Source organism: Neodiprion pinetum, chromosome 3 (assembly GCF_021155775.2).
Source record: "Neodiprion pinetum isolate iyNeoPine1 chromosome 3, iyNeoPine1.2, whole genome shotgun sequence".
Lineage (NCBI taxonomy): Eukaryota > Metazoa > Arthropoda > Insecta > Hymenoptera > Diprionidae > Neodiprion > Neodiprion pinetum.
The window spans coordinates 43788083-44038905 of NC_060234.1; the positions used below are offsets into that span (position 1 = coordinate 43788083).

Sequence of the window (250823 nt, forward strand, 5' to 3'; positions counted from 1 at the left end):
AGGACGTATCAAGATGTTCGTGTCGCCGGTATGGGAATCGTCAATGGGCTAAAAGAATGGAAAGAAGAAGGAAAAAAAAAACAGAAAAAAGTGAACAACAATTATTCGCCGATACGTGAGCTACGTGATCTACGTGAGCCAAATGACCTTGTTTTATTCTAATAAAACGGTGTTGTAAGAGATGAAACAGAGAAAATTTTCTTGCTGAGTCAACGAAATGATACATACGGTAGAACCTCGTTTATCCGACCTTCGATTAAACGAGGATCTGCGTTATCCAAGGCATGATCCGAATCATCCGTGCACTCATTGTCGGTATCAACCGAGATGTATCCTCGGATAATCAGAAAAAAACTCGTACAAGGAGTTCTGCTATCAGGTGTTTTTTGTCAATATATGATGAGAAATCGTGAACTTTGATAAAAATTCCTCACAATAATTGATTAAACCGTGAGACATGAAAGCAATTATCCGAGAATGATTGAAGAACATAATGGATAATTTTTTGCTTTACTCATACACCTCCATGTCTTCCCCGATTCGTAGTCTAGTCGGATGGGTAGGTAGAGCCTGAATTAGCCAAAGGGTAACACGTCAATGCATACACGTAGAATGCCGATGCACGGTTCCGGTCGAAGTGATGGCTTTGAAGAAGATCCAGATCCAGCAGTGACCTTACCGGGATGGATGACTGGCACTCGGATGACTCCAGCGCAGGTCTCAGGCTCAACTTTATCCTAGGACTCTGCTTACGGTGTTCATGATATCTTAGAGACAAGCTTGCCTAGGTTGGCTCTGTCATTGACGACTTGAATCACCTAAAACTATAAGCTGTCTCGTGGCAAAATTGACCTCGCCCATCGATCGTACAATATTCTAAACAAGTCGCAGTGCCTATCTTGGCGTTGCAGCGTTTTGGCTTTCAGGACCCAAGTATAATAATGCCCTCGAATCAAAGAAGACGCCGGAAACTCTGAACGCGTTGAATCTAGTCTTAAACATAGAACGCTTCAATATTTCATATCAGAACGTACAAAGAGTATTTTATACCAATGCATTTTTAACTCACCGTCCGAAGGGAGATTTATTAGTAATAATTACAGCAGTAATTCCCTACCTTGCATCGGCATTCGTACTCATATGCATACATACGAGCCCGCCAAATAGCCAAACACTTCAAGGCCCAGGCCAAATAATCTCACAATATTTCAATTTGGTAGGCTGGCCTTTCCATATACTTTGGCGCTAGAACTTCTATTCGATCCTCCGGATTATCTTCTGAAATTGAATATGACCAGCATCCTGTTTATGGGGCATTCCGTGCCAACTCGACCTGCCGCCAACTCTCGCCATTTCCGAGTTTGCTTGAACGTTAATACAATATTTCGGGGGTCAAAACAGTAACCACCGAATTATTTCCGATTTTTTTACCACTAGTTAATAAGCTGTTCTGTTTTCGTACTAATTTATACACCAATATCCGTCAGTTGTACGAAAAAGTAATTATTGGAAAAAATCTTGGCGATGACTTGAAACGGGAGAAACCATTTTTTTACTAATTTTTTAGATGCCTTTATACAGTATTTTTGCAAAAACAATGTAAAATCTCGATTTTTGTGACGTTGGTTAACTTTGATCTTCATGAAATTTACGGCATAAATTCCTTGTGAAAATACAAAACTTTTGAGAGCCTGCCGAAGATGAAGAGATCTTTGGTTCAGAAGTTACAAACAAATGAATATCAAGGAAGCAATAAGTATGGGATTACCTACCTGCACTAAATGTCTGCGGAAATGAGTTATATCTTATAAGTGAAATTATCAAAATCAAATTAATTTTTCATTTTTTTGGTACATGAAAAAAAGAGAGTTCTTACTGTATGTATACACTTAGTTCCAGTAGGTACTTATACATTTTTCGGTTCCTTGACATACATTTGATTGTAACTTTTGAATCAAAGATCTCTCTATTTTCGGCAAGTTCTTACGTCCTCAGTCCTTCTTCGCACTCACATCTCATGAATCCAAAACAGGCCGTAACAAATTGGTGGCATGATAATTGCGGTTTAGACTAATTTTCAAAAAAAAAAAAAAAATATTTGTCAGGCCACCAAAAAAATCAGCCAAAAACATTTCCTTCCACTTCACGTTATCGCAAAGATTTTTTGTATTACTGAGTTTTTCGTACGACTGGCGGATGTTGGGTTATAAATTAGTGCGAAAATATAACAACCTTTTAACCAGTTTAGTTAACTTTTTCAATTCGCAAAATGCTATATTAAAGATCAAGCAAAATCGAAGTTGGTGTGGGTTAACGGCAGATCGAGTTGACATGTTATGCTCCTTACATATGAGGATTGAAATTTGCGTATAAATTTTCAATTTTCTGAAAATACCAATGCTTACTCTGTTTATTGGGGCAGCATCTAGTGTACTATAAAGTACCAGGTGTATGTTCAATCGTGTTATCCACATATCACGTAAAATTCACGTTATAAAAAGCTGGAAGTATAATCGTTGGGAGGAGACGAAAATAGCGTCGATACGTTGAGGTGAAAAACATACAAATAGGCGTGAAAGCAGTGAGGTTTACACGAGTGGTCAGCGGTGTAGGAGAAGCTGAAAAAGGATTCCGACATATTTCTGGTGCTGCTGCAGCGGTTCGACCCCCACGCGGTAATGATTTTTTTGATTACATTTTTTTACTGCTCTGGCAAAATACGGCGGCTCTTTATGGACACCCTGTACAGCGGGGAAAAGCATCCCTTTGCCCGACGTTGACCCATTCGCATGAGAATATCATCGGACTACTGTCGTACTGTCGACGTCTCACATCTTTTACGACTGGTTCCAGTACCAAGCGACGAAATGAACCTTGCTTTACGCCTTGGTTGGAACAACAGAAAACCAGAAACTGACCAAGACCTGGTAACTACTACAAGTCCTTAGACGTTGGTGCCCGTATTATGCGAGTATTCCCAACTAGTGGTTAACTAAAAATTTATACATTAGAAATAAAAAAAAAAAAATAAAAAAATAATAATGCAAGAACAAAGTGCAGATCAAAGTTCTCTGAGGCAAAATGATATTAGTGGATATTGCAACATTATTAATAGGAAAAAAGATATTGATAAATTTCTAGTTTCTCCCCACTGTTATTTTAGAGAGATGTGTTTCACTCACCAGCTTCTGGACACACAAGATTGCAGGAATAATTTTAGTTTCTAATTGGTTGGTTTCTGAGTAACGATATGTCGGATTGTTTTTCTTCTCTTACAGAGTTCCTGAATAAACGGCATCCTTCCGGAATTTCGTGTACCACAGTGCCCTAATCGTATGGTGACTGAACTACAACAATACAATGACGGCGAAGAATTCTAATTTTTCACAGATGTCGTATTATAGGCCGTTCGTCTGTGAGCATATATCTTACAGACTCGCAACGAGTAGTCGCGGCTCGTCTTCTGCGGAATCAATCTCGCGAGGAGATCCGGGATAGCTGTGCCGGATGGGCGGAGCATGTCGGAGATTTTGCATACTCGAGAGCGGCGTAAGGAACGGAGGCGGTGGATAGTTGCATACAATTATCGGGTCCAGTCTTCGCATTGGTCCACCACCGCTGCTCGCTCCCACATTTCTCCTTTTCTCCTCTTTTCCTCTTTGCCTCTTCACCTCTTCTCTTCTTCTCCTTGTCTCCTCTTCGGATCTTGGTCTGTCCACGGCTCGCTGTCCGGTCCCCTCGATCTTGCGGCTCCTCTGCAAGCGACTTAGTCTCGTATTTCGCCGCCATCGAGATGCTTTCACTGTCAGCTTCCCTCTCGTTCAGATACAGGACCTCTGCCCTGCAACATCTGCTTTTTTGACTATTTGCCGTATTGGAGACACATTCGGTTAATCTTTTCTCCAAAATGTTTGCAAACTTATTTCTCCTTTACGCCTTGCAATATACGCAGTGCGTAATAATTTGCAAGCAGAAATTGTTTGGGCGGGGAAATCGTAAAATATTGGGCAACCCCACCATTATCCGTAAGATAACCTCAGTTTCGATGTGTTGAAATATTCCTCGATAGAGAGACAAATGTCCCGGGTTTCTGGAGTGGGCATAATTTATTGGGAAATGCAGAATGTTGGCTAGATGTACTCGTAAATGGATAGCTAGGAATACCGGGAATACGTCATTGCATCAATAAGCTCACATAAGTGTACCTGGAAGAGACTGGAAGAGACTCGAAGAGACAAGATCGCACGGTAAAGAGACGACGAGGCAAAGGCGTCTCCGGGCAACGCACCTTGATCCAGCGTCCTGTGTCGTGTCCTCGCGCCTCTTATACGCGAGCTGATCCTCCTCGCCGATGCGATTCAAGTTTTTGTTTCCCACGATGCGTAGCTAACCGTTACTGCACTGGCTAAGAGATGCCAATGCATGCCCACCGCGGCATATCACTTCGAGAGATTCAATTCCGTCTCCTCGACGCGGTTGCGCCTGCGTTTACCATTCGTTAATTATTTAAAATCTCCAAGTCAGCGACTGGTGCGTCAACGTTTCTCGCAGGTACAGACGCTTAATTTTCAACCATGACAACCACTTCCGAAGATCACCTCCGGTGACTAGTTGATTTTCTGTTCCACTCCCCTTACTTTGCTACTTGTTGTTATAAATTTCATTCTCGGTACAGTTTACTCTAAGTATCCGAGATGAGTTTTTCGTGTATTACTATACGAGTTCTAGTGGCATGTATTGTATTAGTATAAGATATCCGACGGCACGTTAATAAATGGAAATGGAATAACTTATCTTTGTTGTGTTTTGCAGTGGCGCGACGCGGGACGCCTGCGACTCGTGGCTCGCGCGCCGACGTATTCCCGCTGCGTTTTTCCCGCGTATTTTCGACAGTGACGCATCGACGACGTGCGGACGCGACGACAGTTCAGAGAACGAAGCTTCCCTTTTTCAATGAGATTTCGATGATTTATCGGACCTTGCCGAGATGCGGGAAGATTTCTTGTCCATCGAATCCATGCATCGATCCTATGCACCACTCGCTGCAGTGTTTTATACTTACATCGTTGAAAATAACGCGTGTATCTAATAGTCATACATCTGGCATGGATCAACGTATTGCGCATTTAAGATACTGCAATGGTTTCCGTATTCGAAGCGTACAAGGCACCTTTGTAACGTACTGTAGAGGATACGACGACTTCGCGACTTGTTTGCATCCCGTTTACCATTGCATACGACCGAAATACCGTAGAAATTTGTTTGAAATGTCTTTCAAAGAACACTAACAGTAAAACTGTAAATTTATCAAGTAGGCTAGGTAGAATACTTGGGAGCATCTTCCGGAACGTCCACTCTCCAATGACCATATAGTCATATTCATCCTGAATTACGGCCTTGCAGTTCTTGACGACTGATATGTTAATTGCAGGCGCTACGTGTTCATTGGAATTTTAGGATTGCAGTTTGCTGAGAAATCCCGAAGTCACAGGGCGTGAAATATGAATGTAGCCAGGAGATCCGCACCGAGCGCATACCGCAGCTAGGGGCGGTGCATATATGTATCAGATGTACAGGCACGTAGGTGTATTCTGTGTAACTGCAATGCATAGATAATATCGTTTATGGGTGCTATTTGCGCTGGGTAGCGTAACACCCTGGCATGGGTTCGTGCAGCGGCTTCCTGTGCGTGTCCTCTTAATTATTCCCGAGGCTCACAGCGATATCCGAAGTACTCAGGCTTGTTCCTTCGCCTATAAATCATACTCGCTTGCAACTCCCGCAACGTAGGTAATATAAGGAAGGTGGGGTGGATTTCAGGGCACGCTATAACCAGCGCCAGTAAATTAATGCGCGCGGTACAAAATGGTAAATTGTAGGAAACCGCATTGCGTGTTCTTGCATTGAATAAATTTGACGCTCATCCTGGCATCGGAACCGATGTTATTTTCACGCTTACGAACTTGGTCGGAATAATTCCAACTGAAATTTGAATGTTAAATCTTAACTGCTACTCCGTATTACACTTTTATATTATGCTTATTGCTGCTTGCCCGATATTGCACTATTCATCATTATTACACGTCGGAGATTTGACATTATAATAAACACGTATCTATGTAAAACGCAAAGCAATCTGAAAAACGTGGCCACTCGAATGCAGAATGACCATAATTATGAGCATCATTTTTAAGACTTGCAAAAACAGTGTGCTGCGCATTGATGGGTAAGGGTACCCGAAGAGTCATGCTAATCGTGGCGTACGAACATATTGGCTGACTATTATACCTTCGGATTGATGACTTCATCTGCCGTGTTATTACAGCTTGCGATTATATACATATATACCGTAAAACCGAGTTGTGCGAAGACCTATTTCGTATTCGTTTGTGCACTTACTTTGTACCCTGGAAAAAATTGGATCCATGTATCGGGTACTTAAAGTCGTTTGCGTATTACGTCGTGAAAAATATCAAGGTATAGTCCCAGATAGCACAAAATAATATCTTATGGACGAAAAGACATATTTTTGTGATGTCTCTTCGGTATGCAAAAATTTTAATCCAGAATCCGTAGTGAAAACACTTTCACATTTTCAATTTTGAAACGTACCAAGGTGACATAGAACGCGCAGAAAGGGTGCGACATTTTCCAACGTTTGTCACATTCATAAAGTGTCAAGTTCTGCTTAATGTTGGAATGAGTACTCCGGGTCCACTCTCTACAATACAAGACTTATTTTTACTCAAATATATCACGAGGACGCTTGGATAATTGTCCGTATTTACAGCGTCAAGAAAATATCAAGATAGTCTAGATACAAAAAAAAAAGGAAGGCAACAGATACGCCAAAAGGATTATTGTACGGAGACGTCGAGAGGGTGAGAGGAAGACATGCAGGAGGATAACATGGCGGGAGGAGTAGGCTATGTTGCCCGGTTCCCAGTGATCGAAGCGCGTCGAGGACAGCCGTCGCCAATCAGAACATTAAATTATGCAGTCGTCTCCCAGCAGGAGACACCTGACAACCTGTTTAACCTCCGAGCGAGCCTCATTATGACAAGGAGGCAAAAGGAGACCGATGAGCCAGGAATTGAGCGAAGAAAAAGAATATACGCACAGACATGTTTTACAGGCGTGCCTATCGTATGGGTTCATACATGTACGCGAGGCATGTGTACGAGGATTTATATGCGTATGTATAAGCGTATATAGCATAAAGATGCAGCCAGCTACGTGGGACGATCGGGAACGAGGAACGCGAGGTACAACGAATCCCACAATATGGCGGACCTCGCGGAGGTTATTAAAGATGGCGGCTAACTGTAGCTCCCAGTTTCTTGTCTCCGATCCCGCGTCTACAGAACCATATTTGAATGCACCGCAGCTCTACTGCGATCGCTTCTTTGTCCCACGATATTTCCCTCGTACCGATCCTCGCGCTGAATTAACCAAACTGTTTCAGGAGAAAAGCGAAAGAATGAAAGTTGGTATCTTTTTTTCTCAAATATTTCGCCATGTCTAGCCAATGATTTTTTATTCGGAACATATGTTCCGGTCGCACATGAACATCCTATGATAACCTAACAATACTGCAATTTTTGTGTTTCTCAATTATGACAACTTATAGATAGAATTAGATGAGACAGATCTGCAGTAGCGTGGAGGTGAGGCGAGACTCTTGTGAGTTGTGATCCCAGTTTGGTCGAACCGCTTTCTACTTCAGGTGTTGATGCACAAAAGTCACCGATCGGTGAATATTTTCCAACCGGGAACACCGTAATAATGTACTCAAAAGTGAAAATCATCCTCCTCGTCATCCAAAAGTTGGTAAAACAATGAACGACAAAATCATTCCGACCGAACAATATAGTAATGGAGTGATGTGCGAAAGCGGCAGATACAGAGTTGTTACTCGGTGTAACAGGAGAAGGAGGACGAGGAGGAAGTGGAACCGATCCCGGAGGTTTTGAATGTTTGCGAGACTCGGCGGGGTGGTGGGTTGATTTATCATTCCACGGAATGTGGCTAGTTAATAAATTATATCGGACGATAAATAAGTCCCTGTTCGGGGTGGCAGATACGTACGAGGTGGATCATCGGCGTACCGGACGAGGATCGGTGGCACGCCAGGCACGGCGTGTGCGAATTCCCGCGACCGGAACCCGCTTCCGAATTTTATTATTTTTCTCCCCCTCCCTCCCGCCCCGCAGAAGCCGCGGGCTAGGCGGCAAGACCGGGCTGATGCCGCAGTTCAACTCCCAGATCCAAGATGCGCCGCTGCGATCCAGGAGGATGCATTCTGCTCGACAAAAAGTACGCAAAATACGCGTCCAATCCCTGCGTCAAGTTCGTATGGTTAACTTCTGTACCACGTTGAACCTGCATTCGCGCGTTTGAGCGTAAGAAATTGGACACAATCACCAGGCGATAGGTAAAAACTCGAAACTATGTGTTTAAATCACGAGCGCACCCTGTGCAAACATCTCCGCGGCAGCGGGGCGAGCTTGAAATCCGTTGGGCGCAAGAACGGAAAACTCTTCGCAGCTTCGACAATTATTCGTGGAGAATTTTTTTCACCCATTGATATAGAAGAACAATTTTTTCGGAATCGAATAACGATGACCTTTATTTTGATTACGTCTGTTAACTTGCATCCCATATTTCCAATGAATAGGATCGGTACATACTGCGAACCGTTAGACCTCATGAGTGCCCGTCGCTTTGATAGCCGAAGAATTATTTTAAAAGATTTAGTAGGTTTTACGATTCATAGCGAAAAATTATTTCTTCCGCAAACGAGTGTTCCTCCTATGTCAAAAAGTAGATGGACATTTATTCATACGTGCTGCCCACTTAGTGGGAGATTTTATTGTTGGCATTTTGCTACAGTGCCTGAGCCTTTTCAACAGTTTGTGATCGAGTATACCTCTTTCGAGCGTCTTCGGATTATCACGGTTTATTGGCTTGGAAAAAGTATTCTGCTGTACATTTTTTTGAATGTTTTTTGATGGAGACTATTTGATCATTTTACATCTGAAGGTTTGTACTTCGAGGCCTTATTTTTAATATGATTTTTCAGTTAACCCAATACGAGAGTTCCCTGCGTGTGCATTGTGTCAATCCCTGTCCGATCTCTGCTCTGCGCGTGTCGTGGCAAAATTTTCTTATTCGAAATTACAAGAAAGTCGTTTCATCAGGATAGAAAATATTTCATGACTTACGTATGGGAAAAATTATGCACAGCTAATGGTCCTACAGCTGTGGTAATTTATACTGTCATGAATCTACTATTTTGAGCAAGTGAAATTTTTAACGATCGTCTTAAAATTGGGGGAAAATTGTATATTACCAGCAGAATCGCGCGCAATGAATATTACCTGCATAATACAATTAATCAAGACTATATATTTGACTACATCTCAACTGTAACCCATAAATATTGTGATTAATTCGATGACTCATGAGTTGGAATTTGGAGATTTGATATTTTGTCATCGATTCGACGATAATTTCGAAATTGGCATGCCTGATTTAGAAAACGCTTTAATAAAATTATTTACAAATTTTACCTGGGGTATACCAAGGATTGACGGAGTATCAGTAGCAGTAGGCAAACTTATCGTAATAATAAATTTTTAATGTTTAATTCTCATTCCAGAGATAATTTTGCGAAGCCCTGTTGCGACTGACAATGAGAAGTTTGTTTTGCATTCTTTGAATCAATACGATCATTGTATTTATCATCAAATAACAGTATTCCTGCAAGTAATCAAAATTTCGGTGATCAATACGATTCAATGCTAATGGGTGTAGCTATAAATAAAAACGAAAATCATCGTATTCAATCAATCAGCAGAAACAGGTCGAATAATATTGAAATGATTGCACAACCAAAGCCTAAAAAAATTAATTTATCAGAAGGTACTACAACGAGTTCAAATTGAAATAGAAGAAGTAAGCAATATAAATCAAAAAAATGTAAGCAAACAGCAGAGAAAAAACGCCATTTGCCAAAACAGTAACAAAGAATTTTCACACAGGTATCGTTAAAAAGTAAAAACAAGGTCTGTAGTTGTAGACAAGAATTATACAGGTACAAAATCCTCAGAAAACATGATAAATATCGAATCAGGTAGGGTTGAACCTGTTTCACGTACAAATTTGGAAAAATTAATTATGTCACACAATAAACCTTCGAGAAATTCGAATATAAACTATATATCAAATTAGCGATAAAAGCAAGATTAATTGTAATAATAATACGAGTCTTCTGCAGCTTGCAATTGCAGCCGTTTCTCAAGGGATTGATTTAAGGGAAAAGTCAAGTTCCGCAAACGGATTGGTTTGGATTTCATTCGCGCTTGCGTGTACACATGTAGCGCGCGACGAAGCGGAGTATTCATCTCGTCAATCCACAAGTGAATTTCCTCTTTTGAGTCTAACGAATCAAACTCGTGCGACGAGTAATGAGTTTACACGCACACGACCCACAGCGGTCGGAAATTGGCAAAACCTAGACAGAATCTAATTTTTCGAAGTTTAAATTACTGTTCCAATACTATGAAAATCGGTGGCTGGGTATTCCGAGGAATGTATTCGTATATCATAATCAAGTATTTGGTATCTTCATTCTATTTTTAAAAAACTGCAGTCAAAATTGATTGATATTAAAGTTATTCGTCGTTGCAAATAGTCGTGAATTTTCTGTTTCCAAAATCAAATACCTATCGCACATCGAAAGATGTGTTCCGAGTCTTCGTAATGCTGATCACGGTATTCTCACATTGCCACTGTCTTAAAACGGAATGTCGAAGTTCTGCATCTCAAATTGACCTTGTTTCACTGAAATCCGTACCGTTACTTTTGTTCACTATCCTTCTTCTAAAGCGTATTTTCAGAAGTGTAACCTTCAGAAATATTATTGCAATCATATCCGCTGGGCATTGTATTGTATCGCAATGCTTCTAAACATATACATGATATTATATAATTGAGCACTACTTCAGATCTGCAATCAGACGCGCAACTTAATAAATTGAGAAAAATTGTCTTATCGTTCATCAAGACTGAGAATTATTTCCAAGTACAACTTCAGTACTAAATACTTCAAATTGAGAAGTCAAGAAGTGAATAATTGTTACAAAGAGTATCGGTAGCAGGTATGCAAGTGACCATTGTCGAATTTCTCCTGAACTGGAAACTTTGGCACAAGAGTTCTATCGCCTTCACCACCATTGTTTTATTCGTAATTTATAATTTTAAACGTTAATTCAATTTGAAATACAGAGATTCGGGATCCTCTTTTTTGACACGTGTTCTCCAGGAGATTAAACAAAAATTTTTGTCCGGCGTGCCTAATTTTTGATCCACTATTTTACATTTCAAATTTTATCGTCAGACATCATTATTTGCAAAACATATGACCCGAAGATCACTTGTAAACGTAAGTTCACGAAAATCGGACCGCAGTCTACTTCGACGTGTGCGATGCGTGCATACCATATTCGAGATGTCACTTTAAATTGTGAATTTTTTAAAAGAATTTCTGATTCCGAAACCTCCATAAACGAAGTTAGCGGTGTGTGCGATTTCTGCTACTTTTTTTTGATTTCCAACTAACGTGCGACGTAATGCAGGTGTATAAATGTCCTTGTCTGCGGGCATACTTCACTCCGCGCAATTGTACCAGCACCTATGTATGTACAAAATGTACAGTTTCAGCCGTGTTCATACACAAGCACACAGTTGATATTCGAATCGACAGATGAATCCACAAGACCAACCGGAGTCTTCTGTTCCCTCGACTTTGTCACTCATCCAGTGGTTCCCCGCGAATATCTCAAGTCCGATTCCAGCTAGGTGTTTGTTCGTGATTCATTGCTTACTCCGAGGTGAGAAATTTCCGTGCTTGTCAATTAATCAGTGCAAATGATATTATTTGTTTACTAAATCTTAGTTAGCACTTTTCAACAATGAATTGGAGATTAGAACGAAACTATATCCCATATACGGCAGAGATTTAAATGCAAAATTCAGGATTTTTTCGTATTCCCCAGAACAATTTGAAATGAATAAATATGCGTTGAATACGAATTTTGCCGTACTCTATTCGAAACTTATGTTGAAGCTATATTCTACCAGTAGCAATTTGATGTGTAACAGAACACAAAATTTGTAGACATTTAAAATTCCAGCATTGTATTGCGTTGGGAGATGTATGTGGGCTAAATGAAAGAGAACATATTATTGTCAAGTCGAGAAATTTGCGGGGACGTGTCTAACAAATTGACTATGGAAAATCTATAGGGTAGAGTCCCTGCTGGAGAACTCTGGCAGGACGGTCCTGATTCCGGCGCACTTGCGTCTGTCAAAGCCTTAAGGATGACGTACCGGATAACAGAAGGTAAATCCTGAAGTAAAATTTGGTTTTTGTTTTCGATTGTAATGTCGGATCGATCGACACCACACAAGTTGTGGATGGTAGTTATCCTGCGAGCAACGTTATATCATAAGTTGAATGAGAATCGTCTGTAGTTGAACCCTGTATCAGTCTGTTTTAGACGTACGTGATTATCTTTTCATCTTCTACTCGTAAAAAATATTTGACGAAAGTGGAGATTCCCGAAATCCACGGGGCGCGCGATAACGGCAATACAGAGCGATCACGGCGTCATTTTTACCCAAGAACTAAGTTCGGCAACACACAAGACTCTTCCCGAAAAGTCGCTGCTTGCGCTTTAGCCGGAACATCACGAAAGAGGGTGGAACGAGGCTGTAACGGTTCTGGAGTGATATCTAGAGGAGCGTCACTGTAGTCGTTGACTGACCGGGCTGCACGAGCTGAGAAAAGAGAAGGATTCGAAACGAAAGGAGAGGAAGGAGACAGCGCGAGTGGGTAGCGTACGACGAGGAGAGGGGAGGGAAGCGAATGGAAAGAAGGAATGGAATATGGAAGAGGAGCTGAGACGCGAGACGGAAGAATGACTGTTTCTTGCGCGTTGGGCGGGTTCGTAAAAACAATTGGATCAGCATCCTCCGTATAGGAGCGGTGCTTCGTTCTGGGACGGGACCGCATGTAACGCAGCGCGGCACGGCGCTTCGCTATGCCTGGCATTTTCGCGAGAACTCTTTGAATCGGATGCGCGGCTGCAGAACACAGAAATGCCCGTAACGGCCCCTCCGCCGAGTACCTATATGAATACGGAGGATATAAGTATACCTGTATGTGTATGCACGCGTTGGTATATACATACATACCAGTATACGTATACATATTACGTATATATGTATCGGCCTGGGTATATGTAGATACATCCCGAGCCGAGTACGCGGGGCTCATCTTTTTGCGACGATCTAACACGGATCGGACGAGGAATAGTCTGAGTCGGATTGCCGTGACTACACACCCGGTTTGTCACGAGCTGGACCAGAATAAGCGGAAAGCTTTGAATCCACCGGACGCAAAACGCTGGAGGATAAAACAGTTCACGATCATCGTCTCATAATCAGCCAATCACATTTTCGCTGTTTTTCATACAATTGGCTACCGATCTTTGAGGAAAACTCGTTTTGAAAATATTATGATAAATCCAAATTTTACTGCAGTGATGGAAGATATTCAGCTGCGCCTGTACGTCGTAACGTAATTAATTGATATAGTGATCCTAATCGAAATGCGTATGTTGAGAACGTTGGTCGGAAAAAATAAACGACTCTTAAAAATATCGTCGAGACTAATGACCGGATTAACTTTAGCTAGAGTCAAAAATTCACCGTTCGTTTGTATATATTATCTCCTGTATATTCACAATTCCCTCGAATTACCGGTCTTACGGTTCTATCATTATGTGGTTTGTCACGGTTAAAGTGACCAATCCGATTCCCGACCAACGTAATGTACAAACATTCGATAGCACTTAGACTTTCCAAAACTTTACCGCTTGAATTGTGAAATAAACAGACATACCACCGACCTACCAAAATTATGAAATGCAAAAGTACTCACAATCGGACACAGAAGAAAATGCTGCAGTGGATAGAAATCAGCAGTTGGTATGTAGAATGAGTGGCGTTTTCAATAATTTCTGCGGACAAATTTGCGGCGGCGAGGCGACATTCTTTTATGCCGTTGATACCGGATCACCTGTTCTCGGAAGCATTTGTAGTAGAAGAAAAACGGCATAGTAACATTCGAGCCAAACGGCAAGAGTAGGTATAAACATGAGAGCGGAGCTGGGTATAATACGAGGTCGAAAGAAGCGAAGGGCTTTTCCCTGTCCGTCAGCGGTGGCCGCAGCTAGGACGTTCTTAGGCGGCTTGAGGTTCGCGCGGTGCCGAAGGCCAGGGGCTGGGGGAGGGACGAGGGGCGCATACCTACACTCGCACAATTTGTAGCGTCAGCTAAAAAGCAACCAATTAAGAGTAACAGTGAGAAACCCCTCGGTCGCAGGGCGGGGGGGATTTTTAACGAGGCTGGCCGTTTAGTTGAAATTATTCTGTCAGAGAGCATTAACGTCTTCGTGGGCTATTTCTTCAGTAGTGGCAACAACCGGATTTCGCTACGACATCCCACAAGCCTGCTGTACGTTCGATAGCAAGATACCCTCATTTGTTCCTTTCTTAGGTATCTAAGCTGCCGAGAACGAGGGGATCAATGTGAGTCAAGTTTTAGAATCGGAGATAATACAGGTTCGGTATCATTGTGCTATAAATTGCCTATAATTTTCCAGTCTTCGGTCGCTCGACAGAGCTCTCGACAACGAATCCAGTGACAGAGAGCATGTTTCGTCTCTAATTACTTCGTGCTTATTCCTACGACTCGGCTATAGCCATTTGGGAGTGACACGCATTCAGCAATAGTAATAGGTAGGTTGAGAAAGGGGTTGAGTGCTATTTATTTTTAAAAAGGTATATTGCTGGTTATATTACACTTAGCGAGTTCAAAAGTCAATGACTCGAAGTGTCGAGTGACAACATGAAACAAAGTTAAAATGTTTTCTTCGCACAGAAGTTACGGAAGGTCAAAAGACAAGATCGGCTAAGAGACGTATAAAACTATACTCAACGGTAGATACACAGGAAAATGAGTTTAAATTTTACACGCTAGCAAACGTTTTGACGTAAGTTGTGCATTTTCGCTCGAACGAGTCCATACACATGATATTTTCAACAGAAGCGTATATTGGTGGCCGTATACGGTGGACTATATGGTACACTAAAAGGTAAAATTATCGTCAATAATTAGCTGAGTAATTGGTATAAATTATAAGGTACATAAGCGCGATCTGTAGGACGCCTCATAACGGGGAGCATGCTCATTATCCTCGAACGATCATTTCTTGATGGAACACGGTGGATACATTTCCATACACTGTTGCAATGTAAATGGCATGTATCGGAAAGGATACGAGGCTGTTAAGCAATTTACGCTTTATTATGAATAGAGTATAGAACATTTGAATTAGAGGATATATTTGAATTACAAAAATATCTGAAAAATTCAGGTCAGTCAGCAGCTGGAATAATGAGAGAGGCAATTTAAAAGAGGGCAAATTTTAAATGGACGTGGATCGTTGCGTGAGTTAATTTTTATCCAAATTCACTGCAACATTACGATAATTAGCTGGCCTCAGCTTTGGTCGGGCCTTAAGCGATTCCTGGAATTTGTCACACGCAAAATATATATCCCGTAAGCAAATTGCTTTGACGGAAGAGCACAAGGCATCGGTAAACGTAAGATTCGGGTGGATTCGGGCATAAACTATTGGCCCCCAAAGGTTGTGCAGGGTAAGACTCGGGCAAGGTAAGGACCGGATGACACGGGTCGCAGGGTGAAGAAGGAATGCGAATTTGCATGGTGCAATATTATAGATGCTTCCGATCCTCCCGCCTCCCCAATTACGCGGGGCGATCCGGTGCCGATACGCGAAACGAGCGAGGGAACAACCGAAGGCTCTGTCCTCCCGCTCGATGCCTATATGTTTGTATACCTACGTATAACCCTATAGGTATAACGCGCGTTCCCCCGTGATGCATTGGGAACCTGCACGCGAACTCCCGTCCCTTGCCTCCCACGCACGATACCTACACTTGACCCTCGCACAAGCTTCCAGCTCCTTTCGCTAGTGCTACTTTACTGCTACCACTGTTGCTGCAGCTGGTATCGCTGTGGATGTTGGGATGTTCGGGGCGTTGCTCGACTTGTTTGCCCTTAAATGTTACATCCAACCGTCAAAGTTGAATTTCTGAAAATCAAGTACTAATTTCAGTATTTTTTTCTATTGTCCTAGAAGGTCCAAGACATCAAACCGTGTAGATCCCAGAAAAAAGCTTGCTCGTCAGGAGAAATTCCATAGACTGATATGCGGGTAAAAGTTCAGAGAAACTTTCGAAAATCTTGCGAGTTGCGGAAGGTTGTGACAGTCTTCAATACGTGTTATCGCGGGAGTGACAGTTGGCGAACGAGCATCTGTTATACTCGTAATGACCTATATATTGTACTCTCTCATTGTCAGTGGAACCACGGGTACTTGATATTTTTTAGTTTGCAAAGGTCTATATTGGGACTTTTTATCAAGTTTATGGCTTACCAGATTCCGTGAAATTGATATTCACAAAACGGTGATTTGATCTTAGAAACGTATCAAATTCATCACCGATATCTGATGCTTGCATAAATCATGATCAGCATTGTGCATTTAAGGGTTGCGAGTTTTGCCTCTTGCATGTAGACACATACAGGCCTTGGATGAAGGTGACCTGAGGCATGAGATAAATGCTTTGTTTTAAACGCTAATAACCCGCGATATGTTGGCATCGAAGCGGCAGTGGTAGCATCATATTTGAATCTAAAACCGAGGAACATAACGGTCGAATGCACCTGGGTCACGTACACCGATCGAGGGCGTATCGCATAATATGTACCGGGTGCGCTTCCTATGTAAAAATTCCTCTGCGTACCCACGAGCCATTCGCAACATTGGAACTTGTTTTTTGACACCGTACTTTTGTTCCATTTATTCTGCAATGCACGTCAAAACATTGGATGATTAGTTCTTTGCACATTGCATTGTCGAGTTGTCCACTGCGTAGACTGAATAGGTTTTCATTTCAAGGATCGGAGGTTTTCGCCGATACTCTCTAAGGATTCATGAAATGGATTTTACGAGCTCTCTTTTGACTCGTTTGAAATGCTCGTACTTGACGTAGCGGCGTGATTATGAATTACGAAGTTTTTCCTCAATCATTTTCTACTTGTTACAACATCGACATGCTTATGCTTACTAATTATCATAGATAAGAATTTTTTGCATCGTTTCATTTCGCGTACGCAAGGTGCAAACTTTTTTTGTGGTGTCGTTTTACAAAGCACCTTGTATGTCGGGTTCGTGTATAACCCAGGTTATATCTGGGTATCTGGACGTACCGCGGGTTACCGGTTACTGGTTGCCGGTTGCCGGTGGCCGGGTTCTGAGATGCAGGGGAACAAGGAGTATACGCGAAGAGCGTTCCCCGTGCTGTGCTGGAGATAAGATCCTTCTTTGCAGCCCTGCAAAGTTGAGTGGAGAGTTGAAGCGAGCTGAAAAGGAGCTGGCGAAACTTATGCAGGAACAACATAACCGCTGCCGCGCCGCGCGGCGCAGTGCGGCGGGTGTAATTGGCGTCCTCTCTCATACCGTACGGCTTTCTTTTCGCGCCCCCAGTAGGTATAGATCCTATCTGTCCGCGAATCGCGATCCTCTCCTCTGCTTACCTTGCACCTCCTCTTCATGCCAAGCCGCGATCGCGAGGTCGGTTCGCAAGATTCGGACCAAAAAGCGGTCGCATTTTCTTTTCCAAGTCCGAACAAGGTTTGCTATGGGTGCTGAATCCGTCGCTCCCGTCAGCTTGAAACTTTGACTCCAAGTGTGGTTAGACGTATAACAAGACATCAGCCACGCAACCTGCAGCGTTTTTCTATATCCCCTGCCATCGTCCATCTCTTCCACTCATGGTGTGCCCCGAGTGCTGGCAATTAGTAACTCATCAACTCTGCATTGGTAGTACAATCACTAATCGAAATGGGTGGATGGGATGTACGGAATGAGTCAGGAGGCTTCGATGTTACGACGATCCATGGCGCTGTCGGATCTCATTCTCTCTCTCTCTCTCTCTCTCTCTCTCTCTCTCTCTCTCACTCTCTCTCTCTCTCTCTCCCTTCGCGTCTTTATCTCTTTTTTCATTATCGTTCTTCCCTCTTACTTCCAGCCTATCCTTTTCCTCGTCTTTCTTTCAAAGGGTAAAACGCTCCGTCCCAGCGCTGTAACTTTCGAACATCTTAGTTAGTGACACAAGCTGGCATATTCTTGATGAGCGCAATCTCGTTTCACGGGGATCGCAGTAAAGTGTAATCTTATACGCATCGCCATATTCATAAGCATTGCAATGTGTGAATTTTGATAAATGATTTATCTGCAAGAAGCAGAAAATTGCTTGTTCGTAATGTAGACACTGACGTGAAGTCTGGGTCATCAGTACTGTATGGTAAAATTCCTTGGCAATGTCTCGCATTTTATTTTATTTTATTCTATTTTGAATATTTCATCGAGAGTTCGATAATCACAATTCAATAAGGTCGTCGTTAACATCGAGGGAATCGCAGGACCTGCAAGTGTCTTTTATCATGAATGCTGACGTATAGGTGGTTTTGTTGCATTCGTAAATGCGAAAGTCTTGGTTTAATGTCAGCATTGCAACTGGCTCCGAAGTCGCAAAGCAGTTATTTCACTCTTCTTCTGCTCCAAGGCTGTCCTTCTAGCTGTGTGCATACAGATCCCTAGCAACTTAGACGGTACTTACAGTAGATGCATCAGTGAACGAATATTTTAAGTCAACAAAAATACCTGGATAATGAATATAAGGCTGATTTCAAGGTAAGTGTATGGAAATGTTAATTCGGTAATTACTTTTCATATAACGGTGTTTAGCGATAGCACACTAAATTTAATCTTACGAGTTCGCAGGTAAATAAGGGTGAAGACTTGGTATATAAAATGAAGATAGGTATACGGATCAACGAACAACCGGCAGTGTAGCAAAATTCCAATATTCCGCTGCACCTGATGACAATAATGATGAGCCATGCAGATGTTGGGAGTGAAACAGCAGCACCAGCACCAACTCATTTCAGATTACGTTAAGTATAACGAGGCTCCAATCTTCATGGGTATACTTAATGGACCATGGATAATGGGTACTCCCGGATTCTCTAGTAACGGTACCGAAATTACTTTCTATGTGTCTTGCAGGATAATTGTTGGTATTGGGTACTGGGGGCTCGGGAGCAGGACAAACACCTCCACGTCTTGCGGCTTAATTCAACTAGGTGGATTGAGGCAGCATACGCTTTTACACACGTATATCTGATAGATCGCGTTCGACAAATTTCCCCACACACTCTTCATTCTCCTGTCTAGCTATCTCACAATCAGTCTCTCAGCTGTAGGTCTCGCCAATGACTGCAAACGCTGCCACAGCATAACAACGCTCCGTTGAAGAGGCAAGCGTCCTCGGGGTGTATCACCGTGAGCAAGTCTCTTGTATAATTCTACCTCAAGCTCGAAGGAAGTCGATACGATTTAACGAGTTTAGGTAACAATCACGGAATTTTTTTTCACTTATGCAAAAACGTTGAGCAGCCAATATTGAAGTAGAAAGTATTCATCAGGAAACCTCGATTATTTGACTGCTACAACCGTGATTCTTCTCGTCGGATAGTTCAGGATCAAGAATAGGCAGGAAGAATTCTGGAACTTGGAATATTCCCCGTGTAGTCAGATAAGTTGACCTACCAGTAGTTAATTTTTGCCTTTCCATTTAGTTTTGAAATTTTGATTCGGAACCACCGAATTATGGTGAGTGAACTTTACCCATTTTTTTTTTTTTTTGTCTGACGTACAGCCGGTCTCTTTACTCTACCAAGGTGAGTCAAAAGTTCCTCGGACTTGCGCAAGGTGGGAACCTATATTTCCTTGTAGCGTTGGGTGTTCGCAGCTGTGAATATTGCTTCAGTTGCAATTCAAATTCTGATTGTGCGCACGACTATCTGCCTGTCCTAAGAATATTAGTTCCATCAGTTTTCCTCAAAATTCAAATCATTTGTCTTCTGACGAAGAGAACCTGAGAGGAAAGTTTATAATACATGAGTATACTTATATTACTTATACTGCTAATAGTATCAAGTCGAAAGAACGAAAAGTGGAAGTCCGGTATAGTCGTTGTCCTTGAGAAGGGTGCAAAAAGTAATGGAGCGGCGGGGGCGGACTTGGTGGACTAACGCCGTGGGAACAGCGCTCGTTTTCCTCTCGCAAGAGTTTCTTGGTCCAGCATTGTCATCCGGTGATGGCAAGGTGATTCTCAGAACATATGCTGGCAGAGGAATCAGCGCGAATCTATATTGTCTGAGATAGGGTTATAAAGTGACGTTGGACCCCTTATGACGTACATCTCGAACGTCACCGATGGAACGGAGGTTGAATCCAATTATAAGGATGGGGAAATTTCTGTTGTGCGAGTTACTACAATTTTTGTAATTGCAACTCTTCTGTTCGGTAAATTGAACCATAGATTTGGCAAATCTCATTCCATCAGCATTACTGCAGTAACATAAGCAACAAGGTGCGCTAGTCCATACTTTCTCAAAATTGTAATAAATCCTAGAGCAATCATGTTGCCGTGTGATTATAATAATTTGATGAAACATTCGTTTTTAATATTCAGAATAGATTCATTGTATAAAAATGTCATTAAGTAAGTGCCAAAATGTGTAGAAATTGAGGATTGCAATCCTATTTCGCACTTAAGATCTACTTCGGGTTGATCATGATCTGATATTGCAGCAATTGATAAACGATTCCTCACAGTAGACTGTAAAAAATATTTCGCTGTGGACTTTTTATAGACTACGAATTGGTGTTAATTGGCCACCATTTGATGGCCATCTAATGTTATCTGGTGCTAAATTTCCGAGTTTTATCCCTAAAATGTTATCATACTCACTCCGAGCAATTTCAACGCGTTTTTTGCAATGCACGTAAACGCCATAGGAAATAAATCCATGTACCGTTTTTCGACCACGCACAGTTTTTCGTGTACGGAAAATTATTACGAGACCATCGGTCAACGCCCGGAACTGCCAGCTCACAGTAACCTGGTTCCCGTCCGCCGCGCCGTAGCTGCAGACCTTTTTACAAGCCAGTTTTGGTACATACTTGATTGCGAGAGGTTCCAGCGCTACTTACGCTCTTTGTTTTCCTGAGACTTTTTCTTCTACTACTTTCTCCGCCCAAGTCTTGCTCCCCTGCCATCCATGGCGTGCTTCGTCGACACAAACCTCATTCTATCTCAGGCAAGAGTTTACACTTCTTCCGCTTCCGAGGTCCTCTGACTACGCCCCGAATCATAAATCAGCAAAATTTTTTAGCAGTTTATACGGAATATATATTGCGTGATTCCAGAATTACACACAGTCTACGAAGAGTGAATATTAGGCAAACAGATGAGTTCAGTGAGGTTTGTAAAATTTTGCACGACATGGAGTACCCAAGGAGGCGGAGTTGAACTAAAGTGGATTTCGTAACGAAAAGAATGATTCTATAAAGACTAACGCAGAGGGGTTGCGTATCATTTTCGTATGCGGTGGGTATTACCCGCGCTAGTATGTATAGTGTACACATACTTGTATCGAAGAAAAGTTGGCACTTCTTCTCACGCGAAGGTGCACGAATGGTGTCGATTAATAATCGTGGAAAAGCTTCAGCGAAGAGCGCGAGGATTTTCCAGTCACGTCTTAGGTAGCAACGGAGTTAATTTACGAAATAAATAATATCTTCTGCTCGTGTTTCTTCTGAGGGGTGGGACTGCGGCCGAGGGGTGAGGGGCAAGAAGGAGGGGAGGGATGCGAAGGGGAAGGGCCTCATAAAGCTGCCTACGTGTCGAGCGTAATGAGAACCGGTGATTTTTCTTCCCTGCTCAAGCTTTGCCCAGTGAGATGGAGGAAGGTGGACCTCGGTGTACCAGCGTAACCCACCTCCATAGTATAAAATAGGACGCAAGACGTGCAGTCGCCGCCTATCGACCGTTGCCATAACGTTTCTTTCTTTCGTACCTCGATGTGTAGCTTGTGCAACATTTGCCTCGTTTTGTCTCTTGCTTTCTGATTCGCCAAGGTGCATTTTTCAGAAGCACATCTCTCGTTGTCGGCCTCGGGTGAATATTCCATTTCTCAAATTCAAAGATCTCTCACCGATATCACTCGAGCTCTCGTGTCAAGATGAATTTCATCGCATGACAATGGGTGAGGTTTACGTACGCTTTGTCGATGAATTTTTTATGGAAATCTATTTTCAATGATCATATCAAAGGATCTTTTTAATTGTCACGGCATTATGGGATTCGCTACACAATCATCCGATGTACATTCGAAACTCTGCTAATTTTTTCTGTACTTGAGATGGTAAATAATAATGTAGCTCTCGATAGCTCGTTCGAGTGAATAATGAACTATCTGGGACGACGATGAGAGGCGGCATGTAACGAAACGCCCTTGCACTCCCATCTCTTCATATGTGCAAATGTGGATCTCGTAATCATACTTCATCTCCAATGATTTTTGGAAAAATTCCCAACTCGTGCGATTCCTGACGAGCTCGTTGCCGATAGCAATATGCGTCGGTTTTCCATCGATCTCGACGTAAGTTGGAGTTGTAGCTTTTTTTCTTTTCGGCCTCCCCTTCCCCTCGGGGCTAGGGAGCCCCTAAAGTAAAGACAAAGACAAAGACAAAGACAAAGTCAGAGAGCGGGGCACCCCATGGCCCGAGCTGGAGCTGCTGCCACACCCTCCAGGGCGACGTCTTAATACCCGGCATACACGGGCATCATTTTTATAGCGGCAATTTCATTTGAGCCTCGACTCATGCAGTGGTTTCTGATGAGCGAACTGGAATACCGGCAGATCCCCACTGCCCGTATTCTTCCGTTCCTCCCTGTTTCAACCCCGCACCCCATACCCGACACCTTGAGACGCCATCTTTTCATTAAAACAGCTCATCAGCGAACCCTGCCGCGCCGGCGCCGCTTCTCGCGTTCCTATGTAGCGAAACCCGCGGGCGAGGAGTTTTCTCAGTTTGTTGGATGGGTAGGAGAAAAGAGGGATCCGGTGGAACGGGCATACCGAGTTTTCCTTCGTTTCATATCTTGCCCTCCCAGCCCCCCCCCTTGACTCTGATTAATGCCTCTGCTAATAACGCCTTTTCCCCGAAGACCCCACCGCGTTACACTCGGCTCTCTGTACCTATCGGGCGGATGAATTGACTATATGCCGAATTAAAAGCATATCATCGTCATTCCATCATTAAAATATTTCAGCCAAGAAACAAACCGCCCAACGGGAGACAATACCAGCCCGCATCAACTGATGATAATTGGGTAGAATTTATGTTTGGACAATCATCAGCTATTGTAAAAACGACTCGCCTGTTGTACGATGCCACGTCAATTATAACGGTACAATTTTAATTGTTTAAGCCTCCGTGTCTTTACATAGACTGACGCTAGAAAATAAAATAGCTAATAAAATTAAATGTAACTATAAGGGAAACAACGAAATCAAGTTTATGAGAAACAGAAAATGGAAATTGGTGATATCACCGCTGCTACTTTATGATATCATGCGAACATTTTAGCAGGATATTTTTAGAGAAGATCGACAGGTCCTGTTTTTCGTCCGCAACAAAAGGAGATATGAAAGGCAGAACTGGAGATGATAAATTTTTCAGTACTGTTTATAAGTTATACATTGTACACCGTGCCGTCGAAGGCCCGTATCGCGTATGTTTCAGGTGAGGATCGGTTACGAGACGGAGGACTAGCGCGCGAAACTGGCTGCGAGTGGTCAAGTGTTATTTTTCCTCCTTCCTCAACTTTTTTTTTCCCCACTTTCGCTTTAATGCCCGCTGTGGAGATAGCGATCGGAGGGAAATAAATCAGAAATCGCATTGACTTAATCGACAATTGATTTCCAGGTAAGACTGTAAATCGTGCAGACTCTCCTCCCTACCAACTCCATAGCGAGTTTTGCTCGCTGCCTGAGGAACGAACGTTGCGCCTTGCCATGGGTGCCCGAGGGCCTCGAGGCCATTTCCTCGCTTCGGGGGGAAAGAGCATGTCACCGGGCAATAATAAATGTAACCGCCTCGCTCTTTTTCTCTGACCTAACCCAACCGAGTAAATCCAACAATAGCCCAAGAGAGCTCAGAGATCCTTCCTCAACTAACACGCATACCATCGCAATCGATATGCGTTCACTTTCCGACCATGCTCCGTATGAGCACGGATATATCTTGTAATTTAAAATTATGCGCCCGCACTTTTTTCAGTAATTCATTCTCCGATCTTACGGCTTGATTTCTGGTATCTGTTGTAATGAAAGTAGTCATTTAACGATATCTTGTTGGTACGGACTCCAGTAAGTTAACACATTGTAGCTCTCGGTACGGAAAGAAGTTTTCTAGATTTCAGATTAGTATGCTAGGGTTATCAACATGTTATTGGTATAGACTGAGGCCAACGGGTTGTTGCTGTTACCAATATTCATACGTTTGTTTCCTTTTCTGTGCTAAAAAAAAAAAAATACATGGTTTGATATGAACCTACAATTTTGAAGAAACTGGTGAAAAATATAATTTAAATTTGTGCCACAACTCGACGTTGTTAGGGGTCTTTGGAAATCTTAGGAAACTTGATGCAGTGCTGTTGTGCGACAGCGAAAGGTAGCTGCTCGATCAAATGAACAGTTTTCCTATTTCAGGGTTGCTTATCCCTATTATATCCATATTAACAGGCTGGATAAAAGGGAAAACTTACAATTCACATACGTACTTCGTTTCGACTAGATCGAATTAATTCAAGCATCCGATACTGCTCATATAGGTATATTTATACGAAGCAGGCGCTGCGCCTCAGATACTAATTGAGCCGAGTGTAAAGGTGTAGTTCCAGGCAGTACTTGAAGCATGTATCAGCTTTTTCGCAATGTATGAGCCTGTTTAAATTGAAAATATGCGCACGGTGAGGCTGACCACCTACCTTTCACCTCACCGCGTAAATTCTTTTCGTACAAAGTTAAAATATTGTTGATTACTTACTGAAGCTCCTACCTATAGCGAAAATTGGAACGACTCCGATGGGGAGACTCAACGTGAGCTTGCTTATTGTAAGCTAGAAGCATAGAGAGGAGGCCCTCAAATCTTGATTAGGTTTTTGCATGTATAACCCGATTCTCTTTCTACAACCGAAGTTTTATTGACCCACCGATTTCTGCTCATATCATTTCTGCTTATTTTGATTTCTTCTGCCTCAATGAAACTGTGATCGAAAGGGTTTTTCATTCATCGTCGTAATCTCGACTGACAATGAGATTGTTGTGAAAAGTTATTGCGTTATATGCCTAGAGTTCAATGAAATTGTTTTTCAATCGAAAATCAGTGCATGATTCTTCCTCAACAACTGTAACATTTAGAATGTGGCAAAAGTGAATAAAGAAACGGGTTTCACCATGTTCACAAACGTCTTGAGCTAGGTTGCAGCTGGATGAGATTGTATAGGTAGGTGAGTCGTGAGGCGCCGGGGGGCGTCGGTATCTGTCAGACGGGATGCGACGGTGGAGAACGGTATGTAATTAACGCATTTAACCCCACCACCTCCTAGCTAAACACCTCCCCCCGTTAGAGAAAAAAAGCGCAAAGCTCTCATCATAACGCATCAATCATCGTTACCCGCCAACCCAACCGAAAGGCTTGACGGACGCTTGGTACGGGGGAAAAAATAAGAGCTTCGCTACTTCCACGTCATCTTCGCAATCCGTACATCCAAACATATTTACGAATATATGTATTTATTCGTGAATGCGATAAAATTAATTTCTGATCATTACATTCGTCATCACCCACCGAAGAAAAAACGAGGATGTCATGTAGGGATTCATATGGAATACCCAACCATCTTAAATCGACCTGGAGAGTTTGTCACAGAAACGTTAGATCTCTAAAAGTAAGAAAACAATTTTAACATTCGGAAACTTGAATGAAACGTGATTTTTTTTCCGATTCGGGATATTGGCTCGTGAAATGTTGACCGTTTTATTATATTATGCGGCCGGCTGGGATTGATCAACGATCCGTCAAGGTATAATTGTTTAGCAAAGTATAATGATACGGCTTTGCGGCAACTAATATCTAGTTATTCCGGAAAAACGCTCCCAACCGAAAAGCCCTCCATTTCCCCCCCACCCAGCAACCCTCTTCCTGTCCCGGCGTCGGTTGCTCTTTCTCAGCATAATGCTGGTACCGTTTAAAATTTGTTTGAGCAAACCATTTCTCATAGTTAATAGTAGTCATCTTTACATCTCCGGTTATTATTATCGCTTTATTGTATGATTTTCTAAGAATTTAGTAAAGGGGTGAATAATAGATACGAGGGATTCCATATTCATCCGCATCAATCATAGACCTCTGGCCAAAGGCTACGATTATAATGATGCCTGAGACCGCGGGATGGGCTGATGCACTCCTCGCGTCATACGTGCTATGCGTTCCTCCATCCAGCTGAAGCTGTAAGACCAGCGATTTGTAATTTATATTCGATTCAAGTGGTCCGGGAAATATTAAAATGGACCTTACATCTTCGGAGGTATCTGTTATACGGACGTTATGTAACAAAGAACTGGGCATAAGGACGGTTCAAGAGGAATAATCTAAGGAAAAGATTGGGCTAGCGTAATATAATTAGTTCAGGCACTGACCGGTACAGTACAGGCAGCGTGCCAACACATACATTTATAACTTTTCAGTGTTTGATGTCGAATTCAAATCATTGAGATACCATATTTGGTCGCCGACGGATCTTCTATAGAGTAGAAAAAATTAGTGCTACGTGTTAGGGTTTATTTGTAACGTCGAAAAAACATCGGTCATTAAAATAAATGTTAGCAGTACTGAAACATATTCGAGAATGAAGTGTCACTTTCATTTATCACACTAAAAATCTGCTTCGTTAACCTCTTGGTCGCGAAGGTTGAAATAAAAATTGAATTAAAGTAAACAAAAAAACCATGATGTAAAGTGATGAGTAAATGAAGATTCGATGCATCGATTTCACAAGGGCAATATGCAGCGATGCGCGATGGTATAAAAACGTGAAAGAATGGAATTGGAGGTACCACTCAATAAGGTACACAGGAGCAGGACTTCATTATCTTCATAGAGCTGAGTTATGTTGTTGTTGTTGTTGTTGTTGTTGTCGTTGTCGTTGTCGTTGTCGTCATCGTCATTGTCGTCGTCGTCGTCGTCGTCGTCGTCGTCGTCATCGTCGTCGTCGTTGTTATTATTATTATTATTATTATAAGAATTCTTCAAATGCATGTACATGTCCAATTCGTACTATCAATGCAGAGAATCATATTCAGAGCCCGTAGGAATCTATTCAACAAAGACATGATCATCTACTTACGATTAGTGAAATGCCAGTCGTTGTCATCGACGAATATACCAAACTGTAAATAAATCCAATTCAAATTTTCAAACAAAGCATACCCATCACCCGTATAGACATAACGGGTTAAATTTATACATTGACTGTTTTCTCAACTTTGGTCTTCTCACGACGCACGCTTTTCCAAAGTAAGAAAAATTTTTAACGTACCTGTAAGACAAAAATAAAGCAAGACACATTCTACGATGAGGCTCTTCGTGAAATTGTTTGAATCGCATGGTAATTATATTGTACCAATCAACGATAGCGTTATCTACGATATAGTTCAGGTACATCACGTCATTTCATCCGACTGGCAGCCCCTAAGGAGAATAGAAATTGTAAAAATCATGTCGCAACGAGGTTTATATTGGAATTTCAGTCTCGCTGCACGGTGATCGGAAGGAGACTTATGCTGATTAAAAGGCTGCCGAAGGTGAAGGATAAATTGCTCGGACGTTGGAAGAAGAGAGTAAGGGACGCTAAAGAGGAAGGAAAAAGAAAGGAAAAGAGGAAACTGGGGGGCTAGTGGCGAGCAGTGAGGTGGCGCGCTTGTAGGCGGGTCTCTCCGCGCAATTGGCTATTATTTATATTAAGTTTAATGCAACTACGTGACTGAATCCCCTCGAAGAAACTCTGAGGCCTCCGTGCCCCTCAAGATATAAGAAACTGTAGTGAACATGCGGTGCTGATGCAATTCCAGAGCGACCCGTATCATTAGTATACAGCTTATTATTGCATTACTCTCGCCCGCTCCTCTGCACCGACGTACCTGCAACGTCCAAGGTATACAACGCGGTCCGTCCGCGTAAGATAACAATACACCTACCGTATATCGTTTGGGTCTATGGGCGTTGAACCGAACCGACTGGCCTACGTATCTTCCTATATACGTAAGATCAGCCGCTGCCGCTGAACTTGCCTGGTGCACCAGCCTGCTGATACGCCTTGCTGCAATATCGCGACCGAATATAATATCTACGCGCGTACACCCTATATCATTTCATGCTTACACCTTGTTAGAAATACTATCATCGGTTCAACGTTGTTGTATATAGGTGGTGTAACGAATGCAAATCTTTAAGTATTCACGAATGCCAATGCGAATGCGAATATACATTTTTAAATCTGGCACCATTTCTACGGCTAAAAGTTGACGATTGATTGACTGATGGATACACCGTGAAAGTCACAGGCACACATTAGCGCCGCTTGCATCTTATTCCGAAAATTGCCGAGCCGATCGGAATTAAGCCGATTGTTTGTCTGATTATTCAACGACAAATCCAACGTGAAGACAAATTTTTGTAATAAAAGTTCATTATCAAAGCAGTGTTTTTTTTTTTCTTTGATATTATTTTTACAATTTTTATAATCAAAATATGAAGTATTTGTGCTAGTCGCATTCGAAAAATATTCGTACGATTTTTACGAAAGCCGATGCGAATGCGAATGTTCGTTACATTATTATCGTATATACGAGCTTCGCCTCTTGTATCCTTCTTCAGATTGGGTCGCGTATAGCTGGTCATTCGACAAACTTACAATCTATCAGGTCTGTCGATTCTAGCCTAGCAGCTACGTATAATCGCATGCAGTTTTTCCTATTAAGCTTACCCGTACCAGAGCAGTAGTCTTGTGAGGAACACCCTGCCAACTCTTGTAATACATAAATTTTCATTTTTAAATAGCCTGTGAAAATTCCTCGGAGAAGCTTGTACAGTAATAAGAATAAACATCATCCCGATATGTTTAGTGTAGTATAGTTGCCGTGTCTGTGTCAAATCAAGCGTGGCGAAAATTAGTTAAAATATTTTCTTCATTAGGCAATTGTTTGTACTGCGAGATAAGTTTATGTGCTCGAGGAATGGCCGTGCAAAGCGAAAAACTCTTCCGAATTAAATGGCAGAATAACATCATCGTTGTGAGGTGGAACTACAGAATTGTGAACACGTCGATAACCGAGTACGTTGTGGACGATTAAATATGAGCATGGCAAAACGTGATTGTCATTTATTGTTAGTTACAGGCGTGTATATTTCACCGAAGCCTGTGCATGTTGTTACCTATAGATGCTGCTTGGGCCAGGAGTGCGTAATTATAGGTTAGGAGCCTTGCGAGACCGGATTCTACCGCTAAACTTTCGATGATTTACATCCTCGCATCGGCTACCCACGAGAATTGCGGACGTCTAGTCCGAAATCGTTCGTCGGGCGAAGAAATATTAGGAGGCGGCTAGACGCCGGCCGTCCCTTCTGGCAACATTCAAATATCCCGCCATTCATAAATTCGTCAGAATCGTACGAAATTACTATACAACCCGGCTGGCATCGGCCAGACGCGGCTACGCCCTTTTCTCAACATCGGCATAGAAACGTAACCCACGCCGCGCTCGAGGAACTGCCCCAGCTGAGAAGAGTACTTTACTGGTATCCCAACGCATGTTCTCTATGCTCATCGCATACTTTTGCACAGTTGATTACGGCTGGCTGTCTTCAGGTTTTTCCATCAACGCACAAATTTAACAGTGGTTTTTTCCACCGAATTAATTGGAACATAGAACAATTGGGAAAACATTTGAGTCTGCGTGTTTCTGCTGGGCCTAATACCCGGTCGAACGGACGTTTCAACAAGTCAAAGAATCACGAAATAGAAAAGATTAGTAAGTGAAAAGGTACGCTGTTGTTTTTTTTTTTTTTTCTTCATAACATATATGTTTATTTACAATCTATTTTACAGAACATTCGGTAAATTGTTTGGTTTTTACAAGATTGTTTGATATGAAGGAATTATTATCCAGCGACCGGTTCCTAATAGATTGATCACTTGTGGGTTAATACATAGTTTGCGGGCGTTGGTACATGTCTCAAGTTTTAGCTATCAGTAACGATCTGATAGGTCTGAGGGGTTGGTTCTTATTAGTCTGTTTGTTTCATCACTGTTGTCGAGTAGGTTGATAGCGTGAACGTTTGGATGCCTGTTGAATCTTTGCACGTAGACTGAGCTTAGCTTTGAGATTTCGGTTTTTACTGTACTCATTTTGATATCATCGCAAATTATTTCGTTAGGCACATACCAGGGTACCTCAACGATGGTTCTCGGCATATTCGATTGAAGCACTTCCAGGATTTCAATATTTGAGTTGCTCGCTGTGCCCTACAGCTGAGGAATGGGTACGTGAAGGAAAAAAACTTGTATTGATGGAATGATAACTACGGGTATAATGCAGGTTCAAACTAGGGTAGATGATTTTTATGAGCCCTGCTATAAGCAGAGCAAAACGCGCCCTGATCTAGGCGGCAAACAATTAGGTCGAATCGGTCGCTTTGCCATTTAATTTCCCGGAAAATATTTTGTCCGCTGGCGTCGGTAAGTCCTCCCGGACCCGATGGGTTCTACGGACCGCGCATCAATCATCGGTCGGCCCCACGTGACATGGAAGCTGTAATTTGGGTAACCTTCCGCCACGGCGAGGTTCTCCTTCTCAACTAACTCGCGTCGGCTCCTAGGAATTAGGTGAATCCTATATCCTCACCCACCCGGCCCCACTGCATGTAGGCGTGTGCCTGTATGAAATATGTAGGTTATACAAGTTACATTGCATGTATCGGAAATGAACACATCTCTTATTTCGAATCAAAAAGATAACAAGGAATACCGAATATGCACCTTACGTCTTACGAACTTTCGGTGTTTACACGACGCGGGACTTCACCCGCACAGAAATCCACTTCCTGAGAACAAAACTCATTGTCAGACTAGTCGTGGTATATCTTGCACCTTCAAGGTATCTTCCACGGCGTTTTTACTTAAAGAGCTTAAGCGTAGAAGTGCACCAGTCGAAAAGGGGGTGTGCAATTCGTGTACGTTCGCACCTAGCCATCCCTCAACGAAGGGATGCAGAGATGTTTGTCGGTGAATACCTATGGAGTCACGGCATAGAGTCTGGCCCGGTAAGGATCCCTCGGAAACGTAATCGTGGAGGCACCTAATCGTAATCGTAATCTTTATCTGAGCCCTCGGTCAGTGAGAAGCGAGTCCGGCGTATCGTAGCTATTATCAACTCGGCAGTCAACCGGCCGATAAACCCGATGCGGAGGGATAAAATCGGAAAAAATTCGATCAAGATAAACTGCATTGCGACGGCGACGGTACCGCACGACGCGATTCCGCGCAAGCAAAATTATTACTTCTCCGTTTGATCAATTACGGTCGACTCTGATGCCACACGCTTTTACCTTATCGTTTCTAGTAAGTTAGTTAGCCACGCTCCGCCGAGCTCCCTATATTCCAGCAGCAGTTCCTCTGCTGCACCTTTCCAATCTCGCGACCTCACCCTCGATCTCTCTTCCCTGGACTCGAACAAGACGCGCAGCTCATCGCGTCTCAGGATAATGGTAATTGATGATGCTTAAGCCTACCCCTGCATTACGTTAAGAATTTCATTCCATTTTTTACTATTTATTTCACGAGTATCTCGTCGATGTATGCATCAGGATATACATATATCTACATAAACATACCATAGTTAACACTGTTACACGACAATTTAACATTCAAATCATTCGTTCAAAATGTTCTTATCGTATTTTTTGTTTTTGCGGAAGCAAACGTACAAATTACTCGATCGTTTCTTGTGATGCGGCAGTCCTTTACGATAAGAACAAGAGTAGAAAAAAAAATGTCGAGATATTTACTTATAAACCTTATTGTTAAAAAATGTCAAGCAATCGAGGTTGCACCTTGTCTGCACCTATCAGAATAGAACGGATCTCTTCACTATAGGTGCATAGAAGATACATTCGTGTGATCGTTACACATCAAGCGGTCTCCTTGTACGCTAATAATGTAACATACTACGGAGGACCTTTATGCGCTTACAGTGTAAGCTCAAGACTTTGTACAGGCTCACCACCTGCAAAATGGTCCGAACTAATCGGGACAAAGATCTTCCTGCAAATGTTCGTGACCTTTTCTCTCACGACTACACAGGTAATACAGTAAGTCAAGCACACGGTGTACAGTGTTAGTTGCCCGAGCAAGGCGTACGTTTGTTTCCTGGGTGTATAATGAACTCTTTAATTAACTATCGAATATACGTTTCAAATAATTAAATATCGAATCTGAAAACCAAGATGTTGCGGGTCTTTACAGACAGTGATCAGTTGCTATGATCAATTGAATATGCAGCGTGCATGTCACAATCAGTACATCGAGCATTTTCGAATTTGAATAGTTCGAAATTGCCCATTTTGCAACAAGGTTGAGAAAATGAGAAAGTTTGGTATATTATGCTCATGCGGCACCAAGTGCTCACCGTGGAGTAGAAAGGACTCTGCAATGCACAGGTCGTAATATACTTCAAAGCATTAATCTATTGGCTCTGGAGATTATTGTTCCACTAATACTAGTTAGGAGTATAGATTGAAAAAAACGAATTATAATTCGTTCTCAAATTTTGATCAGTTTTTGTTAATATCTTTGTTATTTTTAATTCTACGACAAAAAGTTATAGAACCAAAGTTGTAGAGAATTCAATTTGCAAATGTTTTTCAAATGTTGTAACAAATTTCTTGCGCGGTAAATAGTTTGCCCGACAGAGCGTGATAACGATTCGCAACCCTTTTTCAATATGGCGGAAAAGCCACAAGGGTAGGGACCCCACAAACTTGGATTTAGCTTTGCACTACCTCCCCCTTGATATCTAAAAAATAAAATTGCGTCCTCTGATTATTGCACGCTTAGCCCCAAAAAATGTAACATTTCAATGGACTAAGACGAGATCTAAGGATTCAGACTCCGGTAAGTCGAGTGTTGACCTGTATATTGGAGCGCTCGGACGTCGCGGAGAGCTCGAGGTAGGCTGGTGGCTAGGGCATGTGGCGTCGCATGCAAATCTGCTTAAATTTCGGTGTTTATCGACGCATGCAAACGAGGTGACCTCGTACCCAACGACAGGAAAAGCTGTACGCGGATGCTTGAGTAATCATATTGCTTGTAGGTACGCATTGTTAGCAGGTTACGCTGTTAATTCCTGCAATATATATTCAACAATGACACGACTTACACTCAACTGGCGTCATCTTACGAGGTGAATATTTAATTCAGAAGAAATTCATCGTGTATCGTATGCACGATGCACAGTGATCACTGCTAGCTGTCCACACCCGACGACCGACATACCGGAGTAAAATTTTGTATTCTTATAATTTTCGCTGAATATGGGAACATGCGTCTGTCCATCAGGTCCTCAAGTGTCGTCAAGATAAAATAAAACGTAACTTATGTATCTTTAATGGATTTCTAGTAGTCCGAAAACATCGCTGCATGTTTAGCGAAATTGAATCAACGTTCCTCAAAACAGCAGACAGTGCATTATTGGAAACTTTGGAATTGCATCTCGTCGCTCAACTTTTGATTGCCTTCAATTTGATGCTTGTGAGTACATAGTAATCGTCATTGTGCAACTTATAATTTGAAACGTGTAACGATTATTTAGCTCAAGAGTATGATATTTGGATAGTAAGGTGTGAATGCTTGTTGATTGTTTTTCTACTGACAGCCAGCGCCATGAAACGGTATATTGTAGTTTTGCGCTTTTAACGTCCTTATCACATAGGTACCCGGTCACTACCCGTGAAATCTGCACTCTTATCTTTTTAGCTGTGACTTGGCGCTGTTACGTTATATTTGACTCTAGTCACAAAATTTTGTACTTCCAGAATTTTCATTGCATTTACATGAGAGAAACGATTTGTTCACATAAATTTGAAACTTATCTATGCGATACCAAAACCGAGAGAGAGAGAGAGTGAAACAGTCAGTCTCGGAAGCCAGTACACAAGCTAGGCGCTAGGTTTCTAGTTTCTTTCCAATAGCCTGAGGGTGAGGCTCTCATTCACTATGCTGAGTTCATAATAATCGCGCCACGTTTTCGCATTAGGAAATAAGTTCCAGCGTAATTTGCATATTTTATTAGGAGTCCGTGGTAGTGACGAGAGACGCGAGGGGAGAGTTTTATTACCGAAGGTTAGCCCGTGCATATTGATTACAAATAACCAGAATCATCATCGCCATTTCGTAACTGCATAACTCGCGTTATCTCTCGTTTTACAATATTCCATTGAAAGGCCTCGGCCTTCCGGAAGTTCCTCACTATTGCATCGCAATGAATCCTTTGCCTAAAATTACGATAGCCCTACCAGTAAGATGTCTTGGCTTTCATTTCCATTTCCTCTCACCTGGATGCCTCTAAGTGACCTGAAAGCTGCCACCGTAGTGAAATCTCGGAGACTCACGTCAGTCGTAGTTTCGACGCTAGCGCTGAAACGCATCTAGCCCAATCTGAACATTAGAATGACTGATGGAGTTGCATACGGAATTAATACCGGCCACCAGGTATTAAAGAAACAGACATTCCCGTCCCCATATTGCGGCCATAAGAGAAATTGAGGCGCATGAACGAGAGTTTATGTATTTTTAAACGTTACTTAGGTAGGTACTTATATTTCCTTTATTGTGAGAGACCCAACGAATGAAAAAATTTGAGGCACATGGTTAACACAATGTCCGAGACCTTCAATATCCACGTGAACCTGAGAGTGCGCACGCGATTCAAGTTGACATGAAAAGACACGTTGGGTGACTTTTTAGTCTCGCTTTAAAATTCTTGTTATATTGATAAGATATTGCATAAAACTATCCTACTTGATTTGTATTGAATACCGCAATCAACTAAAAGAGAATCAAAAAGTCCGGCTTCTGTAGGTATTCTCAATGTATTGTTTAATTGGCAGATTTATTGAAAAATAGCTCCAATTCCAGTGACGTGATAGTGACATCGCGGCAGCTAGAAAGAAGTTGTGCCAGGGTAACGGCGCGTGACCCTCTGGTCGGCATATTTATATTCCGTGTCTTTGTGAGCAATTGCAAGGCAGTTGAGGACAGCATGGGCACATGCTAATAGAATATTCACATAGGCGTACTTGATAATACAATCTCAAAGAGTTGAACGATCGAGCAGCACCTCATCGTGGGTGGGCCACTAGCAGGCCGTAGTTTTGCGGGCCTTACGCTACAGGATCCAGAGTCGTAACCCAGCCGCGATCCCATCGACAGATTCAAATTCCCGACTACCGGCCAAGAGACACTCTACATAACGTAGGTACTTATAGGTACGGCACTGCACCTATGCATGGATGCGTAGTAACTACGACTTTCAGTACTACCGCTTCGAAAGAAATGGGGGCTGTAGTAGCGGACCCTGATATTGGTTACTCATTTATTTTCGGATCGATTGTGAGATAATGTCACTCGCACGGTCGTTGGTTTTCCAAACTAGGTATATAAGAGGGATTGGTGATTACGTAACAAACTTTAGCGGAGCATCTAGCGAATACATCGTACAGTTCCGTTTCTCGATTTAAGCTCTTATATTTGTCAATATATAGACAAGTTTACCTGCAGGAAAAAAGTAATCTGTTGGATTTGCATGCATGACAGTAATAATTATATGACCAGCACTTTCCTGGTGTAAGAATGGCAGGTATATTGGTGACAATTACTTATCACTATGCTGATGTTACATTCACGAGTGTTTTTTTGAACTCGTTAAATACCAAAATTGCTTCAACTTTTACCGAAAGAAAAACTATGCTGTCCATACAATTACCATCATGCACGTGGATCCAGCAAATGATTTGTCACCATAAGAATTTGTTTGTTGATATGTATTACTAAATGCAAAATTATACCGAGGATGGAGATGATTCAGTAAAGCTCTTCGACGAGTGATGTTCAAACTTTGATCACGCTTCAATAACGACGACGGTAAAAACGCAGGGAGTCACTCGAGATCCAACTCAAACTGGCGGTTGCATAGTTTAAGGGAGTGTCCTAGTCTATTTTGACGCTGACTCATCTATCTCCAAATATCGAAGTCCACGTATCTCAAACGCAAAAATGGTCTTTACAGCCCCATTTTGTATGCGATTCTGAACAAATATACTCCAATGCATTTTTATTTGATGCAGAAATAAACAAATGGCATGAATTTGACGAGTTTACTATTGCGATTTCGTAAAATCCGTGCCATTTATTCATTTCAATGAAAATGTATTTGAGTATTTTTGTTCATAATTGTGTATAGAATGGGGCTGTCAAACCCTTCTTCGCGATTGAGATACTTGGACTTCGATGTTCGGAAATATATAAGACAGCGTCGAAATTGACCAGGGCATCCCCTTAAACGCTACGCGACCGTTTCTCTTGCTGTATAAGTGTCCGTGACGTGAATAATTGGCTTCAGGCGACCTTGCGTACATGTAAAGCTCGTATGGATCAGATGGTACTGTGATTCCTACAAGCCCGCGTCTCTGCCTATCTTTCGAACCAGAAATGCGTCGCTGGACTCTGACATATATTACGAATATATAGGCTGTTGCTAATTTGTAACGGGGCACTATCATTATCTGAATTGAGGAGCGCGAAGCGCTAGATCATTTTCTGAACTGAGAAAACTTCTTTATACAATACGAGCATGTTTTACGCGTTTTTTCATGCGTGTTTTTCGTACACGAAGTACCGGTTTCTATGAAGGTAGAGTGCGTTTGCGAACGCGCATGCGCTGTCGCAAACATCACGCGGCCCCAACCGCAATTTCGTGCTTCGTAACAAACGCGTAACATACTCTTATTATGTGAAGAAACGTACGCAAGAAGGAGGCAGGACTTCTCGCCTCGCGTATTTGCAATATACTTCATCTGCTCACCTATGACTCATATTGCAAACTTACGCTCAGCCCGAAAAGACCGAGTTTGCCTCCTTGTTGCACAGTATGCTATATTCTGTACAACGAAACATGTACATGAATGCAAACTGCAGTAGTTGGAATCGATCGAAAGCGTGATCGTTCGTTTGGATCAAATCCGAGTGAAATTGGCGTTTGAAAGCGCAGTGAAGACTGAATCCTCTTTTCTTTCTTATTGTAAGTCATTTTGTATTCCCTGGGCGCTCGCCTCCAAATTACCCTATTATTCCGTTCCCCGCCATCCACCTGCGGGAGGCTTGCTCGTTTTTTAATCTATTTTTCCTTTCTTTTTCGTGGTTTCTGTTTTCCTTTCTCTGATGTACTTATGAATAGTATTACTACTACTTCCTTCTTCAATAATAACCCAGTTTTGACATTTGATGAAGTTAATGTTTTTCGGCAATTGCTTCAATTTTAGGAGTACGAAAATATCCTCGTGGAATATAATAGCATAATTCACAAAACGATTGAAGTTATTATGGATTCACAGCTTACAGGCTGCAAATACGAAGCACGCGGGTGAATAACACCGGAGGATGAGACTGGCCATCATGCCTGTGAATTATCTTTCGAATGCGGGAAGCAGATGCATTTCTGTACGGTTTGCGAAAAGTAAAAATTCTTTTTCAGAATCGTTTTTGGATAATTTTTTGCGTGTTTGTAATCTTGGCGTCATGTGTAAAATACGTCAATTATTATTTGTTTTCTTCAAAACTCTATGGCGCATCTACAAGCATCGATAAACAAAAACATGTTCTACATATGTTTCGTTCAATTCAGAATTCCACAGTGAATAGTCTGATAGTTGTTTTTTTGAATAAAAAAAAGCATCAAAAACTCAGCTCGGAAATTATTTTTTGTAACACCTGCATGGGAAGTTCGACTTCACGTAACGAAGAGGGTGCGCAAAGCGGTCGATTCCCAAACAGTTCCAAAACTGTTAGGTGATGTTCATATAGTTTTCAGAGTTAAACTAGCGTCATCGGACGAGATGATTCGTGACTATAACGTTCAGGTCAGACTACCACGGTTTCAATTTTCTCGAGTCGAACTTCTCATTACAGGTGTTACAAAAAATAGTATACGACACACGTGCGCGTATGTGAACCTCGCATTCGTTTTTTGTTACCCTCGCTTCGCTTGGCCGACAAACTAAACTCGTACAAGAATCACATACTTTGCGCACTTGCATCTTAATATATTGGTCCAATCCAGAATACTTGCTCAATCATCGCAACTTACCTTCCGCCAATTTGTTGTCTCGTTTCACTATCATCATGCAACTTTATATTCACAGTCGCCTAAGTAGTTGGTAAGCATTAGCTCTGAATCTCTGTGTCATATGTTACATTTCTACTGTGTCCCTCAAAACTGTGAGCCATACATACATGTACTTTCTGGAATTGGTATCCTCGATTGCTCCTGCACAACGCAGCCGACTCAACGCTACGGCAGAGCGGGAAAAAAATCTGAGCCGCTGGGCGCTGCGTTTGAAATCAGTTGTGCAGGCAGGGTGAAACTTATTTGGTATATGGCATTTCGTGGCGATAATGACGATAAAAAACAGGGGCATTATTAATGGTCTAAAGAAAGAAAAACATTTCTGCGGTGTCGAAATTGGAGAAGGAACGAAAACATTAAAGGGTGTGATTCGAAGGCACCAGTTTTCTGTCACACTTATAAATCGTTAAAAAAACAGATTTGATTGAAATTATCGCATAGTTTTCTGAACCGTGGGTCCAAATTAATTTTTCAATAGGATTGCGAAGCTTGAATCGTTTACCGAAAACCGTTTTTTCACACATGAAGTCACCGTAAATCATAATAATATGTATCCGTATCGAGCTGTGCTTTCCACAGAGTGAACAAGACGTTAAATAGTTGGTCTAGTTTTTGATGAAATTTTGTGTAGTGTACGCGGAAACGGGGTCATTGTTGAATCTTTGCTTCGCGAAAGCATTTTGTCACTTGGAGTGGTACCTTTTTTCAACAAGCCCAATTACAGGATTAGTTGTTACAATAATGTTAGAATGAAAATCTTTGTTGCGCTGGGAAAACTGTATTGAATTCACAACTGTAACTATAGAAAGCTAAATAATAATTGATCTCAACCAGATTTGAAACAAAGATCATTGAAATACTGTGTTCTGGAACTTCAAAACGACAATACTTTGGTAACGCAAAGATCTGTACGAGGAGTTAAGTTACTATATTACAAACGAGTTGAGCAGAAAACGTTTTACGTTTGGCACGGAAAAGCTTTGAGTTATGTATATCTGAAACCCGTATCTGACAACGAGCGTCTCGCATGTGCCCAGCAGGTACAGGAGAAAACGTATAGGTGGCGACCGTTGCTTGCACTGTCGACTTGACGTGATCGCGTGCCTTAAAAGTCACTTATTTGCCTCGTAATGAAGGAAGAGCGCGACGAGTTGGTCGCATTTACGTGAATAATTATAAATCGTTCCCGGACTAATTAGTATTCCTCCTCAGGCTGTGGCACCGTACCCACCCTCAGCCTTGCGGATATACTTACAGCAATTTACAGCTAGAGAATTGTTCACATACAAGAGGAAAGTAGAAACAGAGACAGAAGATAGCGGAAAAACAAAATTATGAAAAAAGACATGAAAAACACCGGCAAAGGAACCCTTCCAGAATTCCCTGACCTTGGCAAGCGTTCTACGCTCTTTATACGGCATCCTGAAAAAGTTGGGACAAGTCTTGTTAGGTTATATGATTGCTGAGGTATGTTTGTTTCAACTCAATCTCTGACACCGTTTTCTCTTATCGACACTTGCTGAACCTGTCATGTGAAATTTTCGGAAGCAACCTAAAGATTGACCGAATTGTCGGTATAAATGCGCGTATCACACATTTCGTCTACACTTTTCTTTCTTTCGTTTGCAGCAATAACTCTTGTGCCAGTGTTTCGTACTTATTGTTAGACAAATTTTTTGCTCTACCTAAGGTTACTTGAAAACTTTTACGTACTATCATATTCGTCAGCTTACGCTCACTACTTGAATTTGTATCTCAAAAGTTGTGGTCTGTAAAAAGGAATAAAATATCATAATGGTGCTTTGAGTCTTACAACTTTACACATGTGTAACGACAAGATTGATAGTGATGGGAAAAAGAAGAAAAAAGGACTGGATCCAGACGAATAGAAGCAAGTTGTAAACTTACAGATGAGGTGGCAGAGGTAACAGTTTGCCAAACTCGTGTATGTATAGTGGAAAAAGACTTGAAGCTCATTGTCAGTTTCGTAGATAAAACAGCTGCTACACGCGTGATGTGCAAGCCGGAAGTTGAAGAACGAGGACGTTCAGTGAGTGTGTGCGCCGCGTTGCATTCCGGGTATGCAGGCGGCAACTCTTCCTGTCACATCTCATTATCATAATATACGACGTGTACGTATAATTATTGCAATTAGCATTGCAATTAAGTGGCAATTATTTTTTACAGCATATCTCGATCACCGCATGTGGCCGCTCTCGGATTCTTTGCTTTCATATGTTAGAATGTGTATGATACCAGATATTCTATTATTCCATACGCGATATAAAAACGTACACTTTTCTCTTCCCAGTCATTCCAAGTTTTCGAAAGATTCCGTTCGCCCGTTTTCCGGATTCCAGGCGGCTTATGTCGTGCGTCCCGTGTGTCACCTTATAATCGATTGAATGCGGACAGGAGCTGGACCGCGTAGCCTCGCTGTTCTATCACAATACCATTTATATGTGGTTACTTTGGTACAACACACGCAAGGATATACGTTCTTGAACATTACTCCGAGGCTTTGCGATCGGACCCTTGTTCCAATTGACTGTGGTAAACAAATGTGACAACTGTTCGATTTGTAGGTACCGCGTAAACCAGCCTTGAGTTCCACAAGAATGGCAAAAATTGAAGGCATTCGGCGACACATGCTGCCTCCTCCATTTCTTTTGTTACCATCATTCGGCTTTAACCGCTTCATTCATCCGGATTACGAGGTGCGAATCACACGATTGCGTGATACACCCATTCCCTTCTTTCACGAGCCGCAACGGGCCTTCCGTTCATTCCTCTACCCGTCGCCGAATTGTGGCTCTTTGAATTAGCAATCTCACAGAGTTTTTGAACCACTGTGAACTATAGAAGTGATCTACTGCGGCTCGAGCTGACGACTCTCAGAAGCCTAGATAAGCGTGGAACTCTTTTTCACCATCCGATTACAATCAATATCTTAAAAGGTTGAGGTTATGCTTATTTGGGAGAAGTTTTTCATACTTCTTGTGATTTTTTAATTTATTATCTAAAAAAGTCTTAGTTCTAAATTATGAAAAGTTTCGTGTATCTGCATTTTTATAGTCCCTCATCTGACATATCGGAGGTGCCAGTAAACGACCACCTCTGCTCAAAGAAATTGAATAATTCCCAGATTTCCGGTTCTAGATTTCATTATAGGCATAACTTTTCAGCGAGTGACGATTGAACAGCATGTTTCAATGATTGCAAAAAAAAAAAAATTTCCAAGATTAAGTTCTCATCACAGTAGAATGTCCTTATTATTTTTCACTCGCCCAATCATGTATCCGTATATGGAGGTGTCTTACACGTGTTTGAGTATCAAGATATATACTCTACAATGTATATAGAAGATCCACAGAAAACGGTGAAAACAGCAGAGCACGGATCATTGCCGCCATTATAAATTCTCGGGCAATAAATTCCAAATAACAGTCGAAACGGGAGTCATGGACCGGAATAATACGGATACTAACGAGACAAAAGCGGCGAAACCGCCAATCAGTGGAATAGAATAGTGAAGCCAGCCACCTGTAATTCGTATAATGCGATACTCGTTTCACCAATCGTAATCGGTAAATAATTGCGATCCTGCCGTGTGGACATGATGCTAATAGAGCAAAGTGTCGTGTTGGACTAGCCAGGACGCTACGCTCATTAGTGATTAAGCTCGCGCGTCCGACGCGCATCGCGCATTGTCACATTATTGCTACGTCAGTGGTGCGGACGTCGTCGTCGTCGTCGTCGTCGTGCCTACTCGACGATACAAATGACAATAATTACACGATTCCCGGTATGTACCGTTCTATTTGGTTCGGTATAGAGGGACAGACCCGATTGTATAATGCGATGCGCAATTTTCTATTACCACGTTTACATCGCGAGTTTGGGTGCATCGAAACATCCTAGAGTGAGCGATGACATTAAATTTGTCAAAATTTTCTTATTATTATTGAGCTCAGCTTGATTCGTAACTCGTTAATCGATTACCGCACGGGGATAAATTACTCCTCACGATGTCGACCGAGCTCAGAGACTCCCTCATCTACGATTGCAACTACAACCTTTTCATTGTCAAGACTATGCTTCCGAACATCAGAAATATTCAAGGTTAGCCCGATCTTTACGCAAAATATGTTTTCTTGTAAATCAGACGATAATGATTTCTAGACCTCCGGATCTTAGGAAGACACCCTCACAAGAGGTATTTGCAAAGGGGGGGGAGGGGTTTTGTTTCGAACGTCGTTTATCTTAAGACAGTAATTTGATGGTATCCAATGAAAATAATTAATGATCCGCACGCAAGATCAGTCGTTTTGTAATAAGTAATCAGCGCACTGTTGTATACGACATAGAAGATATTTGGTTTCACACATAAGTATATAAGCTGTTCCGATCTCATACGGTGTGGCCCGGATGCATGTTGGATTTACTCTCTCTCTCAAAAGACAGGCAGACGGCGGTCCGATGGCTAAGATACCTCAAGTCGGGCGCAAACACCATCGACGAAATGAAGTTACGGAACGACTTTATGTATTACTTGGTGCTAAACGTCCAAGAGGGCACCCTCAAGCCACCGTTTGACAAGCCTCCGCTTCCAGGCAGCTCTATGATATCAATGGCAAATCTTCTGGTTAGCTCATAGTAAATCAAACCTCTGGTATAAAAATAAATTAAGGAACGAAGGAAGAAACGAATCAATGAGCCAGGCTGTAGCTTCGCAAAAGTTGCCGTATTCGTATTGAGAATTCTTTGAAATACGTATCACTTGAAGAGTATCGTAGGTAGAAGGAGCTAATAACAAATCTTCCGGACACGATTGATTGCAGCCAGGAGTCTCGGAGGGAGGCGTCTGTGACATAAACCCACCCAAGACAATAAAATCCGGCGACTCGGTGATCGCGGGGGGAGCACAGAGGTCGGAGATCATGCGACGATCGCCTGACGGCGGTGCGTTCTTGGCCTCTCAGCCCATACCTGACGTCGGCGCCTTTTGCTACCTCTCAGTCATCACCAAGAAGCCGAAGTGACCATACCTTTTTCCTCTTTCGACTCCGTCCCAGCATCATCCTTTGATCATTGCAACCGCTCAAATTATCACCCTCGTTTGCAGCCTCGGTAAAAATGCCCTAAGATTTCTAAGAAATTTTTACGTTTTCGCTTGGCTTGGCTCGAACACGCGTTGGCCTATCAATACGTACTTGATGTGATGTTCTTTTAAGAGGCATAGTGAATAAATTTAATTTTTAGACTGCCACTCGCATTGAAGTAAATCCACGCACATGTTCGCTCGGGTTCAATCCTGAATTGAATTTGTTTCAACTGAATTTTTTTTCGCATCAGTCAAACTTCTTTTCGATTTGCATGATGTAGAACGTATTTAATTCTTCTATAAGGAATTAGATCACGTTATTATTAGTGTTCATCGAAAGGTTGGTGATCGTAATTAATAAAATTAGTTACTGGATCTACAATTTTTTAGAAAAGTTCACGTTTTCACCACGTTTGGGAACAACTCGATAAAATTGTTTGCCTAAAAATTGGCAACTCTTTTCAAAGGAAAATCGCAACATACACCTGGGAAAGTGAATTCCGACCGATTCGAGGCCTCCCGTGTTAAGTTGAAACATGAAGTTTAATATTACAAATGGAGACGAACGAGAGCCCAAAATAGGTGAATAGGAAGTAATCATTGGCGAGTGCTGTTTAAAAAAAGTACCACTCAGAAAAGATTGACTCGCAAAATCGAAGAACACCGCGTGCAATCGTTGGGGTCGAGAGGGATGATCGGACAGGGGGGGATACCGAAGAGTAGCTTTACGATTCATTAAAATACCATTTCCATTTCTTATTAGCTCTTATTTCTTACTTCTCATTTCTCGATACTTCTTATGTAGCGGAGCTAATTACCCGCGGAAAATATCCTTCGGCTACTCTCGCACCGCTCTGGCTATATTATTCGTCCAGGGGAATTCTTAGCTTGCCCCTTCTACTATTTTTCCTTCTTCATCTCTCTTCCCACTTCTACATCATCTTCTTCTTCTTCTTCTTCTTCTTCTATTGTTTCTTCTTTTTCTCTTCTTCTTCCATGCCTTCTTTTATCATCTTTTTCTGCTTTACCACCTACCTTCCTGCCCGCATCAGCCTGCTGCTCAATCATAAACGATCATATTATGCTAATGCCTTGCCATAAACCAGGCTACCAAAGCACCCGGTCCCAGCTCCGCTCTTCGCCACGTCTCGCTATCGTATTAATTCTCGCTTAAAGTGCGAATTCGTTTGCGTACGTATTTTGCCTTTCGCTGGTCGGACCATCTTGTTATGATTTCAGCTTTTCCCAAGTACGATCTTTGCCCGAAATACCCGGTGAACCTCACTTATTTGCCGAACTGATTGTCTTTTCTGGCCGATTTTGTACAATGCAAGTGAAACATTGATATTACTATCAAGGTACACGAATAATTCGAAATCACGAATAATTCCACGTGAGTGGCATAGTGATATCAGATTCGATTTTCCAAGCGCTGATTTCAAGTCTTCGAATAATTCGCATACTCCAAAATACTTAAAAAAAAATCGTTTCAAGTGATTCGATTTTCAGTTAGATTGTAGCAATCCTATTGACTAATAATGGACCCGTAATTAACCCTCTTGTGACGTTGTCGTGTTTTTCACAAAATGGAGTTTAATTGTTTCTAAGGGCTGTAAATCATTGATCAACCGCACAATTTCACTGACTTTGACTTTGCTAATTATATGAACAATTCAAATAATTGGAAAATGGATGACCCTGGTTAAGAGGTGCCAAATGCCCCTGACTCGGGATTTTCAAACTATCCGTTTAGAAATGTCTCTTGTGTCATAAAAACATGTGCCCAGCGGTTCATAACTCAATAATCCCCTCCACCCTCTCCGGGGGGTAAGAAATGATATTTTACGCTTTCAATTTTTTTTTTCATCTCAAGACTCGATTCACGGATCTCTTATGAAAAAAATACGGGTATTCATTACCAAAAGACCTCTTATGTCAATTAATTTCGGTACGAGAGGCCACTCTCAAGGTCCCGAAACAAATTCATACAAGTAAAAAATCGTTATATTTCGAAAGCTCATCAATGTAACAAAATTTTTGTCGGCATTTAATTGCTCCAGGTGTATATTACGTCTACGGATTATTTAAGATTTTTTTCAGTGGCACGTCACGTCGAAAATGATGGTTTTTGCACTTTTTTACCACTCTTTTATTATCAGTCAAGACCATGTTTTGAGAAAAAGTTGTCTGATTAGCTACAAAATATCGACATTTTCCTTTTAAACAGTACAATTTTTCATATCCAGCCTCGCCACACGGTGTATGGGAGCTGTGAGTTGGCGAAACGTCTTATTTCAGGGCTAAACATAATAAGTCGTAACAATTTATTATTTTCATTCGGAAAATCTGACTTTGACTTGTTGATAAACGACAAAATTAAAATAATACTTTGTTACGACTTATTATGTTTAGCCCTGAAATAAGACATTTCATTAACATTTAAACAACAAGCGGCGTCTTGCATCGAAACTAATTGACATAAAAGGTCTTTTGGTAATGAATACCCATAATTTTTTTCATAAGGATCCGTGAGTCGAGTCTTGAGACAAAACAGTCGAATGCGTAAAATGTTATTTTTTTACTCCCTGGAGAGGGTGGAGGGGATTATTGAGTTATGAACCGCCAGGCACATGTTTTTACGATACCCAACGATACCCTTTGATTGTTCGAAGAAAGACAATTATTTCAAGTGATCATTCCAATTCTCGTATGTTCCATTAGATTCGATTGGACCACTATTCGAACATCCGCAGATACAAGATAGTGGCCCAGTTTCTCAAATTTGTTATCTTAGACGAGAGAGGTGAAAAGTAAGAACAACGAATGCCTCTTAGTTCTCTAAATCAATAATTCAAACTCGTGACTTTTCTGCAATAAGCTCGGACTGTGGAATCCAATACGGCTTTTACTATATTCCAGCTAGGCCTTACGCTGTTTTGACCAGGTTATGATCGGTTTTGCTTTGAGAAGATTTACATCTAGAGGAAAAGATGTAATTTCAATCCACTCCATTTGGCCGTAAGTATCTACCGTTGATTCGAATCAGCTGTCACGGTAGCTGGAGCATCGCCAAGTACGGCTGCGAGGCTCCTAGATTTCGCAGGATCTGAAGTCTCGACCTATAATAGATCTCCAGCCGGACAGCCAAATATCTGTGTATTGTTTGATATTGTTGTTGCATTGATTATCTAATTCACATGTAAGTAGGTATCGTCCCGTGCGGAGCGAAGATACGTGCGGCCAAGTAATAGGTCAGTCAACTCAGTGTCCCTACGTAAGGTAGTTTCAGCTCTTCGAGGATTTGCATATTTTGTTACGGTATGACGACGTCCGGCCGTTGCGGGCCTTAACTCGAAAATTGTTGTACGACGAACGTTCTCCGACTTCGCTGCGTTCTTCCTAAGTTCCCCTCCCCTTTCACTTTGCCCGTTAATTTTACTTCGTTTCGTTTCATCTCGTTTTGTAATTTTGCCGGGAGGGGTCGTCGACGTTTGGCGCGAAACGCTGCGGTACCTGCAGCCCGCATCGCGCGCGAATATGATCCTGCAGCGTCTGGTTGCCTCGCGCGCTCCTCACACTCTCCTTCGAGAACTCCGGGGCTCTCTAGGTCCCTTTCGGTATAATTCGGAGTTCCATTCTGCCGCTTTGAAGCGCCGCGCGCCGCACCGCTTCGAGCCTACCCGTGCAAATTTCAATTTTAACTGCTAATCTGCCAGCTAATGGTTCTCCGTACCACTGAAACCGGAACGGGATCATCCCGGTCCGAAGATCGTCAATAATGCGGATTGTCTACTTTTGAGAAATTCATCATATCTCTGGGACTTATAATCTTTTGAAACGTACTATATCTTTTCTGTATTTAGAACATTTTTTTATAACCTATACGTATGGGTACACATTCCGAGGTGGATTTCAACTGATTCGAGACCGTCTGTGCTGTCTGCTAGATGGTAGCAGACGACACCGATGTTTTTGAATCGGTCGTAATCTACCTCGAGCGGTATGCATAGTTGATCGCTCGGTTGATCAGGTCAGCGTTATGATGATGGAAATTGTCGATGTCGCAGAGTGCCTCAAGAGTGTTTTATTACTTAGATATCTAGTCTGAGGCACAATAATGGGCTAAAAGTCGGAATTTATAACAGTTCTTTTATATTATAAATCATTCAACTTCCCCTGGTACTTATGGTACTGGTTAAGTAAGATTACTGTTTTCAATAAAATTCCTGCCAACATTTAGCGTACCGGTGGTAGCAAAGTTGCCGTTTTCTTAGCCACAATAAGTATTTCACTAATAAACCTAGCGGGTACCTGTGAATGGCAGGCGTTCAAGTCCGGTGGATGGTGCAAGGTCGATTAAATCAAGAATAATATTTGACTCGATTTAGTCAGGGCTTCTTTATCCTGGCATAGGAACTCTAAGAGCCCAGGAGCAACTTTTCATCTCTCTCTCTCACTTCCTCTCTCTCTCACTCTCTCTCTCTCTCTCTGTCTCCCTCTCTCTCACCCTCGTTTAGCACATCCAGCTCGTACTTCCTTGTCACACTTTCATGATTTATTGCAATATTTTGACGTAGAATATATAGAAAGATAAATTGACCGGCGGCGACTCTTCGTAGGTGAAACTTTTCCCGGCACCCTCGTTCTGCCACCCTTCCCGTCCGTCCCGTTTCCACCACCGCGCCGAAGCGAAACTCTGTAATCGCTTTTTCCTACGACAACTTTTTTCTAATTTGGATATCAATCATGCCGATCCATCGCTATCCCGACAACATTCAAGAAACGACAATGCGAGGACACGCTACAGAAAATATTTTTCTGATGGGATCACAAGTCTCGTATATTACCGTTATGATGTCGGCCATGGCGGTCTATTACAATAATCCGAAAGCAAGACACGAAGCGAAAATCAGCGACGACTCAACCATAGATTGTCATCCTCATAATTAGCAAATCTGTTGGGGTGATTAGAAGAAAGGTGTAAATTGTGTATAATCAGTTATTGTTTTTTCATTTTTTGACGACATCAGTTTTTTAAATATATGTCGCCGAAAATTTTCACAATGGGACACAATTTTTTATTGCCAATCCCAATATCAATCTAATAATGACTTTCAGATTCCAAGAAAATTCAATTGAACTGAATATACTTATGATTGAAAAAACAGTTTCCAATGTTTACAAAATGATTTTAATATGTAGATTCGATTTTGCAATGAAAACAAAATCTTTCGGATTATAGTGCCAACATTTTTCCTCTATAGCGGGCTAAAATGTTTTCGTTTCACATGTAAGGTAGTTCGAGGAACTTTTCTTTGTTACGTGACACAATGCTTGGCCGGTTGCGTATTAATCCTGAAACCCCGAAGTTTGTCCACGGTAACATCTTATTGGCTGTCAAAACTCAATATTTGTCTGACATGAGTGTATACTTATTTTATGAAAGATTGGTTATTTTATACACTAAGTACGGAATTAATACTAATCCAGTGGGTCAGCGGGCGTACATATATGATCACTGCGTCAGCTGATGATTCCCCATTCGTCTGGCGGCACCCATATTTTACAATTAAATGTGCGACTGGAACGGGTCAAGAAAGAATTTCAACGCTCCTTAAACGTGCCTACGTTGAAGAGCGATGCATATAAAACGCGTCGTGAAACTGGCGTTGTTACTGTTGTTAAGAGAGGCATTGTATGCCAGGCTATGCTATGTATTGTATTCAGATTCCAGATGGCCCATGGTCGAGTACTAGTCGGGTGTGTAGGTAGCTGCGAGGTAGAGCACGGCGCGGCGGTGCGCAGGGGGGCAGAGCGCAGCGCGCGGGTACATGAAACGACGGTACCCGGCGTGCGGTGCAATAATGTAAACGTCATTTATCATTCATAGATCCGAGGCGTGCTCGCGCATTGCTCTCACGAATAGGTACCGAGGAGGACTAAAGGCGAAGTACCGGATTGCGCTTGCCATTGTCATTTGACTGTGCGGCGATGCACGACGAACCTATCGCGATTCGATACGACATTTTTCCATTACAACTACCGTAACTGTCCTAAGTCAGGTGGGTTGTGGAAATCCCGATATATTGAAATTAATTATCTCCTCGATCGTTCCTACAATCAGTTACACCTGCAGGGTTGTGAGCAGGCCTCACCCTTCCGCAGGTTCATAGGAGCGGAAGATAAGCCTATTGATACACGTGTTCTATTACCATCTTTCCACTTGTGTCGCCAGGCAACGACAACTTCACGGCCAATCGTTGCGTTCACAATGAGACAAAACCTGCGATACTCGATCGATGACCTTATCAAACGTGGCAGAGAGATTAATATGCCGAGAATGCAATTTTCTGCCTCAACTCAACATATCTCACTACTATTGAGAATTTTTTGTATCAAATTGAACGTGCTGAAAACTCTTTTTGACATACTCTTGCCATCGTACGCAACTCATATTTTTCGGTACGCGCAGCCCGCAGCCTATATTGTATCAGCTTTATTTTATAATGGAGACGTTACGTACGAAGTGGACCAAACCACATTCACGTCATGAAAATTATTAACTTTAAATGGTAAACTCAATGTTTCACCATTAAATATGAATAAGTTTTTCTAATACGGAAAATCATTCCAATGCATCTTTTCGCTACGAACCAACGCTAGGAATATTTTAAGAAAATGATGGCTTCCATTAGTTTCATTTCAACAAACTTACAGGATATCCGACAGGTTCGATCCATGCGTCTGTTGAACGCATTACGTATATCTCTACAAGGATACATCGGTTCCGGGTCGTATCTACTTATCTATTATGGCTACACACCATAGCTGCTATGCTTATAGGAGGTAGAAAAAAAAGAATTGGTTTTCCCCTGCGAAAAAACAATTTCTATTGCGGCGGTTCGTCGACTGCCGTGCAAGTATGTACGCGCCCTCGATAATGTTATTCAGTATTTCGGAAATTGAGAACGAGATACGCTGCGGTGGCCAACTGTCGTCGTAACTGTAAGAGGTACGGTGAAAAAATCCTAACAGAAGGGAAGAAAAAAGTGTATAGCCCTTATATAGGCATAATGCTGCATCGGGAAGGTCCACACAATACAACAGATCCAAGCATTCTCTGCATATTATTATGTTTGCCGGTATTGTAACGGCAGCCCTGATGAGGAATAAAACTATGGCTGCTGCTACCAAAAATTGTTGTTGTTTTCGAATGAATTATGCCTCGTCGATATGTATACTCGTATAAGTACGCACGTATTGAGTTGCAGCTGATTAATCATGGACGAATAAACGTTAAACATGTAAAGAGAATGAAAAAGACAAGGCGTGATAATCAATACGTAGATTATAATCAAATAACCCGCACATTCGCATTGCTCTGGGCGTAACGGATTGTCGAGGATCTTAGCCTAAGATCTCGTTGCCGGTTCGACTACAACACTTGGTGTGTTTGAAGATGTTCCGTCAAGGTGGAAGTGTGTCGAGGTCGGCTTGTCAGCGTTATAAAGGACCGAGTTACGAGGTCGGCGTAATGCATGGGAATCATAGAATTGAGGAATTGGGGAATTGAGAAGAGGCTGCCGGCCGGTCAAGCGGTGGGTTTCGACTTTTGCCACGCTAATATGAAAACTGGTGTCATTAAGTGGTTCAACTAGCGGGCTCTTTGACGGTAACCGCGCCACCCGTATGTGCAGCACACGTACAACCACTCCTGCTGCTTATCATTATCATTGTTATATACATATAGGAAGTTCCAAGAAGGCGTCGAGTCCCGCGGCGCCAACAAATGCTTCGTGGGAGATTACAGCAACAAGAAATAAAAACGAAGTTCAATCACATATGAAAAATCACGTGTACAATTACCTATACATGTGTATTGTGGTATTCGAATCGTCAACGGTAAAATGCCATCTTGAACTGATGAAATTTGAATCAACTTACAAATTCAAATTTAATTGCTGAATCATAATCGATTAATCGGATTAACAAGCCTAAAATCCGATTGTCGAAGTAAAGTTCTTAAAATTATAATTTCTTAATTGTAAAATTCCAATTCTCAATAGGTATCTACGTAGGCTTACAATTACTCCATTCATCGCATCGGTGAGTTCCGTATTTCACGTCAAATTAGTTCAGGCTAGGTTTGGTTACCGTTTTTAAATTTTCAACAAGAAGGCTCCAATTATCATCATTGAAGTTCAAATGAAAGCGGAAATTTTGCGCGTTCTAGTTGTGATTTGAAATGAACGTGTGAGTCAAATTCGATAGTTTTAACACCGCTGGATAAACTTAAAGTTCCTGTGGTACTGTCATTGACAAAGGCCCTGGATATCTGTAAGCTAGAAGTAGATTGTGCAAATACATTTTAACTATTTGTGTCCTTGTTGCTTTTTAGGAAAGTTTTGACAACATAAATCTAATCAATTCGTATTACCCGTCGTAAGAATGACACTTGGAGTATGATGTCGTGTTTCCGGACCAACTGCAACTACCTGCGGTTGCCGAGAGTAAAGGGTCGACGTTGATTCTTTTAGTACCATTGAACCGGTTGAAGGATCGGAAAATACTAACAAAAAGAGAATACTTGTGTCTCAGTTCAATATTTGGTAGTATTAGGATTACTTGAATGTAAAATGTGAAAATGGCGGCCCTGGAATGCGAGATGCGTCCCTGTCTCGGGCACAGCGGACAGATTACAAAAATTAACAAAGCGGATAGGTTATGTAACCAGAGACGGCGGCACATCCACGGCGGCGTCTCAGATCGTTCGGTCTCGGCCGCGTGGCCGCGGGTATGTCGCTGCGGTTGGCACGCTTCATACGTGCAGAGTATATGATACACACATATCATCGTGCGCATACGTCGGTAGCACGGAGCGCGCCAACCGTCCAATTACCCTAATCCAGTGAATATTCCGCTTGATAAAGGGCAGCGAAGCGGTGCTCGAACGAGAGGTCACCTCGGTTAACTAATACTGCGCATCTCGGAGTCCCGCCAGCGCGAGAGCAAGCGCCACGGTCTCCGGATGCTTTTTGTACTTTGCGCGTACCGGATCACCTCCGAGGAATAGGTATGTAGTCTGACGGCATCTCGAAAATGGACGTAAGGTAAATGTACCAGTTATTGACCTTTGCTGGATGTATCTGTTCGATCCTTCATTCTAAAATTACCAACAAATTAATTTATTGTCTCCAGCCATCGAGCAATGGTTTTGGTCACCGAGAAACTCAAAATTCGTACCGTAAATTTATAATTATGGAAAATAATTTGAGTTAATAATTGGTTCTAAGCGTGTCAATTACTGGTGCACTTACGTTATCCGCAAAAATCGAAACGTAGGTACATTTTATAAGAGCCGTTTGAGTTGACAAGGTAGGTGCATTGTTGTCAATAACTGAGCGGCAGCTCATATTGTCCAACGCGCAAAGGTAGAATATTTTCGAGGGTTGCAGGTGGGATAAAAAAACCCTTGCTGTGACGGATGACCGTAAAACAAGCTTATTTCCTTGCTATCGCCGTTATGACGGCAATGCTTCATGGGTCGGCGTTTGCCGGTATATAACGGCTATACATTTATATACGGTACGCCCGTATTTACCGTAAGAGTATAATTGTGGAATGGTAAAGGTTGGTACCGTTGCAGTGAAAATTTCTTAAAAAAAAAAAAGAAAAAAAATCACGGGTTTTCCTTGAACCGTTAGAACTACCAAGTCGTTTACAACGAGTGTTTCTTATTACCTAGAGGTAAACTCAAAACATGAATTTTCGGAGGTTCATCTCCAGCGGTTTACGTTTATCCTAACAGTCCCTCATCCTTAAGGCTTTGTACCTTCTGCTCATTCGTATATACTCAATGCGCAATGCACGTCACACAGGCACAGGCATCTATCAATCTGTATTCCTTGAGTATTGCTTGGAACAATGATGCTAGCCGAGAAGTTTGACGTGTTTTTTCAAGTTACCTGTAGCTTGAGTCGTAAAGTTTTTCGAACACCTTCAGGACCCCATGTTCATTCATGGGCATAGTGCTCGAGTTGAAAATTGTAAATCACACAACCCAGAAGATTTGAAAAATAGCTGACATTGTAACAATGAACCTAAGAAGCTCAAGGCGTTCTTAACCTGTTGCCTGTCTGTACAAAGGTTACGACACTGCACGAGGCCGATCTCGACTTACGAATTTCGTATTCATTATGTGAAATAACTTTGAAAAAATACATATTTGCAATTTCTTTGTTAAATAAAAAATTCTACTCTCCTCCAGATTTAGACGTACAACCAGATGTGAATGATGAAATTGTATATCTAAGCAGTAATTGATAGTTGGCTCATATGGTTATATGTACATATGCGCATACCAAGATTTAAATTCCTTTTGAGTAAACCATTGTAGTGTACATCGGCATGTATCAGGTTCAATTGTACATTCTGGGATGATAATAGTTTAATATCCCTGTCTGTGACACCTCTACCTTCTTTCATACATGGTTAATTAGCAACCCTATAATGTCTTATAATGCGCAGTAGCGAAAGTGGCTCTAGTTCTAACGGAAAGCTCTGATGAGTAGCTCGTTTGTTGAGAAAATAAATAGTGGATTGTTGACAACTGACTATAAATACCATAAATACACCACGTGCTTGTCAGTCTGGGAATTTATTCCAGTACTGACCAAGTCTTGAAACAAAAAAAAAAATATCCAGAGAGAAATGCTTTTTCAAGATCCTGATATTTATCGATCTACAAATAGTTTTTTCCGTATTATTTTTTGAAATAGATTTGATAATAAACAAAAGATCTGTCCAATACTATGAGCAATCCATAGGATCGATGTCTCACAGGATATCTTATAGGTTTGCGACTGCATTCACACTGACCCAATCCGAACTCTGTAAAAATACCGTTTTACGAAGGCAGACTCATAGATGCCCCGTACATGGATATGTATACACTATATACGTATATACTCGGCAGAGCATCTGCTTACCCAGCCATAACCACTAGCAGGTAGTAGCCACCCTCTTACTAGCCGTGGGTGACTGGGGGCAAGGGAGCCGGAGTTACCTCTAATTCCGAGTGCCCCGTCAATTTTGCTTTTTTCTTCTCCGAAAATCGTAAAAATTCCTGCTCCTCGGGTTCAACAACGCACTCTAAATAAGGTCTCCCTGCAACGCGTCCTTGATATTTGAGACCGTACGTATTGCGTACGCATCTGTGTATATGCCATTGTAGGGAGATCGATCGGCGATTTTCTCAACCGCTATTCGCTCGACATGGATTCGGCTTCACGTTGGCCTCCACAGCCTGCATGGGTTTCTCTCCAGTTTCCCCGAATGCGTCTACTTTCTCCATAGTTTTCCAGCTTCGATTCCCCTTCCATCTTTTCGCCATCCCTTCGCCATCCACGTACAGCACTGGAATAAAGGAGACTGCTGGGCAGAAAATTAGGGGTTTGAGTCTCGTGCGTCACGTACAGTTCGGTATGTGAATGACAAAAAGAAAGGTGGAGTGAAAGAATAGAAAAAAATAAAATAAAAACCAGGAGAAAAACCAAACAGAAAGTACCTTCATAATCATTTCCATTCGAAAGAGTCTCATATTTATGAGAGTTTTTCATTTTGCACGACTCTTACCACGTCCATAGAGTTTAGTTTTGTACGCCTTGTCATTTTGTTCTACTTTTCTCTATTCTTTATTAAGGACAAGAGTTTGTTTTCAAGGTCTTAAAGCAGCTGTTCTGAGATTTTCTACGATCGGTGGAAACTAGGTCAGGTCTACCGAATCCGCTAACGTCACTTAATTTTTCACTCTCCTCTGTTCTCTTCCTCTTTTTCTGGTTGAATAAATGTCGGTGGTATCGCTTCTTGATGCAATTTTGTATGTAACTCGTAATTGTTCCAACAATTTGTAAGTCGATACGCGTACGACCAGCTGATCAGATCATTTCCCCATGCGTGCTGGATTCTCTAGATAAGTCGCGAATATTCACGAAACAAAGATCATAACGAGAAATACCAAAACATGAAAATGCTGAACGAATATCGGGTTATTTTTGAAACAAGCTGATTGGCCTGAAAGTTATAGGGAGACAACATAACTAATACCAATCCTGCCGTGCAATTTCTCAAGTACTACTGCGTCGAGACTCGAACTGGGAATTTGGATAGCTAATCGAAATTAAGCTGAGGTATGAATATCAAGTTTAGAATAACGCCATGATGTAATTAATCATTACCTGGAATCACGTGCCAAATCTACTTATACAGTGGCAGGGAAACGGCAAGGTCTTTCAGGCTGCTAACACGACGACTCCTCCCCCGCTCCCTCCGACTCTTCTTTCTTTAGCCTTACACCACGCTGAGTGATGCTAAGCCAAGCGGTTCATTCTCCATATCAAAATTTTCCGGCTAACGATAAAGCTATTTACAGCTTAACCATTATGTACAAAGAGGTTATTTCAACGTCTGTTTTCATTTGAGATCATGCATTGAGTGTAATCAAACGAATCGGTGGTAGTCCATGGACAGTAAATATGAATTGTGATTCATGAACCATGTGATTCATGAACCATGATTTCTTAGCTCTAATATAAGATGCGTTTTCGTCATGCATATTTACGACATGGTCATCTTCGGTAACAGTATCAGTTCATTCCGGATCTCTTCAAATCGTATTGCACGCAAATAAGCGCATCGTTGTCCCGTTAGATATATCGTTGTATACAACAAGAAAATTCTTTGCCAATCATTTATACAGTTTCAAAATTCATCTATACATTTCAAATCAGGTTGTAGCAAATGAAAATGAATATGATGAATATTCCATGTCGTAATTGCAAATGGCTTTCGGTAACATCTCAAGCCAGAATTCGTTGTGTATGAAACTTAGCTTGCAGTGGATATCAGGCTAACAGATGTAGCTTGTATTTCGCTGGAGGATATAATTTGCGCTTTCTTCTCTTGGATGAGCTGGGGAGCGAGCGAACGAGCGAGCAAGCGTTTCGAAAGGGAGGGGCGTCATTAAAATCAATACGCGACTCGAGTCGAGCTATTCCCCGCTTGGCGGAGCGGGGCAGGAAGTAGGAGGAAAAAGAGGAGGAGAAGAAGGTGGTGGAGGAGGAGGTGAAGGAGGAGGAGGTGGTTGAATGGGAGGAGGTGAGCATGTGGAGGACGAGGACGAGGATGAGAGGAAGGAATAAGGAGTCATCGGGGAGGGCGAGTTTGCGATAAGCAGGGGCGCGAAGAAGAGTGTGAAGAAGGAATAGGAAGGAGCTGCGAGCTTGGTGGTTCGGGAGGGTGGAATGAGGTTGAAAAGAGGAACGCGGAGGTACGTGCAGCGATCCCGCGTGGAGGGGATTCCCACCCGCAAGCAGGGCAGGTTATACCTACATGTATGGAATAAGTCGAGGGTAGCTGGTTCGCGGTGGGGGGCCCGCGGTGGTATAGGGTAGATAGGGAAGGGCGTCGCGCTATGACCAATAAGAACCACTTTAAAACATCTTTACGTGGACACTGCGCATGCTGAATTCAAATCTTCGGGACACCCTCGTACGTCTGCACCGTGCATACCTACCTTCGTTCCACCGGCGAATGCACGTCCACCTTACATACCGCTACTGCACCTATACACGTATCCACCCAGGGAATCGAACCCGAGCCTCCTGGGTGCAAGAGTAGTGGACGACCCGACGCAGTTGCGTAGAAATATAGCGTCGCTGGGACGTTCAACACCGAGAACTCGGCGGTGCGTGGTACCTGCAGCGATAGCTAGCTCTTCGGAGTTCAATCTCCCTTATCGCTCGTATCTTCCGTCACGCGTATTAGGTATAAGCGTATCGTCTCGCAACTGCGGTTTAGCACCCCTTGATCAAGGTTGATCTATACCTTCTTCTTCCTTCATCCAAGTTTACGCTCGTTCAGTTGTTCGAAATACAGACGTTCGTTTTCTTCCGATCGACGGTATGCTATAGCATTCACAATGCTAGTAAATTATAATTGCTTCGTAAGCCGACGGAACAGGTTCAACCAGATGGTAGAAAAATAAGAAGACACGCGTAACGTAACTTTGGATTTCATACTTGAAGTGAAGACCGACGATGAATTTGAGCACAGCTACGCAGGATCATCGAGGGAAGGGAAGGGCAGCCTCCCACTAAACGTAGCAGGTATCTATCCATGAGAGAGCAGGGTAACAAACGCAACTCTGCAGTACGACATAACTATAACATGCGTTCAGTTTGGCTATGCGAGATAAAATCACAGGGACTGCTGTCACCTTCTTGCACCTGCAGTGCTGCGTTATATTATATATATATATATATATATATATATATATATATATATATATATATATTTACGACTATACGTAGAACCTGTACAAGGAATTTGCTTCATTGACGAACTTACCAGGACGACCCGGCTACGCCAGGGCTCAGCTTGCTATTGTTATAACGCTGGTCTATCCCGGGCTGATTCTCACACTTGCAAGGTGGCGCGATACGTTATCGTCATATGCTTGTAACCAATCGCGTTGTTCACGGAATTGTCCATTTGTTTGTTATTCTTCAACAACAAATGCGGAGACCCCAGCGCTGCAATCGCACCTATCCCCAAATACAACACAAGTTAAAGCAAGCTGGACCCGATATGTGTTGCAACTCAAGTGATTTACTGCAGTTACACGGTTCGATGAATGAACATGCCGGTACAGGAGGGGTGGAGGCCAACAGATAAAATCTACGGTAAAAAAGGTTCAGAAAATTGCATTCGAGGGTTGATTGTTTAGTTGCTGTGCAGTCAAATATGTGGCCTACTGCATCTTCGTTAATCCATCGTTAATCTGACCGATAAGAAAGTTTTTCACTACGCATGTGTTATATTAATTGACAAACATACGGCAGGGTATTTATTGAATTTCATAGCGTTTGCTGTTACCATCGTAACGCCTGGATAGTAATAGACATTAAAAGTATTACGAAAGGCACGATTATTTTTCTGCACGGATTAATGGCTATTTTTATTAACAACCGCTAAAATTCATTACGGAACTTGGCCGCATACATGCATTGAGGGAAATTAATGCGCATTATCAAAAATAACACCTGAGCAAAAATATTCGCGTGTCGGCAGCTACCTATAATCTCGTCATACACGACTGCCAATACACAAAACACAACAGACGTGAGTGAAATAAGAGAGAGAGAGAGAGAGAGAGAGAGAGTATCAGGGCTGATAAGAACCTTTGGTAACACGTTTCTCTGCAAAGAGGGTAGTCTCGGCAGAGAGACGCGAGAAGTCTCAATGAAACGAGAGACGTAACCCGGGGAGAGGGTTAAGCTTATACTGCAGGCGGCTGGCCGGATGCGGGGGTGGTGGGCAAGGGCGCCTTCAACGATTCGTCTCGGCACTAATCCTACTATATCTGGCCGGTGCCGTTTTCGTCCTCTCCGTATACGTCGCGTATACTACGGCCATTCAGGAGACACTGCATCACACAGAGCGATGATGCTGTGTCTAGCGCTTGGTGTCCGGCCTTCGCCTTCACCCTCGTCCCCCTTATAGCTGGTGTATAAAGGCCTCAATATCGCTAAATTCTGCAGGCAGAAATTGATTTTCGTAATTGAAGAACTTTCGTTTATACGCCGTATGGTCCATCGTATTCATCAGTAAGAAAATCTTCGTCGAAGAGAGTGAAAGAAACAGCGAAACGGAGATCAAGAGAGCGACCGAGAGGGGCGGGGGGGGGGGGGGGGGGGGGGGCAAAGGCTCGCATCGACATCGCACAGGAGTTGAATGAACGGTTAACTCGTCGAAACGAATCGCGCAGCAAAGCCCACCACTCCAGTACGTAATAATCGAAACGACGGACATTCTTTTCACAGCTACTTGTGGCTTGTCACATGTGACTGAGCATTCGGAATCAGGTGGAAGGCTGTGGCTCCCGGGGTCCTTTATTCACCCAGCGGGCCCTTTATACCTGTGGAGGCTCGATTCGTCAGCCGTGTACCATGCAAAGCTCCCCGCGACATTTCAGATCTTTCAGCGGTGTGGCGATGCGGCTGAATCGTGGCGAAGAGGAATTATGCAGAAGGTGGAGGGCATCGGCGTACGCCCGCACCTCCCGGTAGTAGCGGCAGCGGCGGCGGCGTCGGTGGCGGCGGAGGAGGAGGAGGAGGAGGAGGAGGATGCCAAGGAGGACTCCTAGGCGGAGCTGCCGTGGCACGGCGGCGGCGCTGGATTGGTCTCCGGGTTCCCCTCCATCCGGAAGCTCCCCACCGTCAGGGGAATCTGGGAAGCCGACGGCGGTCGGCCCGCCGTGTGTCAGAGAGACGGGCGTCTCCCCCACCTCGGCGATCGTCCGTCGGTCAGGTTCGGCAATATTCTTTTTTTTCCTCCTGCCCAGCGACTCCCCCACCTTATGATCGGCGGTGCCCTCGCCATCGGTGTTGCCCCCGTCGCCCTGTGACGCCGGGATCCCGCTCGAGCGCCGTAGTGTTGCTGCACACATGCAAGCGAGAGCACCGACTCCCGGATCCCCGTCGACGCACCTCGCTCGCTCTCGCTCGTGCACGCGCCCGCGCTCGCGCCCTCGGTAACGATAACAGAGCGCCCCGCGGGTTAGTGAACGCGACGGCGTCTTGGCCCCAGCACCTCAAGGATCGAGCGCAACGCGTTACCCGACATTAAATACCTTCCCAGAGTGACAACCGGCCCGGGTGGCCGGCTAACATCGGTTCAGTGGTAAATCCCGCATTGCGAACAAGTATTATTCACGCGCGTGGGTGGTGACGTTCTCCAGCACCGCGAGGACCGGCAGAAGCCGAGTGACGATCAGTGCGCCGCCTTGGGCTTCGGCCGTTTATACCTGCAGTGGTTTTGGTTGATTCTGGTGGTTTGAGTGAACTAGTGCGGGAAGGAGGCGGTGCCGAACGAGTTCTCCCACGAACAAGAAAATCGTCACCCGTTATACCTTCGGCGAGTAAACCGAGAAACGGGACGGATGAGGGTGAAGACAGGGTCTAGCCTCGACATCGGTGGACACTATCGAGGGTGATCGGCAGGCGTGCGGCTCAGAGGGGCCGAGGAAACGTAAGAGATATTGGACACGAGTCCCGCCGAGTCTAAGGTGGATTTAGCGGAGGTGGCGGCTTCGTTTGCGGGGAGTCCGGACCCCGAGTTCGCCGTGGCGGGCGCTGAGATTCTCGCTCTACCGGGAGTGGGCAACACACCCGGTGTGAAAGGTACGATATACGGTGTCGGTGCAGGGCTGGCGGGTCTTGACAGCGAGGCGGTACGCCGGTGGGTCGCGGAGGCTGCGAGGTCGGTCCAGCGGCAGATTCCGCCTCCGGTACTCGTACCTGCCGCTTCATTTCTGTCGAGCCTAACCCCGCCGATGACGCAAACGCCGAACATGCACCTGCTCGACAACAACAACATGACCGAGGCGGTTTCGGCGGGCCAACCTACGGCCCAGCAGCACCAGGAGCACCATCAGCAGCCTCATCACCCTCAGCAGCAGCACCATCTGCACCAGCCGGGACTCACTCACCAGCAGAAGCTCCAGTCGAGCCCGACGAACAATAATACGATCGAGGCTTGGCGGTCTGCCCAGGGTGGAGGTATTCACCAGTGGTGGAACCCCCCCGGTGGGGTCCAACATCAGGACCCACCCGCGACCCCGGTCACGGCTTTGGCGAGGGCCGGCTCACGCTCCAGATCCCGGTCACGGTCCCGGACCCAGGAGCACCCGGAGCAGCCCCTCGACTTCTCGGTCGGCTCGCTCCAGCAGCAGAGAGCCGTCCACCTCCAGGCGAGGGCCCACGTTGCGGCTCAGGCCGCCGTCAGGATGATGCACGAGCGGCTTCAGGGCGGGGCGGTGACACCCCGTAGGAACAATAACAACCTCGGAGGACGACAGAAGTTGACCAGCAATAGCGGCAGCAGCGCCGTCAGCAGGAGAAGCTACAGCCCCAGCGAGAGGAGCGACAGCGGAAGCGAAGACGAAGGCGTTTCGACCGGCGGAAGCCCGACGGGACCACTTCACGGAACCGATACCGGTGAGTCGATCTTATCCGTCTTACCATTCTCTCAACCCTCGGCAGCTAATTGTTCATCCCGACGGCGGCTTCTTACCTTTTCTTATTCTATTCCCTCTCTATAGGTATGTATCTCTTCTATTCCACATCTCGTTCTCCCTTCTCTTCTCTTCTCGTCCCTTCTACCGGAGCGTTTCGAGGCTCTGGCCGTTACCAACCCCCCCCCCCCCCCCCCCCCCCTCCACCCCTGCCGTAATAATCGTCGCCCTCATTTTCCGCCCGGCGGAACGCCGTGCCACTGTCAAATCCACCGCATTGTACCCAACACACAGTATTACGCACCAAGGGAACCGTTTATGTATGAGCGGTCCGATCTTATTTACCTGGATCACAAAGGTTAGATACATATGCGTAGGTGTACAGGTATATTAGGATGATGCGTGAAAAAATATCGGTGGCAACAATTGGTGCTTTTGTGCTCTTCTACCCAACACATCCTTACGTTGAATAATGTGACATCGAATCTGTCCGCTCAAAATCCGACCCCTCGAATCAAGTTCTTTAGTTGAGGATGTTTCAGTTTGACCTACGTTCGTCGATTTCTTTGGCGAATTTTTTTCATTGACTTCGCGTATAAACTCGTTACAGAAAACTGAGGGAATACGACTGAGAAAGATGTGCAGCTGCATCATGGGGAATTCGTGCAATTTTGTTGAAGAGGGGTTCCAGCCTGCAGATAATACCGATTATTATGATTCTGCATAAGTTCCATTTTCTCATAAAAATGTGTCCGATATACGTGAATTCAACATCCCGGAAATTTTTCACATAATTTTAGCAAAGATTTTTCGAATATCAACGTTACGGTCAGAGAAGCTAAGAGCCCTCAAATCCCGCCCTCCTAACTTGTCTTCAGTTCAAGAATTGCAGAGTTTCTTTACTGTCACCGATTTCGTCAATCTTTCTCGTGTCCACTTCAGGACTAAACTTTGCAATATCTGGAGTCGTATGTAGTTGAATATTTCTGAACCGTGTTTCAATGCTTTTCGTTTTACTACCTTCCACCCTGATAATATGCAAGATAGCAAAATACAAGTCGGCGTTTGAACTCTTTCACTCAACATTGCGACGAAAAGTTATCCATAGATCTTATTTTGAAAATAGTAATTTTGCCAAATGAATTGGCAAATCACCTGACAAATTTATACCAGAGTCGCACCTGCTCTACCACACCTATCATGAGTATGCGGTCTCGCGGACTCTGGACACGTACAGTCGGAGTGAGCTTACAACAGTTAGGTGCTACCGCTTCACTATCACCAAATACTTACGTCAGCCAAACTTCTGCCAAAAAAAAAAAGTGAAGACAAAAATCCGTATTCTGGAATTGACGTTTTTATAATATTTTCACGATCCCTTGTCAATTTCTTTGGAATTTTTGTTGACAAAGTGATATGAGTCGGATTAACAGTGCATCGTTTCATGAGTATATGAATGGAATGATGAAACATAATGAATTACAGTCGTCTCTTTACAGCCGTCTCGACAGCCATAACTTAAAGTCTAGAAATTATGGCACTGGGACTCGGAAGTAAAAAATATTTCATGAATCAGTGAAACATCGTTAAACATGAACGGTACTTATAAGCTATACCTGCACTGCAAAGTAAGGAAAAGGGATAAAATGAGAGGTCGAGAGTCACTCAGATGCTAAGATATCCGCAGTTTGCCTCATCCATTCAATACAAGATGAGACTGCACTAAAAATAAAGACGTCGAATTCAAAGTGATTTTTAACAATAGATTGGATTTTTAATATTGGAATACCATGAGATTAAGGTAATATTCCACGACATTCTACCTGATCAGCTCATGTGGCGTGCACGTTCGCGTTCCTATCTATATAGGTGGTCGGTATCTGCTGATTTTTAAACAAAGTTAAGTAAACGAAGTTAAGAGCGATAAGGGCCCAGCTTATGCGCCTGAATCGCTCGGCGGCTGAGCAGAGGAGGAGCAGGGGAGAGGGCCTAGTCGGTATATCTTCGTCATGATCGACACTAGCTGTACGCTGTGTCAATATGTTGACAATTGCGTTTTTCTTCTTTTTCTTCCTTTTACATTCTTTTTTTTTTTAATGTACAAGCGATGATAATTATGTAGATGTTAAACAGCAGGGGAACTGATAGCCGGCTCGCCTCGGCTCGAATGAACGCGTCCAAGATATGGCGCAATAGTTTGAAAGAAGATTAGTCGATTATCGATAAGAGGTAAACGCGACAAATACGTATAATAAGAATAAACGACTATCTTTTCCGAGTTCGTATAACGCGTGTTGACGCATATCACTGTTACCTCGTACCTACTCGGAAGAATTCTTTTTAATTACTACTTATTACTTATTATTACTACCGATGGCCGATTATCGAAACCGATCGTTGAGATTTTTCGTTCTACAAGGCCTGCTTACGATCTGACTCTTCCGTTCCGCGTCCCCGTACCTTTCATCACTGGGACAATAAACGCACGGCGGAAGTCGAATCACGATCGTGCTTTCCTAGTATGTACGTTCAGTCTTCTGGTATGCATTTGCGATATGTGCGATCGTTACGGTTATCAAGGTATTCTTGGAAATTGTAGATTACTCTAGTGAATCTCGATCAAGCCGCACCCTAAATCAGTTTCAATTAAAGGAATAAAAATTTCTTCCAGAGCACAGTTCTCTACCTCAACCTTAAATCCTTGCGCAATACGGGTGAACCTTGTCATTTAAAATGGGTTCGTTTCACTTCGTTTTCAGCACACATTTCGATGTGTTACCTATTATTTGCAAAAAAATCTCTATGAGAAATTAGTGTGCATTGATAGTACTGGTTGGCAAAAAAATTAGCATAATCTTATATGTTATAGTTATGGCGTATAACAGACGTTATTTGTCAATTGTACATCGTTTGAATCTGATTTCTTTCAAGGTGACAAATTATTATCTCAAAATTGAAGAAAGAAATTCGATCAGGGCCGAAAGATGTCGAGTTGATAAAGATTCAACATTGCATCCGTAATATGTAATAATAATGGAATAAAATACCAGGAACCTGCAGCGGGTAACTTCATTTCACAGCCGCTTCAAAATAAATAATCGATCTATGGATATTTGTCATAGGACACGGGTAGCTGTAGGTATTGTGTTAATTACATTTTTCAAGATTCACAATTTTTCGCTACGATATTTCCTCATACCAAGAAAGAAAGGTCAACTCAAATCGCGTACAACTGCGACATAATGCCCTATGGATGATTTTATCGAGACTTTAACCAAATAGTAGTATCAATGGTCACTCATTTCTCAGAGTTACAAATTTATTAGCAAACTATTAGTCCTGAGGTAAAAGGTAAGTTGAAATATTGTACCTAATAACCAATGTATTTCAAATTGCAAAATTCAGGCAACTTGCGTGAGAGGTCAGACGTGACAAAGAGAATGGTGCTTCGTAAGTTATATTTATTTGTTTATTTTAAACTGATTAACGGGATAGCTGAGTCCGAATTTGTCGAATTCTATTTTGAGGATCATCCTGCTAGCAATTATCTGTATCACTGTGCCGAAAAATGAAAATGAAGACAAACCGGAAAAGCAATTTTCAATCAAACGAAAAATATGATTACATGAGTCGATTCATGCAGTACCGTTGTTGACCTTGACCAGTTTTTATGAGTTCACTTGCGATACTCGTGATAATATGATTGTTTTCGGTATACTATTACACCGATATCGTTCGTGTGAAAACCCCTGTGCAGGAGACAGACTTATACCTACCTATAACATTTATATGGACCAAAGTTCACGAAAGCGAATGAACACATATGTGTGCGTTACTCATTGATTAGAGATGCGAGCGCCCGTACCTTTATAACACCGAGCAAGTGCCCATTGCAGCCGATGTTTCCATTTAACTTTCCCCAGCAGATTTGAAAGTAATGACAATGATGGTGCAGACGCATTTTTTATCGATAGGGCTTAATTCACCGTAATTCAACGGCTTTTATCGCGCTTGACAGTTTTCCGCTGACACGATGTGTGTATTTAAATTACCCTCCTCCCATTAGTACGCAGACCTCGTATACGCTGGAGGCGTTGAGTCGCCCAACGACCCGATAACAAGGACCTTGTGGCCGGCACATATATACGGGAAAAATTATGTCCAAGGCATGCATCGATGGCTTTTATTTCATATTATAGATTTTCATTTCAAAAATCTTACACTCACCAATATCCTGCAATTTTCGATACAGCGATTAAGCCCTTATACATCGTCACGTTTCACCCACGCTAAGATATTCCGACGGATCTTCCGAGGTCCCGCCATATGGTTAGACTGAGGTTGAAAATTTTAGCCATATCTATATTTGGCAAGCGTGAGCAAACCATGCGATAAAGTTTGACCATTATCACACAGTCGGATGCTCGCTCACTTATGAACTCACTCGTCCACTTGCTTATAGGTAGGTATACATATATTTATTGGCATGCGCAAACGACCAGCATCGCTTAAGCCCGTGTTAAATTCAAATATGCAACAATCGTGATTAACCGTCCGCCGATTCAGGTTTGGACAGTAAACAATACTGTTATCGTTTTTATCAGCTACTAGGCGGCAGTTTTTCGTAACAGTTTAATTCCTGGGATTGAATGAAATAAAATTGAACTGCTTATCTGATCTGACAGGGTTGCGTGGAGGATTACGGAAAAAAATTTGAAATCACACATTCCAGTTTTGCAGGTGCAGTGAGGTGTCGGTGAAAGATGAAGCTTATCCGGCTGGATGTAATCAGGGTGTTATACGTGCCTCTGTATAAAGGGTGGTGTATGCCACATGATATCGGATGTCTGAAGCGATACGCAGTTACAGGGTTTAATTTTATTCCATAATTCGGCCCAGGCGACGCGGCGATTCAAGGCTTTCGATTACGCCAAGCGTGCCTACGTCTAGGTAGGCCACAACAGAAGGACACCTCGCGGGGCGAATTCTCCGCGGTCGGCTTTGAGACTAGGTCGCGGGGGTCGTAGGTCTCTCCTCCCTCCTCTCGTCCCTGGGCGTAGGTCGTCAACCTGGGTAACGGCGGCGTGTGCCGGGAAGGGGGGGCGATGTGCAAGTGAGAGGTTGAAGTATCCGCCGAATAAAGCTGAGCCGCGATAGTGTTTCGAGGCACGTGACCACACGGCATGGCAGCAGGTACCAGGTTAAACCCTTTCTACCTGGCTTCCTTCCGCCGCCTCGTGCGTTTCCCTCCTTGCCGCAGACTCGGCTCTGCCCCGTCCTTGCGATAGGGTATGCAGGGGTTACCTACCGATAGAACCGACCCTGTCTACCTGCCCCTGTCATGCCCATCTAAATCGCCGCGACACGCGTACCGGATTCTTCAAAGATTCACCATAAGGTATAAAGGCAGGGCGGGTGGGGAGGGGTTAAGGGTCGGGTCTGACACGTGCTGCTCGCCCCTTTACCCCTTGATCCTTCGTTCGAGTCCCGATCGGGGCTCGCGGTCTAGCTCTCCGACTCGTTGTTGCTGCAGTTCTTATATGTATAAGGTGCTTGGCAGGATTTGGCCCTTGAATTCGTCGGTCGGGACGAGTGCGCGTGTCTGCTCCTCTTGGCGGCGGTGGGTAAGGTGCGGTATAACCCTTTCACTCTTATTTTTTATTCAACAGCGCGTGTACGGGGTATTGTACCTCGGCCAGGCTGCTGCCTTCAATCTCTGAAGATCTCGCAACAAAGACGTCAGGATTGCGTGGTACATTTCACCTGCTAGGTTACCCCTTTCGGTATTCATTTCTTCTCCTGGTCCTGCATCTCATGACTTTTACGATCTCGGAGACGATCTTGATCGACGATTTCTTTCACCTCGGGGGTTGATCTACGCGCGAATCTAATTGGTTTTTCATTTCGTCGGGAACGGATCAAAAAATGTGACTGTTATTGCGGGGATAAAAATTATGCCGGATCTTGTAATAGAATCTTATAACCGTGGTGCATTTACTTCCGTAAACGTCCTGTTCCCAATATTGGTACGTCAGGATATAAGAGGAGAGGTCACCTGCTGCATCCTTGCGTTCAATGGCGACGGAATCGAACGTCAATCGCGTCGGTCGAGAGCTCTATCGCAATGACGATTCACGTATACAAAGCGATATTTATAAAAAATTTAAGACTCGGTGCAAGAACGATTTAATCCGGACTAGCAAGGGGAGGACGATCATCTGGGGTGACAGATCTTGATAAAATTTGAACCGGTGAAACTAGATCGAATTTTATTAGACCCGTATTTTTGTCCGTCCCATGGGCAGCGTCTCCCGAGAAATCACATAGGGTTATTATTATAGGGTTATATTAGAAGCGCACCACCTTTGCGACCTATTGCGTATAAGCGGAAGAAGAATAAGCGGCATTTTAAAAACAATTAATTTTCTTCTTTCCATTCCAGCGTGCTACTTTTTGGAAAAACTTTTTTTATCCAAAGAAAATCATGAAACTTCGTCATTTTATTGAATAAACTGGTGATATTCGTGAAACAAGTAGGTACGCTATGCACGAGTATTCGTCTGCAAATGTTGTTTATACCGCATGCAAATGATAGTTCGATATTACAACAATGAAGCTAAAAATACTTCACTGATTACTTCAGTTTTCATACTGAAACATTACACTAGGCCTGATTGGAGTAAAATAATGTGTAAAAAATTTATCCAATAAATTTTCAGTGACAATTAGGAACGAAATATTATAAAGTTCACTCAATCGTGCAAAACGATTCAAATCTCCCTTCAAATGAAAAGGTGTTCACAGAAAGGTGTTAACATTTATCGAGCAATTGTGAAATACCATTATTGGCGTGGATCCGATCTGTAAATAAGAAGATGCAGTATTTGATTTTTAATACCCAAAGTACCTATCACTAGCAATGACCACTAAGCTAAAAATAATCGATGCTTCGATTAATCAAGTCCAAAAAAATAATCGAACACAACTCGATTGAATAGGTAAAAATTAATCTATTAATCGATTATTTCGTATTTTTTTGAAACGGTTCCTATGAAACCAAAATTTCGTAAATTTCAGTATGTGGTGTTAATAGCGGGAATTTTTTATTTTTTTTTTTTATAATTAATAGTTTCATTCAAGATATTTTTCAATTTCAGGTGTAAATTTTTCACTTTCACTTGTTATTTCAACTAGGTACTCATAATTAGTAAGTAAGACAATGATAATAATTGATACTCTAATCGCATTAATTAATTGATATTGCATCGCGTTGTTCATGGGAGTAAAAGAACGAGAACCGATCGTGAGGAAAAACAATCGAGTCGGTCGATTAATCGAGTTTCGAAAAATAATCGATTATATTAGATTAATCGAAACAAAAATAATAGATTTAATTGAAAATCGATTATTTCTGGTCATCCTTACCTATCACAAAGTCTTCCGATTTAATTTTGATCAAATTGGGGTAAAACTCGACTGATCGTGAGGTTAAACCGTTCTCGCGCCCAGGATCTCAACTATTGGTGGATAATCGTGATCGGAAAATGCCTGAATCTTGGAAAATATTGTATTTAGATGGTTTGGTATCTCTTTGGTAAACCTGCATATTTGATATTATGACTAACAGCTTGAGTCTGTAGTAACAAGCGTATATATACTTATCCGCTTATCTTATGCGGAATAGCCGCGGTATCTACACCCACGATATAAATTTTGTACGTACTTAATTATGGTTAGCGGGAATTGATGCGGGTATTATGCACATTTATATTGACACATTTATCATCATTTCTTGGAATAACTATCCACCCATTCGGGTATGCGTATCTGTAAGCTACGTTTGCGTGACACGGAAACAAAGGCACAAAAAATTATTGACGCATCGATACATACACGGAAAAAAAAATTCTGTTCGGCGAGCTGTATTCTACAGCTCCAGTAACTATACGCACTCTACGATCTATCTTGTAGTTACAGCAACTATATATTAGTCAGCTCTGATAGCTGCAAGTTGTTCAGCTCTCACAGCTGAATGGTTTTGCTCTAAGAGCTGTAAGTTGCGCTGTGCTCTGGTGCGTTGACATATTTCATAACCTTCAAATTTCATGAGTATGATTTAAATACAGTTGATAGATAATTGTTTAAATAGTCCATTCAAATATGTAAATGACACTGAATAAATAATGATAATAATGATGAAAAATAATACTAATAGCAATATAATTGTACTATTTAATAATAAGCGCTGTGAGCGGAGCCGAAAAATTCTGGTCTAGCTCTTCGAACGAAGCTGTTTAGCTGAGAGAGCTGAACAACGTACAGCTATGACAGCTGACTAACAGTCAGTTATACGAACCATGCAGTGCTCTTCCAATAACAGAACGTTTAGTTCGACGAACTGTTTACAAGTAACTATCTAATATTTAGTTCCACGAGCTGAATTTTTTTTTCCGTGTATGTTTAAAATTACGTATATTCTGTATGTACGAAGACAAATCAGAATTTCTAGTTGCTTTTATGAAAACTTGTAGCTCTGTTAGAATAACGGATTATGCGTGACTAGTTGAAAATTTATATTTCAATAATTTTATCCCGAGGTATGATTTGATCGAATTATTCGTAAACGTATAACAACGTCATATTCCTGCCGCCGCACGGGTACGTAGGTACGAAAAATGTCTTGTCGCACAGCAGCCTCTTGACAATTCCTGGCAATTACCTATCTCATATCCAATGAATGCATGGCATCTGATTATGGCAGTGGGACAACGAGGACGTTAGATTTGGTCTACGTCTTAAAAGCAGTGTAAATGAACGGTGCTCTTCGGAGGTCTCAGCCTTTGTTCGCTGGCACGGATTTGCATAGAAGTAAGCACATGGCGTGCGGTGTTCATCACACGGTAGTACCAAGTAATGCAATTACATTTGTATGTGTGTACCTACCTATACCGAAGAGAGAAGAAGAATTGGGTATGAACGGGCAGGGAGTCGAGAGGCGTGGAGATGGGAAAGAAAGAAAGAAACAATCAGAGTCGGCGGGTGCCTGTCGATTTCCGTACCTACCTCGTTGCATGAAATATTTTTGCTAGCTCTGTAAGACCCGTGGTTTTTCTCGCCGACAAAGTGATAGCTAGCCCTTCCATGGTCCAAAACTGTCGGGAAGTAGCGGGACGCCGTTTTCGACGGGATATCGCACCTTTTGGCATAAAGTAATATTTCACAAACTACTTGGATGTTCGCCAACCTCGGTATCCGAGAAGGTTATACTTTTATCTCTGGTTTCTTACTTCGGTAATACATGCATATATCCATCTATCTTTTTGTCCATCTATCTGTCTCCCCACCCCACGCTTCTTTATCGGTTGTTTTTCTATCACTTCGTTATCGTATTTCCTCCTATACACCAACAGGCGAACAGCCATGACTGCTGGTTCCACGTTCAATTCGCCATAGTACACCATTGTCTAAAGTGTATTGCGATTGAAAAGATCTAATTTCCATTTTCATCCGGAAATAATTACGCACTACGTGCTACGTAATCACAAGGTTTGATATAAATATGTCAACAATTCATATCTTGCAGCACGGGGGAGATTAAAAATAAAATAGAGAGTGAGAGAGAAAGAGAAGTGACCGCATTCATCTTGCAGTAATTGAAGTCATGGATAGAATATTTATTCCACCTGATTTCATGCATATTCGTTAAAAACATGTATAATTACATCTGTGTAAATCGGACCAACCGAGCATGTGTAGTTATAATTTGGCGCTGTCTATTCGTTTCGATAAATCTTCACGTAAGTCCATAGATAATGTCCTAATGGGGAAGTCCGATTTGCGATAAAAAGTTTAATTTGAATATGCACAGCGAAGCATGTACATCTCAATGATTGCGTGCCAACGTGCTGTAGGTGTAATACGTATAGGCTTTCTCAGGATAGCCTGCGTTCCTTGCCGCTGACTATTAACCCCGCGGGCCAATTATAAGCGAGAACCTTATCTTCAATTATTTTTATCACTTGGCCGCGTCATATTGTACTTAATTGAAGAAATTTCAACTCACAGTTCCTAATTTATGCCCGCGCAGGTGTGAAACTTTTTTCTGATTTCGGGGTCAAGAGTGACGTGCTATTCGATGCTTCGGAAAACCTCAATTTTTATTGTAATTCGTGCCGCCGATCGATTGAAATTTATATTGATGTTGTTAACAGTTTTAAGGATAAAATCATTAATTTGTTCACTTCTCTTTCTCTTGTCTTTGAATTTAAACAATTGCTACTATTTTACATTATGAGCATACTTTTGGTAAGTTTTTTTTTCCAATGCAAGTGGAAACAATTAAAAATATTTGACACGTATCGTTTCGCTATGTCCCCTAGACTTATGGCAATTAGCGAATTCAGTAGCTGTTACAGCAGGCAAGTATACTCTCGTTGATTTACTGGATGCCCGCCAGCCAATTAATTTCGTAATTGATCGTGGGATACGATCAATACATGTATTAAATACACATATCCATACTCAGGCACACGTATATACATATAAGTTATCCACGCAGGCACCGTACGCATAGCCGGATGATCAGAGATTTTTTACATCTCCTTTCACACGCCCCAAACACGTCGACATACATTTTATACGTATACATATATACATACACACACACACACACACACACACACACATATATATATGTATATATATATATTGTTCGGGCCGTGCGCCGATATTTTGGATACATTGGATAGAAGAGTTCGGTTTCCACTCTCTGTGCGTACGCTTCGCCTCGTTCGTACCTCGGTCGAGTACAACACCGTTTAGCTACGATTCGTCTGGCTACGCGACGATACGCGTATCGCTTGCGGACTCAACACACGTAATCGAATTCAGTCTTTGTGAATAAAAGTGTTATTCTTTTTACGAAAATACCGAAGGTGGAATTATTTATCTACCACCCTGCGTTTTTCCTCCAACCGTGCAGATTCAAACCCTCTCTCGCGAACCGCGCGAACATATACATATATGTATATATTAGACTGGGCCAAAAAAATTGACTATTTTTTTTTTTTTTAAATATATTGAGAATATCATTCAGTATGGCAAAAAAAAAAAATTTCATGAAATTTTAAGCCCTTAATATTAACTTTAAGAGGTCTATCATCGCTATTTTTGATTTTTAGTAATAATTTGATGTTTCACGTCAGAACTGTCGAAATATTGAAGTGAAAAAATTTATGTTCACTTATCCCTTTATAAAATTAAATTCCCTACAAAAAAGGTCTGATTATAGATTTTTGTCAGACAAGCCGTTTCCGAGTAATTAAGCTTAATAAATTGATATAATTTCTCGATTTGACTTTTTTAATTTGGAATTTCGTGACTAACGAATCAATGAATGTATAAAAAAGATCATGACAGATTCTTAAAGGAAATTTAATGTTCTACAAAAAAGATCTCTTCATATTTTTGCCTCAATTTAATTTTTCAAAAGTTATTCTCAATTAAAATTGAAGAAAAACTTGAAATTTATATATTTATATTATATATATATATATATAGATAGATAATTCCCATATAATATACCCAGTCCCTTGTCAGTAATAAAAAATAAAAAAAAAGCAAATAACCGAAGAATATGGTAAAAGAATTGCTCAGAATATACCGGAGATCGGAAGTGCCGGATGCTCCGAAATGCTCGAACTTATTTACTTACGTAAGTTACCTATGCGGCAATTATATTCAGTCAACCAAAGGTGTTGAATTCATCATCTTTGTTCAAGCAAAATAAGCATGCTAACGAATGATTTACTCGGATTCATCACAGTGTGGTTACGAAAGTTTTATGAAAGTGATGATTCAATTTCATTGTTACGCTCATGAATAAGGGGTTTTTCTTCATATTCCGGGATACCTTGACCCAGCACAGTTCGAGTACCGATCTGACTGATTCAAAATTTTATTTCCGTAACAACGACACGTTTTGCAAGTCAATTCGACCCTTGAAGTAATGGTCATTTGAAATTACTTAAAGACGTGTCAATGTTAAGGAAAGTAGGTATCTGTAGTTTCCACAAATCGTTAGCGAGCTATCGAGTGCAGACAAAAGGACTAGGTCCGTATTATATGACGTAATTAATACTTGATATACGCAGATGGCAAGTAGCATGACTGGTGCAAGAAATGGTTGTCCGATGTTGATTGTGCGTGGCCTGAGCACGTCTCAATCCTCGCTTCGCTCTTGATTCTTAATTTATGAGATATTCGTGAGAAGGCTTCCTCCACGGCGGGTCTACGAGCCGCGTTTTACCGCATAATTATCATACAAGCGCTTCGTTGGAACTGTAAAGGAACAACGGCGGTGCACGTAGGTATAGATATACCACATAACAGCACAAGAATATCGGAGGTATATGCGCCGGTAATTCTACGTTCGTCTGTATAGCATGCTCACGAACATACCACTGTGCTTGTATAGAGACACTTACAAAGGGGAGCGAACACAGAGCAGGAGAGAGAGAGAGAGAGACAGAGCGACAGGGGGCACGTGATCGTGGAGAGTGAAGAGTAGAATGTGAGTTATAGACACACCGGTAAGTACCTGCACCTAACAGGCTGAAAAGCAAGTATGGTTGCTGAGTTATCAAAGCCCACTCATCGCGGGTACATCCGGATTCAAATGACGTTTCATGCTTATGCTTATGTTTATTTATCCACTTATTAAAACAACATTAAGGCCCACGTCCAATTATCTACGGACCCTAAATGCCAGCAAGACCCGGCTGAGGCAGAAGGCTAGCGCTCCTACCTGCAGTTCATGGTTTCTGAAATATACTCGCTGTACTTAGTCTATTTTTAAATCATTTATTGCATTGAAATCAAATTAAAAATAAAATTACATTGTACCGCATAATCGTGAATTTGATCGGTTTGACAGCTAAATTCGCTATTTATGTTGTTACATTCAACGCCATAGACGACAATTTGATGTATATCCGACTATTTACTTATCGCTGCATTTTAACGGGGTGATCGATGCCATTCGTGCGATTTACCCAAGCGGTTACCTATTCTTCATGTCAGGGATATGCACGGCTTACAGCAGTTGCATAACTTCAGTAATTGTTACCACTTGAAGTCGAGTCGAGTCTTTTAAAGGCATTCGAAAATTCTTGAAGTCATATGAAACCGCTTGACGACGTGTCAAGTGACTCCAAGTCATTTTAATACGAATGGAGCTTACATCAAGTCATGTCAATCTATTCCGGGTCTTCGAACTTGTCAACTTACTCGCCAAGTCACGCGATTCCTATGAAAATTATAACGAATGAGGATGAGGAGGTGCAAGAAAAACTCTGGGCTTGAGAGATGTTGAGGAACTGACATGGTATATCGGGCCACACTCCGTAAAAATGAGGATAATTTTTATGTATAAATGCTAAAAACGCAAGCAGTTGAGGATGAAACAATTGACGTAATTGTAGCTATATTGTATACCGGCACACGGTACCGGCATCGTTTGCGTGAGTGTAAAAACTCAAGAGCCAAGCTTTGTACTGCGTGCCGTTACACAATTACTTTGCCTTGTATCCTATGACGAGTGGTTTGGTCTATCTCAAGTCTTTGCAGCTTCATTCAACTCCTCGAAACTTACCAAGCCTCGTTCTGTATACGAGCGAACTGGAACTGGTTCTAAATAATATGCAGATAATCGATGGGATTATTGATTAAAATCTTTTTCATTTTTGTAGTACCATGGGAATGATACGTACAAACTTTACGTAGACTTTAACACGATATTACATATGCCTATAAATGAAATACTCAACTTCCATACTTGACTTCATAAGTCGACTAAAAAAGTGCTGACCGAACGCAATTTAAGAAGGTCGTAGGACCGTAACGTTTCTGTGAACCAACCATCTCTGCAAAAAGATTTAAACAGTGGTATTTAAATGGCTGATAACAAGAATCACATCTAGATGTTCTAATAACTTGAAAATAATACAACAGCGTGTGATGGACGATACTGTGGATTCAACCAACGTACCACCATTATTGGAGAAATACCAACTCATTGGACACGATAATGTCTGAAAGGATACGATTGCGTAAAGGTTCAATTGGAAATATCGCAGCGATTATGAAACATTAGATTATATTTGAAAGTGAATAATTTCATTTATATAGTGTGAAACATTTTTTGTTTGTAATCATCAATAACAATATTTATGTCTGACTCATAATCTTTAAATGTAGTCACTTGTTGTTAGGAATTTTTCTTCCTTAGTATAAAAGTACATGCGAAGCATAAAATCGTTGTGATCTTGCGTTGCGGTATAATACAATCATTCTTGCTCACCTCACACATACGCACTTGTAGAGACTAAGAACGTTCCTAAATATGATCGATACGATATGCCACTCGGATCCAATTTCTGACGAGGTAAGGTGTCGACCAATAAGATCAGTCCCGTTGGAATAGGTGCAGAAATGGCTGATCTATTAAAAATTTATGGAATCAAGATCGCATTTCGACATCGCGAAAAAAGCCACGGCAGTTGAAATAAAACATGCGTATAACCTGCTTTACCGTGACCACGAGCCGGCGGCATTGGTCCTTTGTAATCGACGATATTTGCGGGAGTATTATCGCAAATCTTTGATGTTTCATTTCCGTCTGATTTCCGACCGAGCGGGGCATGGAAATGGCTAATCGATATAATGAATAATTACGATATCTTTTAGGCCGTATCCCTGCTTGACTCAGCTTTTACGAAGCACACTACGTACGATACATCGATCGTCGCCCGCGTGGAATTACGATAAGACTGGGATATTTTATGTAGATATAAAATACTATCAGCATGACGCTGTACAGTACATACAATTTAAATGTTGTACGTCAGGAGTGGGAAGTGCGGTAAGTATTTGTTTGGTTTTATCGTTTCGTTGGCCGTATAACGTTTATCGTTCGGTGATACCTGTACCGTGCATTTCACGTATAATATTGTGAAAAATTGAGTGTTATAGATATAGATATACCGCTGATTCAACGCCAGCATGAATCACCTGCGTCGAATGTGCGCTGTGAGAGCAATGTTCTCTTCGGAAAATATCGTCGTGACATTTACGCCTGCGCGTACTCTTCACTCCCGGGAGAAATAGGCGAAACACGGCATTCTCATAGTTTCGTGTTTGATTTACACACAAAAGAGGATAATACTGGAATGCATATGAAAATCAAGTAATATAGATACGCGTTGCTTTCAACATGAAAATTACATAATTCACACAAGTGTTCCGAACAGTGAAGAAATCATTAATCAACTAGGTTTATCTCACCTGCTATCGCGAATCGACGGCCGGAACTAGGTACTTTGGCCCAAAATTTAATGTCTACATTCGTAGCATTAACATCAAGACCGATAGAACTGCGAAAGTGATACTCGGTAGGTGCCGGAAGCCCTCCTCATGACAGATGAGCTCTAACGTTCCTCCTCGGCCAATTAAAACCACGCGCCATTCTCTAAAATACAGCAACGGACGTATTGCATTACACAAACAACGAATGAATTGGATTTAAAGGAGATCGCTATGAAAATGAATAAATTTAGAAATTATTAGAGAACAGAAAGAGAGAGAGAGAGAGAGAGAGAGAGAGAGAGAGAGAGAGAGAGAGAGAGAGAGAGAGAGAGAGAGAGAGAGAGAGCGAAAGAGAGAGGGAGAGTAGAATAGGAAATTATTATAATCCATCGCAATATTGGACGAACTTAGAAGCTAGGTACAGAAAGAACTTAGGACTAATTCTCAGCATTAGTAAGGATAGTTATAAAGGGTAAGTGACTACAGCTAGGAGTGCGTAGAGGGAGAGGGAGAGGAAGAGAGAGAAGCGTTTATCAGACATCATGGAATAAGCATCCCCTAAGGACAACAGTCATGTGTACAGAGAAAGGTAAGAACATAATGCGCCCTCTCTGGCACACACGGTTTCATCACATAGACTTGTAGTAAAGAAGAACGCTCGATGACTACTATGTACAAAGAATTACTCACATCTGGTGAAGGATTCGGTTGAATTTAAACAGGAATATATGAAGGAGCGAGGTAGGCAGGGAGGGGAAGTGCGAGAGCGAGAGATAGAAAGCGAGAGAGATGGAGAGAGGGAATAGAATAGAGTAGAACATTTATTTATTATACTAGGGCGGAGACCCTTGGGTATAAATGAGCAACGGTATACACGATCAGATATCTTAATAACTAACTACCCTAATTTACAGAGAAAATTGAGTAAATATAGAAAAGAGAATAAAGGAGATATAGAGAGCAGAGAAGATCATGAGAAAATTTGAGCAATACAAAGATAATAGTAACATACATAATAATGAAAATAATAGTAATTATAATAATGACAATAATAATGATAATAATGACAATGATAACAACAACAACAACAAAAACAACAACAACAACAACAACAACAACAACAACAACAACAACAACAACAACAACAACAACAACAACAACAACAAAAACAACAACAACAACAACAACAACAACAACAACAACAACAACAACAACAACAACAACAATAATAACAATAAGGGAGAGAGAAGCAATCGAAATATCAACATGTAAAATACTTCCCGTCGCCTGTTTGCTGGCGCAGGCGATTAATCGCTACGACAAAGTGTGAAACTATCCAGTCTCGTCCCTCGCGCCATCCCAACACCTGGTGGGAGTAATCCATCATCGTCGGCGTCTGTATTAGGCCTCGGGGCCAGGAAGCGATACTCGGAACGTGGAAGCTGGGCGAAATATTCGCACGCACGCCGCGTCGTCTCATTTAATTGTCTCGAGCAGCTTGCCGCATCGTATTGTCATACAATTATATGTACCACATTTCCATTAATTAATTAATTTATGTCCACATGGGCTCTGTTTGACTAACCTTTAACCCTACCGTGACTTTTCTAAATAATTTGTCGTGATGGGGATAGGCAAGAAATTAGCCAGCTTCCCATTGATGATACTGACGTTCCATTTCCCTTTCTTCCCGAAACAGCAGGGTCTCCCTGCTGCTACTAACGCGTAATGCCCGATTCAACTTATTATAATCTCCCTTTTTTACCGGTAGTCCCGCAAAAGTTGACTCGGCTGCCCACGCAGGTGTGAACGACAACAGGTGTAGACCCACACACTCCCACGTCACGGATTCCCATCCCGTTTCCCGCCAGCATCTGTACCTCCGACATGTTGGAGTATAAATGCAAGCCGACCGTTGCGCGTGTGTGGAGGGAGGATGGCATCCCGCGCCACGCCGCGAGTGACCCTAAGGGCCGTGTCTTGCACGCGAAACAGTCTTGCTGCCTACCCCGCGACTCACATGTGCGTCCTTCCATCCGGCCCGGCATCGCGGCATCCTGACCCGCTCTAGGCACAGCTGCCACGAAACGAACGATTTCTCGCACTGCACTTGTAGGCCTTCTACCTCCAAGCCTATCCGTAGCCCACATATCTTTAACTCGGTCTTCAGAAAAGCGCAGAGGGTCAAAAAGACTCGAAAGCTCGGAAAATTTTTGTAATCACCGGTATATTATATGTGTGCTTAATGGGGGGAGGGGTCTAGCTTGAACGGTCTAAAATCACACCAATTTTTCGAATTTGTTTAAAGATAATGGAAACACTTGGAGCAATTTCAGTTTGAGGGCCCTATTATTTATAGTTTAAAGAAAATTTTTGAATTTTTTTCAAGCAAATTAATTACAAAATGGCGGCGTGGAGTATATAAGTAGCGAACGACAACGTTTTCAATGCGGTGGCGCAGATACTTCGATAAATTACACTTTTTTCATACCATTTTTTTTTAACAAACTTTGGTTGGAAATTAAAATTTTCTGTTCATAATCGTATATGTTTGAAAAAAATTAGTTTTTTGACATTTGTGCTACGAGCTCGAACCCGAAAAGGTGTTTTGAAATGAAAAAAAAAATTTTGATCTGTTAGAAATTGGACAGTGATGTGAGATGCACCATTGCAAAAGCACTCGAATTCGGAGTCATTCGCTACTTATATGAACCATGCCGCCATTGTGGTATTAATTTCAATGACAAAATTCTAAAATAATCTTGTAACAATAAATAATAAAGCCCTCAAATTGTTCTGAGTTTTTTCATTTTCTTTAAACAAATCTCCTCAAAATAGGTATGATTTTAGACCGTACAAGTTGTATCCCCTCTGACCCTTCATTGTGAGACGCTGGTTCAGTAGTTAGTACTTGTATAACTCGGATGTTTTTATTTTTCTTTATAAAGTTTTGAAACTGTATGGAAAATATTTCACGATACAGAAATTCGTACAAATGTTTCGGGCAAGTAACTACAATTAATCCAAAGGTCATTATTTTTCATATTTCACCATAATTTGTATCCTACAGAAGACTTGCTCTCGTTCCTTGTCAATAACGATAATAATTTTTTCAATCATCAGAGTCAATAGACTTTCATTCACCCGTTGAAGCTCCGAAATATTCACAACGTGACAACTTGTCAAAATTAAGAAAAAGTGGTAATCGCTTCGTGACACGCGTATAAAGTACGTTGTTGTATTCTCTTATTTGTGAATCAACGGCTCCGCAACGCAGAGCTGAAAACCGCGACAAACGATCGCTAATTGCATACTAGTATAAATACGATTGACTATTTGTACCGAGTCACAGAGATTTCGAGACTTGAATCCTTTGATCGAACTTTAAGACTACAGTGACTCTCGTTTAATAAGTCCGATCATCGTCAGTCAATATAAGTATATAGATGACTGCGAGACAAGGTGCCGCACGACGCATTATCTCTATAACCTGCGTATATCTGTGACTGTGGTTGTGCCGATCCTCGAGGGCCGCGGGATGAGTTGGCAAAATTGGATAATCAGAGTGCGGGCATTGGTAACGAGTCTTTCGTGACTCTCTTCTGTTATCAAATGTATACGCGCCGTCCGGCCGCACTAAAAAATTGGGTTACGTACCGCTTGACTGATTCATTAATATCAAACCACGCGGAAGAAAAAACTCACGACCTGGATCGGTCAGATCCGTGTATCACTTTGAAAGGTCCCTTAAATGATTAGTGTCTGTGCGCGTCAACATTCTATATGCAACTTATTCCGCGAAACTGGGTTCGAGCCGGATCGTAGATAACGGGGCAAATGTATGATGAAAACTGTATTATACTTGATTTGTTTGTCATTTATTCACGACAACGTGCAGTCACTACAAAACGATGCAGATTCGCTTGGTCTGGATTCAGGAATTCAAGTTATACAAGAACTCGAAAAATAGTCCTCGAATACGAGCTTATTGTAATAGTCAGAGCTTTATATATTCCAAAGATTTGGTGTGGCATTCGTCGGCTCACGATTTGTTTGCAAAGCCTCAAGAAGCGCAGGATGTTGAATCAAGATTTTCAAAGATCTGTGCGAAATAATCGAAAATATATACTTGGAGGTAGCATTGCTTTGGGTGCAACGCCTGCGAAGATGCATCGGTGAGGCCGGAACGAAACTTGACGCTACGGAACTGAAACTCTCCGTGATCACCGTAAACGTTAATTACTGTCAGGTTCGTAGGATTGGATACAGGTTCCACGTAACCACGTATACCGTACCCTGACAGAGGACAGGATAATTTTGTTCAGACATCGAGACATTGTTCTCGGTTCACTAAGCGCGTGTATAAATAATCCTTCGTATACATCAGTTGTATAGCTAATTAAGAACAAACAATGGAACCGTTTCGATACGATCCTTGCGCGTTCGTAATCGTCACATCGCGATCTAGTAATGGTTAAGTTGTAACGATTATAAATGAGGGGCAGGGGGAGGGGGGGGGGGGGGGTCAATATATCGCAATGGCTATAGGCTGTGTCCATAGTCGTTGTTTCTACTCTTTCAATCGCGATTATCAACTTATTCCAAGAAATTTTAATGTACCATCGAATTCGCCGATCCGATTAGCTCAAATCTCCCAACAATTTAATTACAATCAGAGTCCGTTTTTTTTTTAAATCTATTTTTCTTTCATTGCATTTCTGTACCATTCCCATTGCCTGGAGCGGAATGAAAAAAAAAAGCGGAACACCTTTACTCTTATGCTACCGAAATTGGAGAAATTTGCAGCGTTGGTTTTTCTTGCAAGCTCTAAGGGGATTATCTGGACCAGGGATCGCTCAAGCTGTTTACCTACAACGTTTACGGTTCTCTACTGGTTGCCCGTGAGTCTTCGGCGATCCGATCCACCTCCTACCCACCTCCTACCCACTGCCACCGGTCTGTTATATTGTAATATTTTCCATGAATCGGCAAGTGTATCGTGTCCGAAGAATTCTAATTGAGGATAGAATACTGGGTACACATACTATATGCCGCGTTGCAGCTACAGGCCAGCAGGGGGAGCAAACGATATATAATAAATATTAAACGACTCCTTGTGCCGAACCCAAGGTGTACGGGAGATGACTGAATGTTAATTAGCGAGGCGTGACAAGCCTCGAGTAAGTATAATAATCATAATAGCCAGCTCGCACGTAAAGCTTACTCGACCCAGGGCTGTTTATACTGCCCATACAATCGGAAAGATAGACTCGTCATGCGAAAGGACGATTCCGTCCCAGATAATATGAGTCGCTGGCGGTCCCGTCTATCATCTCGAGTTTCAGCTTCCGACTCGTCGTTGCCGGGGATGGAGCGCAAAACAAAACGGATATGTACGAACTTGTTGTAACGAAGAGAATCAAGGAAACTGAAACATTGTCCATGCGAGAAATATAGCCCAGCGAGAAGAAAAAGCCGCGCACGGAGAGGTGCATAATTATAACTATACCTCTAGGCAGGGCGCAAGTACCGTGCGCGTATAGCAGCTAGCTAATGAGCCAATTAGCAGGCTGACTCGGTCGCGCTGCGTTTCCGTGCGTCGACAGCCGGGTGTCGGGTGTCATCGGCCGTCCTAAAATCCCATCCACTATTTATTCTTGTCACTCATTTGCGTCTTTTTCTCTGTTGTAGACCCGTGCGGTGACCCGATGCTGGAAAGGCCCTACGGTGAGTTTATTTCACGGTGATTAAACTTCTTGGAAGAATTTTATTCTCATCCGAGGTGCAAAAAGAGATCAACGACGTGCATAATATGACCGTCATCGAAAGTTTCACATGCTTTCAATGATCGTAGCTGGCAATATTCCAGCAACATGCACCGGCATGATTTTCTGACTAGACGCGTTGCTGGCTTGGGATAAGATTGTGCGTTTTTAAAAAGAAATCGTTAAAAAATCGGGTAACATTGAAATGCCTAACATTGTTACACTTTCATCCAATGTGAATTGACCCCGTTGAGTAAAACCAAGCGCCGGTCGAATCTTATTGTCAGAGGATGTGCGGTCGGTCATGTCAGTTTGGGTTCTGGTGATTTTTAAAACGAATCAAAAGCTACGACGCATCATGTGTATTAACCCCAGACACAGTTATCTCACTCGCTTTTCACTTCGCGTCCAACCGAGCTAGAATGTGTGAAGTGCATTTGCAATCCATTGTGGGATGGTCGGGGGTTGTCGCTTTGATTTGAAAATTTACATTCGTCTACTGCAGATCTGTTCCCACCACAGCATTTTGTTAAGAGTGCACGTATCCGTGGCGCGAGTGTTCGTTCTCGTTGATACCTCAAGTTCAAGCCCCCTGACGACGGGACATGACCTGCAGTGACGGGGATCAACAGGTTCCGCCCTTCTCCACCGTCTCGAACTGATCCAAATCGTTTTGAATCTAGTCCTCGTTCCTCTCCCTCCCTCTCTCCGACCCCCCGTGACCCCTCCCCTCAAGGGACAGGAATCCTCCGAGGCGTGAATCTAGTTGCTCGGCAAGCGGGTGCAAGAGGGTTGGGAATCCTCGACAGTCGACAGCCGATTAGGGCAAGACGGGAGCACCGCAACCCTCGGCGGAAAACTTAAAATAACATCGTTCAATCATGCCGAGGGCCTTGCTGCCTGCCGACAGGACAGACAGTGAACAGCCTGCTTTCCTATTCCCCTCGTCGTTGGTCACGCCCCCGACCTGACAACCCTCGCCCCCGTCATCGAGGACATCTTCGGGCATGCCGAGGCGGCCTTGCCGAGCATTTCGTACCCTTGATGACTCTTAACCTAGCGAAATACCCGCACGAATCGTGAAACGTCAACGCAGCTCAGAATCTCAGCAAGTTTCGAAGTATTTTATGACACAAACGAAGGCTGCCACCAGACGTTTGATTACTGTCGCATTGCTGTGTAGTTCCTTGATTCTTATGCTATTCGAGAGTGAAAATCCTGGATATTTTACCGGCAGTTTCGGCGAATAAATAAGTGCATCATTTCGATTTACGTTACGGCAAGGTTCGAGACCATCGTCAAGGAATTCAGGATACCAATAATTTCGACTTTTTCAAGTATAATTACAAAACCGTATCTATGCGAGTAAGTAGAATGACATATAGTATACGTGCATAATTTGTAGTACGAGTTCAACTAATGGTACGGCAAGAATATTTCCTTTAGGGTCTCGTGGCTGTTCCAAAGCCGCGTGAAATGAGCCTGTGTGCCTGGTAAGTAATGTAAACAAAACATAGCGCAGCATTCTGTGAAGCAGTTTTTCATAGCAGAAATGAAGAACTCCTCTCGCCGTAAGAATGTAAAATAAAATTCCACGAGCTCTTGCAGAATGGCACAAATTCATATGAAAATCTATAATTTACCAGAAATAGTTGCAGTTTTAGGTAGATAGTCGCAACAACTGCAAAGAGTTTTTATACAAGTACTGAGAAATGCTACAACTTGCGAATGATGAAATTGTTGTCCACATAGAATTTTAAGGAAAAATACCAATTATCAGCTGTGAATCCATACAATATTACGAATATTTACGTGAAATCATGAAATACTATTCATGAACCACCGCTAGATGTCACATTTATCATTTAAGGAAAACTTACCGAAGACAATTTTAGTACCTAGTAAATAATGGGTCTGCATTCAACAACCTCTCACGTATCTTTTCCGTATGATCCTTAAGGATTTTCGTGAAAAACATGTCGTATATGTTTAAACTCACCTGGTATGAGTCATGTGAAGAGTATTGGACATTAACTGTTTATCTGAACCCGGAATTGTATGATATTCTCCAAACAAATCGTATTTATTTCAAGGGTTGATGCTCGAAAATCGATTGCGAAAGAGCAGACCATTCTACAACCATTTATGAAAACCCGCAAAATTTTATACCGCGTCCCATACTCCCGAAAATTTGTCGAAATTATCGTAAAAAATCATATTTTTTTTCCACCAGGAAGCTCACACTCCATGTAAGCGAGTCGACAAAATATTTTTATTTGAATAGATAATTTTGTCTATGAATTCGACGAAGTAATTACAGCTCGATTAAAAATGTACCAGCAAATCCTTCGTGTAAAGCGGATTATCGGTACCTCGAAGCGTGATGTAGTTAGTCACCGTGATAGCGGAGATGAAAGGTGGGACGTAAAAGTGAAAGCCGTACCGGCAACGGCAACGCTCGCCGAGAGACAGATACCCATACCCGGGGCTACAGGTATCGCCCCGGGGCACTCTGATCATTCCTTGCGGAGTTGAGCGCCACTTTGACGCTCATTACGACGAGTCCCGCCCCCGGCACGGGTAATCAGGGTGCGCGGGGGCGAGGGTGCCGGATGACCTCGCCCGAGGCCCTCGGGCCCCCCGTTCCCCACGTTCCTCGCCACCGCCAAGGCGAGGATCCCTCCACAAGGTACCGCAGGCATACCTTCTCGTCTTTACCACGAGCGGCGACCTTGTCGTGACTTTGCATATGGACTTACGGACGTGAATCTGCGCGGTAGCGGTAAATATAATCCGAGTATTTTCAGAAATTAAAGCTTACCGAAATCTTATTATAGTACGCGATTTGTTTCGAGCGGTCCAGTCTTCCGTTCTGAAGAATATCCGGTCATGGTTTTATAGCAAGTTGAGCTCCCCGGGGTTTGGTTTCCAATTATTTGCCGTCCGAGTCGCGAAACTTGGCATTACTCGTGAATCCTGACTCTGTCGCAACTCTGAGCTTTTCTCGAATGCCTGCATAGATAATGAGACGAGCGTAAAAGTTAAGCCGACAAAAATATCCCCGCGAACTTAAACGCAGCAGTTGGATTCTGCCTCTATTTCTAGCCACGGCACAATGCCCGAATTATTTTCCATTATTCGTTCACCTTACCAAAGAAATGATTTGCGCAATTGGTCTTGAGATTTCATCGAGGCGTCTTCGAGTCAACAGCGCGCTTGTAAAGCAAAACGTTCCCAGCTTCACACGGTCGGCAGCAGCGCAGGTAGACGCGAGTGCGTGTGTGGGTGCATCTACCTACCACTACAAAGTGTGAAGGGAAGGATCTGAGGATCTATGGAGTTATTTGAATGCAGTTTGCCGGACAGGGAACGAACCCGTAGAATTTTTTGCGTGCCCTTATAACTCCGTCCATTTCTCCATTTTATTTCATTTTCTTTTCAGTTTCACCCTCCTTCTTCTCGTCCGTTCTTCTCCCTTGCACCCGTTTCATCACCGAAAAAAAATCCTAGGACGGGGCCCAGGTAGGACTTAATGGTCCTTCGACTACCCGGATGGCACCATTACCACCCTTCTCGCATGCAGGGTGAATCACCGGGCCGACAGACACGGAATCGCATACCTAGACACACGGTTCCAAGGAAGTGACGGAGAGAGAGAGAGAGAGAGAGAGAGAGAGAGAGAGAGAGAGAGAGAGAGAGAGAGAGAGAGAGAGAGAGAGAGAGAGAGAGAGAGAGAGAGAGAGAGAGAGAGAGAAAGGATAGTAGGGTGGCTGCCAAGATATCAGGTAGCTAAACGCGACGACACATTTTCGACATTAGCGTAAGAAACTCCAGGCGAGATTAGACCCGATAAGACGGATGAAGCCATTTCATTTTCACGGGTGTAAATAGTGATTCGATCTCTTGTTCCTGGTCGCCCTTCGGAGGATTGTGAGGGGTGTCGGGGGATATAGGGGCAAGTGGAGGGAGGACCCGAAAGTGTTTTTTAATGCAGCAGAGGGATCTTTACTTCTAGAATTCCTCTGCCTTAGAATTCACGAATATTCTTTACGGAGAATCGTTTCTGGACGTTGAGACGGCAGCGACGTCTTTTTTCTTCTCGTCTATTCCCGACTATCATTCATGCGGGAGTTATGCAATTGATAAAAGGGAATCCGTCTGTCTTTATTTTTCGTCCCTCCCTGCACATGAGCTCGTGAAAGACTACACCCGTACCTACCAATAATCTTGATCAAATGTTGTAAGAAACGCAAGAAAATAAAATAATTGATTATAATATACATGATCTGCCGGCACCGGCAACTAACACGTAGATGCAGCTGGATTCCCTCACTAACTTTCTACCGAACGGAAGAAGGATATTGACGAAACGAGGGGATACAAACATTTTCAAAAACACGCAATCGTGGTTGGTGAGATTAAGCAACGAGGAAAGGAAGAAAATTCCTATTATACGGAATTTAATCCCCGTTCCCGTATACTCCGTATTGGCCTGGGTGATTTAAGGATATTACGAGTGAATTTCAAATTAATAATTGTGTCTGTGATGTAGTGGGGTGAGGATTTTGACATCATGTTACGCCGCCTTCTCGGCCCCGACTCCGATTTTCGTAAATTTTCAAAAATCAATGAAATTCTACTGTCGAAATTTTTAATAGTGAGTTTCAGAATATTATTATTCTACTTTTGACGATTTTTTTGAAAAAATTTTTTTCCTGCCGAAAAGAACGGGAAAAGAAAAGAACCTCACCTCCAGACCCAGACACTGTCGCTAAAAGTCGTGAAACAGTCATCGAATAATTTTAGAGGATGGAAATATACTTATTGCGATTATTTTCCTCCTTTGTAGGCAATTATTAATTGTGGAGGAGCCTTGTCCATGAGGAATATGACATTTTAGTACACCTTCTACGTCTGCGTCCAAGTCAGTTGTGTATATGTAAGTTTTTAGACCTGTACGCACGAATACGAACCTATCTGTATCTACCTGTCATTTAGCATACCGAGTTTTTTGCTCCACCTGGCCGCGGCTTTCTCGTCGAGCTACCTTGGGTCGTGGCGGCGTTGTCTTTGTATCTCCACGAATGATGACTCTGCACGCGCCGTCCATGTCCGCTGAGTTGGATTGGATATCTAGCATAACCTTGTTTCACGACGGACGCTACTAATGGACGCTACTTCATGCCGCCAACCTACGGCACCCACTCCAAAGCTTCATTATGATAATTCAAATTCGATTAGGTCAACTACGAGCTCTGGAACTTGAGATGAATTATTTTTCAGCCACTAGAATGTACAGCCACAAAGTGCATTCGTATACTTCATTCCGTGAAACTTAATTGCTTGCATTTGGATCGTCTGGCAGATATGCTCCCATCAAAAGGTCGTTTGAATTCACGCAAGGATGGAGGTTTCAACAATGAACACCATAAATTTTGTTTAACCGTTGAAAAAAATTTTTGAAAATCACCCACGATTCTTTGAAATGAAAAAAAAATTTGATTTCTACGGGTTGAACTAGAAAAACTGTATCTGTCAAATTTCCAACGATCATTATTTGACCTGCCTGTTTCCATAGACGAGGTAATGAGCAATTCCGCTTTGTGCCACGCGTCGACAACTTCAGACTTCATTTCGAGATGGCCAATAACTTTCTAAAGTATACCTATCCCGTACGTTTTTTGTGAGAGCTGTACGCTAGCACTGATTACAGATCGTTATTTTTTGTCCGAGCGTATGATGCACTGTTGAATATAATACTCGCGTGAACCCTGGTAACTCTGTCCTATGTTCAGGTCGAACGTTTCACGATGATTCACTTGGTGCTAATTTTTTCTCGTCTTTGGAACGCAGTAAAAATTTTGATCGGTGCATCAGACACGTGCAATCTTAACAAGTTCTACGATTCTGTGCTCCAGCTAATCATACTCCACTCGGTAACTTGACCATCGTAAGATATGTTTATTCCCTACTAAAGGGCGCTGCGGTCTCGGGGAACCGCAGTAGCATAACCCATTACTTGGCGCAATCATCCGGTAAACAGCCATTAGTAATATTTCGTGTTGGATCTGCATGCTCGACGCGTACGTGCGCAGAGCGAAACAATCATCTCCAGTGTGGCTGATCAAGTCCAAGTGCACAGCTCCAATTTCAGAGGTTTCACTAGGAGATTTAAAACGTTTCTTGATCCAAGCTCCAAAATCGCTTATGCGTAAAAAACTCGCAAGCCTTGATGCTTCGGCATCAAGTCCAATCATTGCCGCCATTAATAAATTACCTCTAAACTAACACAAAATTAATTTCAGTCTTAGGAGTACCAAAATCAAATTGTAGAACAGCATCTCTACTTGCGCTGATACAGACCGGTAGCTTTTGCGATCACACTGAAGTACGGATTACGTTGACACAGACGTTGGAAATCAGCAGTTTCTCAGCTATACTGCATGTGATGACGATGAACAGAACTCTTTGAATTGTCCTAAAAATCGGAATCATTAGGAATAATCCTTGTCTCTACTTGTTTCCCTGTGTGACTAGGGTTTGAAGGATTCCTGGCACTGGTCAAGTAATGGAGACGATTGACCACGAGAACTAAGAGATAATTCCATGTTTTGGTACCGGCGTACGTGTGTAGATTCTAGGAATGTCTGTAACATATGTCGCAGACGCAACTATAGGTGGTCAGATGAGTTGAGAGACATTGGTAGGCTGACGTTAGCTAAGCTTTAATCTACGCGAGTCATCTTCGGCAGGGAACTCACTGACAATGAGCCGGGCGAGGTTCATCAAGGCTTAGTGGGTGGATTGCGTAATAAATATATAATACGAATAATGATACAGGATCGGCAATGTGTGCTCTACACCACGGATAATAAGCATCATTGGAATGGATACCGATCTTCCGAACAAGAGATCCACAAATCAGACCGTAAAGCCAATCAATTAAACGGCAGGCCGCCGATCTGCCGCAGATTATAACCAGTAATTATCTGTAATTAAATATTGCCTGGTCGATCAGCCGCTTCCAGTCTCGACTGGAACGAACAAACGTTCCATGGTATATTCGTAGGATGAATTCCAAACTTCCCCCCGCTTCCGAGTCGTCCTGCCCGTCCTTGGCTCTCAACTTAATTTTTGTCACACTTCCGCGTGACTTATAGATTTCAGTCTGCGATTAAGGGATGAATACGAAAATGCTTAATGCATTTAAGCAAGGCATGTCTATATAATACTTGTTCGAGATACCTCTAATATGCAAGTATTCTTCTTCCTTGTTAACTTATTATTATTCTTTTTTCCTTTCGCCTTTGGCACAAACAATACCGCCGTAAACAAGTCCCAGAGAGTTTTCGATCAGAATTCGTTGCCGGAACTCATCATTCGCACAAAAATTGCTTCGAAGTTAGACAGGCGAAGGGATCGAAAGTCAGTGGATCACCGGCCCTGCGATACAGTCCATGACCGTGCGGCCCTGGTACCCAACAGCGGCCTGCAGCGAGGGCATAAATAATAATAATAATAATAAATCCCGAAATCCTGACCACACGTCATTCAACTCTATCATTATTCCCTCGTTTTGCCAACAACCGGACCAAAATTTTAATTGATTCTCTGAACGGCTAGAAAAAATAAGATAAAATATATTCGTGTAGTTATACCCATGCGGTACCCTCCACTTTTCGTTTCCTGCTCCTGCACCAACACTGCTGTGCGGGTGACTACCCTATTCTGTAACCTTCAATGGTTGAACCTTCAAGCTCTAATTTGCCGTACAGCGTCAAAACAAAGGCTGAATCTTGAGTGCCCTTTGAGTTAGATTCTGATTTTGTTCCTTTTCAATGGCTATGTTTCATATAGAAAACCGAAGTTCTCACGTCAACGAGTTTCCATGTTCGATTGAAAATCAGTCGTGTTCATCAAATGCACGTGAAAATATCTAGAATCGATAACGAGCCAGCTGGTTGTGCATTGGGAATTTGGATCGCTGACTGACTTATGGTTAGGCTTCTGCATGATCCTCTGTTTATCAAGTATTTCACCTCCCATCGATCTATTGCTATTACGATCTCTTCTTAGGTAAGCTGTATCGAGTTCTAGTGTGGTGGGCTTTTTACAAACCATCATTACCCAAGTGATCTGCATCATTAATCTTGTAACATTTCGACGAACCTGTATACAATTACTTTACGTACGCTGGATATAAAAAGTTTCATTCTTGTATTTCAATATCAATAAACTGTCAATGTCGTATTACTTTGAATCTTATAGTTTTGCACAATACATATTTTGAGAACAGGATTTATATATTGAACGCCAACTGCACGATTAGAAGCTTGCATGTCTCCATCCTCTTCACCGTTATATTGTTCTTCGTGGTGACAATCAGTATGTCGGGTGAATCACAGCCGTGGGTACAGATGTATGAGTGTAGGTAAGATGGCAGGCTCTCAACAAAGGAGTATACAAATTAGATTAAATCGCCTGAGGGACTGGCACTTATGGGCACTGACGTAGTGTTGGTGCTGAAAGTGGGTCAGAATGAGAAGAAAATAAAAAGAAGGAAGGGCGAGGGATGCTTGAGACAGATTAGAACGGGTATACCTGTAATACACCTAACGTGATGAATAGATTTGAGTCATGCAAAGTTCGTGCATCGTGCGACATACAGTGCCGATGTCAATTGGGGTGGCACTGACGAATAAAAAGTTGCCCAGCTTCTGAACCCTATGTGCTCACCATTTTGCAGGAGATAAGAAGTGCTCGTGTAGTACATGAAAATTGCAGGTTAACATTGTGGTAATGCCGGCGGTGGCTCGCCATTTGGAAGCATAAAGGGGCATTGACTGGCACTCCACCCCAATGTTTATTACCCTTTCATTTGATTCAACAAACTTTAATCGTAACAAATTGATAAGCTGTCCTGAGAGCGGCGAGATCATAGGAAGATTATGACCACGGGGAAGCCAAGGCAGCGAGGGGGTCAAGTTTGAAATAAGAGAGCCGGCCATACCGCGAGATAGAGATAGAGAGGGAGTGAGAGTAGGGGGGAGGGGGGTTCTTCGTGAGAGGGTGCCATTAGCATAGGAGGAAAGACCCCCCATGGTGCAGTCCAGGAGTTGGACTATATTATAGGTGCAACTGATATATAAACCGAACTCCATTGATTTATGACCCAACCGATTCCTTTAATTATAATACGATATTTATTCAGATGAGAAGCTCCTCTCGCTTCGGCCAACCTCGAAGTCACGCTGCTATATGGTAATACGATTAACTTCGAAAATTCCACTCGCCTATCCAAGTACCGCATATGACCGTTACTTAATGGGGTACAAAAGTTAAAAACCGAAGGAGAATTTAGCAGTTTCAATATTGGGGCATTTACACTGGATAAGAGGCGTATATTTTAGCTTTTAATCCAGTTGAGTTACAGATACGTTAGGTTGAAATAATCCATTTTTTCGATACTGGTTGAAAAATTCGGAACCTGGTTGGTTGAATATCAAGTTAACATTTATCACATTAACAAAAAGTTGAGTCTTGGGTATGGATCAGGATGACAGACGCAAGTTAAATTAGTCAGGTACACCTTACAAGTTCAGAGGTACCGATTTCAATTACACCTGCTGACGACAGTCACTGATTCTAATTACAGGACGGACCAAACAAGTAAGCCTGTGTGCGCCCATTGTTCATTGGGCTTGTACAAGTGCAGATGATGGACTTTGTAGTACGCGCGAGTGTTTGTTTAGCGGGATGATTGAAACGTTTCTCATCCCAAAATCCATACCAATACAAATGACCGATCACGAGATGCGGTACACGGAGTCTGGTATTCCGCGCGGGTGCGTTTGATTTATACCGTAACTTTCGACGAGAGAGGTCGAATTTACCCAATTACGAGCCCGAAAGAATAAGCCAGAAAGAGAGAGAGAGTCAGGGGGGGGGGATATACAGGCATCTCGTTTCTCGTCGGCTTTGGCTCCGGCTTCATTCCTCGAGTCCGAGAGCACATCGGTGATCGGAGCAATCTGGGTACCTACAAGGTCCGCGCGTTGGTGTGAGTTCAATGGTGCATATCTTGTACGTCTACCGTAAAGACGTGCACGGTAATATCCTGTGCGTGAGATGCAGCTCCTCACACACAGTTACACCTGCCCACGGTCCTGTTACCTTGTGCCGACCGCGCCACAGGTGAAAGAAAGTGTAGAGCAGACTTGGATGTCTTGAATCGAGTTAATCGTGATTAATATCGCAAGCCCGTAGCGCTTGTCGGTAATTATCTACACGTGTTTTATCGTGTTGATGCTCGGTCTCACGTGTGGGAACTTTATCCAGTGCTATCTGACTGTGAAACTCAAAGCCAAGCCTCGCGAATCCTTCCCATTCACCTACAACGTACTTCTCGAACCTGAACTTGATACACTTAACGCGTGTGCGAATTGAACGATCGATAGGTGGACGGGTGGGTAGATATACATATAATAAAAACATTTCTCATTTATTCTCTTGAGGAATTTTAAAAACTCCAGTTGTCCGAATTTTGTAGGGAGCTTGTTAACTCAGCCCCACCGCAATGGAATATCTTTCCCAAAATATTTTTTTTTTCTATTTCAACATCATTTTCCGACCTACAAAGACTCAGTTTGATCATCATATAACAAAATCGACATTTACAGTTTTTCTCCAAACTTGCATGCGATCGAATACCTATAACGATAGTCAAACGTTCCAGAGTGTAGAAAAAATTCACAAGGATATGCGATAACAATTTGAAAAAAATCCAGCGATCTGGCCCAAAAACTTCGTTTTTTGGTATAGCCGTGCACCGTCTCTGTGCCGTTCACTTGTACATTTTCATTTCCAACCGAATTTCAACATAAACAGCTCAATAGTTCGTCTGGAATGCTGCCCACAAAGGAATTGTACAGTGATATATGTGACTGATAATTATAGAACAAAATCTCTATGCGTATTTTAATGAGATGGAGTTATATTTCAAAGTATAACGAATTACGTTGAAGAATGTCGAGAATAGAAATTTTGCAAAAATTTGAACCTCCACCCTCCTCGAACCGATCCTGGACAAGGTTTAACTAAATTCCAGCTAAGTCAGTCGAGTGATTCGTTTTTTATCACGTTCACAAAAATCCACCGCGTTTTTACAAATATTTGTAAACGACTTTACTGGTGACAATATATTTCGAACGTGGTGTTAGAATAAGTTCTCAGTTCAACGTTATTAGCGAATGCAAATATATAAAGCCCTCCGTTTACAAACTAACGTGCCTAAAAATAGGAAATAAAAGATCCAGCAGTTCGATTGTTAGATCGGATGATGTAAGGACCGATGAAATGCCTTCGTTTTCATTCAAGTGAGTCTTTCTGGACAAAAGCAGGTAGTTTTCAATTATTTTAGTGGTAGGCCTATCTGAACATGACGAGTGAAACTCTGGGCGATACAAAAACGTGATCACTAACGTATCGTTTGATTCTACCCAGAGTTATCAGAAGCTAATTGTAATTATCGCTATTGGTGATATTCGTCAGTTGAGCAGTTAGCTACAATTCGAATTTTTACATCTCAACGTCATGCATGACATGATGCAGAAAACTACACGGATTGCCCATTGTACACATACGTGAGGAAAAATGGTTGTGTCGTAAAACAAACTCGCCGGTTACCCGACAATGTTACCCTAGTCCCGGCGCGCCTACATGATCACACTGTTCAGATCTTGAACAGAATGCAGGTCTAATTAACAATATACTTCGCAGTGTATGAATATCTAATAACTACACGCAAATCCACAGGCCGCGGCGCCGTTGGTTGAACCTTTGAAAAACATTAAAAATGATGCTGGAAAAAAAGAAAACAAAAAACAATATGCCTGAATTTCCTTAATTATAGGCCCCCTTGAGCCTCGCGTGTGTCTCGCTTCAGTCGTTCATTTCTTCCCAATGGCAGGAAGCAGAGAATCGCATCCTCTTCGGCTCCTCAGAGCAGTTCATCGCCTCCGCTACAGTTCACGCCAATAATTATCGCCGATTCTTGCAGCTGACATAAATCGGTATACTTGTAGTTATTTTCGATCCGCATTTTCTACAGCTGCCTTTGATGCCACAGCTGGAAGTGTAAAGAACTGGTTAAAGCTCCAGAAAACGTGATTCCTAATTAACGGATCGTATGATATCGTAAGCACATTGTACTTCAATAAAGTTATTCAATTCACTCAAAAAAATTCTCTTGATTGGAAAATTTTTGTATTTACGATCGTACGGATCATCGGCGTCAATTGAAAATAAGTGCAGGGTTATTTATTCGTTGCTGAACACAAGTGCGACTCACGCGGCCGTTCCACCTGGTACCCGCCAAAGCGGCTCTCTCTCACCCGAGTCTAACATTCAGCCCAAGGAATAAATGACCATGTAGAGGACATAAAACGACGAGGCGAACATTGACGCTAAAAGTAAGATTCAAAATGCAGTTTTCCTTTTGAAGGATCGTCAAATGACTTGTCGAAAATTGGGTTTTAACCCATGCTTGTAAACACAGGTGTAACTCAAACAATCATTCGGCAGTGAAACCCAATATTGATCGAGTCATTGTGTGGCGTTTTTCATGCTCATTATTTCTGGGTGGATGATATAATACATGGTGCATAGATGAAACGACTTTTCGGGGGTATGGATAAGGAGGAGTGCGGAAGAGCAATCGGCACAGGTGATAAAGTAGAGGCAAGACGTCCGTCGAGAGACGTCTCAATAAGCAGGATGAAGAAACCTCGGTTAGGCGATCGCAGAAAGGGCAGACTCGCCTCGCTTACTTACGTTAGCTCCCGCCGGCGTCCCTCCCGCGGTTGCGTCTTATACTTACCTATATCCACGTGCCAACTGCATTGGGGTAGGGAATAACTATGCACTCAGAACTTAGACAGCGTACGATACCGTCGAACAAAGCCACCAACCGGCCGACTGGTGGGTGCCAAAGGCTTTCTGATATACGGTCTCTAAATCATCGGGGTGAGTCGAGGATGCGGACAGGTGCGCCACGCCGCCCCCCGGCTCGTTCGACACTGTATGTTCTACGCTGTGCCGCATATTCGCTGCATGCGTAACCTATACCAACGCACTGTCAATGTTTGTGAAACTTTGTGTTACACATGCACGCTTGTCGGCCCGACCTGTGACCTTAGTAAGAAACTTACCCCTTTCCCTTCCAACGCAAAAACAGCGCCGCCTATAGCCGCGCGTAGTAAGAAATTTGGGTCTCGTAAATCACACGCGAGTATGCAACCACACCAGGTTCACTTTATGCTTGTAGTGGTATAATGCGCCCAGCCACGCTAGAAAAAAACCAAAGATCATGTACAATTCGTTTGATTTTTATTCAAACTTTTGGTTGATGGAAGGGTACTAAAATTATTGGACCGTCTTTCGGAACATCCCATCCGGAATTGGTGTTGAATAATTTAAGTGATTAAACTCATTACATGTTTGTAGAACAAAAAATTGACTAAAAATAGTTCTTTCTCCTCGTCTGAGATATGCTTCACTTCGCTAATTATTGTTATGTGCATAACAGGATCTTGGTATAGGGGAAGGGCGGGTAAAGTGGGCTTACATAAATTAAATAAATATTATTACGAGGTGGATTTTAACAGTTGAATCTTGTGATCATAACCAAAAAACGAAAACCCAACCGAATACGAGCGTTTACCGCAATGTTGAAGAATTCCGGGCGAGTGGACCTCGCGAAAATATTCAATTATTTTAAAAAATTTTCAGGTTCACCCACTTTCCTCGCCTTTCCCCTACCTACGGAGGTGGATTCTTATTGATTCAAGGCCACCGGTGTCATCAGTTTCAACTATCTATTCAACTTGTACAGCAAAGGTCACGGGCGGCTGGCCTCGAATCGGTCAGAATTTACCTCTGTTGGCGTACATGTAAATATGCGAGAAACTTAAGTATTACAATAGGTGTAATTGCAGAAGAGTGAGAGAAACACGTAGACCACGCACAACCTTTCACGATTGAATCTAAGATATTTCGACAAATTTCTTTCATTTCTGTAAAATCTCCCACGAAGTATTCTTAAAAATTTTTACAACGGAAAGAAGTACTTCGAGCAGGTGTCGCATAAACGCATGACTCTCACGACAAAGAGAGCGCAGAGTTGTCTTAATACCCGCGCGGCGATTCGATCCCGCGTTATCGCTCCTAAACTAGGCAACTAAACACGTAATCTACTACATCGTAACTAAATACTTGGCCGCCTGTGGGCGCCTTGGTCCGACGTATGCCGAGTATCAAACGTTCTTCCTCGGCTGTACAATCTTAGGCCCGTCCAATTTGTACAACATGTTCCATGTAAGATGTATCAGTACCAGCTCAAGTAAAGACAGAAGTTTGAGATTTAATAAAACTCCTAGTACGTTTCAAGAATAATTCGCCGGTGTTTCGGAAGAACTCATTGTCAACTTCAAAGAGGCTGCACGAGAAGTCGATATTCGGAACACAGGCTTTACAGAGAGACGTGCAGAAAACCTTCTATTGCGCTTTGTGACGTGTACGTCGGGAGTCACTAAATGAGAACGTTTCGTCCTGTCGGAGTTGTTCATTTCTGCCAGATGCCGGAAACCTTGAGTTTTCGATTAATTTTGCCCTGGTATAATTCAGTGCTAATTTTAACCATGGATTGTGCTTTGATGGCAAGAAATCTAACGGTAAATACCGCGAGTGATCCACGTTAAAAGGTTGTTTTCAATCTTTGGTATAACTTTTATTAAAAATATCGTTCGAGTTGTTTGCGCATAGATACAGTACTTTGTAATTCTTTCAGAGTTTGAACAACACTGTAACACGTTATGCTTCACAGACGATATTGTATTACTCTCGTGGCACTAATTGAGGAAATCAGCCGTCGAGCGAAATTCCCACCTGCAGAGATGATATCCCGTGAGCCTGGAGTTGCCCTTCGCCCTTCTTTTTTACCCACGTTTTTCACCAGGAAAGTCCTCCGCAGCGTTGAGAGATCATCTCTGCTATAGCTTTGCATTCGGTTCGCAACCAAACGGGGTTTATTTACCAAGACGATGCTTTACGGCTCGCGTTTTATGGTTTACGGTTTATGCTTCATACTTTATAGCCAGCGGCCACGCCGAACCGCACCTCGCCACTCCTCGCGTTTCCGTAGGCATCGCCATGTCTTTCTTTCTCCCGGTCTTCTTCATCACCGTTTCCATCCTATTCTCATTCTTCCGCTTCTCCGTTTTCTTCTTCTTCGAGTACTCGATCGCATGCGCGACAAACGGCTGAAACGGGGGATTAAGGATTTTGTGATAACTGTCATTTCTTGAATATTCATAACCGTGGTATGTATGTACACTTCTGATTTTTCCGCATCAGTGATCAAAATTATCAAACGCTGAACGGGTTAAATGTAAAAAGAAGGGATCACTATTTCTCGTTGCATTCGCTATAAAGTCTGTTCTTCGTAAGGTAGGTAGCTTTGTGTGACATTTCGTGCGAGGCCGTCGAGACGGGTTACCTAAATAAAGTAACGTTATCGATTTTGGACCAAAAATAATTTCACACATTTATATGTAAATGTAACATATTAGCCTTTTGCTATGGCATGCTGATTCCGAATGTCGAAGCATTGCTACCGAAGAATGTAATAATAATAAGTTGGCGCTTCAGATTTCGTACCTACGCAGAATATTACAAAATCGCAACTCCTTTCAAAAGTGAAATCGGCTGTAACTGAAGCTATCAATATCCTTCTTCCAATCAGCCAGTTGATTCACAATAAGCTTTATCAGTGAGGTATTAACGACGACCCGTTATATTATCAGTTTTCAAATTCACTCGTCCTCTCGTCGTTAGCGAAAAAAGGATCATTTAGCTTATAAGTAAATGATTACACGACAATGCACGACAATGTATGCGAGATTTTCAAGATTCGACCGATCATGGATTTATTAACGTGAGAAGATAAGGCGTACAACACATGGTCGCAGACCATCGGCCGATTTCCTGTTGCATCATCTTATTCTGTCTATCGGTAATAACTTACTATTTCTATCCCCTCCCCCCCCCCCCCCTCACACACTCTCTCTCACTCTCACTCTCCCGCTCGCCGTCTTTCTCCTTATCTACCTCCCTCCCTCTCTCTTTTTTTTCTCTTCATAGCCTACCTCCCGCCTGCTTTCTCCTACTCCTGTTTCCGGACCCCACCGTCGTTGTAATAAAATAACTAGAATAAACAAGAGGCGATCACGGTCCGGAGCGGAAACAACGTCACGTGCGAGATTGGACCGAGACTAGGCTCGAACTCGACCGGCAGATTCGTCCGCAGGCAGGAGGCTGAGGAAGGACTTGTTCCACTCGAGGCGACCGGCTGGATTCAAGTCAGGGGGCCAAACAACGCAAACAACGTCGAAATTTGTTCGCTGATGAGAAACAACCGGGTTTCCTTTCGACGACCGACGCCCCCGCCCCCGCCCATCCGCGCCCCCCTTTCGCCCAGCTACAGATCCGCAGAGTCAACGAGGACTGGCAGCGGAACTTGGTTCATGGTGCAGGAAGACAATCATTTCTAATTCATGGTAAGTACAAAAATTCGTTAGTTTGTAACAAGATTGGAACTGCAGCGGAAGTGCATAATATTATATTGCGAGAAGTGAAGAGTAAAAGACGGTATCACTACATCGATTTAATAATTGTGAATTACTTTAGCTATTTATCCAATCAGTAAAATTCAAGATAGAAAGTCGAAGTGTATTCGCGTCGTACTTAAGAAAAGAAAAGTGAAGCAGCAACTATGCTTTCTCTCATTTTCTCTCACAATCAAATAAGCAGACTGCAGATATTACTCGCGGTACTCCGGGGCGTACGGAGTTGTATAGATCGACGGATTGTGCAGGCCGACTGAAATTGAGGTTCTCCCTTGATGGAAAAGCGGGCTGGTTTCGGGGTGAACGGCGAGTGAGTGAGAGGGCCGCCTGGCCGCGGTGAAAGGAGCGATGCCCGAGGCGATACGCGGAGGGTCGTGCTTTTCGGAATCCGCCCATCCGGCCGTCGACGGCTAACGCGCACGGTCCGACTTCCGAATTAAATAATACTTGCTGATATTAGGTTAAATGGATTCTGTGGAAGGCTGGTCAACGATTCGGTATAAACTCGAGAGGTTTCACAGTGTCGGCGGGCGGATCGTCCGGGCTAGCCTCAGCGGAGCTGAATATAACAGAGAAGGAGCGAAACAAGCGTTGGGGGAAAAGAGGGGCACGGAGACAGGAAGTCGGCCGTTCTGCTATTGAGTGCTCGGGTCGCCTGTTAGAATTTTAGAAGGGAAAATTTCCGTTTATCCGGCTCGGTGGATTATTTGTGTGATTCTGTGCGCGGATGCCAACTCGTACGGAAAATAACAGGTCCGCCTTGTGCCGTTGGCATATTTCACAACGTAAACCCCTTAATCGCTTCAGAAGCGACGCAATTCCGATGATACAACGTTTCATTCAAGGGCGTATTTCCGGGATAAATACACTTTCTAATTTCGGGCCCTGATTTGCATTGCAGGTTTCAACCTTTGGCTTATCGATGGTACGTACAGAGTCCACGCCCGACGACTTTTGTCTGGAGGGTGTGAAACAATTCGTATGCGAAATCCCTACAGGCAGGAATATTTATATACGGAAGCCACTATTTTTTTATTTTTTTCATTGAACAAAAAAGCAAAATTTAATTTTTTTCAGCTTCCCCGAAGAGATCGTGCAGGAATTGCATTCGTCGGAATTTTTATTTTCGAAATTTTTATGCCACTGCAGCGCTGGCGACTTTTGTGCGAAGGACGTGGATACCTTCACAGCCTGATGACTCACTGTGTGGATACAACACCCTAAAGGGCTTGGTACAAATTCAGTATTTTAAACCTCGATATATAAAAACTGTGGAATAACCCTGTATCGACTGATAATACAAATAATTCCGTACACTGATGTTTCTTAAGTCGCCGGCGCTGAATTATAGAGTATCACTTCTTGATGACGTTTCGGTGTCGAAATCTTAATCACACTAGGCAGGCCAGCTATGTGCTGGACCGCGGAGCGTTAGGCACAGCGAAGATTGGAAGACAAAATTACTATAGGTGGGAAAATATTAATGCACACCTTAGGAGGGTATGTTTTAATTTTAAGGAACGTCCAGAACCTTAAACTGATTTCGAGATATTCAAGGCCAGCGGTCTAGTCTGCCATCATTTGTTGTTAACATAAAAAACAGACGCCACTCGTGGGCTTAAATGTGTCAGAATCAATCTGAGCGTGTGTACCACGACGTTATCGCATACGTACAGGTCTATAAATCCGAAACATTGTACTCCTTCGATTTTCTTTGAACTTACCAATTACAGACAGCCGAGAAACCATTTTTCCCAAGACACCAGCTATTATATCTCTTCGGCTTTATTATTCACGAAAAGTTCCCGTGATCTTTGTGTATTCAACGCTGTTACTCAATCTCCTCTAGTCCCAGACCTGAGCACGAGACGCAACTGTTTTCCCAAACTAGCCCGATCGCAGCATCGTACACTTTTTTATGTACACACCTACATGTGCCTACATAAACATTTGTGTACCTGTACGTCACGCCAGTGTCGCGAGTTAGCAGCTGAGGCGGCGGGCGCGTATGAGAGCTTTACACGAAAGTCGTGACAGCTGTATGAAAAGGGAAGGCATGGACCAACGGAGCATCTACCCCTCTCTCGCCCTGCCTAATTGAATTGGCCGTTGCCCCACCTCCGTCCAACCGTCTTTCTCTTATCGTCACGGTCAACAGGATGTCATCCGCATTGGGATGTTTACAAAATTGGTGCCTTCTTTCTGGGTCTCGTTCTCGTCCGCCACAGGTTGGCCGCCTTGTATCACGGGGTTGAATCTTCCGAAGCGTTTGTAAATCGCGAACATAAGTTGGCGACGACAAATTTTTCGTATATATCTTCTGATATAGACTTGGCCTTGAGGAACCGTAAATCATAATTATCTAACTATTCGTTATTCTTTCTTGAGACTGTTTCCAAGCTTCCGACAAGGAGCACACGACAAAATTTTCTTTGCATCGAACACACACGCTGGATGAATTTTCAAAGTCTGTCAAAATGAAATACAGTCTCAATTACAAAAAGTTATAGGTAACCTACGTAGGTGGGGGTCACGTATCGTCAATTACGGGCTGCGAGACATCGGGCGTTTTCTTTCGAAATCATTTAAAAGGTAGTATTTACCGCTGTGTACCTACAACGGACATTGAAATGCGGGTGAAGATATGCCGATTCGAACTTCGGAGGGGTTGGCTCGAGGGTGCCAAGGCCTTTTATTAGATTATCACGTGGATGTATGGGGTGAGCACGCCCCGAGTCGACATCGCCCCCGAGGAGCGCGGTATCCGCTGATAGGGTAGAGGCCTCGTATTATCCTTCCTCCTGGAAGAATCTCTGCAACGTCGGGGACCGCAGCAAACCACCGGACCCTCACCCCTTACCCTGGGCGCCAGCGGTTCGGCCCGTCGACCTGCCCTCTCTCGCTGCGATATATTTATTTACACACTTTTGAAGCCAGCTCTTTCTCTCTCTCTCTCTCTCTCTCTCTCTCTTTCTCACACACGCAAACTCTTACTCCCGCAACCCTCGGCGCTTCCCGTTCAATGTCCTCCGCGGGTTTAAATTAACTTTGCCAATCGTCTCACTCCCGCGCCGCGCAGGCGCAACCCGCTGCAGGACTCAGGCGCAGCGCGTATACATTATACTTACCTATATGGAAACAGAACCAAAAGTAGAGTCGGTCCTATATCGATCGAATCTCAGCAAGCCAAGTATGAATTTACATGGTATAACTGCAACTGGACGTCACTGTTCGATTAAATCATTGATATCTCAAATCGAACAAACGGCGCAGAGCTACGTCGACCGACGTAACCACCGTGGATTAAACGACTGAAAAATTCTCACAATTGACGGCCCGTCGTTAACGGTTTGTCCACAACGAAGCGGGCAAAATAATATGCGGGCGATCGATCGAACGTCGGCACTAATCGATATCGAATTTCGGAAACGACTAATATGCCTATCAATTAGACCGGGTAATGAACGGTTGTACAGCCTGCAGTCATCGAACGATGAGGTATACCGAGTTCCTCCTCGCTGCACGCCACATACATTGGCCCTGAACTCGGTTTACCTTCGTCATTGAAATGCAGAGAAAGAAATCCGAACCTCGGCTGCATTGAGAGAAGCGCAGTGGCGTATTCTAAGTAAACATATTGAATCGTCATAAGAAACGTTCGCGTGCATTAGGCTGTCCTCATTGTCCCGTCATTCACTCGTAGCGATCCCCATTCTGCGTATGGCTGCTATTCGCCACCCTCTTCGGGCGGGAGAGGTAGTGAAAGAGGGCGAGGTAGGGGGGAGGGGAAGGGGGATGGGGGGAAGGTGAAAAAAAAAAATGAATAAAGAAAATAAACCACCCTCTAATCTGGAGAGCCGTGACATGGCGTCTTGCAGGCCTCGCCAACCTCGGATCACGTCAACCGGGACCCGGCATTATAAACGGCCGATGCCACGCTCCAAGAATCTTGATATTTTTATAAGCGTAATACTGTTTCGTCTTACCTAGGGATTAGCTGCCGAAGAAAGAATGGGGAAGGTTTTCCAATCCAAAAGACGGCGGCTGCACGATGAATGATGTTCGTTCTGAAATAACGTCTTAAGGGTATATAAGGTACGTATTCCCTGACTGCACGTCTTTCACATTCGGCAAAGGAATTCTTTCAATTTTTATTCGTCCCCTCCCGACCCCCTTCTGCGACTAGAGATCTCTACTATTTCGTCTAGAAAATTTCACAGTAATTTAACTATTCAAATCGAAACTGATGACCAATATCTGCGAAAGCATGAACTCGACGAACATATTTACAATGAAATGTTCTTATCATTCAATTTTGTAGCTTTTACGTATTACGTTATTTGGCCACATTGTACAACATTTTGATTATTTTCGTCAAAACGCATTTGGTGAGCGCGCGAAATCGAAATCATCCGAGGTCAACATCTCGAAAGTGTCCAATTTCGAAGATATTCAGGCTTACGAACCCTAAGTCTGTCGTTGCCGGTAAAGGGCTCAATTCTAACCGCCTCGTACTTGAAAAATTGACGAAATAACAACGTTTTCGCCGCATTGCCTCGGGCTACAGAGATTCGCGTCGCAGTTTCATAAATTATTTCCAGCGTTCGTAGCGGTTGCAGTCAGCGTAAGAAGCCGGTGAACAGGCTTGCATCTGGCTCACTGTGATTTTAAACTTGGAAGCATTTTTCTGTTTTCTTTCCTTCTTTACTTTACGATGCGACTTTCTTTCCTCCACGATGTGGGTAAAGGCGTTGCTCGCATAGCAGCGTACATCGGGATAACATGTATGTACGAGTCAACGTGCTTTCCCATGACCTATATTTCGGAATTCTAAAGAAACGGTTGCTGCCCAATACCTACTTTCCGGTAGAAAAGATGAAAAAACAGGGAACGAACCCTCGTGCCACCCTGCTTGGTTCGATGCTTCTCTACATTTCGAGCAGGTCGAGAAAATTCCATAGAGAGTTTTTTTCCCCTATTCTCTCTTCTTTCACAAATTTTCTCTGAAAAATTTGTCGAATATACCGTGAATAGCCTTCCCAGCGACCCCCCTGATTTTCTAGATTCGTGAAATTTACCTGTAGCTACACTTCTTTTTCTCATTTCTCTTCTTTGGGGTAAAACCCGTTCACAGGAGGGAAAAAAGCCGTCGAACGACGGATTTACCCCCTACTTACATATACGTAAAATATTAAGTAACGCTTTTTACGCATACACATGCATGCCCGGAATAAAACGGGGTGGCTCCGGTGTGTATGTGCCACGCATGTGGGACGGCTGGATCGACGGACCCGCCGCTGGCAAGCGAACCGTTTTTATGCGAATTTGAAATCGAGGGGTGCCGGTTCGGGATGGGGCATTAAAAAACGTGAATTTTTCTCCCAAATTTCACATTATGTGTACAAATTTCAACGAAAATTCTCAGGCCCTGTCTGGACCCCCTAAATGTGCTGCTTATACGACAGACTATCATTCGCACGCTGTAAACGTGGACTCGATTCTCCCCTTTTTAATCGAATGCGTTGCTTCGTGGTAATCCCTATCTGCATGGCTCCCACAGCGGGTAAGAGATTGGTTTGACAATGGTGGTAAAAATATCTTCCATGCATTTTCGACCCTGGTGTTTCTCGGTTATCAGTAATTCCCCTTCCTCTTTCTCTCTTCGAACAAATCTTTGGATTATGGGTCCGAAGAAAATTTGTCCGATCGTTCTCGGAAAATTCCAGGTAAAACCGTGCTACCACAGCTAATCTATTGTAAATCGACTCGAATACACGGCGATCGAGTGACGGACCATATTGTCGAACAGAGTCACCTACACCTGCTGTACCACTTCCTCCTCCCACCTCACTACAAGCTTTGATAGCCTGCAGTATCAAACAACATAGAAGGTAAAAGAACTTTGCGTAGAGGTATAATTCCGACACTTGTTTCATTTTTTCAAACCTACGTTCTCTATTCTTACATTTCTATATCCTCGTTCAATTTCACCTCTCCGCAATACCTTTCATCCTTATTCAAACCTGTAATTTGTAGATCTACATTGTTCAGTAAGCGACAATTTTGATGACATAAAATCTACATAACGGTGCTTGATCGGAAAATAAACGAGGAAATCAAATATAGTTTCGGATAATTTTTTTCAAGATAATATTAGCACAGATCCAGACAAAAGATAATTTGTGGCTTCAATTGAGACGCCTAATTTTTTGGTAAATCACGTATGAAAATGTTTCGCTGATTGAAAATTTTCTAATGAAGAATATGCATCTACCGTTAAGTCGATTCAATCGTGAATACACTGGATATTTTTTTATTTCAAAATGATGGAAAATCTGCTCACTGCAAGCGTATAGCGTGCTTGACAACAAATTTATAACTAGCACAAGGTGATATATGAGCGGATGGTTTTCCTTTTATTGATATGCGAAGAGACGTGTAGCGTTTATTTCACTCGAAACTCGAGCGGCAATAGCGCTTTATTATTAGCAAGTTGCCTGCAGACTTTTAATCAGCGCGTCCGGCCGGCTATTACGAAATCGTCTAAGAGCAAGACGCTCCGTAATTGGTAGTATTTCCTTCGAGTCAACGTTATAACATGTGTGTAGTCCAAATATACATTACACGTATATGCCTGAAGTGTATATGTATAGTATTTGTTTACCGTGCTTGCTCAGGAGTAAGAACGTGGATAGATGTATTCGAGTATAATTTCGCTGCATACAATATATGAATTACAATTGACCCGGCTGCGTGCATAACGCGTTATACGTGTATGAAGAGTGTGGCCACATGAGGCGCACGACTCCTTTTACAAACATTGGGTAAACGAGGCCAGATAGTTTGCGATAAGAGAGGGCGCGCCTCAGTTTTACACGTCCAACGGTCAATATAATTATCAACGGGAAACGTATAATAAATCAAATATCACCAACGTAAACTCGGCTATCGGTAACCTGGATGTGACGCGTCCCCTCCATGGCCCACCTGTGTGACTTATATTGGCCTGCCTGGGTGTATATTTATTCACGATACGAATATTTTCGTCATTTCTTGGAATTACGCCCGTTCCACGTGACGAGTCTTTTTGAAAACTTGACCTACAATACAAGTAGCCGGGATATTTTCTGACCTGAAATTCGGTTGTTACGGAAGCCAGTTCTTGCAACTTCCGTAAAAGTTTACGACAGAGAGAGTGAGAGCGATAGAGAGAGAGAGAGAGAGAGAGAGAGAGAGAGAGAGAGAGAGAGAGAGAGAGAGAGAGAGAGAGAGAGAGGGGGAGAAAGTGCGAATGAAGTCAGAATTGTAGTCAAGCTTACGGATCCTCTGATTTAAGTACTTCCGCTACGTACATTATCCATATAAATCGCGAATTTCCAACTTTGGCTTAATCCAATTTCAGGTTTATATTCCAATTAATATATTTCCCAGTACGTTTATACGTTCAATATTTTAATCCTGTATGTTACATTTGATTTTACGTTCAACATTAATCTAAAGATACACTTCCAAGCCCACCACATCGTACATGAGGTATGGTTGACTCATTCATTTCCAGACAATTTTGTGTCTTCTTCCAATCCACCGGCACATGCCTTTATGTACGAGTCCCCAAGGTAATGTAATCTGTCCGTGCAGGTAAGGTGACCGAACTTTAGAAGCGCGGCTTATCCATGGTGAATCTAACATTTTTTGGTTTCTTTTCTCTCATGCGTATTATTTTTGCAGATATTAAAATTATCCTGCCATTATTCATACTTCTTCGTGCATTTAGCTATTGTGTTTCTTTATTTTTCTCGTTTAGATGGCAAGATTTTATTTATTCTGCCCATACGTTTCGTCAAACTTGATAAAACTTCACCGTATGTCAGTGTTGAGATTTGCAAAGCTTTTATTTATAACCGATCTGAGTACAAATTGAATCGTGAATCTATTAGAGACTTCGAAAATGTCTAGTGTTGTCCGAATGAATGTCGTAAGGGGGGGCCTGCCGTAGTCCTTACTACTTGGGTAGCAGTCTCTGCCAATGGCCCTGAGTAGGTTGTGTCTTCAAGTCTTGGCTATAAAGAGTCGCTTCTTACGTCTGTTTTCAAATACGATTTCGAGAAAACTCCTGCTCCTTATCTTGGATACGATAAATTTAATCACGGGGGGGATATTATAATTTAATTTTTCCTGGTGGGAGAGGCCTCCACCACATTGAAACCGACACACAACTGGACTTTGGCAAGAGATGTAAAAATAACGTGGGTCAGCCTGTAACGAAATGAAGATCCGAACTATTTCCAATGTATCACGGAAGATGGGAACGGCTGAACATTCATTTATAGAGATTTGGTCGATTTCTTTTCTCAGTTGATCCACAAGACTCGTGGTTTTATAAAGTAACAAAAGTGCATCGTGATTTTCCGAATCCAATGACATACCCCTAGCTGGTAAAGGTGATTTCACACCGTTCACCCTGCCGGAAGTGACGAAGTCCGTCTAGCGTCGGAGAGGTCAAAGACTTGGTCGTAATTAGATAAGCGGACAGGCAAGCAGGATCGCGCAGACCCGGGATGGACATGCGGCATCGCCCGGGTCATGGGCAACGGCAACCAGTTTTTCCTTCCTTTTTCCCGCCGCCACACGATGAATAACCCATAGGGAGGACGCGAAGCAGAGGATAGACGCATGATGCGAGGTGCGCAAACGTCAGCGAGTTTCTCCGTTACGTCTCTTGCCCTCTTCGCCCTCTCGACCCTCCTCGGCTTCTCTCCCGAAAGGCATACCCGGCTGAGAACGAACACGGCAGACGTAGGCAGACGCGCGTGCATTGCAGCTCAAGACCAATCCATCTTCTCAACTCTCTTGCATTGGTAGTTCCCCGAGAGAGCTTTCGCCCAATCGGGTTTCGAATCTGAATAAAAATCCACCTTCTTCTCCCACCTCGATCCGGGCTGAATTTCCCTCTGGGGTACAAGCGAAGCGACCGAACGAGCAACGGTTTTATTTACCGCGCGATTCTCGTACCAAGTGTGAATTATCGTACACACCGTACCTTTGTATGTATGCGAGAAGATTTTATTTTCATTTTAATTTCGGGTTTTTGTCGGTTCCCCTTTTTCTTTCGTTTCGACTTTTTTTAACGGCTGCATCCGCATTTCCAGGGGACAGGGAGTTACCCCCCTCTCTCCTAGGTATACGGCCACGGGGTGAAATGAGGAAGGGAACGCTGCGCAGCAACGAATTGATATTGTGTATAGCACTGCAGGCTTTCAAGGGGTTAGGCGAGGTTGGGCTAGGTTTCCTCAATTTCCAATCACAATGCCAGACGGCGTGCGCCGCTTCACCTACCCTCACGCGTCACTCTCTATCCCTCTCCCCCACCCCCCTCCCTCCTCTTTCTCTCTCCCCTCTCGGGTCCATCCATCTATCCTTCTCCATTTTCGTCTGTATATCTATCTACCCAGCTACACCTATCTCGCTCCCGCCACTTTTCAAACCACACCTTCGCTTACGCTTACCTCTGGCCGCCGTGCGCTCTCTCCTCTTAGGCCCGTACGAGTTATTGTCTGCACTTTCTAGCATCTGCGCCTGCCCGGCACGCACCCCGCACGCGTTGGTTCTCTCTCTCCCTCCCCCCCTCTGTCGGCCTGAAACTGACAAAACCATTGGACAGATCCACCGCTTCATTGCATCGGTAACCTCCACCCTTCCTCAAACATTTTAAACTTCTCATTGTTATTATTGTGATTATAATAATTTTTTCTGAACCTCTCCATTTTTCTCTTTTCCCCTTCTTCCATCCCTTTTTTCGTATGGTTTACTTACTCGTCGCTAGTCCGGAATGATATTATTCGCATAGGTCTGCGTAACCTATAACAAAACATAACGGAATATCCGACGTGTTCTTGCTGAATAATCGTACTTATACACTCTGCAGTGTACGAAGTACGTCCGCGTTCGTATAGCTCTCATATTGTGCAGTTTCTTGTACATTTGATTTTTTCAAATCTTAAACTAATCCCGAGATGTGACTGGTACGTTGAAAGTAAATATACTCGGCACGTCGATAACGAATCCTAGTCTCGACATCTCTGTTTTCCAGTAGTCTCGAACCCCTGCACGCCCTGCATATAATAGCTTGTGCGTTTGCGGAAATTCGATAAAAATTTAACTTTCAATGACGATTATATACTGTTCTTCTAGTTCAGCGGCCAGTATCATTCGCGTCTTTTCGATTCAGAATTCTGCTATCTATCCAGCGCTGATCACTATCCCAAAGAGCCAGCGTACCAGATGCATTATTGTACAGATCTGTATGTAAGCCAGAGTGTATCGAAGTATAAGATGAGATTGTGGCGTTTTAAGCAGACCAGATCAGACTCTGTATCGATAATTGAACTGGTGGGTTTTTGACCATTTCTGAATTGGAAAACACCAAGTTGCAATAGCCAGAACTCAGCCAGCTAAGGATACATCTACGGTGACTGAAACGATTGCGTAGGAGTGTAGCATGCATTACATTATTACCCGCTATCCTAGCAATAGGGTAGAGTAGTTCACGTGCTGACAAAGGTGATCAATGAATAAAGTAATATATACATATTCGATGACGACGAGCAGGTAGGTACTGTAAATAAGCCAGTTTCCCGTATCGCCGATATTCGCACGAAGGTACGGGCATCATTTTTGAGAGAATGCGGTGGTTCACCTTCAGTATAAATACGACTCATTCATCATTTGTACATCGGTGTTGCAACTGAGAATACAATACGTAACCTTCTGACCACGCGACCCCGTGGTGTGACCCCGACACCGGGCGCTCGGACTAGGTTTCTGCTTACGAGCCGACTCGGAAGGGGATGTGTAAGTGCACCAGAGATTCCAAAATGGCGTTACCAAGCGCCAAGCGCGACCGACATGCAGATTGGTTGGTCGCAAGGGGTAGCACCGGGTTCTTTCCAGGGTCGGAGGGGCGGGCCGCGCAAGCGCAACCCTTCCGAGCCGGGGAGCGAGCCGGCGCCTTTTTATTATTCATGTTTTATTGGCTGCCTCAAGTGCGGAGAAGGTTGAAGCCTTATATACGCACAGGTATCCGTATACCGCAGGCTCATACCTGAAATCCAATGGCGCATAAACGGACCAAGTTTATTCTTGAACTCGCGTATGCCACAATAAATATTTCATCGGCGTTCGTTTGAATTAAGTGCACTCAGAACCATGACAAATTCAACGGAGACATCCCGATGCAATACCAGTCGTCGCAGATAGAAGGATACCTACTCGTACACCTACACGTACGCTTACGTAGGAATCGATGTTCCGGGCCGTACTACACCGTGGCGGCATGCGCATTGATCCATCGATGTGATTGGTCTATATTATTATACGAGAGAGTCAACCCGTGTTCAAGCTACCGTATACATTATCACAAGTATCACTATTCTCGATGGTGGTGGCAATTTCGGTAATTGGTCGTCGTGTGAATATCCTGATACTAAATACAGCGCATTCCAGGAGATATATGCAGGATTCACATTACTACGGTCTTTTCAACTGATGTAGGAATTTTTATTTCTCGCTGATCCCGTGATTTTAAATTATTTTTTGTACCATAGGTTCGATACAGCCAAACGTGATTTGCCATAAAATGCGCAAAATAATTGAAATATCTAAATTCTTGCAAATGCCTGAGCACTGACACTTGAATTACACCCACGTAGTGCGCGTGTGTTCGTTGAATTTGAAAGGATGGTAGATTTGCAGTCATTTTTTGTGATCGTACGATGTGGGTTTCAATACAGTATATTCGCTCGACGTAACTGATTGCGTCGCGCGTCGGGCGCATCATTGATCTTGCATACCTCGGTGTTTGCACGAGATGCCTTTCGGAAAATCATGCTCTGCGAGTTGAGAATCGCCTGTGCCGTGATCTGAGAATAAAATCGACAGTTTTCATACGGTAATCCTGAATGTACCACGCTCGTTGTAAAAAGGAGCACCGTTCACATTCCGCTAGGTGAAGTAAGTTCTTGCATCTCTACAACTAACGGACCACGAGAATTCTGTACGATAAATTTTGAATTGATCGTCGGACAGGCTGGAAGAATGAAAAGAAAGTTCGAAGAATCGCTGCGTCTACCCGGATACTCAAACGCGTGCAGGGCATGCATCGGTAGTTCGATAAACAATTCTTAGATTCACCCCGTTTAAATACTTACCTGAATAAATATACCTATGCTCAACCTCTGCAACGACCTACCTATCTAGCCTTACCTTCGGTCGACATAATTCGGGAAAAATAGTGCAGGGGGTCGGAAAGGTCGGAGTGGTATTGGAAAGGGGGGTTATTGATCGACTCTTTCCGCGTACTGTGCTACATGTGTACCCGTGTGCATTAAGCGAGGAGACATCAGTGCCTACACGAGCGATCTGCACCGAAACAGAATCAGAATAGGAACGAACAGCTCTCGCAGTATGTAGCATCTGTGTCGGCTAATCCGATGCGAATAATTCTTACAAATACAAGCGGCCTTCGGTCTTCTCTCCTTCGGCGCGAATCCCGAATTGAGAAAACATACTGAATCCACAATCTACATCGTAGACATGTACTGTCAGCTGCAAAATCATTCGCCACGATTTTAAAAAGTGGATGTATGCATGTACGTGTGCGTGTCAGATTATTGTGAACACGACGTGCGAAACAAAACCCTTTACCGTTTCGGCTGATATGTGAATAGAAAATTGTCTGTATCTAGACGATGTTTCGGTAACTCCGTTAAGTTTCTTCCGCAGGTAGAAGGATAATCGTGACGAGCGATACGAATCACACAATGCTAGCTGGAGGTTTATTCGCCAATATTGGCAGGGTGTTTACAACATAATTACAAACCGCACGGGTCACAGGACAGCTCACTGTTCGATAAGAACTTAAAAATTGGATGCAATGAAGTTTCAAGAAATACAAAGGGTGACAATAAGGAATTTGAAGGAAATCAGACCATGGATACGAAATGGGGATTTTATTGGTACTATGGGCGGAGTACTTTGACACTATGAAACGTTTGAAAGCCACCTGTTAAACATTTATGTAACCGTATTTCTGTCCATTGCCACCTGTAACAAATGCTTGACCTACGTACTGTTAAATTCATGACGGTTATTTTGCTAGCAGTCTTATAATAATATTTTAACAGCATAGAGTAGATCGGGATTTGAATAGGAGTGTGAAGCGCGTATAAGGTACATGGGGGAGACCACAATTTACTTACGTCGGAGAGTGAGAAAGGGGAAATGTGCAAAGGAGCGAAGAGTAGAAATGGGAGTGGTGGGATAGTGTAAGGTGAGGCAGGGAAGGGAGGCGAGTGGCGAGGGGGTTGGGGGGTAGGGGGAGCCCTCTATACTTCTATCGACTCTTCCCGCGTCCTAAACAGGATTCAATTTGGCCACTATCCGCTATCCGTGGTCCATCTTCAAAGAGAAGAGCCGACATAGTCTCTTACCAAGGGGTTTGCAGGACGGCAGAGACCGGAGCATCTCCATCCCTCTCCCCGAGTCGGATCTTCTCTTTCCTGCAGCTTTCCATCCAGCCCTCCGTTTCGTTCCCTATTAATCTTATATCGTTCGCTTTATTCGCATCCTGCGCTCCGTACCTTGGTCCGTCAGTATACTCTGTCTTTACTCTCTTTTTCCTCAAAGTCCATGGAAATTTGGAATTTCTGTTCTCTCTCTCTCTCTCTCTCTCTCTCCTCTCTCTCTCTCTCTCTCTCTCCCCCACCCTTCTTTTCGCGAGAACGGACGCAAAAAATAACGTAAAAAGCAAAAGGTAAAGTGCGTGTCTAAGTGTTTGATAACTTCTTGTTCAAGAGGCCGTGGTTTCTTCATACATTTCTGAAGTCTTCGAGTTAGGTGATAAGAAAATGATGGAAAGATGTTCGCATTAAATCTTGATTGTGAGTAACGTGTACGGCATTGGAGCACGTTGACAAATATTTCTCTTGTTTTCACACCACGGATGGAGAAATGTATGACATTGAATTTGTTAGTCATCCGATCATGGCTCTTCCCTCATTACACGTCCCGTTCCTGTAACCGCGTGCATTGCCACAATATGCGGGTGGTCAATTTCGGCCTGATGTGGATCTAGTCCATCCCTTCGGCTATAGTGTAGGGCTACGTATAGATTCATTGTTTCTTTCGCCTGCAGGGTGAACTCAGGTTCTCCGGCAAATTGAGAGGGTAGTGTGGGAGAAGAGGGAGACTTAGGGACGATGCCTCGGACGGGGGGACGTGGTATGCAAACACGACGAGATTAAAGGAACCAGCGGTCCGAATTCCTCCGACCACTTACGATCGAGAATCTTGCGACGGCTTACAGGCAGTCTCACGATGCCTTACCAGAGGTATACACCAGCGGCCTGAGCCCTCATTCGCATTCTTACTACTTACCTACTTGCGTACTACTTTTTCTCGTTTTTTCCTTCTGATGGCCTTTTTGCTGTTTTAGCTCATCTCCCCGCAACTTTCATCAATTTAGTTTATTACAGCACTTTTCAAAATCTCCGTCGAATCTGGACGACGCGTTTCGTCTTGCGTCACGATCCTTCTTTGCTGTAAGATGATTTTGATTCGTAAGCGTTAAGCAATTATGATAAATTGCTGAAACTTGCAAATGGGAGATTGCGCAACGTACCGGGCAGCTGCGGGAACTTGACGTTAACAAAGAAATGAGAATACCGTTTTGCATTCCGTGAATTAACTACGGGCTGCAACTATATACAAAGGTTCGGTCGTTCGCTGGTTTTTATCACTGTCAGGGATAACAACGATTTACCTACCCCCCTTGCATTCCGCCCTTTCTCCCTTTCTCCCTTTTTCTCGTTTTCCGCGACTCTTTCTAAAGGAAGGTTTTCCTCCGCGGGGCACTGTAGTTCCCGCCCGTCCCTCCCTTGATACGAGGGGAGGCAGCACCCCCGGCCACCTTGCGTTCGGGAGTATTTCACTTTAACGGCCCCCCGGGGGATTGGCTGACCCGTACGCTCCCTTGGTTGACCCTCCTCGCCACCATTTCGGCATAATGGAGCTTTACATTACTTATTCCCTTTTCATCTGTCCACGTTGTATATATCTACCTATACCTACCTACCTACCTATCTGCCTACCTAATCCATCGACTCGCATACCCATCGACCCACACACCTACTTTCGCACGCGTGGAAACATTTACTATAATTGTTCACACGCGTGGTTTGAATACAATTAGTATAACTGCACGTCTGTTATATACATGTACATATTCTACATGTATTCATAACGGAAAAAGGAATTCTTTCTACGTTATTCAATAAGAATAATCATGTTTGTCTAAGTTTATTTATTCGTTTAAAAAAAAATTATACCGTCTGTGGGCCTATCGGTTTGTGCTGACAAACTCCTGCGTTGATCTCGGAAACGGCTTGGTGAAAACATCCAAAGCTTACAGGATTTTTCAACGAAATGACGGGCATGACAAAATTGCCATACCCCGTTCAATTTGAACTTCCGGTTCTGCTGAAAATAAATCGATTTTGAATATTTTACCAAGAAACATACACTTTTTCCTCTGTACTACATTTTCCAAATACACGATTATGTTTTCCCAATTTTTAATATATATTTTTTTAAATAAATAAAAAAATTTTGGTTATAGAAATTTTTTTTCTAATTTTCGGTTCGAACCTTTTTCATTTGGCGGCCAAGTTCTATCGGTTGCAGATTTTTCACTCGGCCGTTTTCGGGAACACCGCGGAAGTTTATCGGACTGACCGATAGACTCTTTTCTTTTCATGGTGATGAAATGTAAAAAACCCATCTTTTCGACTTGTTAATGTAGTAGGCCTAAACAAATCGCCGTGTATTTCAACTTGCCGGACCCCAAATTTATACGGCTCACTGCAGTTTCCCTCGAACTTCGACGGCATTACCTACTTGCTCATTCTGGGGCTGATAGCACGATACTGAACCGCCATGGAGGATGGACATCTGACAAGGTTACGGAAAAGTAGACCGGACAAGTAGTTTACAACAAGGAGAAAATATGCAAGCAAATTGCAGAATCAGAAATGCCTCAAGAATCTACTTGAAACGAAAACCTCGAGTCCGGAACAATTGCCGATAATCGAGCGACGAGTAGGTACGCATGACGTAAATATTGACTCATCATCGTCAAAAAAAAAATCATTGACCTTGTCACGAACGAAAAGAATTTAGAATTATCTCTAAGGATATTAATTCCAAACAAATATTTCTTTCTTCATTTACATAATTGTGACATTGGCACAATTCAGCACGTCCGGAAAAAAAAAAAAAAAAAAACATTGATATTACTACAAAATAGAAAGGAAATAGTGAGATAAAGATGGAGTTGCAAGAAGGCTTTCATAATTTTGTTGATCTAGTATTTATTTATTTTTTTTTTTTATGATAAATGAGTTTTGTGTTGTTCTCAACCCTCTCGATTTCAAGACAATACTTTTTTATACTACAAAACATTTCTCTGGATCAAAATATGTGAATAATGACTGTTTTCAAATTGGATTTTTTGGTTCTCATACAACTATTTTAATCATTTCATTTTTTATTCAGTATTATTTTTACTCCAGTTATATAATTTCAATTTTCTACAGTTGGACTTCCCATCACAGGTTTTACAAAAAATAGGATTTGTATCTTGTGCTGGCCAGCATTTTTCACTCGTGTAAATTCAAACTTCACACTTGTAAGGAATCGGCAACGTATACCTTACTCGCTGCAAAATATGTAGGTACAGTGCAATACGCTACATCCGCATAATTTACGAGATTAAACGATTGTAACAACTTGCTCAAGCAGCTGAATCCGCATTTCAATACTGTTTTCTGAGCTCCTGGGTTGTTACTTATCCTTAGCGGAAAGAGGTTTAAAAAAATCGACGTTCAACTGATACCCTGTGATTACTTGCAAAAATTTGGGTTACTTCGGATAATGCTGAAATTGAATGTTTTACACGCTGTGCCGACGTAATGCTGAGAGAGAAAACGAGTTTCAAGTCACTGCGGTCAATGGTTTAAAAGATACCTACGGCTAAGAAACGACAAGTTGTTGGATTTTCTTATTGGTTTAGCCTTTAGTGTCCTGCTTTAATTTTCTCAGTTTTTGGGATTCCAATTAGTGGGATATGGCTCCTAAGAGTCGGTTCTGTGCGAAAAACATTTTTTTTTTTTTCTCAGCACGTAATTCGCTAGTAATAATTATTTTGAATAAAATACATCGACGTAATTTTGCGACAGCGAACAATCGAAGCTTAACAATAATCGAAATGGTATCGGAGAGATTGATTCATTTCTCTGTCACTTCTCGTATTATTTATTTTTCACTATTTTTATTGCAAACCAAAATTGGTTAAAACTCACGGGAGTATGAATTGCATCGCATGTCTCATCCTGTTATGGTTATGGCACTGATTGCCAATGAAATACGCTCGACCTGTTGGTGGAGCGTTTCGAAAGTCTAGTTCAGGCATATATAAAAATAGAGAAAGGGGAAACAAGTCCGGAATCGAACAGCCTAGGCAAACACTATATTACCAAGTGATTGACTTGTTATTCGCATAAATTTTTGTACATGTACATACGAAGATTGAAGCAGAAGTCCTGTTTGTTATTTTATTTGAATTTCGAGGTATCTAAAGTGCCCGAAAGTTTAAATTTGCTCTTTTCATGCTAATAACATTTGTGAATAACAGACCGTGATTAAAACATACTTGCCCCTCAATTACATTTCACCCATTATTCGCAATTTTAAATATTTCCGATGACGGAATCGATCATCTCGCTATCTTATGGCGCGAGAAAATCTCTACGAGTAGACGTAGAGCTAGGTAAACGACTATATCATATGGTCCAAGGAGATTGGAAGCAGCCATTTCTCGATGATATTGATTAGCCGACGCCCTCAGTTAATGCCGGGTTCGTTTTTCTTTTGTCCCTCTCGCTCCCCACGTCCCTTTTCACCCTCACCGCAGTTCTATTCTCATCGCACCTTTCTCTCTCGCTCTTCGTCCCCCCCCCCCCCCCCCCCCCCCTTGTCCTTCTCACCCACTCTATCCTGCTCTCTTTTCTGTTGTCTCAAACGCCCCTTTCCGACTGTTCTCTTTGATGGCACATCTTGAGCTAAATCATTCATCAGGCAAATACCGGGGCTGGTTTACTTCTTGTACACATTGGCGTAGAAAATGAACGAAAGAGAGAAGGGGTGCGATACCGGGTACCACAGAATGTATGGGGCACAAGGTTGCGAAAAATTTATATTGCCAATAGATAATAACAAAGATAAGCTCATTTTACTCTGGGGCTTAGTCCCCTGAGAGTCGCATATGCTGTACAAATTTATAATTATTTATATTATAATGTAATGCTATGTTAAGAAAAAGAAATAATGGTTTTGTTCGCGAAAAAAAACAATAAATAATCCGATCAAAGTGAAGAGCGAGGGAGAGGGGGGGGGGGGGGGGGGGGGGCTGGAACGTACGAAGGCCAAAGGAAAAGAAATCAAATATTTACGTGGAAGTAAATTTCGAAACTTCTCGAATTCCGACGAGCTTCGAGGAAGAATTGAGACGAGTGCTCGTGAAGTGAGAGCACAGGGCTTTGTCCTGCCTAATTAGGTACTGCATGAAATTTAGCCGCGAAAAAATATTAGGGATAGAGTTCAGTTCGTACAGCGAGAATGGTCGATACGACAATTGTGATATGCCGTGGGTGGTAGCTGCCTGTATAAGGGTGAGTCGCATTGTTCCCAGAAGCTTGGGAAGGGACGAAAGTTGGGAATACAGAAAAGCGGGAATATCTGCGTTGCAGGGTGGGCAAACGTAGCTAATTATGAGTTCGGGGGAGCACGGGAGTGGCGGAAAGAGTCTAGGGTGAACTGACGGTGCAACGAGTCTCGCGTTTCGCAAAAGGGACGAGCGTTATTAATACGCCATCTGCAAACCACCCCTGACTTGTACCGTTTTTCCTCATTTCTCTCATTTGCGTTAGCCATCAATATTGTCTCAAGCTCGCCCCACTATGCAGGCCACGTATCCTACCTATTATTATATGTATAGACTATGGTGCAGGCTCAAACCATGCCCTGAGACTTCGGTCAGGCTCTTCGTGGCCGTCCGAGAAACCCCAGCGAGGGAAAGAGCGTGCGAGAGAGCGCGAGAAAGAGGGAGACGCCGAGAATGGGACAAGAGTCGGCAGAAGTACTTTTCGACACTCGCACGTCTTGTGCGCATGTCACGGAAGTCGGATGGCTAAGTTCTTAATTTTCCAGTTCATCGGAAACTGCCTACACTGCCCGAAAAACAACGAATTATTGTTTTTGTGCCCAAATGAGTAAAAAATAAATAAAATAAGAACAATAATAATCAGTTCCGCTTGTTTTGACATGTTCAGGGAAAGTCTGGCTGGGAGACAACGAAACAACGTGGAGGACGGACACTGCTTTCAAAAGGATGCCGAGCCTCATATCGGCGGGCGGAGGTGGTGCGCCGCACCCGCTTCCTCTTCTGTCGCCACCTATAGCTGCTCCTGTTAGCAGTCCTGATCTCGGAACGTCCGCAACGCTTCACGCCAAGTTCGGGATTTCGCCAGGTCAGAAAACACCAGATCTAGAACATATTTGCACTAGGGACAAACTCCCAGGCTCTGGCAATTTTCATTTACTCGGGGCATTTGCGTGATTGGCGTGCCGTAAAATGCCGTAAAATGCCGTAAAATGACAGTGATATTCCAATGATCAGTCAAGAAAACCTGTGTACAATATTTATTTTTCGAATTTCTGCTCTATTTTTCAAAGAACAGTATGCTCGCATAGGTATGTTTTTTTCCTGGATCACTCGAAATAGGCTTAGCTTATTGATGTTGATGACAGGGTTTTTTACGAATTCGATCGATAATACGTTACTTCTCACCTTGAGTGTCCAGTTTCAGGGGGGGGGGGGGGGACGTTTTCTGTTCGTTTAATTGTGTTGAAATGTAATAGCGGAAAGTAGGTATAATATACAGACAAAATTAGTGGTTATTCCGGGCAGTATGAGCGTCGTTTCGTGCATTTCAATGTAATCCCTAATACCAGGGTCAGCTTGGGGGGGGGATTAGACTTTCTTGAAGACTGTAGACGGAACACCAGACAGCCGGTTCACGTAGAACCTAGGAGGAGCGAGAAGCTCGTTGAGGGTACCATGAAGTTCTGAATTCCATCCCTATCTAGAGAACCGCGGGATTGGTCAAGTGGCACTCTTGGAAACGGGGTTTCCTCCCCGTTGAAAAGCTCTTAAAGGGGGTGGGCATCAGCCCCTACTCTTTAAATAATGCAATAAGGGTGATGCAATTTTACCGACCATCCGGCAAACCCCCTCTTCACTCTTCACACCTCTCGATAAATCGTTTTCCTTTGAGGAGCAAATTGCTAAGCTGGGAAAAAATTTCAGGTACGCGGCTTTTGCGTGAAAATTGTTTCAAAAATCCGATTTCGTGCGTGAATCCGCCAAGATCATCTTATCGTTAATAGTCCTCATAGAATATTTCCCGCCAGTGTGGTGTGTGAGGAACTTGCATCGTGTGGCACAGTGTATACCTAGCGGTGAAATAAATTTCACTCCCTACCCGTGTAGGCTCTCCTTCTTCGGAAAAGAATCGTTTTTCTCTCCCTCGAGTATTAAAATTCCGTTTATTTAGCCAACTGAAGTGAATTGTTTTATCGCCAGAAAGACACTCCCCGCCCTCGTTCGCCCCAGCGTCCCTACAATTTCAATATAGATGCGCTACCCCAACGGTTCGTCATGCAAACAAGAGCGTGCTTGAAATGCAACGATATTTGTGAAGCTCGGCTATACAGTTTTTATAAGATTCTTGTCACTGCAATGTGAAGTTGCAAGCGGACTAGCATTTCAGTCCCGATTGTAAGCATCTCAGGACAATGATGAAAAAAGGTTGATGTCTGTGGAAGAGATAGCAGGTACATCCCATGCATGTGCATTGAAAATAGCTTATGACACTGATTGATCTTCGGATGAAACGGGACATCGTGAATCAGCTACATACCAGTCGACGTATGTACACGTATCTATTGAACGTACATGTCGGGACTCGGTTGCGGAGCGATGGGGCTTCTAAATTTCACCGCGGCTACTCAAAGCAATGTTTGACGTGGAAATGTCGAACGATGCATTAAACATGGTTGAGACAGGATGGGTGGACGAAGGATTGCCAGGGTAGAGCTAAGGCTGGCCTTTGCCATTTGGTTCGATTCTGCGGTTCGACGTTCAGAAGAATATTCAGATCGCAAACGGAGCTAGCCGTCTCCTTGTGCGCCTACGTAATTTCTCTATACGGGTGTGCGTTCAATATTTATTCAATCAAATGAAAAAGATATTCACCCTCCGCCCCGAAGGTCCCAAATTTACAGTGGGAGGCGAGGAGCTCCATTTCAGGAACAGTTTATTCAGGAACCTGGCGCCGCGGGACGAGAAGTTCCTGGATACTCGGTGTGAGGACCTTTGTTTATTCTGGAATGTCATTAAAATCAGATTACATCAGTTACGATAATTGTACGTTGTACATTATCAAGGGCGGAATGAAGGCAATTACGAGTAAGGTTGCTTTCCTCTAAACAAGTTCATGATTTTTATTTTCATTCTATTCTCTTGTTCCAGTCCCTTTTAAAATTTGCCTTTTCGCACATGTGAAGCGAGGTTAAAGTTACCGCTTATATGCACACTCGCAAGCGAGCGGACGTACAACTTTCCGGACGCTTCACCCGGCATGAAATCTGCCGCAATGTCTCACCCGCTTTACATGCGCGAAAAGGAATTTTTTCAAGGGGGCTTGAACAAAGAGGGTAATCTCATACGGTCTGCAGTTAAAGCAGAGCGTTTGCTGAATCGCTTAATAAAATGCATATAAAGTCAGTTTGAGATTCATGATAATAATAATAACAACAACAACAACAACAACAACAACGACGACGACGACGACGACGACGACGACAACAGTAATAATAATAATAATAATGTTTATTTAATCGGCCGTGGAGCCAAGACTCCTTGCGGCCGTCCAATAAGACAATACATAGAACAATGAAGTACAGTATAAATATATAAAGAACAGACATAAGTAAAACTATAAACAGTGTTTAAATATAGTGTAGTATTACATACACAACATAGCTCACATCACCCACACATCGCACATTACCAGCAATTATAACTCAGAGATAAAAAAATCAAAATAAAAATAAATTATAGCAAAGAATATAGTAGCGTTGTGCGGTATATGTGATGTTTTTAATTAATATTCCCGATATCTACGAATCCACGCGAGTGTGGGAGGAAAAAATAAAAAATGAAGAAAATTACGAGGGAGAAGCAAGGAACAAATCGATGAATTTACACGTGCTGGCGATATTTTATTACCGGGACCCCTTTGCCCTCCTTCGAATCTCGTAAAATTGATGTTTAGCAACATATTGATATCAGCCTGTTCCTCGCCGGCAGTCAAGTCACCCCAGAGGGGAACTTGCCGTTTTTCACGACAAGCGTGCGGTACTTTTCCGTTTCATCTCTTCTCTTTCTCTTCCTCCCCCCCCCCCCTCCCCCCTCCTTCTCGCTCTTAATCTCTTGGTGTTTTTGATTCCAATTTTTTATTTTCTCTTTTATTATCTACCCCATTACATTTATACCTTGCGCTGAAGACTGTATCACACATTCTTTTCAAGTCAACGAGAGTGTTGAAGTCGTTTCTACTTCATCTGCGTTTCTTCTTCTTTTCTGCAATGTTGTCTCAGGAGAGTATACACCCCCATAGAAAAATTAATTTTAAATATATTCTATTATCCATTTTATTAAAAATGACTAGAGGAAAACACCCATAGCTTCTAAGCTGGATCCAAGATTAATGGAAGCAAGTGAAATTTGCAGAATATTTTTCACACTGACACGGAAGTATTTTCTCAAACTTTGGACGGGAAAAATGTATGTTCTTCGAGAAATCTGGAAATCTGAAGTTTTTTCGCGTTTACATTGACTCTCAAACACCTCGATATTTTTAGCATATTACAACTTCAAAGTTCACTTAAAGCTGAAACGTTCCTGCCCCAATGTTTTAACTTGCATGGCATATATTTTTTTATAGTCATAATTTATTGAAACTATTGTCAGTTTTAACTTACATTTTATCAACCGCTAACATGTAGACGGCTTCGAACAAAACATCTCCAAAATTTCACCCCCGCTCTTATCAACGAAATGAATCATTTTACCATTGCTTGAACCTGTTCTGAAAATGTCAGAGCTTTGGTCAGGTCCGTTACACGTGGAATGTCCCATACATACGAATTTGACGCATGAGAAAAGGACGACAAAGAAAAATAAAACACTTTTCGAGTTCACCTCATTCTAATCAACTGGGTTAATTCTGGATACAAGCTTAATTCGAATTGACAAACTAGAAAAACGTTCACAGATCGACAGGTAACTTACGATCTCGAGGAATCTTTAACACCTTCGCAACATGATGCCCAGCAACGATAGTCCTCTATCAGAGAATCGACTATCGTCACATTGAAGGCCTTGCGCCGAGCGCCTCTGGTCGACGGAGATCGTTACTTTTCTCCGTCATCGGTGTCCAACTATTATATTATTCTAACAAATTATTGATCCAAATCTGTAGAAACAAAAGCCAAGACGGTGATTTCTTACGAAAGGGCAGTTTCTTAAGTAAAGTAAAAACAACCCTTGACTTCTTTTCACACCTCTACATATGGTTATGAGTAAATGTCACATTGAGAATAACTGACTAATGCCATCCGGCTTGGCGCTATTGCACGGTAGGCGTTCAGTAGAGAGTTGAAAAGGGTGAGACTGTGAAATATTGGCAGGAGCAGATTCGTACTATTATTACCCGTTGTAAAACACGTCGTAACATTTGGCCGAGGGTTGCTTCGTTTGCCTTCACCCAGAAAGTTTGCCAGCTAGCTGGAACACCCTGCGCGCCACAAATACGGTACATATACAATATACACATTATACATGTATACATACACACACACACACACACACACACACGCGCGCGCGCGCGCGCTGTATCGCCTATGCCTTTGAATAAGATCGGGAGCAAACTACGCGAAGAGGCCACAGAACAGATCTACACCGATAAGATATCGAGATACCTGATCTTGCGGCTCAAATTGAATGTTGATTCAGATATTTACATCATTCCGTTCATGCACATATATCATGCGCATATATCTACTGCACCTGCAGTTATCACGAACAGTTATTATGCTCTCGTCGCTACACATGAAACATACGTGATGATTATATTTGTAAAACAAATTACTATTATTAATATTAACATTTTCGTAATCTACCCAGATTTATGTAATAATTAACGCACATATATATTCAAGCAAAAAATTTGAACGATTATCTACATATTTAATTTGTCAATTGCTATAAATTCCAATCAATCTTTATTTTATAAGCCATTTATTCATCCGTCCCCCTCTTATTCATATACGTATATAATGTCGAACATGTAACGATTCTATAGTGAAAACAGTTTGATTCATTAAGTCTGTATATTTTAAAATGGTTTTATTTGTGTTTTGTCTGTAACTGTTGGGTTTGTTTTTCAAAATTAGTGTATCTTGATTAATTCACAATTTTACAATTGATTGCAAAAAACTTGAACCTACACATTTTGTTCGATATTAGCAATTTGTAATATACACCTTGTAGGTACATGACGTCCCGTCGACGTTAAATATATCTGTTCAATAATGTTCATCGTCATGAGCTGCCACTCGTTGTCTTCGTCCAACTTTTTATTACGATGTCTTCTTCGAAATTTTTACTTTTTAAAGATAAGTTTTCTGATGAACTTATATAATTTAAACTGAGTTTCCGAATATGCGTTCACACACGTTAACAAAGTATGTTTAACATGTCCTGCACCCAAGGCAGGTGCAGAGCGAAAAACTCCTTCTCATTCCTCGAGAAGGAGGAAGAAATTATGTGAAGGTGGATACACCCCGTGATTGACGCTGAGAGTCAAATTTCACTTTGTTGTCATATCGAAATTCAGGCGGGTATATTTGAATTGTTACACATGACTCTGTTCATGTTTTAAAATAATTTACGCGCCGAGTGCCGTATAAAAGGAAACTTACTCCTCGACACAATTAAGACACTATTTAGCCAACATAAGGTAACGACAGGAGTCACAACGAACAGCACGCGTCCTATGATCTTCAACAAAGTTGGGCAGAGTTTTGACGTATCGGCGTTTCAGGATTCTTGATGTCCCCGATGTACTCCAGAAACATTGTGTTTTCTCAACATGCAAAAACTATAGTATAAATAATACTGAAAGTTAAAGTAACGCCAGCGTTGCAATGCCTGATTCTATATCTTAGAGTTTGGACGACAAAACATATAATTGAATTTTAGAAATATACGAATAAATGAAAGTTAAATGTGTTGAAAAAAAAAAACAAAAAAAATGTAAAATACGCGATAATAGATAATAACGAAAAATCAAACAAAATATAAAGTACGTTGTCACTTAGCCTAGCTGGATGTAGCTATAAAAGGGAGGAGAAAGCATTAGCCAAAATGACACTGCAGTTTTTCCACGCACCCGTTTCGACGTGCCAACTCGGACCGACCGGTATCGTAGCGAATGATCGAGAAGCTGATTTTCGTTACCCAAATGCTGGCAGTTAATTCACCGATTTCGCGTCAGGATATCCTTTACGAATTTAGACAGTGCGTGATATTTCAAATTTCGCACAAAATTGACTCGTATTCCATCGTTTTTCACCAACGAAGTATATCCCCTTAATTATTACTTCCACGGTTCATACATTGTACCGTATTACAGTTGTCATGCCGATAACGATGGTAACGGTGAAAATGATAACAATGATCGCGACAATAATGATCATGATAATGTGACGTGTAAAACGAAGAATGGGATTAGAAATGAGAGAGAGAATAGGAATACGAAGAGCATGAGAATAAAGTAGGAATAGTGGGTACGAGGGGCGCTCGCTCGTTCGCCGAGCTGCTGACCTCAGAACTCACCTCAATTTGCGTATACGCCGCTGTCCGCCCTATCTAAAATTATGATCTCAAGAGCCACGCTGGTGAGCCTTGAGTGCACGCTGGCCCGCGGATGCCTGAACCGCGGGCTTGCATACCGGCCGTGCCGGAGCCCTGCCGACTGTCGGCCGCGTAATCGATTAATTAAAGGAAATTACTTGTTAGAAAGGCGATTGGTCAGTAATTCCACCCCTTGGAAATTCTTAGATTAAACTTGGCGAGTGTCCCGCCAGCTCTGCCACTCGCATCCCCGTTCCACCGGCTCCAGAATCATTTCACAGGTACCGGTTTTGTCGCTTTTCCGGTCGCCTCCTGCCCCCGGTATTTGTTATTCGCAGGAAGAGGCAGAATACTTGAAGCGAAAAGGAAGTGGTGACCCGCGTCTTAACTCGCGTGGGTAATTCCCTGCTTTCCAGCCTTAGCCCCCGCCGCCGTTTTCTCAGTTTCTCCCCCTCGTCACCCTCGACCAGGTCCCTCGGGCAATCTTTTCAATTTAAAGTCAAGTATTACACGGGTTGTATTACGTTATGGTGTATACATAGAAGGGCGGTGCCTCCTATAAACGACGCTCAAAGCGGACCTCGATCACGCCTCTTAACCTCTGACCTCCTCATCCTCTCCCTTTCCCTTTGTCGCCTCCCGTTCTCTTCCTGCAGCCGCAACTCTGCTGACCACCGCCGAGGTGGTTGCGGCGGTACACGCTTCAATAAAACTTTAAAATGTAATGTTTGGAATCACGCGGATCATTTCTGCAAACGCAGAGTATCCGACCCTTTGAAGGGTTATTAAAAATATATCCCCTTCTTTGAAATGTCCTTCTCTCTCTTTGACTTAATTTCAATTTCGTATCCACCGAGCGTACGATCTTCCACTGAATTTCAAGCCGCTCTGATTATAAAAGGCATCATTCACGTTAGCTCTACGGGCCCGGTAATATTCTCCATTCATGTTTCGGGCGTTCGGGTTTAAATAGCGAACGTTGCAACGGTAAATTGAGGCATCGAAAGTTCAATACGCAGACTCCTCGCAGCTGCGGATGGTTCCTGACTACAACTGCTGCAGTCGTATCGCTTCCCGATCCGTCGCCCTTCGGCGTATCCTCCCTCCCCCCCCTCTCCCCTCCCCTCCCCCGCTCCCCTGTCCTTCAAGGATGCGATAATATTACTTCGAAATAGTTGATTTCCCTTTTAGCATAGTTTTCACGAGAGATGGGGATCACAGATCCGGGGAACGCTCGGATGATCGTGTGCCGGGGCGACGGGCGGGGGGGACTGGGGATTCGGCCACCCGGCGACAGTGAAGTTGGTCTAGCTGGCGCTGACCGATGGTCGGCATAGCCATCTGCCGGTATGCCCTCATACTGACCAACCCCCATCGGGAATTCTCCGCTCGTGTTAGCCACGTGCAGACCCCGTTGCCCCCCGTCCCTCAATCAATAACCGATTGAACACCCCCGTTCTTCCTACCCCCAAAACCACGATATACCTATATTTTCAAGTCAGCCGCGAGCTCGGGACTGTAGGTAGTGGAAAACGAAGATCAACGTTATGCTAAACTGAGGAATTCGAAAGTGCAGGAAAATATCGTCAGCAATGCTGAAAGGTTATCATTCTCTGACGGTGTTTCGTCACGAGAAGTTTGTGTAAAGACTCAAGTAAACGCTCGGTAGTTTTGGCAACCACAAATATACCACAAATTTTTCCGTAGAGAAAACGGTGAATGTGGTCAGGATTTCTAGATTTCAATTTCCAAGGAATGTAATACTCTATCGGATTCTACCAGGGCTTCGAATTCAGTTTGAACCGTCGAGTTTCCAACAAAAGAGTAGGTTTTTTTCCAAGTCGTACTGTAAATCACTTTTACTTCTAAAGATAACACGAACTCTCCAAAATGTTATTCTCTGCAATTTTCGTTTCTAACAGCTCTATGGAATTTCTCTGGGTTTCTCCCCGAATGTAACAAAATTTATTCGGGTCGCTGAGACGTCAACGGATCTGTAATTCGCTAACCGTGTGCATTAAAAAAAAAAAAAAAAAAAAAAAAAAAATACGCAACTATTGCATACACTCTGAATTCGGCTGATCCTGCTGGAAGTAAATTGCACAAATTCCACGGCCTCGCGTGGAAGGCTGGACCGAAAAAAGGCATGATCTAATTCAGAGTTATTACTGAAATGAAAAATGAGTAGGTATTCTTTACAAAATGATCACGACTCAAACCTTATTTTCACATCAACTATTATACATACTCCAACGAATTGATTTTTTTGTGGAAGGTGAACATTTGAGCTTTGTCTCGAGCATAAGTTGACCTCTGCCTGACATCTCGTTTCTAACATCCGAACGGCATGAAATAGTGAAAAGTCTCGATGCTCGAACTTTAAAATTTGAATGTTTACAAATCCTGACGTAATATGCCATTTTTCTTGCAACAGACTTTTTGACCATGCCGAAGCCTTTCAGACAAATCTGCGTTTTGTCAAGTCAAGTTAAAAAGTATTTTTTGCTGTGCAGTGCAATTAGTGTGCACTCTCAGTTATTGGTACCGAAAAATTTTTCGTTTCAAATTTATGATCCTTGATTGTTTTGTGCTTAATTTATAGAATCCAATCCCCTTGTGATCCGTGAGGGGCCAGGATCGGCTGTATGGCTTGTTTTTATAAATACGAAACGGCATTTAGGAGAAAATTGACCATTTTTCCATCGTTAATTTCTTATAACTATTTTCATCACCCCTCCCAAATAAGCGGACGATGCTTATAGTTAAGATTAAATTCATTAAAAAAATTTACCTTTTCTTCGCCAAGTCAGTATTGTACAGGCCAAACAAATGAAAGGAATATAATTTAAAAGCATCTACCTGGAGGTAGGCTAGTCAATTTCGGAACTATTCGAAAAGTATTCTATAACAGGGAGTTAAAGGCGGGACGGACCCATCCGAAAGAAGAAAGGACATGCAGCGAAGAAAACGGTTGAAGAGAGAACAGGGAAACTCAGGGACTAGCTATGCTCGGGTCAGATTTTGTTGATGAAACATTTTCGAAATCGTAGAGAGATGCTTATGGTCGTCTCTTCCGAGTCTTTCCTTACTCTGCGAAATTTAGGAACCCTTCATCCCAACACTTTTCTTAGACTCTGACTCACAATTGCAAAACGTGCCGTTGCATCGACTTAAAATTTCCAAGGGTTGTTCGTCCTCAATTCATGTATGGACGTTTTTCATTTCGAAGTGTGCCAACCTTTCGCCTAGCGTAAAAATGGAACGGTAAAGCAAGAAATACAAAGAAAATTGCGCATTTAGGAATACGGCGAAGATGTTGTGAATCTGTATTGTAATCCCTGTGCCGCATTCCATATGCTTTCGAAGCCTCGGACCTCTGGATCTGGTTTCAAATTTTCAAGTGGGGCCCCCTGTAGGCCAGGAAGCGGCCGGTAATTTTAAGCAGCCCTGCAATTAGCGAGAAAAAAGCTGAAAGATGATTTTCCAAAATAACCTGGCGAGGACAATGGAGGGCAATTTCCCGAACACCAGCTGCCAGCACCTATCGTGATTTATCATCTGGGCTCCACTTTTCCCTATACTTCTACCTCCCACCCTCTAGGACGGCTTTGCAGTGTAGGTAGATCGACAGAACCCTAGCCCGGTGCTGGGCATCGCTAACTTTGGCGAGAAATACATACAAGCCTGGGAATATCGTGGCACGACGTGTCACTGGCTTGAATGAAATTGCCTCTCGCGAATCGATAATTTCTTGGAAATTGGGAATTTGTCGTCGACGTCGAAGCGACCGATTCTAAAATTTTCAGAATTACAAAATTCTTGGCCTGATCGAAAGTCGAAGTAAACGTCGATGCTGTGTCACTCGAGCACTTTTGTAAGTACCTGTTAGATTCGCATGGTTTCTTGGCATCTCGTCAGAAACTGTCGTACGCAGAGGGAACAATGCTAATGTACTATCCCGAACACCCGGTTCCTTCGTTACGTGTCAAATATCATCGCGCTACCTACTCACTGTCAGCCGAAACGGGTTCTATCCGTGAGGCTTCGATCGGTCGAACGGGCCCTTCTCGCTGACCGTGGGGTCAGCCTGGCGGCGCTCGGTGCCTCGGACGGAGTTTCGTTGAAGGGCTCGCAGAGCCCACGTCCAGGAAATCCAAGACCCCGGCATGTGGTGGGGGAAGGATTCGAATAGCATCAATATTGCCTACCGCGTTCCAATTCTCTTCCAGGAAACATTTGGTGGAACCGGCCGTGCTCAAGCCAGCCGAGGTAATTCCGTGTCGTGCGATATCGCTTACAATTAGACACGGGAGTACATTTGATGGCCCGCGCTTCAAACGTGAGTGGCCACTTTTATGAAATATTCCCAACAAGGATTATCGCATTTGCTCTGTAATGATAATTGGCGGCTGTATATAAAACTTGTACAATGCAAATTCTACTTTTGTTTTGGTTACTTATTCTTAGCCACCCCCTTCCATCCCCGAGTGCTTTGATATTCCGGTAATGATATGCGATTGGCGAGCGACAGCGTTGATAGGGGGCACATTATAATCCAGACCGTGCAGGGATCCCGAAACTTTTGGGAATCCGTCGTTTCAGCGACTGCACATTAGTTTCACGTAGATCGAGTAGACGGTGTCTGAAAATTTTTCACCATTCTTGTGCCAAGGCGAGTCCTCTCGTTAATATCCCGACACTGGCAATAATTCACTCGGTGGCAACAAATGGTTCTTACCGCGCGGCACGAGGCTCTCGATTTACTCTCCGCGCTTCTCATTCCCTTCTCTTCTCTCTATTTTCGTCCATCAGTCGGACGGTACACAGTTCGGCGCAACTTTATGCTTCTCCCTCTGACCAATTTCCAATACCTGCATCCGAATTTGAGCAGCCACCCGATTCCCGGCCCCAACTCCCACGCCGTTCTGTTGCACGCACGAATCTCGCTACGCGTGTCAATAACAATGATAACAATAATGATAATAATAACAACAACGTCAGCAACGACAATAACAACGCTTCTGGTACTGCGGCGGCCATTGCTGTTCGACGTGGAGCGTTGATACGCAGATGCGCACAGTCGTGTTTCGTACCACTGCAGCACTGGCGGTATATTCTCTATGCATTCAGAATCCTGCATACATACCCTGGACCTATCCGACGTGGTATACCCACGTACCGGCGGGCGGGGGACGATGATTCAATTCGACAATGGTTCATTCGGCTGGACAATGCTTTTCTTGGTCAAGCGAAGGGGTGGTCGAGGGACAACGGCGGGGGAGTGGAAGGAAGGCCAAATGAGGCTCCAAAATAAGGACGCCTGCTCCTGATGCCTACTCCCAATCGTCTCTTCAACATTTTCACCGTTATTCCCCGGTCGATCGAGTCTCGCGGTTGAATTTGAAAACATGGATTTTCTGCAAAAACTTATAACTCCGTACATTTTCACTCACCTGAGCAATCTAAAAAATCACTGCTTGTGATTTGAATATATGTTGATTTCGACAGAGATATTTTGTATGCGTAGCGAGAAAAAGACCTGGTCGATATGAGGTGAAAAATTATGATCAGCCTGACGATAATTTATTCAACCATTTACTCCGCGTGAATAGTACCTGTCTATTCTGTAAAAAGTTTGAGTACCCTGTAATGAAGCCATACTGTGAATTTGGAACTTGTCGGTAACCAAATGGTTTGTAGAATGAAAACTGATGGGTGATGATACGACCTTTACTTTTAAATATAATCATTATTGATTTCTGATAACAATATCCAGCAAACTGAAATGAGTTTGGCAAATCTACAAGAACCCGTGTTGATTTGACTGATCTTTTCGAATGGTCATAATAATTTTACTTTCTCGATCATGTAATAACCCTAATTGTATACCAGCTGATCATTTGTATTTTCCATGAAATCCTCGGCCGAGTTCTAGCGGTTATCTGGTAGGACTATGGTTTGCGAGCGTAGTTTCTCATTTATACTTGCCTGCGACGACATCATGTTGCTTCACAATCATTCACGACGAGACGGCTTGATGCGCGGAATGTTACTACCTGCTGAGCCATTATCTGCGGCCAGGGCGAATGAATCGGCTGATTCCAGTGCACTTGCCAATCGGTTTTGGACAAATTCGGGAGCGAGAGAGTACTCCGATACAAATCGACGCACTCACGCAGGTACAGCTGCCGGTGTACCGCCCAGCTAATGGGTATATGCGATATGTCACAGAGGGATTATTGACCATTGTACCACGCATAATAATACTATAAAAGCGTTTTCAAAAGCAGGGTTCACTTCGGGTTTGACCCAAGGCTTGCCGAGGTCAGCCAAACTCGAAGGTCAATTTCGTAGCCCTGCAACGTAACATTATTCATCATACGTATAATACGCCTCGTTATACAGGGAACGTCTGTAACCATACATAGGCACGATGGTGTGTATTCAATGGACGTGAATCCTGGCTTACCATAAAACTTGTTAATGTCTATCGCCCGATGACAAATTTCGAAATGAATTGCAAGCAATATGCACCTATTACAAATTTAATCAACGTCAGGATCAAGACCCGTACGCTCAGAGGTGAATTGTTAGGATTCAACTTCACGTGATAACTCTCGAACAGAGGAAGAACCAATTTGCCGACAAATTTGCACTTATGATGAAACAGTGTGGAAGAAAAGTACGCGATAAGGAATTTGGTGACGCAACACTGCGGTGCTCGTCCCCTCAGTGTGAATATCGTAATATTAAGATGTAGCAGGATGCCCGTGTATACATGTCGATCGATTTTAGCGGATTAGCAGATGAATTTATTGTCGAATAAGAAGCGGAGCGGTAAATTGGTATCGAGTCAGAGATCGATGAGTAGATTGTCTAATTCATTTAATTTATCAATTGCTGTTAATTGTTGCCCGCACCGGGGCTGTGGACGCGATTGAGAAATGGCTCGTTCACGTCGAGTGCCGCATTTGTTCCCATCGAGTTAAATAATTAACTTGGATGTTCTCTTGCCACGAGACGTATCAAACTATTAGACCAATTATTATTAATTAATCCCCCCCCCCCAATTACCGACGCTCACGTATAACAAACTAACGTGGAAACTACAATCCCTTTATCCACCAACACTCAATGCTCCCTCCTCTTCGCTGATTACATCCTAGTTCGGCGCCGGGTCTCGATGGAAATCTATTTGACACCGAGTACCCACACTCCACGGAAATTATGGCGATTGTGCTTGTTCCACGGGACCGAATTTACTTTGTTCTTTTTTTTTCAATTCTATACATATATCCCAATATGTTTCCAGAATTTAAATCACAGCGACTATGCTCGAGATTAGGAAGAATGGACGATTTGAATGACATATTATTTGATCGGTCTTGGTTATGTGAAATTTTTGGAGAAAGTTTACATCGAATTCAGAGGGTGTTGAAAAGTTTTCACTCCGACAAATATTATCAAGTGGTTCGTAAACATTTACGACGTCTATATATGAGTGAAAATATTTTTAGTAGAGCTATTCGTGTAGAGAAATAAACGTATACTTTAAACAGAACCAAAAATTTCTCATGCGGCATCGTTAAATTTAATTTATTACTTGATAGTCACCTTGGCATGTAATATCACGTATATTTAGATATATAACACATACGTATAATACATGTAATGCCGGAGGGGAGGATGCGGGGCTGGGGAGGGGTTGAAGGGGTGACGGAGTTGTCGAATTTCTATTGCCATTAGGGTTTGCCCACCCTCTCAGCCGCTTTTGGCTGCAATAGAAGGCGAAACGACGTGACGCCTGGGCATCCAAAAACCCCTGACTGAGGGTAGTAACCGCAGAGAACAAAAAAGAAAAAAGGTTTCACGGTTCTGCGCCCGCAAATTAAACGCCGGCACTCCCTTCATCTTTCTTCTTCTTGTTCGCTCGATCTTCCTCTTCTCTTACCGCACTCTCATGATAGTCTGAATTCGTGCCACCAGCGTGTATATAATTAGAATGTTAGAGGACCAAAAATTTGTTTTTCTCCTTTTGTTTTCAAGCATCCCGTATCCTTTTAAAACTTTTCCAAATCTTCGAGCCCGGTAGTGAAAACATCGAGTTATATCGGACTTATATCGGACTCAGATCGATACCAGACCAGAGATCAGTGATCGGACGATAGTATAATATATGTAGTGTGATGTGAAAATTTTAAGGTTATTATTTATACCTCCGTTACGAAAGGTGCCACTGACTCTCCAATTTTTCAACAATAATGGAAGGGCTTGGACAGACCTTGTTGTGATTGTTCCTGGTACGCAAGAGGCAGGAAGCTTTTCCAACGCACCTGACTGGTTCTAATTTATTTTCAACAGTCCCAATGGAGATGCCCATAAACATATCGATACAGCTGCGTCGAGGACTGATTTATAATTCAGTTTGTGGAAAGTCGGAGGTGGGGGGAAATAATGTATGTACCCTCCGCGGTCGAGAGGGGTAGGTGGGTTGAAGGGGCGGGGGCGTGAGGATTGCGAGAGTGAACGTTCGCGCGCGCGCGCACGCGTGTGTGTGTGTGTATGTGCGCGCGTGCGAGCGATGGAAGAAGGGAGGGATAGAGTGAGGTAGATAGATAGATAGATGGATAGATAGATAGATAGATAGATAGATAGATAGATAGATAGATAGATAGAGAGAGAGAGAGAGAGAGAGAGAGAAAGAGAGAGCGAGACAGAGAGAGAGATAGAAAGAGAGATGTGCTCAGTCTCGTACAGTGAGCAGAAGCGTGGCCAGTAAGATGTGCCAGCTACACTGACCAACGAGGACGAGAGAGAAGAGTGGACAAAACGAGTCTGTCAGACGGGAAGCTCGAAGAAGGATCTCACATCAGTAGTCAACTCGTTCGGAACAGGATCGTGTAAAGGCACCCCCTGCCCCTCCCCCTCCTCCTCTCACATACCCCACCCCCAGGCATCTATATTTTGAAAAATTTTCACTCTCTCGCCTTCTTCACTTTGTTTGCACTATTTATACAATAATTACTACTATACGTTGCGCGAACGTTCGTTCATTGCAACTTACACACGTTCTCGTGATCATTTTTCACGTCATTGTTACTGCGCAACCAAGCCGATATATTGATTATACCAAAAATTTGTCAATCAAATCCAGAATAAAATCTTTTAATCATCAAGCCAATATTTATTGGCAGAAGATAATAAACAAAAATGTTATTGTGAAAAATAAGCTGCATGAAAGGTGAACATATAGAGGTACTGTGTCTGATGGTTAGACGGGTAAAAAGTTTAATAAGGGCGACAACGCTAACAAGTATGAATAAATGGATAAATTCCTTCTGTAATGCAAACGAAATGAAATTTTAAAAAAACTCTGTAATCATCCATGTTCTTTTCCTCTCCTTTTCATGCTGTATTTTCGCGTCTCATCTCATCTTATTTTTATCCGAATAATTATTTTCGGGTACATGAAAATAATCTAGTGGCAAAATTGAATCTGTGTGAATAAAATGTGCAATACACGACGAAAAGCGAGTAACGATAAACTAATAATATATCGGGAGTTCAGTGATTTTAATTTTCAGTGATTTTTATTTTAAATAAAAAGACCTACAAGTGTTACCTTTTTCGATGGTTGTTAGGAACTGTGCAGAGTATCGCCCCACGAAAAATATGCACGCAGACGTGAGAAACACTTTTCGTATAAGTGAGTATTCCGATAAGTATATGTAACGCAGATAAAAGTGTCAGGTGTAATTTCTCATCGTTCGATGTAACGTCTTATATTTTTTTACATATCGGCCTGTACTGCAGATTCTCCGACGGACAATGACAGAGATCATTGTACGTACGTGTGAAAAAACTTCACGTACGAATAATATTGAAAACGAATTGGCATGAAAGCGATTGAATACGCATGAAGCTATCCGCGAACTATTAGAACTTATGCATCGTGTTTGTATTTTATGAATCATAAAGTTGGAAGACTGACCATTCTTAACTATGTGCCGCGAGTGATCCTGTATGGACAGCAACATCGTAACTTACAATTCCAATGATCTAAATTGCCCCGGCTCACATGGCGGAGAAACATCCTCGGAGTTCCGTTTCGACGTGCGGGATACATCTAATATACTACTTCGGTTTATGCATAAGATATATATAGTATCGATTGCTAGGAATACTCGAGGTGTTACTTCATTACACCTATAACCCGATCGCTATCAGCTACTCCCTTAACTTACTACCATGACGTGACGCCCGTTCCTGCCTTTCCCCACCGCCACATACCCCGAAATTTAATCCCCCCCGACCCGAATTTATTCTATCTATGATTTTTCATCATTCGATCTATCTAATTGCTGATTATCGTTCTATACCAGTATTTCCCGACTGTCGCAAAGTGGATGAAGTCACTGTTAGTCTCGCGATTCGAATGGCAACAACGCGAAGACTTTAATTGCTTTGTTCCTCTATAAACAAACGCGTTTTTGGCAATCGCCACGATTTTTTCCAAACACTTAGAGATGATCTCTTTGATCGAGTTTTCACTTTAAGGGAGGACGTTTTCTGGTGAAAAGATGGAATTTTTCAAGTACAGTAAATATGTACCGCGAAGCGCAGCCCAAGCCTTACCGTTTCTGATACATTGCCGAATCCCCGAATCGTGGTAAATAACTCACAAAGAGATTTCGACACGTATATCGATACGAATTAGACAGTTGCAAAGTGAGTATAACATAATGGTATACTGTATCACACGCGCCGTATATTAATGATCAAGCGGCGCGTTTCACGGTAGTCGCGTAGGTATCCTGCGGTCTTGGGAGGCGAGGGTTGTAGGTATAACGATGAGCCATGGTCCGTGGCTCCGAGCCAAACGAGTCTAATTACGCCAAGTGACGAGAACCCTCGGCCGGCAAGGTTGCTCGAGTATACAAGTATTTCACTAACAATAAGGATTAAAAACTTATCGGTCGTGTCGAGGTATATGCGAAATATCGATAATGCGGAACACTTCAAGTGCTTCTGCGCATCCTCTTGCAAAGTGGCTGAGCGTAAAATGGGATTATCTAGCCTGCATTGCCGTGGGTCAGATGTCGAACGTGTCAGTCTCGTCACGGCGTAGTTACTCACGAGCCTATCGATTTAAATCCATCGTCATCTCCGTCCGAGTCAGCGAAATTCAGCGATACGGGTTCAACTACTCTTGAACGTCAATGTAGTACACGCGGCGAAATTTCGGACTTTCAGATATCTATCCTGATTTTGTATTACATTTTGTTTCCATAACAGTTTATTCAAAAAAATTACATTCCCGAGTGTTTGCGTAAGAAAAAAACTCATTACAACGAGTTATGCAACCCTGCGCAGCGTCGGATGTTTCCAAAATATTAAGAAAACGTTTCATTTGAAATATCCACCTTGGAATGTTTCCGAAATTCATGCGCGCATCATTTTGCAGAAAATACTGCGTTCCAAGTGTTTAGACCCGAGTATTTTCGAGTATGTTGAAATATTTTACCCTGCATGGGTTGGTCCCAATATTATTACCTCTTATTGAATCCTTTGTATACCCGTATGTTCGGTAATTATGCGAGATTATTACAACGATGACAAATGGAAAAAATTTTATATTTCCTTGATGTTCCAATTGCTTTTGGAGAAGTTGAATTTCTTTTATTACATGATGTGAAAGAATCAGTGAAACGCATAAAATTCGAAACTGTCGGAGATTCGTTTTCGTTAATCGATGCTCAGTAACTGGTGGCAATCATACGAAAGCTAGTGAATTCTTTTTTTTTTCTCACGAGTTCATGGACCCCGTAGTCGCAACGTTCGATTTCAAATATTAATACATCCAGCTGATAAAAAAGGCAGCCTTCTTGGTGTGAAAGGAACGTATTGTGAGAAATATTTTTCACTATTATACATGGCCGATGTCACGTCGTGAGGGTTCGTGATGTGCAGAAATTAACAACAAATTTCTACGAACAGGGATAACTAAAATAATTCCGTGACCTACACCTAGAGCTGCATTGCATCTCCCACTCCTCAGCTTTCTGTGAGCGTCATCATCGAACTTGCATGAGCGAGTCACCTGTTCGCTCCGCGTGCGCACCAGATGCAAATGAACAACGCGTTTGTACATAGAAGAAATACTTGCAACAAGCGCGAACATCACGCAGGCAACCAGGCATCAAGGTAATAGCTATCCCATTAATACAACCCTCACTATTCTACGGAGCTGTCAGGTGTGACGCGGTACACACAGTTGACTACCCTGCATAAGCATAGAAAAAATTTGATCGACATTAGTGATCCGACAATTAGTACTTAGGAATCGGAATACCGGCGTAAAATTAGGTTTATAGGTCAAGATGGGGAAGAAGAATATGCGTACCTGTGTTAAATTTTTATCGAGGGTTCGGAACGGCACAATAACTGAACATTCACAAGGTGTTTCCTTGCACAAGCTGCACTTCTCGACCGAACCTGTTATTGTGCGCTGCCTCCCTACCGTGTATAGCTGGAAAGTTGATATGACTGACAATGAATAAACATCCAATTTCAGGATAATTTCCTCCCGATTCACCTTATCAGGTTTTGCTCGCGTCTCGATTCAGGTGATGCTTGTATTGTAGTTTGAGGAGCAACGCCTGCTTCGATGTTCCCGATCGCGTTGTTCTCGCGGTAAACGGAGCTTTCCATCGGGACCCAGGCATAATCTTTGGAAGGGGGGTCGGGCTTATCGGAGCCCTATCAGAGAATCTACCTGCGGGGAATCCCGGTCACGATCTCGGCGCCGAGGACCTCCCGGGATCGGCCGGGATCGCCCGGGATCGCCGGGTACCGGACCTTAATTAAACGTTATGAGTCGGCCTCCTCGTTAGCGGCTAACCAACTCGCCCGTGCTCCAACATATTGTGCATGTTCCTAGCTATAACCATTGCCTGTACCGCATTGCCGAGTACAATTTACCGTACGTGCACGGATGCAGGGTCGTCCGTGTACCTTAATTGTGTTATTTGGAAATTCGAAATCGGTTTCGAGTATCTCGTAGATGACAGGTGAGGGAAGCAGCCGCGAAGCATACGCGGTACCTTGTACGTACGGTACCTACCTACTAAAATCATTTGTTCGCCTGGAAATTGGTCAGACCTTAAGGGCGACTTGCCGAAACTCCTATCATTCATTTGCAAAAGACACTCAAAGCGACGCAAAGAATACATCGTTGCGATTTGTGCCAACGTTCTAATCGTCGGTTGCTACCGATTAGGTACATTCTTTTCCTATCATATCTCGTGAAAAACGAAGGTGTGTCATTTATTAATTTTCGATCAATGTCCAGTATACGTATTACAGATCGTAAATATCTCACTCACAATTTGAAGGGACCAAACGCATGGCCGAACGAAGCGCTTAGGGGATGATGTGACAAAACAAAGGCAACACGCATTGGTATGTACACTATACCTATTGTACACTATAGATTCGTATATGTGTAACAATGCCGGTACCTGTATACCTATGCTTTCAAACGGTCCGGTCAACCACATGTCAAGCACATCTGTAGCATCAAATTGCACTATACGTGTACGGTAGCAATATTTTTCCCTTACCTCGTTAGATCCGGGACGGCGGTGGGAGAATTAATTAATTACATCTCTCGATTCGGTGAAGGGCCGCGTTTCTTTTTCTCCTCCCGCTCCTTCGCTTATAGTTGATTCAATTTCTCGCAATCGAGTGGTTCTCCGTCAGGCGTACACGACCAGGTTATTGTCGATATTTGCACCCCACGATAATTATCGACAAACTCGATGGTCGCAAGTTCCGCCCATGCATCCCGCCGTCCCCGCCTCGGCCTAGCCTCTCTCGTTCATTCCTTTCACTTTCTCTTTCTTTCCATCTTTCCTTCATGCTCGGACTCTGGCTCGTAGCCGCAATTGGCGACACCCACGCCCAAAGCTGAATCTAGAGCTACGTCTAATTCGATATAGTACATCAGTTAGTCGCTATCCTTCGGCTGTATTTCCCCTTCTCTCCCCTGCTTCCGACCGCCTGCCAGAACCACTCTCATTGGGTATAATATATCGCAAGGATTAGTTGGCCCCTTATTGTTTTCCACTCTGCCCCCTGCATCTCCTTCGCCACCGCGTCCATTTGCTCCTCTCGCCCACTGCCGAGCCAAGCAGATATTTCGTTTCTTTACCTCTCCTTATAGTTATAACTTAATTGCAGAGAAAAGCTGCCCAGACAGCTGAGCTCCCCCCCCCCCCCCCCCCCCGCCGCCGCCCTTGAGCGATGGGCTATGCGCAACATATATAACAATGGATTTCCCCCCGTTCCTGGTTGCAGGGTGCCGAAAACTTTTTTCTTCCCTGATAACTGGAAATGTATAATCGTTGGATTAACCAACAAAAGCAGAGAATGATACGTTCTATTTATTTTTTGCTATCCCGAAGTTGGAAATTGAACTTTTTACCGCTGTGCATCTTCTGAGGATCCTGTTATATTGAATTCAATTGGAATGTGTACACAAGTACCTACATTATTTTACACAGAGTGTGGTAGTCCACAAATATTTGAATAGTACGATGCAAAGTTGAATCAGGTTATACGACACAAAGACCTTGGGCAATAATGTTGAGTACCGCTGTCAATCTAAGAATGGTCGAACTACATTTCGATGCTACGCTACGTTATGATTGTTATCTAGTATTTGAGCCTTTGCAGAACACTATAAACAATATTGAAAAGTCTGCAAAGTATTCGGCTGATATGTGAATCGTGTTGCAAGCTACCGACGATAATGACGACTGCAACGAATGATTCATGCGTCATCAATTAAATTCATCCGACGACAGTGGTTTGTTTATGCAATACACATTTCGTGCTCACAAAATAATCTTTATTTATTAGGTGAATAAAACAAAACAAAAAAAAATTAATAACACGAGCAAGATTTGTCCCACAATGTATAATTGATTGCGATCCCTAATGAAGCTTCAACCTCTCATGTCTACGAACCGCTATTTCGAAGTAACCTGATCCATTGGGCTTTTTTCAAGATCTTGACATAACCTTTGAATTAGTATAAATATATAGAGGCACATATTGATGTATTAGAAGGTTATACGAATCCGCCATTCGCGCAGCCGGCAGCGAGAGCGATCTGGATGTGGATGTGAATGTCGCGGCAAATGGATGAGGGGCGAGTCTAAGTGGTTCGTGTTGCGAAATAATGGAGCCAGCTTTCATTAGACCAGTAGAGAATTCCCAGCTCTCCCCGCCCTTCGAATTCAGCCTGACGATACGCGCTGGGATGTCAGCGACGCTGCGGCGCTCCGCTCCGCACCTGTGGTGTCCGAATTTCAGCCTTTGAACAGTGCAATAGTCAACCGTTAAGCGAAAAATTCCCGGCGTTTTTCCAACGTCGTAAATTGCTTGGTAAACAAACGTTGACGGATTCAAACCCAAAATTGTCGAAATTTTTTTGTAGCGTTTCCTCACTTTGTATCTGTAACACTTTCGACATAACCGCAACGTCACTCGTATAATGTAATGAAAATTAAAGTTGATGTAAGTACTATCTGCCGAACTCTATGTAGGATGACGACTATAGCGAATATCTCGAACTACGCAGCACAGATAGAGATTTTCAGATATTCTTCTCGTTTTGTACGAAATGATTGCTCCGATTTGGATTGCACCGTACAGTTGATTCGCCAGGGAGTGAGTTCTTCAATTGTACACTCCTTCCCATGTATATCGAAATTAATACCACGGATTGCGAACGTGGTGATTAGGCTGTAACTATTATGTAAAATTTGGCGAATTTTTAGACTATCGTACATCATACATCATACACAGTATTAAAGTTCGAAACCAAATTTTGAGTGTTCGGATGTTCAGATGTTTGGATGTTCAGAAAGTGACGTCAGCCAAAATTTTTCACTCTTGACGTCTTCGATCTATAGTAATCGTCGGCGACGAAAATCAGCTTGCCGAATTCCTCAGTCCGAAAACAACCGCGCAGTAGAGAGGACGTATGAGAATCGCGCTCCGCAGATTTCGAGTATCAGGTTCTCTACCTCATGGATCCTGCGCTCCAGGTACGCTACCTAGTCAAACTCAACCTCCAGGACAAACGCTCCGTAGTTTTTGCGCTCCAGATCCGCTACCTGGTGAAACTCGACTTTCAAAACAAGCGCTCCGTAGTTCCTGCGCTCCAGGTTCGCTACCTGGTGAAACTCGACTTCCAGGACAAGCTCTCCGTAGTTCTGGCTATCCAGGTCCTCCACCTGGTGGATCTTGACTTCCAGAACGAGCGCTGCGTAGTTTTTGCGCTTCAGGTACGCTACCTGGTCAAACTGAACCTCCAGGACAAGTGCTCTGTAGTTTTTGCGCTCCAGGTAAGCTACCTGGTCAAACTCGACCTCCAGGACAAGCGGACTAAAATTTCTTACCCATTGAACAATCCTCAAGCACCGAGGGCATGAGGTATCTGGTGAATCTCGTATCATCTGGTAAAACACTGACACCGAGTAAGCGAGCGCAGCGAGCGCACGAGCTCAAAAACCAGCTACTCTATAGGCATCCGACCCCGAGCGAGCTTTAGCGAACGAGGGTTTTAGAGCTAGTTTTATATTATAGTGTATAAATATTCATACACATGTGAAGTTTATAATGTGCACCGGCAGGTGCCGATGATGCGAACGGCAACCGCCCTGCGGCGCCTTACCAACAATGAGTTACCATCTAGGCTCCTACGCGCGGAGCTCATACGTTGGGATGAAAATTAAAACGAATCAATGACTGTTAGTGGCTAGATTTTGAAGGAGGGTTGCGGGGGCCAAGCGGGGTTGGGGGTGGGGGATGTTGCTCGTTCGGGTAGGAGAGCCGGTGCGATGCAGCGCGTGCCAGCCCATCCCCATAATGATGAAGGGTTGCGGAGTGAAGTAACTCACACCTCTCTTCGATGAAACCCCCTTCGTCCTGGTACTCCGACAAGTCGTCCCAGATTCTTTTTTATATGTGAGAGTTGTCGCTCCATAATACGCTCTTTCGGAAGTTTAGTTCGCCAAAAAACTATACTTTTTTTTTTTAAATCTTATCGCGAGATAGTCGTACTAACGTATTCGTAATCTCCGGCTATCTCTTTAACATTAAAAATATAAAATACTGGAATTACAACGAAAATGTTAGATATCGCTGGATCGTTTCAAATCGCCTCAAAATGGTTAAAAATCTGACAAATACGTTCAATTTTTACGCAACGACTGCTCATTTTGTCTTGAAGCTTACATTTGCTACACATTCACTGAAACACTTTTATTCGTAATGTTTGCGCTGTAAAATATTTAATAGTACCACATCGCACCGAAATTGTTCATAACCAACAAATCGCAAGATGATTGAACTGATCATTGAAAAAAAACAATATTTATTTCAGTGTCTTTGTTGAAAATGTAGTCATCGCAATCAAATGAGCCATCACAGAATAAAATAACACGGTTTCACTAAATTTATAACCATTATTTAGCGATGTAAAATGAAGCATTGATTATTGAATTTTTGTCAACGAGTACAATATCTTTTACTTTTCTAGTAAATACTAATACTGCTACTAATAATTAATCGTAGGCTTAAATTTACGATTCAAGTATCGGAATACCTGATGTACAACTGCATAGCTTGTAATAAAATAATCAATAAGTATCGATTTTTGGTCAACCGGCCTCCTTAAAATATCAGACCCACTATTCGGATTTATTATTTATACTTCGTGACAGGTATAACTGACACCCCGATGGAAGTTCACAGCCATACGGTCCAACTTAAACGAGTTATGTACCTACCCGCGCCGCAGAGTGTACGTATTGCACGCACATGACAGAATAGTATATTATGTGTTGCAAGTGCGGAAAGTAGGTGATTTCATACGAGTGTGCAGTTTGCAGTGTGACAAACAACGGCAAGCGCTCTGTTCAAACGAATACGAGTGCTGCAATCGCTTGATTAATTGCGCGAACGCAGCACGAGCCAAAGCGAGCGCTGTAAATGCACGAGTCGGATATCGCCCATCCTCATGTGTGACACATACTCTTTGTTCCAGCACCTGCAAAGAAAAGTTTAATTTCAGAAGCAAAAGAACTGACTGAATAATTCAAATAAACTAGATCAAAGGTAATCGAGCGGTCATGAGACATAAGCCCGACTTCGTGAAACCTAAGCTAAACGAGCAAAACTTCATGTTGAGCTCAGACCAATGACGTAAGTGGCGGTGCGTAAGGTTCGTGCGTGAAATCAAGTTATCGAAAAGTACGCACGCGCCAAGAAATCCCTGTTGTGCCAAATAGCGAATTTCAATTAAGCGCGTGCGCCAGCGTCGTTTTTCCCCACTGTTCGGAAATGGGGTTATTTCCAAGTACGTGCTACATAAAAGTTTTAGTTTTAAAAAGTGTGATGGCACCGGCGGAAAGTGGGCGAACCGTACCTACATATGCATACCTATAAGTATGTACATATTGTACATATATCTTTTAATTGTATAGCCACCCCGCTATATGTGACAAAACGGATCTTGAGTACACATTTGCTCTATTATACACTTCAAACGCGATGTGACAAAAAAAAAAAAAGGCGGCTCGGGAGTAAGGCGGCGGAGGAGGTGCGCGGAGTTTTACTTCGGTAATGAGAGAACTCTGCTGTCTTGAACCATCCCGGCTCGACTCCCGCCCCCTTCTTTGCTCCGTGAACCAAGGCGGTCGTCATGGCGACGGGGAAGAGTTCGTCTGCAGCCGACGCGCGGCGGAGCGGGGAATGAGGAAAAATAAGGGGCCAGAGGGAGGCATCTCGGTGATTTCTTCATAACGCTCGCGATTATCACCCCCCCCCCCCCCCCCCCCCTCCCCCTCCCTGCCCCACAATCGCACTTCACTTTGCACTGCACTTATTTCACCTATTACAGACCGATTGATCTAATAGGGTATCTACGCCTTATTCGGATAGAATGAGAAATCATATTTCGACTCATCACATACATTAGGATATGTATAGTATGGGTTCATTAAAGCGATAAAAGTGTTCGGGAAGTTTCGTAAATGTTAATTCGTATCACGGCTATCTCAAGTGTGCCTCGTCGTGTGTTATCTTCTAATGCCGTGAGCATGTATGAAAAATAAATTCATGTGGAAAATGGTATATTCAATAATTACTGTTCTGAAGTTGAAAATCGTCAGAAAAGTCGGAAAATGCAGCGCACGACAAGCAGCGGCACGTGCGTTTGTATTATTAGCAGCTGGTATTACTGGAGTGTGCAGCAAAGAAGCTTCGAAGAGTAACGATGCACGAATTGTCCGACAACGAAATTGGATCGTTGTAGATCGTAAAATAATAATGGACAGCGTTAACGTATTGTGGAGTATTATATCTATACTGACTATGATAAGAACAGCAATTCTACAACGCTGTCTAACCTATTCGCATGGTATATACCACGCCGTGTATGGACGCGTACAGGTAGATTCGCGGGTAGGGCAACTCATGAGGGACACGCGATGCAGTGCTGTATGTCAGTCTATCTCTACTGAATTCGTTGACATGCCCATGTATCAACAATAATTCAAAGGTTGCGGCGTGACGGTGAAAGAATCGCATACATATCCGAAAAATTGATGCAGGCATTGACAACAAAGGATATCAGAAACGAAGAAAAAGAGACAAAAAAAAATTTAATGAAACGAGAATTCAAAATATGTTTGGTTTTGATTAATGTTATTCTTGGATATGAAGGTCACAACTCAAAACACTTTTTTATAGTGTTAATGTTTCGGTTTGTTTGTATGTTTGGTTTTGTTGAGGTAATTAATACGCCACGAGTTTTTGAGTGCAAACACCCCGTATCTATTCAAGCCCAGATCAGATCTATCAGTCGCAGCGTTGACTGCAGCGGTGGAGATTTTGTAACGATAATGAAAATCGCGAGAAGAAGAATATTCGGATCGTACTTGAAAATTTTGCGCATTCAGCTGTGCGCACACGGGTAACCTTTGAAAACTGGATGACGCTGAGCTCCGCACGCAAACAAGATTCAAAGACTACATCTGGTATTCATAGCGGGTGAAAATACATATATTGGCTATGATTACAATATATTATGCAACGGCTTGGTTTGGGCACCGTTGTGATGTCCCGCCGCAAACCAGAAATGTCGACGTTAATATTTTAGCCGACTTTTGCAGCGAACCGAGTTATACCGCCACCCCTCCACAGCCCCTTGCGGTCAGTTATTATCGGTATTGTTATCATACCAGTCAAATATTAAAATCTCGTTTGGGAGAGCGAGTCGATGCCCCAACCCCCGGAGACATCGATTGCCTCTGCGGTCGTTCCACTCCACTTTTTATTCGAGCATGGCGGTCAGTTCGAATTTTTCGTAACAGAATGGATTCGTGGTTTGTCGCCGTGGTGGTTGGTTACAACCTACCCTCCCATTTCAAACTGTTTGAATAATTACATGCAAAATTCTTGATTTGCTTCAGACGAGTGTGTTTACGGAAGTTCTCTATTTGTTGAGTATCAAGACGATGTACTATATACATTTTACAGCAAAAAAATCACCTTTCAAACGAGTCTATCGTATACATACACCTCTTCAAGTTGGGCATCGAGTTTTCTCTACTTTGGTGAAGATCTTAAAGAATAAGCTGAAAATCGGCAGCGACAAATATTTTCTCCTTGCCAATTGGGTTTCAAATTTAACCACAGCATCTTCGCTAGGCATCCGACGGTGATGTACTGCTTTTATTACAGAAGCTTACAGATGGCAAAAATATTTTATCTCACGCATTTTTCGTATTTTTCCGGGTAAAATGCTCGTATCCCGCATACAATTCCGTGCCCAACTGACATTAGTTCCACTCAACCGTTACCGTTTATGACGATATTTTTTTCCAGTAGTTTGTTCATTACGAATGGGACGAAGATCCCGTACGCGGATACAATATCGCATAAAAACTATTCTCACTTTGAAACAATAGGAAAATGGCGCGATAGAGGATAATATCTGATTACGATGCACGGAAATAATATAGGACAGAATGTATAATTGTGGCTAGAGGTGAGCTATACGGAGAAACCAGATCTCTATTGATCGAGACTAAATTATGCTGAAACTCAACCAATTTCCTGCTATACACCACACGGCTGACGATGGGTCTGTATTAGGGGACTACGGATTCTTCGCCGGCGTTGAAAAATCCAGTTCCCCTCTGAAACCCCATTGCCCTTTTGTCCCGGTCACTCGATATTCAAATAATCTATTGCCTCTAACCTTCCTTCCTTTTCTCCCACTTCTGCTCAGCAGCCACCTTCTGTCCCTCTTTCTCTCTGTCGCTTTGCAGCTTCCGAACCGAGATGGCCGTCGGGTAATTTGGAGATGAGATGACCGTCATACGTCACCGCGACGCCCGGCATCCTTGGACTACCGGCTACGACGCCCTGGGGGCTCGCAATTCTGACTCTCCTTCGTACCTCGGGAACCTTCCTTCCCCTCCGACTCTATTACCGCTTCGGCCTAAGATAATCCCCACTCGGACTCTGCGGCGATCCCGGATCTCCATCCACCTCGACCCCGAATAAGGACAATACCATATCTTACCGATTGATGTGATGCACGGTACCGTTCGCCAGATTACAACTGGTTAAAAACCACGAACGTTTAGAACGTGCCTTCCTTCATCATTCCCCCTCCTTCTACCGTCAAACTGCCATCGTTCCAGAATGAAAACTAAGAAACCATGAAACAAATAACGGCCGTGCGCCGTACTTACTTTTTAGCTGCCGCATCGTCGAGACATACATGGATATAACTTCTCAGCGGCGAAATTAGAATCGAACTATCACCGGTTGCCAAGAGGGCGTAGGCCGAAAAAATTAAAAAGTGATGTTACGTCCTTCTGCTCGAAGTGTGATTGAAAAAACAAATAGAACATGAAGCGCTCGCTATACCAAAGGTTCTCCACATGGAATACCCTATCTATTGAGAGGGCCATATATGATTGACACCTCCATGGAAAATCTGTGTCCCCGATGGTCCTTTAGAGGACATTCACAGAAATCTACGCTGAATCCGCGGTTGAAACAAAACCAGTGAAGAATATTCATTGGGTGTCCACGAATATGCATGTCGTATTGCAACCAGCCACCAGCCGACGCGTGGCTGTTCACCTCTCTCGCTAGTCAGAACAGAGCTGTTATATAACCTCCTGGCGATTCAGTTCTTATCGCTTACATGTTTGCTCTAGAATTCGTTCGGTATCCAAGTACTTGGCCGTCTTCAAGAGCCTAGTGTACATTACCAGGTCTGAGACCTTTCGTTTGAGTCCGCTGAAAAGAATGTGCACATAGTGATTTCTCATATTTTCTATTGTTCCCACACAGGGATAAATGATATCAAAATATTGTGTACCGAAGGTGGAGATTTCTTTACCCCAAAATTCATTGAATCTCTATTGGAGGTCTATGCGGATAACTAGTAAAGTTCTAGTATATGAACAGCTAGCGAACATTTGGAATTTTAATGAATTACTTCCAATTTGCTTCCAGTTGAAATGCGCATCCAGAAAAGATGTTGCATATCCAGCTTAAACATCCATAGCACGTCCATTGGTGATGAATAATCTGAATTGGGAGTGTAACATCGATTTTAATTTTTTTTGTTCACGCCCTTTTGGTAGCAAGTATCATTGCAATTGTACACTATAGCATACGCTCTCCTGGCACAATGCTTGTGAATTATTGTTCTATGGAGCCGCAATGTTAAAACTCCATAATACACCCGTCTGGCAGCAGGATGGTTTTCAGTTACGCCCTTCTAGCGCCACATTCGCGATATATTGTGAGCAGTGGTAGAGCATCCCGATACCAGGTTCCTTCTCATGGTACTGTGCAATGATAAATTTTGGTTTACACCTCGTCACATACTCTATCGATGTTTTACAGTTACTTGGTAGACCTGATACCATTTACATCTACCGACAAAATATCAAAGTGAATAACAATATGATCGTTGCCTTGGGATTATTGAACAGATTGCAGGAAAAAGATCGCAAAGAAAACGAATTGCGTAGTTTTAGGAGATATCGCGGATCGAAAGTTCGACAAAATTAGAAGAAAACCGCGTAGTACATGTAGCATTATCTATGTCTCTCGGAGCGGTCTTGTAGAGCAACAATTATTGTTGTAAGTATAGAAACCCTAACATTTTTTGTTTTAGCCAGCGACGCATTAGGACGGATCGATAAGGAGCCAGAACCAGCGTCACCGCAGTCCGTTGAAGGTGAGTTGAGATCTCTTTATTCATTTCTTAAACTTTCGTTGGCCCTTGTCTAAATTGAACACTTTTTATCGCGGTAGGTCCAATGACGTCTTAGTAAACTTGAGAATCGAACTGGGAACCCGCGCTGTATAAGTATATTATCACGTTTCTTGACTCACTTCTGCAAAATCGAATTGTTCGATTAGTCAGTACAATGGGGAAAGGAGCCCGAACGAGCAGTAAAAATTTTACAGAAATAATGAGCTTTCAAATTTACTTGACACTTCAATTACGTAACAGCTGAAGCTAAATGATCGAGCTAGTGAACTTTCATTACTTGTTGCACGTAAATTTGAACTGCGATTGGACTCCATTTTATCTAAAAATCCGGAAAATTCAGTAGAAATGATGATCATCGTTTATAAAACTCGTTTAATTTTACATTCTGTGATTTCACCACACTTTCATCAATTGTTTTCTCAGAGTTGAGTAGAAAATTTGCAAAAACAGGATGTGCTGCATAGTTTCGCTTCCAGCACAACGTCTCGGATCGTCACATTTGTATTTGTTACATTTATAGCGAAATACACGTGTCAGTCATAAAACTGCCGGAACTGCAATTTGTCGAAACAAGGTCCGCGCTGGTAAGGGATGTCCCACCGCGAACTTTCATACTTCTGAAAAAACTCGAAATGTCCGAAAAAACATTTAGCATACATCGAATCTGAATTTGTTTGAACTAAGGGTTGACTCCGCCACCTCACCCTATTAAGAAAATCTGTATCAAAATTAATATACAAATGTAGGAAGCATTTATACCAATACCGTTTGTTAAATTTCACAGGCAATAGCGAAAATTAAAGGTCTGATATTTTAAAAATAAAAGTGCTGACTAGTAATATTACCACACCCACATACTTGCAAAACATAAATACGCCAACTAATTCTCAACTTCAAATGTAAAGAAATCAAGAATCATCAGCCGATATGAATGTGCTGATGTATATTAAATTTACTTAACTTTCATTGTGTCTCAAGTTTTATTTACCTGCCGATATAGTCGACATGTACGCACAAACAAACGAAATAATTTCAGACGTGAAATTGGATATCCCATTCACATACCTTCAAGACTATACGACGGGGAAAGAGAAGATGCGAAAGAACGGTGAAGCGATGAAATAGAAGAGAAACAACGACGACAACCGCAACTGCAATAATCATCGTGAAGGCAGGAGACTATTGTTCTTAAAGATCTGTGTATAACTAATTGCATGAAAGAGATCATTTTCGCGACCATAGAGCATTCTTGGCCCCCCCCCCCGCGTTTCTCGGGCACCGTCATATCGCTGCTTACGTATACACTCATATATTTTAGAAAATTACACGTAGGTAGTCATTCGAGTTTGAAGAAATTTACCGACTAAATTACAAGCTTTGCATACGGAGTAGCCGGGATTAAGCTGAAAACGTGAAGTCCAGATCTTAAACGGCTAGAAACACTCGCGAAGGACTGCAGATCGAATGACAAATTGTTGGCGCAAGGCACTCCGCCGCATGAATGCTGCCGAGACTAGTGATTCGTTTTACGAGCTCGGTTCTCCAGTTATGGGATGGAAAATTGGAAGGGGGCCAACATTGAATACTCGTCAACTGTATGGGTCATCCTAGGCTAGCCAAGCCTAGGCTTGGAAATATTCTTCTCTATTGTTTTCTCTTTATTGAATCAGGCACTCCGTCACGGAGACGGATCAGCCAGGTTAGCAGTGTTGTTACGTTCGTGCCCTCCCGCGGTATATACTGGATGAGCTTGATTTCCCATTTGAACGGGACGATGAAATTGTAAAATTGATTCGCCGAGTAATTTGGAGTGACGAATAACTGTATACAAATTTACACAACGTGTTGCATACATTCTCCCGAAAGAAATCTAATTCTTTTTCAACATTTATTATCGTTTGGCGTTCATCCGTTGCCGCGTCAATTTCCTCAGGCTCGTGGCAAGACCAAACCGAACAACAAGGTTGAAACGACCGAGTGACAAGGGAAGGAGAATGCAGCGAAGGAGGAAGGGGGAGGAGAGGATGGCGAACCTGTATTTTACTTTATAGCATTCAGCGGTCGTTTGTTTTATTGCTATTAGCGTTCTTCAATTAGTAATTTCATTTTAATGCGTATTCCCTGAAGCCGGGGCTCGGCCCCTCGTCTCCCCCTCCCGCCCCCCGGCGCCGTGGTTCTCGCTCGTCGCGGCTGACCGATCCCGGGGTGATCTTCCGAGTCTCCGATATTATACTCCCTTGTCCGAACCTTGCTGCTCCACTCTGGGATTTGTTGTCCGTGCAACACCGCGTCGCTGAGTGACCATGGCATGTACTCCGCGAAGAACAGAAATATCCGAGGTGGAAGAGGTACGGACACGAAGGGACCGAGTCCCCATCCCTCGTCATTAGGAGTCATTAATATCACGGGACTCTGTAATTTGACACAGTTCCGATCGCTGGTGCATATTGCCACCACCTTTGTATAACGCCATCGCCAGACGAAAACTCTTTTTGCTCGCGCCCCACTTGCGTATTTTCACTTCAATTTGCCAAATATACATTTCCAACATTAGGACACGATATACCAGCTTTAACGCGGATAATCGGTCCGGCACAGTCGCGGCGTATTGTATCACCGTATCGATTTTCGAGATACACACTTGCGATCTGCGAACAAATATATCTAAGACTTCTCATTAGACTCGGCTCAATATTCGGTACTTACTCCTTGTTACGCCGCGGTGCCCATCTTTCTTCGAAGCTTTTCCCAGTACAGAAAACTTTTTACCGCACATTTCCGTTCGAGTGCATCCCTCTAACGGTTGATACGAGCTCTGTAACGAAACAATAGTAAATCGGTGAAGGATTCAAAAAATGGACAAAGAAATTCATCTGCATTATGCGCGTACAATTTGATTGCTGGGATATTATCGTGAACTATTACAAATAGGCTATTCAATTGGAAATGATATTAGAATTTTCTGCAACAGCTTTTTACCCTGCATAAAGTAAATGCAACGTGACTAGAGAAACGTCTCTGTGGAGACGTAGTTCGTAGAGGAAGTCGGGTCTCGATGAAGACCCGGTGTGAATACGAACGATGGGAAAATCGAGAACAGAACTCTTATTAAAATCTCGAAATATACCGATGATCATGCGAGAATGAACATCTTCACTTCGAAATCCACCCGACAATATTGTGGCACAGCTGTGCCTCGTTAATAATCGTCATTGACATATGCAGAGTAAAAATACGGACCATTGGTGATTATATTATTTGGTTTGAATATCCAAGATTTGAGCGGTGGAGGTTTTCCACCGCATCTATATGCATAGAATTATTATATATGTCATACAATACCGTCCATCCGTTGTTGCGGGTCGGTGTATCGGGTCCGATGGAGGGCGATGCGCACGGTGAAACCATATCCGATGAGCAGGTGTTCGACACGCTCTCGGCATAACTAATTTCCCCATTATGACCCGCAGATAGATATTGCTCTCCACTGTTACAGGGTCGTCTGTGGTAGTAATTATCATTTCATCTTACCATTATTAGCATTTGCCAACTACCTGCAATGGCGCAGTTATTGGCAAGTTGAACCACCACAAATTTATCGGACTGCCGCCACACGATGATCAAGAATGTGGGGCGCATCTCCCGAGCACGGTTTCATGAATGGCTTCACCGTGATCTCACGCGGAGTAGCGAGTTTTATATTTTCAAATTCGAAACCGGCCATAGTACTTTTCCCTCGCAAAAGTCAGATGGTAGAACAGAGTCACCCGTACGTTATAAAATTCGTGCAGCCGGTACGCAGGCATTGTTACGTCATCGTGACTAATGCGAAGACGAGCGAGTAAAATATTTAGCTGTAACGCCTCGTAATAATCCTAGGGGCGAAGCTGCGAGGGCGTTGGGCGAACCCGAGCGTAGGTCGCGGTCGCGAATTTCATACGAATGCAAACTCCGCCGGACGCGATGGGCACGCATACCACAGCGCTTGTTCCATCCTCAGCCCGATTCCCTGCGACTCGCGCGCCTCTCGCATCGACAAGCTATGCGACGTGCACCCGACGCGGCGTCTTGACGCCGGTGAACTAAGCGGGCACCGACTTTCTTATTCAAATACATACGTGAGCGAATCGTTCGGCATCGCCCGCGGTGCCTAAACGCCGCTCTGAATGGCCCGGATCGCTTCCTGACTGTGCGATCGACTCGCTCCTGGTAGGGACACCGCGCCACGTCCTTCTTCGCTCGTTCGCAGTTCAGTGAGAATTCAAATTTCGTATTCGGGGACGAAGCCACTCGGACCCCGCGAGCGAAGTGGTTACGGTAGGCTGGAGGCTTTCAGAGGACTCGAGGATTTTTATCGACTCTCGACCCTCGACTCTCGATCGTCACGCGCGCACGCCTACCAGCTCGTACCTATGCCCACGCCGCGGACACATTTTAAGGGGATACACGCACACGCGACACGTTTTCTCGTCCACCTAGTATAGGTATACGTATAACGCCGAATCCGCGCTATAATCCGGTAGGTATATGTTAATACTTTATCGCGTGCCGAGGAGACGGTTGCATTCGGCATATTATTCATACTTGTAGGTGAACCACGGATAAAGTTGGTGCACAGTCCTTCTCTTGATATACTTGTACGGTTTGATTGCACCCCTTTGTTACTCACATAGTGGAGCGGGGTGAAGAAAATTTCCATTTCAAGATCGTCGTTTTCCCTGTATGCTGAAAAATTTGATTCCGGATTTCTGTAATTCACAGTCTTCGAATGGAATCATACGGTTGTGGGTAGTCAGAAATTGGTTGTGTTTTTTCTGGCTCTACGTGTAACCTGATTTTCTGTAATCTATAATCCGAGGTACTTCACCCGAGAGCAGCCGAGTTCGCATTTATCTAGATTTATTATACTGTACGACGTTTATTATCAAATGCAATTTTCAGTTCGTATATGTTTCCTATACATCACATTATGCATACCTATATGTATTTTACATTGCATAATGAACATAACGCATGACCCAAGAGTTATACGTATTGTTAGTACTATAACACCTCAAATTACTTTTGACTGTGAAAGTTTGACGTTCACGTAGAAACTGCGTCAAGACTCGATCCCGTAAAATAAAAATTCTTATCGGTGGCCTTTCGGGATTTCAGAATACAACTTCTCAGCGTATAGGGAGGACTGATTGAGAAAAGGAAACTTTACCGTTTCATCCCTACTGCATACAGGTATTCCCTGAGTCCACAGGTATTGCGTGTTCGAGCAGCGGCCGAAATTCACCACACAAAAGACTTACACGTGTCGGTCGACTACTTCTAGGAGCAGCCCCTGAAATCCACGAGCTAGTTTACAGACTCCGAAGGAGCGTAAGACAGTAAGACGCAATGTCGAAGAACACGAAAGAGAGACGATTGCGAACAAGAGCAATGATGATGAGAGGCGGAGTTGAGAAAATGAGCAATGGGAGTAGAGTTGAATTTTTCTGGGTAAAATTGGCGTATAAGACGATGCATGCAGTGTTATACTTTACAAAACCGACGGGGGTATGATTAGTCATCAGCCTGTTGCAGACTGAGGCCAGGTACGTATACGTTACACGCGTATGCATTCGACAAATGGTGAACTCAAACACACTCCTATACTGCAGAATTGTTGAGGGGCTGCAGATGTCCCTCGATGAGGACCGCCCCTCCATCGACGTCCGCATCCGGGTGGCACGTGCGACCACGGATAACGGGGTGTTAATTGATTCGAATCGCTAAACGCACGAAAAGCCGAGTAAACTGGAATCGAGACCGTATAGGAACTTGACGAAATTCCTGGCATACCTCTGCGATTTCGTACAGTCCGTGCGCGTTCAAGAATCACCAACTTCCGGCTACCGATATCCAAGTATTTTGATCGCTGCGAAATGCCGGTATCTACGGATCCGATTCCGACAACTTCTAATCGAAACATCTCTTGAGCCACTCGAACCTGCAATAACATTTCAAATAAAATCGAATATTGTCTGAACCTGCCGACTGCGACTCTCCGATTCTGGATCCATCGCCGGTATGTCGCGGTTTTCACGCAGAAATTATTTCCTGCGCACCCTGAACTAATCAAGTATATTACTACGACTTCTCCCAAATTAATGGGGAAGGTGCAGATCAAGTCGCGTTGCAATTGCCTCCTGAATAACGCAACTCGCCTGTGAGAAACGAAAGAACTTATGAACAGACAAGTACAACTTGAATGAGTGACCAGATTTCCTAAACCTGGTTCTAGTTTTCGGTAGAGTTGCACGAAAACGTACGGATTTTCATATTTCTGCAGCAGACTACAGACTGTAAGGCTTAGGATGATTTCAATTTAGGTAACCTTCAATATTCAAGAAGTAAAGCCCCTGTTGGTTGAACGTGAAACGTACCTACTCGAGAGAAACCGGGTCGCGAAGGTGTCCGAATACTTATTCGATAGCCCGAAAAAAATTTGCAGTACGAGATGACCCTTGATAATTGATTCACGTGGGATGCAAGCCCGGTCGCCTGGAACTGTAAATGTCAATAATGAAGTTGTGGAAAAACGGCTGAAGTCACAGAGATCGTCGACAGGTCGGATAACCATCGGCGCGCAGGTGCTGATTCGATCGGATGAAAACCACCCACGGTATACCCTACCTTTCTAAAAGTTTTTCTAGAAATTTTGTACCTATGTTATACGTATATCACGTTTCCGTGGGCTTACAATTTCCGTGTCCACGACCGTCAGGTTCTTCTTTTGCCACAATTATTCCCGTCTAGACGAAGCCTTGTTTTGCAAGATAACAATTACACGTGAGAAACGAACGGGTCCCGCCGGCAGCTGTCCTAATGGTAGACGTGGATCTGGTCTTTCGGCAGAAGCGTAAAGCCATTCGGGGAAACTCAGCGTCAACGGTTCTCGCCTAATAGGACGAATTGCCTTCAGTTGTACATAATACTTAGTCATGTTTACCCACCTAAATATACATTTACACGGCGCATCGGCTCGCCGCTCCTGAGAAGAATCCGCAGATGAAATAAAATTCGAGTACATAATGTAACGTATGGATCAAATGAAAAAATTTGCCGGACGAACGACAAAAGTGTAATTGTTATTTTTGGAGTTAGAAAAATAACACACGTTCTGAACATATTTCAAGACAAATCAGCTTGCATTCTTGTGAATTCCCTATTCGAAAATGTTGAAACACTGAAACATCGTAATACAGAATGCTTTCAATGTTTATTCAGTGCCGGAAGGTAAGTCGTATTAATTTGGATAGTTCTTGAGCGTATAAAAATATCAGTGGAAGCATTTTTGTCAATTCAACATACATGGCTCATGTTGAAAAATAACGAATGAAACAAAACGTGCCACAGGAGACTCATACTTTTTTTAGGCGGACATTTCTCTCTATCGAAACAGCTGCACTCTGCATCCGCAAACTGTGCCAACACAAATCAAATTTCTCACAGCCTTATCAAGGAATCTATAAATTCGGTTCTGAGCTGAAAACCTGTACTTTTGGCCTTCAATTGCATAGTGATGCATCATTAATCTTAGCATTGCGATTAGCAACGAGCGAGACACAGGATCTTCCTTTCCAATGAAATCGACAGGTGAACAATATTTCGGTAACAAACTCGTCTCGATATGGCTTCTCGAACTCGTTATACTGCGAAATATTGCCTTGAAGGGTGCCGAAGCTCAAAGAGATGGCCAAGTAAAAATTGCAAAAGCAATTAAGAACCTATGCGTCTGGCGCTCAAATATTCATTACGGGAGTTTTCGGTGAAGGGTCCCGGACTCGAACGATGTGTCGGCAGCGGATAAGCAACCGAAGTTTCATCATACATCGTCATCAGTAGCGTCTACCCATTCACTTCACGGTAATAACGTTATTTATTGAATTTTGAAACGACGTTGGGGTTAATCTTTACAACTCGTGTGGCGTGAGGCCGGTTCCAAAGTCGCGAGTTAAGTTTCGCTAAAACGCCGCTTCGGCTAGTCGCGCCGTTGACTCTTCCAATGTAATTAATTGGACGCTACCGATGCCAACTTAATTTATGACTACCCAAACTTACAAGGGTCAGAATCGGGGACACTCGGGTGTACCTAAGATATGACCTCGGTTGCCCATCTGCCGGCGACACATCGTTCGCGTTGCGACCTTTCACCGAAAACACCCGGTAAGTGTCGGGTGAAATTTCGTAATTTTTGTTCCAATGACTCTTGGAACGAAATTTTTAGATGATTCGGAGAATCGTATGTCTGTATCCCTCTGTTACATATTGAAAGTAGATTCCAGACATAGGGAATTCAGAATCATTTTGAGCTGGCCATGAACCTCGCTATTCTTAATTTTATCCTCCTCTTAGTACGTTATGGGATGTAGCGAAAAAACATGATTTGCAAAGTTTTAGTTATAAAGAAAAAAATGACTCTTCCAGTAATCGCTTGATTAGGGAAATCACTTTTAGCCATAATAAATTTTGATAAGACCCGTGCAACACTGCAAAACAATAAAAATTGTGAGCCCAGGGTAAAGATAGGCTTGCATTTACTTTCTGAGATACGGGAAAAGTAATTTAAAATACCGAATACTGGTATAAAAACAAAAAATAAACAAAATGACAATACCAAGTCGAAATCTTGTTCTAAAATTTGAGCTCAGGCCGTAAAATTCCTACGCCGCAGAATATTTTTTTTGACCCGCTAACTTTTTTTGCACCTCTTGAATCAAATTTTTTTTTCTTGTCTTTCTTAACTCGGCCGTATCCCGTGAACTAAATGCACGCCCTTCCTCAATCTGGGCTTGACATTTTCGTTTTTACATGAAGAATTCTGTGTGTAAATTTCATCAAAGACGCTAATGACTAACGGTGACGACTTCGCATGCCAAGCAACCGTGAGATAAAATAATTATTTTGGAATTATGAAGCGTTGCAAATCGTTTTTTTTTTTCTTTCAACTTATAATGCCTTACAGCGTACTAATGAAAAGAGTGTCAGATCTCCGAATCGCGGACTCAGCTGAAACTTTTGGGACTGTTTCTTTGGCTGAAAGTATAGAGCTGATATGTATTTTCACCCATTAGGCTTCTCTCGACCTCGTTTAACACTGATTAAATCAACTGTTTGATGAACGAAATGCCATGATAGAAAAAAACCTGTGGGGTAGTTTTGCCTTAAATATTAAATTTCATTATCCTCTATTCCGGTTTCGATGACATATTCTTATACATTCAAGTGTAAACGTATATGTATATTATTATTCCAGCGCCATAGCAAAGTTTAAAATTTTCGACATCATGATCTTTTGTAAACTGAGCAACGGAAGGCCCAACGGACGGACATTAGAAGTTTCATATTTCGAGCCAAAAAAAAAAAAAACACACCCAGATGCTTTAGCAAAATCCATGATCCGGAGGTCTTATACTCTCCTCGAAAATTTCAAACGGCGGTAGTCATGGCGCGCAAGTTACGATGTTTTGGAACGCCCTTTGTGCAGCTCTCTGACGTACACGATCCCCAAATTTTACAAGAGGCGTTTAACATTATGAATTAGCACTATTCATTTGCGTTGATATGTACGATTTTAACATATAGTGATATGACTTCGTAAAGATATCCATGTCTCACGTTATTCACAGTGATCGCCAATTTTAAGGGGTGCAGCGTCTCAGAGAACCGACTTAAATAATGTTCAACATACGCGGTATGAGTAAAATCAAAATTAAAGCTCTCTTAATTTCAAGTATGAGTAAAAATTCCGACCAATGAAAAGTATCTACATTCCTCTATAGATTATTGGACGAACGTTGTACGCCCAACCGGATACGCGCACCACAAGCGTGTATGCATATACCAGATGTGTTTAACATCGTTACAACGTGTGTCGCGATCCTCCTCTGCCACTTCGTCTATCAATGGCTCGTACAACTACAGTTAGTCCAGTGATGCATTCCTCCTAACGTTTTCGTCCGTGTACTAACATACGCCTAGTTATACGTACATAGGTATTATACATACATACACGCATATAATACCAGGAGAGAAAGAGGTTTTTACGGGACGACGAGCACCCTGCAGTCCAAGCCCAGGCTCTTGTATCATGGTATAGGTGTAGCGTGGTGTGATCCAGGGGTTGCGAACTCAGACGGTTAAATAACGCGACGGTGACGGCGCCGACGCCTCCTTCGCGATGTGCGATAGAATCTCAACTCGAGTGTGAAATGCCCTCGGCTTATCGAATCCCTGCAGTGCTTTCCATTTCCCGAGTGTGTGTGTGTGTGTGCGTGCCTGTGTATATATAAAAATAACAAATGGCAAATATATATATTGCCATTTGTTATTTTTATATATACACAGACACACGCACACACACACACACACACGCGGGAAATGGAAAGCACTGCAGGGACTCGATATATATATGTATATGTGTGTGTATATATATATATATATATATATATATATATATATATATATATTATTAATATGTATATAATTTATTATATTTCATTTCTATGGTTATATCAAAAACAGGCGATTGTAAGGTCATGACGATGCTCGGCGCATGTTCGTTGTTCGCTCATTCGTCGGAAGCGACATTAACCATTGATCAAAAAGCTCTCAGCTGTGCAACGTCCTTCGCGAATCTCATCTCTTTTCACGCAGTTGACCGATACCTCCTCCTATCTTGTCTATGCACTCGCCTCTGACCGCGAACGATGGCTAAGCGGATGCCAACTTCTATCCAACTCACTGCATTTCAAATCGGGACAGTCGACGTTCTTTCGACCTTACCGACTCCTTTCCGATCAGATTACGGGTACGCTGCATGTGCTTGTAAAGAACAGATCGAGTGGCTGTGTTATGCAGGGTGGATGATGAAATGTTTCGGTAGGTGTAGGTACACATCCACTGATTGTAACTGAAAACTTGTCTTCGTCTATCGGCATCGATAATAATGTGATCCGACTTTGACTTACATGGATTATTAACAGAGACCTCGTCGTAGAGTACGTAACGTAATATTTCCACCTGTTGGTGACGAAGCCAGCATGTGAAAATACATATTAAAATACATACAGTTTACAGTTTACTCTACGGGAAAGACAGATCTAATTAAAACATCCACCTTCGTGCATAGTGATGGACAAAATAAAAAAAAAAAAGGCCGGCACAGAAAAAGCACCATAGAAGGAATTCTGCTGCTAGTTTTTCGGAGGGGTGGTGGGAGAACCGCTCTAGGCACGAGGATGCAGGTTTTTGACGGGTATGACGCGAGAAAGCGGCGTGACCGGCTTACCAAACGTGGCAATCACTGTCCGCCGCTACGTTGGCCGAATTTCAAATTTCTCATATTCAAATAGGTCGCGTCTTGGGGTGGTTAGATATCCCCTTCTCCAGCCGTGGCCCCTGCGAAACTACGTGCACGACCGATGCAAGAAGCTGACGGCATTCCTTATTCGAAGCTTCGATTCAGGAATGATCGCTTCCCGGTACACGGTTTGGAAAAGACCTGTAGATGGAAAGGAGAAGCGGCGCTCTGCACGCAGAAGCGGTCAGTATTCTTGGCCGCCGCGCTCACCATACATCACTGCCAACCCTGCGGCCAGCCAAGGGTGCAAATTCTAAATTGACCCGATGTATGCCACTGCCAAATGGAGTTTCGGGGCTCCGCGATGGATGGTGCCAATATACACATGCATTTACCCACCTATACCTATACACATACGCCTTGTTTTATATGCATAGCCCCATTTCCTTATCGGAAATTTACTGCTGAGATTGTGACAACTGGATAAAGCGCCGACAAAACACCCCCGCCTTCGCTGCGGCTGCCACCATCATTTTATTTCATTGATTTATCCTTCACTCGTTGTCCAACTTCATCAAGGGCGCTTGCCAGTAATAATCAGCGGAGAGACAGCAACGGTTGCGAAATGGAGTGATAATCGATTGTGAAAAATCCAGCCGAGAATTACGTTCTCCCGTGCATCCCGCTGGGTCAGTTCGCAATAAACACTCGCTATCCTGCATTGGTTGAGTATTCTTATAGAGAACAAAATGTATTTAGACAATTTTGAAATTGTGATCGACTGATCCTCAAGAATTCAAAAATATGTCAGTGCAGGTTACGAACTGTACTATACAGGTGGATGCTTACGAAAGTTTGAAGCACCTTATATTTCGTTAGTGCAAAAATTGTAGAACCGTATACCGCTGCGATAGAATTAGTTTCGAATGCGACAATCTTCCAAGTTTATGCATCAAATTTCACCATCAGCCTCTTCTTTTGTAATAATTCGACAGGGTCTTTTTTAATTTGTGGCCAGTCGTGGTCTAGATGCACAAGCTTTCTGGACAGTACATCCGGGATGCCTTTTTCCAAGTCGCAGGAAATACATACGTAAATATCCGGAACCTTGACAGGAACTCCTGAACGCGTGCCCGCGGCGGCTGTGGGAAAGGTGAATCAAGCAGCGGGCCTTAGTTTGCCGCCAAACCGGCACGCGACCAAGACCCCCCTTGCCGTTAACTCCCGTATCTCTCTCTCTCTCTCTCTCTCTCTCTCTCCCTCTCTCAGCTATCCCCTCGCAGGCATAAAAGCCTCCCTTTTCCTACTTCTTTTTCTCTCTTTCCGGTTTTCATCCAGTTCATCTGCACCCCTTCGCCACCCCTTATATGAAGATACATTATAAACGAATGTTCCGTTATTTTTGGGCAGGGGCTAAACATGGTACCTCGTATGTTACATCACCCCAACGATGCCGAGACTTCCATCATTTTGATTCACTTACTTGCTTTTCCTCCTTTTTCTTAACGGTAATCGCTTCCTTGTCGCTTGTTGTCACCGATACATATTGCACTTCCTGACCCTGTTTTTCAGGTTGAGGAAAACCCGGCTTGTACATTTTCGTACTGCGTGCCAGCGATCGACATTGCACTGTTGGATTAACGTAACCAATTGGTGAAAACTCGTATGCTGAATAAAGACTGACAACAGGTGAGATCGTTTTGACGGTAAATCCAATTCTACTTGAAAAAGACACTAAGCATTGGGAAACTCGCGTCCATCGAAATTTCTCTCTGACATGTCTAATAAAATTCCTCAAATATGACCGTTAGGAAAATTCACGAAATCCCAGAAACCTGTATGGAACGCAGGGCTTGGTGGTCGATCTAGGAAACGATCGAAATGTAGATCGAAATAGCTCCTGCATGTACCGTTATACGGATCGAACGCCTATTTCAAGGGTGAACCTATTAAACTGTATACCAACGAACAGACGTATACATATTCTACGCACACGTATTACACACAGGTACCCAGTATAGGGTGGCCACGTAGGTGTCAATGTTGTTGGTGCGGAGGTGGCGGTTAGGTGTTTGCGCCGGTGTGTAGTTCTTCGACACAATGGCCAACCAGTGTGCCTACTGCATCTGCCTGTTGCCGCCGCGCGTCTCTGCCTCGTTCCAGCAGCTTTGCAGCCTCGTGCCGTGAATTGGTTTCTCGCACCGAAGGCGGGGAAACGTTGAGAAATACATTAATAATCACACGGGGGGGGGGGGGGATGAAGCACGAAGGCAAGACCATCGTCGATGGTGATCCACGATCCAGTTAAGCGCAGCGTTCGCTTAACTAGCTGCAGGGGATATCTATCGGCCATTTGACAATTTTTTGTAATTTACTGCGTCACCGTTCTCTCACTTTGCCGCCTCAAAACTGCAGTCTTAGACGAGTGAAGCTGCTGAATTTAAGTCTGCCGGCCCAGCTGCGACGATGAGAAGTGAAACTAGTCGGAAGAAGAGTTTCTTCGCAATACTTTTCATCAACATGTAAAGGAAAGACTCTGTCGGTCCGTTCAACAAACTTCCGTGATGATTTTGCAAACGGTCGGGTGAATAATCAGCTACTGATAGGACTTGGCAGCCAAATGAAAATGTTTTTTTTTTTTTTTTAATTACAATTTTTTTTGTCTAGAAAACAAAAAAATTGTCATTATTATTACATACACCCATAAATTGTAAAAAAACCTGATCGCTTATTTAGAAAAACTAATGAGGGGAAAAAATTATACGTTTGTTGGTAATAGGATTGAAAGTCGATTTATTTCAGGTAGAACTGGAAGTTAAAATTGAACTGAATGTGGCAATTTTTCAAGCCCATCATTTCGATGAAAAATTACGTAAGCTTTAGATTTTGTCATCAAGCCGTTTCCGGGATCATTGCGGGAATTCGTCGGATAGACCGAGAGACCGACACACATATCGACATTTTTATAAAAACCTGTTATTCGAATTCTAGAGGTACGAAAACGTTAAGATTCGTTTAAATTAGAAAAAGTGATTTTCGACAGAAACTAATACTCTTCTTTTTATATCACCAAAGCCGATGAAAAGTAAAAAGAAAAAACAAATACGTCCCGTGGAATATCCTACCGCAGATAATTATGCGAGGCAGATCAAAGTTTTCGTGATATTCATGAGTATGTATACAAGGCATGCGTGCATGGCATGTGTGAAGGAATTAAGAGTCTCCAGTGTCTGATTGTTACCACTTCTGACAAAACTATGATGTTGGCTACCTGATGAGAAGTCATTACGAAACTCCCTGATAATCAATTCAGAATCGTGATGCAAGAAACCGAAACACATTTCCCCGCAACATTTGCGACTGTCGGTAAGCGGACTTGAGCCATATGCCTGTTCCATCACCTATCGACCGCGGCCGTTAGATCGCGGATTTCTCTCAAAAATGTCCGTCTGCGACTTGCCGCAAATCTATACAAGTCGAGGCTCGGAGTAGAGCGAGACACGACGAAGAATAAAGCCGTTTCCAACGGTTTTTCTACCTCATCATATCTTCATCGTTACACCTGGTAGAAAGAAAAATATCTATTCAACGTTCACACTGACGCCCATGCGTTGAAATGTATCTGAAGGTCTGCCAACACATTTGTAATTCATTCTGATTTTCTCCCACGGACGCGCGCATTACGTAAGTACTATGAAAATTTCTACGAAGGGTATAAATTCTGGGCTAGAAGAAAATCTTTCATCCGATAGGATCCATGCAGAAATTCTTGCGATTCTATCCTAAACGAATGGTTGCGGAAAAGTGTGCGACTGTGAAAAAAAGGTCCGTGATTGAATGTGAAAGTGAAGATGACGAATTTTTTTTAAATATCTGAAATAGAAAGAGAGAGAGAGAGAGCTAGTGGGTTCTCACCCGTTTCTCACGAAATCTGTGAGGAAAATGAAAAAAGTATAGAAAAAAATTTGGGGAATGAAAGGAGGGAAGGCAGACAGGACGAAAAAGCGTACGTTACCGTAATTCTAAAAAGGTGCAGCGCTTGTGATGCAAATTTCGCGTTATACCTGCTCCCTACTTCTGCTTTTGATGTTCCTCCTGTAGAATCATGTTATAGGCAGAACCTCGAAAATCGTACGTAACCGGCCCTTCTGTCAACCCACCCGAACTATCCACCTTAGCCACCCTACCATGGCCATTCTGCCGGCAGGGCTCAAGCTATCGTCCCATACCTAGCTCGACTAGTTAATGCACTTTTGGGAAACATACCTGTGCAGCCTGGCCACGTAGCACAGCGGCGGTTTCTTTTTTTTTTTACGATTTTTCGGGGGAATCTGCCAGGTAGGAAAGCGGAAAAGGGAGAAGGGAAAAAAGCGAAGAAAAAAATCTTTCACGAATATACACGGATGTTGCCCCAAAACCGTCGCTGCCGCTGCTGCGCCGCCGTAACGGCCCTGCAGGTTCGCTCTTACACCCTCGTCCTGAGAAGATCTAGCAAACTCGCCCGTATAATTTTTACCTGTCAACGTTTTGTGGGGATAGGCCGCGGACACAACGCATAGCATACTTGCTTTTCGACGATGTACGCACGTGTGAATATCCTAGTTACAAGTCATTCCTTCATCTTTCCACCAGAGTATACCGCACCGAAGTATTCCTTTCTTTGTCTCGCCTTAATTTCTGTAATTACATTTCGTCCCTGATCGCGAGGCAAAGTGATCGTCTGCTATCTACTTATACTGAAATTTCACGTCGCTTGATTTAAATACGTATACCTATCGTTGCACACACATTCGCCGTGTGACGTAGGACTTCGACAGTACGATAGAACCTCGTTTATCGGAGTTAATATGAGGAGAGGCTACCTCGGATGGGTGAAATCTCGGGTAATACGGTAAACAATTATGAAACGTAACATTGTTTGAAAAGACGTACAATCGTGAAAACGCGACGTCCGTTTTATTCGAGTATTTAGGTATTATCTGAATATGCGCGGATAATATCGGTTAATGCGGAGGGCTCGGACGAGTTGGATGCCTCGGATAACTATGAAATATTCGGTTGAAGAGCTTTTTGAAACTTTCTCGTATCCATCGCTCTCGGCGAATCTTGATAGTTTTTGACACGTTAGCTGTTGCTGTCAGTTCATAGATAGGTATTGTACCTACCTACTAGATTACACGACTGTGGCATAACCATGTGTACAAGTATTGATCTTTGCTCCATTTGCAATGTCTCGACTCTGCTGGCACATGAGAATTCTTAACCAACTCTATGCAATTTATCATGCGATTTTACCCCTCTTATGCGTACAACCGCTTTGTTCCGATATAACACATTGCTAGATATTCATCATAAAGTGAAAATCAGCTTCTTTCTTCCTCCTCATTAATTTCCTAATGACCACACGCAAATATCATACGCACGGTTTGACCCTGCATTCCAACACCTGAATGGCACCGATGGCGGTTGACTATGATATTATACATAAACGCACAGTAGCATAAGCGGTAAACACCCATCTGAATGTATAGTGGTACGACATAGGTATATCGGTAGGCAAAGAGTAAACCCGGTTTGCAACGTTGCACGAAATATGTATACATATATAAGGGCGCAGAGAAGGCATTCCGCGGTGATGATCGATGTTTGAAGGGTAGTTTTTTAAAGGCTAAACGAAGGGGGAGAGTTGGGGCTGGGAGGAAAGGAGACGAGAAATGGGGAGAGGGGGAGGGGTAGGGGGGTGAAAGAGGCCTAATCGCGTTTCGCCATCTAAAGGGTTCGCCGCTCTATCCAACCAATGGGGCAACCCGGAGATGATTTTGAGTCCTGTCCAATCACCGACGAGCGTATCTTCAACCGCCGAGAAAGACGCGGCAACCGCGCCAGTTGAGGAGGGGAAGAAAGGTTTTTCATACTTGGTGGGGGGAAATGGAAACCCTTAGGGCCAAACCATCCGCTGGGATACGCAGCGTTGCGTCATGCCCTCAATCGGCTGACGCACGCCGCACGATCAACTGCACCGTCGTCCGTCTCGATACCAGATTTCCAAATTCCAACCCCACGGCCTGACCTAGTGCGCCTGAATTTTCATCGTTACCGAATAACGTATCAACTTTGGTTTCGTGAAATAATCGGATTCGTTTTTTACTTAACGGAAGTAAGAGGGAAACAAAGATCACGATAGGATGGGAAATAAAATGCCCGATTTATCAGTATCCTTGTACAGTTTTCTCTGTGTTTCGTTTTTCTCTATCGGACAATCGAATTCGAGTACATAATATGAAAATAAAGTGACGGGGTGAATTTTCATGTCACCTAAGAACGGGGTTGTTTGGTGGTGTTTTTATTTTTTCCAGTTTTCAATTTGTCGCTGCTCTCCAGGGCTTAAACGGCTTCCAAATGTGATTTTGAGAAAACGAAAGGTACGGGAAACCAGAGAAAGAGAAAGAAACAAACTGTTGAAAAGTGCCTCGTGTTTGGAGGATGGTTTTCCTCGAAAAGTCAAGAATGATATTCGCCGATATTCGTTTGCGCGCAACGAGTACGCCTACGCACAAAACGCAACATACACCAACTCGTTTCCGGCGGAAGCTTCGGGCTCAGAACAACAACAATTGTACGGATTATTGTGTTACGCGTATTCTGTCGTGACTGAAAATTTCAATTGCAATCCCCTACTTTTTCTGCGATCGTCGACAGGCCGTAACTCGTGACCACAGTTATTTCACTGAACGCGTTGTTTGCAGATGCCGATCTTCACGGTGACGTCGACGGACCGGATCTAAGCGGGGACGATCGAAGCATCGACAGCGATGTTCGCGACGTTCACGAGTCTGCCAACCTTGATCAAGACTCCCTTGACTCTGACCGCGAGGCCCTTAATTTGGTGAGTCATCCAAGTATTTACAACAGTTTTATCATTACTTCATGTTTTTTCCCCGCTTTTCTCCCTTCGTTCCATGGGACTTGGGCGATGCACGTATCTGATTTAGCAGGCGTAAATCATGACAAGGCTGTACCTAATAATTATAATGACGATTCACTATATGATTTTTGTTTTTTCTTTTTTAATTTCTTGCAACAAACCCGACTATGATAATTATATTACGTATACGGAAAGATCCCGTTCCCGCAAGTTGTAATTTAACCGGCACAATTTCATAAAAACTTCGCTTCCCCTATAGCCGGTCTGAGTACTCGGGATGTGGACAATATTATATCCGTGATGCAGTTTCAGAATTTTGAATATTGTGCCGTGAATTATCAATTCGTGCAACTTGCCATACCCAAAAAATGCCGAAAGTAATAATGTCGATATGAACAGTTGGCAAAACACGCCAAATATATGAGCGAACTCGCGAACTGTATTATTGCGAGAAATCGAAGAAACTCTGATACTCTGCGAATATAAAAAAACATTTTTCACATTCGAAACCAGCCCATGGTTTCATACAACAGAACCGACGAGCAAAGCACGTCTCACGTCCGCTTATAGGTACGTATGACCAAAGTCGTTGACGGGATAAATCAAACTATCCTCCAGATGATCTATACATTTCATATCTAATGATTTCTTCGTTTAACCTATAAAAGACAGGAACGTGTAGTAAAGAAGGTCAGGGTGAAATTTCATATGGATACCTTCGTACCTGAGATTTTTAAAAGGACGGAATTTCATGGCTCGTAATATTGGCATATTATGAGAAGTACACGAGCGATTACGAAACGATTACAAGTTGTCAATAGTGATACCACGTACCGTTACATATTGGCTATAATCAGGCGACTATATTTGTATGACACTCATAAGTGATCGAGCGTTATTTCGCAACCGATGGAGTTGAGGTAGTGAAAAAATTTAGTTACGATACAATGGAAAACATGCAACCTGCAAGAATCTTCCGTATTGTACATTTATACAGGCATGATTTCATCATAGTTAATTTCATCTATTACATGGTGCTAATATTGCAGAACAGCGCAGTATTCAGCGCTTTTAACCCAACAAACTACCCAGTAACAATTACATGCGAACAGGATATACGAACTTTCAAGGGCGACCAGCTTTTTCTATTTTTCGAAATTCACATAATTTCAAGCTACCTGGAACGATCGATTTCTTAATAATGGAGCAAACAGCAGCACCATAATTTCAGCCCCGTTCCGTCCTAGAATTTATGAAATGTTCAAGCTGTCTCAGTATTCTGAAACAATCCTTACTTCCAAAATGATAGTCAATAGGATAAGCCTTCGTGCTGTAATACATAAAGTCAAATCATGCTTATGACACCAGTGTTGTATGACTCGAGTTACAACGCAAATGAATGAGGGTCGTGAGCACAATTAAGCGATCCAACAGGAAAAAATAAATAGGGCAGGGAAAATGCTATTTAATCTCAACACGTGTTTCTAGTTTGAAGTAAAAAACGAGACGGTTCTTACAATAATACTGATTGACGCGGCAACCGTACATGCGCAGACAAATTGTTAATGATCAAACATGCGATAGTGGATAAACAAAAGTATCAACATCAGAGTGTAAGGGTGTATAGCGGGTGTGAACATAACTACGTTACAATAACTTTTCAGAAATAGAGCTAATTTGGACGCAAAAACACTATTAAGAACGGATTCAAATTTTTTTTCTCCAAGTGTCGTATGCATGTCTAACAAACTACGCGAATCGTAATTTCTTGAATCACATCTGGATCGAGTTGCTTCTGACTCTCGCCGTATAATTTCGTGAACCCGTCAGTAAGCGTGAATTGGACCCAACTGCATACCCGTAAAACTCTTTCCGACGAGCGCTAAAACCGACAATTTTTCAGGTTACGGATGTTTCGCAACGGAACAGCAGCGGAGGGACAAGCGGGAGCGCGTCGTCTCCAAGTTCCGGGGTCAGCAGTCAGCTAACCGGAAGTCACGCGGGTACCAATGCCAACAACGGGACCAGCCATGGATCGGGTTCTCAGGCGGCCCTGGCCGCTCAACTCGTCGGCCAGCAAATGTTAATGCACAATTCTTTCGGGGCGCTTAGCTCGCAGGAGATCCAGGCACTGGCTTCAACCCTCCAGCAGCAGCAGCACACCCTGCAACAACAGCTACAACAATTCGCGCTCTTCCAACAGGCCAATCCGGCAACTGCTGGCCAACTTCCGGCACAGGCGCAGTTCTTTCTCAGGAATCAGGTACGCAACGACACGAGGAAAATAGATCGATTACTCGATTCAACTGAATAAGCAGCATTCTTGAGTTTTCCGGAGCATCGTTCAGCGAGAGCCTCGCCTATTGTAACGTGAAATTTTTCGTCATAAGTAGATTTCATTGAACAACGTTCGTCGTTGGGCTCTCAAGGTATAACGTTCAGCATTTTTCATACGACGTAGCTGAAACTTGAACATCGGCACGGGACTCGAAAAGTTGTCGAAGGGTTCTTAATATTCGGCAATACAGTTACACTTGCGATCCCTTCCGGGTGTCAAAGAAACACGAAGGGCAGAAAGTTGAGCGCGTGCCAGGTACAGTGAGTTACGGAAATGTTTCTCGCGTATATACACCCCTCTGGTCTTCGTCGATCCGATTTCCACGCTGATGCGTCCTCGCTCTTTATTAAGTGCCTCGCCGCGTCGCGTCGTGTCGTATTGTTGAGCACATCGACTGAGATGATCACGGTATGGGCCTAGGTTAGGGCTGCTTTGGCGATGCCCCGAATGTCACGCCTCGAATTGTAATGAATCGACAAAAGATTCCGAGACTCCATTGATCCTGGCTTGCACCCCTTTCCAATCGACGAAAGGTTCCCTCGCGAGCTCGGTGTTCTTCGGGATATAAAGCGTGACACGTTCGGAACACGCGACCCTGGACGTTCGCACCGGCTTTCGCCTTTCAAGGGCCTCTGCACGAAGGGTTGCCGCGACCTCTGTTAGGGCGCACCGCCATTAATTCTATGCCGAGCTAGAAGGTCTAGAATGCACAGAGGTGTTCGTCTTAATTTTGTTGTCTAAAGGACACGCGACCACTCCTTGAAGGGTGACTCGTCAGCCGTCTACAATAATGCGGCACGCGTCAATCCGTTATCCGGCCGTTTAGTGGGGAAACCTCCAAGGTGAAAACTTTCAGGTACCGAAGGAACGAGATTAGAGTCCTGCACCGATTTGTTAGGTAGGATCCGTACTGGTGTTTCTATCGAGATGAACCTGTTCTCGTGTCAAGTGTTGCGAGAATATGAATCTTGATAAAATTATGTTACTTTCCCGGTGAACAATAGACCGTATATACGAGAGTTGAATCGCCATTAGTCAGTGAAGAGGGGCCTCGAGTTTATCACCGATGATTATAACTAGCCTAAGATTACGAAAAATCGAGTTCACTGCCTGACTGCAAGGCAATTATTGTGGAGCCCTGGGTCGCAATCGTATAAATAGTTTCGTAGAACGTTGAAACATGCAGGAAAAACAGTTTTTTCGTTTCCCTTTTCATCACCATGAAAAGGGAAGAGTCTATCGGACTGGCCGACGAACTTCCACAATGATCTTGAAAACGGCCGAGTGAATAGTCCAAAACTGATAGAACTTGGCAGCCAAGTGAAAGGTACTAAAAAAAAAGGTTGCAAAAAAACTGCCTGAAAACCAAAGAAATTCGTCAATAATTTTTTTAAATAAATATACAATCCAAGGGGAAAAATCATTTATTTAAGACAAAGTAATAAGGGAAACGAAAAAAAAGTTTTGTCGGTAAAACATTGAAATTAGATTTATTTCCGGTATAGCCGGGAGTTCAAATTGTAAACGAGACTTGGCAATTTTTCACGCTCATCCTTTCGTTGTAAAATCCTGTAAGTTTCAAATTTTTCCACAGAGCCGTTTCCGAGATCATCGCGAGAGTTTGTCGGACAGACAGACAGACCGGCGTCCAGACTGACATTTTTCTAAAAACCTGTTGCTCGGAATACAGTGGTTCGAAAGCGTATAGATTCGTTTAAATTATAAAAAGTGATGGTTCGACCGAAACCAATACTTTTCTCATATCACCAAAGGTGATGAAGAGTAGGTAAGAAATGAACGCGTTACTGGTACAAGCGTCCGTGCTAAATGCCACCAGTATCGAAGTCACACCTTATTTGCCCGTGAAATGTACGAATGTACACGTATGTATGCGGACATTAATTCAGAGACATTTAGTTTTTGGAACGAGTCAATCAGAATGGTAATGCAGATTCAGCCCGAGGCTCTGTGCCAAGGGAGTGAAATATGGCAATACATGGCGGGCAACCAACAGTTCTTTGTACCGCTAATCAACAATTTGTGGCTCAATCCGTACTCACCAAATCAAGTGCGGTACGATGGATTGGATTCCTTGCTTGTTGACGCTCTCGATTTTTAAAGTTGAATACGTTTTACAATAAATAACAAATGTGCATGACTGACTGTTGAACGTTCCGCCAGTCTGCGGCCGTCGTATACGCCTGAAGTAATGTGATATTGCACGTTTTAGGTTCAGCAGGCAGTAGCGCAGGCCGCGCAACAGTTACAGGCATTACAAAAGCAGCAAACTCTACAGAATGCCGGAAGCGGTGGTGGCGGTGGAGCCGGCGGCAGCAGCGGAGGAGGAGTAAGCACTGGGCCTGGCGGCGGGGGAGGAATCGGAGTCGTAGGTGGTGGTGGAGGTGTTGGAAGTATGCGGGGTTTGACTCAGCAAAGATCGCCACCTCCGCCTGGGACCCCACCTGCCGTTAAAGGAGCACCGACGAGACTGGAGCCGTCGCCGGAGGAGACTACGGACCTCGAGGAACTCGAGCAGTTCGCGAAAACTTTCAAGCAGCGTCGAATAAAGCTGGGATTCACCCAGGGTGACGTCGGTCTGGCAATGGGAAAACTTTACGGGAACGACTTTTCCCAGACGACGATCTCAAGGTTCGAAGCGTTGAACCTTTCCTTCAAAAATATGTGCAAGCTGAAACCGTTGCTCCAGAAATGGTTAGAAGACGCGGACAATTCCCTCAACAACCCCAACTCCCTCTCGAACCCTCTGACGACCCCTGAAGCGATCGGGAGAAGACGGAAGAAGCGGACCTCGATCGAGACCAGCGTCCGCGTTGCCCTCGAGAAGGCTTTCCTTCAAAACCCAAAACCTACCTCCGAAGAAATCACCATGCTCGCCGACAGTCTTGCCATGGAGAAGGAAGTCGTCCGGGTCTGGTTCTGTAACAGGTAAACTGCAAACACTCGCGAATTCGATGAAATCAGTTCCGGCTTCACTCACCGCTTAGATATTTCCCGTTGACATGTCCCCCGTGCGAGTGTAACTACGAGGTTTAGGAATTTACCGAGGAATCCGAACAAACGAAAGAAACAGTCTAATCGTTCCGTGAATTTTATACACGGTCATTTATTGAATAACGGCCTCCCAACCCTGGATTAAAAGAAAAGAGAGTAGAGTAGAGTAGAGAAGTGCAGAGCAGAGTTTATTATAGCCATGGGAAATATCCCCCAAGGCAGTCCAAGGCAAGTGAATACAAAAATTACGAGGCAAGGCGTAACTGCACATAAGGTGATACCTGAAGAATAAAGTTTAGAGAGTATGAATTCCGCAAGGCAGAGTTAGTTGAACATAAGTACAAATGAGATTACGGCAGAAATAGTGATATTACTGTAATAATATAAAGAGTATAGCAAGCCATCATATAAGACTGAGGGGCAAATATCTGCAAAACATAACAGGCAGCATACTTGTACGAGTACATACGTATATACATGGGAATAAATATAATGGATGTGATAGGTAATAGCTGGTAGGGTGTTCAATGAAATAATTTTTATTCAAAGGAGGGCAAGGATTTAACCCCAGTGGTTTTGGACAGAAGTAAAGAAAGAGAGAGAGAGAACCGCTTATACGACCTGTGAGTAAAATTGGCCGCCTCGTCAGCCACACTTATAGACAGTATTCAATAAATTACGCTTTAGAACCAAAATCGGATACGCAAGATCCGTTAGACAGTCGACACCTGATCTTGCGTCAAACCCACGGCATCTCTCGCTCTCCCTCTCTCTCCCACTTTTTCTTTCTCTTTCTCTTTGGCTACCAAATCTTATAGTTGTAGCACCCCCAAGTACTCTATGGATGGTGAGGAATAACGGCCTATATATATATATATATATATATATATATATATAACACATAATAACACAACGTAAGTGGCATCGTAATTACCAAAGTGGTTTCGTTTACAGGCGACAAAAGGAGAAACGGATCAACCCCCCGACGGCTGCGATGGGCAGTCCCACGATGGCCTCCCCGGCGCCGTCTGTGTTCGCGTCGTTGGCCGGTTCGATGTCCGGGAGCCCCCTATCTCTGACAACCCACGCGACGACCCATGTCGGCGCTCACCCCCACCCCCACCCCCATCCCCATCCCCATTCCCACACTCACCCCCATCCTCACAGTCAGAGTCATGGCCACGGGCACGGCACGTCGTCCCTCGGATCACCGCTGCCCCTTGCCCTGGTCGCTACCGCTGGCGGCAGTTATCACACGACGAGTTCAAAGTCCCACGAGTGACACCAGCCCTCCCAGGCGGAGGACGCTCTCTACAATCACCAGTCCCAAAGTCAGCATTCTCATCTACACCCTCACCCACATCATCAAAACCAGAACCAGAATCATCATTATCATCATCATCATCAGCAGCTGCAGCAGCAACAGCAGCGGCGGCAGCGACGCTTGTGCAATCTCACAGATTTTTATCAATAAATAACTATGTAGTAATATACAAAAATAACGGTGAAGGCGTCGGATACAATCGGTCGTCGGTCTAGGCGGACGACGAATGCCTGCAGTGCAACCGAGACAAAGGTGACGCGTCCAAGACGCGAATAAACGCGAAAAAACGCGAAAACTTTATTCATCAAATGCGCTTCGATTCACAGTTGCGATCGGCGGATGGTTTAATAGATACAGGACGTCTTAATCGGATGTGGGTATAGTGGCTAGTCCGTTTCCGTATTAATACCTATGTGTAGATGTATGTATGTATGTATGTATGTATGTATGTATGTATGTATGTGTGTGTGTATGTATGTATAGACAGCAAAAAAATTGTTCTTTTTTTGGAAAGTTGTATAGTTAAGGTTATATAGATGTATATGTAATTGTAAATATAGCTATAGCCGAACTGTGCGTAAGTAATAAGCTGAGGTATCTGTTATATATACACATATATATGTCGTACTATATATGTATATATATATATATATATATATATATATATATATATTAATGACAACCTACAGACACTGACACTGAGCTGCGACAAACTGTTTGCGGTTGTGTTCCTCGCGTGTACCTACGCGGACTTATCTATTCCAGGTCTCGTACCGTCAGATTCATCTCAATCTCTTAAACGGAACCAGATCAATTTCGGCAGAGTGAACCACTTGTACCGGCACAAACATACATGCAAGCACTCCGAGCATAACTTGCAAACCTGTAACTCTCAGTTATTGGGGTTTCGGCGAAAGTGGAATCATACTTTGACTTACAGACTTGCTGAAATCTTGTTTTTAATACAACCATTTGACTCAAGTTAAATTGAGACATGACATATGTTCCAGCCGAAACAAGCTGTTTCGCGTGAAACAACATTTGGATCAGAAGAATCACGTTCATCCCACAGGTACAAAAATTCGCTTCCAATTTCGGAAATGCATTTTCAATCTGGATGCACTTTTGCGTGTGTGCAACTACTTTTGGTGATCCTGGAATTGTTCTGGTTCACCCGTAACGGACTTTGTCGTAAGAGCGATGTTCGAAGACAAAATCGACTATCTTGCATTGCGTGACTCGTTTGGTAACTCACGGCTGATTCGTAATCATAGTAAAATTCGACACTCCTACAACTGAGGCTTTTTTAGGAGAAAAATCTGATCGCGCACTATTTACTTAATGCATCTGCACACTTACCGCGAGTCTCATAGGCACGTCCGAGTATAACGAATGATTGTCAATGCTAACGACTGTAATTACGTGATAACATAGATATTGTGTGAAACAAAATTGTTACTTAATAAAAGGATTCTTTTACATCAAAGTACGATTATCATTTAATTTTCGGTCGACGTCATGCAGTGTTCTACATGTAATTGATATACGCGAGCGAAACTCATACTTATCTTTTTCTTTCTAAATAATGAAAACGTCAAGCATATCCAAGAGCGTAATATTATAGAGAAATTGCCGGTCAATTTTTAATAATATACCGTCGGTTGTTTTTTACTGAAACTGTTGCATACATCTTAGCATCAGAGTTTCGATCCAGCCACCAATGTGGGTTGCCATACGTGAAATATGATAGGTATTGTGCATACAATCACCTGCACTATCTTTCGTCCACAATGTAGATCTCGTATTAACGAGTGAAAGTGTTGGAGTTTCCGTAACTTCGGTGAAGATGAAACCAAAATTCACAAAAAAAACTCACGTCGGTTAGTCATAATAGAAACAAGTCGACGTTAAAGTTACATCAAATTTGGAGTGCCCGTTCACAAGTAAATTCCATGCAAAATTCATTGCGCAAGCAATCGAAGAAGCACGTCGCCTACGACAGTACACATGATGATATGAAAGTTTCGTAACCCCAGCACGATTTCCCTGAGCTTGTTGGAATTGGAGCACAAACATTGGAATATACTCGTTATACTTGCTGTCATATATTTGAGCATCTTATCACCATTTTGGACTAATTGATTTTTTTCTTACAGCCTATGACAGCTAAAGAAATTGTCCCCTACGAAAAATGTTGACATCCGTATTACGGAGACAGCTGCCGACGTACTTGGACTGATTTTATTTAATCGTTCACTGTTTTTCAACAGACTGATTTATTAGAGGAAACTTATTTCACAGGTGATGAACCTTCCTAACTGATTGGACGCACAGTGAGTTTGTTTTGCTGCGGAACGATGCATGCGCCTTAATGAAGCCACCAGAGTTACAGCACTCATCACAGTTTGAGCATCGTATCCCGCCACGGCCATACCAAACGTTGTAGAAACAAATGATACCTATTTGAAGTTGGGATAATCGTAGCAGGAGACGATGCTCAACCTGGCATGAGAGCTGTAACTCTGATTGTATGATTAACAATAAGGTGCACGCATCGTTTCGCGACTGGAGAAACTCAATATATAAAAAAAAGCAAGTTTGAAGACACCTGCACACGTGATCCAAGTTTGCGAAATAACTATTACACGCGCATGTTCGATAAATATACTTTCCGCTTCGATCGACCCCCCCCCCCGAGAAATTGCGATATTGATTATATTCATTCCATAACAGTTAAGATGGACCTTTATTGATTTACATGTTCGGCTTCTGAAACACACGTTTAGACATAGCATATTCGCAGGTTTAATTTCACGAAACCGTCCACCCGTGACGGTGTTTGGTAATTTATTGTTAATTATGAAAAACGAACTGAAATAAAAAAAATAAAAATAAATGACTATTCCTAGAGGAAGAAATCAAATATAAATTGACAGTGAGATTCATAAATTGTTCCAGAAAATAACGTTCATTGCTTGCGAATACTTAATAAGGCAATATTTATTTGCCGAGTATCCTGGGCCTAACTTTCTTCCCAATAGGTATAATTACGGCATAGAATGAAAAGAAACGTACTTCAGGTTTGATGTAGTAGCCAAGTCGTAATACTGGTATCATATTAATAGAAAAATTCACACAGTCGATCCAATTACAATATACCATCTGATCTCAGTTGTTAAGGCTAATCATGAAAACAAGCTGATTGCGAGTAATGGAACGGCAGTAAACAATGAAGTGCGTTCAGTGGCGTATCGGATGAAAATAACTCCTATAGCAAGTACTGAAATTGCGCCCCTGCCTGAAAATCTGATATCCTAAGACCGTCAAGGGAAAGGTCCGGTTCACTTTCTAGCTGTGAAAAATAATGGCCCTAGAAGACGCATGAATTTTCTTCTTTTTTTTTTTTACTTCACCTGATCTTACATCAAAAAAGTACCCGGTGATTGAAAAAAATTAAAAATTTTTGTTGAAGTATTCGTATTTCATTTACTTTGTTCATATTTTTCATCAACCCATTGAAGCCCAGGAAAAAGCTGGATCGGGTAGCAGGAAACTAACTATATTCCGTTCATAGCAAAATGGAAACATAAAATATACGTACGTATTTTTTCTTAATTTACTTGCAGTTGTTGGAACCCACCGATTCTACGGGAAAAATGATGACGAAAACCTATGTGACATTTTCTCGTCAGGGTTCAATTTGTTAACGTAACACTTGTTATAATGGAAATTATGGAGAATTGTAAATTTGTTCAGCATGATTTTACACTAACAAACTGAACTTTGACAAATAAATGTTACATAGGTTTTCTTCGTCATTTTTCTCGTAGAATCGATTGGTGCAGTCAGTTTTTCAAAATGACGACCTTCAGTATAATTTATTCAAATAATTTTCAAACAATTCCAAATGACACAAGAAAAGATGGCCATATTTTATTTTTCCATTTTGCTACGAATGGGATGGTTAGTTTGATGCTATCTGACTCCGTTTTTTCCTGGGCTTTAATGGTTTAATGCATTGAATAGTTATGTAATACATTATCTAATGAAAAATATCATCAAAGAAGTACCCTGCGAATATAAAAAAATTACAAAATTTTTGGTGGATTATTTATAATTCATTTACTTCACACCTATTCCCCGTTGAATAATGAATTATGGATTTAATGAGATATATACACCAAGTAAATAAACTATAAATAATCCATCAAAAGTTTCGTAATTTTTATCAACCATGGGGTATTTTTTTTATGTGAAGTTTTTCATCGAAAAATCAAAACGCCCTGGCCAGTGATTGTTTCCCATGGCTTCCGATTGTTTTCATACATGAAGACTCAATATCTAAAAATTTTAACATGAGATTCATGATATCTGCATTCAGTCGAAAGATAGAATATATAAAATAATCATAGATATTTTTGAATGTTTGGCTGTTACAGAAGGTTCTTCGCGTTCGCAAGTAAAACCGAAAAATAATAATCACGAACCCTGTAGGACCGGTATTTCCCATAGCTCGAAAGAGCAACGAACCTTATCCTTAACAAAGATTGATAGGTACTCGTAACTTTTGAATTTCATTATGTTCTATTTCATGGTTTCAACAAAGAAAATAAAATTTGTAGTAAAAATTTCATAATAATGTCGGCCGTGACGGGTTGAGGAAGTTCGTTAGTTGGAAATCAATACTTTTCTCGTAATTTTATCACGAGACGATGAAACATTCAGTATTTACCGAATATATGCATTCTTAGGCTACCGCGATTCTTTTGAAAATGTGACAAGACAAATCCTCAATTGTTAACAAAACCTCAGATAACGATTTTTTCCCTCAAATAGTTTCCCAACACGTTTCTAAAACGCGTTGGTAAACCTGGTATATTCGGTCGCATTCACTCTGCGACGAGTCATATTATTCGTAAGACAATTCTGTACACTCTCACTACGACAATTTCTTCTGAAAAGTTCCATTCCCCCTTTCATTTCAATTCAGAAAACTTTCGTACGACGACGACGAGGCCGCATAAAACTCATGCCTCTATCGGCGTTTTGTTTCTCACGCTGCTGGTTATTCCAAACACAGACTAGTTATCTATCACATGTAACCATTGTTCACAACGACCAACGCGTACAGCATATGAAGTGCGTAATAATTAAACAATTAAATTGCAATGACGGACTATACACATGGGGACAGTGATATCCGGACGGGTATTTTTTCAGCTGAGCCGATTACGTTGGCAATGGAGGTAGCCCACTGCGCCAACGTTGGCTAACCACTAAACAGCCCCCACCATTCATTCCTAAACGTAATAGAATCCAACAATGCAAAATTGGAAAGATTTTCGGCCGGCCAATGCTGGTGCTGCGGGCAGATTCCATTGCCAACGTAATCGCATCGGCCGAAAAAATACCCGTGTCCGAATCACTGTCCTCGAGTATACACCCGATGGCGGTTAATTTTGACCTCCCCATCTTTTCTCGATAATTAGTGGAAGGTACCGGGAATCTCTCAGGCTTCGTGAATAAGAGTAAACAGTCGCCTCGCCACTTCATCCTAGTAATATTGGCGATGTGTTTCACTTCTTCATGTTTTTGTAACGCTGTCAGATTTTTACAATAAACTTTGTTGAATTAATGAAGTACGCCGATCGTATTGATGCAGCCAAAGCAGGATATCGATGATTGAAAAGAATCGGGTTTCTCTCCATGACCCGAACAGTTATATTAGCTTGTCACTGTTTGGATGAAGCATGCACGCCGCATTTTTCGTGATTGAAAGTGAAAAATTATAAAATTTTTACCTCCCAGATCACTGTACTTGGTAAAGTCAACGAATCCATTTTTGAGTGTACCAGCGTGTAACCTAGAAGTGTGACTGAGCAGTGAAACGATCTTCGGCCGTAAAAGTCGGATTTTAGAACATGAAAAATATTTTAATTCCGTAATAGAATGTCAGAAAAGGGGTCGGGGAACCACGATGGACTTATCATTTTTCATCGCTCTTATAAATCCTACTCTACGATATGACGAATCATTGCCTAATCGTAAGCTATCAAATCCTATAAGCTAACTATTCAAACAGGGGCGAGGTGGAACATAAACGTTGCGTTCATTTGATTCAGTTTTGCCCGTTCAAATTATGAACGCCCGTTGGAAAACGTGATAAGGAATGGAATTTTTCAGAGAATGAGTTTGATATCGATGCATTTCAATAAGATTCTAGATCTCCCTCGAGAGTTTCGACCGATGGCTACCATGCTACCAATATTCGCATTTCGTCTGAAAAACATCAGTTTTGTCGTTGAATTTTATGTCTTAGACGCTGTTATTAACACTCGACGGCGATATGTATTCATTGCTTCTATCATAATGCACGAAATAACGATGGGAATAAGTCCGAAAAAAAAAAAAAAAAAAAATACCAGACAATTTCTCATCTCTAGTCACCCAAATATATTAAGCAAGTTCATGCCCGATCCAACCATAATTTTCACATTTTCGACCCGAAAATCGGGACGGAAGTGGCATGTTATTCCCTCTTTACTTTTTTCCGGCATTTACGGGAGGTATGACCTTATATTTCCCGGAAATCCATATTAGCGGGAAATACGAAGTTACATTTCCCAAAATTCGAAATTTAGCGGGAACTATGAAGTTATATTTTCCGCGAATTAATTATTCAGTTTTTCTCGTTTCCTCACTTTCTTTTCGTTTCAAAATGCATCTCACTGTCTTATTATAAACTTTTGACAATGTTATAATTTTAGTCGCCAGAGTTAAGGTGGTAATAAAGTCCTACATGTAACATAGGAATTAAAAGTTGATTGTTCCCTCGTTGCATAATGTACTACTTTTGTTATACAAGCCTGTACACCAATTTATTTTCTTGAAGCCACCCACACGATGAATTGGGAACAAAGTGTTATTCTTCTTTCAATCCAAACCTTGCGGATCAAGTGTACCTATACATTATTCTATGTAGGTACCGTCATATCAATGCAATAGGGTGTTTCAGGTGAAAATAATTTGCAAATCCCCACCGTCGGACCCTCCGAAAAGTTTGTTTGGGCTTACAGGAAGATTCTATCAAAGGATGAGTTATATACGTTAGGTCTAAGATGGTGCTCATTCGATTTTTCCCTACTTTTCGCATATTTTTCAATGTATCCCGGGGTCCCGTTTCAATATGTAACCCAATCTCTTTCAGAGGCTGCCAAGGTCGAAGTTTGCAAATTATTTACTCCGAAATCACCTTAATATATATGAAGGTTTCATTTCACTGTTGGAGATCCCGGCATCAAATACATACATATATCTAGATATAATATGTATATTGACCATTATGTATAACTTATTGTCAGTGATATGGGCATATTATTATGCATACGATGGTAATTGCAATACGGCACGTACGTTGCGTCTCTAATGGCATGACGTCGTATGCGCCACCTGACGACCTTTTGCTTTTGGTAAAGGCAAAATGGCGTATATTTTTTTGTTTTCTTTGCATCTAGGCTTAAGACATGATAATATGGTCAGAAACGATGAAATTAAATAACAGTTCAATTCAGAGCAAAAGGTCGTACATACTGATAGATACGACCCTCTTCTACTGATTCAAGCATAAAAACCTATGTCGATTAATTCCATAAGGTAGTATCTGCCAAAAAATACATTTTTTTTTTACCTTTTTGAGTTCGGGTATAAATTCACCAACTAAAAACAAAAATTCATATGTGCCAGTAGATGCGAACTTTTGGTCCTGATGAAAATTGAAAAAATTATCTATTACGATAATTTAGCAAGGGCGTAACCGCCAAAAATTATCATTGGTATTCTTATCATTTCAATAATTGAGTATTTGGATGATCAACGTTCAGAAAATCGACATCCCCACTCTATAACTTTGTTAATTTCGATTGTTTATGCGTTTCAGAAGCCTTTCGTTTGCAAAAAAAAAATGACGGTCACGCCCTTGTGTCCTTATCTTCGAGAAATTTTATTAATGACATTGTTGGATTTTCGCAGATGTAACTTGTATGTGTGCGTTTCACAGGTTTTTAGCACGTTTGCAATTAAAAAATTGGCGCTTGCAACCTTCTGTTCTTATCGTCAAGAATTTTTTGTGACATCTCTAGATTTTCGCAGATTCAAACTTATCTGTGCGATCAGTGGTTTGTGGAACAATTGGGGAAAAAAAAAAATGTTCGTTACGACCTTCTGTATCTCCGGATTTTCAAAGGCTTGATTTCGATTGAATCATACGTTTTTATCATTTTTAAAGCGAACGGTGTGAAAAAAATTATTATACGCCCCTTGGCCACTAAAATCGCATTTTTGACCCTCACGACCTTATGCCATTAGACACGCCACGTGTTATACATCAAATTGTAATTGTAAATAGTGAAATATGACGAGTAATCTTATTGTATAATAATGTATAGTTGTCTCGACACATGAAAATAAGATGTGGGGAACACTTGTTTGTGAAATATTTGTGAATTTAATTCAATCGTTTCACGCCCTAGGAGATTTTTTACTGTCGGATAAAAAAAATTACCAATATTATTCACTCATTCGCTCAATCGGTTTCATCACTGTCATCGGCGTTATACGTGTCACTAAAGTTACCATAATTTTTTATATGTTCGTTTTTATACGTTCGATATATTACCACGACCATTTCATTACGCGGAAATCTGCAGGCTGTTGACAATTAGAGTGGCTAATTGACACGTCTTGCGCCGACCGTTTGCTATATACCTAAGTGCAGCTATTTTCACTCGTTAGAATCGTGTCGAAGGTCTGCTTCACAGCATAATATGATGATTGGAAGTTGGGAACGTGCACGATATCTACAGTGTATGGAGAAAAATTATAAATATGGACCAAGTATTGTATAAACACAGAAAGTTCCTACGCCTAAATCATGTTGACAATGCGGCAAGTACGCGCATGCATTAATCAGCATACGATTATCATGAGAAAATTAATTAGAAGAAAACAAAAAAAAAAAAAAAACACCGTCGACAGCATGTAATTATAACGAACGTTCTTGGGGCTTGTCATAGTTGTGATTATTTTCTTTCTTATTATTATAATTATTAAGAATAGAATGGCCATCAACATATCCATCATTTTTGTCGTCGTAGTCATTGTCTTCGTTATACCCAGTGTCAATGTTACATTTTATGATATTATTGCAATTATCATGTTCCGTGCGTGTTTCGTCATTAGGGAATATCAATATTTTACCGATTACGATTATTATCTGTACTGTTGTCACCATTGCAGAATGGTCGATCGCGTGTTTGATTTACAGGGACCGAGCGCGAGTATGGGTGGCGCCACGAGTGGCCAAACTTTTCCTTGTCAACGGGACTTGCACTGACGTTGGTGTCGGGCGGTCTGATGGTCATCTGTAGTCATTTTTCCGAAAAGACAAATATTCGTACCTAGAAAATACCTTCTTCCGGAGTAAGAAAAGGAAAGGTTAACTTGCGCGCTACAAAATCTTTTAATAGTTTGAGATATACCGAGTAAACCGTCATTTACTATCCCTTGCGACAAGGCAATTCAAATCGATTGTTTCATTCTTTCATGCTATGTCATAGCTACGGAATGACAAAAGGTTATGCCGGCCGAGTCGTTGACATAGACAGGGGAAAATGCCCGTCAGTTACGCGCACGGTCTCTATACTGCTTTCATACGTATACATACATATATATATATTATAGTGTTTCAAAAAAAAAAAAATTTGGATTTTTCTTAACGCTACCCGATGAAATGCCGTAACGCAACGTAAGAACTGGCGCAATTGATTTTTATTTCTTTTTTCACTTTTTCCTAAAAATCTCCCAAAATATAACATATATGACAAAAAGTCTGAGAAGATCTTTTTTATGAAATTCAATTTACCGTTAAAGAAGTTTCTTGTGATTTTTTCATATATTGCATATTTATCAAGATATTTACAAAATGCAAAATTACAACTTCAAATATTGACTTATCTTTTCCAAAATAATTTTTTTTTTTAAATCTTCAGATCTCATATATTAATTATCAACTGTCAATAAAAAAAAATAAATTTCATATCGAATCCCAAATTTTGTCGATCGCCTCTGAATTGACAAAAAAAAAAATTATCATATAATATAAATATATATATATATATATATATGTGTATATGTATATGTATTACGTAATTAATCCATGCATGAGCAAGAGATGCGCGCACTAACTTCACCTATTTCTAAATTGAAGTTGCGATGAGTAAAATGAAAACGTTCGTGGGATATCCCGTATTTATAGGTATTTAAACAATGACTGCTACTATTACCAACAATCGCAAATTTTTTCGCTTTCTTACCTTGTTGATTTCATACTTCATATGCGGCGCGGCTCAATCATTTCCGAATTGTCACAGTTCGGATTGTCCACCGTATTGAACGGTCAAATCGTCGAATCCTTATACCCACCTTTGCACGCGATGTCGTCAAGCACTTACATTCGCAACCCTTCGTGTTGCCACCATCACTTGTCTGGTTAAATTGTGACCAATATCTTTTCATTATTATTTCTTCATTATTATTATTTCTATTATAAACATTGTCATTATTATTGTTATTATTGTTATTATCTTAGAAGATATTACATTTTTTTCTGTTTGCCGTTATAATTTTACTCGAGTACGAACATTAATCATCCATTTACATCTCTATGTGTATTACTTTATCGATTTTCTGGTTCCTTGGTTTTATTCAATACGTTATAGGATTACGAACAGAATAATTCGGAAAGACAAAACAGTATAGCTGCAAATGTGCTATTACTGATTTCAATTGGGTTACGTCACCTTCGGTTTTGGTTAATAAATATTTACGATAACGATCGTTAATACAGGGGAAAAACATCTTACCGCTTGATAAGAATTAACGACATAGGTATGCACACGCGTGTGACTCGATATTATCTCACACGGTCGAAACGTTACACGTATGATGGAAGCAATGACATTGACATGATTTTCGTGTCAATTTACGACTAAATTTTCAATGCTTTTATACAAGCTTTCTCTGTAACATTTCATTTTATATATTTTGATGAGGTATTAAAAACTTTTTGGCTGTCACACAATTTTGTAACATTAACAAAATGTTTCAATCTTAATATTTTAAAAGTATTTTAATCGAAACATCTATACAATAATAACTCTGCGAATTTAAATGTGCAATCTTTTCACAATATGATTACAGTGTTTCAATTATTTGTTATTAAAGTTATTTATATCTGGACTTCATGTAACAGAAATATTCCACGCGCAAATTTTTTGACGTACATATATTCATATTTGAGAATTGGGTGATCACCGTACACATTTGCTTTGGCAACTGAAAACTCGAGATCGTTACTCAAGCGATAAACTAATCAAGGTGATGATGAAAGACGCGCCAAGCACCAACATTTTCGAATTCAAGTACCCAATTTATTTTTACCGAAAATATACATTAGTTACTTTCAATCGATGAAAAACTTATAACATCTTTCGTGATTTAAATTTTGCTTCTCTATCACAATACAAGTTGTTAACGGTGACTTGTGAGCCATGTTTACTTCTCATTGAACAACGAGGGCTAGTTTTGTTTAGACGAGTGGCTAACGTGCCGGATTTCGAACCAGAGTGGCCGCAGAACTCCAGACTGCAGCCCAGACATTAAAAGATTGATCTGATTTTTCATCAACGAAAAGCTTGGAACATATGTGACGGCGAGTAATAATACGATGAAGATTATGAAATTAGAATTGCCCTGTGAAATTTTTATAAAATTTTCTTGTCTTTCACCCGGGAAACATCGAAGAAGTGTTCCAAATATATCAAACCAAAGTTTAATAAAAATTTCACAAGAATCAGTTCAAATATCACATTTGGTTCAAGGCACTGTGATAATCTTATGATGTTACAAGAGCCTGACTAGAATAGACACGGAAACGTGAAACATTATATTTGTTATATTTCTGTAATGTATTGGCCATATGAATTTCCTGTGTGGGCGGTTGCAAACGACGAAGCACATATTGCTGTTAGAAAAAGCCAAATAGAATGTAAGTGGTTAATATAGGTATGTATGATATTGAAGATACCCCGTAGAGATAAATTGATAGATGAAGAGATATCTTACGAAACCAATAGTTTAAATGCAATTGCTTTGATGTTGTAGTACACTCTTGGAATTGCCGAACGTTTTTCCGAAAATATGAACACTCGAGTAAACTTGATGCTAAACTCCCGAAAATTTAGCGGCTCCGAAATAAGTATGACTCCGACAGTCTCCAACTACTGTAGTCCAGTCACTTTAGACCAAAATTAGTGCTAAAATTGTATTAATTTGCAATAGCAATTTTTACGAATCGTTGCGGCCGGAGGGGGTCACTGCTAGTCCAAGTCCAGATTTTCGGGAATTCACCCTTCATCCTTCTGAATTATTAAATTGCCCGTTCATTTTCAACTTTACGTTGAAAATGGTATGGACCAAACTTGAATGAAATTTTATTCCTTACAACTTTGATTGTTACCATTTTTTGTAGGGAGGCGAAGTGTAATCATTGCATTATCTTATTTGTTATTGATTTTTACGTAAAAATGATGCAAAATTGTAGTGAATAAAATTTAATAAATTTTGATTGGTTATCGTTTATTTTTCTACGAACCATATTTTACGATTTAGACCCGAAAAGGGGGCGAGGGGAATTTAATTATTCTTGAAAAATCTCATTTGCTGTTTACTTTTACGTACAAACAATAATAATCAATCTTGCGTGAAGAAAAGAACAAAAAAAAAAAAAATGTAAAAATGACTGGTTTTTTTTTTTAACCGAGTCTTGAAACGAAGAATTTATCAATCATACGTAAAATTCAACAGCAAACAAGATACTTTAATAATCAAATTTCACCCTCGCCCGTCCAGCTTTTCCAGATTTGAGTCGAAAAATATTAACCGTTAAGAAAAAATTTATTGTTAAAGTAAAAATTGTGAAAGTTAGAGTTGTAGCAAAACTTTATTTCCTACAAGTTTACTTATTATCATTTTCACGTGAAAGTCAACAGCAAACGAAGAACTACAATAATTAAATTTCATCCCCTCTATTCGGGTCTGAGCCGAAAAATATCGCTCCTCGAGAAATAAGTTTAGCTATTATCATTTTCAGTGTCAGGTTGAAAATAAGGTCCAAACGGTACGTTTTGTTTGACCCTTTTGAAACGTGGCAATTTATGCATGTAAAGCAGGCTCGCCGTAGCGCGTTTCAGGCGAATTCGGAAGCAGGCGGACAGGACTTTCCGCCCAGTTCTAGCGACTCCAGAGGGCGGAAAGTCCTTGTTCGCCCGCTTCCTTATTGACCTGAAACGCGCCATTTTGCGCCTGCTTCACATGCGTGAACTGACGAATTTTTAAAGGGGTCGGATAGAAAGAATTAGTGTTCCGAATTATTGTAATTTAAAATCCTAAAGTGACTGAACTAATGGCAGTGGTGCATCGAGCCAACGCGGCGGAGTGTGTTATTATTCAACGGGTGTACGTTAGAATATAGACGTTTCCACCTCAAATAGCCCGAGAAATGACCCTATATTTTTTTTTAAATAATTTCAACTTTCTTCACGTGTGATGTACTTACAAAAAAGCGGACATGTATCTGAACGTTCGTCGAAATTTTGTTTTATTTACGTCAGTTATAAATTATTGCATTTTACTGTATAAGTAGCGCACAAGTGGCTTTCAGAATTAATATCTCCCTTATACCGTAGAGATACGTTCAAAATCGCGTTTTGAAGATAATGACAGACATCGGAAAAAAAATTGGCGAATTCCAAAGAAATATAGTTATATAAAATCTAGTATAGCAGGAAATTCGACGCAGTACCGTCCAATTAATTCGAAGGAAAATATTTAGAGTAAAAAAATTACCAAGCATTTTAATTATTCATAAAAGCAACAAAACTATATTTTTTCAGAACTAGCAATGTGTTTCGAAAAAGGTTTTTCATGACCTTGAAAATGCGTTTTTGAGCTTGTATCTACGGTAGATGAAACCTGAGATATTTATTGTCAAAGCCATTCGGGCGCTACTTTTACAGTAAAATGCAATAATATATAACTAGCGTAAAAAAAAATTCCGGACCAACGAACAAATACGGGTGTACTGTTTTTTATGTACATCTCGCGTAATAAAGTTTCAATTGATTTGAAAAATACAAGGTCAAAAAACACCTTAAATCGTTTGATTCGAGATGAAAATGCCCATATGCTAGCGCCAAGTTCGAAGTGTCAGAGTCAACTGAACTCGGATTAATTTAAGATTAGCGGGCTGGGCACGATGTGGACCAGAATGAATTAGCAAGTATTTCTAACGATCGTAATCATAGCAAACATCAGGAGCTGACTCGTTTAGTAAGTAATATAAAAGTGTACATGTATTATGATTACATATAACATACATTCCTCTTTGTTTTATTACACGAATGTTTGTATAACCTTCGATGTTCCAATTGTACTGAACGTGATACGATGTTCCAATTTTTTTCAAAAAATGAGTCTATCGCATACTGTTAAGTACGTATTATACTTTCCCGCGTGACACGATTTGTCGAATACACATTGGGGGGGTTTCGGAAAAAAATAATTTGGGGTTTTCCACTGTGGAACCTTCTAAATAGGTAAGATTGTTGGAATCTCCCGCATGTACGTACATTGTGCATAGATACGTATAAATATGTGTAATGCACACTTGATCCGTAATAGAATGATTCTTACAACCATCGAGTGTATGTGCAACGAAAATGTAGGTACGGCGTATAATACCAAATGTGAAGAGAAATACCGTATAATTTGTATAAAGTTTACGCAGTATACACGATACATACCACGTACATGTACCGCCAATTTTTAGGATATTCCTATCTTGGGTATGTGGTGGTTTTCTGTACCATGCGTTTACGTGGATACGCAACATGAGGTCCACTATGAGCAGCTCCGCTGTTCATTTGTTAGTACGTCACGGACGCGAAACTCGGAGCTGCTCTGAATGGACTTATACCCTGAATTGCCTAAAACTAGAGGTCCCCTGGTGCTCACCCGTGAAAACGCATGGTACATACATCCATGCATGCATAGGAGGTGTCGCATGGCTGAGGCATAGGCTACTTAGGGAGATAGACCGCGCACTGTTACGGGTCCATTGAAGACGAGATCGAAGAACAGAGCTGGCCCTGCGGGGGCCCTCTCTCTGTTACACGCTGAAGAGAAAGGGCGGCGGCAGGGGCGGGCGGGGAGGGGGGCAGGGGGGGGGGCAGCCGTCAGGCGGGGAAAACGCTAAGACGAGCGGAGAGGTAGACTTGTATAAGTCCATCTGTTTCCCCCGCCCAGTCATCGAATAAAGTAAGAAGGATGCCTGCAGCTAATTTTCTCTCTGTCTTGTCACGGCTTAGGCTCAGTTGCACAGAGCACGCAGTCTATCTCTAGAAGTCTATGGGCTGAGTTGACGGATTTTAGTCGTTTCACGGACCAAGCAACTTTGGTCAAACAGGCACATTAACCAAGATGGCCGTGATTATCTACGATGTAACGTGTATTGTACAATAGAATTTCAATCCCTCAGATAATTAATGCATATCAGCTTGCCACTTACCTACCTTTTACCAATAGGTATGATTGTATTATATCGAGATTATTTATGCTGTCGTGCTCTTCAAAATTACGTACCCCGAGTTCGATCCCACAACAAAAAAAACTTTCAAAAAATTCGATCACCTATGTAAATACGAATGTGTATTATGACTGCTCTACATAACTATGAGCAACTTGAAATATTGCGCCATAACAATTACTTGTGTACGATACCCTGAAGTTGTCTGCACCTCTTGTATGGTGAATGTGATCGAATATAAGGCAATTGGTACGGCGTTACAATATTTATAAAACAAACGGTATATAATAATTATTTATAAATATAGATCGTAATGTTATAGGATACCTGTACCAAAAACCACATAGAGTTGCCGTGTTGTTTGTATTGAAAATGCGCGTCACCCGTGTGTCAAACATACGACACACCTGTGATATCATTGTGGACAAATGATTTTATCATGTTCGTAATGGAGAGAATCAATGATGTGGAGATAGTGACAGGAATCAGAAGAAGAACGGTAATTTAATTCGTAAAGGGGACATGCTTACGCAAAGTCTTACACGGTTGGAAAAGAAAATCTATCCAAGCACCTTAGTGGCGTGTGGCACATCTGTGTATGTATGTACCTACATTCGCCAGCTGCTCCTAAAGTGCTTAATCTTCGTAACTTGGGTGAGAATTCCGTGTGCGTATGTATACTGGAACATCCGTGGATGTGCGACATAAGAACTACTCTGAGCAGCTCCGAGTTCCGCCGGGGCGACTTCAGCCGCGCGTTAGCGGCTTCAATCCTTGGAGCATCTACTAGATACTGAAGGGAGCTACCGCTCCCATCAACCTCGCGAAAAATGCAGCTCTCTCATCACCTGCAATATATATTAGAGATTCAATCAGATGCAGAGTGAAAGAGACAGATTATGACCAACATATACCTCTCACACACACACACACACACACGCGCGCGCGCGCGCACGCACACTCCTCCTGGATTGTCTATAATTCAGGATCCTCATGTCGCGCATCCACGTAATGTCCCAGTATGTATACGCCACGCAAGCTCAATTCGTCATGATTTAAATCGGACTTGTCTAGCGTATAGTTTAAGATCAATAAACCCTGGTCCGTAAACCATCAAGGGACACTTTCGCAATCAGACATGAATATACCAATTTCATTTCCAGAATATCTAACGCTGCGGAACTATAGTTGACATAATACCGCTTACAGCAAAACAATTCAATGTTTTCAGTAATCTAAATAACGGTATACTACGCAGATGGTCAATCCTACCAACATAGACCATCTATTCATTCGGTCCATTTTAGTTGCCTACACTTATGCCATCGACCAAGCTATAAGTATTCGACTAGCATAAATTATCTCATGTGCGAAATGAAAAATTTTCAACAATAACACAATTCAACGATACACGTATGTAAAAGTAAAAGAGAACAAAATTCATTTAAAACAATGGTGACTGCTAAGGGGTAACTTGACCAAGTCGACAATCAGGGTTATCTGTTTAAACGTGCCGCTCGCTTGCCAAAAGACGCCGTACGAGAAAAAAAAACGACGCTTTCAACGTCATCGTTGAAATATTAATTTGTGCATGCATAAAAAAATCATATCAGTCGTAAAATTGTTAATACTACAAAGTTGCGTCAATCCGACCATCATCGGCACAATCATCACTACACTATTTAATTATTAGCATTGCAAGATCAATTTTAATCGTAGTTTGTACCATTATCGAATAATTTACTATTTATTATTGTTACGATCAACATTATTAAAATAATTATTATACGATTAGTAGAAACGCTGTAACTGTATAATAAATTTCGACTTAGACATTTAAATATTACTTCCCTTTACTCATTGTCAAATCTATCAGAATGGGAAATGGATAAATTCTTTCTACCCCATTAGACCGATGGCCGACTGTTATAAACTTGATGCATCTTCCGCCGATGACCAGCGGGCTCGAGTTAAGCAAGTATATGGCATTTGGGCAATTCGGAAGGGTGCGAGCGGTTCGACATATACTGAGGTTTAACCCATGGAGACTATACGCAAGGTGAAAACGAAGAATCACATCAATATCGTCGTAGAATCAATGATTTTAATATTATAGACAAGAGTCTGATATTGCAATGAGCGAAAGAAGAAGAGTAACACAATCGTCGTAACGTCAATGAATAAAAAATTTACAAGTTATAGGATTATATCCAACGCAGTAAGTAGAGATATCTGCGAAAAACATCGACTTTACTACAAGGAGAAGAAGTAGAGCATCAAGAATCACTCCCAGATCGTTGTAAAATCGATCATTTTAATTTTCAGGAGTAAGAATTAGATTATAGGTACTAGGTTCGCTATGAGAAATATACACTGCTCTTATGGAGAATTCGGTATAATTATCTGGTTTAGTTCCAATGAATAATCAGTTGATCTCAAAATCAGAGTGGAAATCTGAAAGTTGAGTGTAATTGTTCGTTGCAATCGACACTTGGTGTGAGTCGGGCTGTCTATTATGCGGCGCAGTCTATGCTCACTCGGAAAATCTCCCTTAGGTTTTTTTTTTTTTATCAGCCTATATCAATGCTAATAATCCTTTGAAACAGGTTAGACTATAATTATGGAAGCACTCAGATTCTATAAGAATTTAGCGATACATATGGTAAAAATTCGAGTAGCTAGGCGTAATCTAGTAATTTTTGATTTGCCGCGAGATTATCGTACTGATATTAGGCATAGTTGGCGGGGGGGGGACTATACAATGGGTGTATTCCGAAATATACTTCCAGTACTGCCGACCGTAACGTCACGCACTCAACTGCGAACTGCGTTCGGTTTTTGCTCCGATGCGCCAGTCGCATTGGTGATCCAACCTACTGATGTTAGTCTAACTGTAGCTGTGTGAACGATTGCAGTGTCAAACATCTGGAAATTTCCACGGGGAACCGTACCGACGTCACAGTCGGACGTCTCGGCGGATGGCGTCTCTGGTTCATGTGAATACCCTGAAAGTATCGCCGCAACATCGACGTCTGCAGTTCTCAGTCATGGGACTTCTACTGAGCGTTACGTCCGTGATGTGACGTCATAACGGACGCTTCCTGAAGATTCGGGAATTCGATTTTAGTTTATTCGGGAAAAGTTTAATGCACACACACATATACATACGCGTACACTGTGCACACTCAATTACTGGATGTATCCTCGTCGCCAATCAACGGTCTGGATAGTATAACGAGTGTGTAGTCGCGTTGACAGTCAAGAGCACACTGACCTCAATCTCGAGATTCCGATCGGTGTTACGTCCCTGCAGCTGATAACCACGGTGGCGCCCCTCCTGAGTTGTTTTCAGCAATGAATCTGACTATGGGTGTATCTCGAGATATACTTCGAGTGCTGTCGACCGTGACGTCACGCAGTCAACCGCGAACTGCGTTCCGTTTCTACTCCGAGTTGCCAGTCGCATAGGTGACCCAAACTACTGTAACATCCGACCGGAACGTCCGTATGTTTTATCGACTATTATTACTGCATGATACTTTTATCAACTAACCAAACTCGAAGTACGAGAATCTTGTAACCATAAGGAATTAAAACAACTGTCTAACTATTTGGAATATCCCTAGATGGAAATAACTATGACATTCACTAACCAAAGCTTAAAAACCATGTTACGAGATCTTCGCACTACAAAGAGCTATATTATTATTATACGTTATTATATATCATTATCATATTAACACCATAATTAACTAACACGATTGTACCCAATTATTATATAGCACTCGACAATGCCATTTGTGCATTCGGAGCTGAGAGCTATACTATAAGCAACTTACGCTATACCATATAGCCTGGAGTATAGAAGACTGTAAAACCATAGATAAATGTATAACCAATATAATGTAAAGATAGCACTGCTGCAATAACCCATAAAACCAGAGACTGCAAAACCTTCAAAGCCGCGAATACTAATTATCCAGCATGAACTATACCTTCCTCCGTAACGCCGTATTGTAGGCAACACGCGCAACGTTTTGAAGGCAATGCAGATCTCCAATGTGGAGCCATACAGAGCTTCATCTAGAGAACACATTAGGAAAATTACTGACGAAACGATTGAAGGTAAATCAACTCGCAATAAACCCCAAGATGCATACGTGGCAACGCCCAATGACAGGCAACCAACAAACATAAAGAAAACATTCTAGAAGCTTCCAAGCCGATTTATATCAATATAAGAATTATTAATTACAGAGGAGAATTATATACAAAAGCACACATGTAAACCTGCTCTAAAACTATGAATTATCAAATTGTTAAATACCCTGAATCTATTAAGATAATTATAACACAAACACCTAAGAATATTCGCAGCAGCGCGATTCTAATAATGTTAAGCAAACAGCAACTATGTCTCATAAATAATTGCTATTGTACTCCAGGTGAATAACGACAGTAATCAATTATAATACATATGTAATTTTATATAGATACACGCTATAAAACTAACAAACGACGAGTGACCAATATGACTGTTCGCGCCACTTTATTATTATTCTATTAGTTTGTAAATTTATAACAACAAATACTTTAGTTTCGTTATATTCGTATGTTGTACCTATTTACCACGTATAAGGTGACTAAAGAGTCACAACAGTAGATTTACTTTCTTACTCCACATGACAAGTAGTTCAACGTTATAGTAATTCAAATTACGTACTTATTGTCCACGCCAGAAATTCGTGGGCCGATACTCGAATCGGCAGTTACGTACGTTCGCTTGGCCGGTGAGGGCGCAGCGCAAGTTAGTTAGTCTCGAGCGCTCGAATAGGTAGGGCGTGTTAGGTTTGCTTTAGACACGCGCGTCGATTATTTCGTTTCGAGTAGTTTTAAGATTTATCCGTTTATCACGGTCGGAGGAGACGCGGCACACCCTTTAGTAGGGCCGGAGGTGCCCGTCTCCCGGGCGAGCGTCATTGCACTTCAGCGTTGGTTCCCGAGACGTCGGGACCGCTGTTTGCACGTTATTGGGCCACCATGACGCTCCCCATTCCCTGCTTCCACGAGTGCGTGGAAGTTGCGGAGCACGGTTTCTCATGGAGACTTAGATAAGTTAGCTTGAGATTATTGAATGATCATTCAATCTGGTTGACGAGGAACGCACCAGCGACTGTATTATCCTGTTTTATGATGATCTGATTTGCAGTTAATAAACACTTGTCTTGCTTCGGCTTTTCCCTCTGCATCGTGAGGGTTTTTATGCCGAAGCAAGCGTCTTGTCTTTCCCGCGAAATTGTGTTATTTATTTATTCACCCTCTCACTCACTCATTCCATCCCGATTGAAGTTAGAGAAGAACTCCGGTCAGACGACCTAAACATGGTGCCCCGGGTCAGGAGTGAGTGATTGGGTTTTTCTTGTTTGTCAAGTTCGTGTTAACTTGTCATCTGGTACTGGCTGGTGCGTCTTGTGTATGTCCTGTACGTGTGTAAGCCGAGACGAGGCTTAGGGATTAGGATTAGTGTGGCACAAAGGCCTTCGCGCGACACTAACTAACAGGCGATATATTGTAATACGTGGTCGCATTGTCGTCGTATGTGCTGTGACGTGGATTTTTCCCGCTCCTCGGTCACTCGGAGAAAATGACCGAGAACGTACCGCGTGCACAATAATTTGGCGTCCACGATGTACCCTGGATCTAAAACAATATCGCAAAGTTTTTGTTGGGCGCCTGGCGTGATTAACACGCCTCGAAATCATTAATACACTATTCCTCGGGCATATGCCCGATAGCTCAGTACCGCGGAGAGGGGAGGGGTAATTTTTGGAGAGAGAGAGAGAGACACTCGAAATGCACACGCTATTTAACAAAAGTAAAATAAAATCTTATATTTCACAATAGCGGTGATACAAAACAAAAAAAATATAATCCAAAAATCGCTCATCGCGAGTCTAAAACTAAACAGAAAATTACACGTAACCTACTCTATTTCTTACTCTAATGAGCTCGCGGCTCCCTAACTAAAACGTCACTCAACGATCACAAAATCCTCATACGCAATTCTTAATTTGCAAATTCGCCATTTGTTCTCCATGGCGATTATTGCTCGAACCGAAACTAAAACTAATTATTCGACGGTGCGCCGTCGGGCTACCGAACAGACGGCGTCCTCAATCCCACTCGAGATCTCACCCGACTCGGAGCTTCGACGCTACCGCGAGCTGTCTAATCTAAATCTAAATCTAAACGAATCCGTAAACGTTACTATATTTTAAACGCAACTAAAACGCAATGCTCAAACTTCTCGTCTCAACTGCTGCTCAACGCAACGGCAATTTCGACTATACATCACCTCAACTCGACTAAACACTATCTTAACTAAACGTAAACTTAACTAAGCGCGAGAACCACTACATTTAACTTCAACTAAACACAAGCTCAAAGTAACGCACCCAATCTACATTATCTTAACTAACGGGTACGGAACTCAATGCAAGCGCAACTAAACGTAACCTAAACTATACGCAATCGCAACGCATCCGAACTTAATTCTTTTCAAAATCCCCCAAAACGTTACCCGCTAATCCGAGCACTCCAATTCGGTACTTCCCGACCTACTCGAGAGGTGACACACAAAAAAAACGATAACGCGGCTCGACCCGGTACGGCGAAATTCGGCTATACTTGGTTTCACTAACGAGAAAGATTCAACTAAAACCCGTGACTCTACTCAACTTTTTCAGAAACTCAAAATTTACTTTACTCTAACCCGCGTACTCAGGGTACGGTCATCAAGCAAAAGAATCGGCAAAAGAAGTTCGAGTACTTCTCTACAACGCAAATCCAAAACGGCTATCCGTTACTCGGCAAGCCTTTTCGCAATTATGCTCGAAATTCAATCGCGGGGATAGAAGCAGCGCTTACCTTCTACATCCTTGCAACCCCCTTTCCATTTCCCTCGCGCTTTTTGGGCGACTCCATTGCTTCGCGAAACTCCCCCAAAACGTGACTACTAATCACGACCGCTAGAACTAGAGTGGTTTCAAAAACCTACCACCTGCCGCAACACGGATCTCGATACGCCATCCCACACGTGACGTGATCCCCAAGAATACGCAATAATCGATCCGTCATCGATTTCGTCGATCGCGCAACTCGACGCGCACCTTCGATAGCATCGCTGCGCAGAACTTAAAGCTAGCTCGCAATCTCGTCCTCCGCGCAGCTCAATGACGCCTTGGCGGCGAGCGTGGTGCTCCCTCGTCGCTAGTCGGTCCGTCGCAAGTTCGCTGGTCAATTGTTGGCGGGGTGAAGGGGAAGAGGCTGCGGCGTGCCGGCCGCCAGCGGGAATCGCGTCCACCTTGGATTGCCGCGATGCGGGGATCTGCGTCGGCTCCCCCTCCGCAGCCTCGACATCCTTCCATCGCAATTGTTGCTAGTCCGCCATTTCGCAATTTCCTCGAATTCGGTGTCGACTTCTTGCCTGATGCCGTTGTAGCTCGAAAAATAAAAAAAATAAAAAAAAAAAAAACCTGAAATATCTTACGTTATTCGCTAAGGTGTCCCCTCTCGTAGTTTCGGATGCGTGACTCCAGTCCTGGCGCTCTTTTCCAAAAACTTCGCAACTCAATTTCGGAAATTCCTAAATTTTTGGTTCCGCCCAGGGTTCAAGGAGCCCCTTGTAACGGGCATCAAAAATGCCACGCTGCAGTGCCTATTGAAATATTGAAATATATGAAACGGCGGGCGGATTGGGCAAGTTTTTGCGATCTTTTCACTACAATGGTGCATGACGTAGCTTCTCTATCTGGCGCAACCAAGTTGTAGTGTTTAAAGCTTTGCTTGACCGGTAGTGCCGCGGACCTAGTACGGGACGTCTGGCTTGTGTTCGTGCCCTCTGACACTTAGATTCGGAGTCGCGAAGGTTGTGGGAAGCGGAGCTGAGCCAGGGTGACCTCTCGGAGGGTACCAGCTCTCTTGGTTCACTCCCGAAATTCACGGACTTGATAAAGTTTTTGGAACGGAGAACTCAGGCCTTGAATATGATCGCACTCGAGTGTCGAACGGAGAAGAGGTCGGCTACAACACCTCCTGCGGGACCCCAACCCCGTAAGGTTTTCCACGCTAGTTCTCTTCGATCACCGAATCCAACGCCGTACAAATGCCCGCTCTGCTCTGGTGCTCACCCCATCTCAAGGTGTTTCAAGTTTCAGGCGAAGGCTCCTTCTGAGCGGTTCGCTAGTATTAGACACTTAGGGCTTTGTTTCATTTGTCTGGAACCACATCAGGCAAGAGATTGTCCGTCAAGCGGAAGATGCGCGGTTTGTCAAGGACGACATCACACGATCTTGCATCGCGGCGCTCGAGGAAAATATCAAGGGTCGAGCCGAAGTTTGGGAGGTTCTCGAGGCCCAGAAGGAGGTGGACCTTCGGCACCCCCCTCTGTCGTAAACTTGCATGCGGCATGTCATTCGATTGTCGGGCGAAGAGTTCTGCTCGCCACGGCGCGAGTGCAGGTAATGGGTCCGAACGGAAGCAGCACCTACGCGCGAGCACTCCTCGATCAGGGCTCGGAGTCGTCATTTGCTTCGGAATCCATAGTGCAGTTGTTGGGGTTATCAAGGAGACGCGCTTCCGTAACACTGTCGGGACTTGGTTCCGCTGAGACAGGAACTGCGACCGCGAGGACGCAGCTGGTGCTGCGGTCCTGCGGCAATCTTAAATTCGAATTTGAAACAGACGCGCTCGTCCTCCCAAAGCTCACCTCACGTCTCCCATCCGAAAGATTTGGTGATCTAGATTTGCAACAATTTGAGGGTCTCGCGCTGGCGGATCCGGACTTTTCGGTTTCCCAAAATGTAGACGTGATTTTGGGCGCTGATGTTTAGGCCAGTTGCTCCGTCCCGGCTTGAAACGGTTCCCTACCTCACAACTTGTCGCTCAAAGTACGGCTTTCGGTTGGGTGATTTCCGGTATGGTGCGGTCCGACAAACGGCGGGCGGACAGAACTCTCTCTTCGTCGCCAACACAGGCACTTCACTGCTCGGTTGAACCGGATTTGGAGCAGACCCTGCAACGCTTTTGGTCTCTCGAAGATATTGCTCCGAATTCGAGTAGGCTGAGGCCCGAGGACAAGATCGCTGAGCATTTATTCAAGGACACTCACAATCGCGACTCACGAGGTCGGTACGAAGTCCGGCTTCCTGTGAAACCAGACCGCCCTAGGGTAGCTAACGAGACCAGGTCAATGGCGCTTAAATCTCTTTCTAGTATGCAACGTCGATTTTCGCGAGACGCTCGATTGGCTGAGGCATACGGTAGCTTCATGAGGGACTACGAACGCCTGAGACATATAACTCGAGTCCCGGCCTCAGAAATACGGTGTGAGGACGCGTGGTACCTTCCACATCACGCAGTGATTCAGGCTTCGGGCGAAAAATGGAAACTTCGCGTTGTGTTTGATGCCTCTCGGAAAACTCGCGAAGGGCACTGTCTGAATAACTTTTTGTGGTCAGGACCCTCCCTCCAGAGTGATCTGTCATTGATCCTCTTAAATTGGCGAAAATACCGTTTTGCGTTTACCGCGGACATAGTGAAAATGTTCCGGCAAGTCCTGGTCAAGCGCGAAGACCAGGATTTGCAGAGAATTGTGTGGGCCCCGACCGCTGATGCCAGTCCTGTTGATTACCGTTTACATACTGTCACGTACGAGACGACTTGTGCTCCATATCTGGCCATCCGCACGCTTTCGCAGTTGGTTATTGATGAGGGGGTTGACTTTCCTCTCGGGGCGGTTGTGTAAATATTGGTTTCTGGGCAGTCACGGCATAAGGGGGGAAGTCCGTCGATTTGGAGTTGGACGCGAGTGGTCCTGGGTGCACATGGGGCGGCATCTGGTTCCCTTCGTCGTGGACACTGGGTGTCCGTGAGTCCGAACCGGGATTCCGGCGCCTGATTTGATTGGATTACATGGATCGGATTGATTATCACTCCGGGTTATTGGAATCTCAGAAAGAAATAATAGACAGTTTCAGTGGCTTAGAATCGAGTATTTTGAGGCATTGCGATCTAGTAGAACGACTGAATTCGACACGTGTGTTTTGTTAATTTTGTTTTTGCAGGTCAGGTTTGGGAAATCTCTCGAGGGTAATAAAAGGCACGATGACTACAGATGTAACCGAAAACTCTTTGAATACTTTATTATATCACGTTGCTTACACGTCATCCGGAAGTACTCGACTAAACCCGGCTTCCACCGCGGTGACTCTCACGCCCTCTCACTCTCCACACAATCTGTCAAACATGGCGTACACTCCCAGAGACCTGCGCACGCAGGCGCGGGAGATTCGAGTACGAGAACGCTCACTCAACAGTGTGTGCGCCAGATTGTAAAGCGTCATGAATCAGAGAATAAATAAAAGTGTATTTGAACGAGACCAGAAATAGCCTCTAGGAAAATAATCAAACTCCACCCGGGTCCAGATGGCCTTGTGAGGGTGGTCACGATTGAAACAGCAACTACCACTCTACGGCGGCACATCTCTCGTCTATGCCCGCTGCACCTCGAAGATGGCGGCGAAGGGCGTAGGGCAATGTCGGAGGCCTAAGGATTCGTCTGTTGGACGAAGGCGGGCGGGATGTTCGCGCCACTTTATTATTATTATATTAGTTTGTAAATTTATAACAACAAATACTTTAGTTTCGTTATATTCGTATGTTGTACCTATTTACCACGTGTAAGGTGACTGAAGAGTCACAACAGTAGATTTACTTTCTTACTCCACATGACAAGTAGTTTAACGTTATAGTAATTCAAATTACGTACTTATTGTCCACGCCAAAAATTCGTGGGCCGATACTCGAATCGGCAGTTACGTACGTTCGCTTGGCCGGTGAGGGCGCAGCGCAAGTTAGTTAGTCTCGAGCGCTCGAATAGGTAGGGCGTGTTAGGTTTGCCTTAGACACGCGCGTCGATTATTTCGTTTCGCGTAGTTTTAAGATTTATCCGTTTAACACGGTCGGAGGAGACGCGGCAGACCGGAGTTCTTCTCTAACTTCAATCGGGATGGAATGAGTGAGTGAGAGGGTGAATAAATAAATAACACAATTTCGAGGGAAAGACAAGACGCTTGCTTCGGCATAAAAACCCTCACGATGCAGAGGGAAAAGCCGAAGCAAGACAAGTGTTTATTAACTGCAAATCAGATCATCATAAAACAGGATAATACAGTCGCTGGTGCGTTCCTCGTCAACCAGATTGAATGATCATTCAATAATCTTAAGCCAACTTATCTAAGTCTGCATGAGAAACCGTGCTCCGCAACTTTCACGCACTCGTGGAAGCAGGGAATGGGGAGCGTCATGGTGGCCCAATAAGGTGCAAACAGCGGTCCCGACGTCTCGGGAACCAACCCTGAAGTGCAATGACGCTCGCCCGGGAGACGGGCACCTCCGGCCCTACTAAAGGGTGTGCCGCGTCTCCTCCGACCGTGTTAAACGGATAAATCTTAAAACTACGCGAAACGAAATAATCGACGCGCGTGTCCAAGGCAAACCTAACACGCCCTACCTATTCGAGCGCTCGAGACTAACTAACTTGCGCTGCGCCCTCACCGGCCAAGCGAACGTACGTAACTGCCGATTCGAGTATCGGCCCACGAATTTCTGACGTGGACAATAAGTACGTAATTTGAATTACTATAACGTTGAACTACTTGTCATGTGGAGTAAGAAAGTAAATCTACTGTTGTGACTCTTTAGTCACCTTATACGTGGTAAATAGGTACAACATACGAATATAACGAAACTAAAGTATTTGTTGTTATAAATTTACAAACTAATATAATAATAATAAAGTGGCGCGAACATCACGAGAGCGTCTGCTTCAAACTCGAAATTAGGATCGGTGCGGGACCGCAGATATGGACTTTGTAACGAGCAAGATAGTAAAAATATTAAGAAGTAAACAGGAACTAGAATTAAGCGCATCGTGACTCTGAAAATGCACACGGCACTAACATAAAACATGAGTCACCACTAGCGCATACGCACTGCGATTACCATATTAGGAAATAGCTGCCGAAAGCACAAGACGGGGAAGAAGCACAGTAGCCGAGGGGCCAAGGGGGGCTTGCGCCTCAACAACAAAGCTCACGCAGAATAGAAAGTTACAGAATAACAACCCCGCACCTACACCACCGCACCAGTGCAGCGTTATACCATATGTAAAAACTTGCAATATAGTTATAGCTAATGAACTAAGATCACGGGCGTGCATGCGGCGAAGATGTCGTGCCCTAATTAGAATTCCTAGAAAAAGGGGGAGGTGCGCAAAGGGTGACAAGAATCTAAAGAGGGGGATCGTTCGGCGCAACGATCGACCCCTTATAAAAACGGCGACCGATCACCCGATCGTCCTCTTGGCTTCTACCACCAGATTCGTCATCTTGTTCCGGTACAGTCTCGCGGTAAAATCCTTTTGCCTTTGCATTTGAACTTTTCATACAACGTAACTCTGCCAAAAAGTCCAGCGAGCTTTCAGCTCCATTTTGTCATATTGATTTAAGATCTTACACTGTGTCACTCCGTTTTTCTGATTTGAAATATTGAACTTATAAAATAAATCAAAGTCAATCAAAGTATTCAAATACATTAGAATCAGTTATTCCGTTAAATCCTCTCACCAATCTACCCTGGAAGTCATTACATCCAGAGTATTCTCAAGAGGTAAGCCAATTAATTGAATCTTTTATCCAAAAATTACTCCTTCTTCGGTTCGTTCGATTAGAGCGACGGAATGCCCGTTGTCCGGTGTGTTTCAATACTTAATCGGTAATTGGTGACCCAAACTACTGATGTGAGTCTAACTGTAGCTGTGTGAATGATTCCGGTGTCTAACCTCTGGAAATTTCCACCAGGTACCTTTCCGACGTCACAGACCCATCGGACCTAACCGTCCAATCGGACCTATCGTACCTATCGGACCTAACCTAACCATCGGCCCTATGGGACCTATCGGACCCAGCGGGCCTATCGGATCTATCGGACCTATCGGACCATCGGACCATCAGACCATAGGACCTATCGGACCCAACGGGCCTATCGGACCCAACGAACCCATTGGACTTGTCGTTGCTGTGAAAATAATAGTAGATTCATGTTTTTTCAAATGTAACGACAAACACCACCATGAAATTTATGGATTAGAGATGGGTTCGCCGATCAACACTGTGCTTGCTGGCATGATCAAATGGACCTAACGGACCTGGATGACCTAAATGAACTTACTATGACAACAACATCAACAACGACAACGACAACTACAACAACAACAACAGCGCGGTTAGGTTGGGTTGGGTTCAATTTGCCAAAATCGTTACCGGAAAATTGAGTAACGCCAACGCGGGACCTTCGAATATGAAGGAAGTGATGGAGGTATACGCCACGCTGTTCCCAGCGGGACCGACTCTGGCGCCGAGCGGCGAGGACGAAGGACGAGACGAAGACCAGCGAGAGTCAGACACAGCCGAAGGTGGACCTATAGGGTATGCCGAAATAGACAGGGCAGTAAGGAGAACCAAGACGGGTAAGGCGCCAGGACCCGATGGCATTTACCCCGAAGTGGTAAAAAAAATTTACAGGGTGAACCCGGCCCCCCTTGGCGAAACGATAAGCAGGTGTCTCGAACGGAGATACTTTCCAAAGATCTGAAAAGAAGCAGAGCTGATCCTGATACCGAAGGGTCCGAGCAAAACCGACGGCGAAGGAGGAGAAAAGAAAAAGCAGGGATACAGGCCGATCAGCCTCCTGAGTGTCCTGGGCAAAACGCTGGAGAGAGTGGTGGATGACAAAATAAAAGACCACCTGAAAAATAGAGGCTTCCTCAGCAAGAATCAATACGGCTTCCGCGAAGGCCTCTCGACGATCGACGCAGTGGACCGGGTGACGACGGCCATCAAACAAAAAACTAAGAGGAAAGGCTGGGTAGCTGGGGTATGCATAGACATTAAAAATGCGTTTGGGTCCATCCCCTGGCCGGAGATAATGGAGGCAGCGGCAACGGCTGAGCTCCCGAATGACCTAACAGGGATCCTCAGATCATACTTACACGATAGACACATCCAGATTAGGGCTGGGGGGAAGAGCGTCAAGGCGCAACTGACAAGAGGCATCCCCCAAGGCTCGATACTGGGGCCAACCCTCTGGAACCTGGCATACAATAAAGTGTTATCAAAAACATATAACACAGAAATGGAGATCACCTGTTACGCGGACGATACCTTGATCCTGGTAGAGGGACGGACAGGAAAGGAGACCGCAGAGAGGGCTTCCCGCGCAGCAGCTGAGGTCATTGAACAGATCGAAACGTTAGGACTTCAGATCGCGGTTGAAAAAACAGAGGTGGTCTTCTTTACGAAGAAAAGAGCTCCACCACCAGAAACAGTACAGATCAGAGGAAAGGAGATCCATGCTGCCAAAAGCATGAAATACCTAGGCATCATCCTAGACCGGAAACTGAACTACTCGGAGCACCTGGACATGGCGTCGGCCAAGGCCATAAGAGTGATGAATAGTATCGGGAGGCTTATGCCCAATATCGGGGGACCGAAACAGGCGAGACGAAAGCTACTCGCACGCGTCGGCGAGTCCATTATAATGTACGGGGCTCAAATCTGGGGCGACGAGGCCAGAAAGGAGACGCGAGCCAGGAAGCTCAGGGTAGTTCAAAGAGCATGCGCACTGAGGGTTGCGTCGGCGTACCGAACGGCACCCAATGAGGCTCTTACCGTCATCGCAGGTATACAACCTCTGGAGATAACGGCGCAGAAATGGAGGCGGCAGTGGACCAAGGGAGGAGCAAGACGGGAGATGGAAACCAACCAAACCCCGAAGCAGAGAAAAGAGGCGATGAGAAGAGAGGCGGAGGAGGCGACGTCCTGGGCGAGACAGGAGTGGTGCACCAGGTGGAGGGACCACCGCGACACTAGTAACTGGGCCAGGAGACTCATCAAAGACCCGAATAAATGGTTGGACAGGACGCATGGGGAAATAAACTACCATCTGACGCAGATGCTCACCGGACATGGGACGTTCAATGAATACCTGCACAGATTCCGGAAACGGACAGCGGCAGGATGCGGCTACTGTACTGCGACCTCAGACAGCGTCGAGCACACAATATTTAGGTGCCAAAAATGGAATACAGTGAGAGGTCAATCCTGGAAGAGGAGGACTGGGGAACCACTAAGCCCGGACAACATCGTCGAGGAGTTGCTCTCCAGCGAGGAAAGGTGGAAGGAGATCGCGGCAATAGTCTATAAAATCATTTCAACGAAAGATAAGGACGACAGAAACAATGGCTTCTGACAAAAGAAGACCATCTTGTAAGTCTTAAAAGATTCCTACTCGCTTATATCAGGCATCGTAGTTATTGACGCGTGTTATCATCGTCACTTACTTCCATTCCCATTTTAAACTAAATACTGATTTTTACACCAATATACCTTTCCCACCTATTTCACATACTGACTATTTATCTATCTATTTACTCTATTTATCTATTCTATTTATTCTATCTATCTATTCTGACTATACACACTTAATTGTATTATTTTAAACTATATACTAATTTACCTATTTTACTTTTTACACACTGACTATTCTTCTACTCTATTTATCTATTTATTTATCTACATCTACACCTTGTCTATTGACAAGTTTTAAACATCGTAACGTCCTTCCATGTCTATTTTAAACTATATACTAATTTACCTATTTTACTTTTTACACACTGACTATCCTTTTATTCTATTTATCTATTTATTTATCTACATCTACACCTTGTCTATTGACAAGTTTTAAACATCGTAACGTCCTTCCATGTCTATTTTAAACTATATACTAATTTACCTATTTTACTTTTTACACACTGACTATCCGTTTACTCTATTCATCTATTTATTTATCTACATTTACACCTTGTCTATTGACAAGTTTTAAACATCGTAACGTCCTTCCATGTCTATTTTAAACTATATACTAATTTACCTACTTTACTTTTTACACACTGACTATCCTTCTACTCTATTTATCTATTTATTTATCTACATCTATACCTTGTCTATTGACAAGTTTTAAACATCGTAACGTCCTTCCATGTCTATTTTAAACTATATACTAATTTACCTATTTTACTTTTTACACACTGACTATCCATTTACTCTATTTATTTATTCTATTCATTCTATCTAATCTACTTCTTCCATTTATTCTATTTATTTATCCTTGTACATAGAAGTAAGACGGTTTCCTATCTCAAAACCGCAGAGAGTTAAGATAAGAGGGTGCTCAAATAGTGGGACCTTCGCCTACACAGAAGGTAAATAAGAATCAAGAGAGCCTAACATCCCTTGGAAGGGGGCTACCCCGCGTCCCCACGGGGAGGGGCTCGCGACCAGGGGAGACTGCCATAGCCGGTCCGAAGCCCGGTTGAGAAAAGTAGACGTGCCTAACAGGGCCTAACTTTGTCCCCAGCTGGCTACCCCCGGTGGGCGAGATGAGGGCACCCGGGCTGGCCTCCTCAGGGGGGCACGCTACGGTGCCACACCGCGCCGACTGGATCGGGTGTAAGATGCAATGCCGAAAGGCGGTTCCTTGCCCCCGAGCTGAGGAACTCCAACTCGGCGGTAGATCTTCGGCAAAATAAAAAAAAAAAAAAGGTTAGGTTAGGTTGGGTTGGGTTGGGTCGGGTCAGGTCGGGTCGGGTCGGGTCGGTTTAGGTTAGGTTAGGTTAGGTTCCCCCCACAGGGTCGCCACCTTGTCGTGGTGTGGGGGGCTTGATGCTCGTCGCGATGAACTGCTGGAGCGATGCCGGCGGGGCCTTCGGGCCCCAGCAGGTCCTACCTTGCCGGTAAGGTTCACAGGGAGTGGAAGGTGACTAACGGTGACCTAAGGGAGGGACCCTGACAAAAAACCCAAGATGGAGAGTCATAGGAGAATAACGGTTACGGCGCAAGGGATCGGAGCCCTAGTGCCGGCGGGGAACGTTGGTGACAGAGCAGGCCACACCCCGTCGTCATCATACGACTGCAATCATATACACACTTACACACACAACAGGAGGACGAGCGGAACACCCGTGCTAGGAAGCCCGGACATTTACTACACACTAGAAAATGAGACCATCCTGAGTCCGGATCTCAGAACACCCCTGAGACAACAGGAGGATAAAGAGGAAGCTTCCATGGAACACCTAGGAAATGCGATCAAAAGGGCCAATGCGGTAATCGAACAATTGCTTGACATTGGAGCGAAGATAGGCAAAGCCTATGGGCGAAGCCTCAACTTGAAGAGGGAGGCGCGGACTGAGGCTGACAATCAGCTCACACGAATCAAATCGGAGCTCATGGATGCAATCAATTGCCAGGAATCCGAAGAAGAAATAGATAGAGTGCAGACCCTCATTATGAGCTGGCCTAGTAAAATCGGGGCCGTGATGTTCAGGGTCTCCGAATCCAGGCGTTTCAGTGGTACCATAATAAGTGAGATGGAAAAACTGACGGATCAAGGCCAGTGGGTGATCAACAGATGGAGCGAGAATGCCCCACTAGATCTGACGGGGGAGGAAATACAGGAAATGAGAATATCCTGGACAGCTCCAAAGGACAGGCGGCCTAAACGTAAAAAGGACATAGAAAGCGACGGCAGCCGAGAAGAGGCACAGGAGAGCTCGGGCGGTCGCAGACCCAAAAAGACTCGTGATGCAGCGGAGAACGGGAGGGGCTCACAGCCCCAGCCCCCACCACCACCACCACCCGAACCCAAACCACGGGAAGAAGAGGGTCACCGCATAGTTGGTACACCCAGACAGCCGACAATAACGGCCATCAGGAAAACCGCCACCCACACGGCAACGTCCGCTCCGACGGAGTCCGAAGCAGAGGAGGAGGGATTTCGGAGAGCAAATGAAGGGAAGGAAAGAAAGACAGTGCGCATACAGGCTGAGGGTAGGATCTACCTTGATCTTATCCGAAACCTGAAGCGGACTATTCGGACCGACGACATCAAGGTCAATGGCGTTAGACAGGCAAGGAGGAACGAGGACGCGCTGGTAACGGTCGTTGGCCAGTCGGATGCGGCACAACTTGTGCTCAGGCTTCATAACGAAGGGATCGCCGCCGAAATTATGGGCGAACGTATGAGAAGGGCCATAATCCAGAACATTGAGGCGAACACGACGGAGGCAGAGATCACTCAGGCGGTGGATATAGCAACAGAAGGCCAAACAGAAGTAGTCTTCCTAAAGAGTACACCACGGGGCACCCTCACGGCGTGTATCAGAGCCCCGGTGAAAACAATTGACGCCCTGATCAGGCTGCGGCATGTGAGAATCGGCTGGACAAGAGCCAGCACGAGAGAATATAAAGAGGATAAGAGGTGCTTCAGGTGCGGGACGGTCGGGCACACGCAGGGTCGTGTAAGGTGGCAGACAAGGTGTGCTTCAGGTGCAAACAACCAGGGCACCTAGAGAAAGAGTGCGAACGGCAACCCGCTGAGAGCAAGGGGTCAAAGGCTGCCACTCCCCCGACAGCGACCACAACAGGAGAGAGGACAGTGAAGCAAATAAGCGCGGAAGAAAGAATCCGGCGGGGAACGCGCACTTTCAGATCGTGCGGGGTCCAAACGGCGATACAAGAGGAAAGGGCCGCACCGGCTAACAGGGCCAAGACCGTCGACCACCCTAGACAAGGAGCCTTCAGCTACGCAGAGGCGGCCAAGGCTAAGGTACAGACGAGGACCCCGTCGTCGCATACCACACCCGTGGCCACCGCTGCTGCGACGGCCAACGGAGGACGGGAGAAAACCAAAACGCAAGCGGTAGGGCAAATCCCCGAGCAAGGAGGAAACAAGAAGGGTCAGCAAAGGGGATTCGCGGTAATGGTCAGGGTCGAGGGGGAGGCGTACGAAAGAACCCTGGAGAGGATCAAAAGGAGTGTTCCACCACCGGAAGGCGGGGGCCTGCGGAGCATTAGAAGGAGTAGGGACGGGTCCCTCCTGATGGTATGCGAGGAGATGCCAACGGCCAAGAAAATGGCGGACCTGGTGGCTACAAAGCTAGGGGAGGGGGCCGACGTCAAGATACTGGGCGACAGGGTGATAATTAAGATTCGCGGGCTGGACGCACTAGTGCAGGCGGAAGACATCCGAACCGCACTCATCAATGAGATACCCACGGAAAAGGACGACAGCGACCAGACAGAAGTCATACGGATTATCACCTACCCGTGGAATGAGAAAGCCGCCATCGTGAAAATCAGTCGGCGCACCCTACAGGCCTTGAATGGGAGAGCCAACATGAGAATAGGTTGGACCATGGCCAGAATCATTGTAGGCCCGCAAGGGGTACGATGCCGTAACTGCAATAGACACGGGCACAAGGAGGAGGTGTGCCGTGGCCCTGGAGGGCAGGGACAGCGCGGAAACCTGGCAAAAGGGACAGAGCGCAATAGGATCCCACCGGGAATTTCCCCGCGGGGGACGTGCCAAGAGGTCGCGGAGTTTGACAGTCTGGTAGAGCAGGGGACCACCCCAGTGTCGAATAGTACCAGGAACGAGGTGTCCCCAACCGGCACCGGGCTGCAACAACAACAACCCGGAACAGAAAATGGCGGTGAGTCTCAACTGCCTACAAATCAATCTGAACAACTCGAGGGCTGCGGCCGATCTACTGGCACAGACTACCACAGACCAGCGGACAGACCTAGTCATAATTAGCGAACCTGCTAAAACAGGCAGAGGCTTGGGCAGGTGGTATAGTAGTAATGACGGGAAAGCCAGCGTCGTTATTATAAATAAAAACCTGTCCGCAAAAAAGCTGGTGGCTGGCAGGGCATATGTGGTGGTCGAAGTAGACAGAATAGTGATTGTAAGCTGTTACCTCGCACCAAATGAAAAATGGAGGGATTACGGGAGACAGGTGGCCGAAATATAGGACACACTGCGAGCCATACTTCACGAGGGTCCGACCAATAGAAAGAGACGTGGGGTCATCCTCGCTGGAGACTTGAACTCCAAATCACGTGTATGGACTGACAGGACCGACCGGCGAGGCAGGAGGATCGAAGAGCTAATAGACGCGCTGGACATGGTGTGTCTGAACTTGAACGAAGAGCATACCTTCGAGCGAAGGGGATGGTCCGCGGTGTTAGACGTCACTATGGCAACTCCGGATGTAGCAAGCCGAATATCAGGTTGGACGGTCCTAGAGGTAGAAACCCTTAGCAATCACAGGGCAATATGCTTCCGACTTCAAGGCAAGGAGGAAGTGACAGGGCAAAGGCCAGCAACACAGGAGGATGGCACCCGTAAATGGATCCTCAAAAAACTGAATGAGGCCAAGCTGAAGCGGTGTGCGAACAAAGTGAAAACGCCACGCAAGGGAGACCCCGAGGACATGGCGGAGGAGCTTACAAGGTCCATACAAGGATTATGTGACAGGGTCATGCCAAGGCGGCGTCACGGCGGCGGAAGGAAGACCGTCTATTGGTGGAACGAGGAGATCGCGGCAGGCAGGCAAAGATGTATAAAAACAAGAAGGTCCCTGCAAAGGGAACGAAAGAGAAGGGCACGTATGTGGGAACAGGTCCCCGAAGATCAGGAGGACAAGCTCAGGGAGGAGAGACGGGCACTTCGCAAGCTCATAAGAGCAAGCAAAGGCAGAGCTTGGGATGACCTCATACGAACCATCGACGACGACGTATGGGGGAAGCCCTACAAAATCGTTACGGGAAAATTGAGTAACGCCAACGCAGGACCTTCGAGTATGGAGGAAGCGATGGAGGTATACGCCACGCTGTTCCCAGCGGGACCGACTCTGGCGCCGAGCGGCGAGGACGAAGGACGACACGAAGGCCAGCGAGAACCAGACACAGCCGACGGTGGACCTCTAGGGTATGCCGAAATAGACAGGGCAGTAAGGAGAACCAAGACGGGTAAGGCGCCGGGACCCGATGGCATCTACCCCGAAGTGGTGAAAAGGATTTACAGGGTGAACCCGGCCCCCCTGGGTGAAACGATAAACAGGTGTCTCGAGCGAAGATACTTTCCGAGGATCTGGAAAGAAGCAGAGCTGATCCTTATACCGAAGGGTACGAGCAAAACCGACGGCGAAGGAGGAGAAAAGAAAAAGCAGGGATACAGGCCGATCAGCCTCCTGAGTGTCCTGGGCAAAACGCTGGAGAGAGTGGTGGATGACAAAATAAAAGACCACCTAAAAAATAGAGGCTTCCTCAGCAAGAATCAATACGGCTTCCGCGAAGGCCTCTCGACGATCGACGCAGTGGACCGGGTGACGACGGCCATCAAACAAAAAACTAAGAGGAAAGGCTGGGTAGCTGGGGTATGCATAGACATTAAAAATGCGTTTGGGTCCATCCCCTGGCCGGAGATAATGGAGGCAGCGGCAACGGCTGAGCTCCCGAATGACCTAACAGGGATCCTCAGATCATACTTACACGATAGACACATCCAGATTAGGGCTGGGGGGAAGAGCGTCAAGGCGCAACTGACAAGAGGCATCCCCCAAGGCTCGATACTGGGGCCAACCCTCTGGAACCTGGCATACAATAAAGTGTTATCAAAAACATATAACACAGAAATGGAGATCACCTGTTACGCGGACGATACCTTGATCCTGGTAGAGGGACGGACAGGAAAGGAGACCGCAGAGAGGGCTTCCCGCGCAGCAGCTGAGGTCATTGAACAGATCGAAACGTTAGGACTTCAGATCGCGGTTGAAAAAACAGAGGTGGTCTTCTTTACGAAGAAAAGAGCTCCACCACCAGAAACAGTACAGATCAGAGGAAAGGAGATCCATGCTGCCAAAAGCATGAAATACCTAGGCATCATCCTAGACCGGAAACTGAACTACTCGGAGCACCTGGACATGGCGTCGGCCAAGGCCATAAGAGTGATGAATAGTATCGGGAGGCTTATGCCCAATATCGGGGGACCGAAACAGGCGAGACGAAAGCTACTCGCACGCGTCGGCGAGTCCATTATAATGTACGGGGCTCAAATCTGGGGCGACGAGGCCAGAAAGGAGACGCGAGCCAGGAAGCTCAGGGTAGTTCAAAGAGCATGCGCACTGAGGGTTGCGTCGGCGTACCGAACGGCACCCAATGAGGCTCTTACCGTCATCGCAGGTATACAACCTCTGGAGATAACGGCGCAGAAATGGAGGCGGCAGTGGACCAAGGGAGGAGCAAGACGGGAGATGGAAACCAACCAAACCCCGAAGCAGAGAAAAGAGGCGATGAGAAGAGAGGCGGAGGAGGCGACGTCCTGGGCGAGACAGGAGTGGTGCACCAGGTGGAGGGACCACCGCGACACTAGTAACTGGGCCAGGAGACTCATCAAAGACCCGAATAAATGGTTGGACAGGACGCATGGGGAAATAAACTACCATCTGACGCAGATGCTCACCGGACATGGGACGTTCAATGAATACCTGCACAGATTCCGGAAACGGACAGCGGCAGGATGCGGCTACTGTACTGCGACCTCAGACAGCGTCGAGCACACAATATTTAGGTGCCAAAAATGGAATACAGTGAGAGGTCAATCCTGGAAGAGGAGGACTGGGGAACCACTAAGCCCGGACAACATCGTCGAGGAGTTGCTCTCCAGCGAGGAAAGGTGGAAGGAGATCGCGGCAATAGTCTATAAAATCATTTCAACGAAAGATAAGGACGACAGAAACAATGGCTTCTGACAAAAGAAGACCATCTTGTAAGTCTTAAAAGATTCCTACTCGCTTATATCAGGCATCGTAGTTATTGACGCGTGTTATCATCGTCACTTACTTCCATTCCCATTTTAAACTAAATACTGATTTTTACACCAATATACCTTTCCCACCTATTTCACATACTGACTATTTATCTATCTATTTACTCTATTTATCTATTCTATTTATTCTATCTATCTATTCTGACTATACACACTTAATTGTATTATTTTAAACTATATACTAATTTACCTATTTTACTTTTTACACACTGACTATTCTTCTACTCTATTTATCTATTTATTTATCTACATCTACACCTTGTCTATTGACAAGTTTTAAACATCGTTACGTCCTTCCATGTCTATTTTAAACTATATACTAATTTACCTATTTTACTTTTTACACACTGACTATCCTTTTACTCTATTTATCTATTTATTTATCTACATTTACACCTTGTCTATTGACAAGTTTTAAACATCGTAACGTCCTTCCATGTCTATTTTAAACTATATACTAATTTACCTACTTTACTTTTCACACACTGACTATCCTTGTACTCTATTTATCTATTTATTTATCTACATTTACACCTTGTCTATAGACAAGTTTTAAACATCGTAACGTCCTTCCATGTCTATTTTAAACTATATACTAATTTACCTATTTTACTTTTTACACACTGACTATCCTTTTACTCTATTTATCTATTTATTTATCTACATTTACACCTTGTCTATTGACAAGTTTTAAACATCGTAACGTCCTTCCATGTCTATTTCAAACTATATACTAATTTACCTACTTTACTTTTTACACACTGACTATCCTTCTACTCTATTTATCTATTTATTTATCTTCATCTACACCTTGTCTATTGACAAGTTTTAAACATCGCAACGTCCTTCCATGTCTATTTTAAACTATATACTAATTTACCTATTTTACTTTTTACATACTGACTATCTATTTTACTCTATTTATTTATTCTATTCATTCTATCTAATCTACTTCTTCCATTTATTCTATTTATTTATCCTTGTACATAGAAGTTGACTCATACGAAAAATGAAAAAGCTAATTTTCTCGAAAAAAAAAAAAAAAAATAAAATAAAATGAATAAAAAATAAAATAAAAAATTTGCCGTGTCCCTCGTTGACGTACCTTACATTCGAGGCTGATTTCACCCCCTTAAAGTGTTTAATGGTGGATAAAAAAAGAATACGCGTCGCTTAGTCTTGAGTCTACTATGACATATTACAGACGAAATGAAATCGAGGAGATCGACCTGGGACACGTTCTTTGTAAGAAGGTATAAGAAATGCACATCGGGTAAATCATTAGATAATTAGTATACTTATATTATACTGCTCGTAAAGATAAGAAAAATAAATAAACGCTTGCCGCCCTGTGACCGCTGCGATATATATCAATTGCTAGCACTTCAGAGTTGTAAAAGAAATGAGGGTGTAACTATATTATACGCTTATAAGCTTGCCTCTCGAACTAATGTTAGTATGTGGCTCCCAGAAACTTGGAAAATCCCAATCCCGATCACGTATTATGTGACGGTAGGCTACTTCATTAAAGGGTTCAGTTCAATGGTTTCTGACTTTCTAAAAACCGAAGTGAATCCCTTCTTCAGCAATCCCTAATTCTAAAAATTCTACTATGTAAAGGCAAACGCGACGACTTGTTACTACAGTTGTATTTTCAGACGCACTTTCGCCCGCTCAAACTGGTAACACAGAACTCTGGATCTCTGCCTACAGTATTTTTGTGATGCATGCAATGTTCTTAACGCGGTGAATTAAAAGGCATACACGAGCCGCGGCGACCGTGCGGTGCAGCTTTTTACTTACAGATATAAAAAAAAACCATTAGATTCGGACGAAAATCACTTTTTCCTATTTCAACGAATCCGCATGTCGGCCCGTCCAACAAACTCCCACGATGACCTCAGAAACGACTGGTTGAAAAAATTTGAAACTTACAGGATTTTACAATAAAATGACGGATGCGAAAAATTGCTATTTCCCGTTTAATTTGAACTTCCTGTTCTACGGGAAATAAATCGGTCTCCCATGTTTTACTAACAAACACGTACTTTCTCGTGCTCATTACTTTTTACAGTTAAACGACTATGTTTTTCCCAGCTTATGTACTCATTTTTTTAAAATTGTAAATTTTTTGTGTTCAGAAATTTTTTTTCCCACTCCTTTCAAAACTCTTTTATTCGGCTACCAAGTCATATCAGTTATAAGTCGACGTGAAAATCGACCAGGGCACCCCTTTAAGAAACGTATGAAACAGTACGAGTAATAAGAGTCGAAATACCAGGCAGAATGCCTGATACCCTAGATGGATGTGGACTAAAGGTCAGAGATTGATTAACACTGATCGTAGTGCTGAATATATAAACGGGCGAGTGGATACCGTCAACATACAAGCCTATCGAGTGGTATACTAAATAACGCATGTATAGATATCAGTATAACTTATTTAGATACATAATTTTGGTTACATTCTGTGTGTGGAACGAAGTTAACAGATCGATGTAGATGGTATAATAGTATAGTGATGATCAGTAGTAAGTAGCGAATAAATTATTAGCTGAGAGAATAGCTGAACCTGATATGTATATTATCATTGTTTTTATTTTGTGGTTTGGTGAAGAGGGTTTATTGACAATTATTAGGCACACCTAATGGTCGCGCATACTCTATCCAGTTTCTGGTGCGATTTTATAAATGTGATTTCACACTTGTAATATATTGGAATGGTCTTTACAAATCTACAAACAGGTCGGCAATAAGAACATAATCGGATACTGTCGACATCGAATGACCAACAGTCGTGTTAACGAAATAAATTAAAATCCACCATTGTTGGCTTGTTATGCAACCACGAAATCCTCGCCATCATTGCGAAGTTGCGAGGGCAACCAACTTGTGGTTGAAAATAATTATTACTGCCTCGTCAAAAGACTTGCGCTGATTTACAATGTCTTATTGGGTTTACAGTGGAAGACGCGCAGCGGTAAAGTAGCCATAGTCAGCGGTGGAGGTGGAGGACACGAGCCATACGCAGCAGGTTTCAATCACATTGATTTTATTATACGCATGCATATCACTAGCAAAGTTCCGACACAGAACACGCTGCAGCATACTTGATTTCTGACGTATAATGTACAGTACAGCAACCTGCATGTATGCACATACATAATAACATATCACTCGAAACGTTTGAATGATCATACTGGCATATAATATATACACGAAGCTGGGTAATTAATGACGGGCAGATTATTTATTAATTACTATTGACTTGTGTAGTCGGGGAAGTATAACGCTACTTCGATACAAGAGCGCAAAGCTGGTGGCGCTTCCCGTCCGTCAGTGCAGCGGCTTCACTCCAATTGGGCTATGCCGCTACACAGCACGCGCGTTGACCGGGTACATATCAATTCTTCTTTCCGTTTTCCGTGGAGGGTCGTCTTGCATTGCCATATACAGGTTCCGGAAGTGGTTTTTCTTAAATGAGACTGAGAGATTAGGTATTCACGTTGCTGTCGGTACGGGAGTTGAATGTTCTCGCACGGGGTTTGCGAAATACTAATTACGGTGCTTATAGACGGTACGAAAAAGGGCACCATTTCCATTCTGGTGTTGTTGAAAGAAGAAATTTGAAACCTTAAATTTGTCCATTCGCATCGCTTCCTCGTATACATATTAGTATAGTACATGTACCTTAGTATATCTCGTCGAATTGGTGCGAGGAAAGATGAAGAAGAAAATTACCATTCTTTGCGATGAACTTTCCTCTAGTTTACTTGGAGACTTCCGTCTGTCTGTATATGGGTGTAAAATTATTATACAAGGAGCAATAGAATGTTGTATAAGTCTTTACGCGTAGTTCGGCTGTTTAGTTCATTAGACGTAGTCGGCAAGTTCAGCATTCAAGTCAAATTGAAATTATGAGGGTTACTTGTGATTGTGAATTTTCACTACTATACTTATTACTGTAGTAATTTTTTTATAGTAATATGACTATAGTAATATAATACTACGGTAATTTTTTCTACTCGAACTCTCTGTAACGGCATTAATCACACAAAATCGAGAATACGGTAGAAATCCGACAACTCTGTTATACCTATAACTACTTACAATTAGTTGAATATCCTTTATAATTACAGTGAAACATTTGTGTGTAATTTTTATCCCGTCAGGCTTCGTAGGATCCGGATTACTGACTGGTGCCATTACGGGGCCGGTATTTGCGTCTCCTCCGTCCAATCATATTTTGCACGCCTTACAATGTGTATCAACAAACAACACAGGTATTGTCACATATTCCTATAACCACTAACCTCCGCAGCACGAAATATTTGAAAAATATACCTGACAATGAGACACCTCAATCAAAACTTCGAATATTTCCATTTTCGCATTCTCGCGATTTCCAAACACCTCAAGGCAATACTTTTATGAGATCTGAAACATTTTTCAAAATATCTTGCTATAATAATAGATTTATATAAATATACACCGTATGTTTTCCAGCTGGAATATTAGTGATTGTCCCAAATTACACCGGGGACTGCTTGAATTTCGGGACAGCGATCGAGAAAGCAAGAAACAACGGCGTGTCGGTACGAATGCACTTCTATTATACACTGCTGATATACTTGATTTACTTTTCATACATGTACACGTTCATATAACATAACTGCAAACGACGTCCTACATATCTTTCCGTTATCACGTGATATATCTCGATGTGTTCGAATCTTGACTATCAAACTGGTTGACTATATTACATCGAATGATGCGCGAATGTATCCTTTAAACTTTCCATAAGTAGATAAAAGCTTTAATTTCTGATAAAGCTGCTCAATAATGTACAGGCCTACAATGGATTCAGATAAACATCTAGACAAAAGTTCTGGTTGACTTTTTGGATGACTACTAGACAAAATGATAACGAAATAATTGCCAATTGAAAAGTGTTTGGGTTCATGCAGGCTATAGACGCAGGTCTGATCAGTGAGTGTCCCTCGTAGAGGTTTGCGAAAATAATCTCCCCGGTACTCATAATAGCGTATCAAATGAAGACTATTGTTAGGAGCGAACCATGCATGTCTCTTAGTGCAATAATAGTCGAGGAAATAAAGCAATGGACTGTCGATTTTTTGAGCAGTAAGACGGTATTTAATGCGGTTTTTTTGCATTCGCTTCGTAAGAACGCCTACAAACTTTGTGAACTAAATTGATTAATTAATTTTTTGAAAATGCATTATGGCATTAATAATATGCATTTTGCAAGTGCACTTCCAAGAGACCCTAAATAAAAAATTTGCTACTCGGAGGTTTTTGGGGTCGCTGAACACGAATATCGCCACGGCAACCGTCTCCGAGGTACCTGGTGCCCAGGGTGGACAGTATCAACGTCTTCTCCTAGAGTTTTGGCGAAAATTGTGATCGAATTTGTCGAAACTCATTGCTTGGGGGTTTTTGGGGTCACTGAATACGAATATCGATACGGCAACCGTCTCCGAGGTACGTGGTGCCCAGGGTGAACGTTTCAACGTCTTTTTCTGGAATTATCTTGAGTATTATCATTTTTACCTCAATTCAAGAACATTGTTCTTAATTCAATCACAAATTCGATCACAATTTTCGCCAAAACTCTAGGAGAAGACGTTGATACTGTCCACCCTGGGCACCAGGTACCTCGGAGACGGTCGCCGTGGCGATATTCGTGTTCAGCGACCCCAAAAACCTCCGAGTAGCAAATTTTTTATTTAGTGTCTGTTTAGAGAGATGGCAAAAAGAGATGGATCATCGACGTGGGATCCGCGAATTCGTGATGAGAACAAGTGTGAATGAAACGAAAGTGATGTTGAGATGGAGAGAGATAATGAATGCCGATAAACTAGATTTTTGTTGGTTTTGATGAGGCGATACAAACCGTATCGCAAGAGAACGTTACAGAGAGTGGCGATTTTACAGAGCGAGAGAACACATAGATTATACACATACATGATTTCGAGATAGTAGACAATACATGAGATACAGCTGATGGGTTTTGAGTCGCGACACGGGCAAGCGGCGAGATTTGACGCAGAGACGGCAAGTAAACATTGCACGCGAGTGTGCGTAAATGTACGAGGACGATTTTGAGTGTCGCGAGACACACATTTAACTATTCGATACCTTGCCGAAACATACCGCCCGCTTCGCTATCGGTAACGATCGCGAAATTAGATTATGCCGCCCGCCGTGCGTTATTTATTCTTAGAGTCAATAATTGTCTTAAGAGGACACTGGAAGCACACGCAATTTCACGATAGGACGTTTTAACACAGAGGATTTCGTTTTAACGGTCACAACGCGAACGAGACCGTCGGTTCCCGGATGCACTTCGATCACTCGCGCGAGGGGCCACACAGATGGAGGTAGATTTTCGTTTTTTACGAGAACGATGGATCCGATTTTGATGTTCCCGTGATGAGTCTGCCATTTCGAGAGGTTTTGGAAGGACTGAAGATACTCCGTACTCCACCGTTTCCAAAAATGCTCCAGCATTTGACGCGAGTGTTGCCAATGCGATAGCCGTTGAGCTGGCTCCTCGATGAGTGTCGGCTCAGGAATTGTGTTCAATGCTGAGCCGACGAGAAAGTGTCCTGGAGTCAAGGCACTTGGATCCCGTGGATCGTCCGAGATAGCGCAAAGAGGTCGAGAATTGAGCGTGGCTTCTACTTGCGTGAGGAACGTCGCGAATTGCTCGAACGTTTGAGTAGCTTCTCCGATGACTCGTTTGAGGTGAAATTTGACTGATTTCACTCCGGCTTCCCATTTTCCACCGAAATGAGGCGCGGAAGGGGGATTGAACCGCCACTGGGTTCCGTGTGATGCGAGGATGTTTGCGATTTCTGAGAACTCCTTTGACGATGCAGCGAGAAGACGGCGAAGTTCTGAGTCTGCGCCGACGAGATTCGTTCCACAATCGCTTGCGATTGAGGCACAAATTCCTCGTCGAGATGTGAAGCGTTTGTACGCCGCGATGAATGCCTCCGTCGTGTAGTCCGAAACTAGCTCGAGATGCACAGCCGAGGTCGTGAAGCAGATGAAGATAACGATATATCCCTTGCATGATTTCGCTCCTCTTCCGCGAGAGGCTCGAATCGAGAATGGACCAGCGTAGTCAACGCCAGAGTGAAGAAACGGCCTTGATTGCGTGACTCGAGACTGAGGGAGTTGGCCCATCTGTTGGCTGCTGAGGGTGGCGCGATGACGCGCACAAGGAACGCAACGATGTATGAACATGCGGATCGGTACTCTTCCTCCCAGGATCCAGTACCGCTGTCGGATTGTAGCGAGAGTGAGTTGCGGACCTCCGTGGAGCGTCAACCGATGATGATGATCGATGATCAATGTGGAGAACGATGATTCGCGAGGCAAGATGAACGGGTGCTTTTCGTCATACGAAAGCAATGAGTGATTCAGTCGACCACCGACTCTGAGGAATCCGTTCGAATCGATGAACGGCGTGAGTCGCGATAGTGGATGACTTCGAGTGAGACTTGAGCTGGTCTCGATTTGGCGAATTTCTTCTGCAAAGTACGCCTGCTGGGTCACCTTGGTCCAAAACAGTTGGGCGTCGCTCAATTCGAGAGTAGAGATCGGTCCGACAGTGATAGACGTGTTTACGCGATTCGATGTCGTCTTTGCGAGGAACCGATTTGCTGCGCGCTTACACAATGATGTGACTTTGAGGAGAGTCGATAGTTTTGAGTAGCGATCGACGAGATCCCAGATTTGTAGCGGCTTAGCTGTTGCGATGTGCGTCGACAGCCCTTTTGTTTCCTCGAGATGAACGTTTTCTTCCGGTCGCGGAGATGAGGATGGCCAATTGACAGAAGGCTTCGAGAGCCAGGATGGTCCGAAGGTCCAAAGTTCTGATTTTTGGAGTTGCTCCGGAGATGCACCACGAGACGCAAGATCAGCGGGGTTTTCAAGACCCGAGATGTGATACCAACGAGCGCGCGCGAACTCTTGGATTTCCGTTACGCGATTACGAACGAATTCCTTCCACCGCGATGGGTGGCTTTTGATCCACGCGAGCGCGACTGTGGAATCCGTCCACAGATAAACCGGGGTGTTTTCGAAATTAAGAGTCTTTTCCACATGACACATCAACCGGACGAGAAGATTCGCAGCACAGAGTTCGAGACGAGGAATTGTCACCTTCTTTAGCGGCGCTACTTTAGTTTTCGCGCACACTAGTGAAACGCGCACTTCGTGAGTGTTGATATACGTTCGCGCGTAGATCACTGCGCCTAATGCACTTTGAGAGGCGTCCGCGAAACCGTGGATCTCTATCCCGAGAGATGCTGAACTTAACCCGATCCATCGTGGGATGGTGATAGCTGAGATGCCTTGAAGATCTTGTAGAAACTCGATCCATCGCGAGGACAATGAAGCTGAGAGCGGCTCGTCCCAGTCGAAACCGAGTGCCCACAATTCCTGCATAAAGATTTTGGCTCTGATCGTGATCGGCGAGAGCCATCCGAGAGGATCAAAGAGCTGCGCGGTTTGTGAAAGAACTTTTCGTTTCGTGAAATTGTCCTGAGTTTGATGAATTTGCGGAGAGAACGCGAACGCGTCGATGTCTGGTCTCCACGCAAGACCGAGAGCCCGAAAGAATGGACTTTGATCGAGATTCAGATGCATCGCGATCTCTTGATGGTTTCGAGAAATGTCAACGAGAGTTTCTTAGTGGCTTGAAGTCCACTTTTGAAGTTCAAAGCCGCCCGCCTTGAGCAATTGATTGAGTTCGTTGATTTTCTCGCGACCTTGATCAACGTTCTCTGCTCCTGAGAGGATGTCGTCGACGTACGTGTTCTCGAGAATGACGTGGCTCGCAAAGGGATACTGCTTACCTTCGTCCTGAACGAGTTGATGAAGAACACGGATCGCGAGATACGGAGCGCTTGCAAGACCATACGTTACCGTAGTCAGTTGATATTCTTCAATCGGTAGCTCTGGTTCTTCCCTCCAGAGGATTCGCTGAAAATCTTGGTCATCATTGTGGACCAAAATTTGTCGGTACATCTTGACGATGTCTGATGAGAACGCGACTGGATATTGTCGCCATCGTAAGCGAACGTCCGCGAGGTCGGTTTGCACTTTTGGACCGACGAGAAGATTGTCATTGAGAGAGAGTCCGAGGTTGGTTCTTTGAGACCCGTTGAACACGACACGCAACTTTGTTGTTGAACTGCCGTCGCGAACTACACCGTGATGGGGAAGATAAAACACGCGGGAATTGTCTTCAGGTGTATTGATAGCGCGACGCATGTGCCCGAGTTCACGATATTCACGAAGGAAGCTCGAGTAAGCCTCCTTGAGTTTCGCGTCGCTACCGAACCGTTTCTCCAAACGAAGGAGCATTTGATGCGCGGGATTCCGCGAGTTGCCGAGCTCTACCGAATTGTTCTTGAGCGGCAGCCGAACTGCGTAACGACCGGACATAGTTCGAGAAACCGTTTCACGAAAGTGTTGCTCACAACGCTCTTCTTCGGAAGTTAGTGCCAAAGGTTTCGACACTTCTTCCTGCTTCCAAAACTGCTGCACGAGATCGAGCAGTTCGTGATCGAGGGAGCATTGGAAGCCTTGGACTGCGCCATACGAGGGGCTTGCTGCTTCCGCTGAAACGCAGCCGGAGAGGACCCAACCGAACTGAGTTTCTTGCGCGATTGGTGTTCCTGGTGCTCCTCTTCGAACTCCTTGACCAATGATGTTGCTGTAGATGTCAGCTCCGAGAATTACGTCGATTTGACTGGGATGTGCAAAGCTTGGATCCGCGAGGTTGAGTCCTCGTAGATGAGGCCAGTCTTCGACGAGAAGTCGAAATGAGGGTAGATACGATGTGAGTCGTGGAAGCACGAGTGCCTCCACCTGACACGAGAACGAGGTGTGAGCACGAGATTGGAGTTGCAATGTCGCGATGCCGCGAGTCACTGCCGATTGATGAGCTCCGACGCCAATGATCGGTATCGTTGCTTGATGCCGACGTAGTCGCAATTGTTGCGCTAGCGACTCCGTGACGAATGAACTTTCGGATCCTTGATCGAGTAGAGCGCGAGCGATGATTCTTTCTCCAGTCTCCGGATTCGAGGCGATCAATTGCACTGTGGCGAGAAGAACTGGAGAGCGCTTGATCATTGTAGGCTGAGCTGAGTGGTTGCTCACCTGAGAGGCGCTATTCGAGATCGGTGCATTCTGCACTGCAGGTTGCGCTACTGCAGCCTGAACTTGAGATGTGCCGCTGTTAGCAATTGTCGAGATTGAGGAAGAGTTTCGATGCAGCAAGGAATGATGTCGACCGTTGCACACGCGACACGTTTTGTTGGATCGACAGTCCTTCTGCTGATGTGGACCGAGACAATTGAAGCAAAGCTTTTTCGCAGAAACCACTTCCCTTCTTTGATCCAGAGATTTGTCGCGAAAGGTCGAACAGAACGCGATGTAGTGGTTGCCTTTGCAACAAGCACACGACTGTTCCTTTGATTGCGCTGTATGTGACCTTGTCGTCTGAAGATTTGACTTTCCTTGCGATGAGTGTGGTTTCGACGTCGCGATATGATTATGAGCATGAGCTTGCTCCACGGCTTCGAGGGTGTGGATGCGACCGATGAGAAACGCCTTGAGCTCCGCAAACGTGGGGGGCTCGAGTTTCTCGCTAACACTTTTCTCCCATTCTTCGAGAGATGCTGGGTCGAGCTTGCGAATCGTCATGTGCACGATGATGTGATCCCCTAATTTCTCGGGACTATCGAGAAGTTCGAGCGCGCCAAGAGCTTCGCAAGTGTTGCTGTGCAAGCTCTTCAGTTCTGATGACGACTTTTTCGTGACACGAGGAATCGCGAAAAGTGTCGCGAGATGAGAATCCGTCAAAAGTCTCTTGTTTTCGTACCGTGAGACGAGAGTTTCCCAGGCTCGAGGGAAGTTTTCTGCGGTGAGAGAAATGTTTTTGATAAGTTGTAACGGTTCATCGGTCACACTGGTTTTGAGGTAGTGCAGCTTTTCCACTTCCGAAAGTTGCGAATTTTCGCGAACCATCGACGAGAAGAGGTCGTGAAACGGCTTCCATTCTGAGTAGCTGCCCGCGAAAGTGGGCAGTTCGATACGCGGTAACCGTTTTGATGATCCTCCTGCTGGTGCGTCTTGAGGAGCTGCAGCGGCTTGCACGGTTGCTGCAGGCGCAGGTTTTAGCGATTCGAGAAGATCAAGCATCACTCCTTCGCCACTCAAGAAGTGCTCTTCACACAGCCCGTAATAATCTTTCGCGAAGTACGAAAGCTTTTTTATCGCTTCGAGTTGATCACCTTTTGCTGCGAACTTGATCTCGCTGATCTTTTCGTGATTCTCTTGGAACTTATTCCAACTTGAATTTAAAGCATTAAGCCGCGACTTCACCTGCCCGTAAGTGATTTTTGCCTCGCCGAGCTTGCGCAGGTTGTCGACGGCACGAGAGATGCGCCAAATGTAGTCGTTTTGACGTTCGATATGTTCTTCGATCGACATGTTGATGTACGAGAGGATTTAAACTCACGCGACGAACTGAGTTCTCACGAACGAGACACAAACACACTGATAGTAGCGCGACGCGATTCACACTTCGAGAGATCGGTGTTGTTGACGCTCAGATCTTAGTCACGGTCACTACAGAGGATACCGCACGTTTGAATTTAACGGACGCGACTGATTTTTGTTGATGGTTTTCACCGATAACGAGATTGTTCACTTTGATAACGTGAACTTTCGCAACTTGATGCACACGCGATAGTTCCGTTTCACTCACTAGCTAATTCGTTTTCCCGTAAGTCGCAACGATTCGAAAGATTCGACTCGATTTGCGAATGATCCGATTCGATTCGCGACTGATCCGGCTCGAAGGACCACAAAAAATGTTTAGAGAGATGGCAAAAAGAGATGGATCATCGACGTGGGATCCGCGAATTCGTGATGAGAACAAGTGTGAATGAAACGAAAGTGATGTTGAGATGGAGAGAGATAATGAATGCCGATAAACTAGATTTTTGTTGGTTTTGATGAGGCGATACAAACCGTATCGCAAGAGAACGTTACAGAGAGTGGCGATTTTACAGAGCGAGAGAACACATAGATTATACACATACATGATTTCGAGATAGTAGACAATACATGAGATACAGCTGATGGGTTTTGAGTCGCGACACGGGCAAGCGGCGAGATTTGACGCAGAGACGGCAAGTAAACATTGCACGCGAGTGTGCGTAAATGTACGAGGACGATTTTGAGTGTCGCGAGACACACATTTAACTATTCGATACCTTGCCGAAACAGTGTCTCTTGGAAGTGTACTTGCAAAATGCATATTATTAATGCCATAATGCATTTTCAAAAAATTAATTAATCAATTTAGTTCACAAAGTTTGTAGGCGCTCTTACGAATCGAATGCAAAAAACCGCATTAAAATCCGTCTTACTGCTCAAAAAATCGACAGTTGGGCCGTTTTTAGTGCTTTATTTCCTCGACTATAATGTACACGCGTATAAGTGATTTTTGCGGGATAAATCCATGAAAATTACAAGGTATCTGTATTAACCCTCCGTGTAAATACTGGGTCTTACAGGGAACAGTCGTTTTCTGCATACAAATTTTTATGAACAATACTTCAAAACCTTTCAGTTTGACAACTTTTATATAACGTAGTTAACACTTGTAGAGGAAACCCTGATTTTTTCAGATTTCCCGAAAAAGTTTATAATAGACAAAAGGTGTGAAAAACAAGCGTTCACACGGAGATTTAATTCTATGATCGAAAAATTATTCCTTCGGTGAAAATTTTTGCCGTGCAATAACGTTCCATAAATAGTAGGTTTACATTGTCGAAGGAAACATCGTTCCTTCGAATACCTATTCATCCGGCGGATTCATACTTGAGCCCAGAACCAATGCGGAAGCTATGAACCATTTGTAATTTCATTACGTAAAGGTGACAGAGTTGACCGTCGGAGAGGATTGCAGTATACCTATGAGCGAACTGGGGAGGACTGGACGTAGAGGTCTTGTGGGAATGTTGTTTGTCGGTAAGGTAGCTGGTGCTCTGGCTGAACGTGGGTTAAATCTCAGCTCGGTGGCCCAATACGCCGAAATAGTTACCAACAACGTGGCCACCTATGCGGTCGGGTTAACTGCCTGCGCCCTACCAGGTATAACTGATAACTTTCGCTTATGTGCATGCATTAATCTTCGCATAAGAGACGTTATTATATCAAAGTAGTTACATGGTTCCACTTGCTTTTTTTTTCATTCGTATAACCAGAATAGTAATATTGTAATGTCACATCAACCTTATATAAGGTACAACCTCCTCATAGGCATGTCTCAGCATCCCCTTGTAATGCGTATACGAGGTGTGGCTATTGAATAACCGGACTGAAATCATAACACTTTTTATTCGTCACCAATTACAGCAGAAGTTTTTTTGCCTCAATGTACAGCCCTTGGCGATCGCTACACCGCTCCATACGACGTTTCCATTGTTGAAAGTAGTGCTGGAAGTCCTCTTCTGTTAACTGGTCGAGAACCTCCGTCGCTTTTGCTTTAACCGCTTCCACACTTCCAAATCTTTTATCCTTCAGCGCCGACTTGACTTGACTTGGGAAATAGAAAAAAGTCACAAGGGGCAAGGTCGGGCGTGTACGGTAGATGTTCCAACACAGTGATGCTGTATTTTGCGAGAAACGCTTTCACAGACAAGGCAGAATGGGCTGGTGTATTGCCTTGGTGAAGGATCCAGGACTTGGTTTTCCACAAATCGGGTCTTCGTCTTCTGATACGCTCACGTAGGGCCGTCAGAACCTCGATGTAGAAGCGTACTCGCCCGACCTTGCCCCCTGTGACTTTTGTCTATTTCCCAAGTCAAGTCAAGTTGGCGCTGAAGGAGACAAGATTTGGAAGTGTGGAAGTGGTTAAAGCAAAAGCGACGGAGGTTCTCGTCCAGCTAACAGAAGAGGACTTCCAGCACTACTTTCACCAATGGAAACGTCGTATGGAGCGGCGTAGGGATAGCCAAGGGCTGTACATTGAAGGCGAAAAAATTTCTGCTGTAATTGGTGACGAATAAAAAGTGTTATGACTTCAGTCCGGTTATTTAATAACCACACCTCGTATACATCGGTATGCATATACTATTATGCTACTTCATCGTCAATAAATATTTATATACATTTGAGATTCGTCGCAGAGACACATTTTAGACTTGTGTGTGAAGCTTGTTGGTATGTACACACATATGCTGTAAGTGGCTATTAATGTGAAATTAAAATTCACTTTAGCCATTTTTACTTTTGAACGGCTGCGCGTTCATTTTGGCGATATGAGCTACGCATATCATATTTTTAGCGAGAAAAATTTGCTTGAGGAGAGTACAATTTCGAAATTTTTAGGTGAGTTGAAAAATTAACGACGGAGCCAGGAATCGAACCTGGTATCTAGAGATGCTTTGCCGGAGACTTACTCCACTAGACCACCTAGCCGCCCTGACTACACTGTCATTAATTTCTCTCATCACCTGTATTTCGAAATTGTTTTTGTTTTCGTGTGCCATTGAATTTGTTTACATTTGAGATTCGTCGCAGAGACACATTTTAGACTTGTGTGTGAAGCTTGTTGGTATGTACACACATATGCTGTAAGTGGCTATTAATGTGAAATTAAAATTCACTTTAGCCATTTTTACTTTTGAACGGCTGCGCGTTCATTTTGGCGATATGAGCTACGCATATCATATTTTTAGCGAGAAAAATTTGCTTGAGGAGAGTACAATTTCGAAATTTTTAGGTGAGTTGAAAAATTAACGACGGAGCCAGGAATCGAACCTGGTATCTAGAGATGCTTTGCCGGAGACTTACTCCACTAGACCACCTAGCCGCCCTGACTACACTGTCATTAATTTCTCTCATCACCTGTATTTCGAAATTGTTTTTGTTTTCGTGTGCCATTGAATTTGTTTACATTTGAGATTCGTCGCAGAGACACATTTTAGACTTGTGTGTGAAGCTTGTTGGTATGTACACACATATGCTGTAAGTGGCTATTAATGTGAAATTAAAATTCACTTTAGCCATTTTTACTTTTGAACGGCTGCGCGTTCATTTTGGCGATATGAGCTACGCATATCATATTTTTAGCGAGAAAAATTTGCTTGAGGAGAGTACAATTTCGAAATTTTTAGGTGAGTTGAAAAATTAACGACGGAGCCAGGAATCGAACCTGGTATCTAGAGATGCTTTGCCGGAGACTTACTCCACTAGACCACCTAGCCGCCCTGACTACACTGTCATTAATTTCTCTCATCACCTGTATTTCGAAATTGTTTTTGTTTTCGTGTGCCATTGAATTTGTTTACATTTGAGATTCGTCGCAGAGACACATTTTAGACTTGTGTGTGAAGCTTGTTGGTATGTACACACATATGCTGTAAGTGGCTATTAATGTGAAATTAAAATTCACTTTAGCCATTTTTACTTTTGAACGGCTGCGCGTTCATTTTGGCGATATGAGCTACGCATATCATATTTTTAGCGAGAAAAATTTGCTTGAGGAGAGTACAATTTCGAAATTTTTAGGTGAGTTGAAAAATTAACGACGGAGCCAGGAATCGAACCTGGTATCTAGAGATGCTTTGCCGGAGACTTACTCCACTAGACCACCTAGCCGCCCTGACTACACTGTCATTAATTTCTCTCATCACCTGTATTTCGAAATTGTTTTTGTTTTCGTGTGCCATTGAATTTGTTTACATTTGAGATTCGTCGCAGAGACACATTTTAGACTTGTGTGTGAAGCTTGTTGGTATGTACACACATATGCTGTACATATAAAAAAAAAAAAAAAAAATTTCGAAATTGTACTCTCCTCAAGCAAATTTTTCTCGCTAAAAATATGATATGCGTAGCTCATATCGCCAAAATGAACGCGCAGCCGTTCAAAAGTAAAAATGGCTAAAGTGAATTTTAATTTCACATTAATAGCCACTTACAGCATATGTGTGTACATACCAACAAGCTTCACACACAAGTCTAAAATGTGTCTCTGCGACGAATCTCAAATGTAAACAAATTCAATGGCACACGAAAACAAAAACAATTTCGAAATACAGGTGATGAGAGAAATTAATGACAGTGTAGTCAGGGCGGCTAGGTGGTCTAGTGGAGTAAGTCTCCGGCAAAGCATCTCTAGATACCAGGTTCGATTCCTGGCTCCGTCGTTAATTTTTCAACTCACCTAAAAATTTCGAAATTGTACTCTCCTCATAAATATTTATAGTTCACAAAAGACCCACCGCACATAAGGCGTTGGTAATTAAGTCTATGCTGCTATATTATTGTATACACGCACATACATTGTATGCATATATGTACAATAGGTATCCATATGCATATGATGAACTAATAAAAACGCCGTGTTGCTGTATGATGCTAGATCCAACATCATGAACTTTCCTGACAAACAGGGCAAGGGCGAATGTTCCACGTTCTCGACGATGAGATGGAAATCGGTCTGGGGGTACATGGTGAAGCGGGATATAAGCGAATGAAACTGACGAGCGCATCACAAGTTGTTTCACTGATGCTGCAGCATATTTTGAAAACCTTGTCACTGATCAATGGCGAATCTGTCGCTGTAATTGTCAATAATTTTGGGGCTACAAGCCAACTGGAACAAGGAATCGTAGTTCATGAGGTCGTCATGCAGCTTGGTGAGGGAGAACCGATGCGCATATATTATACCTTTAATTTGCATGCACGATTAAGTGATTTCCAATGTCAGAATCGGATACCGACTTGTCGAAGTTAGGGGCTGTCAGGCCCGCTTTATCCCGTGCGTCTTATTTCAGGGTTGGCGATCGCAGCTACCGGCAGGCAGCGGTGGGGCGCTTATTCAGCTGAAAATTCGTTCTCAGAAAACCTCTCAGTATGACTGTATGCCTGCCTGTAGTCAGCTACCAATTCTTCGGAATAACGCACGGCGTGTATCGTATATGTTCATTAAAAACAATAAATGGTCGACGTATTAAAATTACTATCCTATGCATGTAGGTTGTAGGGGTATACAGCCACTACGGGTGTACGCTGGTCCATTGATGACATCTCTTGACGGTGCTGGTGTACAAATATCAATTTTAAGACTCGGCGATCATCACGGAACAAGTCTGGTGAGTTGTCTGGATCAGGCAACCGACGCGCCTTGTTGGCCAGGCAGCGTGTACAGCGTGTCGTTGCTGTCTAGGGGGGTGCAGGGTACGTTCAAGCCTGCCAGTACCGGAGACGCAAACAAGAAAATCGCCAAAGTTGGTCCAACTTTGAATGAGGAGGGAGAAAATTTACTGCGCAAATGTCTGAAAAGGGCTTGCATGGCGATAACGGCGAAAGAAAATTACATCAATGAATTGGATACCGGATGTGGCGACGGGGATTGCGGTACGACCATGCGACGTCTCGCCGAAGGTATGGGCACGCGATTTATCAATTGATATATGTAGCATTCCATGTCAAATCAGCAGTCCACGTACCTCACCCGCTTCGGATTCAATAGTTTTCTAGTACGATGTTCCTACCGATTCAGAACTATCACGGAATTTTCTTCACATTTTATTGCCCACGCGTGAAATTTGAAAAAAATCGAAAAATTAATTCCGAAAACGCCATCTTCAAGAATCTGAAAAAATTCACACGGGCTCTATGATTTAAAATGTGATTTTTAAGCACTACACGGTAATGGGATTTCAATGTCTACAAATTTATTCATAAGTTTTTAGTTTTTCCATGCTCGGAATTGTATTTTTTTTTTTTTCCAATCTCCGATCTATACGGAGATCACGGAATCATGAAAATAATGTGATTCTGCAATCTATTTAGAGCGAAGCAAAAAAAAAACCTGACATGGAAAAACTAGAAACTTGCAAGAAAAAAAAAATAAAAAAATTAATACTGAGATGCCGTTGTCGTGAGGTGCTTCAAAATCACATTTCAAATCATAGAATCCGTGTAAATTTTTTCACATTTTAAAACATAGCGTTTCACAAATTGGTCATGTGACTTAGCATAAATTTCACCAGTGGCTAAAGAAAATATGAAAATATTCCTGAGGCCCTTTTGGGTGGATAAAAACATCATACTAAAAAGTAATGCAAACTGAAGGAAGTGAGGTACGTTCAACGTGAAACGCCCCATATATAACTGCTACGTTTTCACGATCGGCGAATGGGCGTTGTTCCTCTAAAACAAATCTGGATATGTAGTGCTTCGTGCGCGTTTTTGGATTCAAGGAATTTCGTTGTCACTGGAAAACCTGCCCCTCTCGCACCCTTCATCGGTACTGACGGCATTGTCGGCCATCGCTGAAGAAACGATGGGGGGAACTTCAGGTGCAATTTATTCGCTGATGTTCACTACGGCGGCGGCTGAGTTGAAATTACCACAATGTGGTCAAGTTTGTCCACTAACGTGGAGTCAAGCATGGAGAGGTGGTATCGATGGAATTCTGAGATACAGTAAGGCGAGACTGGGAGATCGTACAATGGTAGGTGGTGAAGATCTAAGAAAATATTTATAGATATCATTCAAATCTTGTGCCTGTCTAATACGATCTGTCAATGCAAAAATTCTCGATCTATAACTTACATCTATAAATTATCTATCTAGTTTGATAATACGCACTTAGGATCTAATGAGATCTACTTAGATGCATGAATTGTACGCGGTTCGATCAGGCTAGATAGATAAAAAACTTTGATCTAATTAGATGTATTCATTTTTCGCCAAGGACGCAACCTCCGTCAAGCATAAGCAATCCATGCATGCAAATGTACTAGATTTAATGCCACACCGACACTAGCGGCTCCCAATTATTTGTCAACGATCTGTAATGGTAAAGGACAAGCTACAAACTAATGGGTCTCTGGTTCGAATTGAAACGTCTCGTACTGACTCCGCAGTTGAATTGAAACAACTGCCGTAGTTGACCAATCGTATGGATAGTAGGAGAGCTATTCATATACATGCTGTACTGTGCGCAAGTCCTTCAAGAGTTGATACAGTAGTCACAACCGATGCGTTGTGATGGTTGCCCAAAATGCACGTTTTTCTCCTTCGTTGTTCAGCAGCGTCATTGACACAGTTGCAATAACGGAGTCCAAATATTATTAGTATAAATATTTTAATGCGACTCACACATAGCTATGATACTTGCCACGATAGAAAATAACATGATCACGGGTATTCGGTTTACAGTTGGACGCTTTAGATCCAGCTTGCAGAGAATTTGAGAGTAATGATTTCTCCGGCGGGTTACGTAGGAAGGCTTTGGAAAAGATTGCCAAAGCTGCCCAAGATGGATGTGAGGGTACAAAACATATGGAAGCCAGGTGGGTGTTATGTAAGATATTCAATATTGATAGCGCAGGCTCAAGATGTAAATATATTCACATATACTGTATGGCAAACTTATTGGGGACCGTTCTTAAAGGACGTCCCCGTTTACGTAGGACGTGGGGCTCATAAAATGTGACAATGCGTGACCAGGGGAGGGGATATGGCTGAATGTAACGTCCGTTACAGAAATCTCGTTTATAATATTTGTTGAAAAATCTGTGCTTTCTTCGCATTGAAAATTAACATTTTCTTGCAACATTTTTTCACAAATTGTTTTCATATTTATTTCCGAACGTCGTGTTTGTTAATCTGCACATCATTTCAACACTCTCTTACGTGGTTAATTAATGACACATTAAAACTTGGTCCAATCAAGATTCACGCACAACATTATTTAATTACGAAACTAAATGCAGCCATATGAAACTTAATCGTTTGTGCAGAATTTTACTTGTAGTATACTTCGATTCGGACGCAAAAGGGGATGGGGTCCTTGATTGCGATCGTCGAACGATCCGTAGGGGGAGGGGTTCAAAAATCGATACCAATTGTGACAGGGATGAGGAGGGCCCAAGGCCGTAGACATTCGCGATTTTCCTTTACGGACGCGGACGACCCGACACCGACACGGGGACTCAAATGTGAAGTTCAGTGTACGGCAGTTATAAAGTATATGTTCAATCGCAATAACATATTTTCCAGGGCAGGTCGTGCTAGTTACGTGAAGCAGACTACCTTCTTGCAAAAAGTCGACGCTGGAGCATTTGCCGTTGCCACATGGATTACTGCAATTGTCTCGACAATGCTCGAATCGTACGATTAAGACTTTTTATAACACCTGCTCTGGAAGTTGACTTTTCGAGCGCTGTATGTCATCTCCGAAATACACAATAATCGCATACTTGACCATACCATGTGTTTCATAAACGCACATGTTCGGTTAAGTATCAGATAACTGCACAGATTCCACCTAAACTATACTACTATAGAAATGTAACCACACGAGTACAGTCTGTATTAAACTCACTCTATCTTTGTCACTTTACCAGAAACTACTCAAACACCATCCGATGCCGCTACAGTAATTTAAGTTTTAAAATTATTATATTCCTCTCAAATTTGACTTCCAGATCAGTTTTTGTAAAAAATATTGTATTCTACGTGTGGGATGAGTAGCAAATATGACAGTCGTGATTACAACACTCGCTGTAAGGTTTATGAGACATTCGTATGAGAAGACTCGTGCGGTTGTCGCAATACGCCATGCGTATAATATACGGAGTAGTTAACAAATAGCAAATAATTGGTAAGAAATATTGAGGGCAGTAATAAATAGCAAGTAGCACTACCTTATTATTATTGATATGCAACAGTACTGTAATCACAGGACAGGTGCAGACGGGCCGGCGCAGAACCCTTGCGTCAGCAAACTCTGCGCCGGCAGTAGGCCGCGTGTGGTACGTACGCGGAGCAGTACGGACAGGCGGTTGACTAACATTAAATGATGATTGCTATAACAAATAGTAAATAATGCCAACAAAATTAGGTGTAGGAGACTAATAACAATCATCATACTGTTAGAGAAAAAATGATGGCAGGGACGACGGTTGGTAACGGCGAGGTGCCAGAGTCGGGCGCGCGGCATTCGCGGCTCGATCACGTGGCTTACCAACCACGTGATCTGGTCGTGGGGCTGGCGGAAGCACCCCACCTCGAGCAGTTCGCCGCGTACCGTCCGAGAGAGAACGTGCGAGTGAGAAGTGAACGTGCGAGCAAGGAGGCGAGTACGACCGACGATCGAGTGGAGGGATCGCGACCCCTCCATCTCAACGGTGCCTGTGTGGCCGGAATTCTCTGTGTGAGAGCCGTGGGTACGTGTGTGTTTTCTGTGTGAACGATGAGTGCAGTTGCGCAATTACAGTAAGCGGGAGGAAGACCGCATGCCGACGACGCCATTTTGTAAGACACAACGGGACGAGATAAAGCGGAGCGCTCAGTCTCTCTTTCTGGCCAATTGTACGGCGAAGCCGAATAACTTCCCCTATCAATTGTAATACCATGGTTAACGTTATTTGTTTTTTTTCAAATCCGTTAAAGAGAACGAATTCTTGAAGTACAAATCCCCTCCCCAGATCCGACCGCCTATGCGTCGATTCGGAAGTAAGTGTTGATCTCTTCAAAAATACTATAATTGCTTCAATAAGTAACAAGTAATTGTAATAAAACGAGGTGCAGGAATAAATAGTAAGTAACACTATTGAAGATATAAATTTAAAAGTAAGTAACACTACCGTAATGGTAGGACAAGTGTGGGCGGGCCGGTGTGTAACCCTTGCGTCAGCAAATTCCCCGCCGGCAGTAGGGCGCAAGCTGGATGTAAGCGGAGTGGTACGGGAAAGCGGTTGACTGCTTTAATGAGTAGCAAATAATTGTAGAAAAAAAAGTAGGTGTAAAAAAAACTAAAAATAAATAGCAAGTTACGCTACGTTGAATAAGACATAGACATGGATACTAAAGGTAAGAGCGATGGGAGCGGAGGGGTGGCCCTGACGAGCTGGCAAGGAGCATGCGATAGCAAGTTCCGCGACGGCAGGGGGACAGGCCTCGTAATGGTGAGAGAGGCTATGAACTATCCGATGACATCCACGAGAACAACCTGGATGTCTTTTGAAGATTTCCCGTTCGCCGCTGGAAAAAATGAGGTCAGTTCAGGTTAGGTTAAGTTGAGTTGGCTTCGGTTGAGTTGAGTCGGGTCGGGTCAGACTAGGTCAGGCTTAGGTTAGGTTAGGTTGGGTCAGGCTTGGGTTAGGTTAGGTTAGGTTGGGTCAGGCTTAGGTTAGGTTCCCCTACGTCGGTTGTCACCTTGTCGTGGTGTGGGGGCTTGGCGGTCGCAATGAATCTAGTGGACCCAATGACCAGGGCCTCAAAGTCCCTGGGCAAAGGCGAGACCAGATGAGCGACTACCACCAAGCACAACCGGCCCAGCCACCCGAGGTTGGGTGAGGGAATGGCGATGAATGAATGGGAAGCGAATGAATGGGATGTGGTCGAGACCTCTGAGGATATTCCTCCGAGATTAGCCAAGGCCGGACTAGTAATCCGCCAACCAGGGCTGCAAAAAATGTCTGTACCTTTCCTGTGGGTTTCTAGGAATCCGCAGGTTTGAAGTGGGAAAACCGCTATTTGCAGCTGGCTGGAGCCAATCGGAGGGTTGAATCTTGGGTTCCGGGCGCATGCGTGGAGGATTACCTGGTCAGTATTTCCTCATACCCGAAGCTGGTAGGGTATTTCCGGCAAGGTCTTACCCGAATGGGGGCCTACCCTGGCTCGGATTGACAGGGGAATCCCCCGGACGGCAGACCCTAAAGAGGTAAGGGGGGAGGGGGGGATCGCATGGATAGGGCTGACCACTCGACAAGCTGAAAGCAGCTTCCGTGCGAGTACGGGGTTAGGGTTCTTTCCGGCGGGGATAGATGCTGCACCGCGGTGCAGCTGCCATGATGGCCGAACCGTCGTAAGACACAATCTACACTAATATGGATAACTTGAACGAAACAAACACAAGGAAAACCAACGAAGAGATGGAGTTCGAGGTGTTCGAGGTTGACCATTTCGCGAGAAGGACCAGCCTCCGTAGGTCACCACCACCGCCCAGGCGGGTCACCACCTCGGAGCTGCAGATGAGGGAGCCGGCGCCTGTCCAGACGCCACTCATCCTCATCGATGCAGAGGCGTCGAGGGAGGGTGCGCAAAAGGGCGCGGCCGCGGCGAGGGGAGCGACTGCAAAAGCCAGGGGCGCGGGAGCAAGGACGATGAGCTGCCCCGGGGAGGTAAGCCTGGCCACCCACAGCGGACAGGAGGTAAGCGACAGGGAATCGCTGAAGGACCTGATTACCCTGATTGAGGGAATGAAGGCCTTTACGGTGGCCCACAAGAACACCCACGTCGCGCTTAAAGAGGACGTGGCCAAGGCGGCCATAATCATCAGGCGAGTCGAGCGTGCCTGGATCAAGATGGAGGAGGAGGTGGCCGGAACCAGAGTGCCGCGGGAGACCGGGGACAAGGCCACACAGACGGGGGTGCGGAAGCTGCAGCAAGAACAGCAGCAGAAGGAAGCACCAACCAGCAAGAGGAAGGAGATCTCTCCCTCAACCGGAGCCGCGGAAAAGAGGCCGCGCCCGGAAGAACGGGTAGAGAAACCCCTTCAGGAGGGCTGGAGCGACTAGTAGGTCTGGGTATAAAACACGGTCGACTTATATGCGACAGGTGTATAAAATACAGTGCAGGTGTACACGAGCCGGCGCGGAACTCTTGCGTCAGCAAATTCCGCGCCGGCAGTAGGCCGCGTACCGTGTGTACGCTAAGTAGTACGGGCAGACGCAACAGTGCAGGCAAGCCGGCGCGAAACCCTTGCGTCAGCAAATTCCGCGCCGGCAGTAGGTCGCGCACTGTGTGTACGTACTGTACGTACTGTAGAACGGGCAGAGCAATAATAAATAACAATTGCTCAACTGCTCTGTAGGATAACTAACACGCTAGGCATATGATATAGGGAATAACTAACATGTAGCAAATAATTGTTATGAAACTAACCATTAACATGTAGGACTACATTAATACTAATTGCGGGACAAGTACAGGCGGGCCGGTGCGGAAAACTTGCGTCAGCAAATTCCGTGCCGTCAGTAGGTCACGCGCTGCAAGAGTAGCAAGCGGGTGACTGCTTACATAAGTAGTAAGTAAGTAATTACCGTAAAGTAGGGATAGTAATTGATTATAAATAGCGAGTAGGTACGAGGAATGGAAGGGAGGCGTAGCCTTGACAGGCCGGCAAGGAGCATGCTCCGCGCCGGCTGGCGAGCTGGCCACGGAGAGAATAAGAGGCCAAGAAAACAGGCCGGCCACAGGGACGAGGTGAAGTAATGCGAAAGCGGTTCCGCCTCGTCCTGGGTGATGAGCGGCGGAGGGGTTTTAGCCGGTGAAAATCCGGCACTATCCGATGACATCCAAGAACAACCGGATGTCTTTTGAAGATTTCCCCTTCGCCGCTGAACAAAAAAAAAAAGGTTAGGCTGGGCTGGGCTGGGCTGGGCTGGGCTGGGCTGGGGAATTGGGGATTGGGGATTGGGGATTGGGGATTGGGGATTGGGGATTGGGGATCTCGGGGATCTCTCGGGGATCTCGGGGATCTCGGGGATCTCGGGGATCTCTCGGGGATCTCGGGGATCTCGGGGATCTCTCGGGAATCTCGGGGAACGCTCGGGGATCTCGGGGATCTCGGGGATCTCGGGGATCTCTCGGGGATCTCGGGGATCTCTCGGGGATCTCGGGGATCTCGGGGATCTCGGGGATCTCTCGGGGATCTCGGGGATCTCTCGGGGATCTCTCGGGGATCTCGGGGATCTCGGGGATCTCTCGGGGATCTCGGGGATCTCTCGGGGATCTCGGGGATCTCGGGGATCTCGGGGATCTCGGGGATCTCGGGGATCTCGGGGATCTCTAGGGGATCTCGGGGATCTCTCGGGGATCACGGGGATCTCGGGGATCTCTCGGGGATCTCGGGGATCTCGGGGATCTCGGGGATCTCGGGGATCTCGGGGATCTCGGGGATCTCTCGGGGATCTCGGGGATCTCTCGGGGATCTCTCGGGGATCTCGGGGATCTCGGGGATCTCTCGGGGATCTCGGGGATCTCGGGGATCTCGGGGATCTCGAGGATCTCGGGGATCTCAGGGATCTCTCGGGGATCTCGGGGATCTCGGGGATCTCGGGGATCTCGGGGATCTCGGGGATCTCTCGGGGATCTCGGGGATCTCGGGGATCTCGGGGATCTCGGGGATCTCTCGGGGATCTCGGGGATCTCGGGGATCTCTCGGGGATCACGGGGATCACGGGATCTCGGGGATCTCGGGGATCTCTCGGGGATCTCGGGGATCTCGGGGATCTCAAGGATCTCGGGGATCTCGGGGATCTCGGGGATCTCGGGGATCTCGGGGATCTCGGGGATCTCTCGAGAATCTCGGGGATCTCGAGGGGATCTCTCGGGGATCTCGGGGATCTCGGGGATCTCTCGGGGATCTCGGGGATCTCTCGGGGATCTCTCGGGGATCTCGGGGATCTCGGGGATCTCTCGGGGATCTCGGGGATCTCGGGGATCTCGGGGATCTCGAGGATCTCGGGGATCTCGGGGATCTCTCGGGGATCTCGGGGATCTCGGGGATCTCTCGGGGATCTCGGGGATCTCGGGGATCTCGGGGATCTCGAGGATCTCGGGGATCTCGGGGAACTCTCGGGGATCTCGGGGATCTCGGGGATCTCGGGGATCTCGGTGATCTCGGGGATCTCTCGGGGATCTCGGGGATCTCGGGGATCTCGGGGATCTCGGGGATCTCTCGGGGATCTCGGGGATCTCGGGGATCTCTCGGGGATCACGGGGATCTCGGGGATCTCGGGGATCTCGGGGATCTCGGGGATCTCTCGGGGATCTCGGGGATCTCTCGGGGATCACGGGATCTCGGGGATCTCGGGGATCTCTCGGGGATCTCGGGGATCTCGGGGATCTCGGGGATCTCGGGGATCTCGGGGATCTCTCGGGGATCACGGGATCTCGGGGATCTCGGGGATCTCTCGGGGATCTCGGGGATCTCGGGGATCTCGGGGATCTCGGGGATCTCGGGGATCTCTCGGGGATCTCGGGGATCTCGGGGATCTCGGGGATCTCGGGGATCTCTCGGGGATCTCGGGGATCCCGAGGATCTCGGGGATCTCGGGGATCTCGGGGATCTCGGGGATCTCGGGGATCTCGGGGATCTCTCGGGGATCTCGGGGATCTCGGGGATCTCGGGGATCTCGGGGATCTCTCGGGGATCTCAGGGATCTCGGGGATCTCGGGGATCTCGGGGATCTCGGGGATCTCTCGGGGATCTCGGGGATCTCGGGGATCTCTCGGGGATCTCGGGAATCTCGGGGACCTCTCGGGGATCTCGGGGATCTCGGGGATCTCGGGGATCTCGGGGATCTCGGGGATCTCTCGGGGATCTCAGGGATCTCGGGGATCTCGGGGATCTCTCGGGAATCTCGGGGATCTCGGGGATCTCGGGGATCTCGGTGATCTCTCGGGGATCTCGGGGATCTCGCGGGGATCTCAGGGATCTCGGGGATCTCGGGGATCTCTCGGGGATCTCGGGGATCCCGAGGATCTCGGGGATCTCGGGGATCTCGGGGATCTCGGAGATCTCGGGGATCTCGGGGATCTCTCGGGGATCTCGGGGATCTCGGGGATCTCGGGGATCTCGGGGATCTCTCGGGGATCTCAGGGATCTCGGGGATCTCGGGGATCTCGGGGATCTCGGGGATCTCTCGGGGATCTCGGGGATCTCGGGGATCTCTCGGGGATCTCGGGAATCTCGGGGACCTCTCGGGGATCTCGGGGATCTCGGGGATCTCGGGGATCTCGGGGATCTCGGGGATCTCTCGGGGATCTCAGGGATCTCGGGGATCTCGGGGATCTCTCGGGGATCTCGGGGATCTCGGGGATCTCGGGGATCTCGGTGATCTCTCGGGGATCTCGGGGATCTCGCGGGGATCTCAGGGATCTCGGGGATCTCGGGGATCTCTCGGGGATCTCGGGGATCTCAGGGATCTCGGGGATCTCGGGGATCTCGGGGATCTCTCGGGGATCTCGGGGATCTCGGGGATCTCGGGGATCCCGGGGATCTCGGGGATCTCGGGGATCTCGGGGATCTCTCGGGGATCTCGGGGATCTCGGGGATCTCGGGGATCTCGGGGATCTCGGGGATCTCTCGGGGATCTCTCAAGGATCTGGGGAATCTCGGGGATCTCGGGGATCTCGGGGATCTCTCGGGGATCTCGGGGATCTCGGGGATCTCGGGGATCTCGGGAATCTCTCGGGGATCTCGGGGATCTCGGGGATCTCGGGGATCTCGGGGATCTCGGGGATCTCGGGGATCTCGGGGATCTCGGGGATCTCGGGGATCTCGGGGATCTCTCGGGAATCTCTCGGGGATCTTGGGGATCTCAGAGATCTCTCGGGGATCTCGGGGATCTCTCGGGGATCTCGGGGATCTCAAGGATCTCGGGGATCTCGGGGATCTCGAGGATCTCTCGGGGATCTCGGGGATCTCGGGGATCTCGGGAATCTCGGGGATCTCGGGAATCTCTCGGGAATCTCGGGGATCTCGGGGATCTCGGGGATCTCGGGGATCTCGGGGATCTCGGGGATCTCGGGGATCTCTCGGGGATCTCGGGGATCTCGGGGATCTCGGGGATCTCGGGGATCACGGGGATCTCTCAGGGATCTCGGGGATCTCGGGGATCTCTCGGGGATCTCATGGATCTCGGGGATCTCGGGGATCTCTCGGGGATCTCGGGGGGATCTCGGGGATCTCGGGGGGATCTCGGGGATCTCGGTGATCTCGGGGATCTCTCGGGGATCTCTCAAGGATCTGGGGAATCTCGGGGATCTCGGGGATCTCGGGGATCTCTCGGGGATCTCGGGGATCTCGGGGATCTCTCGAGGATCTCGGGGATCTCGGGGATCTCGGGAATCTCTCGGGGATCTCGGGGATCTCGGGGATCTCGGGGATCTCGGGGATCTCAAGGATCTCGGGGATCTCGGGGATCTCGGGGATCTCGGGGATCTCTCGGGGATCTCTCGGGGATCTCGGGGATCTCTTGGGGATCTCGGGGATCTCTCGGGGATCTCTCGGGGATCTCGGGGATCTCAAGGATCTCGGGGATCTCGGGGATCTCGGGGATCTCTCGGGGATCTCGGGGATCTCGGGGATCTCGGGAATCTCGGGGATCTCGGGGATCTCTCGAGAATCTCGGGGATCTCGGGGATCTCGGGGATCTCGGGGATCTCTCGGGGATCACGGGGATCTCGGGGATCTCGGGGATCTCGGGGATCTCGGGGATCTCTCGGGGATCTCGGGGATCTCTCGGGGATCACGGGATCTCGGGGATCTCGGGGATCTCTCGGGGATCTCGGGGATCTCGGGGATCTCTCGGGGATCTCGGGGATCTCGGGGATCTCGGGGATCTCGGGGATCTCGGGGATCTCTCGGGGATCTCGGGGATCTCGGGGATCTCGGAGATCTCGGGGATCTCTCGGGGATCTCGGGGATCTCGGGGATCTCTCGGGGATCACGGGGATCACGGGATCTCGGGGATCTCGGGGATCTCTCGTGGATCTCGGGGATCTCGGGGATCTCAAGGATCTCGGGGATCTCGGGGATCTCGGGGATCTCGGGGATCTCGGGGATCTCGGGGATCTCTCGAGAATCTCGGGGATCTCGAGGGGATCTCTCGGGGATCTCGGGGATCTCGGGGATCTCTCGGGGATCTCGGGGATCTCTCGGGGATCTCTCGGGGATCTCGGGGATCTCGGGGATCTCTCGGGGATCTCGGGGATCTCGGGGATCTCGGGGATCTCGAGGATCTCGGGGATCTCGGGGATCTCTCGGGGATCTCGGGGATCTCGGGGATCTCGGGGATCTCGGGGATCTCGGGGATCTCTCGGGGATCTCGGGGATCTCGGGGATCTCTCGGGGATCTCGGGGATCTCGGGGATCTCTCGGGGATCACGGGGATCTCGGGGATCTCGGGGATCTCGGGGATCTCGGGGATCTCTCGGGGATCTCGGGGATCTCTCGGGGATCACGGGATCTCGGGGATCTCGAGGATCTCTCGGGGATCTCGGGGATCTCGGGGATCTCGGGGATCTCGGGGATCTCGGGGATCTCTCGGGGATCACGGGATCTCGGGGATCTCGGGGATCTCTCGGGGATCTCGGGGATCTCGGGGATCTCGGGGATCTCGGGGATCTCGGGGATCTCTCGGGGATCTCGGGGATCTCGGGGATCTCGGGGATCTCGGGGATCTCGGGGATCTCGGGGATCTCGGGGATCTCGGGGATCTCGGGGATCTCGGGGATCTCGGGGATCTCTCGGGGATCTCGGGGATCTCGGGGATCTCGGGGATCTCGGGGATCTCTCGGGGATCTCAGGGATCTCGGGGATCTCGGGGATCTCGGGGATCTCGGGGATCTCTCGGGGATCCCGGGGATCTCGGGGATCTCTCGGGGATCTCGGGAATCTCGGGGACCTCTCGGGGATCTCGGGGATCTCGTGGATCTCGGGGATCTCGGGGATCTCGGGGATCTCTCGGGGATCTCAGGGATCTCGGGGATCTCGGGGATCTCTCGGGGATCTCGGGGATCTCGGGGATCTCTCGGGGATCACGGGATCTCGGGGATCTCGGGGATCTCTCGGGGATCTCGGGGATCTCGGGGATCTCGGGGATCTCGGGGATCTCGGGGATCTCTCGGGGATCTCAGGGATCTCGGGGATCTCGGGAATCTCGGGGACCTCTCGGGGATCTCGGGGATCTCAGGGATCTCGGGGATCTCGGGGATCTCGGGGATCTCTCGGGGATCTCAGGGATCTCGGGGATCTCGGGGATCTCTCGGGGATCTCGGGGATCTCGGGGATCTTGGGGATCTCGGTGATCTCTCGGGGATCTCGGGGATCTCGCGGGGATCTCAGGGATCTCGGGGATCTCGGGGATCTCTCGGGGATCTCGGGGATCTTGGGGATCTCGGGGATCTCGGGGATCTCGGGGATCTCTCGGGGATCTCGGGGATCTCGGGGATCTCGGGGATCCCGGGGATCTCGGGGATCTCGGGGATCTCGGGGATCTCGGGGATCTCTCGGGGATCTCGGGGATCTCGGGGATCTCGGGGATCTCGGGGATCTCGGGGATCTCGGGGATCTCGGGGATCTCTCGGGGATCTCGGGGATCTCGGGGATCTCTCGGGGATCTCTCAAGGATCTGGGGAATCTCGGGGATCTCGGGGATCTCGGGGATCTCGGGGATCTCTCGGGGATCTGGGGAATCTCGGGGATCTCAAGAATCTCGGGGACCTCGGGGATCTCTCGGGGATCTCGGGGATCTCGGGGATCTCTCGGGGATCTCGGGGATCTCGGGGATCTCGAGGATCTCGGGGATCTCTCGGGGATCTCGGGGATCTCGGGGATCTCGAGGATCTCGGGGATCTCTCGGGGATCTCGAGGATCTCGGGGATCTCGGGGATCTCGGGGATCTCGGGGATCTCGGGGATCTCTCGGGGATCTCGGGGATCTCGGGGATCTCGGGGATCTCGGGGATCTCGGGGATCTCTCGGGGATCTCGGGGATCTCGGGGATCTCTCAGGGATCTCGGGGATCTCGGGGATCTCGGGGATCTCTCGGGGATCTCGGGGATCTCGGGGATCTCGAAGATCTCGGGAATCTCCCGGGGATCTCGGGGATCTCGGGGATCTCGGGGATCTCTCAGGGATCTCGGGGATCTCGGGGATCTCGGGGATCTCGGGGATCTCTCGGGGATCTCGGGGATCTCGGGGATCTCGGGGATCTCTCGGGGATCTCGGGGATCTCGGGGATCTCGGGGATCTCGGGGATCTCGGGGATCTCGGGGATCTCTCGGGGATCTCGGGGATCTCGGGGATCTCTCGGGGATCTCGGGGATCTCGGGGATCTCGGGGATCTCTCGGGGATCTCGGGGATCTCGGGGATCTCGAGGATCTCGGGAATCTCTCGGGGATCTCGGGGATCTCGGGGATCTCGGGGATCTCGGGGATCTCTCGGGGATCTCGGGGATCTCGGGGATCTCGGGGATCTCTCGGGGATCTCGGGGATCTCTCGGGGATCTCGGGGATCTTGGGGATCTCTCAGGGATCTCGGGGATCTCGGGGATCTCGGGGATCTCTCGGGGATCTCGGGGATCTCGGGGATCTTGAAGATCTCGGGAATCTCTCGGGGATCTCGGGGATCTCGGGGATCTCGGGGATCTCTCAGGGATCTCGGGGATCTCGGGGATCTCGGGGATCTCGGGAATCTCTCGGGGATCTCGGGGATCTCAAGGATCTCGGGCATCTCGGGGATCTCGGGGATCTCGGGGATCTCGGGGATCTCGGGGATCTCGGGGATCTCGGGGATCTCGGGGATCTCGGGGATCTCGGGGATCTCGGGGATCTCTCGGGGATCTCGGGGATCTCGGGGATCTCGAGGATCTCGGGAATCTCTCGGGGATCTCGGGGATCTCGGGAATCTCGGGGATCTCGGGGATCATGGGGATCTCGGGGATCTCGGGGATCTCGGGGATCTCTCGGGGATCTCGGGGATCTCGGGGATCTCGGGGATCTCGGGGATCTCGGGGATCTCGGGGATCTCTCGGGGATCTCGAGGATCTCGGGGATCTCGGGGATCTCGGGGATCTCGGGGATCTCTCAGGGATCTCGGGGATCTCGGGGATCTCGGGGATCTCGGGGATCTCTCGGGGATCTCGGGGATCTCGGGGATCTCGGGGATCTCTCGGGGATCTCGGGGATCTCGGGGATCTCGGGGATCTCTCGGGGATCTCGGGGATCTCGGGGATCTCTCGGGGATCTCGGTGATCTCGGGGATCTCGGGGATCTCGGGGATCTCGGGGATCTCGGGGATCTCGGGGATCTCTCGGGGATCTCGGGGATCTCGGGGATCTCGGGGATCTTGGGGATCTCGGGGATCTCGGGGATCTCTCGGGGATCTCTCGGGAATCTCGGGGATCTCGGGGATCTCGGGGATCTCGGGGATCTCGGGGATCTCGGGGATCTTTCGGGGATCTCGGGGATCTCGGGGATCTCGAGGATCTCGGGAATCTCTCGGGGATCTCGGGGATCTCGGGGATCTCGGGGATCTCGGGGATCTCTCGGGGATCTCGGGGATCTCGGGGATCTCGGGGATCTCTCGGGGATCTCGGGGATCTCTCGGGGATCTCGGGGATCTTGGGGATCTCTCAGGGATCTCGGGGATCTCGGGGATCTCGGGGATCTCTCGGGGATCTCGGGGATCTCGGGGATCTTGAAGATCTCGGGAATCTCTCGGGGATCTCGGGGATCTCGGGGATCTCGGGGATCTCTCAGGGATCTCGGGGATCTCGGGGATCTCGGGGATCTCGGGAATCTCTCGGGGATCTCGGGGATCTCAAGGATCTCGGGCATCTCGGGGATCTCGGGGATCTCGGGGATCTCGGGGATCTCGGGGATCTCGGGGATCTCGGGGATCTCGGGGATCTCGGGGATCTCGGGGATCTCGGGGATCTCGGGGATCTCTCGGGGATCTCGGGGATCTCGGGGATCTCGAGGATCTCGGGAATCTCTCGGGGATCTCGGGGATCTCGGGAATCTCGGGGATCTCGGGGATCATGGGGATCTCGGGGATCTCGGGGATCTCGGGGATCTCTCGGGGATCTCGGGGATCTCGGGGATCTCGGGGATCTCGGGGATCTCGGGGATCTCGGGGATCTCTCGGGGATCTCGTGGATCTCGGGGATCTCGGGGATCTCGGGGATCTCGGGGATCTCTCAGGGATCTCGGGGATCTCGGGGATCTCGGGGATCTCGGGGATCTCTTGGGGATCTCGGGGATCTCGGGGATCTCGGGGATCTCTTGGGGATCTCGGGGATCTCGGGGATCTCGGGGATCTCTCGGGGATCTCGGGGATCTCGGGGATCTCTCGGGGATCTCGGTGATCTCGGGGATCTCGGGGATCTCGGGGATCTCGGGGATCTCCCGGGGATCTCGGGGATCTCGGGGATCTCGGGGATCTTGGGGATCTCGGGGATCTCGGGGATCTCTCGGGGATCTCTCGGGAATCTCGGGGATCTCGGGGATCTCTCGGGGATCTCGGGGATCTCGGGGATCTCGAGGATCTCGGGAATCTCTCGGGGATCTCGGGGATCTCGGGGATCTCGGGGATCTCTCGGGGATCTCGGGGATCTCGGGAATCTCGGGGATCTCGGGGATCTCTCGGGAATCTCGGGGATCTCGGGGATCTCGGAGATCACGGGGATCTCGGGGATCTCGGGGATCTCGGGGATCTCGGGGATCTCGGGGATCTCGGGGATCTCGGGGATCTCTCGGGGATCTCGGGGATCTCGGGGATCTCGGGGATCTCTCGGGGATCTCGAGGATCTCGGGGATCTCGGGGATCTCTCGGGGATCTCGGGGATCTCGGGGATCTCGAGGATCTCGGGGATCTCGGGGATCTCGGGGATCTCTCGGGGATCTCGGGGATCTCTCGGGGATCTCGGGGATCTCTCGGGGATCTCGGGGATCTCGGGGATCTCGGGGATCTCGGGGATCTCGGGGATCTCGGGGATCTCGGGGATCTCTCGGGGATCTCGGGGATCTCGGGGATCTCTCGGGGATCTCGGGGATCTCGGGGATCTCTCGGGGATCTCGGTGATCTCGGGGATCTCGGGGATCTCGGGGATCTCGGGGATCTCGGGGATCTCGGGGATCTCGGGGATCTCTCGGGGATCTCGGGGATCTCGGGGATCTCGGGGATCTCGGGGATCTCGGGGATCTCGGGGATCTCTCGGGGATCTCGGGGATCTCGGGGATCTCGGGGATCTCTCGAGGATCTCGGGGATCTCGGGGATCTCGGGGATCTCGGGGATCTCGGGGATCTCGAGGATCTCGGGAATCTCTCGGGGATCTCGGGGATCTCGGGGATCTCGGGGATCTCGGGGATCTCTCGGGGATCTCGGGGATCTCGGGGATCTCGGGGATCTCGGGGATCACTCGGGGATCTCGAGGATCTCGGGAATCTCTCGGGGATCTCAGGGATCTCGGGGATCTCGGGGATCTCGGGGATCTCGGGGATCTCGGAGATCTCGGGGTTCTCTCGGGGATCTCGGGGATCTCGGGGATCTCGGGGATCTCGGGGATCTCTCGGGGATCTCGGGGATCTCGGGGATCTCGGGGATATCGGGGATCTCGGGGATCTCGGGGATCTCAGGGATCTCTCGGGGATCTCGGGGATCTCGGGGATCTCGGCGATCTCGGGGATCTCGGGGATCTCGGGGATCTCTCGGGGATCTCGGGGATCTCGGGGATCTCGAGGATCTCGGGAATCTCTCGGGGATCTCGGGGATCTCAAGGATCTCGGGCATCTCGGGGATCTCGGGGATCTCGGGGATCTCGGGGATCTCGGGGATCTCGGGGATCTCGGGGATCTCGGGGATCTCGGGGATCTCGGGGATCTCGGGGATCTCGGGGATCTCGGAGATCTCGGGGATCTCGGGGATCTCGGGGATCTCGGGGATCTCGGGGATCTCTCGGGGATCTCGGGGATCTCGGGGATCTCGAGGATCTCGGGAATCTCTCGGGGATCTCGGGGATCTCGGGGATCTCGGGGATCTCGGGGATCTCGGGGATCTCGGGGATCTCGGGGATCTCGGGGATCTCTCGGGAATCTCGGGGATCTCGGGGATCTCGGGGATCTCGGGGATCTCGGGGATCTCAGGGATCTCGGGGATCTCGGGGATCTCGGGGATCTCGGGGATCTCGGGGATCTCGGGGATCTCTCAGGGATCTCGGGGATCTCGGGGATCTCGGGGATCTCTCGGGAATCTCGGGGATCTCGGGGATCTCGGGGATCTCGGGGATCTCTCGGGGATCTCGGGGATCTCGGGAATCTCGGGGATCTCGGGGATCTCGGGGATCTCGGGGATCTCGGGGATCTCGGGGATCTCGGGGATCTCGGGGATCTCGGGGATCTCGGGGATCTCTCGGGGATCTCGGGGATCTCGGGGATCTCGGGGATCTCTCGGGAATCTCGGGGATCTCGGGGATCTCGGGGATCTCGGGGATCTCTCGGGGATCTCGGGGATCTCGGGGATCTCGGGGATCTCGGGGATCTCGGGGATCTCGGGGATCTCTCGGGGATCTCGGGGATCTCGGGGATCTCGGGGATCTCTCGGGGATCTCGGGGATCTCGGGGATCTCGAGGATCTCGGGAATGTCTCGGGGATCTCGGGGATCTCTCGGGGATCTCGGGGATCTCTCGGGGATCTCGGGGATCTCGGGGATCTCGGGGATCTCTCGGGGATCTCGGGGATCTCGGGGATCTCGGGGATCTCGGGAATCTCTCGGGGATCTCGGGGATCTCGGGGATCTCGGGGATCTCGGGGATCTCTCGGGGATCTCGGGGTTCTCGGGGATCTCGGGGATCTCGGGGATCTCTCGGGGATCTCGGGGATCTCGGGGATCTCTCGGGGATCTCTCGGGGATCTCGGGGATCTCGGGGATCTCGGGGATCTCGGGGATCTCGGGGATCTCGGGGATCTCGGGGATCTCCCGGGGATCTCGGGGATCTCGGGGATCGCGGGGATCTCGGGGATCTCGGGGATCTCGGGGATCTCGGGGATCTCTCGGGGATCTCGGGGATCTCGGGGATCTCGGGGATCTCGGGGATCTCGGGGATCTCTCGGGGATCTCGGGAATCTCGGGGATCTCGGGAATCTCGGGGATCTCGGCGATCTCTCGGGGATCTCGGGGATCTCGGGGATCTCGGGGATCTCTCGGGGATCTCGGGAATCTCGGGGATCTCGGGGATCTCGGGGATCTCGGCGATCTCTCGGGGATCTCGGGGATCTCGGGGATCTCGGGGATCTCGGGGATCTCGAGGATCTCGGGGATCTCGGGGATCTCGGGGATCTCGGGGATCTCTCGGGGATCTCGGGAATTTCGGGAATCTCGGGAATCTCGGGGATCTCGGGGATCTCGGGGATCTCGGGGATCTCGGCGATCTCTCGGGGATCTCGGGGATCTCGGGGATCTCGGGGATCTCTCGGGGATCTCGGGAATCTCGGGGATCTCGGGGATCTCGGGGATCCCGGCGATCTCTCGGGGATCTCGGGGATCTCGGGGATCCCTCGGGGATCTCGGGGATCGGGGATTGGGTATTGGGTATATTATGGTATATTGGTTAGGTTAGGTTAGGTTAGGTTAGGTTAGGTTAGGTTAGGTGAGGTTAGGTTAGGTTAGGTTAGGTTAGGTTAGGTTAGGTTAGGTTAGGTTAGGTTAGGTTAGGTTAGGTTAGGTTAGGTTAGGTTAGGTTAGGTTAGGTTAGGTTAGGTTAGGTTAGGTTAGGTTAGGTTAGGTTAGGTTAGGTTAGGTTAGGTTAGGTTAGGTTAGGTTAGGTTAGGTTAGGTTAGGTTAGGTTAGGTTAGGTTAGGTTAGGTTAGGTTAGGTTAGGTTAGGTTAGGTTAGGTTAGGTTAGGTTAGGTTAGGTTAGGTTAGGTTAGGTTAGGTTAGGTTAGGTTAGGTTAGGTTAGGTTAGGTTAGGTTAGGTTAGGTTAGGTTAGGTTAGGTTAGGTTAGGTTAGGTTAGGTTAGGTTAGGTTAGGTTAGGTTAGGTTAGGTTAGGTTAGGTTAGGTTAGGTTAGGTTAGGTTAGGTTAGGTTAGGTTAGGTTAGGTTAGGTTAGGTTAGGTTAGGTTAGGTTAGGTTAGGTTAGGTTAGGTTAGGTTAGGTTAGGTTAGGTTAGGTTAGGTTAGGTTAGGTTAGGTTAGGTTAGGTTAGGTTAGGTTAGGTTAGGTTAGGTTAGGTTAGGTTAGGTTAGGTTAGGTTAGGTTAGGTTAGGTTAGGTTAGGTTAGGTTAGGTTAGGTTAGGTTAGGTTAGGTTAGGTTAGGTTAGGTTAGGTTAGGTTAGGTTAGGTTAGGTTAGGTTAGGTTAGGTTAGGTTAGGTTAGGTTAGGTTAGGTTAGGTTAGGTTAGGTTAGGTTAGGTTAGGTTAGGTTAGGTTAGGTTAGGTTAGGTTAGGTTAGGTTAGGTTAGGTTAGGTTAGGTTAGGTTAGGTTAGGTTAGGTTAGGTTAGGTTAGGTTAGGTTAGGTTAGGTTAGGTTAGGTTAGGTTAGGTTAGGTTAGGTTAGGTTAGGTTAGGTTAGGTTAGGTTAGGTTAGGTTAGGTTAGGTTAGGTTAGGTTAGGTTAGGTTAGGTTAGGTTAGGTTAGGTTAGGTTAGGTTAGGTTAGGTTAGGTTAGGTTAGGTTAGGTTAGGTTAGGTTAGGTTAGGTTAGGTTAGGTTAGGTTAGGTTAGGTTAGGTTAGGTTAGGTTAGGTTAGGTTAGGTTAGGTTAGGTTAGGTTAGGTTAGGTTAGGTTAGGTTAGGTTAGGTTAGGTTAGGTTAGGTTAGGTTAGGTTAGGTTAGGTTAGGTTAGGTTAGGTTAGGTTAGGTTAGGTTAGGTTAGGTTAGGTTAGGTTAGGTTAGGTTAGGTTAGGTTAGGTTAGGTTAGGTTAGGTTAGGTTAGGTTAGGTTAGGTTAGGTTAGGTTAGGTTAGGTTAGGTTAGGTTAGGTTAGGTTAGGTTAGGTTAGGTTAGGTTAGGTTAGGTTAGGTTAGGTTAGGTTAGGTTAGGTTAGGTTAGGTTAGGTTAGGTTAGGTTAGGTTAGGTTAGGTTAGGTTAGGTTAGGTTAGGTTAGGTTAGGTTAGGTTAGGTTAGGTTAGGTTAGGTTAGGTTAGGTTAGGTTAGGTTAGGTTAGGTTAGGTTAGGTTAGGTTAGGTTAGGTTAGGTTAGGTTAGGTTAGGTTAGGTTAGGTTAGGTTAGGTTAGGTTAGGTTAGGTTAGGTTAGGTTAGGTTAGGTTAGGTTAGGTTAGGTTAGGTTAGGTTAGGTTAGGTTAGGTTAGGTTAGGTTAGGTTAGGTTAGGTTAGGTTAGGTTAGGTTAGGTTAGGTAGGTTAGGTTAGGTTTGGTTAGGTTAGGTTAGGTTAGGTTAGGTTAGGTTAGGTTAGGTTAGGTTAGGTTAGGTTAGGTTAGGTTAGGTTAGGTTAGGTTAGGTTAGGTTAGGTTAGGTTAGGTTAGGTTAGGTTAGGTTAGGTTAGGTTAGGT

General features: G+C 44.1%; 4 protein-coding genes across 5 annotated transcripts; all 4 read left to right on the plus strand.

Moving 5' to 3' along the window:
- Positions 1-42684: 42684 nt before the first annotated feature.
- On the plus strand, positions 42685-43698 carry LOC124214455 (uncharacterized). Its single transcript, XM_046616727.1, has 3 exons — positions 42685-42778; positions 43117-43301; positions 43498-43698. Exons 1-3 carry the CDS (start codon positions 42685-42687, stop codon positions 43696-43698), a joined length of 480 nt encoding a protein of 159 aa, XP_046472683.1.
- A 16572-nt stretch (positions 43699-60270) lies between these two features.
- LOC124214556 (uncharacterized) lies at positions 60271-177489 on the plus strand. The gene is made up of 8 exons (XM_046616945.2): positions 60271-61816; positions 82888-82923; positions 119086-119283; positions 149077-149139; positions 167260-167399; positions 169342-169701; positions 172007-172722; positions 173743-177489. The coding sequence occupies exons 1-8, from the start codon at positions 61153-61155 to the stop codon at positions 174068-174070; spliced, it is 2505 nt and encodes an 834-aa protein (XP_046472901.1). The 5' UTR covers positions 60271-61152; the 3' UTR covers positions 174071-177489.
- A 21300-nt stretch (positions 177490-198789) lies between these two features.
- Positions 198790-199617, plus strand: LOC124214457 (uncharacterized). Its single transcript, XM_046616728.1, has one exon. The coding sequence runs from the start codon at positions 198790-198792 to the stop codon at positions 199615-199617; it is 828 nt and encodes a 275-aa protein (XP_046472684.1).
- A 15532-nt stretch (positions 199618-215149) lies between these two features.
- Positions 215150-233297, plus strand: LOC124214543 (triokinase/FMN cyclase-like). 2 transcript variants are annotated; one of them, XM_069134518.1, is made up of 10 exons: positions 215150-215168; positions 215628-215697; positions 216836-216946; positions 217170-217258; positions 225653-225869; positions 229178-229423; positions 229764-230171; positions 230993-231246; positions 231957-232090; positions 232800-233297. In XM_069134518.1, exons 1-10 carry the CDS (start codon positions 215166-215168, stop codon positions 232918-232920), a joined length of 1653 nt encoding a protein of 550 aa, XP_068990619.1. In that variant the 5' UTR covers positions 215150-215165; the 3' UTR covers positions 232921-233297. The 2 variants fall into 2 exon arrangements, with proteins under 2 accessions (XP_068990619.1, XP_046472861.1); XM_046616905.1 differs by lacking the exons at positions 215150-215168; positions 215628-215697 and adding an exon at positions 216177-216240 and having other exon boundaries at positions 230966-231246.
- The last annotated feature ends 17526 nt before the right edge of the window (positions 233298-250823 follow it).

Excerpts from the sequence above, each read along its gene's own strand:
- LOC124214455 (XM_046616727.1), top strand. The coding sequence starts at position 42,685 with ATGTCGACCGAGCTCAGAGACTCCCTCATCTACGATTGCAACTACAAC. Across the intron at positions 42,779-43,116 it reads GAACATCAGAAATATTCAAG|ACAGGCAGACGGCGGTCCGA; the intron begins GTTAGCCCGATC and ends CTCTCTCAAAAG. Across the intron at positions 43,302-43,497 it reads TATCAATGGCAAATCTTCTG|CCAGGAGTCTCGGAGGGAGG; the intron begins GTTAGCTCATAG and ends GATTGATTGCAG.
- LOC124214556 (XM_046616945.2), top strand. The coding sequence starts at position 61,153 with ATGACGCAAACGCCGAACATGCACCTGCTCGACAACAACAACATGACC. Across the intron at positions 167,400-169,341 it reads ACCGCGAGGCCCTTAATTTG|GTTACGGATGTTTCGCAACG; the intron begins GTGAGTCATCCA and ends ACAATTTTTCAG. Across the intron at positions 169,702-172,006 it reads AGTTCTTTCTCAGGAATCAG|GTTCAGCAGGCAGTAGCGCA; the intron begins GTACGCAACGAC and ends TGCACGTTTTAG.
- LOC124214457 (XM_046616728.1), top strand. The coding sequence starts at position 198,790 with ATGGTGCGGTCCGACAAACGGCGGGCGGACAGAACTCTCTCTTCGTCG.
- LOC124214543 (XM_046616905.1), top strand. The coding sequence starts at position 216,192 with ATGTTCTCGCACGGGGTTTGCGAAATACTAATTACGGTGCTTATAGAC. Across the intron at positions 216,241-216,835 it reads AATTACGGTGCTTATAGACG|GCTTCGTAGGATCCGGATTA; the intron begins GTACGAAAAAGG and ends TTATCCCGTCAG. Across the intron at positions 217,259-225,652 it reads CAAGAAACAACGGCGTGTCG|GTGACAGAGTTGACCGTCGG; the intron begins GTACGAATGCAC and ends CATTACGTAAAG.